The sequence below is a fragment of the Drosophila persimilis genome, unplaced genomic scaffold (assembly GCF_003286085.1).
Source record: "Drosophila persimilis strain 14011-0111.01,24,50 unplaced genomic scaffold, DperRS2 tig00000000-arrow-pilon, whole genome shotgun sequence".
In the NCBI taxonomy this organism is placed as follows: domain Eukaryota; kingdom Metazoa; phylum Arthropoda; class Insecta; order Diptera; family Drosophilidae; genus Drosophila; species Drosophila persimilis.
The window spans coordinates 20,672,411-20,960,768 of record NW_020825288.1 but is presented as its reverse complement, the minus strand read 5'-3'; the positions used below and the strand labels follow the sequence as shown (position 1 = coordinate 20,960,768).

At 41.8% G+C, this 288,358-nt stretch overlaps 6 protein-coding genes and 5 non-coding genes across 12 annotated transcripts; 1 reads left to right on the top strand and 10 right to left on the bottom strand.

Annotated features, from left to right (window-relative positions):
- Window positions 1–1,422: 1,422 nt before the first annotated feature.
- On the bottom strand, window positions 1,423–1,910 carry LOC6591439. The gene is made up of 2 exons (XM_002016926.2): window positions 1,772–1,910; window positions 1,423–1,711 (listed from the first exon to the last, which is right to left on the bottom strand). Exons 1-2 carry the CDS (start codon window positions 1,871–1,873, stop codon window positions 1,457–1,459), a joined length of 357 nt encoding a protein of 118 aa, XP_002016962.1. The 5' UTR covers window positions 1,874–1,910; the 3' UTR covers window positions 1,423–1,456.
- A 5,967-nt stretch (window positions 1,911–7,877) lies between these two features.
- Window positions 7,878–19,251, bottom strand: LOC6591438 (homeotic protein deformed). Its single transcript, XM_002016925.2, has 5 exons — window positions 18,089–19,251; window positions 17,567–17,667; window positions 17,324–17,501; window positions 8,876–9,279; window positions 7,878–8,610 (listed from the first exon to the last, which is right to left on the bottom strand). Exons 1-5 carry the CDS (start codon window positions 18,891–18,893, stop codon window positions 8,290–8,292), a joined length of 1,809 nt encoding a protein of 602 aa, XP_002016961.1. The 5' UTR covers window positions 18,894–19,251; the 3' UTR covers window positions 7,878–8,289.
- A 22,711-nt stretch (window positions 19,252–41,962) lies between these two features.
- Window positions 41,963–42,035, bottom strand: Trnak-uuu. The gene has a single exon. It is a non-coding gene; the product is annotated as a tRNA-Lys (tRNA).
- Window positions 42,036–42,957: 922 nt separating this feature from the next.
- Window positions 42,958–43,030, bottom strand: Trnak-uuu. Its single transcript has one exon. It is a non-coding gene; the product is annotated as a tRNA-Lys (tRNA).
- A 159-nt stretch (window positions 43,031–43,189) lies between these two features.
- On the bottom strand, window positions 43,190–43,262 carry Trnak-uuu. Its single transcript has one exon. It is a non-coding gene; the product is annotated as a tRNA-Lys (tRNA).
- Window positions 43,263–54,687: 11,425 nt separating this feature from the next.
- Trnak-uuu lies at window positions 54,688–54,760 on the bottom strand. Its single transcript has one exon. It is a non-coding gene; the product is annotated as a tRNA-Lys (tRNA).
- A 149-nt stretch (window positions 54,761–54,909) lies between these two features.
- Window positions 54,910–54,982, bottom strand: Trnak-uuu. The gene has a single exon. It is a non-coding gene; the product is annotated as a tRNA-Lys (tRNA).
- Window positions 54,983–57,250: 2,268 nt separating this feature from the next.
- LOC6591510 (homeotic protein Sex combs reduced) lies at window positions 57,251–82,292 on the bottom strand. 2 transcript variants are annotated; one of them, XM_026995397.1, is made up of 3 exons: window positions 82,248–82,292; window positions 73,125–74,152; window positions 57,251–57,739 (listed from the first exon to the last, which is right to left on the bottom strand). In XM_026995397.1, the coding sequence occupies exons 2-3, from the start codon at window positions 74,101–74,103 to the stop codon at window positions 57,432–57,434; spliced, it is 1,287 nt and encodes a 428-aa protein (XP_026851198.1). In that variant the 5' UTR covers window positions 74,104–74,152; window positions 82,248–82,292; the 3' UTR covers window positions 57,251–57,431. The 2 variants fall into 2 exon arrangements, with proteins under 2 accessions (XP_026851198.1, XP_026851197.1); XM_026995396.1 differs by lacking the exon at window positions 82,248–82,292 and adding an exon at window positions 80,243–80,925.
- Window positions 82,293–96,563: 14,271 nt separating this feature from the next.
- Window positions 96,564–98,081, top strand: LOC6591508 (segmentation protein fushi tarazu). The gene is made up of 2 exons (XM_002016922.1): window positions 96,564–97,419; window positions 97,522–98,081. The coding sequence occupies exons 1-2, from the start codon at window positions 96,564–96,566 to the stop codon at window positions 98,079–98,081; spliced, it is 1,416 nt and encodes a 471-aa protein (XP_002016958.1).
- Window positions 98,082–118,341: 20,260 nt separating this feature from the next.
- Window positions 118,342–118,885, bottom strand: LOC6591507. The gene is made up of 2 exons (XM_002016921.2): window positions 118,569–118,885; window positions 118,342–118,503 (listed from the first exon to the last, which is right to left on the bottom strand). Exons 1-2 carry the CDS (start codon window positions 118,868–118,870, stop codon window positions 118,455–118,457), a joined length of 351 nt encoding a protein of 116 aa, XP_002016957.1. The 5' UTR covers window positions 118,871–118,885; the 3' UTR covers window positions 118,342–118,454.
- A 10,338-nt stretch (window positions 118,886–129,223) lies between these two features.
- On the bottom strand, window positions 129,224–262,073 carry LOC6591505 (homeotic protein antennapedia). Its single transcript, XM_002016919.2, has 7 exons — window positions 261,978–262,073; window positions 223,504–223,638; window positions 143,097–143,370; window positions 142,092–143,035; window positions 141,925–141,963; window positions 141,586–141,805; window positions 129,224–129,934 (listed from the first exon to the last, which is right to left on the bottom strand). Exons 4-7 carry the CDS (start codon window positions 142,767–142,769, stop codon window positions 129,684–129,686), a joined length of 1,188 nt encoding a protein of 395 aa, XP_002016955.1. The 5' UTR covers window positions 142,770–143,035; window positions 143,097–143,370; window positions 223,504–223,638; window positions 261,978–262,073; the 3' UTR covers window positions 129,224–129,683.
- Window positions 262,074–288,358: the final 26,285 nt, after the last annotated feature.

Sequence of the window (288,358 nt, the reverse complement as noted above, 5' to 3'; positions counted from 1 at the left end):
ATCGGTGTGCTGCCAACGTGGCGAAAATGTTGAAAATATTGGTGGGGGGGCTGTGGCTGTGGCTGTGGAGTGAGGAACCATTGAGAGGCAGCTCGTAAAATGATTCGCACATATAATTGCTTTTGTTGTGTGGCACTCCTCTCACGTTGTTCCGCTGCGGATCTATTGCTATCCATCTATCCAAACACCCCCGTGGCAGCCCCCTAATAAACCATCCCTGCCTCTCCTCCCCTTTTGCCATTTGCCCTGGACCCGCTGAAATCATTCGTCAGGATTTATGCGAATGAGCGACAGTTTTTGCCATTCGTTTGCAATGCCATGAAAGGAACAACAATACGAGTGCCATCCTGCCACTAGGAGGAGGCACTGTATGGCAGGGGAAGGGCCCTGGCAGCATAAGCGATGAATGATGGTGTATCCGTATCTTGGCGCTAAAGTATCTTTGTATCCGCATGCAATGAGCAGAGTAGAGCGCGCGAGACCAAACCAAACAATTGCTGAATATATTTTACGCGTTTAGTTGCCTTCTCTTTCGAGGATAGTATGGCCCTCTCTATCCCTCTCTATCCCTCTCTCTCTCTCTCTTTTCTCTCTCTTTTTCTACTGGGGATTTCCCTACATCTCTGCTCTCTTTCTAGCGTTCTTTCTGTTGCTTTTTTCCTTCCTCTCTGTCTGTGAGTATATCCTTCATTGCTGTCTTCCTTTCCCATTCCTGTATTTTTTATTAATTCGTTTTATTTTCCTTCGCGTGACAAGTTGACATAAATGGACAAATTGAGCTTTTAAATTTGTGGAAGAGGATGGACCAGGATGGCAGGACATGGAACCAGACGACCAGAGGACCAGCGTATCAGGGGGAGCAACAGAGGACCAGGGGACTATGGGCAGGAGTCTGATCCGTGTAGGAGGACCAGCAGGAGCACTGGTATCTGAATCATAGCACAAGAGCCACCAAAGGACCAAAGGAGCACCATGAGCACCCATACACACAATATCCACCATCAAATAAATACAAATTGTTTTGCAAATAAAATTGATTACTCCGCAGCAAGAGGAGGGAGCAGGGAGGAGGGAACTGTGGAAGCTGTGCAGCAATATTTATTGGATTAACATAAACTGGAAATGCCAGAATTTATTGCCCTCCCAACTTTAGTTTGAGTTTCAGTTTCATTTTCATTTCCATCCAATTGCCATTTCCCATTTTCAGCTACCATTTTGGCCACACACAGTTATACCATGGCTTGCCCACAGCTGTGGCCGCCGCTGCTAATTATTTTTGGGGTCAGGTCCATTTTATGACCATTTAATCACGAACAAATCGAGGAATATTCGGAATGGCAGAATGGCAACTATTTCCATAAATCAGTGCACTTTATCTTTATCTGCACTGATCAATTTTAAAAATAAATAAACACTAAAAACTTGGCAGATAGGCGTTTATTTATGGCATCTGGCACTAGGAGATACGACACCAGTTCCCCAATTTGGACACACACTTGGTTACTGAGGAAACGCGACGTTTTTCTGTAGATGGTTGGGTCTCCATCGAGGGTCTAATAGGCGTCTGTACGGCCTGTTCCCTCTGGGCTGAAAACGCTGACTTCAGAAGACAGTAGGCACCATTCTCCATCCGGATAAAGCCGAAACGCACGGCCTCCTTAAGGGTCTGCTCTACTACCTCCGAAAGTCTATTTCGTTGCTCAGGATTGAACTGCAAAAGAAACCATAAAATTAACACATTTTCAAATACTGAGGATGGTATAGATCTCACATCATAGCGCTGCGTAAAGTGGTCCACTATCTCATCCAAGGTGGCAATTGTGTTCAGAGTCAGCAGAGCCCGAACCACCAGATGATCACTTTGATTGGACATGTTTAAATCAAAAATTATTGTGTTTCTTACAAGTATAATTTTCAAAAAAAAGTCTACAAATTTCGTTTACCAAAGAATATACTAGGATTTTTCCAATTGTGCGAAAAATCAGATAACAGCACAAACAGCTGAAAAACTAAACTAAAACAACTAACAAAGGGATTAGTGAAATACATATCATAGCCTTCTATGGGAGTTTTTCCAAATTGAGTAATTTGAACAACAAATCGAAAATGACAGATATCTGCATGGGAACGTGGGGATCAGCAGAACTCATAATTTTCTAGTATTATTTAAAAAATAAAAGAATAAAGCATATTTTTGTTTTTATTTCTATAAAATGCTTTTTGAATTGCATCGAATCGAAGAAAAACCATGAAATGTTATTCTACATAAGCTCTACATCTCAATGACATAACAGCTTACACCTGGTTCGTGTCACGACTAAGACATTCAGTAGAAAGTGTGTTTCCCCTTTCTTATATTCAGCATGTGTAGTATGGCTGTCTCTTTCTTTTAGCCAGTACTTGAACCGCGAAATATGTGGAGGGTGTGTGGAACTTGTGTGGCAGCTACTCCGCAACAGATGGCGGCAAAAGGCAAACATTTCTTAATAATTATTAATTAGTTATAATTAACTTAATGATTTGATAAGAGATTAATATCAACAAAAGGTCACATTAACACGATCAGTGAAGACAACGCATAGGACAATTTAAATTTTGTAAAACATTTTTAATGAAAGCTGTATTCAATAATATAGAGCTAATCATTAAGAAGAGATCAGACAAAAATATAAAATAGTTTTTCCTCTAAGTGCTTAAAAACTTAACTTTAATTTACAATATCTATCTATTGATTGGAAATTTAAATAAATTTAATTTTTAAAAATATCTTCAAATTCCACTGGAAAAAAACTTAGTTCAATTCAAGTAAAGTTTTTATGATGTTAAAAATTTTAAAAGCCATCAATATCTCGGAAAAACTTTTTTCATAGATTCATAGAATATTCAAGAATTTACTGTACTCATCGTAAACCCTCTGAATCTGTAGGCTTCTGTAGCTATTTTGTTTTTCTTCTTCGCTTAAGCAACTGAGACGGGGACTGCGGGCTAAGCGCCTGCACCCTAGTATTATTCTATTTTTTTTTAGTATGATCAACCCCCAATCCTCCAAATGATGCAACCCATCCAAAACAACCGAAGTTACATATATCCCTCTCGAGCAGAAACCTTCCCAGAAATCCTAGCAAAATGTTTCAAAATATCTTTGAAATGGCTAAAAACTTGGAACAAACCACAAAACACACACAAATCGAAAAAGCCTTCTTAGAACCAGAACCAGAACAAGAGCCACTCCCCCAAAAAAGAACCAACGCCAAAAGCGTAACATTTGTCAAAAAAATGTCACCAAAAAGTGTGTGGGGGGCGGGGGGAAGCGGAGGCATCTTCTTCCTTTATTTCTAATGCTACTTCAACTGCGAATAAGACGGAGAAGAGACAGGGAAGAGACAGGCGGCATGTCAACGAAATAATCAACAAAAGGACATAAAAAATCGTGGGGTCCAAGCGAGCGGCAGAAATTACATGGACGGCTATGTGAACGGAATAAAATTTCATCAGAAATGCTACTACTGTCAGAGAATTGCAAATGGTTGGAAATTGCTGGCTACTTTCATCTGTTCTGGGTTCTGTTTTTGGGGAGAGAACTTTCACTGGCACTCGAGGGTGGTGACGGCGTCGAGGGTTGGAGGGCTGGAGGGCTGTAGGGCTGGAGAGAGTGTGTGTGCAAAGAGGGATGAGGGTGCGAGCACACACTCTCACACATCATATATGATATGGGGGACTTACGGACCCTTCAGGCAAGGCCTGCCTGCCTGCCTGCCTGCTGTTGCTGCCACATCAAGGAGCTGTCAGTCGGAAGAACAAAGCACTCAGTAGCGCCACTAGGGCCAGGGCGGCCATGATGCTGATGCAAAGATGGGGGACGGGACTCTTGGACTCCTTGTCCCAAAAAGGAGACTGCCTTCCCCCAAAAGAGGACCCCAAAAAAAAAAGAAGAGAAGGTGTTGAAGGCCGTTCCACTTGCTTGAAATTGTAAAAAAAAGAAACTGTCTCTCTCTGTCTCTTTCTCGAAATCGAATAAAATTTCGTAGCGAAAAACCCAACGAAATGAAACGAACGAAAGGAAATGTCTGCAATGTGCAGCCTTGTGATTAATGATCGAATGTCAATTACCGCAGATACTTCGTACTCGCACTCGTAGTTTTGCTGCTGCTGCTGCCCCTGCCACGGCGTTGCAAAGAGCTCGACCAAAGAGCCAAATGGTAGGGGGAATATTAGGACACATTCTATATAGAGGTACAGAAATACCAAGAGAAGATCCCATTCCCCTTTTTGAGGGTCTGTAAATTTGTAACAATTTTAGTTGAATTATTCTGTGCCCAGATGCTTATATATAAAGGCAAACATTTTGGTTTAATATCACAGAAAAGAGTTCTTAAATTTCCTTATTAAAAACCTCTAAAGTTTGCTCATATTTCAGTGCCTAATCTTTGAGAATTTTTCGTCTAGTTCAAAGGTAGTTTTTAAGCATCTCATTTCCTCTAACTCTTTGACTCTTCGCAGCGGTAGTTCTGTAATCCAGTCTCATCCTCTTTCATCCCGGATTATCCCAACAGAAGTCAAGGGACACGGCTCAACCCTTTCTGGCTGTGCCAGCTCGTCCTTTGTGCCGCTGCCGCTCCTGGAAAGGACGAGACAAAACAAAACCATTAGCTGCGTCTACTGTTGCTAATTTCATTGGCTCGGATCGGCACATACATTTTTTTTGCATATCGGAATAGCGAAACGCCCACCAAAAACGCCCACGCGCAATGTCTGGCGGCGGCACAAGTGAAGGAAAGGGGATTATAAGGGGCCGAAAAAGGATTCTCTAGGAGGCAAAGGTTCTCCTGCTGCGAGGTTTGACTTCTTCTAATATACCATTTGATGAATGCCGAAGTGGGTTTTGCCAAGGTTCTGGCCAGAGGGCTACCGTTTTGTGATTCTGTGTCCTCTAGAATTCCACTGAAAACTGCCATCTAATTGTTTTTCACCTTGCCAATTAGTTGGCCATTTAATGGCGCTGTCAAAATAAACACTGAAATCAGAGTCAAACCGTTTTGAAGTGGCATCAATTCTCATCAAGTTTGTTGTTGAATTGGAAACAAATTTTCCGTGTGGCAGGAGCACACAAAAGAGATCCCGGGCATAAATCAATGTGGTAGTGCAGCCCAAGGCCAGAGTCACAATTATGTGCAACAATGCACCTCAAGTGTGGCCCTCGGCAGGAATCAATCAAGTCTCATCACTCAAGTCGTTCGTCCCCTTCCATTGTGTATATGCCCCTGCCCCTGCCCCTGCCCCGGCCCCTGCCGCTCGCTCTTCTTTCGATTTAATTAATGCCTGGCCATTTATTAAATTGGCAGCTTAGTCTCTCCTTCCATTTGCCACATCTTGTGGCAGGGAGCCTGCGGTTGGTCGTACTCCTCCGTCGTCCATCCTCCATTCTCCATCCTCCATTCTCCATCCTCCATTCTCCATCCTCCATTCTCCATCTACTGCCTGCCTCCCTGTGCGTGCAACCGATCCAGGCCTAATTTGTAACCATTAACCCATGTATTATGTTTGACCATGCGAGTGCCTCCTGCCTTCAGCCTGGTCCCGGCCTGGCCTGGCCTCCTTTTACCCCATACGATGGATGGATGGATGGTCGGTCGGTTGGAGGATGGAATATAAATGGTCAGAGGAATGGCTGCGCTGAGTTTTGTCTATTAAAAATCATTTAGAACAAATACCCTACAGATTTTGTGGCCTCTTGAAAGGTGTGAGAGTCGTTTTCGAGGGTTTAATGGATTGATGGGAAGGGGTTCTAGGAAGGGTTCTGGCTTTAAAATTGTAGATCCGATCGAATTCTATTGATTTCTGACGGCTTTGGTGTGATTTTGGTGGAGTTTTCGTTGGTTTATGGCTACAGATATTTAGGTTTTTGGAAATTTAATGGTTTAGAATTCTTTTGGAATTATGTTTATATTTTTCTTTAGTTAATTCATTTGTTTTAACACCTCTTTATGATATTTTCTGTATCTATATTCTTTAACCGAAAAACTTGTCACAAATCCTGTCTGCGGTGGGTCCTCTTCCGAGGGCAAGTGACAACTGAAGCTACCGTTGGTCATAATTACGAGTGATATTCCAGAACCCGCGTACCCCATGCGCCCCACTCCGATCGCGACCCCCTCTCTTCTGTACTGCTATCCCTGTCAAAGTGTTAAATTATTTCCATAACACGTGCTCATGCTCTCGTAATCACTTTGAGCTGCTAATTTCAACAGGGGAGAACGCAATGTCAACTTTTTGCTGGTACTCATCCGCGTCCTCCTTGTATGGTCCTCCGTCTGGGTTTCAGGTCTCCTCTCCTCGTCTTCAGGCTCTTGTTTCGTTCCGGTCTATAAGTAGGTCTTAATCCTTTTATCGCTTGAGGCTTGAGGCTTGAGGCGAGTGTGCGGCGCGCAATTTCCAGTTCCAGTTTGGACTGGACTCCGAAGGAGCAGGAGACAGTGCTGATCATTTCGCAATGATAAATTAAGCGCTAAGAGTGTTTCCATGTACCCAGGCACGACAATCCACTGTCCAAGTCAGGGGTAGATTGATTGTGTCCCAACCGAGAGGGCACTGCTACTCCCGATCCCCTGGAGGAGTCGTCTCTCTGGTCATTGTCAACGAGGAGGAGTGCACGCCTGAATAACCACTAACAATTCGCAATAGGACCTCGATATTCGAGTGAAATGTGTGTGCAAAGACCAGTTTATCACCCCTTCAGGATCCCCATTCGCTATGCAATTCCTTGGGAGAGATGATTTCTTGTTGAACATATTTCCAGAAGCCAACAGGTGCCAATGGGCTGTGATCAATCATTGGACGAATCGATTTTTAATTAAGAACTCTTGTTAGCATTTGGCGACCCCGCCTGCCTGCCTGCCCCGTGCCTCCTTGCCACACAGAGCCCCCCAAAATGTTGATTGGCAACAAAGGCCTGTTGAATTCTTTAGCGCGAAATCCCCCTCCGAAACACGAAACACAAAAGGAGTTTGGATCCCAGCAGCGTTTGGGTCATGATGTTTAAATTTGTCCTAATTAGTTGACAATGAGCGATGGATGAATCAGCGGATTATCATCGTGGATAAGTCCACTACTTGGGTTATGTGTGTGTAGGCGGGTTAAGAAAATTGTCTTTTTGAGGGGATGTTATCCATCAAAAGGAGTGTGTGCTTCAGTCATTCAGGAATAAAGTTTGGTTTGAAATTTTTGTTGGTTACTTTTGAAGGAGCTGTGAAAGGGGAATTAGCTTTAAATCTTTTTTGATTTACAGATCTATGGAATGACTGCAGCATTCAGTTGCAAAGCAACACCAGGCCAAGCGGATTCTGAGATGAAACGCATACCGACAGATGGGCGCTGCCGCATTACGCGTTCCTGCTGAAAATTATGGTCTCTATGGGTGCGATGGATACAGGATTCCCCTCTGGATGGACAACCATGGCTCGATCAAAGAACATGTCCGCCTAAGCTAAATATTCGCAGAATAAATTCTCCAAAAATATATTATATATTGTCCCATAAAATCCATCAAATCATCTCACTTTTCGTATACCAATATTCGCAAAAATCTTCTAAAAGTTTATCTTTTTCGTAGGGAACCAAATATACATATTTCTCCTTTAAATCATAAAGTGATTCATTGATTTCTTACCCAAAGTGCAGTACATTTCCTTAACTTTTTCGTTCACAATAAATTTCTCTAAACTTTTCATTAATTATCTTTCATTTTATATCATTTATTTGTATCCATAAAATATACGTACGAACTTACATACATCTAGACGACGCACAACAAATGCCACACTACATTTAATAATAATAATAATAATCATAATTATACATATATGCAATCCTATATACTAAGTACTATATATAGATCTCTATTATGTTGTACCACTTAATGACTATGACAAATCTTTCTAGGCTTTATACAAAAACTCTCTTATACCTGATTCTTAGGGGGGATGCTTAAGTACACATATATCTCATATACAACATTTTGTTTTGGGGTTAAAAGGATTTTGGGTTAAGTGAGAGTTCGATTACCTAATGGTCGATGCTTAACTTTAGTCTAACTAACTATTTTTGTTCACTGTATATTCCGATTTGTCCTTGGCCTTGTCCACAGAGTCGCAAGGTTTTCGTTTTTAGAAAAGAAAACAAACACAAAGATCTACAAAGGAAGTGGGGCTGGGGTTTGGGTTGGGAAATTTACATGTGCTTAAGGTTTTTTTCTACATTTTCTACGCATCTGTCAGATCGTAGTCCTGTTGCCTACAGTGCTGTAAGATCGTAGTCCTGTTTGATGTGCAACTGCAGATTGGTCATGAGATCGGATTGTTGCTGCTGCTGCTGTTGATGATGGTTCCCATGGAGACTCGTATGTCCCACCATTTGATTGTTATTCGTATTATTATTATTGAGGTTGTTATTGTTATTATTATTATTATTGCTGTTGGTATTATTATTATTGCTGTGATGCTGCTGAGATCCGACATAGGCATTGCCCGGTTCAGAGGCCGCTGGTATGTAGGGGGGATTCCCCAGAGAAGAGCTCACATCGCCAATGCTCTCCAAACTATCGGAACGAATGCACTGGAATAGAGAGAGAGAGAGAGATATTGTATAAGTATGGTTTTAGATACTTTTCTATAATATAATATCTATGAAAGATATGCAGAATATTCCTAGCTTTGGTTCCACATCTTTATCTTGGTTTTTGAGGCAGACGCTGATCTTGCCTCAGGATCCTCCCATCAATTAATGATATTCTGATTCAGGCCACGCATAAACCCCGAAGGAGCCGGAGGACCCGCACTTAAAGTGCCTTTTCTGTTGACTTTCAACACGATCCACTCACCTCATTCATCACTGGAGTCTGCTGCTGTGGGTTCTGCTGAGACTGTGGCAAGTTCTGGGACTGTGACTGTGTCTGCTGCTGCTGTTGCGCCTGCTTCTTGGCACTGGTCCTCTTGGAGGTCTTTTTGGCTACCGGTGTTGGATTGCCATTGGCGTCGACCGTCTTCTTGCGCACATTCTTGGTGTTTGGCAGCTTGTTGTCCTTCTTCCACTTCATGCGACGATTCTGGAACCAGATCTTGATCTGACGCTCCGACAGCACCAGCGTATGGGCGATCTCGATGCGTCGCCGTCGCGTCAGGTAGCGATTGTAGTGGAACTCCTTCTCCAGTTCCAGGATCTGGTGTCGTGTGTAGGCGGTGCGTTGGCGTTTCGGTTCCATTCCCGGTTGATACGAGCCATTCGCTAAAAACGAAGAATATTTTCCATAATTAATGGCTTTGAAAGGAGGAACATTATATGGAAAGGGGAGTGGCATCCACAATTAATACACTTCAAATTGCGTTTCTCAATAAATCTCTTAGATAACTTGACAACCCTTAAGAAAGCCTCCGACAAAGCCAAAAGTTTTCCTTTCACCTTGGAAGCGCGAGAACTGGAACTCCTTTTTGGAGGATGTGACGTTTGGGACGGGGTTTTAGTTGGGAGTAGGGGTGGGGGGTGGGGGGTGACTGTGTGCCAGCGGGGACATGAAAGACCTCCTTGTGGCAGGATAATTAATCAAAATCAAATAGCGCTTGGGCGCCTGGGCTGCGCTTGTCCTTGTCTGTCCATCGAAGGTTGCCGCATTTCGCGGCCGCAATTTAGTTTTTCCCTCCCTGGCCTGGGTCGCAGCCTTAGCCCTTCCGCTTTTCCTCTTTTCCTCTTTTCCGTTGTCTTATTATTTTTTAATTTTTATCGCCGCCAAATAAATGCCTCGCACCTGCCACCGAAAGACCCGAAAGATGCCCAGACAGACATTTGGTGTCCATTGGATCAGAATTGTTGCACGCTCCATCAATTTCAATTTGCTGCCACATCTCCGATTATGTTGATGTTTCCATCAGAGTTTTCTCTTCTGTTCTGTTCTGTTCTGTTCTGTTCGGTGCAACTGTTTCACATCCGCTGCTCCATTCGGGTTTTGTACATTTATAAAAATTTCATTGCGTCTGTGACAGACAGCTTTCGATTTGATAGAAATATTTCAATCCCAGGCGAGGCCCAAAACTTAGATTAATGATATATTCTGTCAGTGTGTGTCCAGCGCTCTTCGGTGTCCAGCCAGCCGGCCGTTGACAGCCCTACAGGGTGGGAGGTGGGCCTGTGGGTTGGGTTGGGCTTTTTGGGTGGTCCAATGAAGAGAATGCTTGAACATGGGTCACTCGATTGGACAAAGAAAAGCACCACAGATGCGCCTAAGATCTGCTGACAAGTTTTTTTTTATTCGCTTGTGGGTTTCAAAGTTGTCGAGGATTGGATTGAGAAAATGAAGATTATATTGTAAACTTCAAGGGTGGACAGCCAGCACTCTTAGTTGGTCATCTGTCAGTGGGTAGGAGTGGTTCTTTCTTGGGGTCGATTTAGGAGAGTTTGTGTTCAGGAGAGGTCTGTTCAAGGGAGAATTTCTCTATGACAGTGTCTGTTTTTCTATGGTTCTCTATATTTATTTTTGTTTCCATAGATAGAGGTATTTTCCCTTAGGACAAAAGGGTTCAGGGAGTCATATGTTCACCAATTTATGCTCAAAAGTTTATCTTGAAAAGGTTTTTATACCAGAATAAGCATAGAGTATTTCCATTAAAGAAGTGATAGTTTGGTATGCAATTTCCTTATCAAATAAACTCTTTTATAGACTCCTAAGATTCTGGCATGCTTTTTCTATAGAAATCCTAATAGAAGTCCTGCTTGAGCAGGATATAAGGAACGTAGAATCTTCGGAAATCCCCAGAATCTTTTAAATCCTCTGCAAACAAAGTAAAAATCATAGAAAATCGAAAAAACTTCCTTTGCCTTACCAATTTCCTTTTCGTAATTTCATGTAATACCAAAATTCTTGAAATTACAGATATCATGAAACCGAAAAAACACAACTCAACAAATTTCCGCGGCATGAAATGAAGAAAATGAAACCGAGAAACCAGTAGGAAACGAAGAAAAAGGAAGAAAAACTAAACCAAATCGAAGGGCAAAAACAACAGCAATATCAATTACAAAGGGGAACACCTTCAAAGAGAGAGAGGGAGAGACAGGACAGGGAAAGAAAAACACCTTTAGAGAGAGAGGTGCAGACATGTAAGATAGAAAGAGAGGGCGCGAGAAAACCCAATGTCAGCTGCTGCTGCGTCAGGGGCCTATGACGCTGTCTGTGGCGTTGGCGTTGGCGGCGGCAGCGGCGGCGGCGGCGGCATGCTGCGTTAATTCGTTTTTAATAAGTGCGTATCATTTCATTTCAACATTTCAACGAAACTGCCAGGGCAGACCAAGAAAAGAGAGGAAGAACTCAGCGAAGGCGGAGAGGAAAGAGCAAACAGCAACGTCATGGTCGTGGCCCAGAAGAGGAACCGAAAAAGAGTGCCAATTGCATTTAAAACTGCCATAAGAATGGCAGCCAATTTATGAAAATGCCAAATCATACAAGGCCATGGAAATCAAGATTGCACAAGTCCCCCCACCAGCGGTTGGGTTGCATGTGGCAAGAGGGAAAGAGAGAGGGCAGCGCTAAAGAGCTGCCAAATCGGGGAGAGAGGGAGAGCTGCAATATCTAGGATATTGGCGCTCTCTAGGGATTTCAGTGGGATTTTGTGTGTGCCCCCTCTCCGATACCTCTTCGCATGGATCCCTCCTGAGTATTCCTACAATATATTCCAAATTCGAAGCCCCTGACTCATTCTGAAAACTGTTGTTGGCTGTCGGCATGTTTGTCCCATCCTAAAAATTTCATATGATTTATCATGCATTTGTGACTCTACAAATTCATTCACAGAAAGAGAGGGAAAAGCCGGGCTGGGAGAGAGAAGAGAGCGGGTTCCCCCACATACCCAAAAACTATGTCAGACATTATTTCATAATCTCTTTTGTCTGGCGGCCTCATTTGGTGGGCCCTAATCCCCCAAATCCCAAAGCCCAATCCCAATTTTGAGGTGCGGTGGTGCCACCAGACAACTTCCGGGCTTCTCCTTTCGATTCGATTCGATTCTCCCCAGCACTTCATTCATTTTGCATTCGTTTGAGTGATTAATTATTCAGATAAACTTTAAGCCAGAGAGTGGGTAAATATTTTTGTGGTTTAAATAAGAAATTTGACTCGTGCCAGCGACAAAAAAAATTAAAGATGGAAAGAAATCAAGCAACAAAAATATTTAACATCTGTCATAATTCATTTAGATGAACATTCATCAGAAATCATTTATAGAAAAAACCTGTTCCCCCTAGGAAATCGTGGGGGGAGCAGGTCGCTTCACGTTGCAGTTTTAAACAAATTGCTAGAAATTTATAATTTTTGAGATCTGCACTAATGAATGCCGCATTGCGCATACGCCGTGCTATCCATTCCAGCTGGGGTTCCATTCCGAGTTTAAACTTTGGATGTTTCTTACCCCTTAAAGTATCTGTGTGTGAGCTCATGGCAAGGCAAAAAAAAGAGTAGAAAAAGGCAAGTCAACATTTCAACAACAGCGGGAGCTGCATCAGCAGCTTGTCAAGTGACTTGCAATTTGTGTGGCAGAGCCAGGCGAAATAATAAAAATAAACATGAGCTCATGCTACTTACACATGTATGTGCCCCCTTCCCAGAGCACACCCCCAAGCCCCCATACATCATATATGTATATCGTATATATATGTATTTTTGTGGCTCCACCGTAAAGTACCCGCAGCAGCACTTGAACTGGTTGCCGCCGCCACGCTGTGGGAGAATTGTTCTACGCCATGAATTTTTGTTCACTCAAACGCAAAAAATACTTTTGGGGCTTAGATTTTACCAAAATGGCTAAGAGCTTAGTGAGCATTTAAATTATAAAATATGTTAATTTATGCGGTTTCAAGGAGTTGGCAGAGATTTATGAGTCAATGGGGTACTAATTTGAGCTAAAACAATATGAAAAAACTATAAAAAAAGTAATATTCAAGTATTTTTCGCGTAAAATAAATATAAATGGTTTCAAATTTATTTGTATGAAAAATGGGTTAAAGATAAACAGAATTTTGTTATAGAAAATTCGTAAAAAATAAAAGAAATAGGGAAAATTCTGTTATCATATATTCCTGGTATAAAACCTTTATATTTTCCAAGAAAACCATCACGCAGTTCTTATATGAAGTTCAAACTCTCAAGATTTCTATATTAAGTTTGATTCCTGGTTATTTTTTCAGTGCTACTAAAATATTTATACATTTAAAGCCCAGAAAATAAAAATGGAAATAGAAAGTTGCCCACGTAACATTTTTAAAGAATTTTAGAGACTTTCCTTGTATTTAAATTCCCTTCCATACCTTGCATACCTTCAAAAATTCCCAAAAAAAAGAGCCCCACTAAAATCATGTTTCCCTTCTCCAAAAATAGTGTTTATTTCACTTTCCCCTTCTCATGGCATAGCCCAAGAGAACGCACAACAACAAATGACCATCGAAAATGTTATTCAACTAAAAGCCAAAAGTCTTAGGCACTTGTTCCAAGACTCGCAATCGTTTTGTGTGTGGAAAATAGAATGGAATGGAGCCGCAAAATACCAGAAGAAAGACAGTAAGAAGCTCACGACTTTTAAGTCTCCGGACAAACAATGGAGCCCAGGCAATGGAGCGACCTTGAAGATTCGTTTGCTTTCAACAAAAGAACACAAAGACACGCTGAAACCTCTCCAAAAATTGTCTCTAGTCTGTGCGAAAGATATAGAATTATGGAAGTAGAAGTACAATGGTCGAAGGCAGAGAGCAATAAATGTACGCTAATTAATGCCAATTTCAATAATTTGCAAACAGTTGGCAGCTTCAGAGAAGAGAACTTTTATTGGCGTAAATTGCCAAATCAAGATAGGGACGGGTATATGTTAAAAGAAAGAGAGAGAAGCTCCATTCACTTGCTAGAGGGGGATCTCGCTAATTATGCTTTGTGCGAAGAACTCAGCGGAGATTCGGTCTCTGAGGCCAGTCTCTGGGTCTGATTCGATGTCTGGGTCCAGTATTTGTGTCTGAGTCCCCAGTATCTGTGTCTGTGCCTCAGCTGTTCGTGCCTCATCTGTCATAAAAGGCGAACTTCTTAATTTTTACTGCGTCATTTTCATCATTGTCATGCCCTGGGCCTGGGCCTGGGCCTGGGCCGCCGCCGGTAAACATTTTGCAAAAGGCGCAATATTCCAGTCGAGTTTTTACAGCATCTGTGTGTGCTGTGTGCCTTCATGTATCTGTATCTTTAGCTTGCACTTTTTTTTTTTGCCGTTGAGGCGGCTTTTCCGCAAGTCATCGGGTAACTGTGACTCTCAGCCTCAGCCTCAGTCTCTGTCTCAGGTCTCCTCCTCCTGCCCCTCTCGTGGTGTGGAAACTTAATCGTGGACTTGCCATTGAAATTCAGTTACAAGGCTGTTCACGTTTCACTGTTTATTGAATGCCCCATAGCCGCCACAGCAGCAGCAGCAGCAGCAGAGTATCTCTCTTTTTGTGTGTATTGTATATCGTATAAAACATGAAACTTGTACAAGTTTTAGCCACCTCATCTCTTGGACCTCTCTGTCGTGCATGAAATCAATATTTTTCACCCAAGATTATGAGAGGTTTCCCTCTAACACATTAGCATGTGATACCTTCGGTTGAGAATGGTTTGATATATGGGAATCTCGTTGTATGTTAAAGCCATGTTTACCCTAAACAACAAGTTTGGGACTTTAGTTGGAAGATAGCTCCATTTTCCAACGAATTTTAAAGCAGTTCCTACTCACATTATAATCATACTTATAAGAATTCTTTATGTATTAAACAATTTTCTGAGACCCTTTTGGCCACATGAGACATTTCTAGGTGTACTTAATACAAGTTTTCTCCTTTTCAGCCCAAATATGAACCTTATATCCCTTTTCCACACTGTTTTTCTTAACTTTTAAAACTTTTTATATAGGATCCAATCTTTTTTCAGTCACCAATCATATTAGAAATTAAATGATAGCAAATTTCCATAAGATCGAAGTTTTTACTACTCCCAAATCAACTTTTCCCATATCAAAATGTCATTTCCAACACTATTTTTCGAGTGTTTTAGCAATTAGGAATCAAAGGAATCACACTCTATTAGGACTCTTTATGACTTTTACCAGTTCCACTGCCATCCCAAACGTTAATTTAAGAACCTTTCATTCTACTAAATCAACCTAATTTCCACAATCAAATCCCACTGTCCCCTTACCAACACTCAACACTTATTGATATCTTTTCAACACTTGCCCATTGAAACTATTAAATAATCAACAAAATTGCTCTCTAAATACCATTTCACACTTCTCTTTCAAACAAAACTTTGAACAAGTTTTGTGTTTTGTTGGGCCGTAGGGCAAAAAAACAAAAAGAAAGAAAAACTATCATAATAAATTGAGCAAAAGACCACACGCCACATCGCATAGTTTTTTTTTTTTTGGGCCTCTAGTCGGCAGAGGCAAGTGTTAAGCGAGTGTAAGTCATTTGTAAAGGGAACAACATGACACCGCTGGGGTACGGGGGGACACAGGTTTTGGGGCACATAACGAGACGAGAGACTCCGAGTCTCCGAGACGATACTCCGAGAGAGAGAGATGATGCACTGGCGATAATCAAGTTTCGTCTTGTTCTCGTAGTCGTGCGCTCATGATAAATGTCACAACATTAACATCAAATGACACGGACCATCCGTCACTCAGTCGGAGCCAAAGTCGAAGTCGGAGATGGAGATGGAGTCGGGTACGGTACGTACCTTGCGACTGTGTCAAACATGCCCCTGAGCGATCGTTTGTGCCTTCGTCTGTCCGTCCATCCATCCGTCTGTCTGTCTGATGGACTACTTTGATTTTTGATTTTTCTGATGCTTAGAGTCAGAGTCAATTCCCCAAGCGTCTCTCTGGAGTGGCCCGATGAGGCGCGTCGGAGTGGCGTAAAACGAAACATTATAATTACCCATTTGGGTCAAGGTTATACCCAAATTGGAGTACTCCATCAGGGCTCTGGGTCTCTCTCTGTGCTAATTAAAAAGCAATCTATCAGGGTCCGTGCGTGGAGACTCCTCGTGGGCCTCCGCGTAAATGCAGTCGACACCTACTTGATGCCCCTAAGGCATCCCACTCCCATTCCCAGCCATGCCCCATTCAGTAATATTAAAACAATAAGCGACGACAATCATCAGTTGGTAACCCACTCGACATTCGGACATATGGCTGAATGAATTCCTACGTTTTAGGCTGCGACAATTATGGGTAATTATCTGTGCCACATCGCAGTGGAATGGACTGTGGCTCATTCAGTGGTGCTGTTGCCTTCTGGTGAATGGTTTTGAACTCTGAAATGGAAACCTGTTCTCGGATCTGCATTCAGTTTTTGTATAGAGCATTAATGGGGCTGTATATTCATAAAAGTTGTAAAGGCAAGCTCAAAGATTGGGTGATGTGAGTGAATGAGTGTTCAATGAGAGGTTGGACATGGTAACAAGTATCTAGAACTGTTAGAGATATTTTACAGAATTTCGAGTCATTGAAACTGTTTAAAATCCGGTTAAATCACCTGAACTTGGTTTGAATTATAATAAAGGGAACAAGAATTACTAGAGCCTAACTACGATCAATAAATATACCTAAAATATTACTCCATTGCAGACATATTTCTTAGGAATCAATAAATATTTGTAGTCGAAAGGTTATAGTGTCGTCCTATGTTTATGTTAAAAAAAAACCTCAATTAGGATCCCACTTTCTAAAGGAAGAAATCATTGACATTTACCCTCAATCACTAGGTTTTTTTCCCATTAAGTACAATATAAATTCCTATATTCCCTTGATCATTCCAATGATATATCAATTGACTCTGTGACGTCAAGGCAACCGAAGCCTGCGAAGCAACTTCAAGTGTCGAAAGAACCACTGGAAGAGGCTCAGAAGGCCTACATTTTGCCGAGAAAACTCACACAAAAAACCTAAAGATATAGTATATATAGTAAAGGAGCAGTGTATACAGGAACATGTCACTTGGGTTGGTACACGGTCTTTAGCCTCTCCGACATGAGGCGTGGCATTCTTGATTTTGATTAATGAGCTTTGGGAGTCGCAGTCGCAGTCGCAGTTTTCTTTCTTTGGCCTCTGTGTTTTTCGCCAAAGAGCGAACATTACAGAGGGGCCTGTCAGTGGATCAAGTGGGTGTTGGCAGCTAAGTAATTTAATTAGCATACCCCGAAAAAAAAATGGGGGCACAATGTCTGGGACTCTTGTGGGAAAGGAGTGGGGAAGGGAGGAAACTTTCGACTTACCCACACCCGCCACATGGATCTTCTTCATCCAGGGATAGATGATCCGTTCGCCGTCGGTTGTTTCCGCCATCAGATCTTCGTCGCTGTCGGAGTCCCCCAGATCGTCGTCGTTGTCATTGGAGAGGAGTTCATCAGGTGATCGATCCAACATCAGACGATCCTCTTCCGACATATCATCCTGTATAAATCAATGGTTAATTTGCATTAGGGTTCTCTTCTAGGGTTTATTTTTTGGTTTATTACCACTTCGGATCCCATATCATCACAGCGCAATCTCATTCCCAGTTCTTGCAATTGTTGTCCGGCAGGTACAGCTTCTTCAATGCGTTTCTCTAGTTTTAAACCTGCATTGAGAGCAGATTATTATAAGGGGGTTACAAGGAGATGGCTTATAAAGTTTTAATTAAAATATTCGTACGGCTTAGTTGATATTTTCATGAATTTTATGATCTAGGATTATAGTAGAGTATATGGAGACCAATCGAGCAGACGACTCTCTTTTTAGAACAAAGATTAGAGCTTTTCAAGAGTGCTTTCACAATAATTGATTCTCACAAAGGCTGATTTAGCTAAAGATTATTCTCATAAAGAATCCCCCTTACACCTAATGTATTTCATGGGAGGAAGTATACCCTTTAAGTGCAGCTCATTACCACCTTAAAATACGTTAATTTCTCGTATAATACAACCACGATTCCAAATCTAACCCTGTTCAGACTTCCGTATTTTATAGAACTCTCATTCCTTCTCCGATTGAAAACTCACCTAATTCCTGGAGACCCAGTGCTGTATTCGTGGGTGGTTCTGTGGAGGAGCATTGCAGCGGCAGATCCATCATCTGGGAGTGCGGCGAGTGTCCCTGAGAGTGTGTGCTGCCCACACTGCCATTCGCAGTGCCATAGCCCCCGCCGTAACCCCCGTAGTATCCATTGGAGTTGGCGATGGCAGCTCCTCCAGAGCCGCTCCCACTGTTGGGGACATTCACCGACGGCCCGTAGCCGGCATTCGAAAGCGGCGCCGGATCGGAGTGCACGGCTCCGGCGGAGATGAACTCGGGGGCATGGTGGACGTAATATCCGAGACTCTGGTGGGGATGCGCGTGCGGATGCGTATGCGAGTGTGGATGGTGGCTAGAGGGCGGTGTGGCGGCGGCATAGTTAGTGGTGTACCCACCGGCGGATGGCTGATGGACGCCGGACAACGCACTATTGCTGTGGTGGTGCGAGTGCGGGTGGGTGTGCGAGTGCGTGTGGGGATTGTGGTGATGGGCCATATAGTCGCTGACCATATCCGCCGGATGCATCGCATGCGGGTGACCAGACATGGCCGCTGCACCACCTGTCACCCCGCCAACCGAGCCACCGACACCGAGTGTTCCACCGCCGCTGCTGACTCCGACTCCGACGGCACTGTTCATGTGCCCCGTGGAGGCGGTCATGGAATAATGACCATTATAGTGATGATAGTCATCGGCCACGGGCGGAAATTTCGGATCCAGGCCATTGCCCATGGACATGGGACTCTGGACGTGATGGGGGGCATGTGGATAACCCATGAGGAATGAGCTCATGCTGACGGATCAGCCTTGGAGCACCGCCTGATCTTCCTTTCGATTTCGGAGCACCACTTGGCCTTCTACCGGAGCACCAATGTATATTCTAGTATTTCCGATTTCTGTTAGACGTTTTCTGACTTTTCAGTTTCCAACACTTTCACTCGGTTCGCACATATTCTTTCTCTTTTTTTGAGTATTTCTCACACACTTTTCTTCAATGCTTTCTTTATGATATTTGCATTCATTGGGTTATTTTTTATAGGGGGGCTGTTTTGAACACAACGCGAAGCTTTTCGCGTAACCGGCGTTTGGAAAAACGGGAAAATAGAGAGATTTCAACGGAAAAACTGACTCTGACTCACGAGTGCTATGCGAACGTCGGAGAACCGTTCCATTCGAGCCGTGCTTTTGTTATGTTCGAGCAGGCGAGCTCTCGGCGCAAGCGAACCTGTTTTCCGTCTCCGTTTTTCAGTCTTCTCTCCCTCACTCACGCTCTCTCCCTCACTCGCGCGCTCTCTATCCCTCTCTGTTTACCGCCATTCCATCGCCAGACGAAACCCGATTTACTGGTTTAAGAGACAGACACCGAAGGCCGGCCCACATGGAGTGTTTCGGCACGGACACTGTGGGCATTTGTGGAAGCCATGGCTGTGGTTCCTCTTCGTTTCACGCCATTTTCCACCACCGACTCGGATATTCTCTCTCATTCTCTCTGGTGGTTAAGATAGAGAGAGGGATGTGTAAGTCCGAGCGAGATGGCATGACTGTTGGTCACACCCATTGAATGGGATTACAGTGGCGGAGAGGAATATTAAGACTGTTGACACAGTTCAAAGATTTAGATATATCAGATATATCAAAAAATATTTAAAAAATAATGCATATTCATTGATTATTGATCATTTTAATATTATTTAATATTTATTTATGAAATATTATCACTTGAATTTTGTATCATAATAATTTTAATTGACAATATAGCTTATAAGAAAACTGTGCTAATATTTTTCTAAAAGAAATAAATTTATATATAAAACTAGGTATGGACGAAACTTTCAGTAGAACTCCAGCTCTTACATAGAAAATATTTTTAATTGTATATCCAACATGGAATTTTGACAATTTTAAGGAACTAAATTCATTTAAAACTACGTGCTTGCTATTATTACAGTCATTTCCATCTCGCTTTACACTATTTACTTATCCATACTCACTTTCCTGTCCACCACTGTAACCCACCACTGTTCCTATTTATTCAGCATCGACTGTGCAGCCACACATGGACACATTTTTGGTTATTTTGCTGCGGGTGTGTGTGTGTGTGTGTGTGTGTGTGTGTTGGTGATTTGACAGTCATGGCGCATGCTCGAAAAGTGAATGCCAAGCACCGCCCATTTTCACTAGGCTTTCATCGATCCCGCACACTGTGTCTGTGTGTGGCTGCTCTGGACCAGAACCAGAACCAGACCATTTATTTTCCACTTTCAGAACGTACTCTTCTTATGTACAGATGCAGCAGCAGACTCTTGGCCGGCAAATATCGATCAGAGAAGAGAGAAAAAAAGAGGTACATTGAATGTTGATTTCTCTGACGGAATCGGCTACCGACTTGAGAGGAGGCCGAGAGGCTGTTGTGAGACCTGGGGCTCTGACTTGCAATAATTTCAATTGAACATCGAACGAATATCACTTTGGCATTATGTTCTCCTATGTGATTATTGTTGTGGTTTGTCTGGGTGCTTCAGGAAGCGTTGGGAAGGGGGGGCTTGGGTTTGTTATCATTACTACCGTGATTCCATTGTTGAGATGAGCATGACGGGCAGATATTCAAATGAAGCGAACAAAACATGGAAAATCGATAGAATGATTGTTGTATATGCCACAGAAGGTCGTACATTTAACGCTTTAATATGGTTTTTTGTAAATATTTAGACTTGCTCTCCGACTTTCCACCAAATCCATTAAATCATTGCCCCTTTAACTTTTAAAAGAAAACCACTTTGACTCACACTTTTGCCATGTGTGGCCGCGTCTGTCGCTGCCTAATTGCCGAATAATTGAACCACGATACGAAACAAACACCTCCATCCATCCCATCTACCTACTCTCTCCCAATTGGGTCCACGTGCTATATACATACCTATGTATATACCACCTCCTCCATCATTGTCCACGTCCCTGTGTGTGTACTGTGGAGTATGGCCACTAATTAATCGACTTCCAACTGATTCGATTTTGATGGTCACCATCAAAACGTCATTAGGTGCCGTTAAGTGAATAAAACTTAAATTTAGTTTGTGGTTCGTGCCATGTGGAATATATGAATGAATTTCTGTGGACTTAGGTCTTCATTTTGCAGTCAAAAGTGTTTAAATTAATTGACTAGTGAATGCATACATATACTAATAGGGGCAGACTTTTGTTAGCTAATAGTATTGTGTGTTTTTCATTATGATCTTTATTATTTATTGGCAAACATCAATTTCATCAAAGTATTGATATCTTTATTTACTCTTCTGTCGATTTGATTAAATAATGGTAATGGGACGCTTAAATTTAGATAATACTGAAGATTCAAAGCTAAGAAATACTGAAATTATTAGACATCCCTCTATCAGAGGCACTTCTTCATAGAAAAACAGATAATTGAGAATGTTTCTATATATAAAAACAAAAATACTTTAAAATTGCATCTAAAGCATCTTCAGCTTTTGTTTGTTCCCTATTTGACGTTCTTTAGACTCCTCCTGGAGGAACTTTTGAGCCCGAGCGCATTAGTGGCTGCTACATTGAATTTACTCAACTCTGACAGAACTGCTTAAGGTGAAAGGAAGACCATCCAATGTGGGAGCCAAAGGAACAAAACTCAGACACAGGCGAGGAGCAGAATTTCTCTGAGAGCTTTGCGTCAGTGGCAAAGGAGTGAAAAGGATGGTATACAAAGAAAGAGGATTGCATGGGATGGCCCAGGATGGTTGAAGGAGGGTTGTGTGTGTGTGTGTGTGTGTGTGCGCAGAGCATTTGAGTCCAAAATCCCAATTCAGATCCAGCAATCAGTTGCGACTGTCAGGCGGCGGCAAAAGGAAGTTCACTTGCTGCACGAGGCAACACAGAAAATGTGATTAATGATGCCACCACCATCGCAACATCCACATTCACATCCACATCCCAGCCATATTACGACCACCAATGCGAATATATATACACACAAATATATACGTATATATACCCCCCATATATGGTTTGTTTCTTTGTTTTCTGTTCTGTTTGGTTCTTTAAGCCAGCCATCAAAAGTTTTTGATATAAACTTAAGAAACCCAAATATGAGGTATTTTTTATGTAAAATGGGCGGCAACCAAGTCACTGATTAACCGACTAATATGTGTAATTAAGGTTAGGGGAAGGGATAGGGGAACACAACTTGTGTTTTATAAATATTTTAAGAGTTTTCTAAGACATTTCCCTAAACAAAAAGATTTCATCTCTCCTCTAAGAACAAATCTTTTCAATTTCTTTACTCTTTGAAGAGATTTCCTAAGCTATTGCCCAAAAATGCCATTAAAACTAATTTCCATAATAAATGTATACCCAATTCCTCCTGCCAGCCCACATTTAAAACACCCCCCTAGACAGCCTTCAGTTAGAGACTGGCATTCCAATCAATCTGGTATGGAAATTGTGTTAACGACATGTTGACAAGTCGATGGAGTCGAGGAGGCCTAAGCCAGAGATGAACCCTGGCGAGGGGGGAATGGGAATCGCATCACAGGATGTTGATTAGCTGGAGAGACCTCCAGGAGGAGCCTTCGCCTTCGCCTTCTGCTTCCAGCGAAAACAACAGGACAATGAAGGTTCTTCTCCAAGGAATCGCTTGCCAAATGATTGATTGAGTGATTAATGATTGACTGACTGACTGACTCGAGCGCCCATGTGTGTGTGTGTGTGTGTGTATCTCTGGGAGCTTATGAAATTAAAGCTTCTAACCGATTTGACTTTTATAGGTATTAAAGTCAAATTTACAAGACGAATCGAAAGTTTTGCATGGAGTCTAGACCCCCAGAGACGGCTCCTGCAAACAATTAAATCTGGTTCAAGCGTTTCTTTGGCCATTTATCAACTGTCTCAACTGTTTACCTGTCATATTATGACCAAAAACGGGGCCTAGATGGGGTCCCATCCACAGCGGAGATGAATGTTTAACGAAATTTACACTGCGGCTGTTTAAAATAATTACACGAATCACTTAAATGAGTCGAAGTCAAACGCTTTAGGGGCACAAATATTGAAGCTGAAACCGGAGACCGGAGACCGAGGACTGAAGACTGGGCATTCGACAGGCACCCATTATCCATGACAGATTATCTCTGATTGATTTTACGTTTACTGCACAAGACCATAATGGAGAGCCGGTGCATGTGGACCAGGCAAGGGCTCGAGGCCAAAAGATCGCCTTTTTGCCGCCAATTGGTTAAAAAAGATGAAACCGTAATTGCCACGCATTAGCTCCAAAAACTTAGGAAATCTCCAGCCAAATTATGCTTAATGATGGTGGCAGTTTAAAAGCCCCCCTATTTTTCAAAGTTCTTAGAGTTTTCTCAAGACCCAAGCGGAGTTTAGAAATTGAGAAGAAGATCTTGGGCTTCCAAGTAACTCTATAAGTTTTCGTTTGAGTCATTTAAAGTTCCATTAAAATCTTTTCATTTAACTGAAAAAATTGTCATTCCCGATTTCGTAATTAGTTAAGACATCAAATAAATAGTTATAGGCGAATAATTCACTAGAATTTCTCATTTTTCTTAAGATCATGATAATTATGGATCATTTAGCAAATGACAATAATAAATTCTGAAATGAAACTCATCTAATGATCAGGGAATTGTAGGGATGTTCTTGACGTTTCAAGAGGGAAATTTGACTCTTGAAATAATCGGAAATACATCAAAGAAACAATATATTTTATAGAATATTGGAGAGAAATTCTTCATTAATTTAACCGCCTTAATCCACCCTTGATTGACCCAAATTCTTGCCAAGAGGAAGTCTATTTCTCTTGGTGAAAATATTTACAAAACTTTCTTTAAATATTTTTCACACCAAGCCCAAGATATCGCCTCATTCCAAAAACCCAGCTTGAGTGTAAAATGGTACAAAAAGGCCCCCCGAAAATACAAAAGACTAGAGCGCTTATCCATCAAAGAAAGTTTTTCTTTTGGTTAGTCCGAGCCGAAAACCTTTAATTTAGTGAAACTTTTTGAAGACCGCCGATCGATGCCGCTGCCGAAGCCCCGATGGATGGGCCTTTACTCAAAGGTTTACTCAAATTTCCAATTACGTCTGTGTCAATCATAATTAGTAACAACGGCGATTTTTCATTAAAGGGCTACACAAAATATACTGAACAGCAGCCGTAGAAAACTGGAATCCCAGAGAACTGGAATTCTGTTTCTCACACATATATCGGGGCACGGATCGGGAGCAGCTACAACATATCCAGAGGAGATATAGAGAGGCGATCCAGAGGTGGCCCAGAAGGGAGGAGGAGCATAAACATGGCTAAAAGCGAGGCTCGGTTTTGTTGTAACATGTAATTTGGTAAGGCCTGGCGGTCTGTTATGAATGTGACTAATTAAATTTAAAGATATCCCAGAGATTATCAATCTTTGAAGCGCATCGAAGATGCGGAGATGGGGCCTAGGGATGCGGGGCAGGCACAAAAAAAAAAAAAAACGAAACAACAAAAAAAATTTCACAAGATACAACACAAGAAGAAACAACAACAACCATCAGCACCCAAAGAGCACATTTGTTTCATGATTGAAATAATGATTAATGAACGCACCGCCAAAATTCAATTCGAATTTACTATGTATAGCCCGGGAGGGACTCGAATGCGATTGGGAACCGAGGTACCAGCGACCAGCGACCAGACGGGACGCCGACTGTGTGTTCCATGCGTGAAATCCCAATCCAGCGAGTGGGACAGAGGCCATGCCAGAAACTGGAGGAAAGAGACGGTTAGATCCGCCGCCACTAAAAGTGCATGTGGGGCTCCCATGCTGGTCAACAACTGCAGCAAGCAGCAGTCACAGTCCTGGCCAAAACCATCAATTACAGCTCTGTTTTGTTTTTTTTCTCATTCTACAGAGAGACACACTCTCAGTCGTTGTTCCTTTTGGAGAGAGAGAACGTTTTCATTTTACTTGAAATCGGCCAAATGGCTTTGTTAACAGCTTTTGTGCAGTGGCTTGGTTAATAAATGTTTATTTAATTGACTGCATATGTTCACGACTTGCTAGCACTCCCTACAGCCTACACCCCACACCACACACCCTTCCATACTCCTCCTCAAGCGACTCCAATCAAGTTCAGGTTCAGTTCAAGACTCATAATTATCATTCGGCTTCTCATCTTGCTCAACATCCCCATCCCCGCAATTGAGCAATTCATTTGGCTTGTCATACCGATAAGTACTTTGGTGTAATGCTCAGATTAGAGACACAATCGCATTCGCGATTCGTATAGCAATTGCAGTTCTCCAGCGAACGAACGCTTTAATTAATGAACAATGCCTAATTGTCTGATGCCCAAGTTGCAGTTTTTCCAACTCACTTTTTTCCAAGTCACGAAACGAAGGCTTGAACAGTTTTCCATTGAAGTGGCTTACACTCTTGGCAAAGAGGCTGGGTCGTTCTAGGTTTGTTCAGTGGAAGGAAACGATTATTACATGACGTCTTTTGCTGGTTAGAAGTAACTTTTGCTAAGATTAAGAAACAAAAACTATGACATCATCAAAAGTTGCCCAAAATACAGACATTTTTGTGTACCTTGCAATTCTTTGCAAGACTTTTTCTGGAAAAAAGAACCCAAAACAAAGAGATTACCATGAATTTATAATAATTACTCTATTTAAATACAAATCCAAATACTTTGTATTATAACTTTAAAGGGTATTCAATTGTGTTTACATAGCCCAGTGAATTTTGCCTTTTGTTAGTTTTAAAGCGCCTTTGAATTTTTGTTTTTATTAGCTTTAAAAATATAATATTTGCTATTCCAAGGAAATATTCACAGCAAAAAATTAGACAAAGTAAAACTGTAATTATCTAAAAATTAAAAGTCATAGTTACTCCTAAATAATATTGAGGAACATTCACTGTTTTTTCGTACGCCCCCGGCTCACTCGCTTTGCTCGCGCCGATATGAGTAAAATATCGGTCGATATAGATATTCCTCTACACTATAAAGGTACTCTGTGAAGATTCTCTTACTTAATGAATAATGCTGTATCTGAAAAGTCCATCAATCCCACCGTCTCCATTGGGTAAGATCTAAGATCTACGATCATCTTTAGCGGATAAACTTTTGTAGAAATCTCATCAAAGAAGGGAACTTATAAATAGAGGAATAGAGTCCTCATAGTCTATTATATTTTAGGACATCTCAATTACCCCGAAGATCTCCGTAGATCTGCGCACTGAAACAACCCAAAATCCATCACCAAATCGAATTGATCTCCCTTTTGGCCAAAAATTGTTCATTCTTTAGGGATCGACGAGGGTGTAACTTTTATAAGTGCTTGTGAGAGAGAGGTTTCAGGGACCAGGGTCCAAGCATGTGTCGCCTGGAAAACAAATGATCGCAAGTCGAAAGGGAAACCCAAGCGAGAGAAATTCTTTGGGTCTTTCATTTTTTTTGTGAAGAAATCCACAGGAAGAGCAAAAAAGAAAGAAGAAGTAGAAACTTTTCAATACGAAAATGTCAGATAAATCGGCTCAGGATGCTCGGGCACAGTCCCAGTCCCCAGGGAATAATTAATGATGTGCTCCATATTCACGCATTGGTGTAGGTCCGACTGCTCTCCGGCGGTTCCTTTCTCCTCTCTCTCTCTCTTGCGACACGACAGACCGCCTGCATGTCCGTCGTCTGTTTGATTTTAGATTTCACCATCTTTCTTTTGCTGTCTCTCGTCTCGTTGTTTTTCCTGGCAAACTGTCACTTTTCCGTACCCAACAAACGTGACGTGCGTACGGCAGCGACACGTGAGAGAAAGACTTTTACCCGACACACGAGGAGATAGTAAAGATTACGATTTCGTTTTCCACAAAAGATGCATCTGCATTTGGGCATCTGCTTAGCATTGCATGCATACTCGTATCTTCTATCTGTCTGTCTGGATGGGTGTCTGGTAACATGGGAGACCATCTCTCTTTCTCTGACCATCACTCATGGCTCAATGGCAACCGGACGACCTCTACCCCATGACCTCCACTCCCCCAGCACCCAAAAATATATAAGCCACCAAGTTGACAGACAAGTGAAGCTCGGTCTTGGTGTGTGGAAGGTTCCTGTTTCGCTTTTGTTTACTCTTTTTTTTGGTTCGATAATGAAGTTTGTGATATATCAATGAATCTGGCGATCTAGGAGATCTTTAGAGACCTTGAATGATCAGAATAACTGGAAAATGAAGCTTTATTTGGATAAAGACTGGTGGGATACAAGGAGTCGACTTCTTCAGGGTACCCAACCATCATTATAATCATCGCAATATATTCCCACCTTTCCCTTTTACGATTTTAATTTCATTTCTTATCGCAGGCTCAGGGCTTGGGGGTTCGCTGGGGTTGGGCTCTCACTCAGGGCACTTATCAGAGTGGGGGGGCGTTCCATAGGGGGAAAGGGAAACCTTGTCACTCGCACTCACAGCTAATCAACGCGACCTCAAAATGTAAATGGGACCCAGTCCCGGGCCTTGGGCAAACATTGTCGCCATTTTTATTCCTTACTTTCTTTCCATTTCTTTTTCTCGCTGCCATCCCTGATCCTGTATATCCTGTTCATCCACTTGGACGTCTCGCGCTGCCTGCGTATCTGTCAGTCAAACTCGTGCAAAAAGATACTTTTCTTTTTGAGTCGTCTCTCCCTCTCCCTTTCCCGCTGCTCTCTTTTCGCTTTCTCCTGCCTGTTTTGGTTTTCTCCCACTTTATTTTTGTTGTTGTTTTGTTGGATTTTCTCTCTCTTTCGTTTTTTTTGACACATAAAAGGACACGCACCGCGTCACATCATGAAAGGATTGATTAATGATTCGTTGATTTTTCGCCCTTATTCTCTTTAGTTACACTTGGGCACATAATCCGCCTCGTCTTCATCGCTTCCATTCTATTTTTGCGGCAGGCGGCCTGGACAGCACGGCAGCAGGAGGGGGCAGTGGCCAAGGGGATATGGGAGAAGGACTAGCTAGTCCAATTTTAGCCTAAAGTGAGTTTTCAAGAGGAAACAATGCATTGCCAAGTTTTAAATGCTTCGATTTGGGTAGGGATGTGCCAGGGAATGGGTCGAAAACTTACCAAATTTAAGGAGATGGCAAGGCATGTTCCTAAGTTCAGCCTGAGAGAGGTTCCAGCTGATGAATTCTTTAACTTTAGAAACTTTAAGCTCCGAAAGACTTACAAAATAAACTTGACTTTAGAGAATTGAAAAATGATCAAAATGAAAGGGATCTTTCTTAGAATAATGATTGATTGACTGAAGAATTGAATTATGCTAATGAGACAATGAGATCTCTGAAAGATTAGTGTCTCTTTAAGACTGTATATATGTACCTCAGGGCATACAAATGTTCATGGTCCCACAGATCATATTCAACAACTATTTATCTGTAGATGTTTAGTAGTCCTACTCAATTTGAAGGAGCTGGGCTTTTTCTCATATAGAAATCTCTTCCCTAAACGTATGTTCCATGGAATATTTCCAATATCCTTTTCCCACATGCCTTGCTTCTTTCCCCCTCACATTAGCAAATCAAATGTGTGTCATTGAGGGCCACATCACACCGCACCACCTTAACTTAGAGACTTCTCAAATGGAATCCATTAAACGAAAACAAATGCTTATGGGCACGAGTGCAGCTCATGAATAAAACAACAGAAAGAAAGTAATTATCCCAGGAGAAAACACCCAGCCCAACCCATCAACCCAATCCCCAATACAGCCGCCCATAAGAACTGACAATTAAAAGGAGGGAAACCTTCCATACACACCTTAATGAATGAGAGACACTTTGACAAAGTGTTGATATTCCAAGTAATTAAAAGGGAAAACTGGGGGGAAGGACTCCCCACGTAGACTAATTTCTGCTACTCCTTGAGTTTTGACCAATGTCCATTCGTTATTAGCCGCTTAAGCAGCTGTTGAAGGGGGACTACTGATGGGGAGGGTGGAACGGTTGCCTTTTTGGGGTAGAAACTGATGGAGGACGTGACACATGTCCGCTCTGGACTCTGGACACACAAGTAAATCTGTTTGGCATTCCACACAACAGAAACAGAGACTGGCCCCGTGGCCATTGCTCTGAAAAGCGAGAGAAATTCCCAGCCCAAAATGGACCCTTGGCTCGCACCATTTCCTTTTACTTTTCAAGGGGGTGGACACTGCTGTTTAAAGTGTCGAGTTTAACGTCTTAAAACTAGAAAAATGATTCGATTCGATTCGGACACCAGCAGCAGCAGCAGCAGGAGCATTTCCTTCTCCATTCTACCTACAGATAATTTTAAAATTGGTCTTAAGTCCGTGAAGCGAAGGAGGATGGCCCAGAACAGCGGACAGCGGAGGAGGCATGGCCCAAAACAGCGGACAGAAAGAACAGAGCTCAAAAAGAATGGATGAGAGAGGGGAAAAAACATTTAAAAGGCAAAATGCGTGGAAACCTTCATCACGTTTGACTGACAGGTTTTCAAGATGTTCGCACTACCCAACCAAATGTTTCCCCTGCTTCCAAACTCCATTTCACCGACTTTTAGGATGGGATGGTGGGGAATCCTAAAAAATGGCCATCGTCAGGGGGAGAGATGGTAGATGTTTTGCATGGTTTAGGCAGTCCAAGGAAAATTATTTTCTTTATTTGAAATTGTACATTTATTTGAAAGAGTGTTGTTGTATATTAAACGATTTTTCTAATTTGTTGTTGTCTTTAGCACAAGGCCTCGATGCTAGCACTCCGCTTAATTTATTTTTAATAATTTCATAAACATTAATAATATAATATTAAGTAAATTTTCATAAAATTATTTTCTCTTTACCTAAATGGTACATTTTACAGTATATTTACATATACATTTACATAGAGCTCCGTCTTTCGGCGGGTAGGCATGCGTTCCACATGGCTTAGCATAGACGCAAACCACATGATAACATATAGCTGCTTCGCTCTAGTTCGTACAGTTGTCTCTTTCTTGCAGAGGGGAAATGTAAGCAACTGAAACGAAAGGAATGGAAAACCATTTGAAATATCAGGGAAAGAAGATACATATTTCATGAATATCTAGATATCGAAGGAAGAAATTTGTAATACAGTGGATCACCATACTATCTATAATTTCCTGTAGCGCTAGCTATTAACATTTTATACAGCTTTTTTTATCTTTAACGAATCTTCATTTCGAGAATTTCCGATACATCATAAACATTTGTTATTTTAAATTGCTTATATGTTTTCCAGCTTCTTTTTCCAGCCATCATCTAAGATAATTTTAATCAGACCCCCAATAAATTATACCACTAAAAACTCGACTAAGGAGCTCACACGATAAACCGAATTATCAGCAATGAAAAAGCAATATTTATTATATTAGTCATTAAATTTATTATCAGCTTATATTTGTTGTTATATCATTTAATTTATTAATCTCAATTGATTCCATTTCTCTATCTCCCTAATATCCATATAGAACAACATTCCTTTACCATATATTTATAGAAATTACAAATACATTGTCGTTCTTATCGTTTGGAGGCCTTATCACTTATTAGATATCTTCCGCCACAGAAGAACTACTTTTATTATATCGAACCTTATCAAATAGTTATAATCATGCACAGACATGAGTAATGATATTTTCCAATGTCTTAATTAGGTTAAGAAGACAGTACAGAAAATTCCCCAAGGACTAGCACGACAATATCAATTGGTTGGGGGTTTTTATTGGAGAATCTAGAGGGTGGGAAATCTCTTGGAGAACAAAAAAGGTATCCTGGCATAATGGGCGGCGACGGATGTGATTCAAGTGGCGTCGTAGCCATATGCAAATTGGGTAAAAGTGCATGGCCATTTGCACAAAACTGCAACTTTGCCGATTCTCAGCAACCAAACAGCACACCCTCTCCGCCTTCACGACTCCCCCCAGAAATCGACGCCCCACAAACCACTTGACCCAAATGTCTTGTTCAGGCGAAGCACACACCCCATATGGAGGGTGTCCCCCCTCCCACTACACTCCTTTTGGCCAAAATTGTAATAGCAATTTGTATGCAAAATTTGCAGAATGTAAATTTCATGCAACACATCGAATAAATTGAAGTCTGCAGGAATACAAATGAAGGCAAAAGAATCGAAAGGAAGTACAAACAACAACAGCAGCAAATGTCCCATGTCCGGTGGGTGAAGAAGTTTTGAAATGTGTGATACTTGATTCAATTGAAAGGCAAATACTTTTGTGGACAAGTGTGAGCCGAAGGCCAATTGATGGAATTGATTTCTGAACATACTTGTGATACCCTTATTCCAGTTTGAGTGCTGAAATATACAAAATATATTGATATATTGGAACTGCTAGTGACCTGAGTCCTTTATTGTGCCCATTAACATTATTTTTCTTAGAAATTAATGCTGTTTTATTGTGTGACAATCTTAATAATTCACTTCCAAGTATCTTTAGCGTATGTCATTTTATGGTCAGACTTTTTGAACTAATCTCTTGATCATTGCCTTGCCCTTATAAATGATAGTAAATACAATTTTTGCTTATCAATTAAAGTCAAACAAAATAATGTCAAAAGGGCGATTCATCACCAAGAACGTTTAATAAAGAATTTGGAAAGTATTTCAAGTGGATTCTCTTGGAGTGACTCATTTCTGCAGTTCTAAAGATTTGACAGGGGCAATCCTTAGAAAAGCCTTGTCAATTTCAATTACGACATTATCTTTAACAACAAATTATGTCATTTAGTTTATAATAATTATGTTTAACAAAAAATACATTAAACAAAAGAGTGAATATAATTGATGAAGTATATCCCTAAAATAAGCCAAAATGAGCTTATATCTAATATTACAATTTATATATCAGTAAATTCTTAATTATATTTAGGAAAAATAAACTTAATGTTACAAGACTTGCACTTTATCACTTTTCACTTTAATAACTATCTGTTTTCGTTGTACATTGAACCACACAAACCTCTCTAGAACCGAATTTGTCCTTAAAGCTAATGTAAAACAAATTCGGATCTACAGGGTAGACGTGGAGCAAACTTGAGAACCAAAAAAACTGCCTGCAGAGAACGGGGTGTGGAGCCCGGTGCCAAGCCCGAGGGCGCCGAGAGGTGAGCAATCGGACTGGAAAAAAAGTGAAAATATTAATAAATATTTTATATGCTAGGTTTTGTGAGGGGGTATAATTTCGTTGGGGTGCTCCGCCGTGAAGGAACAAATTACATGCGCCTAGACCAAATTATATTTATCGTGCCACACGTGATGCGACGGCAACCGCCGTTTCCTTTCATTGTTGCCAACGTCGCCATCGCCATCGCCATCGCCTTGCGAAATTATGAAATGACCCATAAAGGTGATTACAAAGCTCACTGTTGCCGGCCAATTAAAGCCGAGGCATGTTCGAGGTCCGTGTCGATGTCGATGTCCGTGTCCAGAGTCACGAAACGGCACCCGTGAGCCGGCAGCCGCCGTCTCTTCACTCTCGCTGCCAAACCCAAACTGAGACTAGGCCCCCAACGAATGGTGACCAGGTGGATGGCGTACAAGATTAGGCGACACAGACCCGAAAAGAATGAATACAGAAAGTAATTCCATTCCTTATCGGAAGACGCGGCGATAAGATAAGACCGCACTGATAGTTCGTTCAAGTAATAGTATCTCTGCCTGGGTTCCCGGTGTCTTCTGTCTTCTGTCTTCAGTCTTCTGTCTTTCGTGGTGTGCTTAGTGCTCCATGTATCTAATTGATTGCTCGCGGATTATGGCACTTTCTTGTGTGATAAAAATATACTGAAAATTGGATAGACAAGAAAACACATTTAATGAATGATAGATCTGGTGTACGGTAGCGGTCTTTTGTTTGCACTGAAATCAATCAGGTTGCTGATTCCTTGGCTCGTCAGTAGTGGCCTTCTCCTAAGCCCTTCGACCCCAGCCAGTCGCCAGTCGACAGTCGGCAGTCGGCAGTAATTTGTTTGTAAAGTCTTCCTTCTGCAGTTAGGCGCCAGTTCCGTAAGCCTTCTTCTGCTCCACTTTTCCGCGTGATGATGATGATGATTCAGCATAAGCCCCCTGGGTAAGGACTGCTGAGTAATGGTATGAGCGGGGGGTACTTCTGCCAGATGACTCTCTCTCTCTCTCTCTCTCTCTCCCTCTTCCTCTGCCAATGTGCGTCCTGTCCTGTAATGAAATTTCAATTAATTAATGACTTTTTAGCATTATTCATTAGCACTAAACGGAGCCTAAGCTGCCACAGAGTCAAAAACCTTTTCGTGCTCGGGTCCTGGGTATCCTAGATCCTGGGGTAGGCGGCTACCCTAGAAATCCCCCGGATTAAGCCCCGTAAATGGCAACAAATCTTGCGTAAACAAAGGAAAGAGGACCAAAGCATTTGACTTTGCACACCCTCTAGCCAGCCAGCCAGCTCTCTCTCTCTCTCTCTTTCTCTCTCTCAGTCACAGTCTGTCTCTTTTTGGTGCCTCTTTGTCTGCGGGCCGTCCGCCCGGTGGTTGTCCTTTTTGCAGCCTCAATATGGCTGCTCTGCTGGATAGCCATAGCCCCGGAGCAAGAGAGAGAGACAGAGAGAGAGAGCCAGGACCAGGACTCTCTCTCGAAATTTGTGTACACATACAATCCACAAAAGAGCAAAGAGGGATGGATGATAGAGAAGGGTAGCTATAGATGGAAAGAGAAAGAGAAGATGGCGAGCGAGCCGTTAGGGTGAAGGACCAGGCCGAAGGGCAGCTGGAAGTCTCTCTCAATTTGTGGTGGGTTTTCGGGTACGATCGCACGTCTGTTCTTAACAAAACTGCTGCTCTAAATAGCCCTAATTTCTTGGCCTTGACTAAATTAACGCCGTTTCGCCAAAAACCTGGAAATTTGCGAAAAACATGCCTTACATCACCACCTCGGACAGACACCCTCCCGCCTCGTACTCCAGCCTTAGATTGATTCCCTACTAATTGATTTCACGTGGCCCAAAGTTAACACATTATTCTCCCCTTCCCCGCATATTTTATTGACACAAACGCAAATTGTCAGGAAATAAACATGCTCAAAGGCTTTTTACCCACTCCGATCATGCGAACATAGCGTAAATATTGGGGTTTATTAAATATATTAACAAATAATAATTTGTATTATGGCAGTGTTGTACAGTCATGCTTGGACAGAGGCTAATGATGGTTGGGAGGGGTTTTATTTTTAGATAAAACGTAGGAGAGAAATATTTCCATAAAAAACAAACATTTCCAGAGGCTAAATGATGGACATACTGTGGAAAAAAAGCTTGCACGAGTGTTGTTTCATGATTAAGAGTGCCCGGTGTTGAGTAAGTACCTAAAAAGGGTTAAATTTCACACTGAAAGATCTTCAATTCTTTGTTTTGGATAGGAAATTGATAGGAAAAAATACTCATTTTAATCTTAGTCAATTCTAATACAATTCCTTAACATTTTTAACTTGTCATTATATCTATAAGAAGTTGACTACTCATTGAAGTATATTTTCGTTTTGCTTTGAAGTTTCCAAACCACTTTTAAAGCTCTTTTCTGTTGTATTTATAAGCCAAATTGATTAATTAATTTGCTCATTTCATTGATATAAATATCGGTAGTATTATCTGTAATTGATAAACATGATGTATGAGCTGGTAAACTATTTTTTCGGCAGCTCTTTGAAATTTTGTTCTACTATTCAGGTAGCAACAATCCACTTTCCTTGGACACAAAAATCACTCAATCAGTGTGTTATTTAATGATAAAATATTCCCGCTCCCTCCAGATGGACATGATATGAAATGCAGCGACATAAAAGAGAGGATGGAGAGAGACGAGAGACCCCAAAGAGTCGATCCCCGTCTGGCATGGAACGGAAGTTCCGCGAAAGTACACAAAAGGCGAGTCAAGAATGCGTATATCCCCCCGTGCAAGACCCCTGACCAGACCCAGACCCAGACCCCTCCTCTGCCCACTAGCATGTCCCCTGGACAACAGACCCATAAACCATTGAGCCGCGCCACCAGAGAGCACCAGAGAACACCACTACACAAAGGGGCAATGACTGTGTAAATTTTTCGCAATGTTGCTTTTAACACTCGAAGACAACTTCGCACATAAATCACAGAACCACTGGGTGACGGCTGATGGGTGGGGGGAGGAGATCATTTACCTGGCTGCCCTACCCTGCCCCGAGTGCAGCATGGTCAGGGTGCAATTTTCCATCGAGCATTGCCCCACTGTACCGGCGAGGGGCTCTACCATATTGTTGTTTGCAGCAACGCAACGGACACTGAGAGCTTGAGAGGCCAAGGTTGTTTCAGTTTGCTGAATAATATTATTATTCTCTGCTCTTCGCTGTTTCCATCTTTCGCGCTATTCGCGGCGAAAAATTGAGAGCTAGAGAGACAGGTAGAAACGGAGAGACGAGACAGAAATAAGAATGAAAATAAAGAGAAAAAGATATTTCGAAAACCCCGCGGTTGTATTTATATTTTTTTTGAACCTGCCCAAGTTTGCGGCATTTTGTATCTTTGTATCTGTAGCTTTATTTGTGTGTTCGCGTATGGGTATGGGTATGGGCATGGCTATCCCCCTGGATCCCTGGATCACATACCGGTCCCTGTCTGGGAGCTTCTCTGGAGGTTCGTTCTCTTGATGTTGTCGGTGCCTGTTTGTTGTTTACGAAAATACGCGCCTTCCTTTCTGGTTTCTTGTTTTTATTTTTATTTTTGTTACCTTTTTCCTCTCCTTTCCGCAGTTTTGTATTTTATTTCTTTTTAGTGTCTTAATTTATCTTTACGTCGGGGCTTAATGAAAATGCGCGGGTAATTCTTGTCTGTGTTCTCTGGGGGTTCTCCCTGTGGATATAGAGTGCACAAAACTCTGAGGGTTCCCTCTGTGGACAGACGAGTATAGATTGCAAGCTCCCTCTCTCTCTCTCTCTCTCTCTCTCTCTCTCTCTCTCTCTTTCTTTCAAGACAGCTGCATTTGCCCAGTTGATTGTTTGGAAAATTTGCATGAAATTCCAATAAATATGTCATATTGCAGTCACTCGAAAATGGGTGGAAGGAAGTTCCCACCTCAATTCGATTCCCCTCAGGGTTGTTGTTGATAATGTTGATTGGGGGTTGGGGTTGTGGGGTGTTTTTTCTGGCTATGCTAATTCGATAGGGAATTTGATAGCATTGGAAAAATTAACCATATGCAGCATGTGGCATGGCATGTTTGAATTCTTGGGGTAAATTCAATTCTTAGGGGGATTTTGTACGGTTATCAAGTCGTGTTCACAAATTTTGTGGGAATTTGCTTAGTCACTGTTTTTCAGCTTGTTCTTTCATTTAGTCATTCTTTGAAACTGCATTTAAATGCATATATTTTCACACAACTTATGCAACATAACCTCATTTGGTGACCCATTGACACAGAACTGGCGTCACCAAAGCCACCAAAGCTGTATTTTCGCTGACTTCTTGCAGATTTGAATTTTAAAATGCTCTGCCCTGCTAGCCGCTTATACATATTTATAAGAGGACACACAATTCCCAGTCCAATCTTTTAAGAATTCACATCTTATCAGTTTTTCCCACTCTATTGGTATAAGGTTTAATTGCTCCTTTTAAAGATTGAATAATTATCCGCGAAACAGCATCATCAAACAGATATCTACACCATAAAGATATTTCAAGCAAACAGGTCTCGTCATCATCCATACGAAATTAGTCATAAACTACAAAAAGATACTCGAACTGGCATGAAACTTGGGGGAGATTTCGATATAATATAATCATAATAATCAAGACAGCGCACAAATGCATAAAGTAGCAATAAAAGTTGGTTGTTTTTTTCAAGTGTGACCCAGCAAGTTTTTTTTTTTTAATTTCAATGATATTCTCATTTTGGCTATTAGTCAGTTGCCGTTTTGGTTTTGTTGGACAATTTGCATACAAGAACAAAAATTGGAAAATGGGTTTATTTTCCAAACATTAGGGGAACTGCTTGGACTGAACCGTTTTGACCTTAGCCAAATGTGAATGTGGAGAGCTTAAGAAGGGGTGCCATATCGCCATATTGCTGCCTGCGCATCGCCGAACCTCGAAGTATACGCACCTTACGCGCATCCACAGATGTACATCCCCCGGTATGTACGCATTAAGTGCAGCCGCTGCATCCACATCGTCCTCGGGTTGGGTCAACGTCATCATCATCATCTTCATCTTCATCAGCATCAGCATCGCCAACTCTATATCTACTGCAGATGCTGCCAATCCCAGCCCCAGTCCGCAGAGCCACTCTCAGCCTCCTTCCAGCTTAACACTTTGCCACTGCCGTATCTGTATCTTCATCATCATGATGATGGGGTCCCTCTTGCGCCTGTAGATGCGTTGCCTCTGAGTTGGATGGAAGCTCCTTTTGCTTCTAGGGTTGGGGTGTTCTTTTTTGGGGTTTATGGAGCAGCTGTCGCCGCCTCTTGTGCACCCCGCCCCTCTAATATTTCGGTATACTACTTAACCCATGCACTAAATGGCGGGACAAGTGTTTCCCGGCCCCCGCCGAAATGTGGCACGTGGGTACGAGTACTTCTAGGGTGGCTCTCCGGGGGTGGGCTTTGGTAGTTATTGTTGCTGCTGTTCATGCCACTGATAGCGCGACAACGAGGTTGAAATTCGGTTTTCTTATTCTTTTTTTTGTGTCGTTCTCCTGCTCCTGACTTTTCCTGTGTTGAAGAGGGGCGGGGGGTGTGGAGAGGGGTGGGAAGTTTGCGTTCGGTTTTCTGCGCAAATGAAAAGTGGATGAAAGGAGAGCTTCAACCGCTCCGGCTTCTGCCTCTGCCTTTGCACATTTCCGGGCGCGCGACACTCACACCAATACAGAAACGCGAACACACACACTCAGAGACAGGGGAGACACACAGATAGACACACATATACATGCAGAGGCGACGACGAGTCAAAACGAGGACAGGCGCAGAGGCTTTGGAAATGGCAATTGACTCTAGCACCCCCTTACGCTCCTGTGCCACTAAGTCTACCCCACTCCCGCCTCCACCATCCTTTCCACACCTCATACCCTGCCCCACTCACTCCCTCTCTCTCTCTCTCCCTCGCGCCTGTCTGTGGCACATGCGTACGAGTGTGTCCTTTGGCTCTGACTTTGGCGTTTAATCGTTTTTTCGGCGAATTTCCATTTAATAAAGTGTAATTTTCAAAACATACCTGATTGAAACCAATATTAAACATTATATCCTTGCCATTGTCCGGCTTTTAAAAGTTTAAACCTTTTTATCACTAGGATGTATTTTAAATGAGGTTTTTTGTAGCACTTTTTGCACCGTTTAGCGTTTTTTTCGCTTTATTTTTTGCTGGCATGTTAATGAATGGCCCTGAATGAGGGCCTGATCCCAGGGCCGTCGCAGAATCCTGCAGGATAATGGTTGCTGCTCTGCTGCTGCGACGACGTCAGCTGCGTAGCGACGGGCGGGTGGAAGATAGCAAAACCGGGCCGTCCCGTTGAATGTTCCGCTACGCTCGGCGTCAAATTTCAAAGTGAAGTCGACTCTGAGAGCAGCAGAGACGTCGACCCACCAGGCCGCACCGCAAGGCCGCCGCACCACAGCCAGAGCCAGAGCCACAGCCACAGCCACAGCCAGCTCTCGGGCCAAAGGCATGCTTTTGCTGCCAAAGTTGATAACAGCCATAATGCTCGCTCGCTCGCTCGCTCTCTCTCTCTCTCTCTCTCTACCGTTGCGTGTGTGTGCCCATTAGCAAGAGCGAGAGAGAGCAAGAATGAGCTGCAAAAGAGAGCAGCTCGCTCTCGGCTTCCACTCGAAGAAATACTCGTAGTACGTCAGCAACTGTTGATAAATGGTGGATTTTATGCGATCTTAGATTGGAAAAGAAGATAGAGAAAGATTACTCTACATTTGATATCAAGATAATTTTAAGTCTTATAGAAAAGAAACCTGAAGGATTTTTAAGTGAATACGTTTCAAAAAGTGGAGAACAGATCGGAAAAGAATTAAGATGTTTTTGAAGTTAAGATTAAATATTTAAAAATTAACTGAATCTTATTCTTGAAGAGTTGAAGAATCCTTTTTTCATCGTCCGCAATGATGTATTTTATTTATTCTATGATTGTTCTATTAGGAACTTAGCTTGAAAAGTATGTCGGCATGGAATATTTACAGAAATATGCAATTTTTCAGGATAAATGAAAAGTATATGAAAATAGCTGTGGAAAGTTGTTTTATCATCTAATTTCTCTAAAAACTTCAGAATATAGAAAATGATATTTCGAAATGTTCCTAAATTTTTCAGATATGTTTTAAAACATGTTTTTTTTTATATATATTATAAATTCAAAGTAAAGAGGTTGTCTAATATAGAATGTTCCCTGCATTTCTGATATTTCTTTGGGTTTAACATTCGCAAAGTAAACTCTTACCAGCAAAATAGATTCCTGAATGCCCTCAAAATTTTTACCAGTGCACCAACTTCTGTTCCTTCATTTTACAGGCCGTGACATCGCTTTACACACGCAATCCCAAATGTCTGACTTTTTGTGGGAGAGAGGACATAGAAACAGCTCATTTGTAGACATTTTGTGGATTCTATTTCCACTGTTTCTGAAATTGCCCAATACATTCTCGTCCTGACAGGATACCCTGACTGGGACCCTCAGCTCTCTTAGCAATTTACGAGGGCCAGCTCTCTCTCTCTCTCTCTGCGGACCTTCATCTTTTACCCTGTAGCCATGTCCATGTCCACTCTCCACGAGCTGAGAGTCAATGAAACTTCTTTGTTGTTCCTCTCCCGAAGCTACGGCAGAGTGCTCCGCGTGTTTTGAGAATGAAATCAAAGTGGGATATTTAAAGCCTCATTAATCAGGACCTCCGCTTCGCCCAAGGAAAGTTCTGGCTTTGTCCACGAGGGCGACTTCAAGAGGCGCTGAGTGCCCCTTTCATGGGGTGGAGATTGAAGTTGTTGGAGAGGGTGGAGTCGGACTCGGACTCGGAGACTGGGCGAAGATGCGCTCGTTAAATTCAAATTTGTTGCATTGATAATTACACAGATAATACCCAATGAAGGCGGGGGAGGACAACATTAAATATAGTAATTATGAAAGCCGATCAAAGCTAATATTTCAATTAGGGGTTTTGCCGGAAAGTATCAGAGGAAAATGTAGTTTCATATGGTTTTAAATATACAAGATTTATCTTTTGGATTGATAGATAAATTATGAATGCATTAAAGTTTGCTGTAAAATGAATATGTATGCACTCAATCCAACTAATTTCAGCTGAAAATCGATTCTGCATTGGTACTTATGACCACCTTTGACACGAGTATAAAATTGAGTATAATATACTCTCTTAATATGGTTCTAAAATATGTTTCTCGGTTATATTATTTTGTTTAATCTTGGATTTTTCTCTACTTAGGCCTACACGCCTTCAAAACTAAGCTTCTCTATCCATTTTAAAGCTATTTCGTTCTTCAGAAAAACTAATTCACATACTTTTCCGTACATTTTCCACACCACCAAACCGTCAAAAAGATGCAAAGATAACCGAAATATTTGTCATACGCCATTTCTTTATTTCCCGGAGCGCTGTCATAAAGAACCCAACCCAAAAAATATTGAGAAAATGAGCAACGCAAGCTGTTCTGTTCTTTAGTTCTAACGAGGAAAATCTATAGCTCGGGTTCCATTGTTTCTTTGGCATTTGCCATTTTTTTTAATTTATGACCCATATTTCCTACGTTTTTCGGTTTCCTTTTTTTATGCAACGCCTCTCTACCTGAGGCCGAGAGGCCAACAGGTAACCGGCCGGATTTAATGGTCGTAGCCTTGATATATTTGCCAAACAATACGAAAATTTCTCTGTAGCATATCAAGCTCCTATCATATCTCATCTAATTTCATCCGACGTCATGGAACAGTTTCGAAAGATCTCTTGACTTTGGTTTATCATCTAAATATTTGAGTTTATTTTGTAGATTAACACGGGACCGACCCACGGGCCGGACCGGACCCGGACCGGGCCTAATGTACACCCAACGTTTTCCTGCCTTTCCCCCGGAATGGGTCTCTGGTTTTATTGTTGCATCGTGAGTGGCCAAACTCTGCTGCCGTGGCAATTTGATGATTTGTCGTAATGAATGCTAATTAAACGCATTCGTTTCTAGTTCACTTGCCAGCATCCGAATACGCTACTAAATCGACCAGATATACGTTTGCTGTTTGGTATTGGTATGTACTCTCCTCTCCTCCTTTGTCTGGCTGGGCCTTCATCTGGTGCTTCGTTTTTAGCGGGGTAGGAAAGTGTGTCAAAAATTCTTAGGCGTATCCACACAGCCAGCAAGCAGCGCTCTTCTCTCCTACATATGTATATGCCGTCGGAGTTTAACAAACATCCGTACACTACACTCAGGCACAGTTGTCGACACAGAGAGACAGCGAGAATTCTAGATACAGATACAAATGCCGTCGGAACAGAGACCCGGCATAGATACAGATACAGATAGCTGTGTATGTACAGCACACAATTTGGGTATATCCACGATGTCGGCAGTGAAGTAAATGGAAACGCAAATAAAAGGTGCTAATTTCATGAGGGTTCAATTAGACGCTGGCGGCCCAACTGGCTGCTGCTGTACGATTTCTTTTCTTCGCGGTGGTTAGCGCAGTGCGACTAGTTGAAACTAAACCATACTAAATGTATCCAAAAACAAATATGATCCAGTTTCATTTTGCAATCCATTGTCAAGCGGAAATATGAACAAATTTGCTGCATGAAGCAAAAAAAAAAACAAAAAGTAGGTCGCCCGAGCAGGGACTTGAACCCTGGACCCTTGGATTAAAAGTCCAATGCTCTACCGACTGAGCTACCCGGGCATGTGACGGAGGGATGCCACAAAGCCAATATGGTGTTAGGCCGAAAGCTCACGCTCGAAAAATATTTGCACGTGAAAGCATTCTTGATTCTAATCTACCTGACTACATTTCCTTGAAAGTCGAATTTATTATAAAACAACCATAACACAAATTCAAATACAAAATTTGATAAGGAATTTCGTCATACCAAAAATTATTTGGACATTTCGTTTCTTACATCCTTTCGGTTCCTTAAGGACTTACAAAAAAGAAAATAAAAATGTGGAGTAGCAAAAAGATTGTGGTCCAACCATGTTGGTGGGCTGGAAACGGCAGTTCACTCCGGTACGCTATCCCACTACTGCCTACCACGGGAACTCTTGGCTGCTGGTTTTCACCCCTGGCCCGGTTCATCCCTCCTTAGCCAACCTGAATGCCGCGGACTCCTCCATGGCACCCATATTGATGGCAAGCTTAGTGCGGACGTTCCGTCAACATGAGCTGGTCCGTTACACAGTGATTCCCAGCCTCAGGCCATCCCACAATCTGACCTCACAGAAGCGTGATTACAGAAGATGCCAACCTTCCAGTCGGAGCTCTGATGTCTAACATTGCATTATGTGTCACTTTTATTGATTTGGCTTTTATTAAAACTGCCTTAGCGACTAATGAACTGCTCTATCGGCGGAAAGTCGTTGTAGATTGTCTGCTTTGTTTGCATATAAGCAGTTCAGTAGTGAACTGCTCTATCGATAATCGGGCTGCCAACCATATTTTCCAACCATAAATATTAGTGGTTCTTGACCATAATATGCAAGCCGTTCATTCTAGTTAAGTGTAAGACAAAAACTTTTTTACCAAATATATAATAGAAAATTATAAATTATAAAAAATAAACAAAGTAAAATGTCAAATAAATTGGAAAAAGAAAAAAAATTTAAGTCGCCCGAGCAGGGACTTGAACCCTGGACCCTTGGATTAAAAGTCCAATGCTCTACCGACTGAGCTACCCGGGCATTCAACCAACGCTTGCCAAAGTACTAACAAAACCAACGTTCTTATCTCATTCTGATGACGTGGAACAAGTATTTTTAGTTTGAAAAAGTATTTCTCTAAATCGAGAATAATAACTAAATATGAATACTGCAATAATTACGATGCAAGCAAAAAGAAATCGCCCGAGCAGGGACTTGAACCCTGGACCCTTGGATTAAAAGTCCAATGCTCTACCGACTGAGCTACCCGGGCATATAAATTTGCGGTGCAAAAGGCTCGTGAAAATCGTATCCTTTGATTTTGTAAAACCGTTCTTATTCCTTCGAAGATACCTTCCGGAACTAAGTTCCTTAAGTACCTTATAGCAGGACATATCGAATTTTCTGACAAATAAATGCATAGACGTGAATTCTCCTACCCTTCTATCTGCAATCTAACACCCAATCAAAAAACAAGTTAACTAGCATCAATGTTTGGTTAGCTTATCATTATAGTCAAGAAATACATTTTAAGACAGACAATTACTGTGGATCCTGCACGACATTGTATTTCAAAAGAGTTGTAAGAAAAAAGGTGCCATTCAATATCTTCAATATATATCATAGTGATCCTATAATATCAGTTTCTTATAGTGCAAAAATGTCCGTTAGTCCGTGTTATACATATGTACAATAGCATACAGTGAAATGTGGACAATCAAAAGAAGTAATTTTCTTTGTTTTATAAAGTATTGTACGGAATTGTACGGGAAAATTCATTGTAGGTTTTCAATCCGGAAATAAAATTGTGCTGTTATAACATTTAATTCTATGAATATTGCAGAGTATGTAATGAAATGTTCATGATGTGCTAAAGATTCTCGATCAGATTAAAACCAGGAACATTACACGGCCAGTCCAATGACCTAATTTCCACTATTGATAAATATTTAATTTAGAATATTATTAATAGAACCCATCGCTGGAAATCCAATAACAAAGTTTACAAAATATGCCTGACCAATCTTGCTCGGTCTTTCCGACGATCATTTGTCATACTTTCCCACCAAACTCCGACCAACCGACTGAATAATCTGCCTTCTAATATCTTTGAACCGATTTTGGATGCTGAAGTGTTTAAGAATACGATCCTACTTTCATAATCTCTTGAGATGGTTTTTTACCGAACAGCATGCAAAAACAAATTTTTTCTGACCCCAATGCCAATATACCTATCGGCTTTAGAAATTTTTGGCATTTTTATACCCGATACTCAAAAGGAGTATAGATTTGTGGCTAAACTGGATGTGTGGGTAGTCCAGAAGGAAGCGTTTCCGAGCCCATAAATTATTTTTATTCTTGATCATCATCAATAGCCGAGTCGATAGAGCCATGTTTGTTTGTCCGTCCCGATGAGCGCCTAAGGCTCAGAGACTATAAGAGCTAGAGCAACGATATTTTGTATCCAGACTGGATCAGACCGGATTATTGTTATAACCAAAAGGAACAAATAAACTTTCAGTGGCTAGTTCTGACTGATTTTCTGTCTCTCTCGCCCGCACTCTTTGTCGTTCAATGTATGCGGCGTCTGCCGGAGGAGAGCTATACGGACAAAGTATCGGGTATAAATGTAAGATATTATTTAGAGTATTGTTTATTCGTATTATTATCGCGGTGGCCTGGAATTTGTGATAACAAAAGTTCCTAAGGTTACGGCTTATTTCTGCTGATTTTCTGCTGCTGCTTGAGTCGCGTCCGTATGCTGCTGTTCTCTCTTTCGACTGACTTTCTCGGTTTCCCTTCTTCTCTGCTGTTGCTGCTTATCAGCTGTTCATCTTCTGCTGTTATTACTGCTGTTGATCTTCCGTTACTGCTGTTAACCACTGCTCCCTCAATGAGCCAGTTTTCCCTTTCATTCTTACATAAATGTAGAGTTGCACTCGCAGCAGCAACTCACAACGTTATCCCTCGTTATAATTTGTTTTAATACAAATGAGAAGTAATACTTGATATATGATTCAATACCTTTCATGGCCTTCAAGGTCAAATATTATAGATCCTATACCACTTGGTGTTGTAGGCCCTGTGCCGCTGCTCACAACGTTCCCTCTCATTTTTTTCTAAGAATCTCTTCAAAGCTATGGTTTTTCTTATCGTATTTGCTGTCTGGTAGACTGGCTGCCTGGCTGACACATAAAATGTTAATATTGTAAAATGGCACCTCAAGATAACAAATTCGTTGTCGAAATTATGCATTTTATTAATGATTTTCCCTTCCCTGTGTTTAATACATTGGATTGGTTACTATGGGAGATTTTCCCGGAACATTCAGATTTCTAAGCCCTAAGACTTAAAGATAGGACTGAAACATTTGCTGCGAAAACGAGGGGGAACGTTGTGAGTTGCTGCTGCGACCACAACTCTACATTTATACCCGATACTTAGACAGTATGGCTCTCCTCCCTCAGACGGCACTAACATTGAACGACAAAGATTGCGTGCGAGGGAGACAGCAAATAAGTCAGAACGTTTCGTCGGGCGCTGCGTAGTGATCTGATCCAGATTCGGCAATCTGGTAGATATGGATTGCGCGTTCTTAATATTCTCTTGTCTTACAAATTGTGGACGCCACAGATTTTCGTCTTTTGTGGGGGCGGAAGGGGGTGGGGGAAAACTATGAAATAAACTTGTAAGAGTAAGATCTAACAGGAGTGTTGATACCAAATTTGGTTGCTCTAGCTTTTATGGTCTCTGAGATCTAGGCGCTAATATATGTATATAATATATGCAAAGCCGACCATGAAAGAGGCAGAGCGAGTGGGAATGAAATTGTTTTCTTTATTCTGGCTATAATATTGATACGATGTGGTTCAGATCTAGTCAAGAAGATATAGCCAGAGTCTACGATTCTGAATTTTTGGTTTTCTCGTATCCTTAAAATTGTGGAAGCCACAGATTTTCGTCCATTGTGGGGGCAGAAGAGGGCGGGGCGAAGTCACAGAAGTCTAGACACAAAATGTCGTTGATCTACGTCAAGGAAAAAAGTCAACATACAGCATCAATTTTTCAATACTTCGGGTTTTCGCAATGAAAAGTAAGTGCCATTGTTTAGAACACATACAGTTATCATTACTTAAGTACAAAAATTATGTATACTAAAGTTACTAGGACAGAACATAAAATGTTAACGGAAAAAAGTCTACATACAGCGAGGGAATTCCCATTAATATTCCTAGAAATAGGTGGTAAAAAAGGGAAATCCCCGTGTTCGGGCGAAGCCCGAGTGTAAATTTTATACCATTGTTTTATTGCCTATCAATTCACTTTCTTTTCTATTTTGGTCATTATACTAAACTAACGTAACGTAAGCGTAGCTTTATCTATGCTCGCTCAGCAACATGCTCTCATTTAATCATCTATTCTTATCTATGCTCGCTCTTGTTATCTTTTCTTTCCTATGCCGTCGCTAAGCCGTCAGCAGCTGCGCCTGCTCTAGCAGTTACCGCTTGATATAGTTGGAGAACAGACCCTTTTTGTCCCCAATCTATTACTTTGGCTCGAGATCGGCTCGCTTGCCTCATCCAAGTGTATCACTCTAATACTATTGTAAAAGGCTCTGGCATCTTCGGCCACCCTCAACACACAAAATACCTATAATAAAATTTATAACGTTTTCGGAAATTAATAATTTGGGAAATTATTGAACAATCATAGTCAGCGAAAAAGCTCGTTGTCTCAACATTTGGTGACCCCGACGTGATCGTCAGTAACAATTTGGAAATAAACAATTATAAACAGTGAAAATTATCCGCTAAACATAACTGTTCGAACGCGAATCGGTTAGTTCCCATTTCGTCGCGCGCTTGCTTACAAGCACTAATACAGCTACGTGCATTAGCGGCTTCGGGTTCGCTGCACTTGCGCTTGCATACCAAAAAAAATCAAACGGTTGGTTCTTCGATTCTTCTTTGTGCTTTGCTCGCTGCTGCCTGTCGAAAATGGATGAGTCTAATGACGTGCCGGAAAACAGGGTGTCTTTTTACAAACTAAAGGCACTCTCAATATACAAAAAAGCCGTTTCACTTCGAGAGACGATATTGAATGATGAAAACAACCCAATCAGTGAAGATGCGCTAATTGTTCATTTAAAATTCTTGGAAAAAATGTCCGACTCATTTAATGTTACTCATTCTAATTTAGAAGAGCTTGATGTAAGCGAAATTGGCAGCGACTTAAGCAACAACTTTGACGATTTGGCGATGGAAATCGAAGTTCGTATTCGCTCAGCACTCCGCAGGACTACCCAGAACATGCCGCATCACTCAACGATACGACCCGAGCTCAACGTTACTGCCTCCGGAAATGTACGGTCACGATATCATATTCCTGACATTAAACTTCCCACTTTCCGTGGAGGTTATACTGAGTGGGCAGACTTTTACTCGATGTTTAGCACAGTAATAGATCAGGAGCCCTTTCTATCAAAGATTGAGAAGTTCCAGCACCTGCGCTCATGTTTGGATGGACCTGCCCTGGAGGCTGTTCGCTCTTTGGAAGTATCGGAGAGCAATTATGATATTGCATTGGACATTTTAAACAATCGTTTCAATAATAAACGTTTAATCTTTCAGGCACACGTCGCTGAGATTCTGAGGCATGAGAAGGTTGAAGATGGGTCAACTACAAAGCTACGTACTTTATCGGACAAGCTTCATTCTCACATGAGAGCGCTTAGATCGATGGGTACCATGGAGGAAATAGCTGGATGCATCATCGTTAACTCCACATACAAGTATCTCGACTCTGATACCAGGACCAAATGGGAGGAGCTGTCGCCCCCTAACGTCATACCAACATGGGACCATTTTTCGGCTTTTTTGGAGAGGAGATGTCAAGCCATGGAGACCATGGATCAAGCTATGTCGATTCAAATCCATAGCAGTCAGGTTGGAAAACATAAACGAATCACTCATTCAAAACACAGTCTTGTTGCTACAAATACAATCGTATTGGAATGCGTGTTCTGTGATAATAAAGGGCATAACATTTACAGCTGCACTCGCTTTGGAAACCTTTCGCCATCTTTGCGTCTTAGAGAGGCAAGGAAGCTTAGAGTTTGCTTCAACTGTTTGAAGAAGGGACATCGGAATACCTCCTGCAGTTCAGGCTCTTGTCGCACATGCGGTGAAAAGCATCATACCCTTTTACATATCAACAATCCGCTGCCTACGTCAGTTAACACGGAACCTGCAAACGCTACTACGTCTCCTATTCAGACAGACTTATGCCCAGGCCCCAATCTTTCAAGTTCTCTTGTTGCCGCTTCATCACCATGCTCGCCTCCTGCTCAGAATCTTAGCTCAGACGTAGTGCTTCTAGCCACGACAGTCATTATGATAAAGAGTCGAGTTGGTGATCTTCTTCCTTGCCGGGCTCTTCTGGATTCAGGCTCTCAGATTAATTTAATAACCTCTCGCTTTGCTCAGAGGCTTCAGCTGAAACGAGCCAAAGGGTCGGTATCAGTATCGGGTATCGGCGCTGATTCTGCATTTCACACGGAAGGTTCAGTTAATTTGGTCATTCAATCCAGGACTTCCGATTACTTCACGAGTCTCACAGCTCTCGTTGCTCCACGTATTACAGGAAACCAGCCTGCTTCTTCATTTGATGTATCCAAATGGGAAATGCCATCCAATATCAGCCTTGCTGACCCACACTTTAACAAATCTCAGCGCATCGATGTACTTATTGGAGCCAGCTTATTTTACGACATTTTATGCGTTGGACAGATCAAATTGGAGAGGGGACTTCCTATAATACAAAAAACCCGTCTCGGCTGGGTTGTCACAGGTGGAGGTCAGTACTCCCGCAGCTCAGTGCTCCTAGCTGCCTCTAGTTCGACGGAATTGAGTCAAACGCCTACCGTTGGTTTGGATGAGCTAGTGCGAAGGTTCTGGGAAGTGGAAAACTGCCACGGTCCCGCTACAGAAGCAACAAAGGAGGAAATTGCTTGCGAGGAACATTTCAAAAAACATTGCAGTCGGCTTCCAAGTGGCGAATATTGCGTTCAATTGCCTTTAAAGCTGAGTGACAGTCTTCTTGGAGATTCTTATCAACAAGCCTATCGCAGATTTCTCAATCTAGAGCGCAAGTTGGTTCGCAAACCGCTTCTCAAGGCCCAATACGCCGCATTTATAAAGGAATACGTCGATTTGAATCACATGTCCCCTGTCAAAAGTGACGCACTTAAACAATGCAAATTTTTTCTTCCTCATCACTGCGTCTTAAGAGAAGACAAAACCACCACAAAACTCCGAGTAGTTTTCGACGGATCCGCTTGTACATCTACAGGATATTCCCTCAACGATATATTGATGTCAGGCCCAACAATTCAGCCAAAGTTAGTTACGACTCTTCTTCGATTTCGTACCTTTCGTATAGCATTGACTGGTGACATTTGTAAAATGTATAGATGCGTCCGTGTCTCGCCCCAAGATAGTTTTCTGCAGTGCATACTGTGGCGTGACTCACCCCTCGAGGAGCTAAGGACATTCAAGCTGGATACCGTGACCTATGGAACGAAACCAGCAGCATTTCTGGCCGTCCGTTCTATGCACCAACTAGCGGCAGACGAGAGTTCGTCATATCCAATTGGCTCTGAAGTTGTGCTGCGGGACTTTTACGTGGATGATTTGCTAACGGGGGGAGATACTACAAATGAGGTGCTGGAAATAATTCGCCAGGTGTCAGGACTATTAGCCAAAGGAAATTTCAAGATCAGAAAATGGTGTTCCAACGATACATATGTACTCGATCAAACACCCCATGAAGATAGGGAAACATTTGTTAAATTTACTGATGGCAGCGATGTAACCAAGACGCTAGGTTTAGCATGGAATCCCACTTCGGATGAGCTATTATTTTCATTCTGTCCCAATCAAGTCCCTTCGAAACCAACTAAGCGAGTTGTATTGTCAACTATTGCACGATTTTATGATCCACTCGGACTTATAGGGCCAGTTATTACTAAAGCAAAAATATTTCTACAGCAGCTGTGGAAAGAAAAGCTTCATTGGGATGAAAGTCTGCCAGTCTCCTTACGCACAACTTGGATCAACTTTATTCAGCAGTTTGACTCTATGCAACAAATTTCTTTCCCGCGCCTATCTTTCCTTCGAAGCAGCAACCTTGAAATGCATGGATTTTGTGATGCCAGCATGAGTGCTTATGGAGCTTGCATCTACGCTGTTTCGCAAGGCGACAATGGAGTCAAGGCAAATCTTCTATCTTCCAGATCTCGTGTAGCGCCACTGAAGACTATCACAATACCCAAGTTGGAATTATGTGGTGCAGCGCTACTCGCTCAGCTTATGCATGAAGTGTCTTTGATGAACTTCAAGTGCTCTTATTATTGCTGGTGTGACTCCACAGTCGTTTTGGCTTGGATCAAGAATCAACCATCCAACTTCAATGTATTTGTCGCTAATAGACTTTCTGTTATTCAGGAACTCACATCTGGAATGTCTTGGCTGCACGTGCCAACTGATCTAAACCCTGCCGATATGCTTTCTCGAGGATCATTACCAGCTGAGCTCATCAATTCTCATCTTTGGAAGTATGGACCTACATACTTGACAGCCAGTAAGGATCAATGGCCAAGTACACCTGCTCTTCCAGAGCCGGTTTTGGAGGCACGAAAAACCATACTAATTACAAACTGCGCGTCAAGATATTTGGTGGAAGAATCAAAGTTTGTAAATTCCTTCCCCAAAATGCAACGAATTTTTGCGTATGTATGCAAATTCATTCATCGACGAAAGTCTGGAATAACTGTGGAGGACTTGCGTTTGGGAACCGAACTGCTTATTCGTCTTACTCAACAATCTCGTCTATCCACTGAAATAAGAGCCCTGGAAACGCGAAAGGACATCAAGGCTTCAAGCTCGATCGCCTCTCTTTCGCCATTTTTAGATGATTGCGGTTTGCTTCGAGTTGGAGGGCGTCTTAAAAACTCTACCTTGGACTTTGAAGCACGGCATCCCATAATATTGCCCAAGAATCATTCCATCACTTCTGCTCTGATACGGCACTTACACGAAAAGCACCTTCACGCTGGACCCCAGTCGCTATTAGCCATCATTCGTCAAACGTACTGGCCAATCGGTGGCCGAAAGACCGTAGCACACGTAATCCAAAAGTGTGTCAGATGCTTTAGAGTGAAGCCTCGAACTCTCGAGCAAATAATGGCAGATCTTCCGGTGGACAGAGTCAGCGAATCTCGTGCATTTTTAGTTACCGGCGTGGACTATTGCGGTCCGTTCCTGTATAAATCAGAAGTTCGAAACCGGCCCCCACTAAAGTGCTACATGAGCATTTTTATATGCTTCTCCACCAAGGCGGTTCACATCGAGCTTGTGAAGGATCTTACAACATCTGCGTTCCTCTCTGCTCTTCGCCGTTTCATTTGCACCCGTGGAAGACCGATTCGTATTTGGTCAGATAATGCCACAAATTTTGTTGGAGCGCGGAACGAACTGGCGGAACTTAAGTCGCTATTCCTAAGCGACAGTCATCAAGAAGCCGTGCATCAAGCTTGTCTCAACGATTGCATCGATTGGCGTTTCATTCCTCCTAGATCGCCACATTTTGGAGGATTGTGGGAGGCGTCAGTCAAGCTTGCTAAGCATCATCTTCGACGTGCCCTCGGATCCTCGCTTCTTGGATTTGATGAGCTGCGCACGCTCGCGTGCAATATCTGTGCAATCATTAATTCAAGGCCATTGTTTCCTCTTTCAGAGAACCCTGCAGATCTCGATGTACTCACGCCCAGCCATTTTCTAGTTGGCGCCCCTATCACAACCTTCTTGGAGCCTGACTTGGTTCATTTAAACGTCGATCGCTTGGACCGTTGGCAGAAGGTCACACAGCTTCAGCAAATCTTTTGGTCTCGCTGGCGCCAATCGTATTTAACCAGTCTTCAAGAAAGAACGAAGTGGCGCACCCGGAATCCTGAGCTTCACGTCAATGATGTCGTTCTTGTTAAGGACGAGAACTTCCCTCCTCTGAAGTGGCCTCTAGCGAGAATCCTCGAGCTCATCCCAGGAGCTGATGGCGTATCTCGAGTCGCCTTGATCAGGATGGCTACAGGTGTTAGCCGAAGAGCACTTGCAAAACTATGTCTATTGCCTCTACGAGATGAGGTGAAAGGCATGGATCCTTCCACGGGGGGAGTATGTTCGGGCGAAGCCCGAGTGTAAATTTTATACCATTGTTTTATTGCCTATCAATTCACTTTCTTTTCTATTTTGGTCATTATACTAAACTAACGTAACGTAAGCGTAGCTTTATCTATGCTCGCTCAGCAACATGCTCTCATTTAATCATCTATTCTTATCTATGCTCGCTCTTGTTATCTTTTCTTTCCTATGCCGTCGCTAAGCCGTCAGCAGCTGCGCCTGCTCTAGCAGTTACCGCTTGATATAGTTGGAGAACAGACCCTTTTTGTCCCCAATCTATTACTTTGGCTCGAGATCGGCTCGCTTGCCTCATCCAAGTGTATCACTCTAATACTATTGTAAAAGGCTCTGGCATCTTCGGCCACCCTCAACACACAAAATACCTATAATAAAATTTATAACGTTTTCGGAAATTAATAATTTGGGAAATTATTGAACAATCATAGTCAGCGAAAAAGCTCGTTGTCTCAACACCCCGACTATTTTGACGCCTTTCAAGTGTGTGTATTGGGTCTTATTATTACTCTTTAAAAAAAAAAAAAAATGGAAAAAAGGAAGGAAATACAGTCTTTTGTGCGAAATTTGATTATCAGCCTATGATATAGTCAAATTAAGTCGATCCACCGTCCAGACCATCATACGGAATAACAACAGCAACAATTCCACGGAAAATAAGAAGAGATCAGGAAGGCCAAAGAAGCTATCGAGTCGCGACGAGATAAGCAGCCTCAAGGAAGTCAATAAAAACCAGAAGATAAGTGCACCAAAATGGTCGGAACACATCGAAAAGAATTCAGGAGTCATTGTGCACCCAAAAGCAAGGATGGTTTCAAGAGCCGAGTTCCACGAAATATACCATTGATTTCCGTCGAGCATGGAGGCGGTAGTGTAATGGTTTGGGACGCTATGGCGTCGCAACTTGGTGTTTGTGGAATGGAATATGGATCGCTTCCAGTTTAAGAAGATATTGGACGATTTGAAACCATCGGTGGATACACTGAGCCTGGGACGCAGTTGGATCTTCCAGCACATGTTGTGCGGGATTGGTTGCTGTATTGTGCCCCAAGACAGCTTCGTTCACCACCCCAATCGAACATCTTTGGAACATTTTAGAAAGATTGGTACGGAAGTATGACATCAGCAGTCGGGAAAGTCTCAAAACCGCTTTTATTCGAGCTTGGGTCGAAGTTCCGCCCACAACAGGCTGTAATAGATGCCAATGGTGGACCAACCAAGTATTAAAAATACATATAATAAGTATTAATATTAAGATGAATTTGAAACCAAAATACAAAAGCATAGAGGTTGTATGTAGACTTTTTTCCCATGAATTTGTTATGTTTTTGTTCTTATTGTTGTAAAATGAATTATAAATTCAATTTTTTTTGTTTTGTAATAATCTTATCTATTAGAACCTCACATAATGGCGTACCAACTTTTTTGATTTTCATTGCGAAAACCCGAAATATCGTAAAATTGGGGCTATATGTTGAATTTTTTCCTTATGCACTAGGCGCTCATAGGGACAGACAGACAGACAGACATGGCTCAATCGATTCGGCTATAGATGCTGATCAGGAATGTATTTATGGGGTCTGAAACGCTTCCTTCTGGACGTTACGTTAAAAGTATTTGTTTATTAAATCCCTAAAATAATACATAAGCTATGGCCGCATGGGGAGATGAGAGAGTGTCATTGTTGTTACCATAATTATATTTGTTCGATTAGCTGCAGGAGTAGTAAGCGTTATAACCGTTTATTCTTGAAGTGACGGGGTGGGATAAAGATTTGACGAAACACTCGATTTCTTTCTTCGCTTTAATTTTTATGTGAAAATAATAAAAATAGACTTTGAAAAAAGAAAATAAAAATGTGGAGTAGCAAAAAGATTGTGGTCCAACCATGTTGGTGGGCTGGAAACGGCAGTTCACTCCGGTACGCTATCCCACTACTGCCTACCACGGGAACTCTTGGCTGCTGGTTTTCACCCCTGGCCCGGTTCATCCCTCCTTAGCCAACCTGAATGCCGCGGACTCCTCCATGGCACCCATATTGATGGCAAGCTTAGTGCGGACGTTCCGTCAACATGAGCTGGTCCGTTACACAGTGATTCCCAGCCTCAGGCCATCCCACAATCTGACCTCACAGAAGCGTGATTACAGAAGATGCCAACCTTCCAGTCGAAAGTCCGGGGTTTAATACTCAAAAACGAGTTACAAATTCGAAAGGTTTTCAAAACTGAACTGCTTTGCCGACATAATGAACTGCTCAACCGACAGAATTAAGTTCTAATTTAACTGCTTTAAACTGCTTTGAGATGTACAATGCATTCGAAAACAAAATAAACTTTTTAAACGTAAAAAAATTTTTCTATTGACAAAAATAAGATCGGTCAAAAGAAAAATTAAAATATTAAAAAATTCAACAAAAAAAGAGAAAATAAAAATATATCAAAAAGTTTTCGCCCGAGCAGGGACTTGAACCCTGGACCCTTGGATTAAAAGTCCAATGCTCTACCGACTGAGCTACCCGGGCATTCAATCAACGCTTGCCAAAGTACTAACAAAACCAACGTTCTTATCTCATTCTGATGAGTATTTTTAGTTTGAAAAAGTATTTCTCTAAATCGAGAATAATAACTAAATATGAAGGCTGCAATAATTACGATGCAAGCAAAAAGAAATCGCCCGAGCAGGGACTTGAACCCTGGACCCTTGGATTAAAAGTCCAATGCTCTACCGACTGAGCTACCCGGGCACTTGGGCCACTCCCGCCAACGCCTTCTTCTCAGAATAATGCCCACCCCAGCATCCCAAACAAAGCCTTGATCAGGAATAAGATGATATCTGGTGTTACATTTTAAAATAGTTTTTATTTTTTTATGCCATATTCATACATGTTTACATATTGGTTTTGTTTTGTTTTGTCATTATATTTGTATGGTTTTTGTGGTTTCATAGTTGAAATTTCCATTTGATTTTCGATTCCATTTTTTTTTAGAAACAATGCAATGCCTATGCAATTGAACCCAGATTAAGTTAATACATATACATACGAATTTCATTAAAAATTAGTTGCGTAATTTTATTTTTACATGGAATGCAGTTAAACTTTTTGCGCCCACTGTGCGTAAGCGCCCCCTTAACCCAAAAACTACAAACAGTGTTTTGTATATTGTATTGCATTTCGTTTCGGTTCAGACAAATTGCAATAAAAAACAATCAACCAATCGAAAGGGTGGGTGCATCAAATGAATGATTGAACAAATGTACAACGAAATGAAACAAAAAATAATAATAGTAATAATTAATTAATTTGTGCTAAGTATTTTTTGTTTGATTTTTATGCATTTTCCATCGCCATATTTTGTTCGATTTGTATCCCATTTTTGTTCTGTTTTCACTAAAAATTTGTCTTGCTAGTTCGATATACATATAATTTAGGCTTACGGGCTAGGGTTCACATAGACTACCGATAGTTCTAGAATGCACTAACCTTAGCTTAGCGAAAAGTACAGCATAAATAATTACATTACATTACGGTTATGGGGTTGGGTTTCCTTTAGCTTTTTCGAGTGTAACAATTCTCGTTCTTTTCAAGGTTTTCCTTTGCTTATTATTGATTACCTTTCGGTTTTGTTTTTGTTTTTTTTTTACAGACATGAAACATTGCTGAAAGAGGTCTCTAAATAAATAATATATTCTTTTAATGCGGCTCGAAAGAAAGTCCAGTTTCCATATCGAATTCTATGCTAAATGTGAAATATTTTTTAGTTCCTGTTTGACTTCCGAATTTGTTCTTCAGTGGCAAATTATAAAACGATTTGAATCTTTTTTGTTTTTTGTTTTTGTTTTTGGATAAAATTAGTAAAGCATTTTCGAAGCTGCTAGAGCACTTTCAACAACACACAAAATAAACTGAACAGTAGAGATACTTTCAAAGATACTTTCATTTCTAAACGAAACACAAACATAATAAAAAGAAAGCCGTCCCCCGAGTCCGAGGGCGCTCTCTGCTATTTACAAACTAAACAAAGCCTTATGTGGTTAACTAGATTTAGGTTATCTACTAGCTAGGTATTAAGTACACACTTTAGGACTCCCTGGAGGGCGGGGAATTGGGTTGGGTTGGGTTGGGTTGAGTTTGGGCATGGACTTGGATTGGGTATATCTTTAAACGAAGAACTAATGTTAGTTAGAAATCACTTTGAAATTATTGCAGATATTAGTTTTTGTTTAACTCGATCTTCATCTCTGTTCATCTCCTCATCTGTGCAGCTCTTAGGGACTAAAATTTATGCTAGACTTACAGACTAACAGCTTTTCGAATACTGCTTAGAGAAAGAGGTCCATCATACTGGGGGCGAACCACACGCATTCACATAAAGAAAGTCCAGAATTAGGGGAATAGAAAGGAAATCTCTCTGGGATCCCCAGGCAGTTGAGAGCTGTGCTCAATTCGGGGAAAGTTTTGAAGGGAAGGAAACGTATCGAATATCGAATAGAATTGTGTGATTGCTTGGGGTCCCACATCCAGTATCATAGACCCAAACGAGCTGCCGTGCGGGGGGCGGGGGAACAGCTCGTTTCTTAGCTTAACACGAATCAGTTGCAAACAAGAAACATCGTCTCTGATGTTGGTTGATCGACGGGAGAGCGGCGACTGGGACAGGCGGGTGGCGGTATGCGGTATGCGGTAGGCAAGATTTGGGGCAGGTGGTGGCTAGATCGCCTCAGCAGCAGAACATATTGCAGCCAACAATGTCCGTCTTGTAGTCCAGTTCCAGATCCAGGTCCAGCTCCGGATCGGGCTCACAGTCCGATTCCAGCAGCTGTTCCATCATCTGCGGATGACGATTGTGCTCCTCCTGCTCCGCCTGCTGCTGCCTGATGATAACCTGAGATCAGAACTCTTGCGGATACTTGAGGCAATCGGCATTGGAGTTGCTGGCAGCGGATGAGAAGAGCGAATTGGGACCGTTGCCGGTACTATTGCTGCCTCCACCGCCGCCTGTCACACCCGCACCACCACCACCAACGACACCACTACCTCCACCACCATTACCATTACCGCCAAGGGACACAGCATCCTGCGGCCCCTGCGACTGATAGCTACCGGCCACACTGGCCGCCGCCGCCGCCGTCTGATATGGTTCCTGATACAACTGATTGAGTCTCTAACCAGTACCCGAAAAGTGCCACGCGTCCTATGCGCTCAGATGCGCAAACTGTGACGGATGGATATCGAACTGATGGTAGGGATGGCCATAGGGACCCATATGGTAGGGCACGATGTTCATCGAGGCCATCTTGTGCTCCTTCTTCCACTTCATGCGCCGGTTCTGGAACCAGATCTTGATCTGGCGCTCGGTCAGGCAGAGGGCATGGGCGATCTCGATGCGTCGCCGGCGTGTCAGGTAGCGATTAAAATGGAATTCCTTCTCCAGTTCCAGTGTTTGATAGCGGGTGTATGAGGTCCGTTGTCGTTTCGTCTCGCCATTGGCATTCACAGTACCTACAGGAGAAGACAGAACAAAGAGAGATATTTTTGTTAGTTGGAGCAAGAAAATGTTTCTTAAATTAAGAGTTTTCTTATAGAATATACTTAAAATATCTATTTCATTGTCATTTCCCTTCTAAGACTTGTTTTGTTGCACTCCTACCAATATTTGTAGGCGTTTCTAGGCAATCCTCAAACGTTCAAGTGGACAAGACCCCATCCATACCCCCTTGAAGCTCCAGGCAGTTAATTTTCTCATTTATTTTGTGATTTTCTGCAACGTTGCGCATTTCATTTCATTTCATAAATATGACGTGTCAAACTGCAATTTGCTTGGCACCCGAAAAAACAGACCAAAACCAAACCAAAAGCCCAGAAACTTTTGTATTGCCAAGGCGAAGGAGGAGTTCGTTCTGGCCAAGGTAGGTATCACCCCCTAGACAGATGTTTGTCGCTTGCCCCCCACCCTCTTATTTTGTATCTTTTATATTCATGGCAAGATAATGACAATTTCCCGTTCATTGTGAGTCGCCCCCGAAAAAACTTTTCTGTCATCTGTATTGGGCCTCCGACTGGCGAGGCAGCGAGGGCGTTGGAAACGCGTCGTTCATAATGAGGGGGCGTGCTGTGGCAAAGTAGACTTTTAAAAGCCATTTACCGTGGCGTGTTATTATGGCCAAGTCCAAGTCAATTGGCCCGCCCGCCCGCCTCGTATTCGCTGCCAAAGAGCCAAAGCCAAAAGAGTTGCCAGAGACAATAGGCATGGGCATGGGCATGGGCACGAGCATGGGCCAATGCCTTCTGCAATAGATATTGTATCTCTAGTATTTATATCTGTGAAATGTGTGGCAGTCAGTCAATGTGATAGACGGCAACCGCTGGCTCTTCTATGTGTGGCTCTCTGTGTGTTCTCCAATCCCTATCTGTTGTACGGGGGGGGGGATTTAATTCTACGTTTCACTGATTTTATATGGGTCATGGCCCATTCGCTAAATGGGAATTAGTTATTGGATAAGATAAAGCAAAAGTTTTGCTGTTACAAGTTGTAACAGTATCTTTTTGTAAATATCGATGTAAAATTTAGTTTCCCTAAACTTTTTCCGACTTTTAAAAATGTTTAAAATGTGCCACACACAAGCTGTTGCTATCCCCCTCTTTCTGTCTTTTTTGGTGGCTGTCTGCTGTCTCATTTTCGTGGTCTTCGATGTGACGTTGGCGGAAGAGATGTCAGGGGCACATCAATCAGCGTGGAAAATCTAAATGGAATTTCCGATTAAAGTTGAAATTAATTACCGCTCATTTAATTAAAGTGAATTTGAGTGTGGCAAATGCTCCTCCAAGCACACAGATACACCAGCTTGAAGCATGTGTACACACAATATATGTATGTATGGGTGTGTGCTTGTGGAAGCGCTAACATCAAAAGCTCTTTTCACATCCCTGGCTCGCTCTCTGGCTCTCTGGCTGCCACATCCTGAATGGGTGCCAAACTAATGACCAAGTAAACAGCCGGCAGACAGTAACCAGACAACCGGCCATCGGCTTCATCAGTCATGCGGATCAGCAGAGCGAGAGAGGGACAGACAGAGACAGAGACAGAAACAGACAGATATGGGGAGTGAAAGGGATGGCCACAAATTGAATTGCAGTAATCCGAGACCCAACCAAACTCTTGACCCAGTGCAGCTCCTTTTTTGTCTGGGCAGAACTGTCAGTCAGGTTATCAAATTTGATTGTGCAACTAATATTTCTAGTTTGCCATTAGACCCAAACTTTGACCCCCACCCCTCTCCAAAAAAAACTTGGCAGACGGCTCTCGCTCAGAGGGTCAGACTGATGCATGATGTGCAGACATTTTTGAGTGTTTTCTTGTGACTATTTCATAAGCTCGGCTCTGACCTTGCCCAGGGACCCAGAACCAAATCAATAAACAGACAGCACTGCTCTTCCTGGTATTCTTATGTTCTCCATTTTTGCTGTTGGCAAATCATGTGAGTGCCTGCTGGCTGGCTGGCTGTGGCTATGGCTGTGGCAGAGACAACAAAGAGACATGCTGAACACTTGCACTGCCATCGACCATTTACAATTGTCAAATGTTGCTGTCATATGTTGCAATTTGTTTACAACACTACTATGCCCCCAAAAGTGGGAAGAAGGAGGGGGAGACACAGCAGCAACAGCATTGCCAAATGTATCTCAGAGATGCTGGGTTGGAGGGGAGTTTTGAGAATAAAGGTATCTCTACTATAAAAAAAGAGCCAGAAAGTCTTCTAGATAGATCTCCTTTTGAAGAGCTAAAGTTCCCTTGAATTCTTAGCTAATTCTGCAACATATCTGTGTTCTTCTCTCTTATTATGTCTTCATTGCCCATCATCTCCCTCTGGGGAAGATCTCAGCATCATTCAGCCTAATACCCACTCAAATTCAGTTTGATTTCCGACTAAAGATCAACACACATCCGCAACCCGTTGAGTGTCAGCACTGTGGTCGTAGTCTTCCCAATCTTCGGCGTCAGTCTCTTTTTCTTTTGGTTAACTACATCGCGAGTAAGTAGCGCATCGCTGTCGTCATGGCCAGGCGCAAAAGCCTCCCGAATGAGTTGACAGGGCAGCCACAGAAACGGCACCTGGCATGTCATATCACTCCACATGCTTATATCTTATATCAGAGGGGGGACTGGTCGAGAGCCGAGAGAGCGAGAGAGATCCCGGGAGGAAGGAAGGCCTCTTGACAGCGCCAATGAGCGAACATTCGAAGCGTTTTACAAGTTTGTTCCCATTTCCCTGCCACCTCTCAATGGGACGTGGATGTGGCTGCTACGTCTGGGCATTTGTGAAATACTATATAGACATATTGGATATATACATTCACATATTTCCGAGACAGAACGCCCCAAGAATGAAGAATTCGCTTGTGTGTGACTTTTTGTTTGTTTGGATGTGTCTTTTGCTTTGTCATGTACTCTTTCTGGTCGGGTTTTGGGATTGTTTGAATATGATGTTTGTTCAAAATATAATTTTATTTGAAAGCTTAAATACGAGGGCTGTTCAATAAGTCCGTGACAAAGGCATCTATTAGGTGATTCCTGTCAAACTTTGTTTTACAACCATTGATAAACAACTCTGGGAACTCTACTCCAACCAATTTGAATGGTAAAATAGTGATTTGCCGAAAGGCCTGGACGCCTACATGAGTTCTCGTCTGTATAAACCTTAAACAAGAGCTAAAAACTACATCTTTCATTCTCAAATTAAACCAGAACTAAAGAGTATTCAAACTTCTACTTTTCGGTATGATTTTCTCACTTGTTGGTCGCTTTTTCATTTGCATTTCATGTAAGATGACGTCAAGTGCTTGTGGCTCGACCAGCGGCTGACAGCCGCTTAACATATCAGTTGATATTTGAAATATTTTGGTGCATCCTCAGCCATCTCCCAGCCACGGGGATTGCATGCAAAAGATCTGTTTCAGAATTTATTAAGTGACGATCGACGGGTCGGTCCAGCTTCGACAGCATTCAGGGTTCTGCAATTCAAATTGCCATTGTCTTTGGGCCTGTGTTCCCCCAATGTTTTTGGTCTTTATCTCTTTGCATACTGGCTGGAAGATCGGGTCTGTGATTGACACGAGATTAGCATACGCAGAGACTCCTCTCAGCTCAGCTCAGAGGGCAGGTTCAAAGTTAAGCAGAAAACCTTTGGCGTAGGTCAGACACACAGTCGCTGGGCCCAGGCCGAGGCCTGAAGTTTAATTGTATTTTTTTGTTGTGGCGCAAATAGACGGCAACAAAAAAGATACTTGCGGCTTGTCACAAACACTTGTAGCAGTCATTTGTCAACGGACCGGCGTCTGGTCAGCGGAGGTAGGAATAAAAATAAAAAACATACATACAGCCCCAACAACAACTGAACATCGTCATCGTAATCAGCAACGTGTGCGGCACGGCACGGCACCAGAGACTCGAGCGACTCCCAGCACCTGGGATCTCATCTGGCGGCCTCAGTTTTGATCTTATCCCAGCAAAAAAACATCTCTGAACTTGTTGTATTTCTTACAGGGAATCGCGACAAACCAACTCCAAAGTGTCCAATGAGTCAGGGCAGGTTCGTGCTCCGAAGGAAAGTTCATAAATCAACGCACTTCCGATTGGACATCCAACGGAGATCCAGTGTGCAGTGGCTACTTAATGAGTCGTTTAACCAAAAACCATTATCAATGTCAAAATTCCACTCCAAGATCATTACTCATAAGATGAGGGTTGGTCTGTGGAGGGTTACAGATAGTTTTGGTAGAAATTTGTCACAAATTGAACTAATTAACTCGGCACATCTCTGGCTGTATCTGGGGTTTTATTCCCAAAACAGTTTGCACGACTTTTAGTATTAAGATTCCCTCAAAACAGTTCCATAAATAAATCAGACGGAGAGAGAATGGGAATGGGAATGGTATGGTATGGTATGGAGAGAGAGAGAGATGATGCCACGCTTGAGGTCGTTTGGAAGAAATAAATCTTGAACCATGAGAAGCGATCGGAATGGCATGGGCATGGGGATGAGTATAGGAATGGAGGATGGGCATGGGCATGGGCATGGGCATGGGCGAGGAGTCAAAAGGGCCGCCACACGGGTCGTCAGGGACATGTGCAGCCCGCGCGGGTTAATTTCTTTCGGAAAAAGAAAATTAATCAAATATGTGCCTCAGTCTCAGTGCTATCTTGAGCATGTATCGCTTCGCTCTTTCTCTTTCTCTCAGTTGCATTCCTTAGGTGATAAATGATGATGCCGTGGTGTTTCCAGACTCTTTGTGTGTTGTGTGTGTTTTATTTTTGGGGCCATGCGACAAATGATGTGACATTTGTGATAATGAAAGTGTTACCCCTCTCCCCCTCTGGCACGCGCTAATAATACTCTCGGACAACAGGTGTTTTTGGGGTTCTATCGATGTCCACACACCATTAAAGTGCTATTAAATCGTAGTTACAACTACTGTCTGCCCCCGCCACTGGCACTGTCACTGGCCGTTGTCTGGGCTACATTTGTCACAGGAGCAGCATGGGAAAGTGGGAATGGAAATGGTAGCGGAGCTGCTCGGATCATTAATCACAATTCAAATAAAGGAAACGATGCAGTCAGGAGGGGAAGATGTTGGTCAAGTTGGTGACGGGGTCTGGTGGGGGGGGCATCATCATAAAAAATGGCAAGAATATTAAAAACACTCCACGAAAATGGGATGCAGCCAATTTCTGGAGCATCCATGCCCCTCCCCAAACCACGATTTTGGGGTTCGTTCTTTTTGTTTTGGGTGCGAATTGTGCGTGGCCTTGTCCTCCCACTCCCCCCACTCTCCCCACTCTCTCTCTCTTTCTCTCTCAGGTTTTTTTCGGGGGCATTCGCGTGGCTGCCTTTTGGTTTTCGTGAAAAATGGAAATTATGTCAAGAAGTAAATTGATTATTTCGCTTTAAAGCATTTTTCAATTTATATTCCGTGTTTGTTGTCAACACGAAACACCATTCGGTGTTTCGTCAGTTCCCGACAATTCTTTTCCTTCGAGTGTTCTTTCGAATGGAGAGCCACTCAAGTGAAATGACATCATGTGGCACGAAGCTCGGCAACAGCTGATGCGGTCTGTTGGCAAATTAAACGATCTGAGCCCTGTAGTAGGTACAGGAATGAGTGGAGAGGGGACGGGGACGGGGGCTCTGAGGATGCCATCCATGGTCGAAGGCATATGGTAGAGCATATGGTTTCCGGTTTGGCAATGGAAAATGAGGATTGAGGCTTTAAGGAATGGAAAAATGTATATTAAATTGTGATAATTATTTGCTTTCTCTTTTACACCATCTCTCATTGAAATTCTCCTTGAATTACTCCGCTGAAACAACCAATCACCACAATTAAAAGTCCCATTTTGCCACCTTCAAAATCAACCTGTTGATTGGTTATACCACCGCTTAAGTGCTTTTTGGGGGATTAGGCGAAAGGCAAACGCCCTCAGGAGACACGTGACACCGCCCCCGACCTAACGCCAAAGCCAGGCAGTAGCAAATTCAACCCTTAGAGAGTCATTCCACCACTCGGAGGAGTTTCACAATAATTGTTTTCAATTCGAAACAGTTGCCAGAAGCACAACAACCCAACCCCACCCCACTCTCGCCCATCCTTCAATCCTCAATCCTCGCTCTCGGTGTTGCCTGAATAATGAGCTGAATAACAAATTATGCCGCTGTTTCTGTTTGTGTATTGTGTTGAAAATATAATAAATGAATTATCTGCATAATTAATGAGCTTTTAATTTTTAATGGCGCGTCGCAGGCTCCCAGGGTCCCCAGAAATGAAATGGGAATCCAAACAGAATGTTTGTTCTGAAGAACATCACCAGAGAGAGGGGTGAGGAGAGGAGTCGTGGTGAGGTGAGGAGACCGTGACCGCGACCGCGACCGAGACCGAGACATTGGTCAGCAGCGGCTGTGAGGTGGTTATCAGGGAACGCGTATCTTTTAGATACAATTTTAATGTGACTTCTTGCAAATTATTTATGCGCGCATTTTCGCTCAGATAATTATCGTTTATCTCTGATTTAAAGAGAGGAGAGGACTCTCCTCCACCCCTAAGATGATGATGATGCTGCTGTCTTTAGAGCTGTGTATGTATTGTATGTATGCTCTGTATTCATGCGTGTCTGTGTGTATGCCTGTTCATGTTCGAATCCAAAATGACTACCTCAGTTAATTATGGGGCTCCCGAGTAGGGAGCAAGCGAGCGTCGCGCATGCGCACATAAATTAGCAGAGCATCCAAGCAGTGGAAGGAAAACCTGTTTTTGAATCGCTCGCCCTTGGTCCCCCCCCCGTGTAAAGACCGCATAAACAGACACCCAGCCGCTGCCACTGCCACTACCACCTCGCTCTCGCTCTGGCTCTCTTTTGGTGTGGAGATACCCTGCACCGTTGCACCCATTTTTAATGAGTGTCCTGTCGTCTGCAGTTGAATGAACGCGCTACAAAATGCGGCGTTGTCGTTTGTCTGGCTTCTGGAGTTCGTTCTCTCTCTTCTTTTTCCTGCTACCATGATTAACTGCTCGAGGTCTTTGACTGGCGCTGATGATGACCACGACCACGACTGCGACTGCGACCAGGACCAAATCAGCCAGAACCCAGGCCCAGACCCGCGACCAGACTCTGTAATCAATCAAAGGCACGTTGAAGAATCTGGGCTCTTTTTTTTTTGCTCCTGCCTGGCTTTTGATTCACTCGCGTCGCACTCATTGACTTTCCATTAATAATTTCCTTTGTAAATTGCATCCTGTGGCAATTGTTGTAATTGTGATGAATTCTTTATTAATGCAAAAGTCGTGGAGCGCGGGGCAGATAATGCGAGTGGGGCACGGGCTACTGTCAATGGCGTTAGGTTCAATTATCTGCCATAATTCTTTGTGGAAGACATAGTGCCTGGTGCCTCAATTCATTTGCGATCCATCAGATTGCCTGAAAGCAATTTGCATTCGAATACTGTCAGTCCCCCTCCGCCTTCGATCAGAAGTCTTTAATTTGTTAGTGGATGCGATTTTGATGATGCATTTAAAGGCAATTATCTCGATTACATAAATCAGATGCAAGAGCATAGATCGTTTTATAATCAATAAAGTAAACACAGCACGAGTCGCGAACAAGTGCTCTACTTAAGCCATTAACCGCTCTATTTTAAGGGCAATTAATCATTCCGCTAACAGTATTCAAATCATAGCCTAATAGAGCTGTACGAATCCACTGAAATTACTCTTATAGGTAATACATTTTTCTTACTCTGAAATCATTTGCATTTCATTATATATTTTTAGCGATATGGATATTTATAAGCTGCCCAAAAAATAATCAAAAATTTGTCTACCTCGTGGATGGTGCCTCGTAAATGCTGTTTCAACCCACAGCCCCGAGTTGAACAACTATTTCTACACATTTAATTAAATGGAAATACAAAATACACAGCCAGCCGGGCACAGCAATCAAAATTAACTTGAAATTTAACTTAAAGAAAAAAACGCCACGAAAATAAGCTTCGTTTTTAGAAAACAAAAGTATTCAACATGGCTGCGCCCGCTCTCAGAGCCAACAACATGTCAGAGAAGATGTGAACACGTTGAAAAAAACGAGGAAAAAAATAAAAATAAAATTAAAAAAGCCCCAAACGACTCAGAGACTCGGAGGCTGAGGCTGAGGCTGGGGTCTCTCTGGAACTCTGAAGCTCTGAGGTGATGAAGATGAAGATGGTGAAGTGAAGTCAGGGCGCGGAACAAGTTTCTCAAAAACTTGCTACAAAGGTGTCTTTAAAAATCTTTTAATTTCGACTCTCGCGCGTATAGGAAATGTGCAAATTTGCTGTCGTCAGTGCTGGCTGGTGGGGAGAGACTCCATTCGAACTGGAGCTGCGACTGGGATTGGGACTGGAACTGGGACTGGGCAACAGGGAGACTGGGAGACTGGGAGACTGGGAGCTCGAGGTAACCGCCCGCCTTTTAATGAACCGCGAAGTGCAGCGAAATGTTGTGAAATGTATTGGTGTCTGGCGTATCTGTGTGAGTGGAAAGTAAAGCATGAGTCCACGAGGCAGAGTCGGACTAAAAGTTGAAGTCGCTCTGGGCCCAAGGGCAGAACGTTGCCAACAAATTGCAATTGTTGCCATTGCATTCGAGCTGTCACTGCAGAAGGCAGGACACAGAGAGGTACGACACGGAGGAGGAGTGGGATCTGACCCTTGAACCGCAGTGCTTTTAGCACGCCATAAACAGGAAGAGGGCACAGAGGGAACAGAGCAAAAAAGGTTACAAAATATGGCCAGGAAAAGCCAAGTGGAAGTGGCAGACATTTAAATCGAATTGGCTTGAGGTGGCGGGCCACTCGGTTTTAATCTGCGAAATGTAAGACGGTACTGCACGTAGCCAGCACCCAGCCAGCAGATACATATGTATCTGCCAGATAGACACACACACACACACACACGACAAGCCCTGGCCACGCGTGTAACTCAATTTTCAATGGAGGTGGCAGCCCCAGCCGAGCACACGTTCCACAATCCTCCTTCTGATTCCGGGACCAGGTCGCCCCGCCGTGGGTTTGTCTACTCAGCCAAATAGTTTTGCCGCCTGCATTAATAATTCACAATTTCATCTGGAATTGTATGCGATTTGTGATGGTTTTCGTTTAACTTGGTTTTCGTTTGTTTGCCCCAGCACACAGCTCCAAGGTCTATGGCTCTCTCTGGGTTCCATAGCCTGTTGCTGGTTTTGTCAGTGGATTCAGGCACAGTGGACAGTACCCCACTGTCCAAGAGAGACTTGAATTGGGGTAACAAAGTATTAAAGGTGAGATCCAGACTGTATTTAAGACAGAAATTCATTGGGAAAGTAAAGATATTGAAGCTCCAAAGCCAGTCTAAGAACATCGTGTCTTTGGTATAACATTCCAAGGGATTTTCAAAAGCCTAAGACATATTTTCGGTACGATCCCACGGATTCTTCTTGCATCCTTTCCTGCCCCAATTTATAGCCACTTTCGTACCACTGTGCGCACAGTGCGCTTATCGCCATTGCGTCACTTCATTTCATTTTGGTTAATGCGAAAAGAGATTAATATTCTATGCGTATCTCAGCGCAAAGGCGGCTAAAGAAAAAGGGGGAAAAACGGTAACAGGCTGGAATCCAAGAGTGGACTCCGAGTCGGACCTGCTTCAGGATCTGTGTGGCAGCCTGGCGGTGTGGCTGCCCCAACTCAAACAATCTGCAGATGTGCGCCAATTTGCGACTGAATTTGATAAATTCGCACTGCAGCGCTGCCGTGACACTCAGTTGGATTTATGGCTCGCACTTTTTCACCATTCAAATCGCAATTACTTTGCTTTATTCGCAATTTAATTTTCTCCCTCCCCCGCTCCCCCTCCGCGAGAGTATCTGAAAGATACGGCGCACTCAGCTTGATCTGTTTGCTCTCTAAACAATTGGAATGGAGAAAGAGTAAACAACATTTTGGATGCTTCCAAGTCCATTAGAATGTCGTTTCAGAGTGAAATGATTCTATTGCAGTCTGTATGTAGTCTTCCTCCTCCTACTTTGAATCGTATCGGAATAATGAATGTATCTGTAGCTGTATCGTATCGTATCTGTATCTGCATCTGTAGCTGTATCTGCGGGCGTTTCTGCAGCGGATGCCGCTGCGTTTGCATCTATCAGCGCTGGCACATCATCAGTCATTAGTGGCGCCATTGTTGGCTCTTTAAATATTGTTGTCTTTGTATCTTGTGAGTGGCCTCCATTGTTAGTGTCTCGTTCTACCATCCTCATCCTCATACTCTTCCTCCTGGCCTTTCTTTCTTGTTCAGCTTTTATGCGCTTTTATTAACTTTGGCCAAAATGTGGCCGACTGCCACTTGAAGGCAGCCATCAATGGGCCACAATGTGTTTTCTTTTTGGTTTTGGGGCATAAACAATCCTCTGGGCTCTTTGGAGCGGACCAGCTCTTCAATCATCTTTTTTTAAAAGCCTTTTTCTTCACTTCACTCTCTTGCCAAGTTGATTTGTGCTATACGATGAGTGATATTTTTAAATCAGACAATGCTTATCCCGCGGATAAAGGCTATATTTAGAACTGCACTATCGTTGACCTACAAACAAAAGGAAATTCTCTCTACGATTGTGTGTGGGGTGTGCTGTGTGTGTGGGGAATGTCTTTCCTTTCTAGCCTGCCTAATGAGCTCATGATTTCATAGGCAAATTTCCCTCTTTCACTCTTGAGTGCCCCTATCTTTCTTCAACGAACTGAAGAATGAATTTCAATTCAAGCAAAGTGACGATTCGTTTAGCAGCGACATCTCTGAATGAGAGAATTAGTTTCATTAAGAACAATCACTAGGCATTCGCCGACTCGCTGACTGATGGTTGCCAAAATTTACTGGTGGGATACCCTGAAAAATCGCTAATAATAGGGCTCCGACTCCTGCTCTGGGGCTTGAACCCATCATCGTCTTTGCGGTGGTGCAGTAAAATTAATTTATGTTCTACTGCACTTTCAGCACCTTGCGCTGCATCCCATACCCCATACCCATTTTGCATTCACCACTCGGTGGGCATTTTAAAAATGATTTTTGGGTTAGAAGCTCCCCTGGAAGGAGGCTGGGGGTACGACCAAATATAATAACAATCATTATGATTAAACGTAGCTATTTGAAAAGTCGTGTTCCAAGTTAATGAAAATGTAATTGAGCAACGAATGCCGCGCGCGTTTTTCCTGCACTGTGGCTGTGGCTCTGTCTCTCTGGCTGTGGCTCTGGGTCTGGGTCTGGGTCTTGGCCGCTGTCCTGGGGTCTCCATCTCCCTTTCTGGGTAGTGCCTGCCTGGTGTCTGGCGTTGCTGCAAAACAGCATGGCGGATCGAGGCAAGATCGAGAGCAGGAGCTGCTGCCAGCATAGACGAGTAGCGGGGACAGTGCAACAACAGCAGGTCCACCAAGCAGACACCAACACCCCAGACCCAGACCCAGACCCAGACCCAAGTCCCCGTCCAGGCTGAGGCAGAGGCTGAGGCTGAGGCTGGGGCTGAAACATTCTCTGTGGTTGGGTTGCCTTGCAGCAGCCGTCGCGTATCTTGTATCTGGCATTCAACTCGTTTGCAAACTATTAATTTTGTGTAACATCCTGGCATCTGCAGAGCCACAGCCACAGCCGCAGCCAGAGCCCAGAGAGCCTTCGGGTTGAACGGCACGACAGAGAGCAGCAGACCAAAAACCAAAGCCTGATCCGAAAGGTATTTGTAATTTAGATTTCGAAAATAGACTGGATTTTATAATGGTTTATGTATTAGATATTTGTTTTAGGGGGGGTTTCATTTAAGCACAACTTTCCTGAAGAGTTTTTCTCTACGTGCTGGAAGATAGATTGGCTTCTGTTTCATTAATCATTATATGTTCTGCATTTAGCCTAATTTCCCCTTGATCGAAGAGGCGTTTGAAGCCCATTCCAATGCCTTGCGAAATTGCCAAATAAATGCTGTATTAAAATTAAATAAATAAATAGCCCACTAATTGGGGTGCGGCCTGCATTCGCTGCAAAAATTCAACAAATTGTCAACAAATTTTGTGGTTTATGCGGGAATGCCACACAGAAGAGGATGGGTCTAATAAGCATTTGACATTTTCGTAAGTGATGTCTGCCAGTCATCAGGTTGTATCTACATATATATCTATCTATCTATCGTATATTTGTATCTGCTTTGGTGCATCTTTTGATGATCTGCTTGGAGCAGTGCCAGCTTTGGTCTTGTCAATTAGAGAATGCCTTTTCGAATGCCAAACAAACTTCACAAGACTGCATGCGATATTAACTAAACATGGATCTATATATACCATGTATGCTCGTACCCCCAGCACTATGTACAGTGTACACCCATAAGTATTGGCCGAGCATTTAGCCAGAAGCTGTGTTTTTTTTTTGTCTTGGGAGAAAAGTGTTTCGCAGAATTCTGGTTCTCGTTTTTTGTGTTCCTGTCGATATCTCTCTGAAAGATGGCGTTTTGGGGCATGGGGGTTTTTTCTTCTTACACATTTTAAAATGGTTGCCACAGTAACAACTTGACGTGATTATATGCAATCAGCGTCGTGCCCCCGTCCCATCGCTGGCCGCTTCTTCCCGCTTCCCTGAGCAACATGCACTTCAAATTTGCATAATTGTTAACATGATGTTGTAGCCTCTGCCTCTCTACTGTTGCTGTTATTTTTACTGGACTTTAATCAGCGAATGTTCGGGCCAGGCCCCACCCTTTGCCTTTTGCCGCTGCCATACCCCAGATTGCCCTTTATTATTGGTATTAGAGCTGCTTGGCACCTGCAACAACGTGTTTTTTTCTTCTTATTTTTAATAGCGATTCTTAGTTTGGCAGCAGCAATTATAACTCGAAATCCAACACATGCCACCACAGGCACTTCTAATAAAGACATTTGCTGACGAAACGAAAATTGAGTTGTGTGGCAGGTACGATAAAAAGTGGCAAAGCCTAATTGCCACAAACACACAAGGCTATTGACTCCTCCGGGTAGGAGGTGCGGCCACCATTAGGGGCAAAAGTCCACAAACAAGAACGAAGCCCAACCCCAAAGCCCAAGTATATCAATGTATCTCTAAGTAAGAGACTGTTGGCTGACACACACTCGCAACTAATTGGCAGTATCTCAGATGGGTTATAGTTATATGTATCTTAAAGATTCATGTACAAAATGTAGCTATAGATGGCTGCTTTTCATATTACCCTCAACAGAATATGATTAAGAAAGTAATTAAATCTCGTCGATGCATGAAAACTCAAGGGAAAACGGAACCAGAAAAAAGGCCAGCGCCAGACAGAGAGATGCAAAAAGAGCAGATGAAAAGATACATTTGAGAGAAGATCGCTGAGGAGATCTGCCTGCCTTCCTCATTTCATTCATTCATTCATTCGTTCCCTCCAGAAGTTCATGTTCTTCATTAGCCCTCCTTTTTGCTCAGCCATCAATTTGTACTGTGTGCCTCTCCACTTGCTGCAATTTGCATAACAGATACAGATACAGATACAGACACTCTGTGCTGTTGTTGCCTCTGCTGCCATGAGTTACAGATACATAAATAATAACAATGTGCCCCATTGATTGGAACCGCACATGAAACGAGTTTTCCACACACACAAATCGAAATGGAAAATCAGCCAAAGTTTACTTCAGTTGTTAATCAATATGTATCTGTATCTGTATCTGTGACTGGTTGTTGCTGACTGACTGACTGACTGACTGTCGATTTATAAGTGCAGTGCAGTTCATGTGGCATTTCAACGTCTCTTTAATTGGCTGACATGTTGTGATTTTGGCTTGTCAAGAGCTGGAGCCCGTCCCTGGGGCGCAATATGGCCAATGGAAAATTGCAATTTTCCAAAGCAGGCAATTATCGATGGTTTGAAGGAGGAAAAAGCCCACACATTTGGACGGATACTTGAGCAGGGAAATCACCTACTTTTATAAGAAATTGTTGAAGGAACTTTTCCTTTTTGCATGCTCATATTTTTGTGGCTTTTTGGGTTCTCCTTCGCCCGACGCAACATTTGATAGATGATAGGCTTGGGCCTTCCCAAAGAATAGTTCCCAGAAGCCAGAGTAAAATGATTAATATAAATAAATATGACTGCACAGAAAAATTTAATTATTTTTAGTTGTCGCTGAAATAATAAACGAGCTGCAAGCAAAATTCCACTCTGCTAGATCCAAGCAAATGTCAAACAATTTGCAATCCAATTAATCTCGTGGATACCCCTCCTGCAGTACCTGCCACAAAGATCGAGCCCCCTCCTGTAGCACCTGCCCCAAAACGATGAAGAATCTTCTGCTGCGGTCAATAATTTGATTATGCCTGGGACCCCAATTGCGGCTCCGTTCGTGTTGTGAGAGGCTCTCCATCAATGGGTCATGAGAGGTGGCCAAAAAGGGAATCAATTTGACGATGAGGAATAGCGCTAGGCGTCGGAGGTAACCGACAGGCAGCTGTGGCACATGGAGAAAAATCGGTATGGGCTCCATTGATACGATGAAAAATCGCTCAACAATTTTTCCGTTCACAAATTTTCCAGCCCAAAAAATTTCCAATGAACATTTTTTGTTCGTTAAATTTAAATATAAACCGAGTGGAGTGCTGAGATTTATATCAGGTCTACACTATCTGTCTCTGTATCTGTATCTGCAGATGTATCTGTATCTGTATCTGTATCTGGATCTGTGTGTGTCGGTTTTATGAGTTATTGTGGGAGTCAGTCCCAGTCTTAGCTGCGGGTAGCCCGGGCCTGTTCTACGATGGATCGCCTCCCCCATTTGTTTACAATTTTCACGCGCTACGATTTTCGCGGTCGAGTTTTTCACGCAGCGCTCCCACCACCTCCAGCTCTCCATCTGAAGAGGCGGATTGTGGGAGAGAGAGTGTAAGTGTGAGGGAATGCGTTGCTGCCGAGAGTATTGTTTATGTATTTTGACAAGATGCCCCGCGCGCACAGTTTGCCAGACAATTTGGTGGCAAGCAGCATGCCGGTAGCCACGATTGTTATGTTCCTCACTTGCAACATTTCGGCTGGCAAATGAGTGAGGCAGAGGCACATCGAAATCCGTAATGAATGGGTTTTGATGGGGCAGCGATTGAGCTCAAAATGAAATGGCATTCAATGGGTTGTCAGTGGGTGGGTAATAATCCTCAAGCGATGATTCAGCTTCAGATTCATACATTTTTCCAGAGAAATATACTCGTGTATAATTTAATGAATCCACTAATTAATAATCAATGATCTTGCTACCCTTCCTTTGCCCCGATTCCCTCTTTCAATACGTATGTAAATCCAATTCAATACTCACTCTGTCCGAGATGCACTCTCTTCATCCATGGATAGATCTGTGGCGGATTCTTCTTTCCATTGCCGCTGTTCTGGCTGCTGCCCGCCTCGTTGCCGCTGTCGCTCTCCGAATCGGAGTCGCCGCCGCCAGGACTGTGCATCGGGACATTGACCACGCCCGGGACACCACCCACGCCCACACCACTGCCACCGCCGCCCACTGGGCCGACCCCAGCACCGCTGTGGTTGTTGTTGAGACTGACGGCAGCGGCAGCGGCCGCTAGGCTGCCACCCAGCACCCCCTTGTTGAGGGATCGTGCCACACTCTCCACCACGGAGCTGGGCGAGAGCTTCGGGGAGATGTCGCGCGTGGAGAGGTCCTGCGGGCTGGCCAATGATTGGTTGTTGTTGTTGTTGCTGCTGTTATTGTTGTTGTTGCTGCCACCACCCCCTCCGCCGCCACCACTGCCGCCCGGTGTGGTTGGATCATTGGCGTACTTGCAGCTGATGTTCGTCTGCTGCTGCTGCTGTTGCTGCTGTTGCGGGAGTTGCTGCTGCGCGAGTTGTTGCTGCTGCTGTGCCGCCACTGCCGCCGCGGCATGGGCATGTTGCTGCTGCTGCTGTTGTTGTTGCTGCTGCTGCTGCTGTTGCAACAACAGACGCTGCGGCTGCAGCTGTGTGTAGTCCACCATATCCGGATTGCCCTGTCCGCCGTATGCCGCCGCCTGGTTGGCGTAGTGCGCCTGCGGCGTGTTCGGATACAGGTTGGGCGTGTACGCTGCCGCCGCTGGAAAATAGTCGTTGGCTCCGGGCGTGGCTGCCCCAGAATTCCCGGGCCCACCGTTGGTGCCCCCACCGCCTGGCACGGCGGCACCGTTGCTGCTGCCCGCACTGGCATTGGCGCCCGGATGACTCTGCTGGGGATTCATCTGCTGGGGATAGCAGGAGGCCAGCGAGTTGACAAACTGGTACGAGGACATGGCAAAGCAATCGGGATCCATTCTGTAGCCAGTCTTTGTGTCGCTCGGTCGTCTAGGAATCGATTAGTATCTGCAAGAGAGAGAGAGGGAGAGAAGAGTGGTAATCCCATTAGTTATGGATGCAGGAAGATGTGTGCGGTAGGTGTTGGATAAGAACCTCTGCCTTTTTTAAGTATAAGATCTCATTTGGTGATGGGTAATGCATAATATTTGCATAATCAAGAAGAAAGATTAGTGAAAGATCCTTCCCGAGAAGTTTGCCCATTCCAAAGATCATGTAGATCCTTCCTCTTCCGTTCCCTACAGGTATCCCAATCAAATGGCATTCAAACCACTGTGCCCTGGCCTCGTCCCTGGAGTCCGTTGATTGGTTCCTCCCCCAAAGTGTTGTGCGGCCGTTAATAATTTCACTGGCTTTCGTTTGGCTTCTACTTGGTTATTATTATTATTATTATAACTTTTAGAACGGTAAAGAATCGGGTTTCACGTCCCAGAGAGAGAGAGAGAGAGAGAGTTCACTGCCTAAGCATGCAATTTAACCAAGAACCAAGGCACAGGCACCGCACTGCATCGGAGTGGAGTGGAGTGGATATATATTTATATATATACAACAAGTATTGGGAGTTTGGGTTTTGTGGAATGCCTGGACCGCCCACTCCTCTGGACACACTTTGCGGCACAAAAAACTTTTGCTGGAGCTGCACTTGTCCGGGGCCCAGGCCAGGCATCGCCCCAACCATCGCACAGAACCAGTGCCAGTGCCAGTGCCAGTGTTTGTTCAATGGAGGAAAAACTTGTATTCCTTTTGGAGTCGAGTCGCTGGAGATAGCAAACAAAAGCAATGACCGAGGCACAACCTCTCTGCCTCTCTGCCACTTCTGCTGTTCCCTTCTACTTCTGCTGCAGGAGGAGGAAGCCATAGCCATCCAGGCTGAAAATCGCCTGAAAGCCGAAAAAGTGCAAAACGCAATGGCAAAAGAGGCCAAGCCAAGCGAGGCCGATGCACATGAACATGGCCAAAATAAGATAGAGAGAGAGCAGAACTTTGGCCAAAAACAATGCAACGAACTCTGCCACTTCCATGCCCCGCTGTATCCCTGTATCCCTTTTTTTGTGTGCCTTGAAACCAATAATTTTGATTCAGTGGGCAATTTAACCCTTTAGCATGTTGGCCAAATGAAAGGAGCCCAATGTTGGGCTTAAATTAAAACGCCGTACGAGAGGTCTCAGTCCCCCCCCTCCACTACCCCTCTCAAGATAAAAACTGAAATGGCCAAGAAGACACGAGCAGCACAGCACTGGGCAAATGCTCAGGCACTGGACAGAGATTTATTTGATGAGCAGCAGCGTTCTACAAAACAGAACAGAACGTGGCCAAGGAAATACTTGTACTTATTGTAAGCTGCTAGCCTTCAGCAGGGTATCTCCCTCCCACTTCCAGTCCCACTCCACTCCCCCCTCCCCCGCCCATACGATTACAGACTTTAACGGTGGTTACCCCTTAAAGAAAACCCTCGCCGATTCGATTTGGCAATATGAGAATTATAGTTGTAGGTACAAGCGCCAATGTTTAGGCCCGAACACAAGGCCGAAAATCAACGAAGAAAATTATAGGATCAACATTTGACTCCGACTTTGAACGTTGAACCTTTGACTGGCAGATATTTGTACAATCCGTACGGACGGGGTCGGATCGATTTGGTGGCAAATGGGAATGGAAGCGATGAAAATTGATTAAGTGGAGAGATCCCAAAAGATTCACAGTAATCAATCGATGAACGAATGATGGCAGATAGTTAACGTAGCTGAGAGATCTTTAAGTGGAGGTTAAATTGATATCTGAAGATTGTATAACTCTCTGCTCCGCTCTGCTCTGCTCTGCTCTGCCCATTCCTCAGCATTTTTCAGTCGGAAAACAAACGTAAGGCGGCTGCTTCCGTTGATTTTTCTGATCACTTAAGGGCAAATTAAAAATTCAGTAAAATTCGGAGACGGGGCTCATAAATTATACCACGAATTTTTCGAAAATTGTTTTCCAAATAGTTGAGGCGACAAGCGGTTCAATTGGTGTTAATTAAATCCATGAATAATAAAAACGCAAAGCGAATTTGCGGGCACCCGAAAAGAGCCAAAGATACACAGAGGGAGAGACACACAGATACAGATACATCTCTTGCAGTGAGAGACGGGGGGCAGAGGGACTGCCGCCAGACATTGTCTTAGATTGGCGATCGTCGGTCCATGTCATAAGAAAGCCATAAATTATGGCAATTCTTTCGGGGCCCCGGCGACATTTTGGTTTCGAGACGAGGGAGCGAACAAGCCCGGTTTTTCCTTTTGTCCCGAACCAGGGTTCCATCCATCCATCCATCCACTCCTCTATTGTATAAACAATTTTTAATATGCCTTCAAATGGGGAGTGAAATTTCTTTTTTTTTCTCGATACTTAAACCGCAGAACGAATTTCCTTTCCCCGGTCCGGTCCCCGGTGGCGGTCGCAGCATTTTCCGTTTCACATTGCTGCCGCAGGTAAGAGAGCGGACGGATCTCGAAAGGAAAGTGAGGCAAGGTAATACTCGTATAAAATAAACAGCAATTGAGTTGCACATGCGTCTGTTTGGTCCGCCGTGAGCGCAATAAATCAATTTGGGGGCAACTTCGAAGGCGACAGCTGAAAAGGGTTTTTCATGAAAAATACCGCAAGACATTGACAGGGTTCTCGTTTCAGAGAGAGAGGTCGAGGAGTGTTTGACTTTTGTACGTTTCAGGGGGGTTGAGGCTGAGGCTGGGCATATGCGTAATTAAGATGATTAACTTTTGCATAATCGATAATTAAAGCGGTTTTTTTTAAGGGGTTTGTTGGGATTTGTATATAGGATTGGTGGTACCCTGTCCATATGTATCTTTCTCCCTGCTGTAGATGGTTTTGCATATATATCTCCCTCTGTATTATTCTAGGTCTAGTTTGGGTATGTTATGGAAGGAAATGCATAGATTTGGGGTTACTAAAGAAGGCTATAATAAATGCAGCTTTGATATCTTCAATGTACTGTATAGGGTACTATTTCCTACAAAATACACATACACACAAATATACATTTATAAAAGTATATCTCTACCTGAAAATGGAATAGAGTTGACTATTAAAGGGAAAATACAATAAAGACACAGAAAATAAACCATTCATTAAAATTAATTGTCTAAATATACCTGTGGAACTCACTGCACCAAATCTAACCTGTTTTTTCGTTTATAAACAACTATTCTTCGTCAAAGACTAGTCAAAACTATCATAAGTTTTATATTCCAAACTAGCCCCCAGTCCAGGTCCAGTGCTGCTTAGGAACCCAACCACCTAATGACAAAACTGTCATCCATTTCTAACCACTCCATCATCATCACGTATGTCATCGGCTCAGGAGAGTCCGCCGCCACCATCTTAATTATGAAATGAAGTGAGGAAAACCACCCAAAGCAGTTATTTCTTTTACAAATGTCGCCTAGGCCGTCGCCGCCGCTGTCGTCACCATTACAGATATTTTTTGTATGTAAACAGGGAACCAGGGAACCAGGGAACCATGGACCAGGGAACCCTCCTGCACCCATCATAAATCATAATTTTTAATATTTTGTTGTCAACCGACATGGGCGTAGCTCGTGTACATGTAAACATGCGCCGCATCTAAAACTAGGGTCTTCTCAGTCACAGGCCAGCCCACGGTACGCACAGATCGTTGGAATAAAAAACACAGAAGAGAACTCTACACAAACGGAACAAAAAGATGAATAAAGGTATTTGCGCACGCGCAGTCACACTCATTGGGCTGGCTGCTGGCTGTCTCTTTTGCACTTCCCAAACTGAACCATAACTGAACCAGATGTTAGACAGAGACAGAGAGAGAGAGAGAGACTGTGTCTGTGGACCCATTAAAAACTCATAAAAATTTGTAAGCACCTCATAAAAATAGTCATAAATATTATTCCTCCTCATCTTTTTTGTCTTTTTTTTTGTTTTTGTTTTTGAAGTGGGCCTCTCATGCTGTCTCTTTCTGTTGTGGCAACCCTCGTCACAGTTTTCAGTTCTGCGGTTTGTTTGTTTGTCTGTCGCTCCTCATAATTTTTATGAGTGTTCTTTCAATTGTTTTCCAAACTCAAAGCCAATCATCCGACGATCCTCACACTGCAAGCGGCCATTTCTGCGATAATTTATGGTGTGTTATGTAATGGTTGTTGGTCAGAGATATATGTATTATCAGAGTGGTCGTTATCCTGGACCTGGTCAAGGACAACTCAATTGTGTAATATTTTATGGTTTTTGGCTACTGTTTTTAGGGGCAGATTATTGTCGTTTAAGTGTAGTTGGGTTCAGATTCTGACAGCGGGGAGTAATTAATGGAGTGTGGACAGCGAAGAGACCTCAAGGATAACTATTTCAGAAGTCTTGATCGATGTAGTAGATGTTTCAATTGATTGACTTAAAGATCCCGAAAAGGTATTCCTGAACCATGAAGTTCTTCAGGAATATTCTTTAATCAAAGCTTGCATGCAAGGACAACCCTCAAGGGTCTACTTCTTTCTTGACTTTTGCTCCTTTCAACAACCTTCAAAGTGTCCCAGCACTTATTGTACACATTCTGTTTCTGGCATCTCCCCTTCAAAATACTTAGATCAACGACTCTTTGCAGCTCTGAGAAGTTTGCGTGTTTGCGATTTTGATTTATAAATATGAATAAGTCACGATGAAATATCATCGGGACAGAGGCAGAGGGATACGATGGACTCGTATGATGAATGTCTCCTCCAGGCGCAGGCCAAACGCGGAACAGAATGATAATGGGCATAAATAACGAGTGCCACAATGCAGAAGACACTCGAACTTTGGACATACCAGTCGGCCTCCTCCTCATATGGCCAATTAGCCTGATGGAAAACTGGGAGTGGGACAGAGAGAATGGGTCCGGGTCTGGGTCTGGGTCTGGTTATGGGACTGCAAACTGTCTCTCTGTTGTGCCCACATTATGCAATCGTGGCAGCCACTCTTTGATCTTGGCCCACCCCTGGCGACGGGTGAGGGCGAGGGCTAGGCAAATGAAAGTGACCTACATCAAGTGGAATTTCTTCCATTCAGTCCACATATGTATCCCCGGCATACACTCTCTCGAGTGCCCATGCAGGGACTCCTCTGTCTAGGGAACAGGAGCAGTCGGTCGGTCATTGGTGCAGCTACTCGGTATCTGGTATCTCGGTTCCAGGCCAGTGCGTCGTCTGGACGTCTTTAATATAATTTCGGTTTCGCTGCTTCGCAGTCGGTCGCCCCATGGAGTCTTGGCCAGCATGACTCCGCTGTCCCGGGGACAGGGGCCCAGACCTATGTCTTGGTTGCTTCATCCCTACACACATACAATATACAATCTGTATGTATTACGAGGGGTACGTTTGTATATAGGGATGAGTACATAGGGTTATATGGTCAGATTAGCCTCTCTCTATATTCGCTGCTTGTTAGGCATTTTTCATTCGCTGTGACATTTCGCCTTTGTGCCTCTTAATTATTTCGAAAGCGGCTGCATTTCGTTTTAATGAAGTGAAAATTCTTGGCGCTGATACCGCACACGCAACCCAATGAAAAATTACTAAACACACAACGAAAGACCAGAAACCAAACCCGAAAATAAAAGGGAATAAGTAGCAGGAAAATGTAGGCGAGAGACCAAATGGAAATTTTGTGGGGCTTGGTTTTTGAGACAATGATATTTATTGATTTAGAAAAAAGAGGACAAAAATACAGAAAAAGCTACTGAAATTTGGATTTAAGAAAGAGGAAAATTGTCCATAAAGTGCGCAAGAAATATGTGGAAAAATAAATTACTTGTATCCGAATAAAATAAAAGAATACATACAAATCAAAAACAAATTCAAATGCGGAGTAAACGTAGCTTTAATTTGATCTCAGAGTTTCAAATGGTTTATGTATCTTCAAAAATAAATCGATGAAACGGTGCAACTGATTAACACAACAAAAAAATTGCACAAATAAAAAAAAACCTTAATTAAAACAAATGAAAAGATCCTTTTCTAAAGTAAACAAACGTTTAAAATGGGATGAAATGCCTCTAATGAATACATTCATTGTATCCCCCCTTTAACTCGCTCTACTCACAATTTCAGTTAGCCGTCGGCGTTCGGCATTCACCAGATAGCAAGTGAATTCTTCGAATATTCACTTCACTCGATCACTGAATCACTGAATACACTTTGTATTTGTATTGAGAGTTGTTTTCATTCGACTGCGGATCGTCTAATGACCTCAGAGCACTGGAGGATGGATTAAAGGAAGAGTTTTGGTCTGGGATTCGCAAGAGTTAATCCGTTTGCATCCTGCTGGCAAATGGGTTTACGAGTGTCCCTTAGCTTTACCTGCACTTGTCACAGGAATGTTTTGGATGGCTTTTAGCCGTAATTGGCCGCAGATTTGAACGGTTTTTATTGCACACACCACACACACAATACACGCGGAGACAATTTGTCACAGACGCCGGCCGGGGCAGATGAGGCCCATTAGAAGAGGCGAACGCGATAAGTATCTGCGAGATGGCTAAAGTATCTGCGAGAATTTCACGCCGAATTTATGATTATCCATCAGCGCGAATGCGAATGCCTCTCAGACGTCATCGATGAGCGCACTGACACTGAAAACACTCTGCTGCCCATCCATCATGTATCTAAGTGTATCTTTGTATCGTTGTATCTTTTGTGTGTGCAAGTACAAGTTTCTGTGCAGCTTTGTATCCAAGTGGACATCGGTGTGTCGGATTGTATTAAAGGTTGTTCCGTGTGTTCGATATTCCGGTGCTCGATGTATCCGCGGCTACGTGCTCGAAGCGTCTCACTTCGAATGCTCGGGCATCATTCAAATATCCGAGCATCAATAAAAAACACTCACACACTCATTCACTCGCTCGCTCACGCGCAGCCCCCCATCCCCTCCCCCCACCCAATGTCGACCCATCCAATTGTATCTGCGAGTACGAGCAAGTAGGGCTATAGCCACATCCAAGTGCATTCATCAAGCACTCACTCGCGTAAAAAAAGAAGAGCCAAACACACGAAATTCGAACACAAGTGAGTGCGAGCGAGCAGGCAACACTGTGTGTGTCACTTGCCATCTCCCTTGCACCTTCTGCGTGCATGCATGCCGCGCTCTACCTTTGCGGACGCGGAGAACATTTTCGTATCAACCGCCAAACCAGAAATTCGTAGCCGCAAAGGCTGTGTGCGTGCTTGTGTGTGTGCCTGTCTGTGAGTTCGAAAGAGCGGGAGTTCGAATAATGGATTCTCTCCGCATTTCGGTCAAAGTTCTTATTGCTCTCACGGACACTGTCCGTGTGCATTTCAGTCTCACGTACATGAGAGATCGTCAGGCGGGAGTTCGAAAAATTTCTTCACTCGGAATTCTTATTACGCTCTCACGTACACTGTCCGTGTGAGATCGATTCCTTAAAACCTTTAACAAAAACATTCGAAATTCGATGTTTGGGATATCTCTGAGCGCATTGCCGTAAGCTGAGTTTTGGCTAAGAATTTAGGGGGGCCGAAGAACGACGGGGTAAAAAACCAACTATTTGACGACGGTGTAAAAAACAAACTATTTGGATGTGCTCTAAGCTGAAAACAAGCGATTTTAATCTTTAAAAACACAGCGATTTAAAATATAAAATACTCCACATTAAAGTAAATTCTGAGCTTATTTTTCAATGACTTCAGATATCAACACCAAACTTATGTGTACAGAGAATGCTGCTACACACCTTACACCTCCTACACCTGCGGTTTCAACATTTTTTTCTGCCAAATGTAAGATTTCTAGAATATAAGAATGAAGGCAATAAATGCTGCGATTTTTTGACAGTTGAGCTTTTATGAAAAACTTCTAGTAGGTGGAAAATTATAACAAACTGTTGCAGATGTTCCTCGCAGTTTTGATAGGACTATTTGTTAATTTTGAGGAAGAATTTCCGATGATTTTGACTCTGAGATACTGATGATAGTATAAGGATTGTTACCACATTCCTGTCAGAGCTTACAGTTTGTTTAAACTGTCTTTGGCATTACTAAAAACGTTTGTACTTGTGGCATATCCCATATTCCAGTTTATATTTTCTTACCTATAAATGGACGAATTTGAAATCCAATCGCAGGTTACCTATCTGCTTTGAAGAATCCGTTTTATATCTGCCTTCACACTTCACTAGATATTTCTTAATATTTTCATATAAATTGTATTTGCTTTTAGCACCGCACCGCACTTTTAATCCAAATTATTTTGAGTTGCTTGGGGGATTGTTTTCACTTTAGAATTTTTGGTAGAACTGGGACATCTTTTAATGGGGAGAGCTGGCTCCCTTTTAGAGGAACTATCTTGTAGATTTATCCGCTATAAGCTTATCGAGGGGACCATGACCATTGCACCTTGGTTCCGATTTGCCGACGCCTAAAAGCCGTCCTTTCCATGGGATACAAGACTCCAAGTTTCGTGAGAGGGAGACTCGATTCGACTCGCGTTGGGGCAAAACTTTCGCGTGTTGCACGATTTTTGTGGCAAGTTGAGGACCGAGCGCGCGGCTTGGCGACTGGAGCGTTCTTGGCCACGTTCGATACACGTTTGAGTCGTCGGACCATTCATCGGTCCACCAGTCCACGTTCGAGTCGATTCCACAGTACGTACTCTGCGCGTGTGTGTGTGCGTGTATTTCGAACACTGTAAATCATCTGCTTGGCAGGCCATGAGTGCGAGCAGGAAGCCCTCTGTGTGCGCATGTTCGAAAAGCAGGGTGTCCCGCTCTGGCCCGAAACTGACTCCGCCCCGTGCCTTGATTTATGGACAGAGGGTGCCAAGGCAACCGGCCTATGGCGCTGCAGAGCTGGCTCTCCGTCTGTCTCCCCCGTGGAAATGGAAAAGCCAAAGAAAACAAAAGAAGAGGAAAAAACAGGTAGTTGGCTCCAGCGCTGGCCAGCTCTCTTTTGTTCTTTCTGCTCCAGATTAGGCCGAAATCATCCTAGATTAGGATGCGATGCGATGCGTCTACCCAGGCGGGTCTCTCCCCAACCCAGCCCCAACTCCCTGCCCCTGAAGCCCACTCCCCCCTCCCCACTTTCCGACTTTATTTGTATTCAATCGTGGCGCTGTTCCCCTAAATCACCGTCACATTATTATTTCGCATTATTATTTTATAAACGTTTCGCCGCCGTTCCACGTTCATTTCCATTTTTATTGGCTGCCTTCGAAACTTTACACAAAATCTGTTCGCTGCTCCTCCTCCTCCTCCTGCTCCCAACCCCCCCTCCTGCAGAATTGGGTATTTTGTGACTCCCTTTAAAACGAGCTCGTTTGCAGTTGTCTCTGGATTTAAATTTATTGGCTCCGGTTTCGGTTTCTGTTCGCTGTTCTCCACCGTCTTCTGTCTTCTGTCTTCTGTCTCTGGGTTCACTTTGGGGCTCACAAGTTCCAGAGCCCAAGTTCAAGTTCTGATGATTCATTCTGATTTTGGGTTAACGATTTTGATTTGTTTGGCTAAATGCCTTAATTAAAAATCAATTTCATATTTGCTACCAACATTTTTGTCACTGCTGAACAAATGTCTATTGATTTTCGTTGACATTTGAATTTGAATGAACTTGTTAAAGGCTTTGATTGGAAATGAATACCTCTAGATATTGAATACAAAGACACACCCCAAAATTTGGTTTAAATTTTCAATGGGGTTTCAATTAGGGGATTTTTGAGGTTGTTTAGACTTGATTTAGATATGGAAATAGCTTTAAAAATATCCCATCTTTCTAATAGGTAATCTTTCAAATAACCAGCATTTACATACTTATAAGAAAATTGTCATCAACCCGATATTTACTCTTCCGCTTTGCATCCCACTTTTCCAGATGTTTTTCCCCCTGCACATACACACACATGCATATGTAGAACAGCCTCTCCACTCTTATAAAAATATGTAAAAAAGATATGGTATATGGTATGGGTAAAAATGAGAAACTAAAAAAAGAAATCATAAGAGAGACGCCTGCGTGTACTTCTGTAATTGGAGTTGATGTTGGCGATGCCAGCGGGCAGTCAGAGTCAGACTTTGGGACGGACTCACTCCTATGCCATACCATTCCGGACCCATCGAGGGTCGGTCCCGGTCCCGGTCCCCTCTCTCCGTCTCTCTGTGCAGCAGCAGCATCCAACATGTTGCAGGCGATTTTTCATCATCGTTGCATGTTGTTCCTCCGCTGCTGTTGCGCCACACACTCGCCTCGCACAGTTTTTAATATGAAACAATCAGCAGCATTTGTAGTTTGTTTTTACTAAAAATTTTATAGGAATTTTCAAATTAAATGTGGGCATAGCATAGGAACTATCGTTGCAGCAACAGCAGGAGCAGCAACGGAACTGCCACTGCAACAGTTTCCAATTAAACGATCCAAGAAAAATGGCCCCCAACCCGAGTCCCACTCCTGGTCCCACTCCCGGTCCCGGTCTCGACTCACGACAATTCGTTAATACCTTGCCATTTGAGTTCTTCACGCATCCGTAATGGAAATGGGGGAATGCTATGGGATGGAGGATGAAATGAAAGATGGGAGACTCCAGTCTGGAGTTTCAGATGGGTATACCATGTCTACGAGTAGTTGATAAATACCCCCCATTTAGGGACAACACACACAAGTCGGAGTTAGTTGGGATAGTAAGCGATATTTGGAGCAGGAACAGCCAACAGAACCGAACTGCTGCTGCACTTGGCGATGCATTGAGAGATGCACTTCCATTAAAAGCCAATTTAAATTAATTTCCATTCCCTGCTTTTTGGCAGCTACCAGTTTTCCGTCTTTTCCTCAACCTTCTCTGCCCTGAAGGAGACTCTGGTCTCCCTCTCCTCTGTGTCTCCTTCTATGTCAGTGCCAGTGTCAGTGTCAGTCCATTCACATTTGATTATGACAAACGTGGCTCAGCTGTCAGGCAATGAGCTACTTAGTGCAAACAAGATGGCTGCCAGAGTGGCCAAGAGAGGGAGCGACAACAGCTCTAAGACCGGGTGAAGTGGTTCTCTCTGTGGCAGGAGGAGGAGCGGTAGCCCGGGGGCCGGAGGTCATTAGGAGGAAACAACAGCTGAGCGTAAGCGAGGAATAAAACCAGGAGATTGGTAAACACAATTTGAAAGAAGTTCCAACAAATTTGCATTTAAAAACGGATTTTAAAGCTTGAAATTCTATAAATATTTCTGAGGGAAATCAGTTGAAAATGTGTACAAATTTGTAAGCTACATTTTATTGGTATAAATCCACTAGAACGAGTCTCCTGAAATATTCAATCAATTTTGTATACCCATAACAAAACTTTTTTTGAAAATATCCTCTAAAATTCCACATTTAATGAACATTTAGGCTACAATTATCTTATAAAAAGGAACACTGAAGAGTTTGGGACCTTCCATCTTCCACCAAAACGTTATCGAATTGATGTTTGAATCATGAAAGCCACAAAATAGCAATCTAAAAACTGTGCAAATACTCGTAATGCCGCATCTAACGCAGGCCAAACGCCATTTTGATTGAATTTTTATACACATATACTCGATTCTCTCTATGTATACTACAAAGGACCATAAGGACACATTTGCCAGGCAGCCAGCCAGATAGCGAAGCTTTTTTTCGTCGTCCTGTGTGCGAAAAGCTTCAACTGTATATTGCTCTCGCTTTGGCCGCAGCTGCTGTGCGGAAAGGAGATGTGTATAAGGATGGGAGGAACAGGGAGTGGGAAGGGGACTGTTGCGCATGTCCTGTGCCACAAGCTGCGTACTTATGCGATGATTAATACGCCAGGACAGCGGCAGCGGCGAAAGTTGCTCCACCTACGAGGATGGGGTCGACCATCGAAAAAGCCTTTAAAGATACACTAAGAGGAGCATCCTTTAAGTATGAAAATTCCGAGGCTAGAAATTTAAAATGGCTGAAAACGAGAGACACAGCTGCTCCTGCTGCACACAGACAGGCAGCCCCTAGGACTCGTTCTCAGCAAATCCTGACAGCAATCAATCAGATTGCAACAAAAGATACGGAGTCGAAAAAAAGAATTTCTATAAATGCCTGAATGGCTGCCTGGACGGATGGCTGGATGGAACGGAATGGATGAAATGGAGTGCTAGGGCTGCCTGCCTCCTCCTGGCTGCTGCTCTTGAAATGCTGCGCCAAGGTCGAGCTTCGGCATTCGGGTGTCCTTCCAACAGGTCCTCGCTGCCAGCCAGCATTGTTCGACATGTTCCAGTTGTAGTTTTTGGCAAATGTTTGCCAATTTCTTACCCTCAACTCCTTTCGGTCGGGCTCATTTGTGTTCATTATCATCCTGCGGCGCGCCGCCAACAAAATCCTTCCATCCCATCCATCCCTTTGCCCACATTATGCGTGTGAACAATGCGGGGCATTCACTTGCCTCGCCGGACAACTCTACATGTGTCTTGCCTCCTACACTGATTCTTCCACTGACTTTGACTCCCTACCGCCGGTGCTAATCAGCGCCGCTTTAATTAGTTCACCTCATCAAGGCCACATTAAAGGCGCAGAAGGATGGCAGCGGCAATGGCCATGTGCAGGATTATTTGCAAAAGGAATGAGTTGGTCACGGTTTGCATGTGGATGGAATGGAAGTTAGTCCGGTAAAGATACCCCGCAATCTACAATTGATTCTGTGGCGAAAACAGGTTAAAACCTACTGGAGTGGATAATTTTTTATAATTTTAAACTTTTATGAGCTATTTCAATAGACTTATTTCTTGTAAAAACATTTTTTATCCACGTAAATCCTCTGATAAAAGATCTCACTAGTAATATATCATCATAGCAATATAGAATTTTCCTCCTCAGAAAATACTTATCTCACAAAATGTTGCCCCAAAACCAAAGCAGTCCTTTGCAACAAATTCACTGGCAACATTTACTGCATTTGTCTGCAACATGATGCATTGCCTGCATGTTTGTTGCTTAAGGACAGCAGCAAGCAGTGCACACTGCATTACCATCATATGTAAGGAAACTCAAGCAAATGGGTTTGTGTCCAGGCAAAACTAGGAAAGTGCATTTTCTTCTTGTCGCAAATGTAGAATTGCATTTTCCTGCAATGTAAAATATAATTGCATTTTCCGGAGGTCAAAAATATATTTTTTACCCAATGGGAATATGAGGAATCTCTTTAACTGTCAATCCAACCAAGAAAGGATGATTATCCTTGTTAGTCCCTTCCCATTCCTAAGCACAGAGGTCGCCCTTAATGAGTTTTCAAAACCAAACATTAAAGTGTCCAAAATCAAGGAAATTCCTACAGAAAACACGCTTTAAAGAGCTTCCCGTTCCCCCCTTCGGAAGCTGTCAAATCGAGCATCGACCTTGGCCATTAATCCTGGCATTCATGTCAAATTTGTACAATTCAAATGTCAATTGTGTGTCAGCAGTAGAAAGTTTTCCGCCAGCCTCCGTGAGAGTCAGGTTCAGAATCGGAGAGAAGCAAAAATCAATAATTCGAAACGCGTGAATTTCCATTAACAATTTGTTTTGGCGCCGCTCGCATTCGAACTTGAAACGTGAATCCCGAAACACGAAAAGAGCCTTGGAACAGTTTGATAAAAAATAAATTAGAAAATTCCTCCACACTCGTGGGGCACATGTGCAGAGGGGTCTGTGGCGAAAGGAAAACCAGTGAAACTTTTGGCCCTTCCATCCACACTGAGGCCATCGACTTTTCTGCTTAGAATTAGGGTTACACGGGGAGATGGAAAGGGATGGGATGGGATGGAATGGGTGGCTGGCGCCCTGCCTAATTTGAATACATGCTTAAGGAAAATGCGTGCCACTGTGTGCTGTGTGGAGTGTCTGTAAATGGAAATTCTGTGTGCGATTCGCTCACTGACTGACTGACACATATTTGGGCATGATCAAAATTAATGACCCGGCACTCATATAGACACAGGAACACACACACATACGGAGACACCTTTGGGTGCACTGGAAAATGGGTCAAATGGGTTTTTTCTTGAAGTTTACTTTGGAAGAACTTTGGTTACGGTTTGAATTTTTCGGATATTATCTACCAATGAATCTTTCTGTACGAGGGATGGCTTTCTTTTGGTATTTTAGATTTTGGTAGATACAAGATTGAATTGTCCAGAGATTATGTACCATTCCTCCTATTACCCTCCTATCCGAACCACAGTTAACACAACGTATATCTGCATTCACTGAATAATAATTCCTACAATCAAACAGCAGGATGACTCCCCGAACAAACCCATTTTGATGATCACATCTCCACCCTTGGGTAAATATTATTTCTGCGGATTCTTTTGTTTCCGCCTGTTGGCGTCACATGCAATTTGCTTTTATTTCGCGTTAAACATTTTCTTTTTGACCCGAGCTGTCGGTTATTAAAAGTCATAATTGAATTTCTTGTAAACAGTTGTTGGTTGGTGAAAGATGTGGCCCGAACATGCAAAAAGCCACTGAAATAAGCGGTGAGCGGTGGAGGACGGTGGATTGGTGGATCCAGCCTGGCGCTGAAAATTTCGAAAGTATGAAAAAAGCAATTAAAACTGAAATAATGAATTCTTTCTTTCGCTGCTGTTTGCTGCCACCGTCTCGGCGTGAGGTTCGAGGTTGGAGTTGAAGTTGGAGGCAAAGCCAAAACCCAAGCCCAAGCCCCGTGCTTGGTTGGTTGTTTCGGTTCCTCAGTTCTTCGGTGGTGAAGGGATTGGCCTCCAGACCCTGGCAGGGGCCCGGGCCGGGACCGGGCTGATTAGCATGAGGCGTAACAGTTTTTAATTGCAGCCACATTTGGCTGTGCCTCGCAATGTGCAACAACAGCAACACTTATCTTGCCATCAGAAAGTTGAAAAAGTTATTTTTTTGGTTATTTTTTTAATAACAATAATAAAAGTTTTGTGTTTTTCTTTCGGCGGCTCACAAATGTTTTCCCATTTCGGTTGTCGCCTGGTGATTAACATAAAAAATATCTATTTTGCATGTTGAATATAGGATGTGGAGATGGGAGAGGTTATATCACAATAGAAAATAGATATTAGCGGGGATCTTAGGTTAATAGAAAAACTTTAAAGGGAAAGCCAGGGATAAACTTCGCTAAATATAATATTGAAATATTTAAATTAGGGAATGAGCTGGTAAACGTTTCGTATCTCTACAAACCTTTCCCAGACGCATCTATTTAGAGCCAAAAACATAGTTTATAGCAAGTGAATACCATTTAATAGTTAACGTTCTCCCATCGTGCTCTGCTCTATATCTAATTTAAGGACACCCCATCGGGGGTGTTGACTGCTCGTTGCTGCAGATTGCCATTATGGCCCTCAGCGTTGTCAAGTTATCTACGCCGCTTGAGGCCTTTGTCGTCGCTGCCTTCGCAGGAACAGGGCTAAGGCTCTGCTGAAGAAATTGTGACAATTTCCACTGATTGCCTGGGACTAGACCTTGACTGCCATAAAGTCAGAGATCAGACCCAGTTCTGGTGAGCGTTTCCTATAAAAATCCTCATAAAAATGCTGATGCTGCTGGCGGAACAAAAAATAAAACATACAAAAAATGTGCCTCAGTTCTAGTTTAGTTTCGAGAAATTCTCTGTCTTCGCCAGGGGAAAAAATGGAAACTAGAATACGCGGGACAATAAAAAAAAACGAAAAACGAGGCGCTGTAAAAACGTTTTAGAGCGAATCCGCTTTTGTGTTTTGGCATATTTTTGTGGCCATTGTTAAAAAATTCGAGCATTTTTTTGGGCCGCGACGCGGCTGAGTTTTTATTCCAAATCTCTCTGCCACTTGGCTAGGACTTGTCCTGGTCGTAGTCTCGTTCTCTCGTCTCTGGTCTCATTTTCCATTTAAAATGCACGAAACGCACAAAAGTTTTTCACGAATTTATGATTTTATCGCTTTACGACACCGGTCTCGGTCTCAATAAAACTTTATTAAGGCTGCTTGCTGACGGTTGTCTCCTGTTCCTCAACTGAACTGTCTCCGTGCTCGAGTTTCACCTCCGTCGACCTTATTTGGTAGCCTCAAAACTGTAGCAGGGTCAGAACAGGGTCAGAACAGGGTCAGTTTTCCTCCGTTTCGGTTCGGCGCGGGTTTGGTTTGGTTCCGATCTGTCCTGGACTATGGCTCTGCGAATTAAGCCAGTCCCAAGGCCGCGCCCGGTTATGCAAGTCTATGCAACGGGATGGGCTTGCATAATAAAGGCAAATATTTGTTTAACTGGGAACTGCTCTAGTTAGCCCATTGTCCGCATTGTTGTCGCGCATCACCCAGGCACCGCCCACGAGCCCACGAGCCGACGAGGGCAGGGTTCCGTACAAGGAGAGTCAATAAAGCACACCTTCACCTCTTGCACAATATTTCACAACAAACTCTCAAATCCGGGGATTAGGCGCACCGTCCTCGCCGTCCACAATGGACGCAGGGCATCAGGCCCGACGCGGCCGTCGTCTTTTGCTCTAATTTAAATTACCAATTGCTTTGTTTTCGGGCCATAGTTCCTAAAAACTGACCTAATTTACACTTTTCTTTACACGTTTTCTCGTGTAAGTCTTTCGTTTTTATGATCATCCTCAAAACGGTGGGAAAGTTCTGCGAATTTTGGTACTGTTTTTGTCAGAGTTTTTGAAAAGGTTTTCGAGTTGCAGATTCTTCAATATGGAAATGAGAAATGGGTTTCGGGGAAAGAAGGGGAAATAGTGGAAGAGATTTGTTGTAATAACTAAAAGATAGTACTGAGCAGAAAATAATTTGAAATTATTTATACACCCAAAGAAAAATAGCATAAATTAAAATTAATATTCAATTATATATATATATTAATTATAGATGTATAAATATTTAATTTAAATATTAGTTTTATTTATCTATATATTATATATATTTAAATCACATATATTCATAATAACTTCCAAATAACGAAGCAAATCTATTGGTATTCAAGTGTTTTTCTCCATAAATTCCTTGCTCTACAATCTAGAAAATCTGTACATTTTCTAATAGAAAATTTCTATACATTTTAACTGTCTACTCAAATATTTTACAATTAGGATGGGAATATGGAGATTAAGGAAAACGAAACGTTTTAGATATTTGGACTGAAAAGTTTTCAATCTAAACTTTCCAAGCTTTAGTTAAAATGAAATGAAATTCTCATTAGTACTCCCATAACAAAATCAGAGCTGGATTTGGATCTTAGCTCGAACTCCCATTACAATTCAATTTCCTCCTCCATAGACGTGGGCGTTATCTAAAGTAAAGTATGTTTTGGGTAAATAGAGATGAAAATCCGTTGCCCCTTACTCTGTGATTCCCATTTCCACCTCTGATTTCCACGGACGAATCAAGGACTACCTGAGGGTGGCAGGACGCGTGTGTCTCGCATTAGAATGATGTCTTGTTGACGGACAGGACAGCCATGGAAAGGGACAAGGACGCAGCTCGCTCGCGCGACTCGACTTGAGACGACTGAGTCGACTGTTTATGGATAGTAAATGCACCGTGTCATGGGTCCTTAAACGTCTTAATTGCCCGCGTATCCTTCGCCAGAGCAGCGCAATTGGTTTCCAAGGCGGAAATATTATTGGCACATCATAAAACTATAAAACAGCCCGCAGGGGGCCACACACAAATATATCCTTCGCGCTGCCCCGTTCAGCCCCGTCTAGTCCTAGACGATCCATTGCCATCAGCGAATTCGACGAATTGCGATCGTCGCGCGCGCGCGACTCTGATTCCCCGGCGTACGACTCGTCAATATCCTACGCCGAACTCCACGGTGTCCTCTGTCCAGATCATTGTTAATGGACACTATCCTTATTAGCTGCTGATCCCTGATCCCATGAAGGAGAATAGCTATGGCTATGGACTTGCATAGAGGAAATATTTATTACTGAAAATAACTTTAACGTTAACATAAACTATGATCAGATATGCAAAATAATCATTGACTATATATGCCATTTCCACTAACCGAAATGTTTAAATGTGTTTAAATTCAGGGAAACTTCGGCACAAAAATAGTACCCCAGAGTTCCACTAAATCTGAAGCGATTTTATTAAGAAATATCTTTCTATGCCCTTCTATAGAAGTATATAAATTAATCTTTGAAAACTATATAAAAAGCTATATAAATCATTAAATGAAGACTTATTTTTCAATTACAAAATGGCATCCACCATCAGGAAACTCCTCCTACCATTAGGAATCCCTCCTGAAATCGAAATACTTGTACGTATCGACAGACACTTGTCTCTATTTCCCTCAACCGTAATTGCGATCTAAAAAACCATCAATCTGAACGAGCCCTGTTGGATCGGCTGACACGGAAGGTGTTAACAAGGCCCTCACAGAGTGTGGAAAGTCGGAGTCGGACAATTCCACAATTTATATCTCAGGGCCATAAACAGTCCGGACAAAGTCAATGCATAATTTCCCATTTCATTCAGCTTACGAGGTCATCATGGGCCCAACAATGCGAATAAGTGTGACAGGAGCAATTATTGCCTGATCCTGATGTGATGTCAACACAAATAGGAGAAGCAGCGGCAGAGGCAGAGTAGATGTTGCTGAGAGAACAGAACAGAAGCCAAGGACGAAGGCGACGCGTGACGCATTGGGAAAATATTTGTACAAAAACATTGAGGAAACACTGAAAAGGGGCACACAGCATCAGAGCAGCCTTGACTTCGATTGGTGCCGACTATCGACTGTCGACTGTCGTGACTGCCCAAGGCCGGAACGTTTGAGGTGACCTCGAGAGGAGTCTTGTCTGAGTCTGTGGGACCAGGCTCTTGAACCAAGGTCAGTGAAAATGTCCTGCACTGTCCTGTCCTACCATTAAGCATTCTCATTCGAATGAGCCATGGCAAATGATTGGCAGCCGCGCTGAGTGAGCAGTAGGAGTAGCCGAAAGCTGAAAATTACTTCATCGCTGCAGGTCTCCACCATCTGGCAGATTGATTCCTCAGCAGAGAGAGAGGGAGAGAGAGTTAACGACTTGGATCTGTGCACTTTAATGGCTAAATCAAACAAATCGCATAACGCACACGGAAAATTTTGAATAATTCCCGAACGTTTCTCACTAATTAGCCGCCGATTGAGGCAATCAAATTGATTGCACTCCACCGACCGATGCCCGATGCCCGATCCATCGATGATGCTCCAAAGAAAACCTCACGCTGTGCCCCCCCTCTCTGGGCGATACTCTCTCGCGTTAGACGGATTGACGCTGATACTATATATAGAGATATATCGGAATCGTAGGGGAATTTACTCGAACACCACTCGAAGTTGTTTGTTTTGTTTGTTGATAATTTTTCTCGGCCCTTTACCATTTTATACGCAGCGGGCAGTCGACTGTTTCACTCTGATAATGAGTGTCGATCTAGCCGATCACCCCACTCTCTGTTCTGCCTCTTGGCTGCCGCACAATTAGCATTTGGGATCGGCGTAATGAGCAATACTATCAGACGATTCCCACCAGGAGGAGGAGTGGGGTCAGCAGCGACTTCAAAGACAAACCCCCAGCGTGTGACCATCGGCAGATCCACACACAACCCAAGGAAAACAAACAATGCTTTGGAGTAGGAACTGAAACTGGAGTATCCCAGTGGAGTATATCTTATGTAATGCCTAAACTCTGGGGCATCCATTTCCATGGGGAAATCTTTTGAAGTCCCAAATATTGATGGGGTCTCAAGCAGCAGGTTCTGCAATTGATAATCCAATTCAACGAACTATAAACTGTTATTACAGTGGAAGCTGCACGATTGTAATTGGGACTTTGGTTTAGTTTTAGTCACTTAGGAATGGGTAAATATTTCCGAAGAGTTCCTGTTTCCTACAGCAATTTTTGTGGCAGAATCATTGTGGAAAATGTGTATTCCGCAACTGATTTCAATCTGCATTTTGGTTCAATTTATCTTCTATCCACTAATGATTCTGGCTTGACCAAAAGCAGCAGCTGATGAAGCTAAATGATGATGATGCCGGAGGAGAGATTGGGACTGTGAAAATGCTGGGATGTCGCTGGGAATTAACACACTCGCCTCCTCCAGGCGCGTGCCTGGTTCTACCTTCCCGTGCCGTCCCGTGCATTGATCAATAATATCTGACCGACCCACTGGCTGTGTGGCTGTCTGTCTGGGCGCGGGCTACCCTCATGGAAGTGCCAAAAATGTGCAACGCCGTCTGCGGAAGGAAGGAAGGAAGGAGGAACAGGGAACCAGGGGACCAGGGAGAGCGTGGTCCAGGCACAGGGACCGGGACATACTGCAGCCACTCCGACACAATGGGATGGTCCCGATTCACTGTCAAGGTAATTTATTAATTCGACAATAAAAACGCACGAATTCTTGGGTTGAGATACAAGTCCCCGCGCTGGGGTTCGGCTTCGGGCCTCGTGCTTCGGGCTTGGGGTGTGTTGTGGTCGGACACTCGCATGTGGGCCTTACAACTCAATTAAAGTTGCCTTGGTCCTGGTCCTGGTCCTGGTCCTGCTGTATTTCTTCTGGCGAGTATTTTATGGCCATGTGTGTTGGGTTAGGATTAGGGTAAGGGTTAATCTGTGCTGTTGAGCGAATGGCAGCCAATCAGCCGTAAGTGAGAAAGTTAAGTGGCCTCCGAGCAGTAAAATAAATGCTCAATTAAATTTAATAAAAGTTAGACACAGACTTGGGGGGGAATAGTATATGATTTATGGCTAATAGAAAGACTAGAAAACATATAAGATGAATGAAATAGTTGGAGTTGGAAATTCAGTGACTAGAATATTGATTCCTTGGAATATAGATTATTGTCATGTCGTTGCCTAGAGCTCTTCATTTTACAAAAATCTTGGCCCTCTTTGTCACAATTCCATTCAAGAATTACCCTCTCCCACTCTATATAGAGCATTGCAGTGTTAAATCTACTCTAAAACCAGAAACCAAGCTCATATCCGTTACCAATAGAGCAATCACAGAACAGTGCGAGGAGAGTGGGCTGCTCGGGGTCCGATTCCTCTACTGTCAAACTGAAAAACGCCATAAATTTTGTCCAACAATGGAAGCTGTCGCAATGCACATGGGGGATGGGATACAGAACAGAATACAGAGCGAATACGAGTGGTGGGGGTTCTATTCGCACATGCACCAAAACTGCACACATATGTCAGGACTACTACTATCGGCGATATATCCAGTCCCGTCCTAGGGGTTGGAGAACGGGGGTGGCTGCCTGCCACGTAAGCCGATCAGAAAGTCGTGTAAACACAAAAAGTAGGCGAGAATCGCTTGCTGTATCTATGGGTTATTGTTTTTTTTAGCAGTCAATTTAGTTGAGCGGCTTTTGGGTCGACTTGCGAGGGCTATGCAAATACAAGTGCTTCAAAATGGGAGGAGAGGAGTGCGATGCGGAGGGAGAGGCAGTTCCGGCACTTGCTTGGCCACGAGAACAAACAAAAAGCGCAAACACGCGACCCCTGGCCAAGGAGCACGCGCAATCCTCATCCGCAGTCCTGGCGTAAGGATAAACGTAATGTTATCCTTTTGGCAGCCCATTCCAGGACGAGGCCCGAGGAATCGATGCCGAATCGATGCGTGGATTCCGAGAACAACTGGCATCAGCTTCCCGGTTCAGAGCTCCGCGCTATGGAAAAAATCCAGAGAAATTTTTACGAAGGGCCAGAACGAACCATAAATCGGGTCTAAGGGAAAAAGCCCATTGTTCGGACAGAGTTTCAGCAACACGGTTTACAGTTCCTTTTTATGTCTTTATGATTATTGCAATTAGAGAGAGGAATGCGAAAGCAGCAGCAGCAGCATCAGCAGCAGCCGCCGTCCCGCTCGCCCACCCATCCATCCATCCTCATCTGCCTCATCTACCTATCGACGGCTGTAATTACGAGACAAGGTCCTGCGCACGACAAGCGTCTCAAGGCTCTCAAGGCTGGAACCGATCGGATCTCTGGAGGGGAAATGCTCTCTCGGCTGTCGGCTCTCGTCGCTCGGTCCGGATAAGTTTTTGAACGCTTCGCGATGATAATGGGCGCGATGGGTAGGTAATAAGCAGCACAGCAGGTAGGCTCCTCAGCGGATAACTTGCACTCCCGAACGGATAAACTCTGCTCTGTACTGCTACCCCTCTGTCGCAGCCATAAACGCCGGCAAGGACACGGCCCAGTGAGGCCGAGGCCGGGGAGGGGTAGTTCTCGGGCCCAGCATGTGTCAAAGTGTCATGCGCAGGGATATTTATGCGCTATGACGACGAGCGTGTGCCGGGCATCAGTGGAAGCTGAGTTCAGTTCAGTTTGCTATATTAGGCAGGATCTGTGGCAGGAGTAGCTCATTCGCAAACGCATCAGCGTCGCGCACACATCGCACTCTCTCAGAGCAGAAGAACCAGAACAGAGTCCACCAGCCATGGCCACCACCAACAGTCAGAGCCACTACTACGCCGATAACATGTACAACATGTATCACCATCACACCGCCCACAGCCTGCCGCCCACGTACTATGACAACAGCTACTACCAGAGTGCCACACAGAGTACTGCCAGCCAGTGGCAGCCATCGCCAGCCGGCTATCAGGGCAACTACGGAGCAGCCTATGGAGTCCAGGAGAGCTACTCGGACAGTTGCTACTACGCCCAGAGCAGCTACAGTCCCATAGATGCCACAGTTCCACAGATTCCAGCGGTGCCTGCGATGCCCGCATCCCAGCCTGAGCCCATCCTTGCCGCCTCTCCCGTGAAGACACTGAAGCGCAAGGCCGAAGATGCTGCCGCTGTCATCGCCGCCGTCGAGGAGCGACCCAGCACACTCCGTGCTCTGCTGACGAATCCCGTAAAGAAGCTAAAGTACACACCCGACTACTTCTACACCACCTTCGAGACGGTGAAGAAGAGCCCAGCCACAGTGCCAGCGCAGATTAAGGCCAGCTCCAGTCCCGCTCCCAGCTACGAGCAGGAGTACGTGGCTGCACCCACTCCCAGCGCCTCCGAGGATGTCGACTATCTCGATGTCTACTCGCCACAGTCCCAAAAGAATCACAAGAATGGCGAATATGTGGCGGGCACACCACCACCACTAGCCTCTACACCAGCCACGCCCACGTCCATAGTGGAGGGCATCAGCACGCCACCCCAATCGCCCGGAGTCAAGTCCGGCACGGCATCGAATGTCAGTCATGAGATCAATCATCGAATTGTGACAGCTGCCAATAGCGGAGTCGCCGCCGATTTCAATTGGTCGCACATCGAAGAGAGCCTCGCATCAGGTAGGCATCGTTCTGAGCCACATTTTAGCACAATCCATCCCCCATTGAATCGTCGAAGGAATCGTTGACTAACCAAATTTGCATCTTTTTTGTATCCTTCAGATTGCAAAGACTCGAAACGCACTCGCCAGACCTACACCCGCTACCAGACCTTGGAGCTGGAGAAGGAGTTCCACTTCAATCGGTACATCACGCGGCGGCGTCGCGTCGACATTGCCAATGCCTTGAGCCTGAGCGAGCGACAGATCAAGATCTGGTTCCAGAACCGACGCATGAAGTCCAAGAAGGATCGCACTCTGGAGGGCTCACCCGAGCACTGCAGCACGTCCTATGGTGCTCTGCTGGCACCTCTAGAAACCGCCACCTCCGCCGCCGTAGCCCAGCCGCAGTCGATGCCCTACCATGCCACCGCTCCGTATCCCGCTTATTTGTCCAGCAGCCAACAATTTGGTCACGGACACGGCCAGGGCTATGGCCTGTCCCTCAATGATTACCCGCAGCAGCAGCAGCAGTACGAGCAGCAGTACGTCACACCGCAATATCATCAACAGACCCAGCAGCAGTGCAGTGTCAGTGCCTACCAGCACCAGCACCACCAACAGCAGGAGCTGACCGCCTCCAACCGGGCCCAGGCCCAGGGCCTGTACCATCACCTGCCCTAGGCGACCCACAAGACGCACACACACACACATCTATCTATCTGCCACAGAGCGGAACCGAGACGCACACACAAGCACTTCTCTCGACCATTTGCCGGTGACACGCAAATGCCGAAGCCGAGACCGAAGCTGCAACCGCGCTGCAAGGCAGCGACACAGCGCGCACACAGAGGAGAGCGCACTCCCTACGGTGCCCATCATTCGGGCCCAGGACGAGTGCGCTGTGCGCCTGCGCGGGGCAGGGGCAGGGATACTGATGACTACAGAGGCTCCTTGCCGGGCTGCTGCGAGCCGAACCCAGTGGCTGGCCATGATGGGTTCTCAGCGATCGATTATCTGCGGCCAAACACACAACCAACCGATGATAATGATTCAAGAACTTGGAGACTGACACACACACCACACACATGTTTTCTGTTAAGCGAAAGTGCTTTTCTGTACAGTAGTATACTCCTAGTTGTAGTTTTAAGTCCCTTAGCAATATTAATATTTATTTAAATATATATTTTTCGGAAATAATCGAATTTACAAGAGAACAAAACAAACACTTTGAATTTTTATTACAATGAAAAGGTCGAGGGATTTTGGGGGGGCACAAGAAGGCTATCGCTTATGGGAAAAGAAAATCTAAAAGAAAATCTTCCCGAAACCAGAGATGATATATTACCAAAAATATTATAGTTAGAGATAGACGATTGAAAACCTATCGAATAGGTGTCTGTGGATTCTATTATCATTTCACCTCCAAAAGTAGGAAATATAACCAAAGATATATAGAAAGATAAACATCGGTACTGATACACAGATGAATTCATTTAGAGTTCTATGTCCTCTCTGACTTTGATCACATCCTCGTTTGATCCTTGCAACCCCCCAACAAATTCTATGCCCAATAAATACCAAAAACAAACGCTTCGATTTAAGCACGAATCGTGCAAATTCGAGCAGCTGCATTTTCTTGCTCGAGCATCGCCCCTTCCATGGTCTTTCAGATTTTCTATAAAATTCACTCTTTTTGGCTAGAGGAAAATGTCACATTTTGGTCGGGAAAACGGGGTCTATCTACCACCGCATCCCCCCCGGTACGACCGGCAGCCCTTCGCTGTTTGCCCATCTATTGAAGTGAGACATTGATTGGTCATTTTTCATTGCACACCCATGACAGTTATGGGTAACGCAACGGAGAGTCAGATACAGATACAAAGAAAGAGGCAGAGGCACAGTCAAAGGAGCCATGTGCACGCGCATTTTCCTGGGGCATCATTTATACGACTCATTAGATAAGAGTGGACAGTGTGGCACAGGATAGAGGCCAGAGCAGGGAAACACCATCTGTGGGTTCCAAAGGCAGAAACTAAAGTTAGGTGCGAAATGGATTTCGATTGAGGTTAAATAAATTTGTTGAGAGGGTTGTGAACTTTTAACTGAGGTGGAGGGGAATACAGCTATGAGTTAAGACTTTAAACTTCTATTTTACAAATATCATAATTCTCGATATTATAATAATATTTCTGACTGTTGAAGGCTGTCTTTTAATCGTCTTAGCCTTTTCCTACACAACTGTAGCCCCTCTTTTAAATATATGAAAATCCTAAATGAAATTCCACTGAATTTCTAAGTCAAAGGATTCTTCTTTCCTTCAAAAGCCTTTCCCACTAATCTCTGGTCATTGCTAACTCTATACCTACATCTCTAGCTAACATTAAGCAAGAATATTTCTCACAAAAGACTTTACGATATTTCTAAGAGTAAATTTTCCTTTCGTTAAGAGTCAAAAATGTTTCCTGTAAAGGAGTAGTAAAAGATTTACGTGTAAATTGCGAAAGAGTTACGTTAACTCTTCTAACGTCCTTCCGCGAATCGAAGCCTTTTTCGACCGTTTTTTATCCTTTTTATTCGCATTTCGCTTTATTGGAAAGTGGAAGGACGCTCTCAACCCGCAGGCGAGTCAGAGATTCGCGGAAAGTGTCTTTGTGGGCGGAATCGTCTGCAGACGGGGAATGAGTCAAGGCTGCAAAGTCAATCCTTTAGCGTAATCCTTTAAATAGCCAAAATATAGCCCGCCTTTGTCAACACAGTCCACACAGAGCCGAACTCTCTCCCTCTCGCAGAATTCGCATTCGCGAATAGGCGTTCTATTGTGTCCACTTAGCCGGACACGGTACCTGCCTCCTTAACCCGGCCCATACCCCTACCCTTGCCCTTTGGCCTCAACCATAACGATCGTAAACTTATCCTTTCCCAAACACGAGCAGAGCTACTCAGATACTTCTGGTATATGTACCTCCTTAAGCTGGCGAAGGAGTTACAAAGTCATAAAAACAAAACACCTTTGTCCGCGCTGCATTGTCGGTTGGCGAATTATCCTTTCTGTCGCCGCTGCCGTATCCTTAATCCGCACCATGTTTATAGCCATTCGAGAGAGAGACAGAAATATAGAGAGAGATTCGCAAATTACTCTTCGACCAAGGCCCTGGCCCAGACGAAAGGGGAAGGGAACGGCATAGAAGGGTATAGCAGGGCTGAAACAGGGCTTCGGCTTCGTAAGCCTTTAGCTGGAAGGGATTACATTACATTATCCTTATGTTAAAGATAAACACCGGAGAACTTAAGCCAAAACATTGGATCAAAGCGTGATATTCGAATTAACTCGAATTCGGAGGAGACCTGAAGGAAGTTTCCATTCTTTGACGCTGAATATGGAGGATCTGGAAGGACTAACTGCCACTTCTGGAAAATTTATTACAACATCGAATGGAGAACATTTAATAAAGTTTCCTGTGTGAAAATATCATTCCTGTCATAACATAACCACTGATGAAAATATAATCATAATGATACCCATCGGAAATCGGCAAGTCATCATAGAGGTCAGCACTTCTGTTGTCGCCGCGCCCTTTGTTGTGATGTAGCCACTTCTGGCTATATATTTATGGCGCTCAAAAAGCAATTAATTGTGACCCAAATCAACAGTTTCCGAATGGCTGGCAGCAGCACCACCACCACACGGGCCCTGATCTAATAGCCCGGCAAATGCCACCGATCTCCATCGACCAAGACGTGGCGCATCGAGCATTGGGCTATTGCTATGATACGCTATGATACGCCAAGATATGGTATGTGGCTCGGTATGCTGGATGAGTTATGGCGCCACAGCGGTCAGATGTCGCCTTTAAATGCCTTATTTCTATGCATAAACCTTGCTGTTGGTTGTACTTTCCATGAACCCCGATGAAATCAGCGCCAAAACATAACCTGATCATCTACTAGTGGCGGCTAGATCAGTGCTGGGCCGAACCGAACCCTGCCCCGACCAGAGGTTAACATCAATATGTTAATGTGCCTCCGACACCGCCACCGCCACCGCCACCGCCACCGCCGCCACTGAGAACCACCGAAAAGGCATCCCATACTATACCATCCTCATGTGAGGCTGTGGGGATTTATGAGTCCAGCGAATGCTTTATGGCGTGTCGCTTTGACTAATTTATCTGCAAAAGGCGACGGCGCTGGCCACGAATTTTATTGTTAATTTATGATTAAGCTGATTATGCCTGAATCGGGTTTGTTTTCTTTTTTTTTTTGGTATCTGGGTCTCTTGGCTTTCGTATACTCGTATCTTTTTTTCAGTAAGGTCTAACAAAGGGAACCGAATTATTGCCAATCCCAAAAAATATCATACTAAAAATAACCAAACCAATCGATTTCTTGTATGCAAATTATGTTATATTTTTATCTGAATTAAGGAGCTGCTAAATCTCGTCTTGGTTTTGGCTAATCAACTCTTAAATCTCTTCAGAGACTTGTTTTGATAATCAACTCACTTGAAAATCTCTTGAAATCTAGAAGGAAATATGTAAATTGTATCTTGAAGATACAATGTTTTGAATTATTGTTGTTGCGGGACAAGCAGCTAATGAAAAAATATATATTTCGTTATTCTGAAAATGAGAGCGAAATGCGAAAGAATCTGTGGTCGGTTTGGTTTAAATGGGCCGTAAATGATAATTTTAATTTTTAATCAAACATATGTACGGCCAGAACGGAACAGAGGAGACCCGACCACAGCGACAGAGCCAGAAGGAACGGCATCCACTGCGGAATTTTGTGTCAAAGAGACCGCCAAAAACCGCCATGTGAGGAGGAGGCATCCACGGACGACACACAAAACGTTGCACCGCTCGACGTAGCACATCTTGAGTGGCGTGGCTCTATGTGCTGCTGCTTCTGCCACCGCATCTGCCACTGCACTGTACTGCTGTGTTCACGGTCATGGGATAGCCATACTTGCTGCAAAGAGTATCTCATGATTCCATTATTGTATTTATGGATTAAGTTTAAAATTGGGAACACTCTGAACATTCAGTCAGACTCATGCATCTTTCTCCACTGATGATGCAGGAGGCTGCGTCCTTTTGGAAAATTTCTGCTTTGTTTATATGAAACGAGAAAAGTTCCTTAATGTCATTTTAAGCGAACTCTTCTGGAAACTCCTGAAAACTATTCAAATCTCATTGGAAAATGATCTTGAAAGGTCCAAATTCTCAAAATATTGAGATAGTCTTGAATGTAGATGTATCTACACGAGCCTGTAGCTGTGTTACATTCTTACTACATTCCTGTATAAAATTCTACACATATTTTACACTCAGTTTACATGGCAAAGAACACAACCAAAAGCAGTGCGTGGATGGCCACAAAGAAAGCAGTTCAGGAACTGCTTGACAGCCGTTGCGCTTAAGACTAAATGTTGCTGGCAGAGTCTTTGTTGCCCAACATTCATCCGTGCTCTGAGATATTTGCATAGATACATCAAAGGAAAACCGAAAATATAATCGAGAAAAATAATAAGAGAATAAAAACTGCGATTAATAGGCGAATAAAAATACCTCCAAACTTTGACACCTTAAATTTTTCCAATCGCAATGGTTACGTTACGAATAAAACAATTTATATTAATTAATTCAATTCGCAAGCCGTCGCTGATGATGATGATGGTGCATATTTGTATCCATTAGCTAGATCTAAGCTTTGATACAAACTTAGATATTTCACATATGTGTGTCTTCTTGGCTCTGTTATTCTTTTGTAATCTGATTTCATATCAGTTTCCCTACTTTGTTCTCCTAATTACAGACCATGAATGAGTCTTCACAGTCCCAGACAATGCAGGGCACACTTGGGAGAGTACCTATATACCCAAGAAGATACATACATATGTATATGTACATATGTGTGGTAAACTTCAAAGATATCCGACATTTTGTTGTCTGTTGCGTGAGTCGTGAGCGTGAACCGGCAAAAGTTTTGTACGGCGCCTATCTACAGTTGTTCCTCAATTAAAGTTTTGTATAGCGGACGAGAGCGGTCTTGTCGCCCTTTCCCGTTGGAGTTGGAGTTGAAGTTGGAGTTCCTTCTTTCCCTTTGAGTGCCGTACAAATATGGCGCAAGTAAACAAAAATATCTGGAAGATACAATTATACGCACGCAATTCGTCAATCAGAACGACATTTTTCTTTTATTTGCGCGCCGGTCATTAAGAGAACCCCAGCCCCCAGTGCCGTACCCCAACAACAGACTGAGAATGGGCAAACGAATGAACGAGTAATAAAAGTGCCGCAAGGCAGCGTTTTCTTGCAACCTTCCATGTTTTGTTTGTTTCTTTTTTTTGGGTCTCGGGCAATTATTGTTTGTGTTTGGGGCCCGTAGCTGCAGTTCTGGGGGTTTCCTTGAGCAATTATACGAGTAGTTCTGATAGATTAAGTTGCTCTCTCTTTCTCAGACTGCGTGTTCTCTCTCTCTCTCTGCATCGTTTCATTGTCAAGAGAGTCGTACAAAAGGTAAACTAATTAATTGATTAATGGCCGCGATCACACGCTTTATCACGCAAATTAATATTATTCAATTTAAAACTGACTTAAAGTCGTTTTCACCACAACTAAGAGTTGTCGCACTATAATGGCGCCCATTTGTTTCTGCCCCAGAGACAGAGGTGAAGAGAGAGAGAGAGCACGACAGAGAGAGAGAGAAACCAAAACAGTCAGCAAGATCCTTTTGAGATCTTTATCGTCTCCGGTCTCCGCCGACCATCGATAGTCAGTCGCTGTGCCATGGGCATGGGCAGGGCCTGGATCCAAGCCGATCCGATACGATCCGATCCCCCGAATGAATCAGTTGCCGCTTGTCACATGCGACCAGGCCGCCAGATAATGCCAATGGATCGCATAACTCAAATCTGCCTTTCGGGGCTCTCTGCCCGGAGTGGTCGCTGCTCTCGGGCGCACATGAGACCCACACAATTAATTGAGCTGTTAAATGTAAGTCTCGAAGAAATGAAAGGGAAAAATTAAAATTGACATCCCAATTAATATTTGGCTCGTTTGCATGTCGCTGCCGCGCAGGTCCACAGAATACTTGGAACACATATACAGGTTCTACAGGTTTCTCCTCCAAGAAATGGCCGAAGATATCGTATCGATTTCAATCAGTTAGGTGTGGATATTTCAATTTCTTTTTCAAATTACAGAATGTATCTTTTTGGGGTATTTAAAATGGTTTACGGGCAAGAAGCTTTGAAATGGAACTATTCTGATCTATCAACTGATATTAAAATGGTTCCCATTGAAATTACTCAACTTCCCTCAACTACAAAAAGAGAAATAAAACCAATTAGATGATGGTATTCCTTCATAGATTAATACATTTTAATTACACGCTTCGGTTGGTGGTTTCTCCTCGGGCCTGGCCTGTTCTGCGATATGGATTGGTTCCACGCAACGTAACGTTTCGGGAATCAAATATGTTGTATAATGAAAACTTCAACGCCGCTGAGGAGGGTACGGCTCTGACGGAATGCTGTCTAGGGCAGTCGTCATCGTAGTCATCCACCAAGATGGTAGGCATTTAAAAGGCATTGCATACACGCACAACACTCGCACACACACAACGACAGGCACACGCACACACACAGATACGGCGAGTGAGTCCAAGAGTATCCTTTTCGCTTCTTTCACTGGCTTTGGCCTCCCTTCAGGGGCGTAGTACATGATAAATGTCGACGAATTCGTCAATGTCAAAATCAGACTGTTACAAAGCAGCAACGGCGTCCCGTCCACAATGTTGCAAAGCAGGCAATGGCAGCAGCAGGGACGAGAGAACGGAGACCGGGACCGGGAGCGGGAGCGACAACGGGAGCGGAAAATGAGAATGCGTCCAGGATGCGAGCAGGAGCATCTCACATCACAAATAACAATAACCAGAGAGGGATAGAGATAGAGAGAGCCCTGCGCCTCACTGGACCGAATCCCATTTCAATACGACGAACCGTTCAATATTCACTTAATAATTTAGCAACACTTCCCTTTTTGGCCAAAAACCAATCCAGAGAGACAGTTTCCGTGTGCAGTCCATGCAAATGCCAAATGCAAAATCATCGAGCGGAAATTATGTTGACTAATTGTGGGACATTAATCCCGGCTCCTGGCCTCATTCCCTCCTCAAGGAATATGAGTCGTCGTGTGTGAGTGTGGAAGACAAGGGAACTGGCTAGAATTGAATTTGATATGCTCCATTGGCACCTTATCCCCTGACTCGGGATAAAGTAATTAAATGAGTCGCTGGGTGCTGCTGCAGCAGTAACAGTATTCTGTTAGTGGCAGGAATTCGATCTGCAAAAGGTGGCAGTGGGAGTGGCAATTGGGGTAGAAGATTCAGCGAAAGTTCGTATATAATTAATTTTATTTTAAGCTAAAAACGGTTCAAGTGTTGCACTTGTATTACAGCTACAGCCCTTGATAATACAAATAATATAATATAAGCTCTTTAAAAATCTCTACATAAGTATCGAAGTACATTTCGTTATTGAACAAACACCATTCGCAAATAAACACAAAAAAGTAAAACATTTTGCCGTAGACAGGGTCCTGTGTGTCCTGTCCTGTCCTGTCCTGTCCATTGGTGAGTATTTTGACAAATTGCCCGATTGGACATTGAAACATTTTATCTGCCATGTCGTCGATGGGGCCAATGGGCGTAGCACGAGGCTGGGATGAGGGTTCTGTGGGTGGTATGCGGCATGTGGCATGGGGGTGATGGGCTCTGGGCTATGCGTTGGGTCAGTGCGTGGCATTTTGGTCATTTATATGGACACTCGTCCTTTTTCATTGCCAGTTGGTGTCTCTCCTGTAGCTTTCTCTCTCTCTCCTTTTCGCTCCACCATCCCTGTCTCTGTCTGTACACATGTGTGTGACGGGGGCAGAAGCCCCAACCAGCTCCGAAGCGAACCAGAACCCAACCAGAAGGGCCGCCTTCGGGAGCACATCATGGCGAATGACAGATTAGCAAAGTCCCAATGGACATTTGTAACCGAACTGCAGAATGCCGGCCACTCGTGTGGGCGGCGGCGGCGGCGGTCGAAAGAGGAGCTCGAGGGTTGGATTGGAGTGTAATTTAAATGGCCTGTCCTGTCCGGCTACCAGAACGCAGCATTGTTGACCGCTTCCCACCTTCGGGGGGAAACTCCCTGAGTCCCTGGAGACGGGACGCCGCTCTCGGCTGGACGCTTCTTATCGGCCGTGATTACTTTCTAATCCGTGGCAGCATCAGGAGCGGTCCAAGCGTTGACACAAACAAATGACCAAAAGGCAGGAGTTGCCAGCCTGTAGCTGGAGTTGGACCAGGAACAGGAGCAGCAGACAGAGCAGGAGTCGGAGTCGGAATGACAGGGCACATCAAACGGGTCAGAGTGAAAGGTATTAATTGCTATCGCCATCGACCAGGTAGGCTGGACCATGACCAGGACTAGTCCATCCTGTATTTTGTGGTGGGTGAGAGTGTTTTTAATGTGAAAGCAATTTCAGCAAATCTCTCGTCAAACGAAACAGCCGCCTTTCTTCCTCTTGGCTGTCCAGGCAGGTCCTCCTGCGGCTGGCAGGTACTCCTCGTCCTCGTACATGTGGAAATTCTTTAGTTATTATGACCAAAGTGGCCATAATTATTTTGATGTTGCTTTGTAATTAGTGTTCGATCAGCCACCACCACCATGGGAGTCGGAATGGAGAGTGAATGAGGTCTGGAGAAATGGAGGGAGAAATGGGAAAATGGGAAAAAGGGAAAGTGAAAAATGGCATTTTATGCGTGGCTGCCTCAACAGGGAAATTACGCACTTACTCCGCATGCTCGTACTTTGGGCTGTTGTTAATCGAAAAGTGAAATTCGTTTGGAAAAAACTAATTGCAGCCCATTCGCTGCAATGCAACAAAATGGCTACCACAAATGGATTGGCCGAATGACGAGGAGGGAAGTGGCAACAAATTGTTACATGCTGGAGATGATCTATGTGGAAAATGGAGGGCGCCTTACAGAAGCTTTAGTTTCGAATTACAATCAGCTAGAGAAGGCATTTGGATTGGAGGAGGTGCTCCATTTACTAGCCAAAACCATCCTTAATGCTGTCCAGGCTCAAGGCTATAGGGTATCCAAAGCCACCGTGTTCCTTTGCCATTTGAATGCGTAACTCTGTCAGGCATTTGAATAATGGCCGCAACTCCCGTTGACGAGCACAACAAATTTCATTGCAACGTCTCATACTATCAATGTCGGCAATATGTCAAATATAACAGCAGCAGTGGCAGCAGGGGCAGCAGGGCATGGTTGCATGAGGCAGACAGCGGGAGTGGCAGCCACGTGATGCCAAAATAAAATGAGAGATGCAGAGGCTGCGCCAAAACGTTGCACAGGCACGGGCACAGGCACCGGGAGAGGCACCGGCAGAGGGGCATAAAAATTCATTTTGAAAACTTCTCCTCCCAATGCCCTGCCCCGATGGCGCTCCCGCATGTGAAGCAGAAATTAATAATGACGCCAACAGCGACGACGGCGCGACGAGGCTATGCGGCTATATATCTAGATGATGTCGACTGGGGGCAGAGAGGCTTCACACTAGAGATGGCAGCGTGATGGGATGATCCTCCGATTGGCACAGAGAATAACCCAGCAAAGATGTCTGTTAACAGTCTCTCGTGATAAGGCTCGTGTCACGCTGCCATCTTCTGGGCAGATCCCATTGCAATTGCAGACATCAAAGACCCCAGAGCCCAGACCCCAGAGCCCAGAGGCCCAACATCGTTTTTGCTGTGCCAGCCTCTTGCCATTGGCTTGTTTGAGTGACAGATCGTTCTGCTCGAAACTTTGAAGTGGCAGGAACCCCGTGAGATGTCTGATGTCTGAGGCAACCGTTTAAGATATAATTAACTCGGAATTTGTACACACACGAAAATTGGCAACGAATAAACTTGAATCAATATTCAGAACAAAACAAATGACAAACACAATTTCCCATTATGTGAGAATTGTGTTAACAGAGAAATAAGGAAATAAATAAATCGCCGAATCAAACAAGAACTTTGTCCACTGACAAGCCACTCAACTCATTGACATTGAATAGAAAGAGACCCGCAGCCCAGGGCAGGGGCCCCAGAACCACAAATTAGATTAATTTGGGCAATTTGAAGTTTCGTTGTAATGAGTTTTGGTCACTCATTTGGGCTCTTGGCTCTGACATTTTTCCCTCATTCTCGTTCGCTTTTGTTGTCTTCATTTCGAGGGTCGGCGATTTTCTTATCCAGTTTTTCGGCTTTCCTCCATCATTATTGACAATTGTGCGTGTGTGTGGGGCCCCAAAAGAAAAGACAACTCAAACACCAACTTTTATTCATCTTAGAATTATAATATTCTGTACCATTCCCCCCACCGAATGGGGTTTGTTGTTGCTTATTTATTTGACTGCCCGAAATGTTGAAGTTGCCCATTTTTTGAGTGTGCCGGGGCGACATCAGTTCCGCATTCACAGATTCCGACTCTGCGACTCCGTTGCAGTTGCATCTCCCCAGAGGACAGGGCGGTGAAGGAGGGGAGGGTGGCGTTGGGGGGGTGAACATGTTTCTTATTATTTTTCGCTGATTAATCGATTGTCGGCTGCGTGTCGCTGGCTCTCCCTGCCGCCATATGTCATCCCCAGTGGCTGCTGCAGCGTGATTCAGACACTTGTCACTGGAAAAATGTAAACACGAAATGCATTTATGTACAGAAATGTAAAAAACGTATCTGGGCAAAATGCAAATATCTCGCCTCTGTATCTGTGTGTATGTATCTTTGGCTGTGTTCGTGTGAGCCGGGAGGTGGGTGGCGGGTGGCTGCAAATAAAAAATCGTTTGACATGAAGCGTTTCAGTTGAGAGACCTGCTAGGATTTGGAGAGCCATTGCATAAGAGAATGTTGAATATTTTAATCTTATAGATGTGATGCAGAAACCAGATACAAATGTATCTCCAAGACAGAAAAGTGTTCTTCTGAGCTGGAAAATACTTTTTTAATTAATAATAGTAGTAATATCTGAGTAATACAAAAGTACCTAAAGGATACGAATGCTTCTAGGTCTGAAAGACTAGATCTAACTTACAAATATGTAATTGCATATCTTTGGGAATGTATCTCAAGCGTGAAACCCTTGAAATGTACATAAAAATTGCTCTATAAAAAACCCCTAATGAAATGTTAAATACTGTAGGTCTCATTTTGTTCCATTAGATACTATTTTCATTGCTTCTGTTTTGTGGTGGCTGTACGCAGCCCAGAGGCCAGAGGCCGAAGCTTGAAATTGGAAAATGAAAGCGAAATCTTGCGCAATTCCCAAATGCTACATTTTTACCAAAAGTCGAGGCCCAGCGCCATCATCCCAGCTCGGATTGGGTTGCCTCTGGGCTGCCTCTGCCCTGCGCATTGTTTTCCCAGTGCCCTGGCCGCTGTCCCCGTCCCAGTCCCTGTCTCCGGCTCAGGCTGTTTCCCTGCGGGCTCTGGGCTGCTCCGTTCTCCGTTCCCCCGCCTTGGTTTCAGATCCCGGCTGCTGCTGCTGCTGCTGGCTCGGTCTGGGCTGCTTTTGATGATGATGGCATTTCCTTTGGTAGTTGCGTACGTCATAGATTAATGACAGCAATTCATCAAAATCACTCGATGGACATGACGAACAGCCGAAAATTCAGGAGAAGAAACCGGGTCCAGCAGCCCTAAAGAGCAACAGAGAGGGAGATATACGGCCAGGGCAGCAATTTTTGTGTTTTTTCTTGTGGATTTTTTTGCGTTCCAGCTTCTGGAGTTTGCTGTGAATTTTTATCAGCAACCACCACCACAAAAAAGAAAGGAAAAGAAATGAAGAGTAAGCTAATATTGGGGATTACTTAAAGCCATCTGCTCTAAAGAGGCATATCGGAGAGGAAACACTCTCTGGAGATACTTTTCTTATCGATTCAGATTCGGAGGCGTCAAAGTGCATCCATCGTCCATCGTGCAGAGACTCAATGATTAATCAATTGCCGGAAGAGATGGCAAACTCACGGCAAGGTCCAATGACAACGTTTCTATGAATAGAAAGAACTCTTCACATAGAGGAACACACTTACATTTACCAACCAGAAGATCGTTCGCCGTACCACTTAGCATGAATCCGGCATTAGTGTGGATGCCACTTGAGCAGGGGGCAAGAGCAGGGGCATGGGGATGCATGCCACGTTCAATTAACAACAAAAGTGTGACTGTGACACATCCTCGGGGCACAGTGCACACACACACACACACACCGCTCCTCTTCGCCTGCCCCATCTGGGGTCTGTGAGTTTTTATTCAAGACTCTTGTCTGGCATTATCGGCAACTGATTAATAACCATTGTCTCAGGGCCCTCTCGCGGCCCATTCCCAAAGTATGTGTTCGTGTTCTCCCCTCTCTTCGGGGGAGCCCAGGGCGAAGATCTTGTTCCGAATTATGTATTTTGTCTTGTTCTGTGAGAGGTGTCTCGGCTTCGATTGTTTCCTGAGCATCATTCCTGAGAATAAATGTGAGAGATGTATGTGTAAGATTTCATATTTTTGGCTTGCTTATAAACAAGAGCATTTGTTCTGCTGAGATTTCTGGCTGTCTGCTTGTAATACAATCCTTTGAGTACAATATAATTGTTTTTTAAGTGCCGCACAAATTACTTAATCACGTTTCGTTGTAGCTCTTGGAAAAGCCCTGGGCCTAAGACTACTCAGACTCCGCCCTGCCTTGGGGACTGCTGGGGTCCTGGTCCTGGCGATTATTCGTCTTTTTTGTTTGATAAATGTTTTTATCACCGCATCGAGTTCATTCATTGCCGGCAGCGCTTAATCTGAATGCCATCGTCAACTGATGGCAGCGCATTAGTTTGCCACGGGCTGCCAAGGGGGCTGGGGGCTGGGGGCTGGGGGCTGGGGGCTGGGGGCTGTTGGGTTGGGGATCTTTGTGGGCTTTGCCAGGCGGAAGTTTCATTACAGTTCGCCCTGAAAGGAAATGAATGCCGGCCCGGAACAGCAACAGCAACAGCAGCCCTCTCCACCATGGACTGCCTCCCGTTGGAGGCGCTGAAATCGATGCGTATCTTGAAGGATGATTTGCGGCGAAAACTTTCAGTTGAAAACTTTTTGAAAACCATAAAATAATTAACACTTGATTATTATTCGGGGAGCTCTTTCAACATCGCTGTCGCTGCCGAAGTTTCGCCAAACTTTTTGCCTTAAGTGTCAACATGGGTGACATCGATTTAATTTCCTCCCTGCCCCCGCCCACCTCCCACCGCCCGAAACTATTTCGTTGCAATCTAAAAACCGATTTAGACTTTTGTCGCTGTCAGCAGCAGAAGCAGCGGCAGGAGAGGGGATTGCGTGGAAGATGCAAATTGTTGCAGTGGCATGCAGATGAATGCAAATGTTAATTTATCAAATTTCAACACTCTTAACGGCGTTGTCCCTGCTTTCCTTTGTTCTTTCTAATAAACTTAAGTGCAAGTTGCATGCCCCGCCACCAAAGGGAAGCCAAGACAAAAGGCAAAACAAAAGCAACAAGAATAAAAAATTAATGTCAAACAAAAGAAAATCCACCATTATTATGTGCCACGCACACACAAATGGAAATAAAGGAAAAGCCACGCAGTCCGTCGGTCGACTTTGTGTTTCCTCGAGGGGGGGTTTGAGAAGTTCCAGAATAGAGTGCAGTAACGGCTGTTAAAGATGGAGAAGAACAAGAGGAGAAGGTGTATAAAATCTCAATCAAATAGCTCTTAGGCGGCCTAGGAGAGGAGCATTTTACTTGAATTTAGTTCATACATATTCCAAGAGCTTAAATTCTTTCCCTATCCCTTTAGAATCGAATTCTCAACTTGAACTATTACACGTTCTCCCATTTATATCCCAACAGATGGACCTCACATCCAATAATGGTTTCTCTTCGAAAATATTTGTTCCTTTGTCTTCTGATGGCCACAATTTGCCTCATGGTTTCTCTTCTCATAACTCTTTAAACGCCCCAAAGAGCCAGGACAAAGCGTGAAAAATTCTGCTTTTCATCCCCGGCAGGGAAATTCTTTTTGGGAAACCATAGTTCTGTTCTGTACTGTTCTTCCTTTCTCTCTTTTTTGGCTGTGGAGAAACAAGGGTGACATGATGGACAGACGTCGACGTTTTTCATCAGCGCTCGTCATCTTGTGTCATCGTCAGACCGGGACTGGGACTTCGACTTCGACTCTGAGCCATGCCACGCCACGCACAATTGTGCGTATGGCTGCCACTGCCACTGCCACTTCCCTGGCCGCCATTCTGTCTTTGTGGCACTGTGGCAGTGGCAGGGGCACTGGTGGTGCGGTGCCTGAGTGGTTGTTGCTCCGAGGGCTGCGATGGTGGTGCGTATTTTTGTGTCACATTCCAATCTATATCAATCTTGTGTTCGCAATGACGGATGACATTTGTCAATGTCAGACATTTTCGTTTTCCATTTGAGCCTCTAATGGCAGACAGGCACAGGAGCACACACACACACACACACACAGACACAGGACAGGACAGGGCATGGCACACAGGAACAGGAGCAGAGAACTCGAGCAGGGTCCCTGGGTGCCAGCCTTAAAGTCACAGCCTTGCCACTTGCTAAAGCCAGGACCCACTCCCACTCCCACGCCCAACGCCCCCTTTCCACGAACGCATGAGTTTGACGAATCTGATGTCAAATATTTTCGTTGTTTCCCTCATTTTTTTATGAAAAGCATTTTCGGGGAATTAGAATTGGCTTCTGCTTCTCCCCTCAGCAAACAGCAAACTTTTTGGGGTGGAAGCTCCACCCACCCCTCGGCGGCATGTTAGTGTTTGCCCAGAATCTGGGTGGCAGGAATCAGTAAATGTGTTTGCACTAAGTGTTTTCGATTCACAAATATTTGCATTCTTGTCGGGCAATGATTTGGGGTAAGCCTGGAAGAGATTGAGGGGGTCTAGGGGAGATTTTATTGAAAGGGAGTGATACTAGAGAGTGTGGCAGAGTCGCTTACTATTGTAGAAGAAGGATTTAGTGTCTAAGAAAACCCCTAAGGCATCTTCCATAGGGATATCAAATACCTTGACCATACCCCCTCCCATTCCCCTGGATCATTCCCCAAGCGTTTATCCAATCCAAAATCTATATTACACATCACCTCTTGAAAGGGATTGACTAATCATTAATCACTTGGCTAAATGTTTAATTCCGCAGAGGACCACAGGACGGGGTCCATGTCAAAACAAACACTCGACATCATTCAACATTAAGTAATGATAAGACCAGAAACCTGCGTGTTTCCCTGACCTCTCTCGACCACCGGACTATAAAATATGATGAGGGAATGAAACAATGATCATCGGCTCTCGAGGAAGGAGGAGGACTCGAGAGTAAACAGGAACCACCCGCAAATCAACGGCACAGAGGCGACAAAACAGCAAACTGTCCAAAACCGAAAACAGAACCAAGAGACCAAGACCAAGACCAAGACCATAACCAAGACCATAACCAGAACCAGAACTGAAAAGGAACCGCCGTTTTGTTGAACATCATTAATAACAAAATACAACGAGAGAGAGAGAGAGAGAGACTGGGAATCGGTTTGGGATTAATGAATGCTCACGAGATGCCCAGAGATGCCCCTCCAGAGATGTGCTAAACGCACGTCCAGCCCCAGTCCAAGTCCAAGTCCAAGTCCCAAGGATCCTGCTGCTAGAGGCGGAAATTAATGAACTTTTGTTGAAACGCATGCCCCGAAATTCAAACCGAAACAAAAACAAAGAAGCCCAAAATGCATAAACAATTGAAAAAGTGTGATGATTGGATGGAATGGGAATGAAGTCGAGTGGAGGCATCGAAGCTGGTGGCCGTGCTGTCTGCCTTGTTAGAGACACTGTGTATCCTTTAACAGCACTTTAGTAGACTTTATGTCGACGTTGCGTTTTGTTAGATCGATTCGAGTGGGCAGGAGGAGACTTTGATGATTGATGAAGCCCCAATGTTAATTTCACACCCAGCAGATATCCCATACAAATCGAATTAAAGACCCCAAAGCCCACAAAGCCCACAAACGATTGTTAATTAATTTCCACCAAATATTGATAAATGACTCGTGGCAATGCAAATTTACACTCAAAGAAAATACAGAAGAGAAGGCACTGGCAGAAGAGTTTTCTCCGGGTGTAGTCTCGAGGTGGCTCTCGGCTCTCCAGATCCCAAAACGAACTATAAATAGATCCGTGGTCGGTGTGATAAATGATGTGCCGAAGAACGGCTTCAAGTGACGGTGGCAATTATGCGAGGAGCCAACTGAGGCCCAAATGACAGGTCGATTGAGTTAACGTTAACGCTAAACGCTAACGCCTGCTGCCCCCGTCCGAGGGCCCTCTGCTGAGGAGGAGGATGTGGATTGGTAGGAGTGGCTGCACTCTCTGGCTACCAGCTAATTTTAGTGGCTATTTCTGTATGGGAGCCTGCAGACCGACCGCCGATCGCCGCACGATCGATCGCCAATCATTAATAATCCATTGGAACAAGGTCTTCCTCCGCCAGCTGCTCAGCTCTTAGGTCTTTTGTGGAGCAGAGCAGAGCAGAGCACGAGTGTGCCACCAGGGCCAAACAGGTGTGCCTTGATGGGCCTCTCCTGTCTCTCCTGCTGCTTTGGCTGTCTCTCTGCTGGGGCTTTCAGAGAAAATCGATCATCGTCACGCCGCTGCCAGAGTCGATTAAAGTGAGCGAATTTTCATTACCAGAATTCATTTATTTTTTGTTGTGCAGAGAAAAATTATAATTAAATATCCCGTTGATTGGCTTTAAGGCTTTCAATTTTGTAAGAGCCACAGAAAGATATACAGACAGACCACACAGAAAATTGGTAGTAGAGATTGTTAATAGAGGAGGAAAAGTTAATACAAATTCAATCTATAACTTACAGGAGCCACAGAAGATGCCAGAACCAGAGGCAGAGCCAGAGCCGCCGCCGATTGTGTCAACAGTGAAATGGAAACTGATCTACGACTGTCCGCACATCCCATTCGCATCTGTCGCTGACGATGAGGTGGACTCTGCCTGAGACTCCGCAAAGTCAAACGCCATAAATCACTCACTCCACACAAAAGGATAAAGTCAAAACACAAAACAAACAGACACCCATCCATCCATCCATCCTTCCACCCACGCGGCGAAAGGATGTGTGCTGTGCGTATGCAAAGTGAAGTTTTATGACGGTCATTGCCTGGCGATTGACATTTTGAAGGACATCATCGACTACCTACGGCAAGGATTACAAAGGATTGCCGAACAATTGTATGGCCAATATTTGCATATCCATTCGATACGCCATTCCGACATGTCAAGGACACGCTCAATGGTTAAAGAAAAGAGTCCTGGGTGAAAAGTCAGCAGAGAAAGGGCCAGAAGGGTGTCTAAGGTTAAGGGTAGGGAAAAGAGAGCATTTCTCTGTGCATTGTTCTGCTGCAATTGAAGGACATGTGTTGAATACTTTTGAATAGGGGGAAATTTCAACTGAATTCTGTGCGTCCCCGAACCCCTCTTCAAAGATCCACTGCCATTCGCCGGCTGGGAGACTCTTGGCCTTCGTGCCGCCTGAAATTGTTGCACATTTGCATAATTATTGTAATTATCAATAAATATTCATTAACGTGAGGCAGATGCTTAAATTTAATTCGCTTTTAATTAGCCCCATAATAATTACACTCTCTGAGCCATCAGCCAGCAACAAGTTGGTTGCATTGCACGAGTACGGGGTCATAATGGATACTTTTTTTTGGCATATAATGGGGTATATTCCATGATACTTTGTACTTATTTAAGATACTCTGACTTTATTGAATAATTGATACTAAAAGAGGAGGCCATGAATCACTTGTTCAGATATATTTCTATTTACTGATTTCCAAACATAAAAAATCTGTTTTCAAATGCTCCAAATGTTCTGTCCGAATCAGTAGCCTTTGTTTTAGGCCACCAACTGCATATTGAATGATGTTCCCTTGGATCTCTGACCAAGACTTAACCTTTATTTAAATCATTTCTTACTCCAAAAATTCTGTAATTAAAATTTAAGCCGAGAGGGAGAACCAGAAGGAGCATCGCAGTCAGAATCAGCCATTGACCTCACGCAGCTGAGAAGGAAAACAGGTTTTTCCGAATCATTTGAGGGCCACGGAGCGAGGGAGAATGCAGGCGATAAATTTCCTACCTGTCAATGGATGAGTATGAGCGCTACCTTAATGGCATCCGAGAGATAAACCGACATTTGCTGCCCTTTGATTTTGTGCATTGGGTGCCGGTGAAAGACCTTTCCTTTCCAAAATGGCTGACCGACGAGAAAAGAAAGCAGAACTCGAACAAAGCCAAAATATTCAATGTTCAATTTCAATGTTTTTTCATACTCGTACACTTGCTGCAGCTCCACTTAAAAGGCAGTTTTCTATAATAACATGAATTATTTAACGAAAAAATAAAAATTACTCGATGAGCGGAGTATCAGAGCCCCCAAAACACGCACTAAATGGGGCACAGGAAGTGTTGTGTGAGTGAAGTAAAGTCTGGGGCACCAGTCTGGGGTCTGGGGTCTGGGGTCTGGGGTAATGGCTGTGTCAACAGGGCGGCCCCTGGCCAATGGAGCCACGGACCCGGACCTGGCAATGAAGTCATTAAAATTTCACCTTTATTATGGCTTTTAAAGTGATTGCAAAATGAGAAGCAGCGGCAGAAGCAGCGGCAGCAGTACAGGGTATGAAATGTCTTCATTAAGCATGCATCAAATTTACGATTAAGTAAAAAGTGCACGCACATTTTCCTTGTGAAATAATCAACTGGCCCAGGCCATGGCTCCTCTCTCTCTCTCTCTCTCGCTCTCTGTGTGGAAGGTGCAAGGAAGCAATTTCCTGTAATTGCCACCATTCTTGTTAATCACACTCCATACTGGTGGAGGCAGAAGGTACATCCAGTAGCCGCCACAGTGAGGCATCCAAGTGCAACAGGCACAATCGTTTTTCTGTTTTTGCGGCTGCCTTCTAAATACGCGATGAAATATTTATGAGATGCACACCATCGCCATACAGTCCGTACTCCACTGAGGTTGAGGTTATCTTCTCTACTCCTGGAGCCATCCATAATTGAGGTCCTGTCTGCTGTCTGGTGTCTGGGCTCCAGGGAAACTTCCGCTTTGCGCGCCACAAATCGATCACTTTAGCAGCTCTTAATAATATGCCATTAGGCTTCACTTCATCACAAAGGAAATTAATTTTTTTGCACAGAAATTATTCAAATTGTTTTTGGGATTTTTGCCAGCAAACTTAATGCCTCTACTTTTACCACAATTTAGCTAAAGCCAAAGCTGGCAAAGAGGATCATCTGGGCGCCATATTTGGCGCACAAAAGCGTCGCCATTAATTACTCCAATCAAATGAGGACTTTTTCTTTTTCTTCTCCATTGGGGTTTCAGCTGGATTTGGTCTCTGGCTAATCTCCGGCTCTCTCTCTGGTACTCTATCCCCGTAATTTGCCACAATTAACGACTGATCAGCAATTAAAGTTGCATTACCACTGAGACAGAGACACGACTCTTAATCGGCACCTGGCGGTTCAGCGGATGATGCCGCAAAAGTGCGTGGATAATAAATACCCCACTTCATGCGATCCATCAGTTTGTTGGCCATATATGTCTGTGCGGTGGGTCGTTGGATGGCCGCTGATTGCCGCTCGGACGGGACATTGCAGCGTGCCACATCAAAAACAAGTTAAGGCCACCACCGAGCGACGCACAGTGGGACATTAGCCGAAAAGCTGGGGCAAAAGTCATTTTCCAGAGCTCCACTTGTGGCGAAGATATCCCTCCGTCTAGACCCAAGAGAAAGACGATTGGTGTCCGAAACAATAACAAGAGTAAATGCATATTTTATTCTGCACAGAGAAAGACACAGGCTCCGCTCCAGAAAAACGCCGCTCCACAGAGCATCCGAGTGGCAGTTGGACTCCAGTTAGATGCGGTAGCGCCGGGTCAAGGTCTTCCCTGCGCTTAAGGCGCGACTGTACCAACAAGTGGCGTCATTATTTAATAGGAATCAGGGGGGGTGTCAATGAATGCCACTTACTGGTTATCCAGTTCAGTGATGGCCAGACGACCAGAGTCGGACGAGAAACCGTCGAGAAGAGTGGCTGTCGACGAATTGCCATTCTCCGAGTACTGGCTATCAGTGTCCCCCGACGTCTCCCCAGTTAGGTGTCTTGGGTTTGCGAACTCCAGTCCAATGGCATATCTGGCCAGATTCGGATTCTTGTACTGGTTGCGCCAGGCCCGAGTGTTGTTCCCGTACTCATTCACGGCGGCATCCTCCGCCTTGGACTCCAAGTCGGACAACACTTGCAGTGTTTTGCGTGATGAAAACGGCAGCATATTGCTTCAGCTATTGCAACTGATGATTTTTCGAGTAGAGCAGTTTTGATAATGTATAGTCACGTATATATGTATATGTAGAATGACACTTGACGCAGAGCCAGCCATTCAGAGAATTTTCTGACATTCTATCAAAGTCCAGGGACACTAGATGTCCAAAAATGTATGACAATTAAAGACAATTTTCCCCTGCATCAGGCATCGCCTATTTATTTTCTATATATTTGTATTTTTACAAGTTTAATTCGAATGCAACTTAATCAATTTTGTGGCAAATAAGCCCCTCGAATAAAGGACAAAATAGGGTTATCGCAGGCACAAAAAGCCTTGGGTAGAGCCACCGCACCGATCCGCAGAAGGAGCTTTCAACCTTGGGTAAAGGAATATTCAAAGAACATATAAGGTACATTTCATAAATATTCTGAAATATACATTTGTTATTCTTGTAAAGTCAAAGTTCTTTTGATGAATGATGCATTGATTTTTGGCTATATCGATAACTCACATATCGATTAGTATAGAATAGGCACTAAAACGGGAAGAAAAATACATAAAAAAAAGCGAAAAATTAATAAGAAAAAATCATGAATTTCGAGTTATTCCAATTTGACGTCAGTGGTTTTTGGTGGGAGACGCTAAGCTTCGAAGCTCATATCGATAGCTTCTAAGCCGACTATATTTACGACAGCGCGATAATAAGGAACCAAAGTTCAACTTGGACCATGTATTGTATCCTTGTATTCCTTCAATCATCCTTTCGTTCCGCAGTTTGTGATTTAACCAAGTGTTATGGCCCACTGTGCGGCGTATTTGGTGGATATTTCGCAGTTTCTAATGATGATGAGATGGCGCAGAGTAGAGGTAGCGGTGGAGTGCCTCTGGCGTCCAGCTTACAGGCCTCGTCGCATGTCGCATCCACTGATGCCCTGATGGAGTTGAGGGCAAATGCGGCTCCGAGCGAAGCTTTAAAATGTCTATCCTTAAACCACATGTTGCTCCACTTAGGATATTAAAAAATGTACACATCCTTCTAGCTGATTTTGCTTCCTTTGTAACTAGTCAAGATTTATGGAATTTAATTTCCTGATGTTGCTTTTTCTGCAACGCTGCCAGCCATGGCCCAGCCGTGTGGCACAGGATGTAAACCAGGATGCAACGGATGCGTGGCCATGTGGAGAGTGACATGTAATATTCGCAGTGCCACAGAGAGCGAGAGAGTGGGAGAGCGGAGGCAGCCACAGGCTGCTGTCAGCACATGTGCAGTACGGGGGAAAATGGAAAATGGAAAACTGTAGAAATGAGGAATGGCTTTGCTGTGGCAGAAGAGGACCTAATAACATTAGAGGCCAACAGCAGCAACTGTTACCTAAGGCAGGAGCAGCAGTAGCAGGGTGTGGGTTTCTGTTTCTGTTTCTGTGTTGGGAGGAGAAAGTGAAAGTGCGCCTAGGACGCGACGGCAGGCAAATTTCATGCACCATTGCGTGACAGGAGGAGGCAAAAGTGTGCCGTCTAGCGGCAGGACACCAATGCTTGCCGCTGTCGCTGTCGTTGTCCTTGCTGTTTGTTGTCCTCCCAGCGAATGCCACACGCAGGCGGAACAGAGACAGGGCAGGCCAAGGCAGGAACCCGAAAAGCAAACGAATAATATATGAGTGCACTCACTCAAACTGACTAAATTCCCTCCTTCTGGAGCCACTGCCCCACAACCAAGCCGAACCGAACTGAACCGAAAAATGTTTGGCTCTTGATCGATTGCCGTTGAACCGTAGCGGAGGCAACGCACGCGTAACAAATGCAATCCTCCTTAAAAGCAGAAATGTGTCACACGGCGGCAATACACTCCCACTCCCGCTCCCGCTCCCTACCCCCCATAGCCCCCCAACCTTCTCTAATGGCGGAATCCTTTCAGTGCAGCTCCTTGGGGCTCCACCGTACACCCTTTTTTCTTAGTTTTTATTTCGGTTTGCTTTTGTCGTCGTCATTGTCGCCATTGTTGATGTATCCTTGCAGATCCTTTTGTTGTTGGTATTTTTTTTTTTTTTGTAAACTTTTTCCTGTTTTTATTTTCCATCTTCGCCTTCAGCTTTTCTTCTTGTTGTGCAGCAAACAAAGATAAATTGGTTAATTTCCCCGCACCCTCCCCGCACCATCTAACAGTCAGGCATCAATCGATGTTGCTGTCTCTTTCCTTGACTCTGCTTGCCATCTCTTTTGCTCTGGTAATGGACTTGAGTGAGCTTACGCATTATTCTATTTCCTTGTCTTGCAGTTTTTTCTTTAGTTTTTGTGATTTTTCGCCATTTTGTTGCGTTTGGATGCCATTAAAATGGAACAGGACATGGAATTAGTTAGGCAATAAAGATATAGATGAAGGAATATAGGTGGATATCGGAGGGGAATGATCAGGTAACCGTCTAGGAAACTACTTACAAGTAAATGCCTCAAAGTCCTTATCTCCTTGTACATATTCGATCCATCATCTATCTATTCCACAAGCAAAGTTTTCCTCCCTCCAAAAAGTCCGCCCTTTTTGATGTATTGACTGGCAAATGGGCAAAGTCGCGTCTGTGATAATTAAAAGTCAATCTAGGGCCACACTCTTCCGGCTTCCCCGGCTGATAAGTATCAATGAGGTGCAACCTGCTAGATGTATTACAATCCATAATCGTTGCCAGCTTCGTTGGCAATTCGTCACTCAGAAGCCCCAGAAGGAGCAGGAAGCAGAGAGGCAACCGGAGAGGAGCAGCAATGGGAAGAACAACAAGAGGCTGACAGACAGAAAGAGAGACAGACAGCCACTTCATCAGAGTCGAAGGCCACAAGTGGAATATATCCATATAACTTTCGGAATAGAAATTCCGGGCTGACAACTGGCGGCGGGAGCCTCATCACATCACATCACATCACATCCAGAAGAGTACTTCAATTTCTACATCTCCCAATCCCTAAATGAAGATTTCCTGAAATCAGCTACCGGCTCCTGGTCCTTCCTTCCCGGATCCTTTGCCACGTTGTTCCTAGAACAAAAACTGTGCAGAAGAAAAACACGGAAAGCGAAACGAAAACTGAAATACGGCTGCATCATTAAATTTAATATGATACTCATTTAATGAAATTGTTGCCGATTTGTTTTGAAAATACACGCGCTGGCTCCACCCCAACCCCAACCCCATCCCGGAACCACTCTCCCGCACTCGTACTCCTCCTCCGCTCCCCTCCCCTCTCCTCACCCTGCATCTGCTGCTGCTCCTTCGAGTCTGACGCCTTCGCCAATGCGAAACAGTGAGAGAGGTAAGTCCCTGGCCCCGACTCAAGCCCCCGACCTCGGCTTCAGCTTCAGCTCCAGACCTCGTGCCAAATGCGGGCGGACGGACTGTGGTAGGGTTGGGGGCGGGGCTGGGCTGGGGAGAGTGCAATATTGCGAACATGGCCGGATAATGACGACAACGCCATCGACGTGGCTGGCCTCCGCCGCTGACGACTCGGAAGGAAATATGCACTGGCCGCAGGCTGTGAGGGACACCCAAAGAAAGAAAAGGACAGGTGCACTGCAACAAATTTGTGGACTAAAAATGTCTTGTAATTTTGAAAAGAATTATAGAACTTGCTTTTACTTTGGTGAGGAATCAAAATCAAATATTCTGTAATAAATGATTCATAAGAAAACTATCTAGATTTGGGTTTATTGGTTTTGGAATCACTTCAGTTCATTTTAAGAACATTTTATGATACTTTCCGAATTATAATTAGAAGATTCTTTGTGATAGATTCGAAACTATGGTTTTAGGTATGAAATCTGATCTTCAAAGCATACTTTCCGCTTCATTTCCACAACCAAAATCCCCATCCTTTGTCCATTTCTCCTCCACAATTTCTCTCAGTGCAATTCCTGGCATCGTAGTTAGTGGCAAAAATCATTCTAATGACAGCAAAACGTAAAAAGCTCTGAAAGTGTTAAGTGGTTCCTCATTAAACTTTATGTACTGCTTGGTTCCGTCTGTTCTGTGCCTGGACCCCGTAGCCGTACCCGTGCCCCTCCCCCCGGCTGTCCTGTAGTTTGTTTTTGTGTGTGGGCGGAGGCGGAGGCGGAGGATGAGGGCATGGATGAGGCTTAAACGATTGCCCGACCAGCGTCATTAGCACTTTTAACCGCATATTAAATTTAGTAAAGCTCTGATTAATGGCCACGCACTTCATTTTTGTGCATTTGAGCGGTCTTTTGAGGTCTTTCAGGAGCTGCCGCTCCTAACCCACGGTATCCCTGAACATTTAGTGCCCGCTGCTTGCTGCTACCGAAAATCTTATCTTTCAATGAGTCGCCGAGACAAATGACACGTGATTTTATTTGATTTACTTACATCTGCAGCTCGATTTTCAGTTGACTTTCGGTGTCTTCTGTGCTCTTCTCTCTCTGGCTTTTTGTTGTTGTTGTCATTGGCCTTTCTTATGGCCAACAGTTACAGATACAGTTTCAGATACAGTTCTCAGCTCTCTGCTTCGGTTTGGGCCATTATCCGAAATGATTCGATCATTAGCGACATCGTCGTCGTCGTGGCAGTCGTGGCAGTCGTCGGGATTGTTGTGTTCTTTGGGCATTACGGGTAATTACTGGAATGTTGTGACAACATTTCCCTCTGCCTTCTGTCTTCAAATTACTTAATTTTAATGGCCAGCAATATCGCACAAAAAGATTGAGATGTACGGGGTAGAATCGTAAGGAAATTTATATATGATGTTCCCACTCTTTACGGATTATTGTATCCCCTCAACAGAAATCAACAGTTGGTGGTGATAATTGAAATCGAATGCACAATCAGGTAGTCTTTTATCGAAGATGGGGAGTGCTTTCTTTGATTTACATTGGGTGAAATGTGATCAAGATGGATTCATGAAGTTATTTGTAGGAGTTCTAGAGGGAAAGCGCCCCAAACCCCGGGTCAGTCGCTTACCGTGCTCGCGAGAACGACGACGACCCAAAACTTTCTTATAGAATAGACAGATTTTCGGCTCCTATTGCCTATGGGTAATATTTGTAATATTTTAGATAGATATTTAGATATTTTAGTATAGACGTTCGTGTTCTATAATGCGTTTTCAAACCGATCCACATTGAAATTAATTAGGAAATACTGCAAACTGTACAAAATCATTGAATGATTAACACATATAGGAACTGAATGCCTCCTATATATTATTGGATCTCATTGATGAACGTGAACCACGAAACAATATTAATTTATATCAAAAATCATCAAAGATCACCAAATATAAAATTTGTATTTGGCTCTCGGAGTAAAATATATATCGACACAGTAATATCCCCTAAGAACGTAAGGATTCCTCCAGAAAATAATCATATATTATATCATTTAATTCCCTTTGCTGCTTTTGCTAAAGTTTATAACTATTTTGCTCAGTAATTGTGATTTTAAATCTTTAGATCTGACTTTAGAATTTCTAAATATTCGCATAAACCACTTCGAATGATAAAAAACCAAGAAAATTTATCAATTTCATAAACAATTTTATTATTCATTAAATATGAAATCAAATCACAGAGAGCTTTCCATAAAATTAAGCATTTAATGAAGTTGTTCATTTAAATTCGCATTTCGATCTCAATTTATTTTCGTTTCGTTGCACGGAACCACCGGCGGCAAGTGGTCTCCGCCGCCGCTTCGAATCATCCAAAATCGTCGGCAAATGTCTGCCACAGCGCGCGGCATGGCGCATCTGGCAACAACAACAACAATTGGAGCTGTCAAAACGGCGGCCATATTGAAAATCATTCAAGTATTTTGAAACTCGAGGGCGGGGCCACACGACGCGCATGCGGGTGCGAGCAGGCCGACAAGTGTATGCCACGCAAGTGAGTGCGTAGAGTGCACCTCTATAGAGCGCGGCCATGCGGCCTGGCCTGGCCTGGCCTGGCCTGCCTGCCACATTCAGAGGCAACATTATGTTGCCTGTCTGTTCCGTTTGCTGCGCGATGCGCATGCGGTGTGCGTGGAAGAAGAACTGCCGGGTCGGACCGGGCCGGCGACCAGGTCCGGGTCCAGGTCCAGGGCCGACTCTTCGAAAACCATCCAAAAACTTCGATGTCGAAACCGAAACCCTTGGCGGCGGCGGCCGCAGCAGCGAGAGAGCGAACCCTAGAGATGGTTCTGTCATGGTATGGGTGTGCTCTCAGGTGGATTGCGAGTGTATTGGTGCCCGGCGGTGCACTAGTGTGGGTGCGATCTTCGAATGTTCGAACATCGAATTCAATTTCGACTCAAAACCGGACTTCGATTCGGGGTTCTCAGAGCTGCCTGCTGCCTGCTGCTCCGCTGCTCCGCTGCTGGTTTTCCAGAACTGGTTTGGTTTTGGGCCAGGTTTACCTGCTGCTGCCTCGAGAGCTGGGCTCTCCATCTCCAGTTCTCCCTTCTTCGCCCAGCCATAATCATTCCTGGAGCCAGCGACAGGGACAGCGACAGGGACAGCGACAGCCATAACCACTGCATTTGGTTAGGCGGTTGCCCGAATCGCTTTTTGGGAGTTAATATTCTATTAGAGGCTCATTTGTGTGATTGCCAGCCAGCGCAGGATATGTGTAATGCTTCTGCTCCTGCTGCAGCTCCATCCTTGTAATTGCCCGACGATTGTCGGGTTTCAACTTGTTTTTGTTTTTTTTGAACTGGCAATTGGCAATTGGCCATCGGGCAAATATTTGCTTTTGGCCCGGCCCTTCTCTTTTAGCGTTGAACAACTCAATTGAAGTTTTGTTCTTCATTTCTAATTATCATCGTTTCTCTCTCTCTCTCACACATGATTTATGTGCCTCTGGCAGCCGCCTTGGACGCTCAATATCGCCTTGATGGATCGTCGATCGATTGATGGATTGTGTGAACCCGGGTCCCAGACGCAGACACAGACACACACCCAGTCATAGTCACAGTCACAGACACGCACTTGTCCGTCCGCTCTCGCAGATACATATGTATCTCGTAGTCTTCATTATTGGCTCGAGTGGATTTCTGACATCTTTTTCAGCCAGTTTCCAGCTTGCTTTTCGAGTAATTAATGATTTATTTCAGTTTTTTTGAAGTGTTGTCTTAATTCCAGCGAAGTGATTATTGATAGTTTTGCTCTCACTCTATCTACGAGTATCTATCGCTTTCGAGCAAAGTGTGAGATGTTTCAAGTGGTAGATACGACTGCTATTGGCCCAAGAGTCAGATGGTTTGAGGCCCAAATGTTGCAGTTTTCCTAAATGCAGATGGCGGGGTGCTACTGGAAGATTATTTATCAGAATTTCATATAGTTTTTTGATGAAATTTGATGCTGAAAGGTAGAAATAGGTGTCAATCTAGGTATCTAGGTCTATGCAGAAATTATGTGTTTTAATTTCAGGCTTAATTTAGTCCTCAAATTGAAATGAAAATTCGTTTTTCATCAGCATCTCTCATACTACACGAATAAAATAAAAATTCATAAGAAATTTTGCGTTTAAGGCCCTCAAAAAGGTACCTATTTATATATAGAATCTCAAACAATATGTATGACTAATACAAGGTTATTTTAACAACTAATAATATGCATAAATACATTTCTCTCTAGATTGTCTATCATAATAATACAATATTTAACGCTTGATACAAAAAATGATGGATAATTTACATGAAATTACAGAAATATGTATCTTGGCAATAATCCATACAACTCATTATCACACCCCAACGAATATACAAATTTGAATAGATATAGTACATATAGATTAGCATATATTCCACCTCTAGATGAGTGAGTGGGGAGGATTCTATTTGAGGGCAAACAAGGAACCATTTTTAATTAACTTCAGCAGACCGAAAACCAAATAGGAAACTCGCCAGAAACTTGGCAGAAAATCTTGTGGGAATACTAGCCATGGAATTGCCATATTTACATTCGCCTTCGCATCCGTGAGTACAAATTGGCAGCTGCTCAAGATCCACAAATACTATTTATGACAACTAGCGATGGTGATGGGGACGGGAATGGGGATGGGGATGGGGCTTGTGGTGTAGTGTAAGATCTCCATTTGAAAACACCTCAAAAATGGCTTGCTGCCCTGGGAATTCTGCACGAAATTATTCATTTCGATTCTGTGACATAAACGTGAGCACATTCACTCGAATACGCCTTTACAAATGGCCAGCGATTATGCAAACAATGCGAATTCAATTTGTTTGAGCTCCTGACTCGCTCACTCGCTCGCTCCCTCGAGAGATGTGTGTCGTACAGTATCCGATGCGGGTGGATGTGGAGCTGTAGCAGCTGCCGATCGTGCTGGTTGCCACTGCCTCAGCCTCAGCCTCAGGTGTCTGGCCATTGGTCAGGGGCTTTGTTAATGCCACTTGATTAATCGCTTATTATGATGTCAGATTAATAAGATCGTTTCATAAATGGAGCTGCAAGAGAAGCAAAGACTTTAGTTTGTTTTTTTGTTCCACAGAAATTGTCGTATTGTGGCTTACCCTCTGACATAATCATTGGCCTACAGACGGGCAGAAGTTTAGAGATCATTCATAAGACTGGAAATACAAGAAACATATTATTTAAAAACAATTTTTGTTTGGAATAATAATACGTACCTCTCACCTCTTACGAAAATCCCCCCAAAAAACCCGCTTTTTTATAATTAATACAATATTCGCTTTAAATTTTTAAATACTATATTTTTATTATAAATATTACAAATAAAAACAAAATCTCATTTGTAATTTAATTATAGTTTTTCTTTATGCTTTTTTCCGCTTTGCCGCTTTCGCAGCACTTCATCATCATCATCCTTCACCTCCTCCTTTATCGTTCTCTTTGTTTACACTAAAATTTAATTTTTATTTACAACAAATTATTTAGCTTCCACATTTCATTTCATTTCCCTCTCAATTTCGCATAAATGTTTGAGTATATATTTAGTTTTAAATCAACGCATTCGAATTTTGTTTCTTGTGAATTTCTACATTCTATTTGTCCAATTTTCCAATTTTTTTTTTTATTCTTTTCCTTTTTTTGATTTGAAACTTAGTTTAGTTTCTTACAGAATGAGGCCGAAAGTTACGTATCTGGATTGAGTGGAATATTCCGTCTCTCATGGTTCCCGAATGATTCCTCCACTTTTTGACTGGGGTCTGGGGGGGTTTTTTGTTGGTTTTTTTTTTGGGGATTTACAAAACGAAACTCTTTCTCTACAAAGTTACATGCTTTATGCTTAGGTGTTTTGTGTTTAATTATATATATATCTACATATAAACATACGATGCTTTATAGTTTTAGTTCCCTTGCTATCCATTCATTTTCCTTTTTTCTTTGCTTTGGTATATGGATTTCCACAGCTGTGGAAATTGAGTTTGAGTTACGTACATACATTCATATAGTGGTTTTTGTTAGGCGATAAACTATATAGATAGAAATCGTTCTGCATTCAAATTGGGACTCTCCTCCGATCTCTCTTTATCATCCTCTAATATTGATCTACTTTACATGGGTTTTTGTTTTGTTTTCTTCATTTATTTATACATATTCTTTGTGTTCTTTTCGTTTCTGTTAACAATATAAATTTCATTTTCATTTTTGCCAATATTCTTCTTTGTTTTGTTTTTTGTTTTGTTGCATTTCGGTATACTTTATATCCTTTACGACCTAATTCGAGTTTTATTTTTTGCAAGAACTAAAAAATTGCACAAGAAATTAAAAAGAAAACATACGCAAAAACGAAATTAAAAGGTCTCTAAAATTTCCATGGGTAGAAAGAGACTTTCAAAAGTTCAAAAGTGGCCGAAAATATTTTATACAAATTTTGTTTTAAATGTTTTTTGTTTTTTTTTTTTTTTTTGTTTTTATTATAGTTTTTTTTTTATTGTATATGTAAAACGCTTTTGTTTACTTTAAGCAACGTCTTTCCATTGGTTTTGGTATTTCTTTGTCTAAATTTGCAGACACAAAAGATCTCTATTATAGTTTTTCTGTCAATCTATTTTATGGGGGATTCTCAATGCAAATGGATTTTAACGCCATTTTCGGGTGTTGTTTTTATTCGTTTTTGTTTTTATTTATTTTGCGCTAAGATTGCTACAAACATTGATTTAGTTTTAGGGGTTTTTAGAGGGCGAGGGGGGGAGGGGGGGTGTTTTTATATATAAGTTAATCGTACAGTTACTTATGACGCATAGAACTAGTGTTATCGTGTATATAGTAGTAGTACGTACGTATATATGCTTCATATATAGATTTATTTCTCATATAACTCCTTGCCTTGCCTTGCCTAGCCAGTAGCTTTAGCTTTAGCTGTAGCTTTAGTTGGTATCATGTATAGTTATCCATAGGTATATATGTATATGCATTATATTTAAATATAGCTTATTTAGATCTGAGGTCACATGAGTTGGTTTTGTTTGAGTTTTACGCTTTACTTGTATCTTTTATCTTTTATCGTTTATCTTTACGCCTATCCTTTCTCCATTTGCAATTCGTGTAAAATTAAATAATAAGTAGAAAATAATAACAATTAACTAAGTTGTAGGTATAGTTTTCTCTTCTCTTCTTTTCTTTTCTATTCTTCTTTCTTTCTTTAGGTTTAGTTTCAACGGATTGGATTCGATTGGATTGGATTGGTTTGGATAGATACATAGATACATGGGGTAGTACATAGATACATAGATAGTCCTCTGGGATCGAAGTAAATTCTGTTGTTGCGCTCTCCGAAATAAACATAAATTGTATTTAGGATAGAAATTCATTTAATAGTGTGTGTGTCCAATGCGTCTCTCCTCCGATCTCTCTCTCTCTCTCTCTACTGCGGACTATTGGGTGGCGTGATCTCATCGCCCTCGCCGCCCGAACCCGGTTCGCCCTTCGTCTTGTTCTCCTTCTTCCACTTCATGCGACGATTCTGGAACCAGATCTTGATCTGGCGCTCCGTCAGGCAGAGGGCGTGCGCGATCTCGATCCGTCGCCGACGCGTCAAGTACCGATTGAAATGGAACTCCTTCTCCAGCTCCAGTGTCTGGTAGCGTGTGTACGTCTGCCTTCCACGTTTGCGTTCTGTTGGTCCCAAAGAACAAAAAAAAGAGAGCGAAAATATTCACAATTAAAATCAATGCAATGTGCTTCACTGGCCACCAAATGTACAACATCTACTACTACAGATTTTCTACAGATCCAAGATCCAACTACAATGCATACGTGAGTACGGGTACAACAACAACAACAACAAGAGCAGGGGGTAGGGGAAGAACATACACATAATATACACATTTTTGTGTATCTTTTTGTTTCTTTTCTCTCTCCCCCAGAACGAAAAGGGGAACCCAAAACCACATGAAGCAAAGGCGCTCAGGAGGCTGATTAAAAGACAACCTTACCGAATTCGGATATTTGTACTTGTCAAAAAAAGAACCGAACCAAAGAGAGGCCCGAGAGAGCGGCGGCCAACCCGATAGGAACTCTGGATTTAATTCTTAAGGTTTTACACTTCCTCGGGGGGTAATTCGTTTATAAGAAAGATCTTGGCAAGATAGTTATTTCTTCAAGGAAATTATAAGACTGGAGAATCGGAAAAGATTAGAGTGAACTTTGAAGGGAATAATTTTGGTTTTACGAGTTAAACTTTTGGAAAATCCCATACTTTTATTGTTATTTCTGTATTTCACTACAAAGGTATCCAAATAAACAAATTTTTGGTATCCTCTGGGGGTACAACGATAGCCCTTGATTCATATCATAGAAAAACATGCCTTACAGCCCCCGAATTCCCTTAAAAATCTCCCTTACAAGGTTCTCCCCACAAAGGTACTCCCATTTCTGCTTTCATTCTTCGATAGAGCATCCATTTGTCGTTCTTTCTCGATTCCTGTTTCACTGTTGGATTAAACCCGGGTGGAGATTTCATGGACATCAAGCGGCGAACGGACAAGGTAACTAATTATGGCTCCGATGCGGTCTCCCCTGTCTCCGCCTGTGTGCCCCTCCGTCTGAGGGGTATCTCTGTCCGCAAACCGGAGGGGGCGAAGATATCATGGCAGTGATTCAGTCAAGTGCAGTTTCACCTTCGAACTTCCCTTCAGCCCTCAATCCACCTCTCTCTCTCTCTCTCTCTCTTTCACCGCACGGTAGCCGGGGCACAACTGTAAAATAATTCGGCATAATTATGGGAGTTGCCCCCCGTACCCCTGGTACTCCACTTGGAAAGCAACCAACCAAATGAGTTCGGCGCCTAATGACACTTACTATAATTATAATTTTGGTAATGACAAAAAAGAGCTGCTGCTGCTGCTGCTGCTGCTGGGGGCAGGGAAAAATCATGAAAATGTCGAGGGAGGTACGGGAAAAATATGTCAAATATAATACGCAGCAAATATTATAATTGTCAATGGCCATTGCCATAGTCTGGACATTGGTCACCCCCCCTACCCCTCTAATTGAAATGGTTTGGTAGCGTGTGAAGCCATTTTTTTTGTTTTTCCTGAAAATATTCGACCGGAAATTGAAAGGCGGCCACAGCAGCATTGGCATTGCGGTCGAAGCCAAAAGACGGCGGTGCCACGCCAAGCGGCAATCAGTGGAGAGACTTTTTCGAGTGCCCGCCATGCCCCCTAGATACCGCCTGAGAGGGGTGCAGCGGGGGTGGGCGGGGCGGTGCGGTGCGGCCACAACTGCCTTAACTATTTTTTAATAACATCTTCAGCATTTGTCTTGCTCAACTCGCTCGACCAATGTGTTTTTTTTTTTTTTTACATTTTTATGTCCATCTCTGGCTCGAGGTCATTACATCATAAGCTCTTTTATATATAAGTTTTTTTCCCGTCCCACCGTCCCCTCCCCTCTCTCTGTTTTTTGTGCGGCATCCATTAAGGCGCGCGAATCCGAATCGCATAGAACCCGAGGGGGGTGGTGGCTGTGTGGAAGGGGGGTGGGGAGGGGCGACACAGCGGTGGTCAGAGCAGAGCGCTGCTACCTTCTTTTAAATGACACGACTGATGCCATGTCTATAACCCGAGGCGTTCGCATTTAATCATCATCAGTTAGACGAGAGTCGCGGCATAAAAAAAAAAACTCTTGAAAGATTTGTGGCAAAAAGCGTGCGTGGTCATCCCCCACGCCCCACACCACACCCCTTTGTCCCAGCAACCACTGCACCAGTGGAGCGTAGAATCCGGCAAGTCCGAAAGAGTATTAGGAGCGGATTAAGAGCGGAATAAATGAGGCTGGACGTTCACACAGATGATGTCTAAACAGGGGGGGGGAGAGAAAGGAACCTACATATATGGAATATATGGTTTTTTAGGGGTACTACGGATTGGAAAACTCTTCCCTTCGCTTTCCCCTCGACAATTTCCTTTGAAACAAAGATGTTTTTCCCTATCTATGCGGCACTCCCAGACAAAGCCCATTTCCATTTACATTTCCACACCCATTTCCATGCCCTTCCCCTTTCACGTAACCAGAAGCAGCTTTCGCAGATAATTAGCAGTAAACCCCCCCCCCCCCCTCCGCGCCCACTGGAGCTGCATGGAGGGCATGGTCATGGGCATGCATTGCAAATAAATGATTATTTTAATTGATGAAAAACACCTACAAACATGCCTCAAAGGTCTGTCTGGGGATCTATCCGAAGCGTGGGGCCACAAGGGGCGGGGAGGGAGGTGGCGAGTGTTCTTTGGCGCTCTCTGAAATTTGTTTTTAATGATGCCTTTGCACATTTCATGCAGCCATCACTCAGAAAACCAAGATAAAGAGCAGCAGAAGGAGAACAGATGGAGAAGGGGAAGGGGAAGAAGAGAAGAGAACAAAAAGAACAAATTATTGTTTTCCTTAGATCGCGTTGATCGCCAGGCAACGACGGCACAGGAGCTTCGGATTGAGCGCTGAGAAATTATTATAAACGCATTAATGGCGCCTTTCAAGAACGGAGGGGGGGTGGGGAGGGGAGGGGCTTGGGGGGTATCAGCAACAGAAATATAATAAAGGTGAAACAATTAATATGAAAAAAGAGTAGCGATACATGTGGAGTACCGAGCCTACCCCGTGCCACGCCCCCCGACTCCTACTCCTATGGTGCCGTCGGTAGGTAGGGAGGGGAGGGGAGGGGCATTAATGCTTTTTGATATGAAAGCCGTATTGTAATTAAATTGCGATTAGGCCACCATTTTAACCATTTTACTCGTTTATTACACTCTGCTCTTGGGGCTGGCTCCATAATGGATTTTATTCCATTTCTGCTTCCCTCTCACTCTATATACTAGGTGCGCTCTCACTCTCTCTCTCGCATTAGAGTGTACGAGTGTGTGTGTGTGTGTTTGCGTCGGTTAACGTTTAAAGGAAATCATTAAAATAATTGCCAACAACATTTTATGAAATTCGTTGAAGCAGGGAGAAAAAAATTACAAAAACATTATTATTATTTAATAGCAGAGAAAAAATTCTATTTTATAATGCTTGCCATAAATTATTATATTGGCTGTGGCCGCATCCAAGCGGAACTAAAACAATGGACGGGAACGTGTGCGCGCAATAAAAGGGTTTTAATTCCAAAACAAAAACGCAGCCTCTTGAGGAAGTGAGCATGTACAATCGTGTCTTATTTTGCTCGGCACAACAGCAAACTTCGTTCATCTCTCGCTCTCATCAACCACAGCGTTAAAGCGCTCTCAGTAGTGCGTGGCAGAAGGCGTGTGGGTGAGAGAGCGCCTAGAATCTATCAATAGAATAGAGAGCAAGCAGGAGAGTAAGCTGCGACACTCTCCGAGTGTGATATTTTATGCATTGCTCTTCTTAAGTACTGGCTAAACGAGGCTACAGGCATCTCAATGCACGCTGGGCGCATATGAAACATATAAGAGTACGCGTAAGGGGGAAAGAAGTAATGCTTAAGATTATATTAGACCTATTCAATCAGAGCTTTGGTTTATCTCAATGCCGACAGGCAGCCGCTGACTCGTTTAGCCACTGCTTAATTCAGCCGCAAGCATCACTCCCTCTCTCCCTCTCTTCCATCAAACCGTTTGATGACACTTGCCTGCCCGCTGACGCTCTCTCTCTGCGAGCTTTGCCCTCGCTGTCGCTCTGCCTCTCTCTTCTTGCATTTGTGACACATGCTCTCCCCTCTCTCGCACAATTCCTTGTCATGCAAGTGCTTAATACAATGAGGTACTATTCTTGAAGTTATTTCTAGGTAACTTTTAATTGCACATTTATCAGCGAGGTTAAGGCTTCCCCCCCCCAGCCACACCCCAAACGACTGCTACTGCAGCTGGGTGGTCTCCTCCGCCCCTCTCTCTCTCTCTCTCCTTCGTTTTCCTCTTTGCCAAAAAGCTGCATGTCATGGATGCAAAAATGCATTTAGCTGTAAACAAAACGAAAAGCCAACGAGCAAGCGAGTGGCACAACAACATCAAATGCGAGTAAATGTTTTTTTAATTGCGGAAATTACAGACAAACGCGAGCCGCCGCTGCTGGAAAATGAATATTATTTATGATCGTAAGTTGATAAATTTTTCAACCGACTGAAGAGTGTTCGTGTGTGGCATGACACACAGAGAGGGAGTGGGAGAGGGAGAGGGAGAGGGAGAGGGAGAGGGAGGGAGGGGGGGTTGATGTCACTCTCCGGTTCTAAAGCTTTGCCTGGTGTTAAAATGCAAAGTCATTCGATGACTGGTAGGAGATCCAAAAGGGCTGTGGAGAGGGGCAGTGGGCCAACAGAAAAGTTCTTTCCCCTTTATTTTTTTTGTTGTTGTTGATTGTTTTGCATATTTGACGTATTTTTCCCGTCGCAAAACTTTTCTGTGGTCCCCTTTGACCGACCTTTGGGGAAATAACGGAACGAAGCAGAAAAAAAAACAACCGGAATAAATATCCCAAAAAATCCTTCCGAGGTTTAATGTCTTTTGACTGGTGGTCCTCCCCCCGAAACAATTTCTACCCCCCGCCCCCTTTTTGGGGGGTATATTTTTTTTTTTAATTAAGTCCAAGGTAAGAGTTAGAGCCACAATTAAATATTGCCATTGACCAGTGGATCATTTGTTACCAGTTATTGTTTTTTTTTTCGTTCGCTCTTTCTTTTTCATAATCTCCTGAGACTCTGGGGGCATTTTTAATTTGGGACTTGTTAAGCACTTAAGAGGGTTAAAAATCGACAAAAGTTGACACCAAAAAAAAAAAAAAGGAAAAGAAAAAGGATCGCAGAGGAGCTGGTTTTTGTGGGGCTTATGAATGCATTCATTACGCAGGAAAGAGAAGACCCAATGGACAAGTGGATGGCAGAGCGGGACTTAAAACTTTATTTAGTTATCGCTTAAACAAAAGCAAAAACCCCAGGAAGAGAGAGACAGGCAAGAGAGAACTATGCGAGGAGTCATTGGAGTGGATTGTTCTCCCGCATATTCTCTATGCGCCGTTCCGTTCCCCCATTTTGGATGCTGCCATGGCTGCTACCCATGTCAAAATATTTGACAGCTGACTAAAACATGCTATGGCCCGAGACTGGAGGCAGCAGACGGGCAGAGGGTAGCAGCAGGCCTTCACTCAAGCGGCTCCTATCATATCCCTAAGCGAAAACCCGAAATTTCTCTCCCTCGCGGCCACTACTCTCTCTCCCTCTCACTCTCTCCCTCTCTCTCTCTCGCAGCAGTCTGTCGCCTACGCTCTTGAGTGTGGTGCCATCATGGTAGTGGTGGTGGCAGTGGCAGCCATTGAAACATGTGGCCTGACATTGATGACGAAGACGGGGGATGGGGGATGGGGGTTGGGAGAAGGAGAGGTTTGGGGCAAGCTTTCTTCTGGTGGCAAGGGTAATGACAACTATAATGAAAGGATATTACGGAAAACACTTAAGGGTCTATCAGAATATTGAATTTTAATATTTATTAAATATTTTCGGAAGAGGTTCCGAGTTCTTAGGACTCTCCTATATTTCCTATATGAATTTCAATATTTATTAAATATTTTCGGAGGAGGTTCAGAGTTCTTAGGACTCTCCTATATTTTCTATATGAATTTTAATATTTATTAAATATTTTCGGAAGAGGTTTCCAAGTTCTTAGGACTCTCCTATATTTCCTATATGAATTTCAATATTTATTAAATATTTTCGGAAAAGGTTTCAGAGTTCTTAGGACTCTCCTATATTTCCTATATGAATTTTAATATTTTTTCAATATTTTCGGAAGAGGTTCAAAGGTTTCAGAGTTCTTAGGACTCTCCTATATTTTCTATATGAATTTTAATATTTATTAAATATTTTCGGAGGAGGTTCAGAGTTCTTAGGACTCTCCTATATTTCCTATATGAATTTTAATATTTTTTAAATATTTTCGGAAGAGGTTTCCAAGTTCTTAGGACTCTCCTATATTTTCTATATGAATTTCAATATTTATTAAATATTTTCGGAAGAGGTTCAGAGTTCTTAGGACTCTCCTATATTTCCTATATGAATTGTAATATTTATTAAATATTTTCGGAAAAGGTTTCAGAGGTTTCCAAGTTCTTAGGACTCTCCTATATTTCCTATATGAATTGTAATATTTATTAAATATTTTCGGAAGAGGTTCAGAGTTCTTAGGACTCTCCTATATTTCCTATATGAATTGTAATATTTATTAAATATTTTCGGAAGAGGTTTCCAAGTTGTCCTATATTTCAGATAGATATATATATTAAAAAAAACTTCTTAAATCCTTGTGGCAAGCAGAGGCTCAAGATGATGCTTCGACCACAAGAGACCACAGCGTGAAAAAACCCAAAGGAGGGGTGAGAAAAAGAGCGTGGGGGGGGAGGCAGCGCTGCCTCACTTCATTGCTGCATGAATAATATTCGTAATTTGTCAAAAAGGTTGGCCAAATCCCAAAATACAAAAACGGAAAGAGAAAACCAGAAACAGAAACAGAAAAAATACAGCGCGAGGAGAGCAGCGGCGATTGAGCCACAGCAGAGCATCCCCCGGAAAAACTGACCCGGCCCCCAAGGAGGGCCTCCCCCCCCCTGCCCCCCCACCCCACCTCAAAGGACCTTTGGCGAGCTGTTGCCATTATTTCACGCTTCTCAGCTGCTGGCCACAAAAGCAGCGTGGGTTGGGGGTGGGGGAGGGGGGATGCCAGAGGAAAAGCGAAATAAAACCGAAATTTCCTCTTCGCATTTGCAGCGCTTTATTAAACTTTTTCCCTCTTTTTGGGTTGCGGGGGGGCTGTGGAGGGGGGGAGGGGAAATCCCCAAAGTTCCTGTGTCATTTTTTTCGGTCTTCACGTTGCTCAAATTTTTTGACAGAAACTGTCAGACGGGGGGAGGGGAGGGTACTGAGGGATGAGGATTTTATGCTACAAGTTTTTTTTCCTCACTTATTTTTAGAGAAAACAACAAAAAAATCTTCACGCATTTGGCAAATTATCTTTTGATCCGACTGCTTAAATTGCGCACCGCCCACCCCCCCGGCCCCCACGCCCCAAGCAAAATACCGAGGAAAATGCGTTAACACAATTTCACTTTTGGCAAAGCTGAAAAGGAAGGCTTCTTCGTGCTCCTGGCCCCCGAGCGTGGACACATCTAAGCCATGGCAATCGTCTGCCCTAAGTAGTGGGCCAACTCTCTCAACCCTCAAGGGCTCTCCCTCTCTCTCTTTCCCTCCTTCTAAGGCCGTCCCTTTTCTCCACTCTCTCTCTGTCTTTCTAGCTGTCTTTCGCCCCTCTTTTAGAGCTGTCTTTCTCCCCTCTTCTAGAGCTGTCCTTCTCCCCTCTCTGCAGCTGTCCTTCTCCCCTCTCTGCAGCTGTCCCCCTCTAAGAGCTGTCTCTCCTCCTGTCTTCTGTCTCTGTCTTTTGCTGCCCATCGAAAAGTAGTTTGCGCGCAAATCCTCAAGTTAAGCAAAACTCTTCAGGACATTAAGTGCAGCGCCAACAGACAACAAAGTCCAGAAGTTTTCTCCCCCCACACACTCTCTCTCTCTCTCTCTCTCTCTCTCTCTCTTTGGCCCCTCTTTGTTCCTCCTGCCGGCAACTGCCAAACGGATGATGGGCCGGGATCAACGTTTTACCCAAAAGCCAGGGCGAGAAAAACTTTTTCCACAGCCATCCAGAACGTGCAACTTTTTGGCTACGAAGGAAGTTCTTTTCATTGTCTTACCCCCACTGACAGGTTGAAGGTCCTGCCCCCCCCTCCCCGGCCCGGCCCCTCCCGACTGTCGCTTATAATGCCCACAATGAAGTGCACTTTTCATACTCGAAAGGAATTGAAAAGTTCTTGGAGGGAAAGCAGCAGCTCCGGGCTCTGCCCTCGGAAAGTGGCATTTTCTATGTTGTGTATTTTCTATTTTGTGAACGGCTAGAGATTTACCCGTGAATAGCTGTGAATAGCAATGAATAAATGTGAATCCTAGACAATCATTTACCCAATCATAAATTCATTTATGCCTGGACCCTGCCCCCTACCCTGCCCCCCCTCCTGGTGTCAGCAACAAGCACTCGAATAAAACTCTTTCCCTCGGAAATGGCGAGAAACACTTGTTGCAAATATTTGTTGGCTGTCGCTTAAATTTATGACCCCAAAAACAACAAACAAAAAAAGGAGTCGACTCGAGGCAGAAGCACAGGATTTGGTGGCAGACTGCAGCAAGTTTTCCTTCAGCAAAGAGGGACACAAAAAAGGAGCCGGGAATCGTTTTCGAAACTTGGTAAATATCAAAACAACATTAACGCAACATCCCAGGGAGGGGGCGGGGGAGGAGTGCCACTCGGGGCACTCGGGGCACTCGGGACCCTGGCCCTGAGTAACAACTTAATTGAAACCGAGTTTCGTTTCGTTTTTCCCCCTCTTTTCCCTCCTTTTGGCTTCCATTGTGGAGACATTGTCTGTGGGCTTCGGTTCTCCTCTTTTTTTTTTCTTCTTTGGGGTCGCGTCTCTTCTGCGCCTTGCCCCGTCACGATCGGAACCTTTATGCCACTTTTTGTTGCTGTTGTTGCAACCTAATGCAACGCTTGAAATATGTCCAGGCGTTAAGTGGTTGCAATCGCTGTGTGGGTACAGTGGGCCCTCAGAGAGCCACAAGATTTGAGCGGCAAATAAAAGATTTTAGGGATCCCCCAATTGTGGCACAGAAAAATATGTTGTCAGAAGTAATGAAGGATAAATGGCATTTGAATATATATAATTATAGGTTGAATGTATGCGAATTTAGGAGAACCACAAAAATATGCACCTAAAGCAAACCAAAAACTGACTTCAACTTGGGGCAGATTCTAGAGAAGATACTGGAAAAGATCTTGGAGAAGATCCTGAAAAAAATGCTAGAAAAAAGTCCTAAGAAATCCTATGGAAGATCTTCAAAAACATCGCAAAGAAGATGATTAAGGATCATGGATCATGGCCAAGAACGAATTATTGAAGCCTGAAGAAGGTCCTTCTCCTAGCAATGCTTTGAAAATAAGCTGCCTATAGGATCTTCAACTATATCCTTCATTATTATAAGCTATTTCTAGAGGTTTTAATCTTCGAAAAATCTATAACGTCCCTCTGCACAAAAATTCTCAAAAAAATCCCAAAAATTCGCTGCAAAATCCCTGCCATACCGATCCTCAATTTCCCCAAATTCAGGGCAGCTTCCAGCCTTGCTATTTCCAGAAATTTTTGTCCCACTGTCTCCTCTATTTATGGGCTATGCAAAATGCAGGGAAACCGGGGGACAGGGGGCAGGGGGCAGGGGGCAGGGGACTGTGGCACTGTCGAGGAGAAAAAAAAACCCCTCTAAGCAGAAATAAACTCGTATGCATTTAATCATCGTAACTTAAGCTTCGAGGATCATGTTGTGGCACAGTGAGAATGCCCCAGCCGCTGCTGCCGCCGCGGGAGACGCCGCCATGGCCAGGGCCCAAAAAAAAAGCGACTCCAAGCTGCAGCTCCAGGCTTTAATTCTCCCCCCCTCCCTGCCTCCTCTGGCGGCTGCTTCATTTTTAATAAAGAAAAGAAGCAAAAAGGCACAAAAAGGAAAAGGAAAAACTTCATGTCACCGTGGAGATTTTTGTTGTTGTTGCTTTTTAGGCGCGTTCTTTTTATTTATTCTCTTGCTGCCGCCACAAAGGAGTGGGGCAAGGAGTGTTGCAAGGAGCAGGGAGAGGGGGGGGGATTAAGAAGAGGCCAGGCTGGGGACTGCGATTGCGATTGCGTCTGCGACCACTGCGATGGCGGTGTGCTATGAATGGAGGAGCCCAGAGATGGAGCTCTCTGGGGCTCTCTGGAGTCTCGACTCGGCGTGTTCTGGAGATTAATAAATTGATGGCATCCATTGCACATAACGTGTAACTAATGGCGCTCATCAATTCTGCTTTACATCTCAATCTGGCTTTGGTGCAAAAAAAAAAAACAGGAAAAAACCACAACAACAGCAGCGAAAAATACACCAAGGAGCGGCAGCAGCAGGCCGTAAAGGCTCCACCGGATTCCAGTAATGACGCGGCCAGGGTCCGGTCCAAAGAAAGGACCAAAACACTTGAGAGAGAGAGAGAGAGAGAGAGAGAGAGGACTGCTCTGATGTTCACTTTCACTCGGGGAAAAAGTGAAAATGGTAATCTATATTTAGAAAAAAGGACTCGCATCCTCCCTGGAAACCTCTCCCCCACTTATGCAACGCGTATCCTTTGAAACTGAAACTAAAACTGAAAACCGAACCACATGGTTTCCTCCTCCCTTCCTCCCTCCCTGTGCTCTATTTTCGGGGATTAGCTACGGATCTTTGGCATCTCTTTTGGCACAAACCTTTCTCGGTCTTTCGCTTTCTATTGTCAATTTGCATTAGGCGACAGGACCGCCTTCTGTGCTCGGATCGAACGAAACCCAACCCTGTCCTGTGTGTGTGCACCTCTTTTCGCATTCATCGATTTTTGGGTATTTGGGAAATTTGCAAAAATTGAGGCGAATGTCAGGTATCGTCGGAGTGCCAGAAGGCAACGCGAAACGTCTCCTCGTTGCAGATGGATTACGCCTAATGTCGAGCAATTGGCCAAGGCAATAAAGTGAAATCACCCGGACGTGTCAAGGTCGTTGAAACGTGCATACACAAGCAGACAGAAACAGGGGAAGGGGGTGAAAGAAGGTAGAGATTTGGTTTCACATACAAGTACAGTGAAACTTGCACTGCAAATCGCTTTCTATGAGTTTTAGCAGCTTATGTTAATTTTGAAAGTATTTAGAATATAAATTTGAGTTGAAAATAATTTTAAAGATTTTTGTCAGATTTTTTAAAGTCAGTTTTGTTTAGTTTTCCATTTGCGGCAATTCAAATTTTTCGCGCTTACTGCTTGAGCCTTGATCGGCACACAAGCAGGGGAAGCAGTTCACTCTTTAAACTGCTTTACAAGTAGAACTGCTTAGCTCAAGCAGTTTACTGTACTCCATTTGCAGAATTTCAAATTTCCCGCGTGTTCTGCTTAGAGACTTGGATCAACAGACAAGCAGTTGAAGCAGTGTTATCTCCATGAAGAACTGCTTTGGAAACGAGGTTCGCTTTAAAGCTTTTGGCTTGGCTGAAAAAATATATAAAATGGCATGGATTTCCTTTGCTCTTGTTGTTGTACGCACGTCTACTATACTAATTGGAGCTACTAAAATCGAATACAACGGGGGGGAACTAAACTACATTCAACCCACTACTATAAGAAGAAGAAAAATTCCACTTAATACGTTTCGTGGAATTATCGATCACTTTCCTTGACACTTACCAAACTGACTTCGCATCCAGGGATACAGTGGTGACGGCATCCCCGAGGATTGCGAATTCGGGTTTTGGGATGGCGGTGTATGTTGGCCCGATAAATGGCCCTGATGCATCTGCGGCGGCCCCTGGCCCTGGTGCATCATCGCCTGTGGCGGTGCCCCAACAGGTGGCACGCCCGTCTGCTGTTGTCCGTACATGCCCATATTGTGATGGTTTTGATGGACCTAAATGGATTAAAGATTAAACAATGTTGGTATTTTATTGGCTTAAAGTGAGAGAACCAGCCACCATTTTGAGGAGCGTTTAATGAATGATGGCGGGGGTGGGGGTGGGGGCGTCTTACCTCTGTAACATCGGGAACTCCAACGTCCGTGTAACCCAACTGTTTGTGGCAGCATGAGAGAGTGAAAAATGGGGAAAAAGCATTGAGTTATAAGCGGGGGATCAAAGCATTTCGAAACCCATCGACCCTTAAGCGATATCTACCCTTTAAGGAAGTTTCATTCTCACCTGCGCCTGCGGATGCCCCATGTGATGGGGCAGCGACATTTGTGCATTCATATGGTGGCCCGTCATCTGATCCACCAGTGGCGGAGAGCCACCCTCTGGGACCAGGCCCAGACCCACGCCCACGGCTGCCTGCAGCTTGCAACTGGCGTAGACGACAGGCTGCTGTTGCTGTTGCTGCTGCTGCTGCTGCTGCGGATGTGTCACCTGTTGCGTCACTTGCGGCAGTTGCTGGAGCTGCTGCTGCTGCTGCGGTTGTTGTTGCGCCTGCTGCTGCTGCTGCTGCTGTGGGTTCTGTGACTGCTGTTGGGGCTGCTGCTGCTGCTGCTGTTGGGCCACCAGCTGTCCACCGCTGGGCAGGCCGTTGGTCTGTGACTGCGGCATCACGCCACCCACCTGACTGGAGGGACTGTCCGGGCGGGAGTAGCCCTGGTGCTGCTGCTGCTGCTGCTGCTGATCCATGCCCTGGCCGTTGTAGTAGGGCATGCGGTCGTAGGGCGGGAAGCGCGGGTAGGGCATGTTGCCCTGGTGATTTGGATTCTGGCTGTAGTGATGCATCTGCTGGGCATCGAGATCGGTGACGCCGTTGCCCGGATAGTGGCCGTGGTGCATGTCGGCCCCCATGTACGAGTTGGTGAAGTACGACGTCATGCTTTCACAGTTATTTGTACTCATCGTCATTGTGGCGGCGTTGGCGTTGGCGGCGGCAACTGCGGCAACTGCTTCTGCGGCTGCTGCTGCTTCTGCTGCTGCTAATTCCGTGATGAAACGTGACTGCGAACGTGCAAACGTTCGGATGATCGGTTATCGGTTATCTGTTATCGGTTATCGGTTATCGGTTAGCGGTGACTCCTTCCTGCTGCTCCTGCTGCTTAGTGGCTAGTGACTAATCCTTCTTCCTGTTCTTCCTTGTGCTTTTAGCTACTTTTCCTTATATACAAAGTAAACTGTGAAAAGGAATCAATCATTAAGCATTTATCGATAGTTATCGCTCGCTCGATTACTCACCTAATTAACCCTTCCTTTTTGAACACTTAAGTACAATGTACAGTTACGTTGCGTTACGTTACGTGACGTTACGTTACGTGTGTAGTGGTGTGAGGTATAAAATGATTTCCCGCGTTTTGTTTTTCCGCTCTCTGTTCCTCTGTTCCTCTGTTTGTTGCTGTTTCTTGGCCAAAATAACCGTCTATTGATTTGGTGTTTTTTTTTTTTGTTTTTTTGTTGATCCTTAAATATCCTTATCCTCTAATTGGTATTCCTCAATTTTGATTTTGAAACTCTGCAAAAAGGGAAAGAGTAGGAAAAGAGTTGCGTTGTAGTTGTCGGCTCAAAGTTTTGTTTCCAACTGAAGATCGAAGAGGCTTCGTTTCGGGGGTCGCTCTTCTCATATGTTCTTCAAACATGTGCGCTCCTCTTTCGCCTGACAAATTGCTTATGGCATGCTTCGACAAGTTCTTAAAAATATGTCACCGAATCAACCATTCCCCAGCTCCAGTTCAGATCGAAAAGGGGGAGGGGGTCTTGTTGTGGCTTTAAAGTTTCCGACTAGTTGGTATTTTATGCTCATTATACCATAAATATCTAAAGGAACAGGGCATTCCTGTTGCTAGAGTTGCCACACCAGCAATTACAATTCATAGGGTTGTCATTCTTCTTAAAAACATTTATAGAAGATGCAAACTGTCTTCAGAAGCTACTATTTCGAATAGTATCACATAAATTCAAGTTTCAATTACATATCCAGAGTTGCCACACTCCATAAACTGCTCTGGCAACTCTGGCCACCCCTCAAATCACCGTTATTCCCCTCAAATCACACAAAACTTGAGCTGACATTTCTGCATTTCCTCTTCCCAAATCAGAACTTTGGTAATCCTCACCCGCCCCCTCCTGCCTGCTTTGCAAGTCCCTTCCTTTGGCCTGACAAGCTGACAACATTCATTGAATTTATGAATATGAAATCAATTGTGTTATCCCCTTTTGACCTGACATCCTTCCGGTCAAAGTGATTTAATTTCCGGGCTCATTATCACGAGTCTCTGACCTCATAAATCACACAGAAAAACCCCCTGCCCCCCACCACACACACACACACACAAACAGTGCAGAGACAGAGACAGAGAGAGACAGATAGAGAGAGAGAGAGAGGGGGACACACGTTACATGCCAAGTCATGCATATGCAATGCATGTCTCTGTCTTCTGTCTCTGTCTCTGGCCTTTTGGGGGCTCTGTGACAACCCTGCCGAAAAACCCCAAAACTAACTAACGGTAACTTGTTGTCGGAAATGAAACTTTCCCCCCCGCCCCCCACAACTTTCTCCACAACAATGGAGGACAAATAAAAAGAGCGGGCAAGAAAACTTTAAAATATTTTCAGGGCTTTGCATTATTCCACATCCCATTTTACATTCTCCTCTTTGACTGCTCCTTCCCTCCTTTATCCTTTATCCTTTCGCCATTTGCATTGTGTGCGTTTCCCCTGCCTTTGGCATTTTCCCTTTTGTTAACGAAATAATTTTCTTTTGCCTGCCTCCGAGGCAGCGCTGCCAAAGCCAAAGCCAAAAGCTTCCCTTTCAATTACACATTTCCCAATGATGGCGATTGAAGTTGCCAGGGGGGGGGGGGGGGGGAGGAGGACCAAAAGGAGCGGGGGCTGGGGCAGGCCATGGCGCGAAAGGACAATGGCAGCTTGGAAGCGGAAGGAAGCGTGTGTCTGTCTGTCTGTCTGTCTGTGTGGGCGGCGAGGGCCAAAACGGATGCCGGCAAATCGCTGGACTGTGCCCCCGATCTCCACTGCCTACGCGGAATCATGCCAAGGGGGTGGGGACCTTTGGGGCGGAGGCCGAGGGGTAGGCAAAGAAACTCACTCAAGCACAAGCGAGATGATAATAATGTCTGATGTGTGTTTTGTCTGTTCTTCCTGTCGCTGTTGCTGTTCCTGCTTTTGGTTTTGTTGTTTTGTGGCATGCAGCGGGGGTCTGGTGGTGTGGTATTTTAGTATATATGATTTATGTTTGTCTGATGTGATTTATTCAAGCGAAGAAAGTGCTCAAATTTGATTTGCAATAAAAGATTTCACACCATCCGCTTTAATTGCCAAAGGCTGAGTGTATGCAAGCTAGACAGAGTATTGATTTTTGGTTACAGGCAAAGATTATTCTATTCTTTAGGTTTCCAGCAAGTTTCATCAATACGTTCCCCATTCTGTGACCCCCAATCGCCCCTTCTAGCGCATCAACCCCATTGCCAGAGTCCTTCTATGCACTTCCCCTCAGTGGCGCCCTTTGTGTCTCTTTTGGGAACTACACCTTTTGACGAATGTCAAATACATGTCAATCACATGTCAAAACTACACACACATTCTACATGTGAAGCTCAGCCTGAAAGTATGCAGCGTATATTCGATGGAAGCAATGCGCCATCTGGATGATAATCAGTAAACTAACGCATCGCCGAAGTGGAACGGGCAGGGCGCAGTGGGCAAAATCTGCTAAGAGTATTAGAAAAAACATATTGGAATGGAAATTCATGATTTTCACACTAGGAAAAGGATTACCAAGAGAATCGCTGTAATTTTTTATTCACTCTATTTTCTGTTCCTTTGGATGCACTACATATAGAACTAAACCGATCTTGTGGGGATAACTATTCTATATATCAGCGTATTCCTCAATGAAACCAATATCTGCTACTTATAAGATATTATTCAATATTTTAAATTATTTCAAATTTCAACTTCATTCCTTAGTTTTTTTAAATTTCCTTCGACTTTCCTTCGTTGATCATTTGAAAGATCTTTTCATTCCTTAATTTCTTTAAATTTCCTTCTCCTTTTCCCACCATCTTCATTCCACTGTGCGCGGAAACTGCTCGTGCATTTAGCGGAGACAACAACCTTAGGTTTAAGCCCAACCCACTTACGCACACACACACACACACACGCCCATACCGTTACCAGTTTTAGCCACACACAGCGACAGACAGCTGATTGCAAAAAAGAAAGAAAAAAAACCCAGTAAACCGGACTACAAGTAGGAAAAGACCAATCCATCACACGGTTAACGCTCGCTCCCTCGCACACACACTCCAGCTCCAGCACCAGCTCCAGTGTCTCCCTCTCACACTCTGAAATTAGAGTTAATGAGAACATCAACATCCCATTCCGCTGTTCTACTCCCACGCATGCGCTGCTGTCCCTGTCTCGCCAACAGAGCGTGGTGTGTGAAGTGAAATGAAATGAAATGAATGACTTCTTTCTTCAGCCATCAACTGCAGCCATTTTGATTTACGACTGCGACTGCGTTGCGCTGTCATTGTCGACGCCGACGCCGACGCCGACGACGCCACTGCAGCTACCTCAGTTTCCGCTAGCTCTATCTCTGTTGCGCTCGCTTCTAGCTGCGCTGCTGTTAGACGAAGGCGTCGCTTGTCAACTGTCTTCTTGTTCTGCTTCTCGTCTGATGCCCTCTAATGAAAGTATGATGATTCTGACTCTGATTTGGAGCATTCACGATCGCGTCTCATATCATTTCAATAGAAAATATAGCTTAAATATCAAGTATTTTGTACCGAACTCTGGAAACTACAGTTTGGCTCTTCAAGGGTATCAAACATATCAAACCATTAAAGCCTAGACTTCCATTTCTTATACCCATTGTTGTCGGCATCATCAGAAGAAGGGCCGCCCCTTCACCGCAAAGAAGATGAGAGGCTTTGGCTTTGGCTTCGGCTTCGGCTTCAACGGTAAACCAAAGCCAGTTAGTGCGTCTTATCGCCAGGTGGGGAACGGGAGTAGGGGGATGCCTGGGGGCTGGGTTTCCTCTCCCTCTGTGTGTGTGTGTGTGTGTGTGTGTGTGTGTGTCTCTCAATTAAACCCCAAGTTGAAGAAAAACGTTCTGCTCGGCTGCCCGTCGCGACTGCCGCTGGCAGCTTAAATTGCTGTTTTGCATTTTATTTAAATAATAATTGGCTTGACTAACTTTTCCAAAGGGGCGCAGGGGCAGGCAGTGATGGGGCGGGGGCGGTGGTCGGCTTCCGAGAGGAGGAAGAAGGCGTACCTTAAACAAGGTGGAAGGTGTTCCAGAATACCAAATCAGGGAAAATCACACACACACACATCGGACTTTGTAATGGAAATGAGGAAATTTAATTAGAGGAACGGCTTGAAAGTACATAGACTAAGAAGAAATTACCCAAGATATAATTAGAAAGAATTCACGGAAAATAAAAGATACAAGAAAATTACTATAATTTATTGCGCAACAGAAAGGCGTAAAACAATCCATCCCTAGAGGCTAAGCTTCAGTGGGAGAGAGACGGAGTGGCACGAAACGACCCATCACTGAAGGTGACTTCACTGAGAGTGACGAATCCCATTCCTAACTGCTAAGCTTCACTGGAAGAGAGACAGAGTGGCACATAATCCATCCCTGAATGTTGAAGATTCACTGAGATTGAAGGGAAACCCATTCCCAAATGCTAAGCTTCACTGGGAGAGAGAAAGACAGCAATTCTTCTTTCAATAATGGTTTTCATCTCCATATATTCCCATAATCCCATTTCTAATCGTTTCCATCTTCAATTACATCTGTGATCGCCAAGAATCACCGTGGCTTTCCACCTCAAATCATTCCTCTACCATCATCCCAATCCTTCTTCTTATTCCCATCTCCAATCGGTCCCTATCTTCAATACCCCGCTTAGCCTCTAACCAAATGACCTTGTACTCAATCCTGTCTCTCTCTCTCTCAGAATATATTTCAATAATCACAAAACCAAACTGAAGAACTCAAGTAAAAGCCGAAGCAGAGACTTAAGCACGTGCTCAAGGGGGTCGGGATCGGGTACCGAAAAAATGCCAGAAGAGTTTATTGTGCCATCAACTAAAAGAGCAAATAAAATTTTATTACCACTATAAATTTCCAGGGCACTTGAAGAGAAGCGCACCAAAAACAGAGGCCAAAAATGTAAAAAAAAACAAAACGAACTCACGAAAACCCTACAAAAATGAAGCCAGAGTCGTGGGCAGGACTTTTTGAGAGAGGGTAGAATTTCAAGCAAAGATTTCTGCTTCAATTTGTTGTGCAGGTCCCCTCCTTGGCTACGCCTCTGTTCGGCAGGTTCTCTCTTTGCAGCTTTGCAGGGCAGAGGATAAGCCCACGCAAGACAGAGACGCCACCACTGCGACGACGGCGACGCAGACGACGACGACGACGACGGCGACGAAGTAGTGGAAGAGGACGAAATGATGAAGAGCGGCAAACGGTGAGGGCCAGGCCATGCATTTTTCTCACATTTATCTTGCGTTCGAGTGCTGCGTTTTATTGCGATTGGAAATTGAGCTTGTCAACGCGCGGGGCAGCAACGCTTGGCTAGTCACTTGCCTCAAGAGCGTGCGGGGAGTAGACAGCTGCTGCGCGTTGGTTTTTGGGCGCGGACTTGGACTCTGTTTCACTGCAGATAATAAAAACGTCAGGCGCAGGCAGGGCCTTCCCTTCGCTCGTTTTTGCATTTGAATTTTCGGGCATATGATCCTTGAAAATGGTATTTTTCCTCAAGCATTTAATTGGCGCATATTTAGCATTTACTAATGGACATGGGGCACCTGCCCCCCCGCCCCCCACCGAACCAGGCACTCTCACAATCCAATGGGAATACAAAAGGGAGGGAGGGGGATGGTGGGTCCACAGAAATGGACAATGACAAGAGCCTGATAATAAATCTAATTGACACATTTGCAATGGTTGACTCCCCGTCTCGGCCAATCCCCCAATGGGGCAAGACTCAGGGAACTCAGCCTCCGATGGAGTGTAGTGCTCCTTGCAATTAAAAACTAAAATGAGCAAACAGACAGAGATACTCACTTATTATGCCACAACAACAACAACAACAACAACAGCAAAAAAAACATTGACAATCTACACGCACACACAATACATAAATTGTTTTGTCGATCATATCGAATCATCGATCAATCCGTATGTAACTCCCCAACCCAGCGATCGATCGATCGATGGATGGATGGTTGGTTGAGCGGCCAACCTGTTGTGATAACACCACAGGACCTCGAACCACTGCTGTCTGCTGCTGTCCACACTACCGACTCGGAGACTCTCCAGACTGTGAGATGCTGCTGCCACATCCATCCATGTTGGACTTCATCTGTTGCCGTTGATTGGCAGGCAGGGGGCAGGGGGCAGTGCGCAGGGGGGAGCACACACACACTTTGGCTTTGGCTAGTGGAAATTGATTGGCAAAATGAAACATGGCCAACACATTGGGGTTCATGTTTGTAATGGGCAAAAATGCCTTCATTACAAGGCGAAATGCGTAAAACGCAAGCCACGCATGCGCATTGAAACCCAGAAACCAGATGCAGAGCCACATCTTCTCTCACGCAGCAGCAGCAGTGGCAGTGGCAGTGGCAGTGGCACGCAATCCTCCTGTTGCACGACCAGAAGAAAGAACATCCACAACATTATCTACGTTTGTCACTTGGTTTCTTGTTAAGTGCAAATGCAGCTCTGGCTCTCTGTCTCTGCCTCGTACGATATATATTGTGGCACAATTGAATTGTTAAGTGGCCTGCCTGCCCCGTTGACTTTGTCGTTGCCTTTTGCCTTCGTTGGGTTGCGTGTGAAAATTATAATTTCCTGACCAGGTTCCACGGCGACCCCAAACAGCAGCAGCACCCCCCAACCCCCGCCCAACCCCCACCGAAACGTGGCCACAGAAATGTTGTCAACAATTTGCAAAGGTTTTTATGTCTGGCAATCAACGACGCGTAGAAACATTCAGACTGGAAGGTAATTAAATTTCATTTAATGGCCCAAACAGCATTGCAAAGGGAAATTTGTTGCGCTTAGAGAGCCATAAATAATGTTTTTTGGTCGTTACAAACCACGAAAAAAACATGGCTAAAAGTGAAATTAGTTAGTTTTTTTGGCTTGGAGCCAAGTGGAGTTCAAAAGGTTAATTGTTGTCACTAAAAATTCAGTTTCTCTTGGGCTCAAATTTCAAGGGAAATCCTGTCGAGAACCTGTCTCAAGACAGCCCTCCTCTGGGTTCAGCCGAAAGTCACCCGCTGACTTTCCGGCCAGTGGTGAAAGTTGCCAAAGAAGGCAATTGTTGCATAAGAGTCCTGCAACGCATCCTGGCTGATGCAACGCAGGTACTAGCCATAAAACGTTCGACAATCGCCGGTACGGTACCCCTGCCTGGGAAATAGAGCAATTAACCTTGCCTACGTGCCCGGGTCCTGGCAAACGCGTTTGTCATTTGCTTAATTGCCTGTTAGTGTCCGCGATTATCAGGGCTAGATTCTGAGGGAACGGCGAGTGGGAGACACAATATAGGGGCTTCCCTTTCGTCGATTTCCCGCCCCAACACGTAATTGTTGGCTCGACTTTAATTGGGGGTCACAAAAGATCGTTAATTAATTTATTATCCAGCCATCGAAGGCAGGTTTTATCGATTTAGGGCAGGGACGTGCTTGAAAAGCTATCGTTGATCTATTAAAAGGGGGGGATGTTTATGTAAAGGGAGTTTACATTTCGAAATGGAAAGATTTCGGGGCTTTAAATAATGGAAATAAAAACGTTCAAAGGAATTATCGATATAACACGATATATCAATTAAGAAAACGATTTTTTTAAAGTAAATAATTGATTTATGTTAAAATTATCGATAAGTCTCAGTTTAAGGTCGATAAAATCCTTGAAATCAATAAATGTCCTGACTTAAAAGAGAAATGGACAAGATTTCAAAAAAATATATCGATAAATGTTATAATAATCGATAAATCTTAGTTTAAGGTCGATAATTTCCTTAAAAGGGGAAAATATAATAAAGCATTATAGCGATAAGAAATCGAAATCGAAGCTTAGTTTGAGGTCGTTAGCCTCCTTGTAAATAGATAAAGCGATACAACATCGATAAATATTAGTTTGAGGTCGATAAAATTCATGGAAATCAATAAATTTCCTGCTTTAAAAAGAAGAACAAAAATATTGTAAAGAATAAAGCATTATAGCGATAAGAAATCGATATCGAATCGAAAATTATCTTCGAAAATCGATAAAGCGATACAAAATCGATAAATCTCAGTTTAAGGTCGATAAACCCCTTGTAAATCGATAAACTGTTAACCTCAAAACATAGATGAAAAGTTTTGCTTTCATCTTTGTATCTTTTTATCCCCCGCTTGAACCTCCTTTCGATTATCTTCTGTCGCATTAGCAATGTCATCTTCATCTGCCGCCGTCGCCGTTGCCGCCGTCGCCGCCATCGCCATGTGCTCCCCCATTTTCCTGGCTTTATTTACTTATTCAAATCGTTGGGACTACGACTACCCTCTACCCTCCACCCTCGACACACTCCCCCTGCCCGGACTACGTTTCCTTGGGACAGCATTCAACTTTGCCGCCTGACACTTTTCTGACAGCGACAAAAACTTTTGTTCTATTTTCCGCAACAGAAACAGAAGCCAGCGGCGAGAAAAACCCTCCGGAATGGAGAGCCGCCCGAAAGGCAACATTGCAAAAATTGCTAAAACAAAAGGCTGGAAAAAAATATCTATATATACATATTCGTACAATATATGTATCAGAGATCTCTCTCCCTCTCCCTCTACTTTCGTGGCGAATGTCATGACAGGCTCAGTGACTTCGGGAGACCCGGGGACTGAAACTGAATTGCTGACTAACAGCCTGTCGCGAAATATGAGTCCATTTCACCAAAAGAGATACCCAGAAGCTACAGCGACTGGAAGCCACAGTGGGGATTCGATAGAGGGAAACGAAGATTATCCAGGGAGAGGGTTGGTCCATCAAGGGAGATACCATTCCGATCATTCCTTTGGGTTCTCCTCGAATTCCCACTCAAGCTACCCCTTTATTGAGTCCCCACTGTACCTGCTGAAAGGGCTATGGGGCTATGGGGCTCTCTCTTTGCACCGACAATGATGATGTTGGCCCCAGGGCCCGGCCCGGCCCGGCCTGGCCTGGTAATCCCCGTCTTACTGCCTGCTCCACTGTGCCGCGCACGTGCTTAAATACTTTTGGCATTACCATCCAATCCCAGCAACGCCCACTCCCCACTCCCCGCAGTCTCCTCCCCCTCTTGTCTCTTTTCGCGCTCCGGAAAAGTCTTCAGGATGTGACACAAAATGCCGCCGCGCCATCGTCCGTGGGGCTGCTGTCATCATTGTCTGCTTTAAAGATTACACAAAATATTTGTAAAAATACAAAACAGAACAAGCCACCGACGAACGGACGGCCGGGGAGGTGGGTGCGGCGTAAAAATGTGGGTGGGTGGGGATATGTGGGTTGTGGAAAAGAAATAAACTCTTAGCTTTACAAAAATAACAACAGACCCAGAGACGCAGGGGAAAAATCAAAGAAAAAAGCAAAAGGAAACAACAACAACAACAAAAAAACGAACGAGAAGTAGAAATACACAAAAATATTTACAAAATATTTTCCACTTCAACGAAATGGAAAACGCGACCGCCCGAGCGCTGCTAGCTGCCCCCTCCCCAGGGGCAGTGGCACCTTCCGAGGCGCCCACTGTGGAACCCCCTGCCCCCCATCCCCTCCCTCATTTACGGTGCGCCACTGCATTCCCCTGTCGATCTGACTCTTACGGTGCATTCCCTTGTAGATTCTCTGCTCCCCTGCCATCACACCATCTGCTGTCTCTATGTGTCCCTCTCCCTCGTTCGCTGCTGCATAGCGGCTGTCTTTCTACCTTCCTCTCCCTCCCTCGCGAGGCTTCAGTTGCCTTGGCTTTTGTCTGCTCCTCCTACTCCTCCTCCTATTCCTCTTCCGCTCCCCCCTCCCCAACACTCTTTGAATAGCGCTGCGTCTGGCAATGGCTCGTTGGCGCTGCCATCACTCCCTCTACCTCGCCTGCTCTGCTTCCCTCTCTCACAAAGTTTCGGTTTCTGTCTTTAGCGCGTCGACGTTGACTTCGGCGCCGGCTGCCAACAAGCGTAAAATGCCTTTGGGAGCAACAACAACAACAGCAGCAAATGCAACGGGAGAACTGCACATGGCAACAACAAAAGCCAAGCAGAGAGGGAGAGCCGAACAGAGCAACAACAACAAAAGCTAACTGAACTTGACTGAGAAATCAACGGCAGAGGCAGCGGGCAGAAGCAGCAGCAGATGCCGAAGCAAGCCGAAGCTTTTGATACACTTCGATAGCATTCGTTGCACTCTCCTCCCACCCTGACGAGCATCTCCACGAAATCATGCAATTCTCTTGGAAGAAAAAGCGTATAAAAAAGAAGGAAGCAAGCGGCAAAATGCGACAAAATGCTTCGTCAAACCAACGAAAGTTGAGCAAATTATAGAAGATGGATCGCACTCTTACATATATGTATTCGTATGCGTGTGTGTGTGTGTTTTTTTCGCTCTTTTTCTAAATTGGCGAAACGAGTTTTTAATTGATTTTCTTTTTTACGTAGAGACGAGCGGATTGCAATGCGCTGTGACCCACAAAAGTGAAAACAAAAATTGCTTAAACTTGAGAGAGTGTGGAGTAGAAAAATCAAGAGAAAATCTACAAAAATTGCTAAGAAATCAAAAAGAAAAAAAATAATTTTAGTTGTATGCCGAAAACCCAAAAAAGGCCTATAAAACCCCGCATTAGATCATCCAGAAAACGCAACTAAATTAAAAGCCAACTATCCTTAACCTTTTGAACTTTTCCTCAGTGGGGGCGGGGGGGGGGAGAAACTTCCACAAACAACAGTTAAAAAAGTAATTTTTCCCCTTAACCAAAACTTGATGCTCATCCAACGTTAATCCCTCCACTCATTGGACCCCTGGGAGGTGACTCCATGATATGATAATTATATGGCGCCACACACAAAATGGAGAAAAACGAGTGCGGGAGGGGGAGGGGGAGGGGGAGGAGGAGGGAAATGGAAAATGTGAAATTCATTTTCATTTGCGGTGGCGAAACTTCAACGCGACGGCAGCGGCAGCGGCGGCGACCACTCAAAATATGAAATGGAAAATGTGTGAATATTTCAGTGCCTTCCCACCTCCTGATGGCGGCACATGTGGCAGGCAGCAGAGGCAACAACAACAACGGGGCATGTCAATGTTAATTTAGTCACCGCGCCACACAAAAACAAAAAAAGTAGAGGGAGAATGAAACAATTCCATTGGGTATTGTTAGGGCCAAAAAGCAACCACCTCCCACACTTCCTGCAAGCCCCTGGCAACCCCCCCCCCCCCCCCCCCCCCCCCCCCTGTTAGCCTGATTTCCACATGTGGCTCTGTGTCAACTTTTCATGAAATTAGTTGGCAACATGACGAGCTGCCAGGGAAATGTCGCCAAAGCCAAAGCCGCTGCCGCTGCCGCTGCCAACCAGAGCACACACACGCCCATTAGAGTGGGGTGGGGGTTTGGGTGGGGCCGCCTCTCTGGTGCAGCTGACACCTTGGTCCCAAAGTAGTTTTCGCTGTTTGTTCGGGAGCCCGAAAAACGCGAGGTCCATTGGGGATTACGGCTACGAATGTACACGTGTTGCAACACCACCGCAAACGCGCAACGCACCACAGCAGCAGCAGCAAAGCAGCGTTGGCGGCGGCTAATTAAAAAATTTCCCTCATTTCATCAAGCGAGGCGGCGGCAGCAGCGGCAGCACTCCACTCCTGGGGTCCAACCCATTTAGTCGTCTAATTATTACAAATGGCCGAAAGGCGCAGGCAGCAGCAAAAAAAAAACAGCCAAAAAGACTGCGCAGAGGGAATGCACTCACAAATTCATTTAAGTAATTAAATGGTCATTCCAAAAGTGTGGAAAAACAACTCCAGGCCAATGCAAATTTGGCCAAGAAAACAGTGGGGGAGCTAGGGGGTTTTTGCACCTCTTAGAAAGGTTAAAAGTTTAGCTTGAAAAGAGTTAAAAGTGTGCAAAAGTGGCAAAAGTAAACTAGAAATATTATTCTATTATGTAAAATATATTATACCTTTAGATAATAAAAAATAAATTAAAGAAAAAGAATTTCAAGGGAAAACTCTCAAAAAAAATATATACTGAAATTCTATTCAAAATTCATCAATAATTTCTATAATTTTGGGGCTCTAAAGATCTCTAATTCTGTTCAAAAATCAACTAAAACTTTAACCAATTTTCAAGGCTCTTAAATCTTTTTTTTTTAATTATTTAAATTCTTTAAAACATTTTTTAAACTATTCTAAAAACTGTTAAAAATCCACCATAAATGTGCGAAACTCCTGCGAAAATTCCTCCTTTAAATCCTTCCAAATATTTGTGTACTTCCTCCAAAATCAATCCCATAGTTCACTCAAAGGCTACCCCCTGAAAATTACCTCATTTTCCTGCACCCACTGTGCCACGCCGCCAATCACTTTATTTCCATTCAAGAACTTTTCCCGTGCTGTTGTTGTCTCGAGAAAATCTGTTTTTCCTGCCGTGACAAACACTAAATACTTTGGCTGCCCCCCCCACCACCACCCCCTCGGTGGCTCAATTTCCTGGCAATCCAAAAACACTACCAAAGTATTCTGTTTAATCGATAAAAACATTTCAACTGCAATTTGGCTATCGCTTAGTGCGAACATTTAGCCAGGAAGTGGAAGTGGAGGCAAAAACTACTTTTAGATACAATATCCAGCCCCCGCCCCCACGCACAGGGCCATACAGATATACAGTTACAATCCAATGGCGTGGAAAGAGATGCAGATACATCTAAGAGCGGAGGCGAAAGAGCAGCAGAGATTCTATCCTACGTTTTCCTCTAGGGAAAAGTCGAAGGGAAAATCGAATATTAGATGGATTTAAACACGTGTGTGTGTGTGTGCGTGTGTGTGTGTGTGTGCAACAAGCTAAGATTTGAGGCAGAAACAGCAGCCACCAGAAGCCATATTTGAGCTACAAAAACAGAACCTGAAAGACCCGGCTCTCCAACGATAAGGCTAGTCCAGTTTCAGTTTCAGTTTCAGGTCCTGCGTCCTGTTTCATCTCCTGTCCAGCTGTCCAAAAAAAATAGTGGCAGGAGTAGGGGCATTAGAACATCGTAATCGCTGGAGGCACAACAGCCGACGGAAAACCGGGTGGATTTTTCCTCAATTTTTCGTTACACGGCCATGGCCATGGCGGCAAGGAAAAACAACCCCCCCGACCAGAATATACCCCATTTCAATACTCATATGTGTCTGTGTGTGTGTGCGTGTGCTGTCTATGGGGTTGGTTTTTCATTTATTCCACATCTCAAGCGTAGAGCACAGCCCAGTTATTGAAGTTTTTCCCTCCGAAAAAAGGCCAAAATTGTGCACTCATTTAATTAGATTGTAGCCGGAAAAAGTTACTCAATGTATTACCAAGAAAAGCGTCGTTTGGAAAATCCTTACCTGAAATGAAAGAAAGCGAAATTTTCCGATTAGTTGGGGGTAAACATATTAGAGAACAAATTAAGTTAATGAAATGTCGTTTTCCTACCCCCCCCACACAAGCCCCACTCCTCAACGATTTCCCGCATGGCAATTAAATCTTTCCTTTGAGGGCCAAAACTAATTAAGAGAAAAGTCAATTGCAGACACTGCAGGGCAAGAGAAATCTCAATACCAAATTCTCAAACGTGTTGATTAAAAGACCATAAAAATAATAAGCAGGCGATGAAGAAATAAAAACACATCAAGAACAGTCGTGGAAACAGAGGAAAAAATTACTTAATTAGTTGGCTAAAAGAGCAGGACAGGAGCGGGCCCTAAAGAGCAGGCCAGGGCGACAGGAGTGGGCCCTAAAGAGCAGGCCAAGGGGACAGGAGCGGGCCCTAAAGAGCAGGCCAGGGCGACAGGAGAGGGCCCAAAAGAGCAGGCGGTAGGAGCGGGCCAGGCGGCAGTGAAAAAAAGCAGTTCAGGCCTCGCCAAAGTGTAAATTGAATGAAATATTCATGCAGAGATTTCTACAGACCGCAAGGTCCGGAGTCCCGTCCCGGCTCCGCCGTTGCATCCACATCCTCCCGTCCAAAAATTGGCAACATTCAACGCGTCTCCTTCTGGAGGCAAGTGCGAATGCCAGAGAGCCTGCCTGATGTTTTATTGAATTGAAAATCTCATTATCACCTTCAAGCATTCTTTGAATGCATTTCGCAAGGGTGGCATGGGGGGGGGGGGGGGGGACCGTGTGTGGACCTGCTTTTTGGGCAGCAGCAGTCATGGCCAACGCATTTGGCAGATACTCGCAGCTAATTATCGTAATTATTGCAAATTTACAAATTGATATGAAATTGATTAGTGCCCCGGTCCGACATTGGACGATGTGGATGCTGGGGATACAGGTTGTTCCCCTGCCCCTTTCTTGATGGCAAGGGAAAACCCGTTTTCGTTTGGCTCTGACTCGGAATGGGGCATGGGAATACATTATGGCCAAAGTGTTGCTTGCCACTTAATGAAGATGCCAAAATGGAGAGCGAGGGGCAAGAACTGTACTGCCAAAGGAGGGGCAAAGGAAAGACAGTTGGTTTTTTGAGAGGAATCCACAAAGTAATTCTGGCAGCTCTTAGTCTTTTAATCCTCTCGGAAAGGCAAAGGAACTTCTTTTGAGATTTATTTTATTTTAATTTAATTTTTTTGCTTAATTTATTTTGTTAAAAAACTTTAGTACTAGATTTAATCAGCCACGACTGTAAAAACAAATCAAAAATCTTTAAAATTCAAACAAAAGCCACTCGCTTAAGCTCTCCCTTTTTACCGCTTAAGCTCTCTCTACCGCTTAGCCAAGGCAAAGCGCCCCCTCTCTCTCTCTGTTCTCGTTTTTGCATTCACAAAAGCAAAAGCAAAACAAGAACAATGGACACAGAGACAGACAGACGACAGTCAAGGAGACAGAGAGTATCAGTGTCGGAAAGAGAGTTTCAGCATCGCTCCAGAGAGGGACAGACAAAGGGCAAACATGAATAAAATTTGCGTAAAAACTGGACAACAACTAAAATGTGCAGCAGCAGCAAGAGCAGGAGGAGGCGAGAGGTACGACACGAAGACGCTGGAGTACGAAGAAGAGCAGGTCGGTCGGTCGGTCGGTTGGTCGGTTGGTCGGCATTTCAATTGGAAGCGAGATAAATAGAAAGAGATGGAGCGACAGGCAGACTGCAGGCAGCGTCGGCAGGCAGCGCGTTGCTTAATAAAATAATGCGACAGAAGGAACGCAAACGATCCGGAATGATGCTTCTGCTGATGATGATGATGATCAAAGCTGTTGATAATGATGATGATGATGATGCTCGTTGATTGCCGACTGCTGTGTGAATGATTTGCTGTGGTGTGTGTTTGCTTTTGTGTTTGTGTGTGTGTGGCGCGAAGTGAATTAATGGCTTAATTGAAAAATTTGTTCTCACCATGAGAATTTTTACACTCTCACTTGCTCTCTCTCTCTCTTTCTCTGTCTCTGTTTCCGCATGAAAGCAAACAACATGACAGTCGAAATACGCGACAAATTGTGTCGTTGTAGGCACCGCTATAGTTCCCTACAGTGAACACTCTATGGGAGTGAAGGCTTTGAGGAGTGAACTTCGAAGTAGAGGCAGAAAGAACCTTCCTCTTGGTGGGAAATTATTCAAAATCGATGGGTTTTCTGCCTGGAAGACCTCTTTCTGCCATGTATCACTGTACTGGTGTTCAAAACTTAGTTCACTGAATATTTAGGTGGCATTTCCTCTAATTATCATCCATACAGATTCTATAATGCACTGGGATTCCGTAATAATGCCACAATTCATTGGGAGCTCTTTTTACACCCAGAGAAAAAAGACAGAAACATACCGGTTTTTAAAATACATTTCTAAAACACTTAAAAATATACTGCACATATATTTAATCTAATAGTAGTTTTAACTATGAAATATGTATATATTTATTTTTTTCTCTGGCTGTGGGGGAACATCATCCACCATCCATTGTGTGGAGAGTATTATATCAATTTTTAGGTAACAGTTTTTTTTTTTGTTCCCATAATTTACCTTCCACACAGCCGCCGACGGCCGACGACCGACGACCGCCGACAGTTACTAATTTTCAACACCCTCTGCCGCCCATGCCTCTCTTTCGCTCTCTCTCTGTCTACCTCTCTCTGCGGGTTGCCTTCATCGTCATCGTCCGCGACGTCAGCGTCATACGCCCCGTGGGTGTTCATGCAAATGGTATACTTTTCACCTGCTTCCTTTCGCGGGGGCCCCCTCCCCCTCCACCATGGCCCACCCCTGGGGGGGCGACCGGCATTGGCCCAGGGAAAAACTATATGGATATGGATATATGGCCATGGCATGCGTGCCGCTTGCCGCTTGCCGCTCGCTGTTGCGGCTGCCGCTGCCGCTGCCACTGCGGCCCGTACGATGGAGTACCGGTGGAAATTGCATGTTATTAGCCGCATACACGATCCCTTCCACTGATAACAAAACCATATTTTATTTATACGAGTACTCTTTGTTTTTGGTTTTTTCCAACACAAAATTTGCGCGCTTAGACATTTTATTTACCAATAACCAAACGACCGACGGCAGTCAGAGCCATGGCCAAAACCAGAGACCCGAGGGGGAGAGACGGAGGCGAAGGCGAAGGCGGGCACCAGTTGTTGCAACAGTGTCGCAGCATAATAAGAAGAAATTACACCAACAACAGTGGCAACAGCAGAACAGGAGCAGCAGGCAGGAAGGGGGAGAGAGGGGGTGGAGTGGGGAGTCGGGGGTAGCCTTGCGTGCTAACATGCAATTTCAATGTAACCAACCAGAAAGCGGACACAGGAAGGGGCCAGGGAGGGGGACACAGAGAGAGAGAGGTGGTTACAGTGTACAGGGGTCACATAGAGGGGGACAGGGAGGGAGAGAGGTGGGAGCTAACACGTCTATAAAGAATTGTGAATAAATTTCCAAATAGCAAACGGCAAATGATTGGAGGCAGCGACAGTGGACACACGAACTAAGAGCCAAGAAATTCGAATAAAAAAATAATGGGAAAAAAGCTCAATGGAAAACTATTAGTTAATTTTCCAGACAAAATTTTATTTATTTGTTAATTTTTATTATCAGAATTTGAAATTTGAAATTTTTTAATTTTTTTAATATATAAGAAAATAATTTTAATTTTAAATTCAAATATCTATTTCTCAGAACATTATTTATCTTTGAATGATTTATTTAATATTAAATTATTACAAAATGAAAGAAAATCTAAAGAAATAAAAAAATTCCTTAGTTTTAAGACCCTTTTTCTGCATTGAATCGTTGAATTTTCAAATGTACAGCCAAGAAAAAAATATGTTCAAGGAGTATAAAGATTTATGAGGATTCTAAATCCTAGAAAATAAAATTTAAAATTTAATTTTTAATTTTATTTAATTTAATTTTAATTTCCATAAAAATAACAATAAAAATTAGGTTTCGCTAAAAAAACACCACATATTGTGGCTAGGAAAATGTATTACAAATCATACGGAATACATTTTTTTAAGCAAAAAAACTAAAACATAATTCAGAAAAGAAAAAATCACAAAATAAAAAAGAATTGCGTTGTAAATCTCAAAAAAAATGCCGCAAATAAATAAAAAACTCCGAGAGAAATCATTATTCATGACTTTTTAATTAATCAATATTCATAAATATCAATAAAATAGCCATAAAAAACTATATTTTATCCGCCATCTATACAATTTCGTTCCACTGTTTTCCATATAAAAACATAAACAAAAATATAAAGTATACGCCACGTGTACGCCACAAAACGCATGAGACGGCAGGCACCCCTTCCCCGCCCATCAATACTCATTCGTGTGTGTGTGGGTGGGTGTGTGTGTGGGGGGATAAATATCCTCTCTAACAGTAAAATCCTAAAACCCAAACGAACAGGGTAAAAACTTTTCTGTTTGTTTATCATTAAGACATTTTACACTTTTACACGGGATGGTTGTTGCCCCTTCGTATAATCTCCACCCCCCCTCCCGCTGCTGCTGCGGCTCCTGTCATATGTGGATGCCACATATACATATATCCTGTTGTATATTTGTGTGTGTGTGTGTGGCAGGATATTGGCGTCGCCTGTCGCCATGGGCTTGTTTGTGGAAAGGATTACAACGTAGCCACAAACAACTGCGACGGCGACTGCCACTGCCACAGGCTACAGGCCACAGCCAGTGCTAACCAAACTCCCAGAGCCACTTCCTTCCTCGTATTTCCATATTTTGCCTCTCTTTCTCATGTAACCTGGTCCTCTCTCTCTCTCTCTCTCTCTCTCTCTCTCTCTCTGGCGCTCTCTGCTAATTACAATAATTTTTCTAATGTTGCGGCATAAATTTGTAACGTGACATGCCCGATAAGCGATCTATCGCTGGAGTCAACATGACAATTTGCAGAGCCAGAAACCCAGAAGCCAGAAGGCCTTGGCACACGAACGAACATGGAAGAGCCCAAACAATCAACATGAAGTCGAAGCACACACTGGACAAGGTAAGAGAGAAACGATAGAGCCATAAGAGTCAGCCGTAGAGCCACAGAGCCACAGAGCCACAGAGCCAGAAACGTGTGCAGCGATAGACATCAGAGCGGATCGTACGGATTCACTTGGATCATTGTCAATCAGTAGGGGCCTCGAATGGCACTCAAATACACTCAAAGAAAAAGGTAGTGGGGAACGAATGAAGTGCCTAGGCCTGAGATATGGATAAATCTATGATTGTGATCTAGGAAAATTTTCTTTTACATACAAAATTCCAAGGGCCTCGAATGGCACTGGCATACACTCGAAGAAAAAGGTAGTAGAAAAGGAATGAAGTGCCAAAGCCGGAGATATGGATAGCTCTCAGATAAAACTGACTCCGATCTACGTAAATTCCGTTTTTGCACCGAAAATTCTTAAATATAGGAAACCCTTAAGGAGTGGCTCTTATTTTATTCGTTTTTTTACTCAAATAATGATCCGATTGTAATGATTTTCGTCAATCTAGTAGATATTATTATTATAAATCATTCCGTATTAACAGTTTTGTCGTATCTCCAAAATTAAAGATCCTACAAGTTTTCCTTCCTTAAAAAATTCGAAAAAATATGATCCGATCGTAATGATTTTCGGCAATCTAGTGGACAATAGTATTATATATGTTTCCACTTTAACAGTTTTGTCGTATCTCCAAAATTAAAGATCCTACAAGTTTTCCTTCCTTAAAAAATTCGAAAAAATATGATCCGATCGTAATGATTTTCGGCAATCTAGTGGACAATAGTATTATATATGATTCTACATAAAAACTGTTGTCCCCAACCTCCAAGTGATGGCTGCCACAGGATTCGGCACTGTATATTCTCAGAGATTTCTTCAAGATTTCCCCCAGTGCATGGACGTGCTTCTGCTTCATTGAAAATGCGCAATTAGACGCCGCCAATGGAACGCCATTTGCCCCCCAAAGACGGCCCGACACGGACCGCCCGAAAGAGTGTTCGGGGGGGAGGGGTGGGGGGAGCCATGTGCGGCAGCAGGTTGGGGCTTGGTTGGGGTATGGTTTCGGTGCCGCCGCCGGTGGCATTTAACCGCTGTAAATGAGTTTATCTGGCGCAATCGGGCGATCGGTTAATCGACAATCAGCAATCGGCAGCAATTTTCGGCATCCGCTTTTGTGATGTCGCATCGCGTAGCGTCCGCGCGCATGTGCAGTGCCTCCGGTGCCCCCGGTGCCTCCGGTGCCCCCGGTGCCCCCCGTGCCTCATTGGCTGCCTCTGGTTGAATGGCTGAATGTTAATTAATTGAAATGTACAAAGACGACAGCGCCACGGCAGCAACAACAATGCCTGTCTCTCTGTACCCCCCCCCCGTTTTTGGAGGGGGGGCGATCGCTGGGCGATAAGCAAATTGCAGGCGCTGCAGTTCAAAGGAAAACGACAATTATGCGCCAGGCACTCAGGTCTCTCTCTCCCTCTCCCTCTCCCTCTCCCTCTCCCTCTCGTTTTTTCTTTGTACTTCTTGGGGTTTAATGTCGCTGGGGTAGGGGGATATTTGACTCCAAGGATATGCAAAATGGGGTCACGGAAAAGCCATGTATCCTTCCCTTGGGTGATCTCTATTTTCCTCTCCTACTATCCCTCGATTTATCATCGCATCAACGCCCACCATTTACAGGCTCTTAGGAGACCGAGGAGACCCTTTCTAACAACCATTTCGAGGCGCCTCCAGGGCCTCTCTCCCCAGCAACTCCCTATTTTTTGGGTCAAGTAGCAACTGTCGTTACTTCTCCCAGTTTTCCTTCGCTCCACCTTCGTTTCTTGTGTGTGTTTTTTTTTCTCTGTTTTCCTTATCCTTTATCTTGTGGCATTTGTTGTTGCCGCGGGTGTTAGCCTTTCCATTGTTGCAAGATGCACATGCGGCAGGAACAATGTGAAAGGGCAGCAAGGGAGACCCCAACAATAGGCAACATGGTCAACAGAGCGAGAGAGAGAGTGGGAGAGGGAGGGAGAGAGGGAGAAAGAGTGGATGTTAGCCACGTTAATGATGACACGCGCCCAACTAGACGCTGCCCGCTGGCCGCTTGCCGCTTGCCGCATGGCGCAGTGGATCCCGCAACAAATTAACATACAAGGCAGGAGACAGGCAACGTGGCCGAGGATGGGGCATGGGGCATGCTGCAAGCTGCAAACTGGCGTCAACCGCCAACGCAGTCGTCGGCAGTCGGGCAAGTGGATGCCTGGATCCGCTTGTGGTTCCATGTTGCTGCCTGCCTGCCTGCCTGCCCCTGGATGTTGCTGTTGTCGGTACAAATAAGGCGAGTGCACAATAGTGCACCTTTGGGGCAGCCGCAACACAACAGCAGTGTTGCAGCTGCAGCACAGAGTCCACTGTTGTCCGGACAACAGCTTACTGGGGATTAAGTCAATTGCACTCGAATGTCAACCCAAATGCCGCAACAAGTTGCAACGTTGCAGGCAGCAACGGCCGCAGCAGCCAATAACTTAATTAGCCATGGACGTAGGCTCCATGTGGCAGTGTGGCAGCGTGGCACGTTGTGTGTGTGTGTGTGTGGGTGTAGGACACGGATTAAGGGGCCTTATGTTGCTGAATATTTTAATATTTGTAGAGTTTTGCCAGGCACTGGATTGCAGGCAATCGATAAAAATCGATCATTTATTGGTGCTTCGATAGCCCCAAGAATTGTTTAAAGTCTAAAGACATTGATTAATGTATTTTGATAGAGGAATATGTTCGTTTTTATCCCCCAATCTTTGTATATCATATATTCAAAAGAGTCTACCAAAAAGTATCTTTATTTCGTACTCGTTTATCAAAAAACCCCCAACAATCAATCTTCCATTCAACTGCATTTCTCTGGTGATCTCTGCTTGAATATATTCTAAATAATTGAAACACTTTTGCCCAAAATTTATGTTAAACAATTCGCGGGCACCTCCTCTTCTGCCTTGAAAAAAAACCTCTCCCACATTTGACAGCAGCTTTAAATTCAAGCAAATTAATGAGCACCCAAAAATCAATGGGAACTAGATTTTGGCTCAAAGCAAACACACACCGAAAAACTGGGCCAAAAGAGCCACACACGAAAATCAGTGCAAATCGAAGCAAAAATCTTCCCAAGCTGCCGCCGGCTTGGGGCTTTTGGGGACTTTGATTAAGCGCCTGGTGACATTTCTATTGCAAAAAAAACATAGAAATTGAAATTGAAATTAATGCCAGATTGATGGCAATCTTTGGCGGACTGGACTGGACGATGTCGTCTGGCATTAATGGAGGAGAGACAGACCAGAGCAGAGCACAGCGATTGTATCTTGGGGCCTTCAAGCAAATGAAGCGCATAAAATGCTGAAAAACTAATTGCAGCGACTGGAAGATACTTTTCCTGGAGAGCCACAGAGATTATCGGGCTGGACAGGTGACAATGACAGCTTCATTATAAAGTAATTTACATAAATCAAGGCATCAGCTAAGCCCCCGCTCCCCTCCCCTGCTAACTGCTAAGCCACACTGGGAGAGAGAGAGAGAGAAATTAGTATGAGCGGCTGTTGCTGTGGAAAATTAATTTTTAATACACCCAAAGAGAGAGGGAGAGCGAGGGAGAGAGAGGGAGTGGAAAACTGCAACTGACAGGAGTCACATGAGAGAGAGAGATAGAGGATAAAGGACACCCACATGGCTCCTGCTGCTGCTGCCAGACTCAACTTTGGCTGACAGGTTGCAGCACTTGCACCCAGACTCCTGCCACAGCTAGAGCACTCTCTCTGTCTCTGTCTCTGTCTCTGTCTCCGTCTCTGTCCCTCTCTGACTTATAGTTTGAAGTGGAGGCTAAAGCTCTGGTAGTCTGTAGTGCGTGTGTTATTCAATATAACAGCATGTTGAACAGCACAGTAAACAACAACAACAAGCAGCAAGCAGCAGCAAGAAGTGCAACGTCGGTTTGGAAAATCTAACGAATATGTAAACGATATGCTAGAAAAATGTCAGTCAAACTGTCGCTTCCAACACACGCTCGGCAGCAGCAACATTTAGTCACTTGATGCTTATATTGAAAATTGTTTCTTGCTGTAGGACTGAGAGAGAGAGAGAGAGAGAGAGATAGAGAGAGAGGGGGGGCATTCTGCAGCCAATAGTTGCATCCGAGAAATGCAGTGAAAGAAAATACAAGAGAAAATACGGAAATACTTTAGAAAAGTGGATTTTGATTGGGGAATATTTAGACAGATTATTCTTGGTGTTTTTCAAGAGCAAAGACAGGCATAAAACACAGATTTTCAAATGCTAAGTCGCACTGGAAGAGGGAAAGTGTGCGCTAAGACAGACTAGAAAGAGAGAGAAGACGATGAAGTGGGCTAAAACACTAGGAGAGAGAGCGAGAAGGAAAGAAAGCGCTAAGCCACACTAGGAGAGAGAGCGAGAAGGAAAGAAAGCGCTAAGCCACACTAGGAGAGAGAGCGAGAAGGAAAGAAAGCGCTAAGCCACACTAGGAGAGAGAGCGAGAAGGAAAGAAAGCGCTAAGCCACACTAGGAGAGACAGCGAGAAGGAAAGAAAGCGCTAAGCCACACTAGGAGAGAGAGAACAAGAAGAAAGAGTGCGCTAAGCCACATTGGGAGAGAGATGATGAAGAAAAGAGTGCGCTAAGCCACACTGGGAGAGAGAGCGAGAAGGAAAGAAAGCGCTAAGCCACACTAGGAGAGTAAGCGAGAAGGAAAGAAAGCGCTAGGCCACACTAGGAGAGAGAGAACAAGAAGAAAGAGTGCGCTAAGCCACATTGGGAGAGAGATGATGAAGAAAAGAGTGCGCTAAGCCACACTGGGAGAGAGAGAAGCAGAAAAACAGCGGAAGATTTTTTCTTTTTAGCTAAAAAAAATCAAATAAAATCCTTATAATTCTTAAATGGTTAATTTTGGTGGATAAAACTAGTCTTTAGGAAGTTTAATTCCGAATTTTATTAAAAAAAATATAATTTAAGAAAAGATAGTGCTAAAAAGATACATAAAGATGAAAAGATACATCTCTGCTATAAGTTTAGGCCAAAACAAAATTAGTCCCCCAATTTATGCCTCAAACATGGCATTCCTTCTTTAAAAGCATTCAGAATAAGTCCCCTTACCTTTTTCCAGCCTAAAAAACCCTCAAATCCCTCGAAATATCTCTGCCAAAACTTCTACCTATTTCCCGATTGAAAAACCTCTCAGTGTAACCCATAGTTTCACCTCAGAATACTGTTTTATTCACAGTACAAGCCAGAACCAGCTGTAGAACACAGTGACTGCCACTGCCACAGCCACTGCCGCCGCTGTGGGGCAGACGTAGCGTAGAAAAAAAAAAACAAAAAAAAATCAACACATTTATGGAAATTTATTCATAGAACTTATGAAACCGATAGACAACGGACAGCAGCAGCAGTACAGAAAAAAAAAGCTGCCTGTCTGACGGCAGTCCCCCACAAGTCTACGGGGGTTTGGTACCCCCCCTCCCTCCCTGCCTACCCAGCACCGTTGGTGGCTGACTTTCAAGCCTGGTTTAGTTTTTCGCCAAACAGTTGGCAGTTTTTGTACCTATTTTTTGTTGTTTTTTGTGTGTGCCCCACAGAACACAGCCTTGGGGGAAAGAGAGAGCCGGCGAGCGATTTGTGCAACGGGGAGGCGTTGAAATGATTGCCACAGCCACTATATAAATATGCGAGAGATCTCTCCGTGTGCAACAAAGAGATTCACACAATTTGCTGATGGTTTCCCCATGGAGCTTCGAGGGGGAAAATATGTATGAAAAATATGCCACAAAAAATGATTGTAAATAAGTGCAAATTGTTCGGGTGGGCGACTGGACTGTCAAAAGGGTTTTGGATCACTTTATTGGAGGGGAAAAACATTCAATTTGTATGGGAAAATGCCACCCCGGAAGTACTAGCTCTCTTCCAGTGAAGCTTGGCTGCTTATCGTGGGTTTCTTTCTCTTCCACTGAAGATTAGCAGGAGACAATGGCCTTCGATCTCCCTTCACCGAGGCCTTACTGTTAAGAATGGGCTTCTATCTCTCTCCCAGTGAAGCTTAGCAGTAAAGAATGGGTTTATTTCTCTCCCAGTGAAGCTTAGCCTATAATAATAAGCTTCTATCTCTCTTCCAGTGTAGCTTAGCAGCTAAAAATGAGCTCCTATCTATTCCAGTGAAGCTTAGCAGCTAAGAATGGTCTTCTATCTCTCTCCCAGTGAAGCTTAGCTGTTAGGAATGGTCCTCGATCTCTCTTCCACTAAAGCTTAGCAGTATAGAATGGGTTTATCTCTATCTCAGTGAAGCTTAGCAGCAGAGAATGGGTTTTTTTCTCTCCCAGTGAAGCTTAGCCTATAATAATAAGCTTCTATCTCTCTTCCAGTGTAGCTTAGCAGCTAAAAATGGTCTCTTATCTCTCCCCGTGAAGCATAAAAGCTAAAAATGATCTTCTTCTTCTCTCCCAGTGTAGCTTAGCAGCTAAGAATAATTCATATGCCTTGATTAATGTGCTCATCAACGACTTACAACATTTACCCCCACAAAAATCATGTAAGAAACCAGCGATAAAGATCACAAAAATTAATAGATTCCATTTGAAGAATTTCCCGTTTGTAATTACACAAGAAAATTCTTGTAATATTTCATGTTTTGTTGTGCAGTTTTTTGTTCTCTTCACGTAGAACGGATCGTATCGTATTTGCAAATAGCAATTAAATTAATTGTTGACTTGAATACTTTTGACGCCATTCAGCGTGGAGCAGCATGGAGAGTGGCACATCATTATTACGAATATAAACAGATAAACGACTGAGTGAATGTGTGAGTGTGAGTAAACATATTCAGGCACTCAATCTGCAGAGGAAAGCCACCGCCACACACGCGACAGAGAGAGAGTGGGAGCGAGAGAGAGAGAAAACTAAAAAATATGCGCGAAAATATGATTTATGGCCATTTTGCAAGAGACAGAAAGAGAGAGAGGTCTGGCTCTCTCTCGTTCTCGTACTCTTATCTGCCATCGTTCTCCGTATGCAACCATCGCTAATTATTTCATATGTTTTTGCGCTCTCTCTCTCTCTCGCTCTTGCAGAGGGATGCCCCAGCATCGATTCAGTTGCATTTTCCATTTCGAGGAAAACAACTTGTTTGATTATTGAACCGCGCAAATGTTTAACCCGCGATTTGCCGCCGCGATTTGCCGACTAATTTGTTTCTGTAGAACGTGCTGTCTCCCTCCCTCTCTCCCTGCCGCTCTCCTCTAGAGAAGATTTATGAACTGCTTTAATGATCTAATTAAATTGCAACTATAGCCATGAATACACTCGCTATCATTCGATTTCACAGACGATTCACTCAGTCGCTGTTGCTCCTCTCCTCTCCCTCTCCCTTTCGCTCTTCACGTTTTTATTTGCATTTTTTTTTCTTAGTCATAAATCATTCGCGGCACTCGCGCGCGCTTCCCTGGGAAGTACTGCCCGTACTCGTAGATGATTCTCAATCTGAATATATCTATTGATTGCATGTATCGATTGACATGCGTTTATTCAAATCAATTTGATTACAGTGTATTATCTATGGAGCACTTTGCCATATCATTGTTTTAGCCGCCTCAAAATGGTCAATAATTGCGGCTTTAAACTGGATTTTTAATTGAATTCCTTTCAGAGAATTCACGGAATGATAACAACAGACTTGGGATACTGGAAAGTGACGACAGCAGAAGGTATTTGATTCGTTTTTTTTTGTTTTTGGCAGGAATGAACACTTTTTAAAGGTTTTTTTACGGGGGAAAAGAATTATGGCATTGGGATGGAAATAATTTTGAGGGATTTTTGGTGGAAATAAATAAACAAATTAAATTCTCTAAAAGTAACACGATTTAAGCTATGTTTTAGCTACCGAAAATATTTAAAAAATATATTTAAATAATAATTACATTTTTTAAGGGTTTCGAAGATTTTTCATACATAAAAAACCAATCAAATTCTTATATTTCCTACAGAATCTTTAAAAATCTTAATTTTCCAGCTAAAAAAAATACCCAAGCAAATTTTCAAGACAATTATTACGATCCTAAACCATTGATTTCTATAATTTGGCCAATTTCTCTCTTCCAGTGTGGCTTATCATCGCCTAGGTTTCAGTTTTTATGCCTTTATCCCTTCTTTCTTTATCCTTCAAATTTCACCAAAAGAAAAAAAATTCCTCATATATATTTGTATTTATTTACCTTAGTTTTTCATGTGATTGTTTTCGTGTCTTTTCTATATCGCGATATATATCTATATAATTGTTGTTCTTGTTGTTGTTGTTGTGTAAAAATCGGTGCCCAAAATATATATATATTGATGTATATTTTTAGATATTTATTTGGTGTGTAAATATTTATTGGATTGATACACACAAATATTAGTTGTTTTTATTATTTTTTTTTTTTATATATATATTTAATATCACAATTTTCTTTTTTTAAAAACGTTGACGTTTTGTAGAAATTTACACTTAAGATTTTTTTATGATTATTATTCCTTTATTATTATTTTTTATTTGAGGGGGGCGTGGCGGGGCTGGGTTTTCTCTATTTTTATGTGTATTTTATGTTATATTTACAATCACAATATCGCGCGCGATTTAATCATAGATTAATCTTTACAATCGTACTCATATTTTTGTTGAATATTGTATATGGAAATGCGTATGTTTTAAGGTTTATTTTGTTGTTGTTGTTGATATTTTTGAAATGTTGTTGCAAACGATAGAGAAGCAAAATCAATAGAAAGCGCGCCACAACGATGGCAATCAGAAGCAGGACAGCTACGACGACGACAATAAACGAAAGGACGACAAGATGCAAACGCAAATAATTTCGATGTTGGCGCGACGATTTGCGTTTTCTACCCATAAAAACACACGACGATTTTCGGTTTCCTTTTTTCACCCGGTGATTGATGATCGATGATTGAGAGAGAGTGAGCGAGAGAGTGTCTCCTTATCAGCAGACGTTGGTTGGGTCTTATCGGTGGAGCCCAAAAAAGAATCGCAATCGCAAGGCCCGCTCCTCCTTCAATCCAGTGGCACAGTCGCCGCCGAAAAAGTTCAATGTTTCGGCGATAAGAATATTGTTGAAATCAAAATTGAATAATTTCTTCAACGATTTAATGATGCTCTTGTTGCCATCCGTACGATGAGATTTTCTGCGTATTTTCCATGTCATTTTCGCATTGAAATTTTCATTTCCATTTCATTTCATGGTTAACCATGCCACAAACGGCGGCTCTTTCATTTTTGCGCCAAAAAATTGTATATATATACGAACAAAAAACGTTTTGCTTATGTCACGGAATCACAAAGTTCTGGGAGTCTGGAGTCTGGAGATCTGGGGTCTTGTTTTTGTTTTGGAGGACCACAAGAAATTCCCTTGAAAACTTTGAGAGACGCGCCGAAGGGAAGCGAAAACCAAAGTATTTTTATTTTTATATATTTATTTCGATTTCCTTTATTTTTTTTTTCTGGTTCTCTGGAGTATTTTTGGGGAATGAACCGAAACGACGACGACGGCGAACGAACAATACGTATACGATATACGGTTGATGGTAAACGAACGGGAAACCGAACGGCAGCACGTCTATTTGGCACGTTCATTCATTCACAACTGAGAAACTGAAAACACCGCCAGTCTGGGTCTCGGCCAGTGAATCACAATGAGCCCGGCTCGTAACTCGTAAATACTTCGAATAAACCGAACCGACACCACGCAACAATGTTGCCGAGGCGTTCGCCTGCTGCCCCGCAGCATGTTGCCAGCCACACATGTTCCTTGATGGTTTTTGGTGATTTATGTATGGGAGAATTTTTATGTTTTGTTGTGGGGAAGACCTTTGAAATTTATGATCTGCACTGCACTGATTTTTTGAAGGCTTCGATTTCAAAACTTGGGGTTTGGGTGTTTATTTTCGGGATTTTATCCTTTTTTTTTAGGGAGATTTGAATTAATCTTTGAGGTCTACTTGATTTGGAGCTCATATTATAGACTTCCTTTATGAATATCTCCTCTTCTAGAGCTTCTTTTTTGCTTGTTATAGTGTGGACGCTGAGGTTTTGGAGTTCAACATTGGGAGATGCTGTTTTAAATCTCATTTTAGACACCTCATTTGATAGATGATGATGATGGATGGATGTAAAGACGGTTCCCCACTTTAATTTTTGATTTAAATATTTGGCAAGACTGCAACCTTTTCAAAAACAAACAATTGGCATCCATAAATTTACAAAAATTGGAGCTATTCCATAACAAACTAGCACTACACCGATGTACTTATTCCTATGGCCAGTAGTGTATGTATTTATTTTATTCTAGAAAATGAGTCTATTTTAGGGGCTCCAATTTTTGACTCTTATATATTTATATTTTTTATATATATATTTTTTTATATTTTCTTTTCATTCGATTTATGATCTCATACTTTTGAAGCTCGTCTGGAAGCCCTTCTTCATTGGCCACACACATGTTGATGGCTGCCAAATGTTGCGCGCGCTTTTGCCGCCGACTTGTTGCCAGACACATGCTGTTCGTATGTTGCCAATGGAAATAAATTCAAAATAAAAACAATAACAGCCCATAAAACTATTAAAAACGCATAAATTAAACAAAAATTCAAGTAAATCAAATATAAAAATTAATAATAAATTATAAAATTATACAAAAAAAATGTATACAAATAATAAATCAATTATTGGAGAGCTTTTTGTTCACTAGGGAAAATCGTAGACAAAATTTTGGTTTTTGCTTTTGATTTTCAACCGATAATTGTCCGTCATGAATATATAATAAAAAGGGGGGGCTATGATGTGGGGGGGTGGGTGGATATTTGTTCAGGAAACCCCTTTTTTTTCGTGAGAGAGAAACAGGCTTTGAACTTGAATTTCGGCAAACGAATGAACGAACAACATAATCACAAAAATTACCGCCATGCATATGAAATACAAATATATCCCCCCGTTCCCCCTTCTGTCCAGCCCTTACCACCCTTCTTTATTCCCCTCCTTCTGCACGCAACAAAAAAACTTGAAAATAAAACAAGAAAAAAAGATTTATGACTTTTTTGGCGGCGCAATTGTTGTTGCCGCTCAAAGAAAGAGTGGGCCAGAAAGAGAGGTCTAGACCAGACAAAGAGGGAGATACTAGACCAGACAGAGAGGGGGATACTAGACCAGACAGAGAGGGAGATACTAGACCAGAAAGAGAGACCAGATACCAGTAAAAAGTTGAGCCAAAATTGAAAGTGAAAAGCGTGGAAACGTGGAAGTCATCGAGAGTGTCGTCCGTTCGGTCAGCAAACGCCGGCGGCAGCGGCGGCTACGACTCCTCCTTCTGCTTCCCCTTCCTTCTCCTGCTTCGCCTCTTCCTCCTCTGGACTACAGCTTCATTATGCCCCCGAGGTCCTGGTCCTGGTCCTGTTCTGCTTCTTTCGTATTCAAATTCTATATCAGATTTTTTTTTTCAATATCCCTTTGCATATATTTTTCCAACGCTAATTGCGTGAAGCCATAAATTTTAAATTCTGTTTTTTTTAGAGAGAGAGAAAAACGTGGAGCGATAGAGATAGAGGTAGAGAGGAGAGCGGCAGAGGGAGGAGGCCGCACATTGACATTGATAACTTCATTTAAATGCATTTGCAACGCTCGACGGTGGAAACTACTTTTCGTAGCAACAGTTTGTGGCAGGAATAGAAAAGAGCATGGGCTCTGGAATTCTTCGATTTTTGCCTTCGGGCAGAGGGAGAGAGGTTTTCTTGAGGGAATACAACAAATAGTTGTTGGTTTACAGTGGAACCGATTTGAGGTGAAAGATTGCACTTAAAGACAGAAATACATTTTTCTAGAGATTATAATGGAAATGTTGGGCGCAGGTTTTGATGCAGATAGATCCAGCAATATGTACGTATGTTCGGGATTTCCTTTAAGTGATTGTTTTTCAGAATTTTCTAGATATTTCCTGTATTTTAGCTGGTATTTTTTTGGTACTTGTTAGTATTTTTCTGTTAACTTTGTGTAAATTTACTATATTTCTTATAGTTGGAGATTTTTTGGAGGCCTTTTCTGGTGGGTTTTGGTATTTGTTAGTATTTTTCTGGTATTTTTGTGTGTATTTATGTTATTTTTTATTATTGGAGATGTTTTGGATATGTTGGTCATTTTCTGGTAGGTTTTGGTATTTGTTAGTATTTCCTAGTATTTTTGTGTGTATTTATGTTATTTTTTATTATTTGGATGTTTTTGGATTTATAGAGCTTTTTCTGATATTTTTTAATATATTTTTTCTGGTATTTTTCTGTATATTTATGGTAATTTTTGTTTTTAATAATGTTCTATGTATATATTAAAGATATATATTGTTTGTATGGTATTTTTCGGTATTTTTTCTAGAGAGGTTGTTGAAAAGTTATGGTATTTCTTGTTTCTTAGAATGTTAGCACATTTTTTCTGAAATATTTCTGATATTTTTACATATATTCGCGGTATTTTTTTTATATTTTTCTGGTGTTTTGAAGTATTTTTTATAGAATTTCTTGTTTTTTCCGCATTTTAATGGCATTTCCAATAAAAAAAAACGCAATTTTCATCACTGGATGCTTCTAACAGAATTTACAAAGCTAAAAATTTCCTAAATTGTCCTACAAAAACCTTTCCCCTCTGAAAAATCACAAATATTTTCCAAAAATCTCAATCACTTTGCACCAAAGAAATCTCTCGTTGCAGCCATTTCTATTGCTAATTTAATTTATGTCGGCATCTGCTTCGAGCACATTTAACATCCATTAAGCGCGGCAATTCTCTTGATTGCACTCACATCCCTTCGCTAATGCACATGGGCCCCGCCCCCTGCCCCCTGGCCCACGAACACCCTCCTACTCCGCCGCCGGGCAGCAGTCCGTGATTCGGCAATCAAGAGCGACATTGAAGCGTTGGTGGTGCATCATTAGAAGGAAACGGGCGGCAGAACGGGAGCAGGACAATGACCAACATATCAAAAACAATTCCCGGACCGACAAAAATCCATGAAATTGAAATTTCAACTTACACGCAACCCCTCTCTGTCCCCCTTCCCCAGCCCCTCCCGTTGTTGGTGGCAAAAGCTGACAAAGACGAAAATCAAAAACGTTACGTGGCAGGCAGCATTCAGGACTCTTGAAATTAGAGCCTCCCCACTGCTAATGGGCATGCCATGCCATGCCACAGACACAGACACGCACAGATACTGCTGCTAAAACGTGTACTAGGACTGAGACTAGGCACAGGACACACACATCCTTCCATATCCAGTGGCTGTGAAACAGAAACAGAGCCAGAACCAGAGCCCACGAGAGTTGACTGGCAAAAGATATTCCAAAACTTCCATATCCGATCCGCAAACACACACAGATACACAGATACACAGATACATTCCTCGGTTCGCATATGAGTATTGAACGACGAAATGAAACGCACATAAATCAAAATGGCCGGACAGCGGACCCAGCGAAGGACGACGCCCGTCGTTGCCGCTCACTCGCTCTCGCTCTCAGAGTTTTAGAATGACAGGCGGACCTCTGCGGGGACTAACGGGAAACCGGAGAGGGGTTGGGGGGCAGGAGGCTGAGGCCGAGGCTGAGGCATCAACTGAAGGGCTTTTTCGGGCACACGGGAAATGAGGAAACGAGGAAAAAGGGAAAGGAAACGGCGTTTTGCTGCCGCTGCCGCTGCCACTGCCACTGCCACTGCCGCTAACGGGTGCGCCGCTTCATAGATGAACAGAGGGGGTTGGGGTGTGAGGGTGACTGCTCTCTCTCTCTCTCTAACGTTCTCTCGGGGGTGGGGGGGTGCTGGCGGTGGTTCAGGCCTGAGTGCGCGCTGCTGAACAAATGAAATGACGACGGGTTGACTGCCTGTCAAAAGAACAAACATGGGCGCACAGAGAGGCAGCGGCAGAGGCAGAGGCAGAGGCAGTCCGTCGCCCGTCGCCCGTCCATCCGTTGCTGTTGCTGTTGCTGCCACACAGTCACTGCTGCCGACGCCATAGGAAATCAAATGAAATGAAATGCACACATGACGAAACAAAAGCCAAAGCCAAAGCCAGAAAAAAAAGAAACGAAGGCCTCTTTCTCTCTCTGGCTTTTGCTACCAAAAATACGAAACGAAAACCAAAACCAAAAGCAAAACAAAAGCTTGAAAATAAGCAAAAAGGAAGCGGAGAAACCATCATTGTAATCATCACCAGCAAAAGGGCCAGGCCAGGCCAGGCCAGGCCAGAGGCAGGCAGGCAGGCGCAGAAGGATGAGGCAGTCAGCGGGTGCAAAACCAGCAGGAGCACCAGGGGGGTTACGGTGGAGCTGGCAGCAACAGGAACCAGCGGGCAGCAGCAGCAGCCCCAACAATCCCTGACAGCAGCCTCCGCAGGCAGCCACTGAAGCAAGCCTCTCGCTCTCTCCCTCTCTCTCTCGCACTCCCTTCGTTCGTGCCACACAGAAGGGCGTCCTGGCAGATAGGGAAATGGTGGCAGAGGCCTAGTGGCTGGTCACATTTGTGGCTTGTCCTCTTAACCGCTGGAATATTAATTAACGCTAATAGAAGTGCTCACATGTTCGATGGCTGGGAATTTATTGATATATTAGTAGAAAGACTAACTAGAAAATACCGAAAAATTCAAGAAAATTAACCAAAAAACCGAATAAGTATGAGTTATATATACGAAATTATCATTAAACTACCATAAGATCGGAAAAAACCTAGAGGCACTACAAAAACTCTGAAAAAGAGCATAAAATACCGTTAAAAATACCATAGAATATCAAAATATTCACAAAAATCAATAAATACAATAAAAATACCAACAGATTCTAAAAAAAATACGAGCAAATGAACAAAATATCAAACATATATCTGAAGGTTCTACAAAAACTCTGAAAAAGAGCACAAAATACCAATAAAAAATACCTGAAAATACCATAGAACTTCAAAGTATTCACATAAATACCAACAGATTCAAAAAAATGAACAAAATAAACAGAAAATAACATAAAATCCGCAGAAATTCCCAGACAAATTAAACAAATACTAGAAAAAAGCACAAAGATACCAAAGAATACTTTTTTCTTGAAATTCAATAAAAACTCATTCAAAAATATCTCGCTTAATTCCAGGTATAGCGGAAAATGCTGTAAAATCCAAAGAAATTCCAGAAAAATACCAAAAGAGTACTAAAAAAATACTGGGAAAATACTTTCTTCTTGAAATTCAATGAATATTTATTCAAATATAGCCCGCTTAATTCCAACTTTAATTTCTTAATAGTCCAGCGGAGGTTCTATGGAGGAAAAAAGGTCTCTAAAACATTAATCGCACGATAATTTCTTTGATCTTGTCCCCCTCCGAACCACCAAAGGCGGAAGAACAGAAAGCAATCATCCAAGCGATGATTACAACGTATTACAGGCCGCACCTGTCATCACCGGCAAATGATATATGCCCCCTGCCCCCTGCCCCGCCGCTCCACAACTAATTTCAGCTGAAAAATGAAGCAACAAAAGACAGAGAGGGAGAGAGAGGAGAGAGGGAAAAACACGCCCCCAGACAACGTCAAGTGGAAATTGAAATGTTTTCCATTGTAACGAATATCAATTTCGACATATTCCGAACCCAAGGCCTAAGGACGCGGACAGGACACAACCAAAAAAAAAGAAGAAAAAAAAAATAGTAAAAGTCGAAGCAAAGGAAGAGGAAGGGAGGGTAGGCCAGTACATGGACACGGCGTTGCTGCAACATTGTGTCCTGTGTGTCCTGTGTCCTGTGTGCTGTGTCCTGTGTGTCCGCTGTGTTCGGGTTCTTGTTCCTCCAGTGTCCTGTTCCGACGCACATGTTCCAATCGAAGCGGCACAAAAACTGTACATGAAATGATTACAGAAAACCCCGAAGCGCAAAACCCGACGAAAAAATAGCATAGAATTTCAATTTTAGAAACGTGTTTCGGCCATCGCCTCCCAAAAAAAAAAAAGGAGGACAGGGCTACTGACTTTCGACTTGTCTTTTGGGTGCATTTTTGGACACTTTCCTATATCCGATGTGTGTGTGTGTGTGTGTGTGTGCAACCCCCGAAAAAAGGCTGCAGCAACTCTTGTGTGGCACGGACAATGACGGATGAGTGCTGTCATTATGGCGGCAATGACGAGTCCGAGGGCTGAAGTGTGTCTAAAATCGAGCTGACGAACTGTCACTCACTCCCTCACTCGCACTCGCACACGCACTCTCTCTCTCACTCTGTGGCATGGTGAGATTTTCTGGTGGCATGTGGCATGGCGTTTGTCCATCTAGAAGGGAGGATTCCTTTGCCCTAGATTGATTGCTCTCAAAAATCAGCAGAAAAAAAAAACATGGCTGCAAAAAGGAAACTCCTTCAGCATCCCCTTGCCACGCTTTTCTTGCCACATTAATATTCATAAATATCCTGAGGTGCAAACGAAAAACCTGCCAAGGCGGAAAATGGAAAGCAGCCAGCAATGGAAATGGAAATGGAAAATCTCTGATGAGGAAATGGAAATGCGTTTTGTCTAAAATTTATTCATGGCGTATTTCTTTTTTGTGGTTTTTGTATTTTTGGGGGTCTCTAGAAAAATATAACAACAGAAAACCTAATTGGTTGCGCTTGAGAGACGAGAGGCATTTCGGTTGGGGTTTCGGCTTAATGGGTTCGTCTCATGGGAATGAGAATTGGGCAATGCCCGGGTCTTGGGCAGGCTTATCTGATAGAGTTCCACTCAACAAGAAGATCAAGATCATACAAATCTTACCAGCGGAGCCACAAAATTAAGCAAGGCAAAGCCAGAATAAAGTTGGAATTCGTACCTGTAAAGAAATAAAATAGAGAGATCTTTGTTTAGTTTAGATTATATGTGAGGTTTTTGGCAGAAATGGGTATATAAAAAGGTGTATAAAGTAAGGATTAAAGCTTTATAGATTTTAGAATTAGGTTTTCTGGAATCTTTCAAATATTTCTGGTATTTTGTTGGTTTTGTAATATTTAATTTAATTTCTTTTTGTTTATTGTTTTTTGTATTTATTTTGTATGTTTCTTGGAAAATTTTGGTATTTTTCTGGCATTATATGGTACATTTCAGAATTTATCTGGTATTATATGGTATATTTCAGTATTTTTATGGTATATATCAGTATTTATCTGGTATTATATGGTATATTTTAAAATGTTGCTAGTATTATATGGTATATTTCATTATTTTTATGGTATTATATGGTATATTTCAGTATTTATCTGATATTTTATGGTATATTTCAGTATTTTTCTAGTATTATATGGTATATTTCAGTATTTTTCTGGTACTATATGGTATATTTCAGTATTTATCTGGTATATTTGAGTATTTTTCTGGTTTTATATGGTTTTTTTTTGCTGTTTTACGGATAAAGTTCTGCAATATTTCTAGTATTTTCGTGGTATTTCTTTGTATTTATATTATTGAGTGGTAAATTGTGGTAGTTTTATGGTTTACTCTAGTATTTGTCAAGTCATTTTCTGGTATATTATGTAATGCTACTATCTATGATGATATTTCCCGTTGTAATAGCCCATTTTTAGTATAAATTGCCATTAACTCGAACTTCTCTATAAGTATATATCCCCTGGCACGCAAACTTTAAGTGTGGGAAAACACATTTACTTTTCATTTGAACAAGTAGTAAAATGCACTTAAAAATTCGTCACACGGCCTACACGTGACCCACGAAAATTGAACAGGAAAATGTGTAACCCCCATCGCAAAAACAAGCCAAGGCAACCCTCTCTGTCTCTCCTCTCAATGAATCATTGAGTGGTGATACGCGCGGCGGCCCGCCCAAAAATCAGTTCAAGAAAATTTAATAGAAAATGGTCAAAGTTTCAGAGAGGGGCGGGGGAGAAGTACGTCTGCGAGTACGAGTACGAGTCCTGTGGGCGTCGTCCTTTGTCTAGGATGAGGGCGAACCCCCAGCCGAATCCCACACCCCGCTCAGCCCTTGGCCATACATGAGTTACAATATTTTTCAATTAGAAATTATTCTGTTGAAAGTAATTCGATTATTTTCACTCCGAAGGCGACACGACTGCCAACGACTCTGCAGCTTTTGGACTCTGGTTTCCGCTCTTTCTGGGGGACACACAGGACGAGGGACATGGCCGGGCAAGGACCTGCCAAACTCCCCACAGAAATGGGCGAAAAATACGAGAAAAAATGCAGTCAAAAATGTTTGCAAACAATTTTCGATTGGCGTCGCCAGCCGAAAAGGTAAGGGATATCTATACGTATTTTTTCGCCGCTGAGTTTTCATTTTCTTTTCGCGCTTTTCCGCCTCTCTGTACCTCTCTCTCGCTCTCAAATGAATTATATCGCTGAAAATGGGAAAATCTGTTGCTGACAAAGTCAACATTTTGCTGCTTGGATGATGACGATGGTGTTCCCTTCGATGGCAAAGGAAAAGGGGTGTTTAAGGGTTGAGTGGAATGGTCTTCTATGGGAGGTCTATGGGAAGTTGAAGATCATTTTTATGGCATACAATGATATTCGTATATTGGTGGGATCATTCCAACCACATTTCATGAGCGATGGAGAGCTTTGGGAGACAAAGAACAGAAAATACAAGAAAAATACCAAACAAATACTAAAAAAATACCAAAAAATACTAGAAAATGGGAAAGTCAGAAAAGAAAATATATGAAAATTTCTACAACATACTAGAAAAATACCAGAATATATCAGATAAATACTAAAATAAACAAGAAAAATACGTAGGCATCATTAGAAAATGACCAGCAAAATAAAATACCAAAAACAAACCATTAAAATACCAGATTATACCTACAAGTAACACAAATTTCTAGAAATATACCACAAAATACCAGAAAGGTTGATAAACATACCAGAAAATACTAGAAAAATACCATAAATGGGAGAAAATGACCAGTGCAGTACTAGAACATGTCCATAAAGTACCCGAAGAGTACCAGATAAATACTATAACAGCACCACTCGATGTTCTATAATGAAACTCCTCTCCTCCTTAACCTCCCGAACCCTAAAAAGTCAATATCATTTGAGAAAAAGAACCCTTCTCTGCTTTAAACTTCATTCAACCCCTCGTTCGAGGCCGCAAACCACACAAAAGATTCCCCCACCTTTTGGGCCAGACGACATTCAATCCCACAGTTAACAACAATCGTAATCGTAATCGTAATCTTTCATCGTTCATTCGTTCATCGTTACAAATGTCGTCTGGCACTTCATAAAACAAATTTATGAACTCTCCGCGCGGCACACTCGACCGCCGCCGATCATTGATCTCGACATCTTCATCAGGTGGCTTCAAGCTGAAATCGAATCGAATGCTGAATGCTGGATGCTGGGATGGTGTCCCCGAAGCGTAGGCCTCGTTATAACTCAATCGTTTGATCCAAATTCCATGCAATTGCTCCCCTGGTTACCCCCATTGTTGCTGGGCTGGGGATCTCCGCTCGGATCTCCTTCTGGCTTCGAATCGTGTGCCTCACATCATTGTCGTTGGAACGTGTGTCGCTCATTCGTTATTGCAACTACCAGCCAGCCAGCCAGCCAGCCAGCAGACCGACTCACTCTTGACTCCTTCAACGACTTGCCTCCTTCTTTCTTGGGCTAATGAATTTAATGCAACTTTTGGCTGCCTCTGGCCTCTGTGCGCATTGTTGCATGGCATTGCAGGCCGCTCTGTGTCTCTGTGGCTCTTTTTGTTTACTTTACCTTTAACCATTTCTGTCTTGACGTTTTTGCGCACGAGTTATGCGTATTTATGATATACGTACACATTGTAGGAACGTTTTTCTTCCCAGAGACCAGAGCCAGAGCCAGGTCTGGTCTGGGGTCTGCTGGTGCGCATGCCACAGGATGCCAAAGCCAAAGCCAAAGCCAAAGCCAATGGCTCTGTGGACTCTGTGGACTCTGTGGGCTCTTTGGCTCTGTTTGGTTAACCTGTTGCGTTATGTTGTCGGTCTTTTTTGCGCCTCTCTGATTGTCTGGCAGGAGGCTCTCCGTCCCCATCTCCGGCCTCATTGTTAGCCCCGTTTTCTGGCTGTCTTGAGGACCGGTTCTTTCTGGCTCTGGACTCGCGGCTCTGGGTGCTGCTCCGTTTATGACATTTTCTTGTAAGCCACGCACCTACAAGAGTCAAATTTATCTCTTGCTTATTGCGGAATGAAGTCGTTACAGTTTTTCCATCGCGGGGGGGAGCGGCCATAAAGGGGGGGCTTCATTCCGATTCGATTTCTGTTGATTTCTACTCCGCGAAGTTGAGTTGAGCTTTTGATTGTCACACAATTGTGACATGAAATGACGCAATGCACCGCGATAGTCCCCCCTTCGATAGCCATCGATTGAGATACACGATATCCAAGGTTTTGCCTGGTTTCCTTTCAGATTTTCGGAGAGGGAGAGAGATCTGGGCAATGGATGGTGGGAATATTGGTGGATGGGAATGGGGGAAGTGGAAGGGATTGCGTGTCAGCTATAGATTCTCACGCCTAATTATCGATTCATATTTGTAATTATCGATTACAGAAATTTATTTTTGGTATATGGATAGTTGGTAATGATATTTAAACGGTTTTTGGAGGTATATGGCATATAAGATATTGTTGAAAATATTTTATAATCGATTTACAGACTTAAATATCCATACATGTGCGCGATTATCGATAAGGGGAAATATTTGTATATTGAAATAAAAATAGAAATAATTTTTCGATTAATTATCGATCAATTTTCGATTAATTATTGATAAATTTCGATGAAATGTTTTCGAAGACTCTATTATTCGATTCCCACACTTAATTATCGATACATATGCATAGTATATCGATTAGGGCAATATTTATATATTAAATTTCGATTCATCATCGATAAATTTCTATAAATTGTATTTTTAAACTCTATTTTTCGTTTCCCACACATAATTATCGATTAGCAAACTCAATTATCGATTCCCACGCCCAATAATCGATAGCATACCGTTTCCTTTAACCTTCAACAGGCACATAAATCGGCGACCAATCAAACAATTTCCCTTCTAAAACCCATAATTCCCGCCCGCACAGACTCCCCCTCAAGGGCTGTCAATGGCGGGGACTTTATGAATTGTCTGCCCTGGGACTCTGAGCCGTGGGGACCCAACATGGTAATCCAATTTGGCAGGCAATCGCAGGCTTCCCGGAAATACCAAAAGTTCCCCCCAAATCGATTCATTAAAAGGGATCGATTTTTTGGGTCCAAAAGAATAGAAATAAACGCAAGACACAGACGTAGACCCATAATCAAATCTCATACAGACACAAAACCGACCCGTACAGTGAGTCAGAAAAAGTTTCGCAGCTTGTGGTACGGAAAGTAATTTTGTGGGCGTTTTTCTTGAGGGGCGAAGGAGCAGCGACGTGCTTTGAATAGATCTAGAGCTCTCGGCTGCTCTCAACTCTTCTTCTAAGACGAAGAGCAACATCTAAGCCAAATCAGAATCGATGTAGCTGTCCTTCTTCCTGTGTGCGTGCCAAAGGAGATTTCAAACGGAACGGAACGAAACGGAGAGAGAGAGAGTGGGACAGCCGACTGCCTGCCACTTGGGGGCACCTTTCACATCGCCTGCTGGTCGCAAAACACCACAGCAATACACGGGACACTGGACACGGGACATGGACACATGGCTCCACATCACATCTCTCTCTCCCTCTCTCCCTGTCTCCCTCTCACTCCCCCTCCCATCTTGTGTCTTGTGTTGTGCCCCAATATATGCATGAGGCGCACATAAATCAATGTCAACCATAATCATTTAAAATCAATCAAAATGCGAACGCTTTGACTGCAGAATTGCCTGGAATTGGTCGAACGTGGCTCCGGTGCCTCGCGAGGATGGAGTCTCGGACTCCGGAGTACTCCTAAAAACAAGCTCCTCCTCCACCTCCTCCTCCTCCACCTCCTCATACGATGTACATTAGCACGGGATGGCCAGGGCCCCCTCTCCGGCCCATCCTGCCATATCAAACGTCTATGATCTCTTCGTGCAGTTGGTCAGAGGTTCTCTGGCTGCCTGCCTGTCCGCCTGTCCGCCTGTCTCCGTGTCCTGCCTGAAGTTTGAAGCGATTAGTGGCCTACAGCAATCTCTGTCTCTCCCCCGCCTAAGCCTTCTCTCTCTCTCCCTGTGGCTATTTTTTGCTGTCAATTTTGTGCAGTTTTTACGCGTGTGTCTCAACCTGTCCGAAACGGCCTCAGTCAGGCGGCGGCGACTGTTAGAAAATCGCACACACGCGCATTACCATATCGACAAACCCCCCCCCCCCCACCCCCCCCCCACCCCCTTTTACCAATGGAGTGGCTCTGTGTCTGGCTCTGACTTTGGTTCAGGCTTTGGTCTCTGTGCGTCATGCAGCCATCTAATGGTTGAGCGGTAGGCAGGCACAGTGGGCGGAAGGTGCTTCCATGATGGGAAATATTGAGGGAAAAGATACGAAATTGGGTTATCGATGGGGCTGTCATCTCCAATTTCTGTAAAATACTACAAGGATATAACTTTTGTTACCTTTTCTATTCATTTATTGACATTCCATAGTCAAATATCAAGTTTCTTCCAATCTTTTGCTTCTCGAATCTCTTTAAGAGTGATTTTTATATAATATATCGTTTTGTTACCATCTCTAAAAAAGTTATCGTTGGGGTTTTAAGCTCCTTTAAGCAAGAAAGTGAATTTTAAACCATTTCAAACCATTTAAAACAGTTTGAAGCGAAATACTCAGGGAAAAGAATGGAAATTGAGCTATCGATAGTGTTGTCATCTCCAATTTCTGTAAAATACTACAAGGATATAACTTTTGTTGCCTTTTCTATTCATTTATTGACATTCCATAGTAAAATATTAAGTTTTTTCCAATCTTTTGCTTCTCGAATCTCCTTAAGAGTGATTTTAATATGATATATCATTTTTTTACCATCTTTAACAAAGTTATCGTTGGGTTTTTGAGCAAGAAAGTGATTATTAAACCATTTTAAACCCTTTTTAACAATAGAAGAGACATTTTTTTGCACTAATGAATCAATCTTTATCATTTCTTGTCCCTAAAAAGCACTCTATTTATTGAATTACTCCCAAAATCTATCGTTTTTGCTACCATCTGTGCCAACAATCAATCATTTCCATCTCATTTAGCCTAGAACACACTTTTTACACCCCAAAAAAGATAGTTCCTTGAGATTTGAATCCGCAAAAACTTCATCCAGTTTAATCTACTGATTATTCACATCTTATAACCACTATTTTTCCTCTATTACACCACTGTAAATCATTGCTAGAGTTGTTGTTTTTCTCCAGCGGGCATTTGCAAATTTTTGTGAAGTCTGTGGCGTTTTTCAGAGATGGATGGAGTGCCTGCCTGCCACAAGCGAGTGGTGGCTGCCACATGGCTTGAAGCGGTTTCGAGTGGTGTTTTTTTTTGGGTGGGCTTCAAAACTATCAGTAAATTGGCTTATCGACCCGATGACGCCATTCGTAAACGAATTCAGTGCAAGCCAATGGCATTACTCACACAACGAGGCGTAAATTGTTACTAAATTATCGATAGATCTGCCGATAACGATAGCCCCGCAAGCAAATTAGAACTGAATAAGTTGCTTATCCATATTCCCCATCTGCAGAGGTGGTTTTCTGGTTCTGGTTTCCCTTCCCCCCCAAGCATCTGCCAGTCAATGTTCAATGCCGTGGCACCTGTCGACCTGTAAGTGTTTCGAGTGTGTGTGAATGTTCGAATGAGTGTTTCAGTGCTTCGGTGTTTCAGTGCTTCGGTGTGTGGGTGAGACAATATATATCGTGTGAACTGCTGCATATGTTAATGTTCCCTTCTCTGGCTCGACGCCATCTTCCACTATTTTCCCCTTCTCTTTCGCCCTTCCTGGCCTTCCTTTAATTTGCTTTTTGGTGGTTTTTTCGAGGCTTCCTCCACCAACAAGTTCCGATTTTGTTCTCTTGATTCTCCACCAAACGATTCCATATTTCTTTCACCACCACAAAGGTTTTTTTTCCTCTTCAATTTGCTTTTGGTTTGGCATTTTTTTTTTTTGCTTCACTATTTTTATTTTAGATTTTTTGTATTTGTTTTTAGGGCAGCTCCACCCTCTTTTATTTTATTTTTATTTTGTTTCTTCTTTTTATTTTCTTTATTTATACTTTTTTCTTAATTTTTTTATTTCCTCCTTTTTTCATTTTTCTATGTTCTCCCTTTTTCTTTATTTTTTTATTTTTTGTCCGGTTTTCTTTATTTTTTATTTTCTCCTTTTTTCTTTATTTATCCCTTTTTCTTTATTTTTTCCTTTTTTCTTTATTTTTTCCTTTTTTCTTAATTTTTGTATTTTCTCCTTTTTTCTTAATTTTTGTATTTTCTCCTTTTTTCTTTATTTTTGTATTTTCTCCTTTTTTCTTTGTTTTTATATTTTCTCCTTTTTTCATTATTTTTTCACCTTTTTAATTTTTTTTCTATTTATTCTTTTTTTTCCTTTTTGCCTTTTTTTGCCTTAGAAAATTACAGTGCAGACGGTACGATATCCGCACCATAAGTTATCACTATTTTTCTCTCACTTTTCTTCTTCATTTTTTTGGAATAATTTAACTCTAAGAAATTCTTGGATTTTACCTTTTATTTTCTCCCCCGACAGCCACCTTTGTGGCTGGTTTTGCCTTTGCTTTGCTTTGCTTTCCTGGCGGGGCGGCCTTTCATAATAATAATGGCCATAAATCATAAGAAATTGCACCTTTCATTCAAGCGGTTTGGAGGTGGAGTTTGCAGACCCCTCTTCCTGTTTTTGGGCTGCAATTTTTGGCAATCCAAAAAAATATTGGAAATATCTCTCGTGGCGCTTAAAGCGTATCGCCTCGCCTTCCCAAAATTCTATTTTAGTAAAACTTTTGTTCCCTACAAAACAAAAAAAAAAACTTTTTGGTTTTTGGTTAACGCGTGTTTTGAGTGGGGTGGTGGTTGGGAGGGAGGGAGGGGCGCCCTGTGTGCTGTTTTTGCGTGTTTTGAATAAAATTTTATGCGTTGTGCAGTTGACATGACATGTGCGTGCAAACATTTTTCATTCCTATATATTCGTATTCGTATGCCATGTTTGTATTTCAAAATAAATTCGTAATTAAAATACACAAACAAACAAACGGAACAGCGAAACGAGCGACAAAAATTCTGGCAGCAGGCGGCAGGCGGCAGGCGGCAGCATTATTATGCCCCAAATTGAGTGTTTTTTTTTTTTTGTGGTGTCCCATATGTTTGCCCAACCAACAAAAGGATAAGGATCTTGCAGCACTAATTACAGGACTCTCTACTAAAGTCATTCATAATCAGGCTACAGGATACGGCGCACATTCCTAGGGCCATAATTTCATTGCGTGAGGGAATGCCTTAATTGTGGTAGAATTTGAATATTTGGAGGCACTTTTTGAGCTGATTTTTGATTGGGTTTTATTCTAAAAATATTCCAGCAGTTATTTTCTCATTTATTTGATTTTTTATGTAGCATTTTTCTGCCTCAAACAAACCTCAACAAATACGCAAAAAATAATTACCCCCAAAATATTGGCATTTAAATTATTTGACAAATAATATCCAAGTCTCACATCAAAAATTGGCCAAAATATATGACAAACATATAGAATATTGTCAGGTTTATTAGCCTCGAAAGAAATCTGGCCCAAACTGCTGCCAAATCAGCCTTCAACGCATTTAAAAAGAAAATACTCTGCCACTTTTAATTATGACAAGAGCCAGCATTCGGCTTAAAAAATGTCACTTCAACTGATGTTTATTTGAAAGAAAAATATATATGGAAAATCTACTCAAATATTTTAAGTGTTTTGCAACATGTTTACGAGACAGCAGACAGCCGACAGCCGCGGCACAGGGGCCCAGCATATTTATAAAGATTTTGGTTGAAAAGCTCCCTCTAAGAAAAAAAAAATAAAAAAAAGGGACTGTTCGGGGGATTGATTTATGGCCACAAATTGAGGAGCTACCCCCAAGGAACCCAAGACACCGAAAGAAAAAAAAAATAATAATGATTGGAAAGGTGCCCCCCGCCGAAGCTTGGTTTCCATTCCGTGCAACATCATTCGTGGCAGCTGCAGGAAGCGGCAACACATGGAACTAATTTTTAATAATTATTTCATTTCAAAATTGTTTTCAAATGCCCAAAGGCTTAACCCCAGAGAGCCCCTGAACCTGGAAATATTTCTTTGTATTTTTTTTTCTCTATTTTTTTATGAATTTATTAAAAAATATTCATTAAAAATTTAAGGTGTTTGAATAATTATTTCATTTCAAAATTGTTTTCAAATGCCCAAAGGCTTAACCCCAGAGAACCCCTGAACCTGGAAATATTTCTTTGTATTTTTTTTTCTCTATTTTTTTATGAATTTATTAAAAAATATTCATTAAAAATTTAAGGTGTTTGAATAATTATTTCATTTCAAAATTGTTTTCAAATGCCCAAAGGCTTAACCCCAGAGAGCCCCTGAACCTGGAAATATTTCTATGTATTTTTTTCTCTCTTTTTTATGCATTAATTAAAAAATATTCATTAAAAATTTCGGGTATTATCTACACGTTGTTTCAATGACCTTCTTTCCCCTCTTTTCGCTTCTTTTTCCCTCTTTTCGCTTCTTTTCCCCCTCTTCCGCTTCTCTCTTCCCCCCTTTTTGTATGCTCTTTTTTCTATGGTCCAAAGTTTTTCTTTTGTTTTATTTTTTGTGCTAATTAGTTAAAAATTTCTATTGTTTTTTTAAATTAATTATGTGACACGGTTATCTGGAGACCAAAATGTGTAGAGAGGGCAACCTTTCAACTTGCGATCTTTCGAGCTGGAGAGGCCACGCCTTCTGCAATTAAAATCGAATAAGCAGCCAATTTTCATGTAATTCACTTAGCCAAAAAAAAAGAAGGAAAGGCAGCAACAGAGAGAGTCAGAGGTTTGGGCCATAAAATTCATTTAAGTGCCGCTTAAAGAACGACCCACGGCGGCATGTGGCATGGTTCTTGTGGGCCGTGCCTCCAAAAGCCATCTGTGGTGCGGCAGTGCGGCAGTGCGGCAGTGCGGTGGCGGCATTATGGCAAAATGATTGCCTTTTTATGACCTCATAAAATTAGATACAAATCGCTTTGTCGACGTTTATCTTTTTGGTCGTCTGCCATTGCTCCATCTCCCATTCGCTCCCTTTTTCTTCCGCCATTTCTCAGGGCGGGGAAGGCCCTGCCAACTCTGCTTTTATTCGGTCCCTGGCCCTGGCCCTGGCCCTGGACCTGCCAACTGGTTAAGTAAATAATTTAACGCCTTTTCATGTTTTACGAGTGAATGGCTGGGCCCCTCTGTGGTCTGGTCTGGTGTGGAGTGCTTCTCTCTGTGTGTGGCAATTATCAAGTGCTCACTGTGGTTAGTTTTATGACCTTGACGGAGTGTGGAGTGGTTCTCTCCTCTCTTATCCGTTTAGACAGGGATTTAAGGCTTGGATTTGGTTCTGGTTTCTGGGGTTTTATAGGATTTTTATTGTGCTATGATAATGGCATCCCTTTTGGGGGGAGGAGTCCTGTGGATGGGAGGAGCTCTGTCCAAGGGAGATGTTCCATCGTTTAATGTTTGAATCTGATGGTAGATAATGGCTATTGTGATTGTTTTCACGGCTTGTTATTGACTCATAAAATATGCTGCCCGTTGATTGATAAAAGGGGAAATGGTGAAGAAAAATGGGACTGAGTTCTCAGGGAAATTATTATTTTTCAATTAATTAATTTTATTTTCACATCAATCTTATTTTATTAAACATTTTTATTTAATTTTTTTGTATTATTAACTTTTAATTTTTTATATTGTGTATTCCAATAATTTTTTATTTATGTATACTTTATTATTTCACTTAATTTATTTTTACTTATTTTTATTTTTTTATTTTTTTATTAGATTTCATTTTGTTTTGATTAATTTTTTGTGTTATTTATTTTATTACTCATTTTTAATTTTGTTTGTTTTTATTATCTGTTTTTAATTTATTTATATTTTATTATTTTACTTAATTAATTTTTACTTATTTTTATTTCACTTTTTTTTTATTAGATTTCATTTTTGATTATTCTTTTTATTTAAACATTTTTATATATTTTTTTTTTTTATTATACATTTTTAATTTGTTTTCTTATTTATTTTTTAGTTTTTTATGTATTTATATTTTATTTTTTGAATGTCATTTTTTAAAATTTATTTTATTAGGATTTTTGATGATAAAAAAATTATTATATTAATTATTATTATTGCCAGAGACACGGATCGGAACGGATCTTCCCCACGAAAGAACATTCCCCCCCCCCCCCCCCTCTTCCCCTGGCGCTTCTTTCCCTCCGCCGCAGCTGAAACCCCCTCCTCGTACCCCTCTTGGTCCCATCTCCTTAGCGTAAGTGGTGGAAGCCGCAAAAAATACACGAAAAAACTCTCAGCCGCAGGAACAGTACGATGCCCACGGTCACAGGTCACAGGTCCCAGGGAAAAATCCTTTGTGCCACAAAGGTGTAGCCACATCGGTGGTTGCAATTTCCAAATGAAAACTTCTTCCTTTTGTCCCTTCCATTTCCATGGCATACAAGAAGGAAAACGAGAGAGAAAATGAGAGAAAATGATTACCAAAAATCCCCCCGAAAATATATGCAAAATCCGCGAAAAATAGCAGCATTTCCTGGTGGATTCTTGAGCGAATCCTGTGAGAAGGATAACCAGGCTTGTGTCGGTTAAAGGTGTCAGGACTTTAATTTCCGCCACGAACGAAGGAGAAAACGGCAGGAGGCGGCCAACGAAAAGCAGGATTTTACAGCAGGAGACACGAGGAGGGGGGGAGGAGGAAGGAGGACTACCTCCCCCAATCAAAAACAGGACGTAAAAAAAACCCCCTTACATGTTCACTTTGTATGTAAATCATCGCAGAGAAGGAGAGCAACAAGAACAGGATGCGCGGCTGCAGGATGGCCGCAGGACCATTCGCTGTCCACGGAAGCGCCACGCCATAGGTGGCCGCCGTGGAACGACCGCAGAGGGCGCCCGCCCCCCGCCCGGCACCCCCCCTCGTAAAAAGCTTTTTGTGTCAACGCCATCAACACGCTGAAATCAATTCAAATGCCAGGAGGACGAAGGACCTCCAGCCAACAGCCAACAGCCACCAGCCACCAGCGAACGTACGTCTGCTGCTGGCATTGTTGTTGATGTCCTCTCGATGGTGTCTCTGGTGTCCCTGGTGCTTCAAGAGGTCCTGTGGACAACGTGTCTCCGTGGCAGGGGGGGGGGAAAGGACACTGCAGCTCTGCAAGAGCAAACTTTCACCTACGCGTTTGACTGCACAGCAGGCGGGCCAGCCACAGTGCCACAACAAGGGGCACAGACACACAGACAGAGGGGGGGAGGCGGAGGGGGAGCATCGAGCAAGTGTCAATAGCAAAAGCATCGCTGGGGAATTATGAAATATTTTATTAAAACCGAAAGGCAAATGAAGCAAAAGGAGGACCCAGCCACATGCCACAAAAGGCAGGGGCCCGCAAAGGATGTGGCAAGAACGGAGGTGGAGAGTTGTGGAGAAATGGCAGAGGAAGTTGGAGAAAGGGTCCTTGGCTTTGAAGGCAGAGAGAGTTCTCTGCTTTTGGCGGGGGGGGGGGGGGGCGGTGCCTCCTTTGAGAGGGTTTCCTGAATTTCTCTCGTAATTGTTTCATAAATGCCAGCCATACAGGCAAGTGGGAGATTTTAGAGGCTTTAACAGATAGAGATACATTTTTGTAGACATGCTTTTGAGGTCTATTCCTTACCTCTTTCTGGAGTATCTTTTAGCGCATATATTTCTCGATTGGAGGGTCTAAAAACACCCAAAATATCTAGGATATTTCGAAGGGGGAGAATATTTTTATTGGCCTTCTTTCCATCAAAATATCTCAAATTTATGCATCTCTCTTGCCCCATCTCTGTATCCCATATTTGTGGCTCCTAAAATGTCACAATAAATCCCTAAAATATTCACAAATTAATGCCCATTGATGGACAATCATTCATTCATTCAAAACGCAAACAAAAATCCCTCGAATGTCAGCGCCAATTTACACAAAATGCAAAACCAAAATGTTGGATAGAATTAGTGGGCGGAGGGGGGCACTCTGGTTTGCCTGGGGCCAGGGGGGGACAGCGCCTGTGGCAGTAATAATTCATTTTGGCCAAATGCCAAATTCAATTATTTAATCAATAATATTAATTTCTCGTTCTACGAATCGCACGGACATTTGGGATTCGTATCATATTTTGTCAGTGGCAATAAATGCGGAAATTTGTAAAACACAAAACGACACGACAGACATTTCACTCATGCAACACACGCACACAGCCACACACAAACAGACGGTTGCATTTTGTGTTCACACATTGTCCTTGCAACGTGGTGGCATGGCATCCGACTCTCTGCCACTGCGTGTGGGGCATGGCATTTCACATTTCATTTGCATTTTGTGCAGCGGCTGCAATTTCATTTGTCATTTGGACGTTGCCCCCCCCCACCCTTCGGGTTTCAGGCAGGACAACATTCCAGCAGGACATTTCCAGCCATTGAAATTAGCCACTTAAATAAGCTGCCCCCCCCCAAGCCCCCCTCTCGCTCCCCATCCGCCTTCATTCATTAGCAACAATTACTCCAAACGGATGAATGCCTTTTCGAATGCTTTTTCGAATGCCTTTTGAATGCTTTTCTGCCATTAAATTCCCGATGAAAACTTTCACTTTAATGAGGGGGAAAATGGGCAACAATTCACTGGGAAAATAGGTGCAAAAAAGGGTGCAAAAGTGGGTGCAAAAGTGGGTGCAAAAGTGGGTGCAAAAGTGGGTGCAAAAGTGGGTGCAAAAGTGGGCGGAAAAGCTCTAAAGGTGTGGATCTGCATGGGCAGATCCCTGTAAAGTGCATCCTTCTCTCTCTCTCTCTCTCTCTCTCTCTGTCTCTGCACTGCTCTCCCTCTACCTCCCCCTCTCTCTGTTTTTTAATCAAATTGTCAATCGCTGTCGCCTCTGGCTAGTCCTTGTAGTCCTTGTAGTCCGAGTGTCCTTTGGGGGCGCCCCTTATTTATGGCCAATAAACTTCAAACGTTGCATTGGAATTTTTTCATTTATTGCCTCCTCCTCCCCCCCCTCCCTCCTCACTCCCTGCCCTCCCCTCCTTCGATGCGCAAAGACAACAGAGGACATTTTTCGAATTTAATTTTGTGTAAATTGCAGAAGCAGGAAAATGAAAATGACATGGAAATGCGCTGAGTGCAGGGGGGGGGAGGGGGTAGATCCTTGTCCAAAGGAATTTAATCAAATTTTTGGTAAAAGGGAAAATTACTTGAAATTTCCATACAGATTACAGTTTCAGAGTCAAAGAGAGACGGAGAGAGAGAGAGGGGGAAAGAGGAACACGCTGAGAATTTGGCTAAATGAAAATGAAAATTGAAAGCACAAATGGAAACGAAAAGGAAAAGGAAAACTTTAGAGAAGTATTAGAAGTGGTAGAAATTGTGAGGCAAAATTGCAGGCAATAATGGGAGCTAAAGGAATAGACGACAAAATTGGGAACAAGGGGAACAAACAGCACGATCCAAGATTCAAAATTCAAGTATAATTTTATCTAGAAAATGCCAAGAAATGGTTTTCTATTTAAACCTTAAGATATTCCCCATATGATTCTGGTATTATTTAAATATAAAATACAAGCCATTTCCAAGCCGAAAAAACATATTTTCTTCTTCAAAAAAGGTCACATTTTCTTCCTCAAAGAAGTCGCTTTTTTCTCTAAAGAAACCCCTTTTTCTATCCCAAAGAAACCACAAAAATTCAAGCATTTTCTTCTTCAGAGGAGTCACATTTTTTATCCTCAAAGAAGTCACATTTTCTTCCTCAAAAAGTCACCGTTTTATCCTAAAAAAAACCCACATTATTTTCCCCAATAAAGTCTGACTTTTTTCCTTAAAAAATGCGCATTTTCTTCCTTAAAAAAGTCATCATTTTCTTCCCTAAAGAGACACCATTTTCCATCCCAAAGAAACCACAAAAATACATGAATATTCTGACCCAAAGAAGTCACATTTTCTCCCTCAAAGTAGACACATTTTGTATCCTCAAAGAAGTCACCTTTTCTTCCTTAAAAGAAGTCACATTTTCCTCCCGAAGAAACATTATTTTCCCTCCCAAAGAAACCGCAAAAATGCATGCATTTTCTCCCTCAAAGTAGTCTTGTTTTCTACCTCAAAGAAGTCACATTTTCTTCCCTTAAAAAGTCACAGTTTCTACCTCAAAGAAGTCACATTTTCTTCCCTTAAAAAGTCACAGTTTCTACCTCAAAGAAGTCACATTTTCTTCCTTAAAAGAAGTCATATTTACTTCCTTTAAAAAGTCACATTTTCTTCTTCAAAGAAGTCCCATTTTCAACTTCTAAAAACTCACAATTTCTCCGGCAAAAAAATCTCATGTTCTTCCTCAAAAAACTCAAATTTTCTTCCCCAAAGAAAACCACATTTTCCCTCCCAAAGAAACCGCAAAAATGCCTGTAAATTCCCGCCATATTTCCCAATAAAGAAAACCCAAAAACGAACAGCCATATGCACAGCAAATGATCGAAAAGCGGGCCCAAAAAAAATATTAATTTGCATAACAAATTGCAGCGGACACTTTAAGAAGTCATAAAGATGATCATTAACCTAATTACCATAAGTATAAGGCGCATAAGGATAATGAGGCGCATGAAGCATTGACCTTGCAACAGTTTAGCGACCGCACACACGCCCACGTCCTACGCCCCTTTCTGTGAGGAGAGGCTGTGCCCGAGGCCTGTCTTTGAGGCTTAAGGCCCATAAATCTAGGGTATGGAAATCGCTTGCACTTTCCTTGGTTGACCTTCGACCTTTGGCATTGGGCATTGCATAAGATTACGGAGTGCTAAACCCACGAATGTCCTTCAGGCACTCCTCGAAAGTGGAACTAAAGCCAAAGGATCTGCTACGGATTCATGTCCTTTCTGCATTGTTCTTGCACTGTTAGGATCCGAATGTTTTGGCTATTCAAAATTTTTGCCTCAAATTTTCTGAAATTTCGTGCAGAAAAACAAAACGAAAAACTTTCTCTTTTTTTTTTTTGGCCTGCAGCAGGACTCCTTTTGTTGATCCTTTCGGGTAGAAACAGGTTGCTGCTGTCCTGCGGCGAGAGGCAGAGAGAGAGAGAGAGAGAGATCTCTCAGTGAGAGTCCTGCGAAGATGGATTGTGTGTGAAAATCCTTTCAAATGATTTGTTTACCAACACACACACACACACAGGAGACACTGCCACGGCACTGCTCTACCGTTGGATTTTCCCTCTTTTCTTCTTGCTGCCTGCCTCATGGTGTGGTGCCTCGCCTGCCGCCTGCCGCCTGCTTCTTATCCACTTCTGGCAGCTGTTGCATTTTCCACGCATTTATCAGTCGAATGTCCATGTCCTCCAGCATCCACATCCTCATCAGCACGGATGGCTCTCCCTCTCTCTCTCTCCCTCTCTCTCTTTCTCTGTTTTTCTGTGGCACCCATATTTCAATGTTCGTGACTCCGATATTTTTCCTCGTTTTCGTCTTCATTTTCGCACGCTTTTATTTGTTATTTTTGCTTGCGATTTAATTTTTATTACACTATGCGGTCTTTGGTCAATCGTTTGCCCCCCTTCGCCCCTCGCCCCACCACATGCTGCTTCCTTGAACATCACCTTCGCTCTTTTCGGTTTATCGACAAACACTTTGGCCACGAAGAAAACGGAAAAAAGCATCGAGAAACACCACCAGACACCCAGCCATGGCCAGGCTCTTAGACGATGCTCACGAAAACAGGGGCGGAGTGCGGCACAGGGGTAGCCGTATCCAAAAGGGGGTTGGTTACAGAGAAAATACAGGAAAATGTAGCTAAATAAAAGATATGTATATAGTGAAAAAAAATGTTTACATTAATTGTAAAATAAAATCCCAATTATAATAAAATTAAAAGACAAAAAAAAAATTAAGAAAAAAAATTAAAATAAAATACATAGAATGAAAACATATAAATATATAAAATAATAAATTAAATTTAGATTAAATAGATATCTAAAAATACAAAGAAATACATAGAATATAAAAATAGAAAATATAACATATTTTGTAAAAAAAAAAAAAAAAAAAAATTGTCTAAATAGATATCTAATACGTCAGTTTTTTTAAAGTGAATTCTCGGATTCTTGATGTAAAAAAAGAAAAAACTAAATTCGATTTGAAGACAAATTTTTTGGAATTAAAAAAATTGTTGAGAAAACTATAGAAAAAATTCTGTATATCTAAAAAAAAGGTAATGAAGAAAAATAAAAAATAAAATTTAAAATTAAATTCAATTAATTCAAAATATAAAGAAAAATCCAAACAGAAATTAAATATATAATATATAAAAAACTACTTAGGAAATAATGAAAATAAAATTTAAAAAAAATCCTTAATATTGTTTACGTTTTTTATTATTTATTTTTTCATTCGAAAAAGAGCAAGAATTAAATATATAATTTTCCACCAAAAATTTGTAGTATATCCTTCCCCCCTTTCCATCCACACCCCTGTTCACCGTCTGCTGTCTGCCGTTGCTGCCCCGCATATGGTGTTTCCTTCTTTTGCTCTGCTGTTATTATTTTTTTCTTTTTTTGTTTGGGGTCTGGTCTGCAAAGTGAAAACATGTTTGTGCCACCAACCACTCGACTGGATGGATCCACCATCCACCATCCACCGTGAAACCATCGCGCGCGCTGGACTATGCAACGTACCCGTTAGTTCTTCCGTGGATGGATATTGTCGCTACGTGTGGACTGGTTTGCCTCTGGGATGGGGGATCGGGGAGGGGGGAGGGGGAGCGGGCCAAAAGGTTCAATCAACATTTGTGTTAAGAGGAGGCTCTGCTCGCCTTGTGCACTTGTGGCACCTGCCTGTCGCGGCTTATTAAAACCCGAAGGAGAGCGATAGAGATGGCGATGCAGATGCCCCATGATCCGCGCCTAATCGCTCCACTTGTCACTCGTGTCTACGTTTTGTACAGCTCCTTCCTCCACCGCCGCCACCTGTGTCCTGTCCAGGGCCTACTGCTCCGCCCTGCCTCCGATCTATGGCCTCCTCCTCCTCGTCCTCCATAGCTCATAATGCTGCTGCCGAGGCGGCACAATCTTCAATTCATTTACATTTTTATTCACGCAGATTAGGCGGCCAGGTATCGTTGCAATGTCATCGGCTTTGTGTGCCCCAACTTATGCCAAGAGCTGGCTCTGGCACTGGCTCTGGCATCCTCCCAGCCCCAAGGATGCCACCTTCGTAACGCAACAAAAACAACAACAACAACGGCAAAACTGTTTGCAATGTCGCAAATTTTTATCGCACGTCTACAAGAAATTCAACGCGTGCAACATTCCGACGGGGCATGCATCCAAGATGTGCAGGCATCAACAGTTCAGAGCAGCCCAAAAAAGGCAAAAGAACAGTGGGTGAAAAACACTACAGCAACCGATGGGAGATGCTGCACGAAGCGGGACTATAATAAATTGTGAATTATTAAGATAAGTGGCTATAAAAAGGGGAAATTCGGTCAGAAAAATTAATTCTTTAACCAAAAACTCCCATAATTCCGATTTTTCAAGTTTTATATGATAAAAAAAAAAACTTTAAAAATACAAGAAAATAAAATAAATTAAAAATTAACAAATTAAGTTATTTTCTATGAATAAAAATGCTATATCTCTGGAAAACCTCAAAGAAAATCTGTAGAAAACTTGGAAAACTCATCAAAATTATATAAGATAGAAAAACTAAATAAAAAAAATATAGAAAAAATAGAACAAATCGGAAAATCAGCTAAAATATATATAGAAATATGTATTCCGATTTTAGGAGCTTTATATGCTACAAAAATCTAAAGAAATTAAATTAAATCAAATCAAATAAATAATCAGTTTGAAATTTATACTTTTTATATAAAAATAAAATATTGGACAAGGTTTTTGGCTCTAAAAATCTTTAGAGAAGGTCAAGAAAAAGTATATCTCTAGGAAAACTCCAAGTAAAGCTTTAGAAATCTTTTAAAAGTCGAAAACTCTACAAAAATATATAGAAAACCCTTGGAAAAGCCCTACAAAACTGTATTCCAATCAAAAAACACATAAATTATCCCGAATTTATATATATATTCCTCTCCAGAGGTATTTTCTCCTACATTTGCTTTATTTCAGCCCACGGTAAAGGCACTCCCCTGGCACACCGTACATCTGTCTGTCTATTTGTTGATTCCCCCCTGGGCCCCGTGTGCCGCAGTGCCAGAGACCGAGGCAATGCCAATGCCAGACGGAGATGGAGATGGAGACGGAGTTCCTCCTTTTGGCAGCATGCCCTGGAAGAAGATGCTTTGGAGGCTGCCTGCCTGCCTGCCTGCCTGCCTGCCTTCGAAGCATCGACATTTCTTGCTGTTTGATTGCATTCGAAGTAGAGAAGAGAAGAAGCAAAGTTGCACCTTCGACTGGGTCTCCATCTGTGGCTGTGGCTGTGGCAGCCACATTGCCAATGCCGGGAGATTGCAACGTTTCGATTCGTTTTGTGGCAGAGCAGCAGAGGGAAAAATAAAGATGTTAAACGTTTTGCTGATTCGTGTTTTATGAACTCAATTTCAATTTATAATCTGTGTTGCCACTCAATGGACGATGTGGCCGGGCCTGTGGCAGGAGCCTTCCTCCCTTCCTCCCTTCCCCCCTTCTGGGGAGAGTTTTGCTGCGTTTTATCGCCTAGAAATACACGTGCAATTGGCGGCCACAACCTTATCCCTCGCTGCCCCCCTCTCACGTGTCTGTGCTGTCACTCTCTCTCTCTCTATCTTTTGGGGGTTACTTAAGTTAGCTCTCAGCAACGAGCTACGAGCTACGATTCTGCTGCAATTTTAATGTTGACAGAAATCAGATATAGCCACAGCTTCATGTGGAATGCCTGCCTGCCTTCCAGCCTTCCAGCCTGCCTGCCTGCCTGCCTGCCTGCTGGCTGCCTGCTGGCTGCCTGCATTTAAGGTATTTGAAATGTATCCCCACCACATGAATACCTCTTCTTGTGGCACAGAGGAGATGCCATCACACAGGTGTCTCCTCCTCACCGTCTCCTCCTCCGCCTCTGCGGCTCTGTCTGTTTGCGTGTTTACCTGCAATGACACAAGAGGCGAGCATAGAGAGGAAATTAGTTCAATTTGTTAGATGCATAACTAAGAGATCTCTCTCTCATATTTGAAATGCTAAACAGGGGGAAAATCAAGCTAGAAAAGTGGGTTAATCATGGCTTAAAAGGGGTCTTAAGCAGAGATTTGCGTGGAGAAATATCTAGAGTTAATTTGGGAGTAAATTTCCCTTAAAGAAAGACATGTATAAAGGCTATAAGTAACCAAGAAAACCCTTGGAAAGCCATGGAAAATATCATTATATGATTTTAAAGCTAATTATTTATTTAGATTTTTTTTTTTTATTTAATTTATTTTTGAATATAATTTTATAGCATATACAACTTTAATAATACGAATTATAGGAATTTCAGTTAAAAGGAATTACTTTTTTTGGCCGATTTTATCTTTTTAAATCATTATATTTTCTATTAAATTTTTATTATTTTTTTGTATAATATTTTAAAGAATTTAAAAATATATTAAAACCAATCAACGCCAAAGCCAAGCATTTTTAGGGCATATTCTTGTCAAAAATGCATCAAATTAACCGATGGGCACTGCTGCAAGTTGCGTGACACGTTTTATATATTTATAGGTTTTATATATTTGAAGCCATAATCCCTCTAAATATTGTATTTATATTATATTTACTCCCTTTTCCATATATTTTCCCCTCAAAATATCCCACACTTTCCCTCCAAATATTTCCCCCTCTTCATTCCATAATTTCTCCATAATTCTTCCAATTAAAATTCGAATATTTCAAACCCCGAAAATATGTACAAAATATTCCCCCAACGGAAAGAAAACAAGACTTTGCGCCTCTTGGAAATCATATTTCACAGACGATAGAAATCATTCCAATTAAGTGCAACATGTATTTTAGTGGCGCCACCAGTGGATGCCCTCTCAGGGGACGACCTTTGACATCGCATTCCCCCCCCTCGCCCTTGTTCGCTCTCAAGGAAAAGTGTCTCGGCCTCGAAAAGGAAGACTCGTTTGGTGGATCTTATTTCCCCCCACAAGCAGCCATCCAATATCCTGCTAAAGGATACACGCACACACATGTAAATAGGGATATGTTTTAGTATCTGTATCTTTATTCCTTGGACACTGCAGACATTTATGATTAAATTTCCCTTAAAATGGAATCATCTTTCAAGGAAATCGGGAAAACGGAAGTCGAAAGGAATCTTTAGGGTTGCGGGGGAGGCGTGGCTCTGGGATTAAAATGATTACGGCCGCTGTTTGATATTTGGGGGTGGTTTTCTATCGGCATCTCGCTCTTACGCTCTTAAGGCTGCCACTGTCGTCTCACTCGCACTTCTGTGTCTTCCCCATTGAGGTCTCTGTCTTCCCCATTGAGGCCTCTGTCTCTTCCCCATTTACGTCTCCGTCTCTTCTCAATCTTCCCCATTGACGCCTCCACTTGATGCCTGACATTTCGTTTGATTTATGCCACCCTTTTGCCAAAAGGGGTTTCTTTTTTTCTGCATCGGAAATCTTATCCATCAAATGGTTTCGACCTTTTTCCTCTTGATGGGCGGTGGGTTGGGGGGGTGGCATATATTATTTTTTTAAGGACAATTAGTTAATTGAGTGGCTTATCCCTGGGACATGTCCTGTTTTTCCCCGTTTTTTTTCTAATTACTTGAATATATTTTCCATTTCCTTTGGGGGGTGCCTTCTGCTGGGGGTGTGAAAATCCTTGTCTTATCAAAAGAGACATTTTCATTGTCTTTCTGGGGACGGGGGGAACACCCCTGCTGCCCTGTTTCCGAGTGGGAAAACACCTCCTACCACCTTCTCTGTCTCCTTTCCCCTGTCTCCCTTCTTGCCTATTTTGACCACTGGCCGATCCCGTTTTTATCGCCTACCCACCTCCCCCCTACATGCACTCCCCTTTCCGCCCCAATTCCATTCCCGTTTTGGCTCCTGCGAGGGAGAGGGGAAGAGCGAAAAGAGGTACATCGATTGCGGTAAATGCAGCACATCCGATGCCTGCCCGCTGACGCTTCAAGAACAGGAAGGAGGAGGGGAAGGAGGAGGGGGAAGGAGGAGGGGGGCTACGTTTCAAGGGGGAGGTAGGGTGTGTATACTACGGGCAGAGGGAGGGAGGCCGATGAGGAAAAGTGTGTAATGAATTATTACCCTCTGATAAAAGTGCATGTCGTGTTTTTCTCTCTCTCTCACTCACTCTCTTTTTTGTTTTTTTTCTCCTCTCTCTCGCTCTTTCACTCTCTGTTTTTTGTTGTTTTTTCCTTCTCTCTGTCTCACTCTGCCGTTTCATTGAATCGAATGTTGGAAATGGGCTTTAAAAAATGCTTATTTTTTATGTAAGTGTTTTCTAAATGAAATATAGTATAAATAGAGGGTTATACGTATATAAATAATGCAAAGGAATAGCGGATTAGCTTCTTAAAAACCACGGTTAGAATTAAGAGGAAATTAAAGGAATAAAAAAAACTTGGAATCATTTTTTTTTTTTTAATTAAACTTTAAGAAAGTCAAATGAAAAATATATATTTCTATTTATATAATATATGTATATAATATATATATTATATGATTGAAAGGTGAATTTATCGACGGCTCTTCTCATATTACTCCAATATATTCATATTTCTTAATATTTTTAATAATTTCTTACTCTTTTAAATCATATTCTTTCAGTAGTCAATTAACGATAACCAATAAATACTTAATTAAACTTAAAAATACTGGAAAATACCACAAATAGAAAGGAACTTCTTTCACGGAAGCCTCTTCAACCTCTCTCTCTCTCTCTCTCTCCTGCAGAGATCCATGCACATTGCCCAAAGATCTTTGCATTTTCCCATCGGTGGTACCCCCTTCTCCCGTCTCCCGTCTCCCTCCTCACAGGATGCACTCCCCTTCCTTTTGTCTCCTTCATTTGCTAATCACTTGCAACATTCACCGCTTCAGGGTCTAGACAAACACTTCAATTAGAATCGAAACCGCATAAACCCCCCCGCCACTCCCCCCTCTCCGCCACCGCCTGCCCACCGATGGCTAGCCTTTGGCTCTTTTTTGTGGCACACAAATGAATTCATTTTGTTGCTGCTGCGGCGGCGGAATCATCATCGATGAATCAGACAAAATACAAAATACAGAAAAAAAGCCAGCAAATGGGAGGCGTGGCTGGGCTGCAACAACGGCGGCCAGACGGTGGGGAGGGGGGGGGGGGGAACGCATCGAAGCAAATGGACAAACGATGGCTGCACCTACAGACAGAACCCATCTGTGCGGATGATGTTGCATGCAGCTGAGAACCGGCCGCAAGTTTTTTGGGATTAAGTTGTGAATCGTGATCTTGGGATGTGGCAAGGTGGCAAAGACCGAGCTGCGAGCTGCGAGTCGCATCTTTTGGGGCCTGCGGTGATTAATCCAATGGAAGGTGCAACTCCTACAATGAAAGGAAACCCCTCCCTGCTCCCCGAAGCTCCCCCTGAAGATTCTGTGGATGGATCTCTGGCGGAGCAGCTGGTCGTTCGCTGGCTGTGGCTGTGGCTTTGCCGATATTTAACCCATGATTACAATGTTTGTACATATTTTAGCCTTCGTTTTAGCCTTCGTTTTGGCCTTGCGGGCCAATTTGTACGCCAGAGACGGGACCTGCGTCTGTCTGGTTGCTGTGCCCCCAAAAAATGAAGCTAAATTGGTGGAGCACCAGCCATGGGGGAACGAGGATCCTCCTGGTAGTTGAGCAATTTATTATTGGCCGCAAATTGATTTTTATCTAGGCTTAATCGATTGTAGCTCTAGGAAAACGCTGCAGAAACGAGGGAAAAACTTCACTGGACAGAGGGGGGGCCGGACAGGGGGGGTTGGGAGGTGCTTTGTGTGGCAGATGAGCCTGCAAAATTATTTATGTTATTTCACACATTGTTTTACACGTAATTTATTAACTCCCGAGCCCCAAGTGCACTCGTTTACCCCCCCGCAGTCCCCGCCACCCCCCTTCCTCATGTCTCTCTGGGTTTTAGGAAAATCCCGCGCTCTCTCTCTCTGACATTTTCCAGTGTGAAGGTGATTTATTCCACCCACTCTTTCCCCCTCTCTCTCTCTTGAAGAGTCGATAATTTGCTGGCAACAAAAAAAATCTAGCAAGATATTTATGACAGAGAAATGAGCGCCAATTGGCCGCAATTACCAGCGCGTGTTTGGCCGTCGGCAAAAACGAGTTTTAGTTTTTAGATTTTTTGGAGAAAGGGAGGGGAATAGAGGAAGAAATGGAGGTGGTTAGAGGTGGGAATATGGCATGATAATTTGCTAGGAATTTTGGTGCAAATTTGTCTAGAAATTTCTATGCTAGTGCTTTTGTCTTTCAGGAAAGGAATTATAGAAGAGAAGGCAAATAATCTGTGAGTTTAAAACTGGATTTTAACTTAATTTTAACCATTTTCCAGCTATTTATATTTTACTTTTATAAGTTTAAATATTTATTTTAATAATTATGGGAATTATGGGAAGGTAATTATAGGATGGTAGTTTGATTTCCTTTAATTTAAAGCTTGATTTTCCCTAAAATTTCCGGCATTTTCTAGTCAGATTTATTATGTATTTGTATTATTTTTTCCTTTTATAAATTTATAATTTAATATATTTATATAGAAAATAATTATGGAAAAGCAGTCTGAATTTCTTGAACTCAAAGATTGATTATCTTTTTATTTTTTTAGGCATATTTTTTATTTTTATAAATTCATATATTTCATTTAAGATATTTATTTCTTGAATTAAATATTTTTAAATATTCAATTTTATAAATTTTTATATATTTATTTTAATATTTTTATATATTCATTTTAATATAATTATTACTTTATTTTAATAATTTGTATATGATATATTTTTTATATATTTATATTTTATATATTTATTTTATTATATTTCTTTTTTTTAATATATTTTTTTCATTAAATTCAAATATTTTTTTAAATATATTTATTACTTTATTTTGATATTTTATTCTTTTGTTTTCATAAACTAATATATTTTTTTTATATATATTACTTTCTTTTTTTAATAAATTTATATATTTATTTTCACATATATTTATTTTCCCCTATTTCCTTCTTAAATTTGATGAAAAATATCATATTTTTCTCTTTACTTCATTTACTTTTCCATTTCCTTTTAAATTTCATGAATTGCCACCTATTTTTGTTGCATTTTCGCCTTCATTGCATATCAATTTTAGTTATATTTTCCACACATTTTCTTCTGTCACTAAATTTTCCAATTGATCTGCGCTATTTTTGTGGCTATTCCTAAAATCTGTTCAATTTACCACAAAAATGTTTCTGTGGCCCTGTACCTGGGTGTGCGTGCCCCTTACCCCTGCCTCGTGGCGGTGGTGCTGGCGGCGCCCCGCATTTCCAGCATTTCATTGTAAAATGTAATGCATTTCCACCGCCACAGCCGCAGAGGGAAAAACTGCATGGAATTTGCAACAACAAAAACCAAAAAAAATAAAAGTGTGTAACGCATGAGAGGAAATGCAACACGCGCGTGCAACAACAACAACTCCAAAAAAAGGAAGGAAGGAAGGAAGGGGGAAAAAAATGAAAAACGAAAAACGAAGAATAAAGAATTTTTTTAAAAACATGGCGCGAACATAATGTCCTGTGTCCTTGCCTGCCTGCCTCTCACCCTCCCTCTCCCTCACTCTCTCTCTACCGCTTTTCCTGTGTCTCTCTCTCTCTTTTTTTTTGCGAATGCGAATTTCCCTTTTGGAAAATCGAACATTGATTTATGGCCGTGTGCGAAAAAATGGGGGGGTTGCAGGGCCATGAGACAACGATGATGCTGATGAGCGGGAATTGTTTTTGATATGTTACCAAAAAGACCAGAAAGAGATGGCGAGAGGGCAGAGAGGGCAGAGAAAGAGAGAGGCAGCGACAGACAGATGCAGGTCTCGGTTTTACATTGATATATCCGTATTCCGCCGAATGAGGATTCTACGGGTTCGTTCCCTTTGATTATTACACAGCATCCTCCCCGTCCCCCTGCCCCCTTCCCCCCACTCTTTCGACCCTCATTTTGCATTCATCGATGTGGCAGCCACACAGCCGCAGAAACAGCAACAGAAATGCAATTCGTAATGCATAAATTTATATGGCAAAAACCAAAAAAAAGGGAAGAAAGGAAGAAAAGGGAATCGAACGCGTGTCACATGTCGATTTTTCGATTGTTTCGCAAATTAATATATAAAACACAGCGACGCTGCGATGCGTTGCGGTCTCCTCTTGCGGTTGCTTCTCTTTTACATTTTACATGTTGCAATGTTGCAACATCATCGGCGGATATTGAAAATGTATCGATTTGTTGGAGACCCACAATCGAGGCGGAAAGGGCATGCCCAGGGGGTTTACTGCACACAAAAGGTACTTTGAAATTTCTAAGATGAACAAAATAAAGAAATATATTCCAAAGAAATCATCAAAATGTATCGGAAAACTATACATTATAGTGTTATCGAAATTTGGATACCAATATTAGCGAAAGGAATATATTTTTGAGGGCTTGGAATCGTTTTTAAATAGTTATCGAAGTATTTTCGATTTTTCGTAGTGTTATCGAATATTATCGATCATGCATTTTTTATAGAAATTCGGTTTAAAACGTTATAGATAATATTTCATGGCAAAAGAATACAATATTGCAGGAATATAAACCATTAATGGTTCTTGAAATTCTCTGAATATTAGATCTTTCCATATTTTCCAATAATCCAATATCCAATAATTAATTTAATTAATAAATAATATTTCAAAAAATTCTTGAAATTCACTACATTTTAAATCTTTTGATATATTGCAATAATCTGAAATTTACAGAACTTAAATAATTAATTTAATTAATAAATAATATTAAAAAAAATCCTTAAATTCCCTAAATTATAGATCTTTCCACATATTCCGTAGCCTACAATTTACAAGAATATATCGTGTTATAGAGCAAGAAATATCTCAAATCAGTCCTCAAACCCCTCACCAAACAATCATCATTCAATAGAAACTCTACCCCAAAAACAATCTCAAAAAAACAACCACAAAAAAATGAAAACTTTTCCCTCCAGCAAACATCATCAAAATAAATGCACTTTGAACCCGAAATAAACAAGAAAATCCACAAGAAAATCCACTAAGGAAAGCCCAGAGAAATTATTTATACAAAACATTTATCGACACTTTTCGATTGAGTGAGAAAAACTTATGCCCTTGGAAGTGAAGGACCAACAGCTGGCCCCCAAAAAAGTTTTAATAAACTAAAGAAAATAAACAATAAACAGAAGCGCAACAAAATATTACCTTTGCAGTTGAGAACCGAAACCGTCACAAAATATAGAAATTCTTGGGTTTTTCTTGGGTTTTTTTTTGGGTTTTTTTGGGTTTGTTTTTATTTGCGATACTTTTTCCGTTTTGTTGGCGGGGCCTGGGCTATGCGGAGTTTCCTTTTCTCAAGGATAATGGTGCAGAGCAATTCGATTTGCGTTACGGGGCACATGGTGGGGTCCGAGGGGCAAGAAACGGACGCCGCCTCACATCCATTAGCCGGACATTAGGCCCCGAGAATTTTCATTTAAATCACACACAAAACAGCACAATTTTCCAGAGGAAAATCCACGCAATTTTCTACTGATTTGCCGACGGCAATTGGTTTTTGCAGATTTTTCTCGTGTTTTTTTTTTTTGTTTGCACGCCCGGAAAATTTGTTGGTTGCCGCTTAAATCTCTCCACGACGCTGCGGAATTGCCAACTAGAGGCGCCTCTCCTCCAGTCGGCACGGGGCACTCTGCTAAACAAAATATCTGTGTATATATATCATTGCTGCCTCTTCTTCGTGCCCCATCTTCAGCTTCAGCTGCTGGCCCCAAAAATGATAACAAAAACCAAACGAAAAGGAAAAGTAAAAGGAAAATGAAAAGAGCGCAAAACCAAAGGCCAAGGAATTCTATAAATTATGGCGCCTTCAGCGAAGGCATGCCGCTCTCTTAAGTGGCGCCCCCGAGGGTCAAAAGAGAGAGAGCGAGAGAGAGACATAATAATAACGCAATTTTCAAGTTGCAACAAAAACTTTTGTGCCACACGCAAATGACTTCATTGCCACCCAGTGACGGGGCAAGTTTATGGCTCTTTGTGGAAGGGAGAGGGGACGGAGGAGGGGTGGGGGAATCCTACTCCAATCGCAGAATTCTCTTAGAAATTCCCAGCATGCGCAGTGCACTGCTCTCTCTCTCTCTCTCTCTCTCGCTCTCTCTGCCACTCCATAAGAGGCTGCTGTCGAAAAGTGGAGGCCGTCGCACTGTGGGAGCCAATGGCATTGTTTACAAGGAAATTAATCACAAGAAAGGGCTAAAGCCAGCGGGAAAATAAAGATATTGGTTTTACGGTGGCAAGAAATAATCGAAAAACCATCTATTAGGCATTTATCGATATGAAAAACGATTTTTACAAAATATTTATGCATAGATTTTGTGAGAGATCTCAATTTTCTATACCATATGTACCAAAAATCGTAAGAAATATCGTATATGTGCATATACCGACAAGAAAAGATCAACGAAGTTTTTTTAACTATTTAGATAATTATCGGATAAGTTATTGAAATTAATCGATTGATCGATAGTCGAATGTAGCCTCAAACTCGCCTTAAAAGAAGTTCTAGACTAATTTTTCCATATTTCCATAATAAAAGTTAAAGTTATCGACAGTTATCGATGGATCGATCATCGAATTTAGCCTCAAATTCGAATTAAAATAGACTGATTTTGAAGTACTTCGATAAATTTCGACAGGGCTATCGAAAATTATCGATAGATAGATAGTCGAATTTTGTCTCCCACTCAAATAAAAAAGTTATGGAGTATGTTATAATTACTTCGATAATTATTTTTAAAGCTATCGAAAGTAATCGATGGATCAATAGTTGAATTAAGCCTTAAATTCAGTAAAAAATCTCTTATTTTATATTTTTGTAAATTTTCAGAGAGTTATCGAATAATTATCGACTGCTCGATAATCGACTTTAGTTTCAAATGTGGCTCAAAACATTATACCGTATATTTTGATACATTTTTAGATAGTTATCGGAACAATTATCGATTTTGGCCTCAAATTCAGTTAAAAGGGTTCCAAACTAAATTTAAAGGCAGAAAAATCGAGTAATGAGGGATTATAAAATGTATTTCCGAGTCTCTAAATTCCCTAAACCCCATTCTCCACATCCCATGCGCATAACCATAGTTCTCTCCCCATAAACAATCCCCTATCTTTCCATCTTGAAGTGCATTTTAAAAACAGATTTAAGCCCATTGTCGCATGGGGTATTGTCATCGTCATCGTCATCGCCAGCGCCAGCGCCATCATCATCATCGTCTGCACATTTCCGAGTACTCGTACTCAGACTCGAGTGTGGCTGCATGTAAAGGCAGCTAATAAAATTAAAATGCCATATTTCAGCCGTTGATAACAATAAGTGCGCTCAAGTTGCCCCATCGGATGGTGATGGTGCCACAGATGCCCCCCATGCCTCCCCTCGCTCCCTTTTTGTGGACTGCTTTTGCTGGTGCCCCTCCACTTGGGCTGGCTTTTCGCTGCTGCGTCTGGTTCAAAGTAGGAAATTATTTTTTGGCACGAACGCACGAACGTGCGGCCTTGCCACACACCACGAGGCAAGGGGCACGGGGCGCGCGATGCGGGGGCAACAAGGAGTCTGCTGCTTCGGCTGGGAGTCGTCTGTTGATATGACAAAAGCTTCAGAGCTCCACCAACAACAAAAACCAACAAAAAATACCTGTGGAAAAAAGTTTTTTTGAAAGGTATTTTTTTTTTTTTTTTTTGTTGGGGCGGCAAAGATATTGATTTTGGTGTCAACGCTGCCGTGGGCGTCGAAAATTATGAAAATTGAAAATGAATTTGAATTTTTCAAAAGACTGCGATGGCGGGAGGGGATGTGGGAGGGGTAAGGGGGGCCATCGCGAGTTTTTCTAATTTTCCACGTCAAAAAAGATAAAAATCTTTTGGGGGAGAATGATTTATGTGGAGTTGATTTTTATTATTGATTATCAATTGCGGAGCGCGTTGGAGGACTGGAAAAGCTGTGCGGAAAAGCTAATCTATTAATATGCAAAATATTTATTTTTGGCCTCTGTCCCTCGCTCTCTCTCCCTCTCTCTCTCTCTGTAGATTTTCCTCAAGGATTGTAATTAAATTAAAATTCCTGTTACATGACAGGCCCCACAAAACACACACACACACACACACACAGACACACAGAGAAGGCCATGTCCTGGCAATTTAATATCTGTGTGGGGCTTCTCCCTGTCTCTGTGCCTCTGTGTGTGTGTGTGTGTTGACTGCATCTCTTGAGCTCGTTTTGTGCAAGCTAAGACACGTTGTCAGCATTCATGTCACCTACACACAACGGGGGAGCAGCAGGCAGCAGGCTCTTGGCCAAAAGAGGCAAGAGAAAGGCACCTAAAAGGGGGGGCTGGAGAGCATAGAGGAATGCCCAGAAAATGAGTGGAAGAACAGACAGAATTGGCCATGGTAGAGACGGGCAGGGCAGGGGATCTACCCCTTTCAAGTGGCCAAAAACAACGATTTTTCATTAAAATTTCTACACCCCCTCCAGCGTTTAATAGTTTTTTCGCCAGAGGAACATTTTCCAGAACTTTGGAGAAGGTTTTTCATTGGGGGCACACAAGTTTAAATTCACATTTCTATTAATTAAATTATATTCCCTTGTGGGAAAGACTTTAAAATTAAAATTAAATTCCAGTAAATAATTTTACCCAAAAATCTATAAAATTTTGTCTTATATTTCTTCCTTTTTTAAAATTTAATTAAATTAAATGAATCTAAAATTTAAATAAATTCCAGTAAATAATTTTACCCAAAAATCTATAACATTTTGTCTTAAATTTCTTCTCTTTTTCCCATCAAAAAATACAAAAAAAAAACCTATATAAAATTTAATTAAATTCCCCCCGCGTGCATTTCATTTTGAGGAGGAGAGGCGCCCCCCCCAATCAGCATTCAAACACGTAAAACTGTTTTTCGTATTTCCACACGCTTTTCCCGTAATGGACTTCTGAGTCGCGGACAACATTTAAAGATTGGGGCAGCATCAGCGAGCACTTCATGATGGGGGCCTTCAATCCGGAACCGAATCCGTTGCCCAGACGCCACCCCCCAAGGAGTCCCAGATGGAGAGGGGAAGGGGCCGGTGGGGACCTTTTTTTTGGGGGAAAACACAAAAATCTTTTTACGTCAGTTCTGCTTGTCTTGTTGCCTGGCATTTTCTTGCGTTGTTACCTTCGGAGAACACTACGAAATGCTTCGTTGCGTTGCCCTCTCTGGTCTCACCCCCCCCCCCCCCCCCCCCCCCCCCTACACTTTTGCGTATCCCCCCTTACGACATTCGACTTCCCTTAGAGGAAACAAAGAGAGTGTGCACTATAGAGAGTTTCGACAGGCGAATACCTTGACTAGAGGCTCTGGAAGATCTTCATAGCCGATCACAATGATTTTTGGTATTTAAGTGGAACATATCACTATTTATAAGCCCACCAATTTGGAGACCCATATCTTTAAAAGTGTAGATAACACAAGGATTTTTCTAAAAAATACCGAAAAAATACCGCACAAAAAATACTAAAAAGTATTTTTACCAAGAAAACTGAAACAAAATTGCAACATAAATATATACCAAATTAAAATACTAAACCAAGACAAAATACAACAAAAACCTATTCAATAAGCATACAAAACTACTGCAGCACAAAAATACTAAATACGACAAAATACTAAGCAAGTATACAAAAACAATCAAAATATTGAAGATGAAAATTCAAAAACCTACTGCAAAAAACAAATTCCGAACCAAAAAACATTTAAAAAAAATACTAAATAAAATACCGTACTCTCAAGAGTACGCCTACTACCCACAATATCCAGGGTATTAACAAAATACACGAAAAACGAAGCGAAAACTTTTTGCGAAAAACGTTAAACGCAACTGTCCGTCCGCCCCCTTTGTGTCTGTCTGTCCCGCTGTCGCTGCCTCACTCTCATGGTGCCCCCCTCTCCCCCTCTCTGTCTCTCTCCGTGTGTCTGTCTGTCTGTCTGGGTCTGGTTCATCCTTCCGTTTGCCTGTTCTCTCTGCCATTCCGCCCCTCAGGCAGTTTAGTATATAACAAGTCAGCGTCAGCTGCTCCTGCCGCTCCCGCTCTCCCCCTCCACCTCTCCCTCTGCCACTGCTGCTCCCCCGCTTCGGTGGTGGTGCTGCTGCCACTTTGTCGGCTGCCTCGGAATACTTCCATGTTCATTTTACAAGTAAAACGGAAATGACAGTTCCGCAGCGAACATCTTTTGCTCCTCTGCCACTCGCTGGCTGTCTCTGTCTCGCTCTCTCTGTGGCAGACGCCCCATGAAAAGTGAAAGAAACCTTTCTTGCATAATAGTCTGTCAAAGTGCTCAAGTTGCCCCCTCCTCCCCTCTCCCCGCCTGCTCCTGCCTCAAGGAATATGGCTGCTGAAGAGCTAGAGAGCACTTAGCACTTGACAATGAAGATGGAGACACCGCGTGTGGATCGTCGAGAGGAAATGAATAGTGTATGAGAGAAGGAAAGGGAAGGAAGGTATTTCTAAAAATACAAAATACTACTATTTAAATTCCCTTTAATCTCCGCTGTAGCCCCCTCCTCTAATTTGTTTCGTCAAAGTTTTTAGAATAATAATGGCCAAAAAAAAAAAAAAAAAACTTGATATCGTGGCCAAGAAACGGAAAATTACGCTAATCAGTCGCTCCACTGGCGATTAGTGGAAAAGAAAGAGAGCCAACAATAAATAAATAAATCAAATTCAATTCAAACAACAACAACAATAAGAAGAAGAAGAAGAAGAGGGAGAAAGAATGAGAACAATGAAAGAAGGGCAAAAAGTTTTTGGCCAAATGATTTTGGATAAGTTCGATATTGCGTAGGCAAGTCTATGGCCAAAGCCTCTGGAGGGGAAAAACGCTCTAGAAAAGGGCAGGAGGGGGTAAGGGGGGACGGGTAGCCCTGCCATGGGAGACTGGCCAACAAATATTTTGACATTTTTCCCCAGCCAAGCAGCCAGCAGCCAGCAGCCCCATAAATCACTCAGCAAGCGAACGAGAGAGTAAGGCACTCCGACCGACGACGCTTGACATGATTTCTCTCTGTGCTCCAGCTCTCGTCGTCGGACTCATAATTAGAAAATTAGTTTCGAGTAGCTTTTCCACGGGTTGGGGGCAGGGAGGATGCCTGAAAAGTCTTGGGCTTAGGTTAAAGTTAAGCCAAAGAGAGGAGGAGGCAGAGAGACAGAGAGAGCTAAAGTAATAGTAGAAAATCGAAGCAAAAGTAAAGACTAGAACCACAAACAGTGATGATATTTTTTAAGTATTACATAATAGTATTTTTTTAGTATTAAATGTGTATTTTAGATTTTTATTTAGTTTTTATTTAGATTTTTTTAGTTTAGTTTTTAGTTTTTTTTCCCATAAATTTAAGTATTTTAAAAATATGTTGCTTAGGATTTTTGTTTGGTATTTCCCATTATTTTTAGTATTTTTAAAAAATATTTTTCTTTAATTGCTGGTATATTTGTTGGGTATTTTTTCTACGTTTTGTGTTATTTGTTCTTGCATTAATATAGTATTTTGTTTTGGTAATTTTTTAGAATTTGTAGCATTTTTGTTTGTGAATTTTCTAGAAATTTAAGTAATTTTAAAGTTTTTTTTTTGGAATTGGATTTTTTTTGCTTAATATTTTTGATTGGTATTTTCCATAACTTCTAGTATTTTTATTTAGTATTTTTCATGAATTGTTAGTATATTTGTTTGGTTTTTTCCAAAGATCTTATTATTTTTTGTAGTATTTTTTCTAGAATTTATGGTATTTTTTTGTTGTTTATTTTCTAGAATTGTATATTTTTAATGTATTTTCTGATAGAAATTGTATTATTTTTTGTTTTGTATTTTCCATAACTTTTAGTATTTTTGTTTAATATTTTTCTTGAATTGTTGGTATATTTTTTATTTTTTGCTTCTTCATTTACTTTTTTGGGTATTTTTGTTTCCTTTTCTTATTCAGTATTTCTTACACAATTTATAGTAATATTGTTCTGCATCTTTTCTAGTATTTTGAGTATTTTATTGGTATTAGACAGCGACATTGGTGCTTAAAAACAGGATCTATTTATTTGGTTTCTTCTGAAATCTGAAGCACACTTTTTCCTAGGCATTCCATCAGGGTCCACTGTACTTGTCCTCGACTCAAGAACACACACACACACACATACTCGTACTACTCTTGAGATTTCTGCCTCTGTGTTGCCTCTGAATGTTTGTTCAATTGTTCCATGAGGCGGCGTGGCGCTGGTGGCGTCACTGAGAGACACCCACACATGTTGCTCCACTTTTGCTCTAAGCGACACCACAACACAGCCCCACCCCCCTCCCCGCCAGCCTCTAGTGCAAGTGGAAGAGGGACAGCAATGCTAAGCAATTCCCAGAGGCTGTGGCTGTCGCGTCTTCTTTTGGGGGCAATGGCGCGATGTCAACGTCGGAGTCAGAGTCGGAGTCGGAGTCGGACGTTTGCTCTTGTGCTTCCAAGTAATTTGCAAAACTCTGACACTTTTCTCTCTCTCTCTCTCTCTCTATCTCCCATTCTCTCTGTAGTTTGGCGACTTTGATTTATGGGTGTGTGTGGCATGAGAGGGGTGGCTGGGGAGGGGTGGAGGGGGGGATACAACTCAATAGTAGGCGTGGCATAGTAGTGTGAAGGTCAAACTAGTTCCCGTTTCGTGGAGGTACCGCAAAAACTATGAATAAAATGTCATCTCGGCCTCCCTGTCCCCCTCCTTTCCTCCCTCTCTCTCTCTCTATCTTCTTTCTCGTAGCTCCCCACCACCACCATCATGTTATTCCACAGAAAAAAAAGTCACAAAAGTCAACTTCACATGCCCCAAAAAGAGTCTCGCACCAAAAAATAATCCCAAAAAACTTTTGCGCTCAAAAACATGAAAACGTTCAACACAATGACAGCAGGCAGAGGGGGGGCAGGGGCAGGGGGCAGGGGGCAGGCTTACTAGGAAGGGATGTGTGATGAAGGACAGGCAGGGGGGGCACGAGGGAGGGGCAGAGAAAATGTCAAAGTTCTTCTCTTCTTGCGGTCTCCTCGGGAGGTTCTTTAAATGTTCTTTCGACGTAACAATATATATATTTGTTTTTGTATGCTGTTTCGGTTTCGGTTCTTCTGTTTTTGTTTTGTGTTTTTGTTTCTTGGAATAACCGTCAAGGGAATTTTTTTGGCACGAAATTGGTGATGGAAACCGCATTCGCCTCACGAAAGGCACGAAAAATGGTTTAAGGGGCAGAAAAACTATAAGAAAATAATGAAAATTCGAGTTCCTTTAATAAAGAACACTTTTATCTGTTCACCTATAACAAATATAAGGAACAAACTCCTTGGGTAGGCGGTCCATCTCTAGCCCAAAACCAGATTTTAGCGATTCTGATGTTATTCTTTTCCTGTTGGTAGTTTTTTTTGTTCCCAAATTTCTTGTTTTTTTCTGCTACACAATTTCATGTTTTGATGGTTTATATTACAGGAAGAAAACAAGAGGGGAAGCAGACAAGAAAGGTCATCATTTTGGTAGGGAAACGGAAGGTAGGCCCTCCCCCCCACACATACAGGAAATGTCAATGAAAGTTTCACATGTTTCTGTCTGCGGAAGAACTCATGGAGAACTTTTTGACAGTTTTCGCAGAGGGAAACTTAAAGCCACAGGAAATGGTATTAAATTTAGGGATTAGATGGGCAAAATTCTACTCAAAATTAGGAGTAGAAAACTTCAGGGCATTGATTTTGTACAGCACTAGGTTTAAGGGTAATGAAGGAAGGTTCTAGAGGACTATATTTGGGGGAAATGAAGGAAGGTTTTAGAGGACTACTTTTGGGGGTAATAATGGAAGGTTCTACAGGACTACATTTAAGGGTAATGAAGGAAGGTTCTAGAGGACTACATTTTGGGGAAATGAAGGAAAGTTCTAGAGGACTACTTTTGGGGGTAATGATGGAAGGTTCTTCCTGTCTTCCCCTAGTATCTTTCTGCTTTATTATTGCCAAGATTTCCAAGATTGATAGATGGTTTTCTTTATGTATATTATTGACACATTAAAAGCTCCATTGTGCCTCAAAGAAAACGTTTTTATAGAGCTTTTATCCCGTCTCCAGGCGGCTGTTCCTTTAATCTTTCATCATTCCATTTCAAGCTTTAAATATTTGCCTTAAATCTTTAATTATTCTACCATTTTGTTTATGTTTCATTCAGCTTCTGTTTCTGCTGTTATTTCTCACTCTCTCTCTGTCTCTCTGTCTCTCCTTCTCTCTTGTTTTCGGTTATTTTTATGGTCGTCACGGTTCCGTTAACATGAAAAGGAAGTGCACGTCAAAGCTTAGACACAAACCACGAAGCGTAAAGGTGCAAGTGAAGCCAAAAGTAACAACATTCATTGCAATTGCCACAAAAATCCACAAAAAAGAGTCTGAGGGAGGGATCGGTGGGGGGCGGGGGAGGTAACAATGGATTAAAGGGCATCCGTAGCCAGCAATGCGTGCGAGCGAGAATTTGTTGAGCAATTTTGTTCAATTTCCAAGGAGAAGGAGGTGCAGAGAGTGCCAGAGAGCAAGAGAGAGAGAGAGAGAGAGGCAGTGAAGCAATAAAAAAAAAAAAACCTCAAGCTTGCATAAATGAATAAAAAGGGAAAACTAAGCAACAATCAGAGAAAAAGAGCCAGCGAAGGGTCAGGGAAGGCCTAAGGGGGGAGGAGGGGGGATTATCACAAATTACTAACAATTAAATGGCGAACAAAGTAAGCCAAAAGCCAAAGCCAAAGCCGCAATTATCACATCACTGGCTAACACAGCCGCCCCCCCACAACACACCACCTCACCCTCCCATGCACCATGGATGGCTCCACCAGCAGCAGCACCAGTGGAAGAGGGAGAGGCAGAGGTAGAGGGGCGAGGCGGGGTAGGCAGAAGACAACTCTAATTTATGAACTGCTCCTCTGCGCTCTGCCGCAGAAGGAGGGCCAGCGTACAGTGGGACCAACAGATTCAAAGTGGAAAGATATTCAAAGTGGTATTCAAAGCAAAGTGAAAGTTGATAGACTTTTTAATCATCAAAACAAACCATCTAGAGGATTACTGCATCCTCAAATCCCAAGTAAATTCAAGCGTCTTCACCCATAGAACAACAAAAATAGAAATAATATTCGAAATATCATTAAACTGCACATCTAAACTTCACTATTAAACTCTTAAAATATGTAGTAAACCACTGTAAATATTATATCATAGTTTAAGTGAAAGGGATTTTAGAAAAATATGAATAAATAAACAAAAATACTCTTAAAAATCTGCAGTAATTCAAATCGAGACAAACTTACGAATACATTCATTAAGAGCCTTCATCGTTGGCTTCATCTCACCAAAGAAAATTAATTGGTAAACTAATTAAACCCCTAGATTTCAATGGTACACGATTTGTTGAATATTTTATTGGATTTTCATACTCCAAAGTCTTCAAAATCAAACGGGAAATATGAATGCACTACCAAAAGAACCTTCTTCGACAATAATCTAACATTATCCTTGTATTCTATTCATTAATTTCACATATTGTTCCTTATAAAAACAATTTAAAAAAAAAACCATTAGGTCTATTCAAATTTATATATAAATTTAAATTTCTAAATATTATTACAACAAAAAATACCAGTGGATGGTAGGAATTATTATTTGTAAAAAAAAAACCAAAAAATTACAATTAATTTCCGATTTGTATTATTAAAATTAGAATTAACTCTAATCTTCATTTATTTATTGAAGCATTATTTATTAATGTATTATATTAATTATTTATGTGTTATAAATATTATATTATATTTTATTTGTATTTGTATTATATATTTATTATGTAATATTATATTCATTATGTTTTATTATTCATTTTAATTTTCTAAGCCCATAGATCTCCGTAAAATACTCTCATTCTATTATATTTTCTACGCTCTGACTCCACTGTGCATTTGTGGAAGGCAGGAGCGGAACGGAACGGAACGAAACGGAACGGTTCCTCCTGGTATGTGTGCGTGCATTTTTTCCCTAGCATTTTCACTGCGTCTCCGTGAGGCAGCGTCTTCAAGGTGAACAGCGATTTGTAAAGATGCAGGCGATAAGCAGGTAAAAAACAGGGAAGCCAGAGAGAGAGGCAGTGGAAAACAGCAACAACAACAACAACAACAACAACAACAGAAAAAGCAGAGCGTCATGCCTAACAGGTGCTAACAATCAACGGAGCAATTTGCAGGCTAGTCCAAGTAATAACCGTAATAACCACGCTCTCCCTGCCTGCTCTCTCGCACTCCACAGCGCTCTCTGTTCCCCTCTCTCGCACTCCACAGCGCTCTCTGGCACGCTCCTTCCACTAACTCTCCTCCTCTCCTGCGTGTTTCATCTTTGTCCCCCTCCTCCTCCTCCACCACCCCTTCTCCCTCTTTCTATCAACTAAATTGACAACGATCCAATTTCATAATGAAAATTTTTGCTGCTGTCAGGCCTTCAATTGAATTGGCAAAAAAAAAATACAAAAAATAAAACGCAGAAACAAAAGCGATACAGCAGCAGCAACAACAACAAAATGGGAGAATATTCCAACAACAACAACAACAAAAAAAGGGGATACCCTTGAAAGTCCAAAGGGGCTTTTGGGCCATTAAAAATATAGAGTCATTCCATAGAGTTTTTCAATAATTTTGGTTCCCATTTCTATACTTTTGAGCATCAATCGGGATGCCTTTAAATTTAATATTTAAATATTTAATTTCCTTTAATGTTTAATACCAATATTTCTTTCTTAGCTTCTTTCAAAATGAATATTCCCTCTTTTTACAGGGTATCCAACGCCTGAACAGCAGGCAAAACTTTGCCAAAAGCAACAAAAATCATCTCAGGGCAGGCGAAGAGACGAGAAGCGCAGTAGAAGAGCTTCAGGCAGAGCGTAGCACCCCCATGAAGAAATCCAGCTGACAGGCCCAAAGAGTGACACACACACAGACAAGAGGGGTGGGGGGGAGTGGGAGTGGGAGAGCATGTGTGTGGTGCGTGTTTTGTTTTTGTCTAAAACTTTTTTCCACTTGACTAACTTAAGTGCCAATTCGTCCCCAAAAAAAAAAACACAAGAAATTGGGAACATTTAACTATGTAAAATAATGGAAGGAATAGGATATCGAATAAAAGGTTTAAAAAAGGGTCCCCTACCCAAGCGAATAACACAAAACCCTTCCAAAATCATTATCCTTAAACAAAAATATCCTTTTTTAAGCATGGGCTTGGCTAAAAGGCCTCTGTCGCAGGCCTAAATTTGCCGTCGGCAAATCGTCTCGCAAAAATGACTTTCAAAATATATTTAAAAACCCATTAAAAACAATTTCCACAAAAATTCTAAATCAAAAGACTTTGTTACAAAAAAAAATTCAAATGGCAAGGTGATGACGTCTCCCTCTCTCTCTCTTGCGCCCTGAACTTGAAAAACTTTTGCAGGGGGTCGGGGGCGGGCTCTCTTTGTGGCGTTGATTGTTTCAAAGGAAAAATGAATAATGGCCGCGCCAAGCACCTCAATTCCCATTGATCACACACGCACACACACACACACACACACGCAGGCAGGCAGGGAACAATAGAGGGAAGGAAGGCGGCCATGATTTGCCGACGGCAAATGGCAATCCCAAAAAAGCAGCAGCAGCAGAGCAAAGAGAGCAGAGAGAGAGGCCCCTTAAGAGAGCGCTGGTAACCACCCTCGTGCGAGGAAACAGCTGCTGCCTTAAGAGAGTTCTCTCTTATCCTGGTGGGCTCTTAAAACGCTTGCCGTCTCTGTTGCGCACAGCTGTTGCTGCTGCTGTTTTGGCGCCAAAACCAGGAAGGAAGAGAGAGAGAGAGAGAGAGAGAGAGAGAGAGCGAAATGTGTTTTCGTTTCGTGTTTAGGTCAGGGCGCAAAAAAGGTATTTGTGTTTGCTTTTGCTTTTGCGTTTGCCTTTGCCTTTTCTACTTTTCTCTGCTTTTAGTCCCTCAAGTTTTTATTTTATTTCCTATATTTGTGTCTCCTTTGTTTTTCTTTGTTTTATTTTCAATCGATATTTAATTCCATTGCCAATTTTGTTGCACTAACGATAACTGCTGGCGGATAGACCTGCATATTGATTTATTTTAAACGTTCGATTAACATAAATTCTTCTCCTTCTCCTTCTTCTGTGTGGCACGCACAACTTTCGATCTTTTAAGGCATTCGCATACAAGCATCAACATGTTGCCGCTGTCGTCCATCGTGTGGCACATTAGCACGTCTGACCCCCATTCAATGGCAATTGGTTTTTTGGCCCCAACACCCATCCAAGGGGCGTCTTCTCTTTTGTATCAAAAATTTGCACACAAATTATGTTATTTGCTTTTGTTTCGCAAACACTGAAAGAAATCTTCAAGCAAGAACCGAAAAAAAGGACAACAAAAAATTTAGCAAAATATATATCATTTCTGCTATGGTTTTTCCTTTTGATTTGCTAAGATTTCCTTTAATATCTCTAATATTTCTGCAAAGATTTCTTAAATCTTTAAGTAAGAACCGAAAAAAAGGGCTACAAATAATTTAGAAAAATAATTATAATTTTTTATAGGGTTTTTCCTTTTGATTCACTTAATTCTTCGGCTTCTTCGACCTCCTTTAATCCCTCTAATATTTCTGCAAATACTTCTACAATCTTCAAGCAAGACCCGAAAAAAAGGCTACTAAAAAGTTACAAAAATTTATATAATTTTTTATAGAGTTTTCCTTTAAAAAAAAAAACCAGAAAAAAGCTTTAAAAAATTTTTTATAGGTTTTATCCTTTTGGTTCACTTAATTTTTTGGTGGTCTAAGACCTCCTTAAATTCCTCTAATATTTCTGCAAAGATTTCTTGAATCTTTATAATTTTTTATAGTTTTCATCCTTTCGATTTCCATCACTTTTCGGCTTCCTAGGACCACCTTAAGTCCCTCTAATATTTCTGCAAACATTTCCAATGGCAATTCCCAATCAAAAACCACTCCGAACCGATCCAATCCGCGACAGACCTTCGCATTCCAACGCATCCGCTGTGGTATCTGTATCTGTGTATCTGTTTGCCTGTCAAGTTGCTCAAGATATCCGATATGTATCCGTATCTGTATCGATTTCAATTGGGAGCCAAGAGCCCAGCCCAACAGAAAATAATTAAGTTCTCAAAAAGAGAGATAAAAATCATGTTAGCCGCTGGATCAATTAGTTGATTTTTTAACCATAAAACCAGGCATATGTATATCAATTTTTACTCTCCTTTGGCTTCGTTTATTCTCCCCCCACCCCCCTTTGGGCTTTTTTTACGCCCCCAACAATCCGCTTGAGCTTGAGAGCATAAATTTACATATGAGAATGTCTTGAGAATGTCTTGAGAATGCCTTTTGAAGGCTGTTGAAATGTGGCTGCTGTGGTGCCACCTGCCACCTGCCGCCTGCTTGCCTTGCCCTGAAGCCCCAAAAGGAGGCACCGGTGGAGTCCCACCATCCCAAACGTGAAGTCTGGGGATACTGGACATGCACATGCTCGAATGTCAGTAACTCATTTATCGCTTAACTAAAAGACGGGTAGACCGTGCCCCTGCCTCTCTGCAGGCACTCCCCAAAGGCCTCTTTTACCCCACCCCAAAGGCCTCTTTTACCCCACCCCAAACCCCCCTCCTGCCCCTCCACAAACCCCTCTCCTGCCCCTCCACAAAAGCCTCTCCTGCCCCTCCACAAACCCCTCTTTTACCCCAACCCAAAAATCCTCCTTTTGGTTTCGGTTTCTGTTTCGATTTCTTGGCTTTTGACAACGAATTTGCATGCACTGGAAACTGTGTTTTGAGGCTTGTTAATTTTGACTAAAGTTTGCGCTGCAGTTACGTGCCACAAGAGTCCGGCTCCGCCAAGCCACAGGCCATTCCATTGCGTGACTGAACCCAAAAAAAAAAACAAAAATCCCTCGAGAGACTTACGCATGCGCGCGCTTACAAACGCCAAAAACAAAGCAAAAGAATTGGTAAGAAACAAATAAAAATAAGTAAAAAAAAAAAGGCAAGAAAGAAAAAAACCGGAGTAAAATGTGAAACAAGAACCAAAACAAAGTGTTCGAATGTTTCCGTTTCAAATTCTATGGAACAAGACATTCGCCAAGAGGCAGGGGCAGGGGCAGGAGCCAGGGGCAGGAGCCAGGGGCAGGAGCCAGAGAGGCAAAGAGGCAAAGAGGTCTCGTTTCCCAGTCCCATTGTGCCCGGACAGTGGGACCATCTCTGGGGCAGAAAGAGAGAGACAAACAATTGTTTCGGCTTTAAGCCAAAAGAAGAGGAGTTTCCCTCTAAGAGCAGACAGTGGGCCAGAACGGAGGTTAACCCATTTTTCTCATCTTTTTCCTTCATTCAAAGAAATTCTTAAATTTTTGCCACCACACCCACTGTAAAACCCCACCTCTAGCTCCACTGCTGCTGCCTGTTGCTCTGGCGATTGTGCCGCAGATAAAAGAAAGGCACTTGAGCATTACAACAAGGGGGCAGAGGGGCAGGGAGGCAGGGGGCAGGGAGGCACAGCCTGGCCAAGATTTCATTTTGGTTTTGTGTCTGCGGCGCACAAAAAAGTGCAAGAGAATTAACAATTCATTTTATTGTTAAGTATCCACAGTGCGGGGCCTCTTACGATGCGGCTTAGACCACATCTTGTTAGGGCCTGCCCCGGCCTGGCCTGGCCTGGCCTGGCCTGGCCTGGCCTGTGTTGTCTAGACCCTGCCACAGAGACCCTGCTGCCTGGCCCCCTCTTTGCAGCAGCATCCTCTTCCTCCTACCTTCAGCAGAAGCTTCCTTCCTTTGGTTTCCTCTTCTTTCTTTGGTAGACTCCTTTTTACTCATTTTTTCCTAGTTAATAATGCGATAATTTCATTTTCATTCAAAGCAAATCGAAGGCCAGAAAAGGCAACATCAAAAGCAGGAAAGTCGCAGGCTTAGATGCCCTTAAAAAAGATAGTTTCTAGGGTAGAAAAATAGCAATATTTTGGTATAGGAATCTATAAAATATATTACTCAAACTCGGAAAGCATTAAGCTATCAATTCTAAAGGTTTTTTTACACCTCACTGGTCATACAGCAGCGCCCCACGGCTGTTTTTGCAATTTCTGCTTGAAAATCCGTGGAATTTCCTTTCAAAAAAGACAATTTTCCTTGGACCCTTCGTAGGGTAGAAAAATATGAATATTTTGATATAGGGATCTGAAGAATATATTTCTTAAACTCTGAAGACATTAAACCTTCAATTCTAAGGTTTCTGCATCACTAGTCATGCAACAGCGCCCCTCGGCTGTTTTTGCAATTTCTGCTTGAAAATCCGTGGAATTTCCTTTCAAAAAAGACAATTTTGGTAGAATTTTTCCTATTTGAAAGCTCAGATACGATTCGGAGTACGTTTTGTGAAATTTTTGAAACATTTTCCAACACTTAGACTCTTGATTTTTATTGGCACTATATTTTTCTGCATTTTTTCATTAAAAAATCGTAATAGATAATTTTTACAAATTTTTTTTAAGCATAAAATCTAATCTTATATTGCCTTGAAATATATTTCTATATTTATTAAAATCATTCAAGCTGTCTTTTCTTTAGTAGAAATATCATAATACCCCTCTTGGGGTAGGGTATAAAAATAGCCACAACAAGAGGCCTGGCCTGCTACCGTATTACGATCAGAAAGAGGCCGAGCACCCAAACCAAAAGCCTAGAAAGAGTCAGAGATATGCAAAAAAAAAAAAAGACAGAGAGACACAAGAAAGAGAGAGAGGGGCAGAGGGGGGGTGAGCAGGAGAAGACACTGTTTTCTGTTGCTTTTGCGAATTTCATGGCGTGTTGCGGCAACATGTTGCCCAAAAGACATGGTACAAAACGGACCCAGAGATCGGCCTTTCATTCGTTTCGGACTTCGATCGAGAGGGAGGGGGGGCTAAGGGGGGGGCTAAGAGGGGGGTAACCCTGATGCATGCACAAAATTTAAATTATGTTGTTTTGTCGCATGTTTTTCCTGCTTTTTGTTGTATCCTTTTGCTGGCTGTGCCTTAAAGCGTATTATCAATGAATAAATGAAAATGTCTTTTGTCCCAATGCAGGGGGGGTTAAGGAGAGTGGGGGGGGGGGGGGGGGGGGGACATTTTTGCTTGGCTTTACATCTTCCTTAAGCTGCTGTTTTGTGTCACAGCCAACCTGTCATTTGTACATTGAATTGCTGCTCGAGAGGAGCTCTTTGGAGTCCTCTGTTCCCCTTGTAAAAATTTACATAAAATCACAGGAAGCACTTAGGATTAATAGGGGGCACTCCTCCCCCTCTAGTCCCTCTCCCCTTTTGGTGGTGTCATGGGTTAAGCATTTGCCGTGTTCGGCATTCAATTTGTGGCTTGATTTCTTACCTTTTATGATGCGCTATACGGCTGTAATCCATGTAGGACATGCACTTTGTTTATCCATTCAAAGGCGCTAAAGAGGGTAGTCCTGTAATCCAAAATGGTAATCCAAATCCAAAGCGAAGGGTAATCCAAATTGCACTGAAATTAAACGAAAGACCCATCAAAATTAGTTTTAAATCAAGAATTTTTGTTTGGGGGCAAAATTAACACCACATTCTTAGGCTGGCGCCATCTGTCTGCGGGTAGTGGAAGCGCGCAGATGGCAGGGGGAATTTCAATGGGAATTTACCCGTTGTTGTGGGGGATTTTAATGCATTTTTTAATAGAATTATTTAAACAATTTTCTGTATTATTTATTAATAACTAAATAAATCTGTTTCTAAGGATTTTTCTGGACTATTTCTTAGGTTTTAATTGAGGGATATTTCTAGGGTAAAAATAGGGGAAATTAAGGTATTTTCAGACAATTAAATTGGGAAATTTATTTTTTGGTTATAAATTTCCTTACAATAATAAAATGTTTAATACAAAATCAGAAAAAATATAATTTTTCTGAATAAAAAAAAAAGAAATAAAAATTATTAATATCTCGGCAACAAAATTCAACAATTATTTTGGTTTAAAGGTTTCCCCGAGCCGGAGCAATTTTTTTTTTTATATCATTTAAAGAATTTAGGCATTTTCTAGGTTTTAAATAAGTTAAATTGAGGGATTTCGTAGCAACTATTTTGGGAAATTAATTCTTGGGTTATACATTTCCATAGAAAAAAATGTGTTAAATAAAATATCAGCATTTTCCTGAATTGCCAATCAAATTTAACAACTTTTGAGGTTGAAAGGTCTCCCAGAGCGGTAGCAATTATTTCTGTAACCAAAAGAAGTTCCGTTCCGGGCTGCTCCTTTGACATTTTCCCACCTTTTAATGTCAGCGAAGCGAGCGACCAACGGATATGGGGAGAGCCCCAAAAGATCGACAAAAAAAAGAGGCCCCAAAGAGCAGGAGAAAAAACAATAAGAACGAAAGAACTGCGGCGGCAACGAGGAAGCTGCAACCAGAAGTGGCAGAAACTGTCAGAGAATTTCAGTTGCCATTCGGTGATCATTTCGGGGGTTTTTTTAGGGGGGGTGGGGCAGGCTCCTCCGCTGTGGAGGGGCTGTCATATCCTTTTGCGGTAAACGACATTGCCGCCTTTTTGGAGGGGGGTACCGGGCAGGGGGAGCAGGGGCGAGCGCGCTTCTTCTCATTCATTTGCGCCAAATGTCATTATTGTTGCTCGTTTGTTGCGCGCTTGCACCATTCTGTGGCAGTGGCAGCATCTTCTCTGTTGCTTGGGTCTTTTGTAAAACTCCCTCGTTAAACAGATTATTTTCACACCGACTGCCTGCTGCAGGGAGTCGATTGCAGTCCAGTGGAGGCAAGTCTTTGGCTGCTGCCAATTTGGTAAGAGAATTGAATGGGGAGGCCCACAAATGGTGGCACGAATGGAGCGGCAGGCGGCAGGCGGCAGGCGGCTGAGAGTCAGGCGTTAATAATGCGATTTCAATGCAATTGCTGGCTGGCCGGTTTCCCGCTCTCAAAGTGCGAAATGTTTTTTGTCGGGGGGACAGAAGGAGTGACACATGTATGCACTTGGTTTAGAAGGTTGCCCCAACAATGGTGCCCCGTTCGAGGGACTCCTTCTTCCTCTCCGACTGTTAATTGCCCAAAAGGAGAGGAGTATTGTTGGTGCAAAAACAGTTTTGATGGTGCCGGCCGATGGCTGAAGATTAGATTAGATTTTGGTATCAAAAGAAGTTCAGATAGTGCCAGGAATATCAGGGAAATATGAATACATTCTGGAACTTCAGCGACAGATCATCGAAGGGGATGTTTTGTAGGTTTGAAATTGATGAAATAATTGATTTTCGAATGCAAAAATAAATAAATAAAATGGTAAGTAATTATATTTAAATATAAATGCAATAAAAAGTCATTTTAAAAGGGCCTAGACTTACACAAAAAATAGAAAACCTACAAAAACAAAATATATTCAATTTGTAGGGAATACGAATATAAAAAAATATATAATTTACTAAATTTGTAGCGAACATTTTTATATTAAATAGGAAAATATTTAATTTTAATATGATATACTTTTATTTTTAAAATGGAAATTTTTTTTTAGTTTTCTAAAATTTGTACTTCCTCAAAAACACAAAATATGTATAAAAACAAAAGTATTTTGCCTAATTTTCTGCATTTCTAGTATTTGAAGTAGTGCCAGAATCCAATATTTATGATATTAATATAATATATATAGAATATATTTAATATATTAATCCAATATGATAACCATCATAGGCTAAGGCTTTCAAACACCTAATTCTATTACAAGTTATTTTCTCGTCTTTCTTGTTTTTTTGGGAATTTTTATTAATTTTTTTGTAGTAATTTCCGTAATTTATTATTAAGGCGCTAAGGCTGAATATTTTTTTAACATTTTCTGCCTTTTCAAACACTTAATTCTATTAAAATGTTCCTTAATAATTTATCTGGATTATTTTAGATTTTTATTAATTTTTTTTTGTATTTATTTTGTATTACTTTTCATAAATTTATTGCCAGAAATCCACATAAAACCCGTACAAAATCCCTGTAAAGTCCCTGTAAAATCGCTGTAAACTACATGTAAAATGCAAGGTAAACTAACTACATTCTACATTGACATTCCCATTCCAGAGGCGGACACGCTCTAACGCACGTAGCCACCGACTCATTGGAATAAAGGAGAAAGAGGTGGAGGAGAGAAGAAGTAGGAAGAGGGGGGAAATTAGCGAAAGAAACCCTTGGAATGCGCAAACGGTTTTATGGCAAGACACACTCGAGGCTTCAAGGGGGCGGATCGAAAGAGGAAGAGGGGCGGGGCGGGGCCGCAATAAAACGTAGCAAAGCCGAGTGGGGGAGAGACGGGGGAGACGGAGACCACCTACGCGTAACTGTTAACCAAATTTGCGGCGAGTATGCATAATTTTTGCAACTATTTATTTGCGTTGTTTGTTTTGATCGCAAAAATATATATTTTGCGCGCCACTGCGGCTGCGTAATTTGTTCGAAAGTCGCCATCGGCCTCCTCCCCCCTCCCCCCCACCGCCCGTGACACGTGAATGACAGATCATAGAACCACATCACGGCCAAAAACATCCATAAATATTTTTGTCATTTACGCTCTGGCTCTCCGGATTGAATTTATGGTCGAGAGTCGTAAAAAAAAACCGTAAAAAGCGAGCATCATTAAATTAGAAATAGTCGCAAAATAGTCGTCCGTCCGTCCATCGATTGTGCACAAAATATTTAATTAAACGATTCAATCGATGGATCGATCGATGTGTGGGTGGGTGGGTGGCCCACCCACAGTTTGTCTGATTTATTCAACGCGGACTTCAATTTTAATGAGCGGCATTTGAATGCGCAGCCGTCGTTGGCCGAAAGTGTACGGACGAGCACATATTCGTGGACTCTAAAAATAAACGAGGGAGAAATTGTGGGTGGAGAGGGTGGAGAGAGGTGGAGCCAATGGCACGGAAATTCCTCGACGTTTTGAACGCATGCCAAAATGTGCTGGCGCCATCTGATGGCTGGTAGAGGAACCAGCAGTGCAAGAAAAAAAGGGAAAGTTCCGCCCTTTCGGGAAATTTCCTCTATGGATGAACGGGGATGAGCAAAAGGACATTCTCTGGGGGTTGCAGTCTCTACTAAAGGATGCTGGAAAGCTCTTTCTTTGAAGGATATTTTGCAGACGGGTTTCTGTCGTAGCTACAGGACTTTTTGGAGAGAGCTTTGATTGCTCTTTTCCCCCAAGGATATGTGGAGTGGGTTGCTGTCTGGGCTAAAGGAAAACTGGTGCGTGGGGGGGGATGAAGGAAATATGAAGGATATTTCCATTGGTTGTTTTTCGAGGTGCATTTCTTTACCTTCGCTTGGTAATTTCTTTAGAGGAAATTTATTGTTACATGAGGGAAGTTTTTGTTAAAGCTTTCTTTGAAAGGACATTTTGTAATGCAAGGATGTAAATAAAAGGACGAATGTCATGTAGAGTATGTAAAATACATGTCGAATAGACATTTGGAGTTTTAATCGGGAATTATTTCCAACAAATCCCCTGAAAAAAAGAGATGGGACCTAAAAACCTTTTTCTAGAGGGATCTACAGAAGAAATATAGCCCCCCTTATGGCAAGAAACCCCCCTTAAGCTTCTTTTCCATTCAATCCGAACAAATCCAAGCCTCTCTCTCCAGCAATTATTTCTCATTCAATTGTCCGCTCTGGGGACACTTTCCAAAATAAATTTATAGCCTTCCCTTCTATCTCCATCGCCGCAAGCAATTAAATAATAATAAATAAAAAAACAATGCCAAGTAGCTCCATAAAAATTCAAATCAAATATGAAACCATTCATACGTCTTGGGCATATCATCGTACATCATCGTCAGGCAACATTCAACAGATTTATGATTAAAACAACACCAACAAAACAGCAAAAATGTACGAAAAGGCGTGTAAATTAATTGTAGACAAAAGACAGAAACAGCAACAGCAATGGAGAGAAGAAGACCTGAAGACCACACGCAGGCATCAAAGATGGCATCAAAAAAAATATACAAAAAAAATGGAGTGCTTGAAAAATATAAAATAAAAAAGCTTGAAAATGTAAGGCCATAAAAATGTGAAGCTCCTTTTAATTTGTATGACAGTGCCGACACTTAATAAACAATAATCATTGTGCTATGATCTGGGAAGCACTCACACTCCCTGGGACCCTCCGCTCTCCCTACCCCACCTCCCTCTATACAGCCAAGCAAACCCTTTAGCTCTCAATCTTCAAGAGGAACCAAGTTCTCCGCCACGATTATAATACGCTTCACGAATCGTATGGTACCCTTTATTGAAGGGGTTATATTCGAAATGGGCAGAGATTTGTAATGCATAAAAGGCATCATCATCTCCGATACTCTATAATATATAAATAAAATAAATAAGTTAAATAAAAAAAATTCAAATAAATAAAATACAAATAAATTTAAAAAGAAAAATACAGATAAACAACAAAAATACAAATACAAAATAGAATAAAAATATAAAGAAATAAAATAAAAATACTAGTAAATAAAATAAAAATACAAATAAATAAAATAATATAAATAATATGTAGCTTTTTCGAACAAATTATAGGAGATATTTCCATGTGTATAACTCGGTTGTTAAGGAAGATATTTTTTAATTTTTCTGCATTTTCTGTATAATCTTAATCCAATATATTCCTATCTATTGTATTTCTATTAAAAGTGAAGCTACTATTTCCATAATTTTATTTCTAAATATATATTTTTAGTCGTTTTAGACCATTTTTGGTTTAAAAAATTGTACAAAATAATGCAATAAAGTCATGCCTATAAAAATTAGCCAATCTCATAGAATATTGATTAATTTATCGCATAAAATTAGGTTTCTTTCAAAAACGTCAATGGAAAAGCTCTTAAGGCAGCAATAAACTGAAAAGATCATCATTGCTTCGGCAACACTTAAGGCCGGCAGTGTAAATATGTATATATACATATGTGTATGCATGTAAACATGTTGCTTCCATATTAAGGAAACATATTTGAAGATCGCAGCCTAAAGGAAGCCTATTTTTTGCTGCTCTACCTTCAAGGGTATCTAAAATTCCATGCCCTCTAAATTTGTTTCCTTTATTTCTACCCTTTATTTTGCCTTTTTTTCTTATCTTTTTGTTTTTTGTAAGATTTCTGGTTGTTTTTTGTTTACGAGATTTGCATTTTGATGAATTGCAGGTGAGAAAAAGCAAGCGAAATACACACGTTTTTTGGTCAGTGTCCATTGAGGGAGAGAGGGAGAGATCTGCAAGTCATTTTTCGTGACATTATTTCATAGAGAGAGGGGCAAGGGGGAGAGAGAGAGAGAGAAGGATTAGTGCTTCTATTGTGTGCAAAGGCGGAGGATTGAAGAGCTTGAGCGCTTGAGTGTTGGAGGAGTGCAGCATTGGAGAGGTGGCGCGATTGAGAGATGGACAACTGTTTGAGTGCCAGGCAGAGCGGGCAGAGGGCGGGCAGAGAGCGGGCAGAGCGGCGTAGAGCGGCGTAGAGCGTAGAGCGGGCAGAAGTCGTAACTCGTGTAATCTTTTTTTCCTCTTCTCTTTTCTGCTTTTGCTGCTGTTGTTGTTGTTGCTGCTGGTCTCTGGTGTGACTTGAAATTTAAATTAACCTTCGGCTCTTCTTTTTTTTCGGTCTCTGTTTCTTTCTTTCTTTTTTTTTTCTTGCTGTTGCGGTAATTATTTTTTGTTCATTTTGCAAAAGAGACTTGAGCTTTGCTTTGGTTCGGGCTGCGTTGAGTTATTGTGCAAATTAAAATGAACGATGTGTCGGAGAAGGGGAGGGGGGAGGTCGCCTTTGAGCTTCGTATAGCGCCGCCCAATGACAGTCGTCGGACCCTGAACCTGAACCCCAACTACCGATCCGTACACGGGGGGTTTTTTTTATCTCCGCACATGATGTGACTCTATGACTATGATTCGTGTTGCCCGCCGATAGGCATCTCCCTCTTCGGCGGCGGCGGCGGCGGCCTTTTGGCCGGCAAATATTGACCAAGTGTCGGTCTGGACACGGTCTAAACGGGGCAAAGGGAGCACAGGGGGCACAGGGGGGGGCACACGGACATCGCTTAAGTGATTAACTTTTTTACATGGCTCTTCGCGGTCGCCTCTGGTCTCTGATTCAATCTACATTTTTCGTAAGACAAAAGGCGGCTGCTTTTTCGCTGGGTTTTTTTTTGCCGTTATGCTTGTTTCGCTCTAAAACTAGTTGCCGTTTAATCGGTGCTTGAGATCGTGATTTATTAATTTTTTTGAGACTGAAAAAACGTTGGTCATGAATGAAAGGATAGTGATTGACAGGCATCAGGAGTTTCCCCTCAGAGGTGGGATTTCTTTTGGTAGGAATTTTTTGGGGTTTTATTTGTTTGAGAAGAAATTTAAAAGATTTTAAAACATTTTTAAAATATAAAATGTACCATTTTAATCTATTTTTTTGTATTTATATAATTTGAATTTTTTATTTCATATTTTTGATGATCTAAAGTATGGCCTTTAATCCGTATAGAAACTAACTGGTTTTTTAAAATTCGTATTTATTTTTTAAATTATTTGAATTAGTTTTTATACAATTTTTTACGTTAGTTTATTATTTTTTTATTTTATTGTTTTTAAATAATTTTTTTATTTGTTTGTATCATTTTTATAGTTTTTTATATCATTTGTTTATTTTTTTTAACTTTTTATATCATTTTTTTATTTTTATTTTTTGTTAAAATTTATTTTGTAATTCGTCATTATTACATTTTTATTTATTTAACAAATTTGTATCTCTTTATTGTACAATAAAGTTTTGGATTGTCGTCCGACATTGCCCGAAATTGTAATTTTACAGATGCAACTGTATCTCACAGATACAAATGACCGACACGTTTATTCTGGATAAATCACATTCCATCAAGGGTATTATTTTTTTTTGTTGCTTAGCAATTGTTTACTTTATTTTATATTATTTTATGTACAGAAATTTGTATTTATTTTGTTTCATTTTTTATTTTTATTTATTATTTAATACCTCTTTTTATATTTCTTATATTATATTATATTATATATAATTATTATATTTCTTGATCAAAATTCCCATCATTTTTTGCACTTATTTCTGTCGAAATTCAAGTTTAATTCGAAATAAAGTTTCCTGGTACTCCCACAGTCCCTCCCACACACACACTCCACTCTCCCAATTTCCTCTCAATTTCTCTCTCTCTCTCTCTATCTCCCCATCTCTTTCTCTCTTCAATTTCCATTTTGTGGAACCAATTGAGACTTGGAATTTGCCATAAATTGCATGTGCGACAACTGCTCCACTGTCTCTGTCTCTGCCTCTGCCTCTGCCTCTGTCTGTGTCTGCATTTCTGTATCTGTGTATCCGTGTATCTGTGTATCTGTAGCTGTGTTTCCATTTGCATTTGCCTCTGTGTGTGGGTGGTAGCACCTCCCTCCTCCTCCTCCTCCCCCTCTCCGCTCTCTCAATGAAGTCCCTCATAGTTTTGCAGTTCATTTAAGGTTCAAAATCTTATGAATGCCACAGAAATATTTCCACAAAAAGGACACGACCCCAAAAATATACCGAAGGAGTATCTGTATGTGTATGTGTATGTGTGTGTGTGAGTGTATCTGTGGGATATGCAAAAACTTGCTGCTGAATTTTGAATGACCTTGGCATAGAGGAAATGCTCTCTCTCTCTCTCGCTCTCTCTCTAAGGGCATTATTTTGAACTTAAACAAGCCGCCAGACAATTGGGGGATACACACCCATAGATACACCCATAGATATGTGCCCGTGTGTGTGTGTGTGCTGCCTTCCAAAAACTCAATCAGTGCCGCAGCGGCACAAAACCCATTAGAAACGAGACCTCCTTTCCTCCTTTGGGACGACAACGCCCAATAAGTGGGTGTGGCATGCAGCAGCGGCAGCAGCATGTGTTCGTGTGTGTGTGTGTGTCTTCTGCGTGTATTTTGCTAATTTACTAGACAGAAATACGCCTTTAACCCTCGAAGCTCATTTATTATATAAAACACAGCGGCGTCTACCCAAAAACGGGTGTCAAAGGGTAGCAGAGCCACAGAGGGGGTAGGGGGGGGGGGCTTTGACAGAGAGACAGGTTAACTCTGGCCGTGCAGCAGCTGCCGCTGTGCCTTCCTTCCCCTTCCTTTCCCTTCTTCTGCTGGCAGGAAACAGCAATAGCCGCAGGACATCCCCGCCAAAAAGCCCTTTTCCTTTTGGCTTTTTCGAGGGTAGCAATAAGTGTGTGTGTGTGTGTGTATGTGTGTGAAAGGGCAGGACCAGGGATTTTTTTGTTCGGTTTGTAACCATTTTATATGAGTTTTTAATTACAGAAATTAGTTGGGCCTTCCTGCGGCTCAGCCCCCTCCCCTTCAGCCCTCTACCCGCTCTTACCTTTTGCTGTCTCTTCTTTCCTTCTTTGATTCCTCTTTCCTTTAGGTTTCTTTAGACAAGAAAACGTCTGATAAATGTTCTTGAAATGCATAGTTTTTGGGTCTTAAATTCTGCTTAAATTTCACCCCAAACATGGCCCAGAAATTCCCTCGAAATGTCACCTGTAATCCCCTTTTTTCTTACCCCCAAATAAAGCCTTTTTCTGCTCCCCACAGAAGCTTCAAACGCATCCAAAAATCTGTATAAAATATTTAAAATGCAATTAACATTCAGAGCGGCACAAAGGGAGGCAGACTCGCACAGAGAGAGAGAGAGAGAGAGAGGGGGAGAGAGGGGGGGAGAGAGAGACACAGAGAGCTGAAAAAAAAACTTTTGTCAAATCAACTTCCTTCCTGGCTTTCGCTTTGCTCAGCACAAAATGAAAAATATCATATGAAAATTAACCCTGTGCAACCCCCCCAACCCCCAACCCCTGGCTGGACAACGAACTACCCCTGGCATAAAAAACAGAGAAAGGGAGGGGGTTCAGGGGTTGGGGGGTTGGCCTGGCCCTGGCCCTGGCAGACAATGTGGCAACAAATTTGTATGTAAATGTATGCAAAAGCAATTAATCATAGTCGCACATGCACACACACACACACACACACACACACACACAAAGGACATGCAGTGGAAATCCTGAGGTGCAACTTGTTTCAAAGGTTAACTTCATTTCTTTCTGTTTCTTTTTTTTTTATACGAATATTATGACAGAAGGGGCGGGATTTTATTTAAAAAATAAAAATAAACCCAAGGGTGGCACTACACAGAAAAAAGGGATGGACCCTAGAAGGAATAAAGGATTAAGAATCAGAGGAGAAAAATCAAAGAAAATCAAAGAAAATCCAGAACTTGAAAAAGGTCTCTAAAAAAAATTATAAAAAATTCCCCTACAAATATAAGTAAATTTCAATAATATTTTCGTATACATTTTCCAACCAATTTCCCCGCCACAAGCCTGGGGGCATGGGGGGGGGGGGGGGGGGTTGCTTGGGGCATATATGGGAAAAGTTCCAATTTAACACGTGGTGTCGTCTCCCAGCAGATGATTTATGGGGCAGGAAAAACGAAAGAAAAGCTAAAACACAGCCGAAAGCCTCGTCGTCGTCCCCCCTCCCTCCTCCCCCTTCCCAGCCCATCTTTTCGGTGGCACATGTGTCGTGTTGCTTGCCACCACCGCCATTGTCTAGTGTGCGGGGCCGCTATCGCCGGGTTGCACTAAGCGGCAGTGCCCCTGCCTCAGTGGCATGGCCGCCGGCAACCACCGACCAACCCCCCCCGGGCTGGCAGGACAAAGGGATGCTGGGGAATGGCTGCCACATGTTGTACTGCCCAAAAGGATTTGTCCTCAGAAAAAGAGATTTCTCTGTGGTTTCAGATTTCCAAATCGCTGGGGCAGGGGGGCAGGGGGCAGGGGGGCACCACACTTGAGAGGCAGCCACTGCTTGCCTGATTCTTCATTGGGTTTTGGGGAATTTTTCCGAAGGCTTTAAAGAACCTCCAAAAACTACTCTAAAAATTATCATAAATATTTCCTCTGCCACATTTGCCACCAACTTTCATGCCACAATATTTGCATGCAATGCAACGTTGTCCGCTCTGCCCCTCCCCTACCCTCCTCTCCCTCCTCCCTTCCCGAAAAAAGCCATAATTTTCCAATTAAGCGAAAATGAGCGATTTATTTGCCATGAAATCAGTGAGAATCGCCGATAAAAATCTCTTCATTCTGTTGCACACAGCTCTGGCGCGAATGTCGGTGCCGCACAGCGCATGGTGTCTGTGTGGCAGTGGCAGTGTGGCAGTGGCAGTGTCTGTGGCTGTGGCTGGCCAGGGGCCATCAGAGACAGCGGTCGCGCAGCGCTTCGAAAAGTGCAATGCGAAATGTTTGCCGCCGTTGCAATTATTTATTGTGCCACACAGCAGCCCCCCAAAGAGGAAGAGGGGGGCACACAGGGGGCGGGGAGTGGTGACAGTGCAACAGCCAGCTGCTGCTGTGGGTGGAGGACTGCCGTTGTGCCTGCGAATGATGCGATGTCTGAGCCACTTAACCCCCCCGAAAAGGGGGACCCAGGCAGGGGGAAAGGGGTGCGGAACACCCCCCGTTTGGCCACTGGGAATTCGCAAATTCCATGACTGCAATGTCGCATTGTTTTCCATTTTTTTCCCCCCTTTTTCTCATTTTTTTCGACTTTTTTCTTTTGGTTGAAAATTGCATTTATTTCAAGTGGAAAATTGCTGGAAAATCCTACAGGGTAACAAAAACCAAAAAATTATGTGGCCTGCTTTTAGGGGGCTTCCAAAAATCCCGCCAAGGGATTTTGCATTTCTCCCTTAAGCGAGTGCCTTTACAGGGTATCAAATGGTCGCATCTACCAGTACATACCCCGCCTTTTGAGGTGACAACATGAATTGCTTAATTTTCAACCAGATGAACCCCAAGATACGGCCCGCCACCGACAGAGGGGTGCCACTTGAAATGTTGCATGTGGCAGGACCTCCTCGCTGGCTATTTAGCACCTGTAATCCAACACTTAATTAAAAATGCAATTTTGTTTCTCTCGTTTTTTTCGGCTGCCTCACACGCCAACACCTGGAAAGGAAGGACTCGGTCTTGAGCGACTCCTTGTGTAGGTGGTGGCATGCCACACGTTCGTTTTGTTGCATTAATTCAATGCCCAATGCCCAATGCCCTTCTGTCTTCTGTGCGCTTCATGCCGCTCTGCCACTCTGCCACTCGCTCACTCGTCTGCCACTTCCTGCTGCAAGAGCAGCCACGGCCTGAAGGAGGCATGATGGTGCCAGGTGCCAAATGCAATTTGTGTTGCATTTTTAATTCTTCTCAAATTCGAATGTCCTGACCCTGTGTCTCCTTGGAAGAATCTTTCTTTTTGCTTGAAATTTTCTCTCTTTTCTCCCTGAAAAAATTTACTTTTTCCTCTTTTTTTCTCTTTTTAAAGTTCAAGTTGATTATTGGGGCACAGACAGTGTTGAAAGGTTCTTTATTTAGGCCTCTTAAGGTGTGAGCATACATATTTATGGATTGGATAGGGGTGTGCGTTGATAGATCCATCAGAGATCTCTTTGGATTCACACGAAAATGTCTTCATTTTGGGCGGAAATCTCTTTTATTTGTGGCAAAACTTCCACATTTATGAGATTTTTACAAGGATTTACCAATGAATTTTTAAATAAAAAACATTGAATAATTTCAAAGCTAATTTCGCAAAGCTAGACCTATATTTTTTTCTATTTTTTAAACCTTTCCCTTATAAATATTTCCCTTAAATTTTCGTATACGTATATATGAATATTTCGTAACGTAAATTTAAAAATATTCTACAAAAATATGTGATTTCTAAAGACCTTTCTTTAGGCCTTCAACAATTTCTATATGCAAAGAAGAAATCATAGAAATTTCTACGAATATTTCTTTATATTTAAAAAGATAATTTGTTTATTTTTAAACGAAGATCTATATTTTGTTCTTTTTTTTAAACCTTTTTGAAACCGCTTTTCACCTTATTTCCCTTATATATAATTCCCTTAAAGTTTCGTATACATATTTTGTTATCCGGTTTCTAAAAACCTTCTTAAAAGGGTTAAAAGATTAAAAAAAATCATCGAAATTTCCACGAGTATTTCTTTATATTTCAAAAATTATTTATAATTATTTCAAAGCTAATTCCTCTATTTTTAAAGCTATAACTATATTTTCTCCTATATATTAAACCTTTTTAATGCCTTTTTTCAGCTTAAATTTTCGTATACATATTCTGTTATATATATATATGAATATTGTGTCCCGAAAGATCTTTCAAAATATTCTAGAATAATAATAAATGTCTTCCAAAAACCCTTCTTAAGGTTTTCAAGGACTTCTATACTCCAAAAATATCACCGAAATTTCTGCGAATAATTCTTAATATTTCAAAAATGATGCCTAATTATTTCAAAGATAATTCCTCTATTTTCAAAGTAGACCCATATATTCTCCTATATTTTACACCTTTTTTAGCCCCCTTTTCACCTTAAATTTTCGTATATATTTTCTGTTAATATTCCCCCACTACAAAACCGAATTTTATCTACAGAATTCACTCGCAGACAGACACTCACTCGCCCGTCAGAAGAGAGGTCGCTGCCCTCTCCACTGCCCTGCCCTGCCCGGCCCTGCCCTGCCCTGCCGCTTCATTGCATTTGCATTGGCGCCAGAAAAAAGACCAAAACCAGCCACTGGGGGGATTGTGGCACGCATTTCGCAGAGGAATCTCCAGGTTTCAGGTCCATGAAACGAGAAACGAGAAACAGAAGCAGAACCATGACCAGACCAAGGACCCAGCGGCAGCAGGCGGAATGGCCATAAATTTCATGCATTTTCCACACAAAAACACAGAAGGAAAGAGAGAGGACCAGGGGGAGAGCGAGAGGGAAATGTAGAGTGAATTTCCATTTTCATTTTTATTTTCTCTGTTAATTTGCAATGGCAAAAGTTTTCTCTCTTTTTTTTTTTTTGTTTTTTGGAGGAAATGGCACGCCGAATGCCGTTTGCAAAATGCATTGAAAATTATGAAAAATTAATTTCAAAAATCGTTAATTGAGTGTTTATGGCGCACACACACACGCACACACGCACACACACACACACATACGGAATGGTGAAAATTCACAGAATTATATTTGTAAATTATTTTCTATGAAAATAAATAAACTGAAATGTTGAGAGATTTATGGGTGTCGCATTAAAAATCCCAATTATAATTATTATTTAAGAACGTAACCAGCGAAAAATACGTACTACGAAATGGTAAGGAAGTACTTGATACCCTTGATACGCTGGTAAAGTAAAATTTCTAAGGAAACTATGATTAAAAAAATAAATTTAATATTTCATGGACCTTTCTTTGAAAATAAAATCGAATTTCGCATAAATATTTCTTGGTTTTAAAGTATCAAAACGAGTTGAAACCATAACTGATTCAATGCCGATTCACACCCGATTTATAACCAATTTATACCCGGCTCATACCCAATTTATAACCGCTTCAAAATATATATATTTAGAAAAATATATCTCAAAAATATGTGTGTCATTTATGAACAATTAAACCACTTTTCAGATCCGATTCATATCTATAGCCGGTTCATAGCCGATTTATAGCCGCTTAATAACCGATTTATTATCCTTTGACAACCGATTTAAAACCGGTTCAAACCGGTACATATTTAGAAATATATTTCCGAAAAATATTTATGTGATTTTTGAACGATTTATACCCGTTTCAAACCCGATTAATATCTGTTTCACAACCGTTCACAATAGTTTCAAAGGAATTATAAAAAGAAAAAAAAAATACAAACAAAAAAATACAAAAAAAAAATATTTAAAAATATATACAACAAAAAATTGACAATAAAACCTATTTTAAAATATATAAAAAAATATATACAAATAAAAATATTTAAAAATATATAAAAAAAATATACAACAAAAAATATTTAAAAAATATATATATACAAAAAAAATATATACAAGAAAATGAATACAAAGAAAAGTATTTACAAAAATTATTTTCTTAATTTTTTGTTTCGAACGATTCTTTCTTCCAATCTTGAAAAATACCGCTTTCTATATGCATCTACAGGCAAAAACTGAGGAAAAGGCAGTACAAGCTACCTCTGTGCACTTTTCTCTGGATTCTTCACAGAAAATACACTTCTATAATTTGTCCCTTTCCAATCATCATACCCTCTGCTACCCTGCTACCCTGCTTACCGGCCAAAACAGCAGAGAGGGTATAATAAACTGCTTAAATCAAATGTCAGTCAGTCATTCATTCACTTATTCATTCATTCAGAGGTTGACTTCAATTTGCATTTGCAGCTAAATCATTTGAAAGCGAGTGCCCCCTCCCCCCCTCCCCCTGCGCCACCGTACCCCCTCCTCCCTTCACCCCTGAGTACTCGTATGCGCATAACAAGAACAAACAATATTTCTCACATAAATTCACACTTTAACCAATTTGCATGCAATCTGCGGGGGTGAAACGGCCATGCCCCCCACACACCCCTCTGCCTGTCTGGGGCAGTGCACCCTTACGGCGACCCTGCGTCCACAGTGGGGTAGAAACAGTGTCTGCATTTTGCGCATGATTCGAGATGGGGAAGCGGCAGGAAGCGGCAGGAAGGGCTGCAGGGACGGTGGATTTCTGCTGCATTCGGTGTAAACTTTTTGCACATTTAAATGGATTTCTCTCGCTCTCTATCGCTATCTCCCTCTCTCTTTGTGTGTGGCAAGTGACTGAATGAGTTTGAATGAACTCCAAACGAAACAACACACCGACACAAAAAAAAAAGTCTGCGGCCCACGGATTGCATTGCAGTGAACGGAGTGGAAAAAAAAAGAAAAACATTTGCCTGCTTCTCATGGACATCGTCACAACAGCAACAAAATGCAAGAATATTTCAACAAAACAGAAGAGAAGAGAGAGAGAGAGGAGCGGGGCAAGGGAGGCAGGAGAAATGTGGGGGGGAAAATGGTGTGTACATACACGAAAGATATGGAAACTAAGGCCTAAATATGTGCCTCTGTATGTTTCAGGCAAGAAACAGTAGAAGAAAATTATATTTTTTTGTAGGAAATTTTTTTTTGATTTTTTTTAAAGTTTTCAAAAGAATTTAGAGCCATTGTAGACTTCGAAATTAATTTTCTATGATTTTTAAATAGGGATTTTCTTAATTGATTCATAACCGTTTCAGGGCTGATTCGAGACTGTTTGTTGTTGTTTTTTTTCACATTTAATAACCCATTTGCGTCCCTTTTTTTACGAGAATATTTTTTGGAATTTTTTTGAAAACTTTCAGAAGAATTTAGAGCCACTGGAGAGCTTTGAAATTAATTTTCTATGACTTTAAAATGGGGCTATTTTAAATCGATTCATACCCTTTTCATGGCTGATTTGAGACCCTTCGAAAATTATCCTTTTTCTCTTATAAATATTTTTTTTCCCCACATTTAATAATCGGTTTCTATCCATTTTATATTTTTATAAATTTTTAGAAGAATTGAGAGCCATTGGAGAGCTTTTTTATAGTCTCGAAACTAAATTTCTTTGACTTTTAATTGGTATTTTTCTTAGTTTCATAGTTCCATTTTTTTCTTAAAAATATTAATTTTTTTCAACATTTATTAACCTGTTTCATGGCCATTTTATAATCCATTTAAAGTGTTTAATTTTTTAATAATTGACTTTTTTTGTTTTTTGTGCGCAAATAATTGTATGAAAAAATTCATATATAAAATTCTACATTAAAGATTTAAAATTATTATTTATTTATTATTCTTATTATTTTTATATTATTATTATTTTTATTTATTTTTATTATTTATTATTCTTATTAGTTATTATTCTTATTATTTATGCATTATTATTATTATTGTTTTTATTATTATTATTATTTATTCATTATTATTATTATTTATTTATTTAAAATTATTATTCTTTGAAATTTTTTCCATTGATATTTTTATAGATTTTTCAAAAAGGCGGTTTGTAATTCTCCTCTAAATTCTATAAATTATTATAAATTATATTTTTGTTATTATTCTATTGTTCCAAATTCAATGGAATAAAATCAGGAATCTACTCTAAAATCTACTCCGAAATCCTGTATCTACTACCACTGTGCATGCCTGCGGGCATTGGTAGTGTGTGTTCCTTGAGCTCTACGCTTGGACTTCCTGAATGCCCCTCGCAGGGGAGGCCCTACTCCCTCGTTAGGCGAAACGCTACCCCTCCCTAGACGCCCCCCTTTTGCTGCACTTTGTGGCATTGTGGAGCGAAAACTTAAATCAAAAGGTGACTAAACGAGAATTTCCTTTTTAAATTAATAAACTCTCGAGCCGCCAGCCGTCAGGCTTGTTCGTTTTTGGCTTCGGTCATGGAACTTCCTTCAGTTCTTGCCTCAAAAAACTTATCCGCTAACTGCTGCCACTGCCACTGCCACTGGCAGTTGCCCCACTGGCCGCTGCACTCATAAATTCTGTGGACTTTTTGGTGGCAAAGTTTTTCCACGGCAAAAGTTTCACACTTTTTGGCGAAAAAAAAAAATGCAGTAAAAATCCATAAAACTTTAAATTTAAATATAAAAAAAAAACATACAAATTATATACACACATTTTTTGTTTGAGAAATCATTAAATGCAGATCTGCAGATAGTTTTTTTCTGGGCCAAAAACAGAAATCTCACCTGCAACGAGAGGGAAAGAGAGAGAGAGATAGGGGAATGATTATTTCATTATTTTTTAATTGTTTAATAAACTATTGATTTATAGGTAAATAATTAAGAACAAAACAATTTATGGCTCATAAAAATAAGGCAGAAATAAAAGTGATAAAAATAGGGCGGAAAAACGGGGAAAAATTGAAAGAAAATGAAGCAAAATTGGTGGGAAAAAAGAAGAAAATATTGAGAAAAAGTGAAGAAGAAATATATTAGGAAAATGGCTTCAAAATTAATTGGAACAGTGATTAAAAAAATATGGAAAATACCAGAAATAAAAGTGTAATAAAAGGCCGAAAAACTGGGGAAAAATAGTGCGAAAATAGAAGAAGAAAATGGAGAAAAAAATTAAAAAGAAATATATGAGGAAAATGGCTTAAAATTTAATTAGAAAAATACATCCCAAAAAGTGCCCAAAAAATCGACTCTATTCCGATAAAGGGAAGTCCTCTGAGTCCTCTGAGTCCTCTGAGTCCTCTGAGTCCTGCCTTATCTCAGACTCGTTATCACAGAAACCGAATGAGAAAACTGAATGTGAATGTTGTGAATGCCATGCATGAATGAATCCGAATCGACCGCCTAACTTCCTTGAAGAGAAGGAGGCCCTGCCACTGCCACTGGCCCTGCCACTGCCCTCTCGCGGGTAAATTGTCTGCCTCCGCTTTGGTGGCCGCCTTCGTTGATAAGGATATGCGGCGCTGCTGCGATAACAACCCAAGGGGTGAGGCACAAGCCAGAACGACAGAGAGCACTGAGCTTCCTTCCTGCCACCAACAGTGGCAGTGGCTTGCCAGCAGGCTTGTCTGCGTGCAACTGTGCAACTGCCACGCGCGCGTTTCGCATAGTTTCTAGTCGTAGTATGCCATTCGGCGCGAGGGGTGATGCGATGTCTGCTCGATATCTCATTTTTATAATTAAAACACTTGGTGGCACAGGACATGTGTGTGCCACTGCCTCTGTGTGGCATGTGCCTTTGGGGTTCTGTTCCGGGGGCAAAAGCATTCCATCCATCCGTCTGTGGCACATTCCATCGAAGCAAAAGGAAGCCTCCCGCTTGCCCTCGCCCTTAGCTCCTCCCTTGGCTCTTCCATCCCCTGCCACAGGGTGATATTTATCAGCTGCTTGGCAGCAGCAGCAGCAGCAGCAGCAGGAGGCGAGTGTGTGGTCTCTGTCCTGCTAACCCGTATCCTGGCCAACAATCTACTGCCAAGGGGATGCGCAGTAGGGGTTGCGAATGCTCTAGCGATTGTTTTGCCGATTGGGAAGTCGGAATTGAAAGCGATATCTTAGGCAATGGTCTAGAGCGGTGCTGCAGTAGGAAATGAAGGTTTCTTTGGGTTCCAAATGCATCTACAACCAAGAATTATGGCCTGGCAAAGCCAATCGAAGGCTATAACCATTGATATCTGATGGATTGATGGGGAAAATGAGGCTACAGAGGGTTCTAGGTCTTTTATGGGAGGTTTTAAAAGATATTTCCAGGAATATCTTATGGATTTTCGGGGACAATTAAAGAAATGGGGATCCTAAATAAATTCGAATAAATTTTTTGGTTTAGAAATTCCTAAAAAATGTACTTTAACCCCAAAAAAAAGATATTCATCATTTTCAACTGTTGAAAATAAATAAATTCAAAAGCAAATTTTTTGAATAATTTCCCAAAAAATCAACACAAAAGTTGCCTAGAAAATAGCCTGCCGGAAAGGACTCCCCCTCGGCCGCCTGACTGTTGGAAAAGTCACCGAAAAACTAGGCAAAGCGGAAGCCATAAATGAAATTAAAACAGAGGGAGAGAGAGAAAGAGAGAGAGAGAGAGAGGGTTCCTGGTTTTGGCCCTGGCCCTGGCAGTAGAAAGGACTCTCTGTCTGTCTCTAAGGACTTGAAAATTAGGGTCACTGGGTGTGTGTCACATTATCCGGGCGGCCCAAAAGCATTGCGTAACTCAAACAGGGAAAGAGATGGACAGAGGCAGATACAAAAAAAGAGAACCCAAAAAAATTAATTTTTGTTGCTGTTTTTTTTTTTCTTCATATTTCTTTCCACCATTTTTCAATGCGGCGCCCATTTTTTCGGGGTTTTTTCTTTTGGTGAAAAGTTTTTCCTGTTTTTTTTGTAGTATATATTTCTCTATATATATCGTGTATATATATTCCTATTCTTTGTTCCGACTTTTGTTGGTTTTTTATGTATATATTTTTGGTCGACTTTCCCGCTGTTTTTGGTCATTTTTTTTTTTTTGTACATATTACCACGCCATTTATCATTCTCCGCGGCCTTTTTTTTGGGGCAGTCATCTCTTTCTCTTTCCCACAGTTATTCTTCTATTTCACACACTTCCTCCTCTCCTTCCCCCTCTTTGCCACTCTTTCCCTCCTTTTATCTACAAATTTCCATATTTCTAACATTTTTTCGGCATTATTTTGGCTGGAATTTCGCAGGTAAATAAAAGAGACGACGACGACGACGACGCTGACGATTCTCATGCGGCTTTAATTTAATTTATTAAAAGAAACAATTCCTGGGCTTTTCCCTGATTTTCCTCCGCCCACCCCTCCCCCCCGCTGTGCGTGAGAGGCGTCACTTAGAGGAGGCCACTCCCCCCTGGAAAAAAAAAGGAAAACTAATGGAAAACTCTGCCAGTGAAAATGAAACCAAGGGGAAAATGCCTCGAGACTGCGTTTTGTTTTCGTGTTTCGGTTCTTGACATTTCCTGGTGCCCCACAGGCCCCCTCCTCGCCCCCCGCCCCCGCCCCGACCGCGACGGCTCCTTGATTCTGGCGCTGACTTTGAGTTCTGGTTGGGGGGGCTTCGGAGGGGTTCCTCTGCGTGTTTGCATTTGACACATTTAATTCCAATACTCCGCCTCCCCTCCTCCTTCTTTATTCCCTTTTCCCTCTTCCTTCTCCTTCCTTTTGCTTTATTTTTGCGCCTGACGCTGACATGATTTATGAATTATGCGACGAAACATGAAACGAACTTGAGTTCTTAATTTGGTAGAGACCTTTAAGCGCGACACTAAAGGGGTTTCTTGCGTCTTTGAAAGGCAAAAACCCCAAAAGAAAAATGAAGTTAGGATTTGAGATATGGTAAGATATGGTAAATCGCTTGATTACAAGAAAACTACGAGTGGAGGAAGGGGCAAGAGCGAAGGGAAACATTGAGCAACGAGAGTGCGAGATAGAATGGTATTTCATAGATATTTTATTGGTATTTATTTGGCATTTCTCAGACTTTTTATGCCTGGTTTTTGTCATTACTTTGTTGTTGTTTTTCTTTCAGCATTTTCTGGTTTTTTTAGTCAGTTTTATTGGTATTTTCTAGTACTTTTTGGTATATACAAGTATGTTCTAGTATTTGATAGGTATTTACCTAGAATTTGTTAGTATTTTCTAGTTTCTATTGGTATTTTATTTTATTTTTTTTGTGTTCTACTATATTATTGATATTTTTTATAATTATTGGCGTTCTAGTATTTTATAGATATTTTCTAGTATTTAATGTTTCCTATAATTTGTTGATATTTCTATTATTTTATTGATATTTTCAGTATTTCTTTGTATTTTCTAGTTTTTATTGGTGTTTCTTGTATTTAATTGATATTTTCTAGTATATTTTGTTATTCTAGTATTTTATTGTGTTGGTATTCTACTATTTTGTTGGTATTTTCTAGTAAATTTTGCTGTTCAAGTATTCCATTTATATTTTCTAGTATTTAATTCCAATTTTCCAGTATTTTTTAGTTATTTGTCTAGACTTTTTGTAGTTATTTTCGAGTATATTGTTGATATTTCAGTATTTCTTCGCATTTTCTAGTATTTACTGGTATTTTCTACTATTTTGTTGGTATTTACTAGTATCTATTTGAGTTCTAGTAGTTTTTTAATATTTTCTAGTATTTCGCTGTTATTTTCTAGTACTTTATTGGTATTTTTTCAGAATTTTATGGTTGTATCATAAAATACATCAAAATCTTCGTCATTCATAACAGATTCAATTGAGGTTCACTTGAACTAAGATTCTTAATGCTTTCTCGAGTATTATCTATATATATTCCACTATCTACAGAACAGGTAAACCCCACAGATTTCCCAATCAATCAAAGAGCATTTCCCCCTACATAAAATCTTCAAAATGTGCAACAAAAAGCGGTAAGAAATTCCTGCTTTCTGTCGCTTGAAATTTGCATTCAAATGAGTTATCTCTCATTCGCCTTCCCCAAAAGAATCTTCTTCCTTTATTGTGTCTCTCCCTCTCTCTATCTTCCATTCCTTTCTCCCAAAGTATCTGTATCTGTGGTTGATTATTCGCTGTGTTCTTTTCTGTCGCTGGACTGTCTGTCGTTCTGTCGCTGGAGCCATAAATCTTGTAATCATAATAATTTGTTTCAATGTTAATGCCTTCAAAATATCTGAAAACTCAATAAATAACAAAACTACATGTTCGTGTGTGCTGTTAATGTCATACCATGAGATACTTCATATATCATTCCGCCAAAAAAAAAAAACGAAAAAAAAAACGAGGCAAAAAACCTGCCATGCCACAGGTAAAGGTGACTCGTGTGCCTCCTTTTTGTACTTCATTCTGTTGATTTTTGTTGCATTTATTTTTTTTTTTTTCGGGGATTTACTTTAGTTGCAGCCAAAAGCAGAAAACCAGAAAGCCGAACAAATTAATCCAAAAATCAGCCAAAGAATCGAAGAATCGAAGAAAAAAAAAACTAAAGCAAATCTCTGTCTGTGGCTCCTCCTTTCTGCCTTGGAGCCCAATAACAACATCGACGACAAGTATCTACACGGTGAGGAGGGGAGGGGGGGGGGGGGGGGAGGGGTTACCGATGCCTCTCGAATGTTGAATAACTCAATTAATTTTGTGTCACCTGATTTATCACCTTCCCTGGCTCTCCCTCTGTCCCCCTCTCTGGCTTTTAATTTCAATTTTGCATTTAATTTTGTCTTTTTTTGCGCATTTTTTTATGGTAGGAAATACTGTAGGTGGTGCAGAGACGATCCCCACCCAAAGAGCCTTTCAAAATTGAGACATTTCGCATCGAGGGATCCCCTCCTCGCCGGCCTGAAACATGTTATTAACTTTAGTTCTTGTAATTTGCATATAGAAAAGGAAGGAGCCGAAGGAGCTGTTGCCTGCTTAACACTTCCTGCGACACAATGCCACAGAGAGCAGCCTCCGCCCAGGCCCAAATGGGGGGACACCAACAAGTTTTGCGATTACTTCTTTATAGAGATCGTTTCTCTTGGCTGGAAACTAGTTTCTCAATTAACGCAGGCGCACACTCCACTTGCAACTTGATTACAGATCGAACGATCCGAGGGGAGAGGGGAGAGGGGTTGGGGGCATCTGCATCTGCTGCAACATCCGTCCAATCCGTCAAGGCGTCGACTGGCGTACGCCCAGCGTTTCTTGTTTTTGCTTTTTTCTTTCTCCTGTGGCACGTCCATTGGCTCGACAGACACATCGGATGTGTGCGTCTTGTAGCGGGCAAAAGCGGCATATTTATGGCTCGGCCATGTTATGAATACACCCAAGAGACATTTCTCTTCTTCTCGCGCCACGCGAGAGACACACAGAGAAAAAGAGAAGCGAGTTGGGGCAAGCGATGGAGATGCTGCAACATGGAGACATTTTGGGAGCATTGCACTGAGAAAACCCAAAACGAAACGAAAAGGAAATATCTAAAAATAATCGAAGCAAAAAAAGGAGCAGCAGCCACAGGAGCGGGGGGTGGGGGTGGGGGGTGGTAGAGCCACAAGGTGTAGCCGCAGAGGGGGTGGAGTTTTTTCTCTCTCTCGATCAACCATAAATCTTGGCACCCAAAGCCATCCATCTATCTCGCTTCGTTCAGCGCCAACAAAATTTTTGTGTTGTTTTCTAAGGCAACATTTCAGAGATGTATCCCACAGATACAATATGTATCTATCTATCCATATACATATATATATATATATATATATATATCTGTCCCCCTGCTTTGACTCTTCTTTGCTTTTGTTTTTGCTACAATATTTCGAAAATAAAAACATTTTCTTTGCCTTCATTTTCTTCTTGATTTCTTGAATGTTTTCCTCTCTGGCTTTTGTTGTTTCTTTTTTGTGTGTGGAAAAGCAAAACACACGTGTTTTTAGTAGCATTTCCCACTAGATTTTCATTGAAAATTGTCGTTTTACTTGGGATTTTCTATACGATTTTGTTAACAAAATGATTTGGATTGTGTTTGAAGCTCTTTGTTTTTTTCAGTAAAATATCAGAAAATACTTAAGAAATACAAAGAAAACATTAATTAGATGTTAGTAAATCCCAATCAAATACCTAAAATAACAATAAAGTACTGACAAATACCAAGAAAGTACTGAAATAAGAAAAAACTAGAAATAACAATAAATAAATATACTACAAATACCAATAAAATAATAAAAACAGCAATAATATACTAAAAATACTAATACAATAATAAAAAATACGAATAAAATACTAAAGATGACTATAAAATACTAAAAAAATACCAATAAAATGTTAGAAGCATATCAATAAAATAGAGAATTGTAAACACAAATAATACTGTACGAATACCAATACCAATACCGGTACGAAATACCAATAAAATACTACAAATACCAATAAAATATGACAAATTCCAATAAAATACTAAAAATATACCGATAAACTGCTAAAAATACCAATAAAATACTAAAAGATAAAAAATTAAAAATTTAACTAAAAAATACGAATCAAATACTAACAAGGACGTAAAATGACATATAAAAACTAAAAATAATACTCAATAAATATTAAAAACACCAGTAATATACCAATAAATTACTAAAAAAAAAAAAAAACAATAAAATACTAAAAAAAACCAATAAGTACTACAAATTTACAAACTATGCTAAAAATATACTGAAATACTGAAAAATATACTAAAATACTGGGATATTGAATATTAAAAAACCACTCCCCAAAGAGTTTCTAGGAATAGAATAAAAACCAACCGATAATTGTTCCAATTTACTCGAAATAAACCCTCAAGTAATGCTTCAAATTATAGTTGCTCCAATCATATATCGAATATAGGTACATATGTATATCCGTACAACCAACGACTCAATTAACTCTTTCCTATATTGCCTCAGAGTCCCCTTAAGGGCGGACCCGCACACAGAAGTCAAGGCAGTCGTGGCCGCGGTCGTGCCACCGATTGATTTGCATGTAAATTGTCAAAGGAAGTGATAAACGATGGTCCCACAGACCACTGCCTGGCTGTCCCTTGACTGTCTGTCTGCTGGAGTCCATCAAGTATGGGGAGTTTTCCCTGGAAAATCTAATAAAAATATTGTTGTATCGCAACACTCGCGGGCACACACATAGAACCAGCAGCAGGCAGCAGGCAACAGCCAACAGCCACCGCATGACAGGCGACAGAGAAGATGACAAATTGTTGGGACAGGCAGAGAGTGACAGCAGAAGGCAGCAACAGCAACAAAAGTGGCAACAACTCTATGTGGCAAGTGCACTGCAATTAGTCAAAGTGCCACCAGCAACAACAACAACAACAATAGCTGTGTGGCAGTGGCAACAACAGTCAAGACATTTTGGCGTTAAAAAGTCATAAAAAAATTGCTATAAAAATTATGGAAAAAAGCAATAAAAAAAAACTGTGATAAAAAACCAAAGGGGGAGGCAGGGAGGCGGAAAGAGGTGTGGCGGGGTGGTGCGGGTTAATGCCAACACGTAGTGGCTACACGTGCAACCGTGCAACGTGCGACGTGCGTCAACCGGTGGCAATTATGAAGTCCAGCGCCGCCGACGGCAATTGGCAGCCAAAAAGAAAAACTCCAGACGAGAGACGAGAGACCAAGGAGCACTCGCAGCTCATTTTGCGGTCAGGTGTTTTGGGTCCGCCTTTTGGGCCGTCTTTGAATCAATAAACGCGATTAGAAAGCCGCCTGGAAAGCAGGCCTAGAACCGAGGGCGCTACGCCTTATCGTTGGCTGTGCATCGTCTGCATTCGCATTCGCATCCGCAATAAAAATCAAAAACCAAACACCGTTTTGCACCTCTGCGCATTTCAATTGGCAGGCAATTATGCAATTGGCCAAGAAACGACAGACTGCCGGCCAAAAGTGTCGCGTCGTCGTCGTCGTCTACGCTTCGATGGCAAAATGCTGATTGTATGCCACATCGTATGGGGCATGCGTGGGCCCCTCTGTCTGCCCGATGGCTGGCTGGATGGTCTGCTGCCTGCCTGCCTGCCTGCCTCCCTGCTGGCCAATGTCCAGAGATTATCAATGTTAATAAGGCAATAACAAATGGGTTTTCTTTTTGGTCCTCGCGCCTCGTCTGCTGGGCAGCCCAACTCTTTGCCTCCTATCGACCATCATCTAAATCATCTTTCTGTAAATGCAAAAGATTTGCTGAATGGCTGCCAAGAGATGGACATTTTTTTACAAGAGATTGCGGTTTTGTGGGGGATCCTCTTTGGGGAGGGGTCAAAAGAGATTCTTGAGAGATTTTCTGGTGATTCTATGAATATTCCAGGAAAATCCGTTTGAGTTTTAAAGAAGATTCGTAGGAGATTCAAAATCGATTTAATGGAGAATAAAACTGAGGAAGATCTTCGTTTTTTTTTTGCTATTTATTGGTATTTTGAGATATATTTTAAACTTTATTTGTATTCTCTGGTTTCTGGGGTTTCTGGTATTTTTTAGTATTTTCAGTATTTTACAGAGTATTTTATTGATATTTTATAGTATTTTATTAAGATTTTTTATGATCTTAAATGTATTTTACTCTTTTTAAGTATTTTAAAGGTATTTTTAGTATTTAACTAGTATTTTCTTAGTATTTTTTGGTTTTCTCTTGATCGTTTTATGTGTTTTATTGTTTGCAGGTATTTTCATGGTATTTTGTAGTATTTAAATGGTGTTTTTGTAGTATGTTTTGTTATTATATAGGTATTTCTGTGTTTTCTAATATATTATTGGTACTTTCTGGTATTTTATTGGTACTTTCTGGTATTTTGTTGATTTTCAATACAGTTTTATCCGCGAATCACCTCCCAATCCACACGCAACCCATAAAAATCAGACCATCTTCCAAATCCTTGGCTTCAATTTGCCTCAACATTCATTTTTCTTTCTGCCACTTTTAAAGCTCGTTTTGGAATCGCACTATCCACCCTTAGACGAAGGACGAAGGACCTCATAAAGCTTTCGACTCCGAAGGAAACCAATTTGTTCTGCCGTTTGATTTAAACGGTTTTATGGGCCGCCGTCCTGTTGTTTTCACTCCGATGTGTCTTTCGGGGTCTGTCTGTCGCTGCCACTGAGTCCTGCCTCTTGCCGACCACGACGCGCCCTTAAGTATGCCACTCACACAGGGGGCAAGCACCCCACCACTCACCACCCACCCCTGCCACAGCCACTGCCACTGCCACGGCCACAGACTGCCTTGCCACTTGGGAGTTTGGCAAATTTGCAGCATATGCAATAGATGATAAGGACAAGGCACAAAGGACAAAGGACACAATTCGGTTTTCGCAAGACATTTGGTCAGAATTCAAATTCGGTTTCGGTTTCGGGCTCTGGGCTTCGGTCGCTAATCCCCCGCTACTCACCCCGGGCCAGCACCCCCGGTAGACACTCCAACCCCAACCCCAACCCTCAACCCACTTCAATCACTATCCTCAGACCGCTCTCCATCCACTCCTTCAGCCACCAATTTTAAGGGGTGCAAATGGCAGCCGTAACGCTTTAATCTGTTTTAAATTATTTTCCGTTTTTCAGAAATTCTGACCTTTAGGCATAGGGGATTATATGGAGGGGGGAGGATAGCAAAAGGAGGAATATATACGACAAATTATACCATAGAAAAGTATGATATAGAAAGGGGTAGACGTTAAGCTATGGATCTTTCGTTTCTTATGTGTTTTGGGAGCTGAAAACCAATGCTGAAGTGGGAAAACAAGGGTATACGATGTTAAAGGCTATAAAATCCTATAAAATGGTTAAAGATTGCCAAAAAAAGAAAGGATATACCTATAGGTAGGTTACGACTACAGGTTTTTAGTAAATTTTGTAGAATTATGGTATTTTTTCGGTTTAGGAAGAAGTTTTTAAGAGACAAAATCTCTTTCCTTAGGATAAAGCGTAGATGCCTTTATTTGTAGTATTTTTTTTTTTTAACGAATCAGGATATTCCCTATATAGAAGATGAAATCGATTGATTTCCCATTTAAAAGTAAATCACATTATTTTCAGTATTTTTTGGAATAGTTCTGATATTCTCTATATAGTATGTTATGGTATTATTCATTAAAAATAATACGTTTAGTATTTTTTGGTATTTTATTGGAATAGTTCTAGTATTCCCTATAGGGTATGTGGTGGTATTTCCATTGGTTTTTGGCTACCTGCATGCATAATTATGGCATCGGGAGCATCTGTTTCCTACGGACACATTTCATAATCCCCAAACGACACTCCATCTCCCTCTCTCAAACCCTAACTACTGCCATCTCCCTCACACTCACCCTAAGCAAGATCCCAGATCCCAAATTTTTTTTGGTTGCGTTGCCAGGGCAACGCTTGCTTTTGGGCATCAAGATTAATTTTAGACGAGAGAAAGAGAGAGAGAGAGAGAAAAAAGGGAAGAAGAGTGGGGGGCCAGGGGGAGCCAGGGGTAGGGCAAAAAAGAAGGAAAGAAATAAGTCAAAATGATTAATGGTCTTTAATTTTGTTGTTGTTCCTCAGTGCCGCTCCTCTGGCACTCCTCTGCCCCTCCCCCGCTCTCCGCTCACCGCTCACCGCTCTCTCTCCTTCTCCATTCCCTTTTGCACATTGCCTTTGTATTGGTGTTCTTTTTTTTCGGCAATCTCTTGCACCCCCGCCTTTTCTTTTGGGATCTGGGTTTCTGGGATCTTTCGTTTTTTTTTTTCGTATATTTTTCGGGTCTATCCGAAAGAAATAGTTTCCGAAAAGGTTAATGCATCATTTTTTCGTTCGTTTGTTGTTGTTTTCTTTTTTTTCTTTCAACCATCTTTGATGGCCCCGTATCGCTGTCCCTTTCTAGCCAGCTGTAGGGCATCCTCCCTCTCTCTCGCTCTCGCTCGCTCTCTCTCTTGATCCCATCCCTTTTTCTTGCATCCCTCTCTGCCTTGAGCCACGGCCATGCTGGTTTTTTGTTTTTTTTTGTTTGGAAATGGGATTATGGCTGCCACACTCTGCCTGCCACTGCGATTACGATTGCCGTTGCCGCCACCTTTTGATGCTGATTGCCGCCTGGTGGCAGGGGATGGAATGTGGTGCACGGTGCATGGCGTCTGTCTCTGCTCGCCTTTTGGGGGAAGATAGATCATGGAATGCAGCTTGAGATAGGGATAGGATGTGCTGTAAGGAATAGATATGGGATAGGGAATAGGGATCGGAATAGGAATAGGACCTGTAATCTGTGGCATTGAAAGTCCTTAATTTAATAGTTTTTTATGTTGGTTTGACCCGAGTTTGCTTTGATACGTTTATGGTAGCTATTGGTAGCTTTAGAATTATTATTTTGTTTTGTTTTTTTGTTGTAAGGATAATTTCCGTTATTTTAATGGCTTTTTAATGGACCTCTTTTAAGTACTTATTTTGTATTTATTTTAATTTATTTTAAATAATATTTTCTGGTATTTAAATCGTATTTTCCGTTATTTGTATGGACCATAACATATAATTTAAAATAAAATAAAATAAACACAGAATTAATACGAGTCATTAATTCTGTGTTTATTTTATTTTATTTTAAATTATATTTTCTGGTATCTTAATCGTATTTTCTGGGATTTTGGTGGACTTTTTATTAGTAATTGTTTATATATTTTATTATTCTTAGTATTATTACTTATTATTAGTAGTTTTATATATTTTAATGGATGTTTTCAAGTGTTTTAATGGCATTTTCTTGTATATTAATAGAGTTTTTGAATATTAATTTAGTATTTATATTATTTTATCATTTATTCATTTTTTTTTTATTTTTCTTTATTATATTGGTATTTTTATATATTTTATTAGTATTTTTTTTGAAAATTTTGTTAATACTTTTGCATAATTCTAGTCAATTTGTGTTTGGTAATTTATTAGTATTTTTATTGTATTTTATAAGACTATTTCTGGTGTTTTTAAATATTACTAAAGATAAAGATTAATATTTCTCTGGTCCTTTATTAGTATTTTATTATTTTTTGGTTGTATATATGGGGAAATATTTTTATAATTATTTTCCAAATATTTATTAATAATTTACAATTATTTTTGGTTTTTTTCATTGAAAGAATCTTCTTCCTGTGTCTGTCTCTCATTTCATTGCCATTTCTGCAAATATCTCTACCCCACATCTCTCTTTTATTGGGCCAAAAACGAGAGCAGGTCAAAAGTGTCCGCAAAAAAACAGATTTTGATGGCAAACACACGATTTTCATATGCACACACTCCGTAATCGTACTCGTACTCGGATGTACTCGTACTCCTCTTTCCATCCAACCATCCGTCCATTCAGTATATTTCATTCCAGTTAACTCTTTCCTAAGGTCTGTATTTCTTTTTGTTGTTGTTGGGTTTTTTGCTTCTTTTGCCTTTTTAATTGTGAAATTTCCACGAAATTTTTGCGACGATGCGACTTTCGAGTGAGTTGATTCGTGTTTTTTGAGGCTGACACGATTCCTCCGCCGCAAAGCCCAAAGAAAGAAACCAACGTGGAGCTATATCTGTATCTGTATCTGTATCTGTATCAGTGTGTATCTGGGTATCTGTGTGGGTCCAAGACCACGCGGTGGGGGTTGGGGTTGCGGGTTGCGGGGTTAGGGGGTTTGTTGGGTCAGTGAGCAATCCGTAGCCGCAGCCCAGCCGCAGCCGCATTTGTGTCATTTTGCGACAACTTTGACATGTGTGACATTGTTTTTTTTTCTCCTTCGTTTCGTTTCGTCTCAAACTCTTTTTCGCTTCTACTTTTTTTTTCGTATCTTTTGGTTTTTGCAACATTTTCGTGTAGTTTTTTCGTCGAGTTTTTATTTCATGTAGGTTTTTGTGGTTTTTGTTGTTTGTCTGCGACTTGCCCCACGGCTAACTTAGTTTAGATACATAGATATGGATTACATTTGTATGGGTAGATGTGTACTATATATGTATCTGTATCTACAGATGTGTGTTGTATTTGCGGCTGGACTTTGCTTGCTTTGTTTGCTTGAAATTTGCCGCCTCAGGTTTTTTTTTGGAAGAACATTTGTTCGCCGTTCTGTTTCTTGCGTTTCAAGCCCCTTTGAAAAAGGGTAATACGATTTTGATTAGAACTTTATAGAGCACAAAATAAAGTAGCTTTTATTCCCTTAAAAAAATATATTAATATGCTTGATCGGACAGAACATTAGATACTATATGGTTTTTATTTAGCTGTTTGAAATCGTAATTTTATTTTGTTAATATTTTCATAAAACTTTCTACAAAAAGGACTATTAATATTTATTTATAACGGCATTTTGTATATATTACTATCAGTATTTCTTTTGGTATTTTCAGGTTAACTTTTTTTATATTCATACTCAAATTTTCTGGGTATTATTTTTTGTATTTTATGGGTATTCTTTTTGCTATTTCTTTTGGTATTTTCTAGTTATCCTTTTTTATATTTATATTCGAATTTTCTGGGAATTTTCTTTTCTATTTACAGTGGTATTTTAAGACTATTCTTTTTGGTATTTAAATGGTATAGTCTTGTTATTTTTTTTTCAAATTTATATGGGTATTTTCTTGATATTCTTTTTGGTGTTTATATTGGTATTTTCTGGTGTTTATATTTATTATTTATATAGGTATTTAATGGGTATTATTTTTAGTATTTTCTACGTGTTCTTTTGTATATTCTGGGTATTATTTTGTTTGTATTTATATTGGTATTTTATGGGCTTTCTTTTTGGTATTCTATGGGTACTAATTTCGTGTATTCATATTAGTATTTAATTGGTATTCTTTTGTTATTTTTATTGGTATTTTCTGGGTATTATATTAGGTATTTCTTAATTTTGGTATTTTAAAAGCAGTATTTTTGTGGTATTTTATTCTTATTCAAATGCCGGCCAAAAAAAGTCCCTCAAATTGGTAATCTCCTCCTTCCTCCATCCATCCACAGCTCCTCGATCATGAGGAGCTCACCCACTGGATTCCCTTTTTCTTAACCGATTTTCCTGCATGGCCCTTCCTGCATGCTTCTCCTGCCTTTCCTCTCTCTCTCTCTGCCGCTGCCGCTGCTGCAACCGTGAGAATTGTTCCAATGCCGCATGTGTGTCGTCGTTTGTCGTCCTGTCGCCTCCATAAATCACATTCACTTCCAATATTTTCACAAACACATCACAATGGGGAGAAAATTTCATGATTTATTTGTGCGAAGAAGTCAATAAGTCATAAAAAAATCCAAATAAATCTTGATTTTGTTCGCCTCGACTCGACTGCTGCTCTGCGAGTGGTAGATGCAATTGGTACATTAGAAATGGCCCGAAATATTCTCTATAAAGAAGTCCACGCGTGTCTCAAACATATGTGGCGGCATTTGCATATTGCAACGGCAGCAGCGGGTGGCAGCGGCAGGGCGGCGGCGGGACGGCGGGACGGCGCCGTGTTGTCCAAACAAAAATATGACAAAAATATGGAATATGGATTTCCATTGCTCTCTTTTTTAAGTACGCAAAACAATTAGACATGCTCTGGATTTGAGTCCCGCTATTTGTATCTTTTGGGAACCGGATCTGTGGATCTGCATCTGCTGGCTGTGTGTTCTTTCGGCGGTCCCGAGGCTGGAATTTCAAACGTTTAAGGCCGCGTTTCACAGACGATGCACGATCGGGCTTCGAAGTGGAACAAAATCCCACAAGAAATGCCCCAAAAAAACCAAGAAAAACCCCCCAAAGATGGATCTTTCTTATAAAAGCTTTGGTTCGGAAGTATTTGTGGCTACTAGCCATCTCCAGAGCTCTTATTCTCCCCGTTTAGAACGTTAATCCCTGAAAATCTTGCCAGGAAAAATAACCTGCTTCCCATGCGATGTATCTGCATCTGTGGCATCTCTGGCCTTCCTTTAATCCTTAAACCCTGCCCCAAACAATGCACCAAGAAAATCTAAACATTGCAATCCCAAAGATTTTGATTTATACGAATATCCAAAGCACAAGACAAACCCCACACAAAAATGGAATTTGATTTATTACGAAATTTCGATTTTCAATGAAAGTAAAAGATCGAAAGGAAAGACGAAAGAGAGACAGAGAGGAAGAGAGAGAGGGAGAGAGAAGTAGCCCAAAGGATGCATAGAATTGCAGTCGTTCTTTTCCAGATCATCGACGGCGCGACAACAATGCCAGATCATAAATAATAATTTAAGAGAAGAAGAAAAAAAAGTCGAAGGAGGGGCAGCCGGCAGCAGGCAGGGGCATGCCTCTAAACTGTAAAAACAGGTAACCTTCAGAGAGATTCGGGTCTCTTAGCCTCGAAAGAAGCCAAAAGTCATGTAGATGCAGCCAGAGAGGCGAGCGAAGAGCGCAGCAAATTGCCACAAAAACCGAAGGACGCATATTAATTTTTATGACCATTGCATAATCAAAAAAAAAAAGGAGGCAGAGAAGAGGCAGGAGGCCAGGACCTTCCGCCTTGCAGGTGACTTCCTAATGGCCCTTTAATCCCAATTTTTGGTTGGGAAATTCTCCCTCATTTATGACTCGCAAGTGACAAAAAGGCAAAGAAATCATAAAAATCAGCAGCAGGTCAACAGGTCAGATTTTTGCCTTGCACTTTCATTTACCCAAGAATTTTCCTTTTGTTGTTGCATTTTCAAGGACATTTTGGGCATTAAAAAATTGACTTTTCCTTGAGCAAAATTCGGTGTCTTTAAGGTAGATTTTTGGCAAATGGTTTTCAGATATTTTTGGGCATAAATATGACAGGATTTTTAGGTAAAATTTTACAGAGTTTAAGGTAAATTTTTACAACGATTTTTAGGCATAGTTTAAGGTAAATTTTCTGCCATTTTTTCTGTAGCTTAAGGCAGATTTTTGGCTTTGATTTTGGGTAGTTTTGAGTCGATTTTTTGGCGTAGTTTCGCAGTTTTTTTTTGCCTTAATTTTAGGTAGTTTTTCGTTAGTTTTTCTCTGCCTTTCAATTTGTTTTCATTCGCGTTTTTGTGTGTGTTGCTTTCTCTTTCTGCTGCTGCTGGATTTTTCTGTTTTTGTTTTTTGTTGGGCTGAAAATGTTCTGTAAATATTTTTGGGTTGTGTTTCGAGGAGTTCTCTCTCGTTTTTTTTTTTTTTTTTGGTGAGTTTTTTGCGTTTCGTTGTCGCTTGGGTATCTCTTTGCCATAAATCATTGTCACCCGCTTCGCCTCGGTTCGTTTCGGGGCGCAATGTCACTGCGAGGCGCTGCGGCAGGAGCTTCCCCGCTGGGCGACTGGGGGCCTCTCGTAGCGGTGCCTCGTAGCTCCCTCTAGAGCTGTGCGCCCTGCATAGGCCCTGCCTCTCAATCCTTGGCCCCGGGATACACCCATTTCAACTTCATTTTCGACTGGAAAGCCCCCCCTCTGCACAGCCCTGCACAGCCCCGCACAGTGCCTGCAAATAGTACGAGTGCTGAAAGCCAGAATTGCATTTTGCTGCAGTAACAACAAACCCTTTTTGGGGTCTAGTATTTTTCTCGGAATATAGAAGGTCCTTTTTTATTGCTGCAGAAACCACAATAACAAAAACAAAAACAACTACAACAAGTGGGAGAGCCCTACAAATATTGGTGATTTTTTATGCAACAAAATGGATAAAATGTTGGCAGTTTTATGTCTTTTTTATTTTAGTAAAAATATTTTCCTAATTTTTTAATTATTATTTTTAACATTTCAAGTACCAAACGAAGTAATAAAATAAAATAAAATAAATTTCTAATTTTTTAAAATCATTTCCTTGAGTTTTACTAAATATTTGAATCATTTTTAAAACCTATAAATTTATTTTGAATTTTTTTTATATTTGAAAAATGTTGTGTACTGTTTTTAGTACTTTTATAAATTGTTTGTAGTTTATTATATTTTAACCATTTGTTTTTAATATCAAAACATTTTATTACTCAATTTTTTAATCATTTTAAAAATGTATTCATTTATTTTTTTATATTTTGAAATTTGTTTTTATGTTTTTAATCTTATTTGTCATTTTACTCAATATTTTAATCATTTTAAAAACCCTATCAATTAATTTTGAAAATTGTTTTTTGTTATTTTATTTATTTATTGATGCATTTTAAAAATTGTTTGTATTTTATTATATTCTTTACCATTTGTTTTTAATATCAAAACATTTTTTACTCAATATTTAAATCATTTTAAATACCTATCAATTTAATTTCTAATTTATCTATATTTTTTAAAAATGTTGTTTATGTTTTAGATCCTATTTCTTGCTTTATTTGCATTCCACATTTTTTTTTAAATAGTTTTTATTTTACTATATTTTTATCATTACTTTTCTATTGAAATTGAATTCCCAACATTTTTGTGCTCAATATTTTAATCATTTAAAAAATATAAGCAAAAAATGTAAGATAAATACAATTCGAAGCTAATTTTAGCACAAAAGAAGTACATAGGTCCCAGTGGTCCCTCCAATGAAACGATAAAGAAAACTCCATTCGGCCATTTCCGTCGGGGCTTATCAAAGTCCACTCCCCCAATCCCCAGGGGCAGAGGGAGACAGAGAGAGAGAGCGAGAGAGACCCTGCAACGCCCTCAAACCGCAAGCAAATCCCGAGATGAAGCCATTTTTTACCAACAAATAAAACACAAAAACTAAACTGATTTCATTTAAAAATAATACCGTTTCTGTGCCGCCTTTTGTTTCGTTTGTGTGAAGTTTTTGGAGATTTTGTTGGATTTCTGTTTGGGTTTTGTTGTTGTTGTTTTTCTGTGCATATGATTAATTAGCCATCGTTTTGGTCGTTTCGTTTGTGTCGCCATCCATCAATAGAGGGATTTTATAATATTTTAATTTCAAATCCCCGAAACCCCAAACAAAACAAGTTTTCTTTCATTGTCTCCAAAGGTTGTTTTTTTTTTTTTTTTATTAACAACAATTTCGTTTATTTTGTTGCTGAGTTTTTGGTTTTGTTTTTTCGAATGAGGAGGCTCTGGCTTTGGCTCTGACTCTGATTAATGTTTTTACAAAAGACTTGTCGCCGCAATATAAATCTTTTTTTAAGGTGTGTGTTAGCCCTGAAGTGCGAAGTTGATTAAAAGTTGAATTGAGATGAAAAATGGTGGAGAGAAAATTCAACAAAAATGTGGAAAAATGTTAGGAAATAAATTGTGCATTATTTTGGGGCCATTTCTCTGGTGTTTCGTAAATGTTTAGGGGTTTTGAAAGCAATGAAACATATATGATAAATCATATTTCTATTATTAATATTAGGTTGAATTTTCCACTATTAAAATTAAAGAAAATATAAGGGTAAATAGTGAAATATTATATTAAAAATTGGGTTTAAAAAAATTGAGATACTAGTAGATGATTTTTCCAAGTATTATTCAAAATATTTGCAATTTAAATTAAAAGAAAATAATATGGAAATAAATAGAAAAAAAATATAAAAATATATGCGGAAAAATATACAAATTGCAGAAAAAATATGCTTTAGCGCTTTTATAAAATATTTTTCTATAGATAAATACTGAAAAATGGGTTCAAAAAATGGAGATAAAAGTATATGAATTTTTAAAGGAATATTCAAAACATTTGCAATTTAAATTGAAAAAAAATATATAGAAATAAATAGACAGAAATATAGAACAATTTTTAGAAAAATATACAAATTGCAGAAAAAATATGCTACAGCGCTTTTATAGAATATTTTTCTATATTTTATATATTTCTCTAAATATTTATATATTTTTTAGAGAGGAAAATACCTTAAAAACCATCTAAAATAGACTTTAAACCCTATTTGAAGCTAAAAAAAACTTTGATAAATGTAAAGAAACTCGTATTAAAAACTTTGGAGCATCCATGATGGGATTATACATAGATCTCTAGACCCCTAGATACATACATATTTCCCATAATAATATAAAATGTAACCCACTGTATGCATCGAATGTCTGCCCTTTTTTTGGGCCCATAAATCACGGCAAAAAGTTTTCTGCATTGCAAAACAAAAACAAAAACAGACACAAAAACAAAAACACAGAGAAAACGTAGAGTGGAGAGGAGTTTATGATTTTGTCAGCTGTGTAACATTTCCAGCTGATTAAATCGATTGAATTATGAGTAAATAATACCGACAATCGATGGGATTTGATAAGAGATGGGGAAATGAAATGGGGAAAATATACAGAGGGAAAAATGGGGGGAAAATGAAGAGAAAATGTCTACAAATATGGGGTAAATGCAAAGGGAAAATGTGGAAATGTGTCAACAAATAAAATTGCACAAAAAATTGCATTAAAAAATGGAAAAATATTTAAATTTACGCGCAAGTGCAATGAGAGAAAGGGGAAAATATAGAGAAAATGAGAAGCAGAGAGAGAGATATAGCGAGGGGTTAAGTGGCAGACGCCACACGAGGAGGAGAGTGCGACAAATATGCAAAAGGCCACCAGACAGACGACCGTCCGACCCGAACCGACAACTGGGACAACACCAACAACAAGGACGGAGGACGCAGGACGAAGGACATAGGACAACTGCAACGCAATGGCCGCATAAATTTTCTATGCGAACCCAAAATCCTAGCAAAGGACTGGGCTGTATCTATGTGTGTGTGTGTGTGTGTGTGTTCCATTCGGTGGGAAGTGAAAACTATGTTGCCCAGGATATGTGCAATAATTCACAAAAGCAGGAGAGAAATTCCAAGTTCAAAGCGGCCATTACTCGTGCGGTCGGTCGGTCGGTCGTAGGGGCCGCCGCCCTGCAACTCCGCCGTTGCTCCTTCTGCAGCTTCAAACTTCTCTAAAAATGTGTTGGAGGGTGGAGGGGGGTGGGGGGCCTTCTAGGCCCTCCAAATGGGCGTTAAAATTTATGCAAATGGCTAATAAGCCTGTCAACAGTTGCTGCAGCAATTTTGTTGCACAGCAAATGAGTGATGGACCTGGACCCTGGACCCTGGACCCTGGACCCTGTATCCCCAAAATGAAAAACAACTTTTTGAATTATGAAGTGTTGAATCTCTCTCTCTCGCTCTCGCCCGAGTTCTGGCAAAAGTTATAGCTTCCATTTTACACTTAGAAAAAACTTTTGGGTTGAAGAAAGTTCGAAAATATTTGATGGAAATTCAAATATATTTTAGAGAGCAAACAACAAAATCTATATATTTTATTCCAAGTTTCTTTGTATTATAATATTTATATGAAATATTAAAAAGGAACTCTGCCTTGAAGAACCTTCTTAAGGAGATAGAAAAAACATAAAAAACTATTTCTGAAGAGAGATTTCTTTTTTAAGTTCTTTTTGGAACCATTTCTTGATAGATTTATAGTATCTTTCTAGAACAACTTTCAAACGGGCTCTCTAAACCTATATTTCTCCTATAAACTCTAGAGATTTTCTTTAATTTTCGGTTTATATGAAATACTTAGAAGAACTATGTTTTTCTTTGAAAGAAATCCCATAAGAAACTTGTATAGAAGAAGAAAACTTTGTTTTTTATGGATTTGTTTATATAAGATTACAATTTCTTGACAAACTAGGGATATTATTAGGCAATTTCTTATATGATCGGTGACTTTTATGTTCCAAATCATAGCTTAGATATTTCATGGCAATTTCTCATAGAAAAGACCTTTGCTTTATATCAAAATTATATATTAAAATTTGTATATAATTTATAACATATTTAAGGAATTATTCAAGAACCTTTTCCTATAGGCAACATAGAAAAAGATACTTAGATACAACAGAATATACCCCAAATCCCTTTAGACAGCTCTTTCTCAAACCCCATTTCTTTCAGTGAACCTTTAACCCACATCTAGACCATAAATTAACCCAAGTGTTGCTCCGTTTCCCCCCCTTAGGAAAATTGAATGCCTAAGACCCAGTCGCTTACCTTTTAAATCCAATAATGTGTGTGACTGACTCTTATCCTTGGAATCCTGGGGTCTCAATGTTTTAGCCCCCCAACTTTTTTGCACGTGCCAGAAAAACACTTTTTGTTGCGGCAGAAAACTTTTGCTCTTCTTTTGTATTTGACTTTTTTTTTGGTTGTCTTTTTTATTATTATTTTTGTAAGTGTGTAAATATTGCTCGTGGACTAGAAAATGTTGAAAGTTTTTCAAGTTTTCAGGCTGGAGGATTATACGATATAATATATATATATATATTTTATATGGTAAAAACACTTAGATTTTAGGGATTTTTAGGGATTTCTTTTTCTTTTTGGCTTTGGATTTTGCACAACAAATCGGTAATCCCTATATGGATATATCTTCTATGTTTTCTGGGTTTTGGGATATTGCACAAATCGAGGATTGAGGCAGCACCGGAGACACCGGCTCGACACGACCTTTTCGAAAAAATTGCGCGCGCGAAATTTTTCTTATGGGAATTTTGTCCTCTTCCTCTCTGTTTTTGTAGTATCTTTGCCGGACAAGGTCCTCGGAGCGACTGACGACAGGAGGCGGGCAATAATGGCTTTTTTTGTCTGGCTTTTATGATAATTTTCGATAGGTTTTATATCGGTTTTATGATCTGTCAATTGGAGAACCGTTGGACGTTGGACGTTGCACGTTGCACGGTGGAGTGGACGGTGGAGGCGTGGCGTGTGGTGTAACAACCGCGACGACCGTAGGCGACCGAATAGTCGCTAGTTCTTCTGTTGAGAGACCCCAAAAAGTGTTTGATGCGTAGTTTTTTGTGGGATACTGTGCAAGTAGAGGGCGGCGGTAGGTCCCGATCCCGGTGTCCCTCCCCTCTCTTTCTCACGCACGCACGCACGCACCGACGGACACACACACACACACGCACACACGCACGAGAGCAAACACGAGGCGGGCAGCTAAAAGACGTAACGTAACGGGGTAAGAAACGGTAACGGGTAACACGTCGTGTGGATACCACCGTCGAGTGCTTTTTTGATGTTGATTTCTTTACGAGTTTGATAGAACTAAACCCATAAAGCATTCAATTCGTAGCATATAGCTCTCCTCTGCCATTCGGCATGTGAAAATCCTTATTAATCCAGAACGTGTGCGCCAGCGTCAGCGCCAGCGCCGGCCGCAGCCGCAGCAGCAGCAGCAAACGGCACGCTGGCAGCGGAGTATATAAATAATCTTATAAGAAACTCGTGTGAGCGCACCCGGGCAGCGGCCAAAGAGAGCGATTTTATTTATGTGACTGCGCTGCCTCGTCCTCGGCCACAGTCAACGTCGCCGTCGCCGTTGCCGTCGCACCATAAAGCATTTGGAAGAGCAGCACAAGAAAAAAAAAAGCTGCACTCTCTCTGCCTCTCAGAGAGCAGCAGAGTGAGTTATGCTGCCGAGCGCTCTCTGCGTAATTCAGAGAGTCGTTGGTCGATTTTCGCATTCGACAGCTTTTGCGGTACTTTCGTGAGGAGAGTGGACTCGCAAGTGCAGGGTGCGCACTGGTACACAGTAAATAGTGGACCAGGGGAAATAATACGATCAGAAATGCATCGGCCACTACGCAGAAATCTTGAGCAAACACTAAACAAGCGTCCAAGGCGCTCTCAAGAAGTGGCAAAATTCCGCTATTAATGCATTAATAGCATCAATGATGTTTTCTGTCTGATGTCTCTTGTCTTTTTACGTTTGACAAGTTAATTATGCTCTAACGGGATTTATTGGTGAATTCTGATATGTTTTTTATTTAGTTTTTATTTCTAAAGTAGATTTTGGGTAATATAACGTTTAAATAATCGAAAGAGTGTTTTATTGAAAGAAAAAGTGCGTGCCATAATTTCTTCCACTTTGCCGCCGGCAGAAACAATCATGGCCGTGCATTTACCGTACAGATAGATCTCTGGGAAACAGAAAGCAGAACAACAAATCACACGCACGCATAAACCACCCCAACAGCAAAGCAAAAAAAAACAAAAACGAACCAACAGCTCGCTCTCTCTCTCTCTCTCTCTCTTTTTCTGATTGCTCTCACAGCTGTTGTTGCTCTTCCCCCGCCACTGCGGCCACCCGCTGAGATCCAATAACCAAACTTGGCCGACTTTATGCTTCTGTCCTCTGCTGCTGCTTACTCTCTGCCGCTATTCTCTGCTCTGCCTCTGCCTGCGTCGGCAAATGTGCGCTGCGCTCGTCGTAAACAGGGAGGAGTCATAAAGCATTCTCAGCTGTCGCCTGCACACACACACACACACACACAAGCACTCGCTCTCCCTCTGCAAGATGGATGGTCTGGTGTGCGTGTGAGAGCGAGCCAGCGCTAGAGCGCGTGCGAGCGAGATGGCCAGATGCCGGCCGCGTTAAGTGTGACGAATGTGCCATTATTTTGCTTTATGTGTGTCGTGAGCGAGCCGCCGCCGCCGCCACTGCCACTGCCGCGTGCTGCTCTTTTTTCAATTGGGATTTCTCACATAAATTTACGCAGTCGACGTCGACGTTGACTTCGACGCCCGCATTGACGTCCACGTCTGGCCTCTGCTGGCGTTGACAGCGTCTGAGCGGTGCTTGGAGTTGTTGGAGCTTCTTGCTTTTCGCTCTTTTGCCGGCTCCTCTGTTGGGGCTTTCGCGAGAGAAACATTTTGTTTGTCGCTGGCGCACGAGGTCCCAGCAACGGAACTTTTCTGTGGGGGACTTTGAAATGCCAGCGGCAAAATGGTGCTCCTTGGATTGTTTTTGGTCAGTGTTTTTTTTTTTTTTTAGGGTTTTAGTGTATCTTTGGAGATCTATAGATTCGATTTTAGATGTAATGCTGGCAGAAAATAGGAGATTCTTCGAAATTTACTTTAGAAATTTAGGAGGAGTTTTCGAAAGTGTTTTCTTAGGGATGGACTATATCTAATGAATGGTATGACCCCTTTTTGAGGATTTTGGTTTAAAAAAGAACCGAATTTGGGATATTTTATGGCTCTATTTAATTTTGGGTCGAGAAATTTTAAGAATTCCATATAAAGAACTGTTTCTGAATGATGTTCTATCAAGATTTGGAGTTCCTGAGGCAGTTTTTAGAATATATTTAGGTTTTGGATATTTATAATAGATTTTTGAGAGGGTTTTTGGTATTTGTGGTAAACCCATGAATGAATCCTTTTGTTTTTAGACATTTTAAGGGAGTAATATAGGCGAAAGTTTTTATATTGTTCAGAGTTTTATTTTGGAACAGGATTTCTAGGTTCATTTCATGATTTCAAATCTCTAAAGAGGTCTAAGGATGTGTATTTTTCAAATTTAAAGATCCATAATAGATTTTAAGCACTCAAACGATTAGTTCTCAAAATATATAATGGACATAAAATTACAAATAATATAATTTTAAATCCAACTCCAAAAATGTTCAAAAAATATTTTGAATTTCTTTGAAAATGTTCAACTTTTTAGCCCCAATTTTCCACTCAATTATGTTGCAATGCAAGGGGAAATAAATACCAAGAGAGAGGGGAGGATATAGAGCGGATGAATTGGTTTTAAAAGGACACTTGGCGCCTACCTCCGGCCCCCTGTCCCACCAATCCTTTTTATAGCCCGGAAGGTCTTGGGGGCCATACGCATCGCTGCTCTTTGTCAACTGTTTCGGCTCTAAATCATTCATTCATTCGGTATTCGGCGGAGGGGGCGGGGGGGACTCCAGGATCACAGTGGCTCAGCTGCGGGTCCTTTTTTCATTCCAATTCCAAGGTGAATGCCACAGACAACAACAGCAACAACAAGCGGAGCTCTCTGGTCCCCCCAAAAAGCAGCGCCGCTCCGTTTCCGCTCCAACAACTAAAATAACAAGAGAAATCGAACGGCGCGCGTGCCGTTCTGCCTTTGGAGATTGGAGACACAGGGACTTTAAAAACCTGGTTACCTCTGCCTCTGCCTCTGCCCCACCCCCGAGGGCTGTGTGCCACAAGGAAGAGTCGTCGTCCAAAAACAAGTGATCGATGAAGTTGCCCGCCAAATTTACGACGTGAAACTTTGAATTGTTTCTCGCATGTCGCTTCGATTTTGCCATCTGCCTGCAAAGACTCCATGCCCCATGCCACATGCCCCATGGCCCCCACACCACAAACAAAACTCGTCTCGAACGAACCTTCACCTTGCGTTTCCTTTGCTTTTGCTTTTGGTCTTCTCTTCGTTTCAGGGGGGGTGGAGTGCAGCGGGCGGACTTTCAAGTGCAAAAGTTGTCACGGAATTGCCTTCAAAATGTTAATTTATTTAAATTATTTTTGCTTTCTTATTTAAATATTTATTTTTTTTAATCTAAATTAATTTAAATTTTTGAATATATTTTTTTACAATTATTATTTGGGTTTTTAATTATTGATTTAAATGAATTGAACTTTTTATTTAAATGTATTTAATTACTTATTAAAAACGATTTAAATATTCAATATTTATATGTTCAATAATTTATTGACTTTATTTAGTTATTTACTGAATTAATGTATGTTTTTATTTAAATTTATTTCATTTATTTTCGAAATTGTTTTTGTTTTTTATTGAAATGTATTGAATTATTTATTGAAATTTATTTACTTTTTGATCTAATTTATTTCATTAATTATGGATTTTTTTAAAATTGAAATTAATTTAATTTATCAATGAAATTTTGTTTATTGTTTTTCGAGATTTATTTTATTATTGATTAAAAATTTGTTTATATATTTTTATAAATTTATACATTTTTTACTGCAATTTTTTTAATTATTCATTTAAATATTTCGCTTAATTGTTGTATAACTTTAACCGAATAGCCTATTTCATTTCTTTTTAAATTAAGTTAATATTATTTTAGTTAAATTTACATAATTTATATTTATTGTTTTACTATTTTAATTTAATTTCCCTTTTAATTGGTATGCAATTTTTACGTGCATATTTTTCAACAATAATCATTGAAATCGCTTTATTTTGATAGATTTGTCTGCTAAATCATTCCTAGCCGTGATTTATTGTTGGAACTTCATGTAAGAGTCATGTTTTATCTATGCAAATGATACGTTGACATATATCTAGAAAGATTTGCCAAGATTGATGTGTTCAACGATAGTTAAAACTTGTTTAATGATCAATCTTTACTAGGCCACGGTATGTCGATACAAATTATGTCTGAATAACTATTAAAATTCATATGGAATAAAATTAATTTGTCATTTAAATTCAAACATTTTTAAATGTCTTGGAAATTGTTGATAAAACGATGTCCAAAGTTGGATTTTATTTATTTATTAATAATTAAATGTTTAGAAATTTTAGAAGCAAGGGAATGAATTAATTTAAAATTATTTTAATTTATTTTATTTATATATTTAAATTTATATTATTTAAATATTATTTAGAACCAAAGACCACCTTTCGGGACTTAAAAAAAAACACTTGACGCAGCAAAAAAAAATAAAATTCGAAAAGATTTTCAAATATTCCCTTAAGATATTCGTCTAATCGTGGATACAAACTTGTTTTTCTTAGTTATGTTTGTAGTTTTTCTGCTGCAATTTTCTTTCATTGAATAGTAAAATCATTTGAGAGGTGCGACTCCACTTTGACTGTTAGATTCCGCTGCAGTGGCAGTGGCTGTGGCAGTGGCAGCGGCAGTGTGTGGCATGCAAGCGAATAATCAGTCAAGTCGTTGAAGTGAGTCAATAAATAAGGCCTTAAGGCCCCGCTCCCTGTCTCCATAGATCGCTGCACCGAAGACAGAAACACAGGAGGAAAGTGTGACAGGAAACGGGGAGCTCTGTTGACATGTGTGGGGGGTGTGGGGGGTGTGGGGGGTGTGGAGGGGGTGTGTGGGGCTTGGGGAGTGCGAGTACATATGACAACATTTTAATGCTCATTTATCATAATTTTGTGCCCTCTGCTGTGGCTCCAATTGCATGCCCAACCCCGAGAGCGGGGGGGAGGCACCTTTTGGGGGGGGGGGAATCCTTGATGAAATTATGTCCAAGGTTTCCCGGTTGATTCGAGGGGGGGTTTCGGTGGGGTTCCCGAAAGGTTCTCGCCATTTAATATTATTTATTTATCAGTAAATAAATCCACAAAAACTATAACCATTTCGGGGGTTCATCTTCATCTGAATAATGATATGATTATGGAAGACCTTCAGCGTGGCGGGAGGGGGGGCGGGGAGGGCCAGGGCCTTGGGGGCAGGCAGTCATCTATTAGATAGATATATTTATGTGTATCTCTCGAATCGAATGAGCAGCAAAATGCGTGTGCGGCCATTAAAATGAAAGAAGGGCGGAACCCGAAAGTGGGCGGTACCCCTCCTGGGTGGGGCCTCTACTGTTGTTGTTTCCCTTGTAGTTGGGGCCTTCTGAAATACGATGTGGCAACACCCCGAGGCGCCACACACACACACACACACACACCCCACACTCCCACCCTCCCTTGTTTTCTTCTGTTCTTTTTTTTTTTGCTCTCCTTTCTCGCACGCACACGCACGCACGCACTCGACACATGGCGCTATCGGCGCTTCCGGTGCGTGCGTCTCCACATCTGCCACGCCACGCCACGCCACGGCACTCCCACTCCCCCCTCCCCACCCCTTGGCTGCCATGACCGCCGCCCCTCCCCCCTCTGAGGAGGTTTTCTCGTGTGGCAGAAGGAGGCGCCCAGGCGTGGCCCAAGGCGATTCCAAAGAAAACCAAAAAAAAAAGAAAAGAAAAACCAAAGAATCCAAAACGCAATAACTTTGGGGTGAAAATAGCCGAAAATATCGAATGGAGGAGGCGACACGAGACACCACAGAGTCGCAACAACAACAAGAAAGGCGCAGAAAAATTAGAAAACAACGTTAAGGGAATGACAGAATGCCCTTTAAAGAAAAAACTAAAAAAAAAATAAAAATAAATTATGAAAAAAAAATATAACATAAATATATATATAATAAAATAAAATATAATACAAAAAAAAGTATATATAAAAGTAGTTAATATTAAATAATCAAAAATATTTGAAATATAAACAAAAATAAATATATAAAAAATAGAATAATTTAAATAGAAAACTACTAAAAACATACAAAAAATTATAAACAATAAAGTTTAAAAAATTTAGTGCAAATCTTTCGAAAAACCTTTGAAAAATAAACAAAGCAATCTATCTAAAAGAAAGGTATAATATAGCATACAACAATTATATAACATAGCACAATTTGAGTAGAAAAGAGTGTTTTTTTAAGAGCTGAATTTGTAACCAAATGGCTTAAAAAATTAAAAATAATTTTTAAAAATGTATTTAAATTTGTATTTAATCTTTATTTAAATAGTAGTTTAATTAATTACTCAATTAATTGCTTACGTTTATTTAGTTGATATTTTAAGTAAAATAATTCTCAAAATATAAAAAAAATTGGTACACATTCCTAAAAAAAAAATTTCCCTTCTTAGGAGCTGAAAAGAGTAGTCTTTGATTTTTACTAAAAATTTGATCATTAAATGGAGGTTACAAAAGAGGTTAGGACTTTCCTCTCAAGAATTCAGATTCCATTAAATTCCTAAACATTTTTTTTGATTTTTAGGGAATATAATTTTGTTTTCTAAATTTGTTGTTTCCTTAATAGAATATTATAATATTACAAAATATTTGTTGAATTTTTAAAGGTACATTTTTTTGTAAATGATTTTTTATATTTATTTTCAATTTCCTCCCCCAAAGAAATTCTTCTTATTTTTCTCTTATTTTCTTATATGCCCCCCCTTTCCGGTAAGGGTATTCCCAAAAAGGAAAAAAGAAAAAAATCCTCCCGAAAAAAATAGAAATAAATTCCATTGTGCGGTGGCTCTGAGGCTCTTATCTATATGATTTGTGATTCCTGGGGTGTTGTCGTCGATGGTTGTTGTTGTTGTTGTTGGTCCATCCTGCCCGCCTCCCCGCCCTCCGAAAAACAACAGCCTAATGGAATTCGTCCTGCAACAAGAATCTAAATACAAGCAAAAAGGACTTCCCCCTTCCCTTTTGAAGCTCTGGAGTATTCTTGTATCTCAAAGATACAATATTTCGCACATAAATTGTGCAAAGCAAGACAATCTATCTTTCATTTCACCCGCACCGTGGAAAATCTTTTGTCAAATGACAAAAAAAAAATGCCGAAAAATTTCCCTGCCAAAGGAAAAAGGAGAAGAAAACGAAACGAAACGATGAAAATGCCACAAAATACGGAATATAAATAATAACCTCATAATGTCGTGAAGTATCTGCCAAAAAGAAATAAGGAATAGAAACCATCTGCAGGGGGGAGGAGAGCGAGAGGAGAGAGAGGAGACTTCACGGCTCCAGGGAACAGAGAAAGAGAGGAAGGAGGCAGGAGAAAAGAGCAAAGAGAGTCTCCAAGGCGCTGGAGGAGCCCGAGATGAACGTTCATTCCTTGTATCTTTTCATATATTATTATAATGCGGATAAAGAGATACAATTTCATTGATATCTCTCTCGCCTAAAAAACAACAACAACAACAACAAAAAGTCGCAATATACGCCAGAGATTTATTACCCACGTGAAGATGGATACTCCCCCCCCCCCCCCCCCCCCCCTTGCCCCATTCAAAACTTGACTTTGGCTTATTCTTTTTTTTTGTGGCTAAAGATTCATGTTCATGGGCAAAAGATACAGATACAGGACAGCAACAAAAATTATCAAAAATACAAAAAAAAAAAAATACATACACACAAGATACACTTTTATTGTGCCGCTAAAAGAGATACAAAAGATATTGCTGCAGGAAGATGCTTCCCATACTAAGATACAAAGATACATTTTGGCGAGAGAACAAACGATTTTTGATAAATGAACATCATTAGAGTTTTCATTAGGTGGAAAACATTCATCTTCCAGGGGCAAGGGCGCGGGGCATGGAGCATGGGGCAGGGAGGGGCTTGGGGCATTCCTCAGAGATGAACGTTCTTTTTTTGCCAGTTTTTAGGTGTATCTTTTGTTATTATTTTGGGGAAATTAACGCACTTTGAAATGCCTTCAAATTAATATAGCTATTTTTCAAATTTGTTTGTGGAAATTAAAAAAGAAAAAGGAAATTCCGAAGTGACAAGAAAAAGATAAATATCTATGGAAATTACATAGCAAAAGAAATATTATATAGATTACGGTATATCAAAAAGATTAGATACATTAGATAGTATAAGATACATAAAATAGTTAAAGATACATTAAATAGTTAACGATACATTAAATAGTTAACGATACATCTAAAAGATTAAGATGTTCTAGATATATTAAAATACTATTAAACATTAAAAAAAATTAAGATACATTCAAAAAAAATTAAGATACATTAAATAGATTTAAATGCATTAAATAATTAAAGATACATTAAACAGATTACGAAACATTAAAAAGATTAAGATACATTATATAGATTAAGATACATAAATTTGTACATTTATCTTGAATTTGTATCTATAGGTTATCATTTCAGAAAAATGATTTCCCATAAAACTTTCTACTAGAGATTTCTTTTTATATTTTATACTTAGTTTTATTTAATCTTAACTCAGATTCAAACGCACATTTTAGATACTTTTGTACCCTCAAAAGGTGCAACATCTAAAGGAATATTTTGAGCACTAGAATTTGGAGAATATTTCCATTGAAAATTCGCCAAAACTCTTGATTTTTTTGGTGCATTAAATCTTCATTAATACATTAAATTACTAATTAATTAATAATTAAAATTATATTAAAATTTCCAGCACATTAAAATTCATATTTTTCTTCAATTAATGTGCTCTACATTTGTTGTATCTATGGTGTGCATAGATTCAACAAAAAAAGATTGTTTGAATAGATCTTTCCACTCGAGATATTTGAGATCGATTTCAGGGCACATACAGATAATATTTAGGACATATTTTAGATACCTAAAAAGGGAATTTGGGGCTAAAAATTGGTATATTTATCTATCTTCCTGTCTATCTAGCTATCTATTTATTTTCCAAAGTCTCTCTAAGTCTCCAAGTCTTTAAAAAATGTCCCGAAATTCTACAGTTTTAAGTGCATAAATTTCTGTTCAAAATTCCTACAAATTTTTAATTAATTCGCTCCTAAAATAAATCTATCTATGCACCAAAAAAACCATCTTTTGCTAGCTTCTCTTTGGTTATATTTTCCCTTTCAAAAACCATTGTTTATTTGAATTCATCTTCGTGTTTTTCGAGTGCGGAAAAACCTTGAAAAACCCAACCGAGCCAAAAACCATTCCGTATTGACCATGAAAAGCGAAAGCGAAAGACCTGAAACACACCTGAAACAATGAAAAGTCAGAGGGCGATACGAGGGCGAAGGTCGCAGCCAGAGACTGGAGAGCACTGACCCTCGGAAAAACACATTTGAAGAGCGGAAAAGCGGAAAAAGGGAGTGCAAAAATCATCAGGTGGTAATTAAACTCTCCGCTGCGTCTGGTTGCACCGACATGTGCCCCTGCCACACGTAATAATGCATAAGGCGGCGGCGGCCAGGAATGCGGCACCAATAAAATGCAATAATTGTTGCAAGTGCGGCAGGGAGGCATTGCGGCGTGTCCTTGCCTAGAATTTTAGTGTTTTGCCACAAGGTCATGGCCTCAGCGGTACTCCCAGGATTCAGGATTCAGGATTCAGGACTCGGAACCCAAGAACCAGAACCAGAGAACCCCCCGAAAACGTAACGGAACGGTATCCGCCGCCCGTTGCAAGGAATCAAGGTTAATTGTCCATTAAGGAAGGGCAGGGAGGGGGAGGGGGAGGGTCTTCCGCTTTGTGGGTAGAAAGCGCAAGTGTCCTGCGGAAATCCAAAATGGCACATGAATCCATGGCTTTGGGTGTTTTTGAGTGTTTGAATGTCTGAGTGTTTGAGTGTTTGAGTGCATGAATATATGAGTGCCTGAGTGGCTTGCTATGCCCTCTGCCCTTCGCTGTATTTTGGTTTATCTATGAGGTCAATGCGCCTCATTCTTTGGCTTTGGAGTCGCCTCTCTCCAGCCCCCTCCCCCCTTCCTTGGGCCGTCTGCAATTGACAATATCCTTCAGGCTTGGACTCGCATAGGAGGTCCTTTGCTTAGGCAACTAAAAATCGGCTAATAGAAAGGCGAAAACTCCATTAAAATCAGAAAATTTCCAAGCTAAATTTCCACAGCAAATTTTTGGATGCCGCAGAGTGGGAAAAATAGCCGGAAAAATAAGAAAAACTAACTACAGAAAAACGGGGGAAAAACCTACAGAAAAAATAAGGGGAAAAAAGGAAAAAATATGTAGAGAAAATGGGGAAAAAATAGAAAATTAAATTTAAAAAAATTGGTGAAAATTTATTCAAATTTAAATAAAATCGAAAATGCAAAAAAAATATTTTTAAAATCTACAGAAAAACAGGCATAAAATATATAACAAATCTAAAGAAAATATATGCGAAAAAAAGAAAAAAACTACAGAAAAACAGCGGAAAATGATAAAAAATATCTACGGAAAAAATTCGGGGAAAAGAGGAAAAAAATATGTGGACAATATGAAAAAAATTAGATAGAAAAATTGGTGAAAAATGTTGAATAAAACGGGATAAAATATATATTAAATCTATAGAATAAATAGGCGGAAAAGGAGAGCATGTAGATTTTACATAAAAACGGGGGGAATAGGAAAAAAAAGTACAGAAAAAAATTAATAATAATAACCAAAAATGGAAAAATTAAATAGTAAAATTCGTGAAAAATATGGAATATTAAATACAACAAAAATAATGTTAGAAACAGATAAAAATATCTACAGAAAAACTAGATAAAATATATACAAAATCTACAGAAAAACAACAAAAAAATAAACAGAAAAAAATAGAGGTAAAATTAATAAAATATAGAAAAAGATATAGAAATTGAATAAATTAAATTAAATTAAATTCTAAGAGTCTTTTTTCTTCTTTCTTTTATTTCTTAGATTCTTTTTTCTTATAGACTCTGTCTGTGCCTTCACTCAATAATCCACTTTTTCCTTCGTCCAGTGTCCTTCGAATAGAAAGGAAATCGTTTCCACTTGAAGAGCAGCCAAAGGCCTAGAAAAGCCCCCAAGTAAAACCCCAACCCTACAGAGCCCCAAGCAAATGAATGTCCATTTTTATGCCCTCTCCAGCCCCTCCTGCGCCCCACACATCCGCCGCCCCGCCCGCCTACGTATAATGAATTCAAAATCACTTCCGATTTGTCGATTGAATAAAATTACTATAATAAATTGGCACGCACTTACGGAAACGAAGAAACGGACAGAGGGAGAGACGGAGGGAGACGGAGAGAAAAGGCGAGACTGGGAGAAGATGAAGCCACAAGAAGGAGGAGGGTCAACGTCTCTGGGAACGTAATCCCCTCCTCGCACGAGGCGGCCAGCCCCCAGAATTCCCAGGATTGTCTGTGGCACCACTTAAAAGAAATTGCCAAATGATAATGATAAAATAAATAAACAAAAACAGCAAAAAAAAACAAGAACAGAAAAGAAGGAAAAAGAAGTACTAGAAAACGGAGAAAAAAGAGGGAAAAATAAAGGAAAAATCATAGAAAAAAAAAACAAGAAAATAATCCAAGAAAAAAAAGAAAAAGAAGAGAAAGAAAAAAGAAAAAAAGACAAAAAATAAGAAAAAATCCAAGAAAAAATCTGGAAGCAAAGAAAACCCTTAGAGGAGGGAAAACGGAGGCCTTAGCTGAAGGAAAACCCAAATAGAAACTTGTATCCTTGTATCCTAGTTGTATCCTTCATTCATGCCCCCACCACCCCCTCCTCGCCGCCAAAAACTTCTTCACTTCAAATCAAACGAGAAAATGCCTACCAGGGAAAAGTTTTCCTCCGAAAACAAGTTTTCTGGGGAGTAGAGAAACAGAGAAAAACCGTAACCAAAAACCGCATTTTCACCGAATTTTCATTTGGGTTTGTGGCTGCCTCCAGCTTTGGTTTTTGGATTCGTCGATGAGTGGCAGGCGACGGGCGACGGGCGACGGGCGGGTAAATCCTGTGGGGAAATCCGAAATCGTCGCACGAACAAGTGTCTCTCCTCTCAGCTACGGAGGGGGGGGGGGGCGAAAAACTTTCTGCCATTTTCCCTGGGGATCAACAAAACCTAATCGCTTATGGGGCAGGCCTGTGGCTCTGAAGAGTCAACTGGGAATCGGTTTCGACGTATCTTTTCGGTTTTCGGGATGCAAATTCAGATACAGATTCGAGACAGATGTCAATCCACGCAGTTGTTTGTGTCTTTGATTGCTCCTCCTCTGCTTCATTGCCCTTTCTCCATGGAAAATGGCAGACTTTTCCGGCAAATGGTTGCATCAATTAGCAGGGAGAAACATTTGTGCATTCGATTCTTGAGCTCTTTTGGCAATTGAAATGCATTTTGGGGTCTGTCCAATCGAAGGCCATTAGAATGCTGAACAGATACAGATACAACAGAGACTTTTGTCCAGGAAAAGTCCACAGGAAAACGGAATGGAAGCAGCAGTCAAGTGGAAATTGTAGAGGAAATCTTGGACATTTTTTATGCAAAATTTCTGTTGAATTTTAGATATTTCTTCTACATATTCCATCCACAAGAAGCACCCCATAAAGGGACTTCTTTTAATACTGATTCCATTACAATTTCGATTCCTAATTCCTGTTTTTGTCTAAAAAGTATATCCCATCCTCCTCCAAGCATCTCCTACTTACTGAAGCCGTTACTCGTATTCTTTCTGTCTGTATTACGTTTCTCAAACCCTTTTTCGCACCATCAAGAACAATGAAAATGCTGCCCACTCCGCCCCATAAGGAATCGAATACTTGATGGAGCGGCTACTCTTTCCCGCCGCCCCATAAAGAATGTAGTTCTTCCTCTACCTGAGGCTTGAGGTCTCTCCATCCCTTTTTCGCGCCAACAAGTTCCTCCCCAACGCCGTCCGTCCCATAAAGAATGCAATACTTGATGGAGCGCCTGCTTACAGAATTATTGCAATGCTGCCATCCGTCCGCCGCACCATCAAGAATCAACCATAAATAAATGTGATACTTGATGGCGCGGCTGCTCATTTCGGTCGCCCCGAAAGAATTGAATACTTGCTGGCGCGATTGCACTTTTCTGCCGCCCCATAAGGAATCATTTCAATGTGATACTTGATGGCGCGCCTCCCTGCGAAATTAATGCGATACTTGCTGGGGCGGCAAATCTTCAACGCTTCTTTGTCCCTCAATTCCTTTTTGCCGCGCCATCAAGTATTTCTTTATTAGCTGTGAGGAGGGGAAGGAGGATGGGTTATGGAAATTTTCTACAAATAAAATAAATTCTATACTTAATGGTTAGATTTATACAAGATGAAGATTTATAAAGGATTTTTTTTTGCTTTGAAAAACAGAAAAATAATATAAAATGCATCCTGGAGTAAAACTCTAAGAAATGCCTCAAAAAATAGCTTAAAAATTACCAAAAATTATTTATCTATATATTATTATTATTTAAAATCACTGATTGCCTGTCATGGGGTGAGCGGGGGTCTTCAAGGGCACAACATTTGCGTGACCCCCCCGGCATCAAAAATACGCGCACGAATATTTTATTTTATTTTTTTTTATAAAATTCAAATTAAAAATTGCCACAAAATGAACATTTTTGAAGTAATTGGCAGTGGAACGCGGAACCAACGCCGAGTAGATGATGAGATCTTTATTTTTAAAAATAAAAACAAAAAAAGATCAAAGCTCAGCGGAAGATGATGTGTGTGTGTGTGTGTGTGTGTGCGGTAGGTCTAGACCCGAACAAAAACAAAAAAAACAAAAAAACAAACAATAAAAATTCCAAGGCATTTGTGCAATTTTTCTAAACCAAATGCGAAAACGTGTTAACACTCGACAAAACCGAATGAAAATCCATAAAAATGCGAAACAAAAGATGTCTCCCGACTGTAAATTGCATTCATTTTCGTTGTCCGATGTTGCAAGGTGCCAGGGAGGAGCCACCAGGCAACAGCCACGAGGCAACAGCCCCAGCAATATCCCATCAACAATGATGAGCAGATTTACATGCAAGTGCCGCTGCAATGACTTTGGGGCTGCCTTTCTGCCTCTTCTCTGGGTCTCCGTGTTGCACAGTGGCTGTTGCAGTTCCTACGACGACGTTCGCAACGACTTAATTAAAACGTGAGCTAAATGCAGCATGAAATGCAATGAAAAACCTCACCGAATGGCCAGGTGGAAGTGTGGCAATCCGCTCTCTCCCTGTCCCTGTCCCTCCCCCTCCCCCTCTCTCCCTCTGCCTTTTGCATTTCCAGTTATAATTAGTGTCAACAACCACATTACAATGCGCCTGCCAAGGGCCGCCTGCCTGCCTGCCTGCCTGCCTGCCTGCCAGCCAGCCAGCCCCCTGGCTATCCATCCATCGTTTCATTTCGTTGGCTGACAATCAAAATCCGTATCTGTCGAAAACTGTCATTAAACTGGAGGAGGAGGAGGAGGGGACCCCCAAATGGGGAGCAACGAGCAGGCCAAATCGAGGTTTGGTCTTAGCCAAGAACTGCAACGGATTGTGTGCTTGTGTTTTGGGGCACAAATGCAAATGCAACAATTTGCACACTAGTCGGCTGTCGGCTGTCGGATCCCTTCCAGTCCGTCATTCATTTGCGATTCCCATCACGATCTATAGCCAAAGAGCAGGCCTACACAGATACAGATACGAATATGTGCAGATACAGATACACCTTTGCTGCTGCTCTGAGTGGAAACACGAATTTTGATTCTTTTTTGTGCCAGGGCCCAGGGTTTTTCATACAAATTTTGGGCAGGGGGAAGGGAGGATAAATAGGGGGTGAGGGCATCGGTATTTCTACGGAATCATTGGGTGAATGAAATCACTAAAAATTAATTTTTCTAAACCACAAAATCTATATAAAAAGAACTCTTCTACTGCCATAAATCCAACCATCAATTAAATATATAATTGTATGTCGCCATAATGAACTGCCAGGCCGCATCCTCCTACGGCCACGCCCACGCCCAAGCCCTTCCTCCCACTCCTCACAGCTAATAAAGAAATACTTGCTGGCGCGGCAAAAAGGAATTGAGGGGCAAAGAAGCGTTGAAGATTTGCCGCCCCAGCAAGTATCGCATTAATTTCGCAGGGAGGCGCGCCATCAAGTATCACATTGAAATGATTCCTTATGGGGCGGCAGAAAAGTGCAATCGCGCCAGCAAGTATTCAATTCTTTCGGGGCGACCGAAATGAGCAGCCGCGCCATCAAGTATCACATTTATTTATGGTTGATTCTTGATGGTGCGGCGGACGGATGGCAGCATTGCAATAATTCTGTAAGCAGGCGCTCCATCAAGTATTGCATTCTTTATGGGACGGACGGCGTTGGGGAGGAACTTGTTGGCGCGAAAAAGGGATGGAGAGACCTCAAGCCTCAGGTAGAGGAAGAACTACATTCTTTATGGGGCGGCGGGAAAGAGTAGCCGCTCCATCAAGTATTCGATTCCTTTTGGGGCGGGGCGGGCAGCGTTTCCATGGTTATTGATGGTGCGAAAAAGGGCTTGAAAAGGAAACGTAATAGAGAAGAGTAGCGGCAGATCTAGGAGTACATTCATTATGGGGCGGTTGGGCATCACCCAATTACTTCCCATTCCCCTCCCCCGTGCCCCTGGCAGTGGCATTACTTTATCTGCTTTCGTATTCAAGTGTGAAGTGTTCCCCGCCCCGCCCCTCGCCCCTCTCGACAAACAACGAAACAAATGCAGCACGCAATTTAAATGAGCAAAAACACCAACCGAACCCTGCCTTCCTTCCCCTCTCCTGCTGCTGCCATCACTCACCGACTTCTACGCTGCCATTTCTACTCCCATTTCTACTCCCCTTTCTATGGTTCCCCCCTCCCTGCCTGCTCTGCCACCTCTTGGGAGCATCTTTCTCTACTACTATTCTCGCCATCTCCCTCTCTCTCTCTCTGTCTATCTTTCTCTTTTCCTCCTTGCTCCTTGCCACAACTCAAGTTGAAGCAGCGGCAAATGAGTTTTCTCTTCTTCTGTCTGTCTCTCATCCTTGTCCTCCCCCCCTCCCTGGCATCCACCCCCCCTGCAGAACCGCACACCTTTAATCAGCATCTGCTGCCTCTGTACCCTGCCCCCGCCCCTGCCCCTGCCCCTGTTCGCATCTTCAAGTTGCCACAAAATGCTTTATTGCATTTTGTTGTGTTATATTACCCTCGTGTACCCACAAGCCCACACCCCAAAGAGCGAGAGAGCGAGAGAGAGAGAGAGAGACGGAGGCAGCAGCTTGCGACCCGGACACGGGACGACGGACGACGGACGACGGACACGAAGCCAGTCCGGGGCCGTGCGGGCTGTCAGTCTGCCGGGTCCTGGGGCCCTCCAAACACCACATTCCTTCCACTTCTTTGGGGCACGAATGTCCTTTTCTTGTTTTTCCCCAACACCCCATTTTGTGCTCCTCCTTCCCTGCTCTCCCTCTCTGCTCCCCCTTCCTGCTCTCCCTCTCTGCTCCTCTCTTTCCCCTTCCTCCTCCTCTTTTTTGCTCTTCTTGTTTTTCTTTTATTTTCCCTTTTGCTGCGTTTTCTTTTGGCATTTTTCGAAATTAGTTTTCTGCGAGAGATCCAGAGAGGAGTCGTCGTTGGAGTCGGTTTTAATATATAGCATCCCATACATATTTATAGAGCTGCGGCACATTCATCTTCAGGATGTCTCTACGCCCCCCTCAACCCCACTCCCCACTCCCCAGTCCCCCCTCCCTCCTGTCACCCACTTATTGTGGCATAAAGTAGGAAAAATGGTTCTTGTTGTTTTTTTTCGTGTGTTGTGGGGCAACATCATCATCATCAGCAGCCATTGAGAGGCGTTCAAAAAATCCAACATTAAAAATACTTCCTTTTTTTTGCTAATTTTCTCAGGGGGGGGAGTGGAGAGACTTTTACTTGGAGACAGCTGATGCCCTCGAAAAAGTTGGTTTTTATTCGTCCCATCAAAAAGTCCAAGGAAAATATACAGAAAATGGGCCCAAAGGCCTTCAGAGTGGACATCCCCACGACAGATGGGACATTCCTTTCTTCCCTTCGTCTAATTTTGTGCCCATAAACACCCTTTGGGCGGCCACTTTCTTTGCCACTTTCTACTTTGCCAACAAGCGCCAAAAGATGCCCCAAAAGGAGACACAAAAATAGTAGAAATCCTGTAGTAAAGCAGAGGGAAATAGTAGTGGAAATACTGCCAAAAAGTAGTGAGAAACAATGGTGAAAAAGTAGCTGGAAAAACAATCGAAGTTCTGCCGAAAAAAAGCTAAAATCCTGTAGAAAAGCAGTTAGAAAATCCGTCGAAATCCTGTCGAAAAATTAATGGAAAAACTGTCCAAATTCTGTAAAAGAGGAGCACATAAAACAGTCGAAATCGTGCCCAAAAAGGAGAGGAATAAAACAGACGAAATCCGGTCGAAAACTGGAAGGAAACAACAGTCGAAATTCTGTTGAAAAGTAGATGGAAAAAGAGAAGAAATCATGTCGAAATCTAGATGGAAAACTAGTGGAATCCTGCCTAAAAGTAGAGGAAAAAAACACTCGAAATCCTGTCGAAAAATAGTGTAAAAAACCAGCAGAAATCTGGCCCAAAAGTAGATGGAATAGACTGTCAAAATCCTGTCGAAAAGTAGCTGCAAAAACCGCCGAAATTCTCTAGAAATACTGTAGAGAAGTCGATGGAAAAACAGTCAAAATTCTTTCGTAAAATAAATCGAAAAACAGGCAAAATCCTGGAAAGAAGGAGTCGAAATAAACAGTTGAAATCTTGTCGAAAAGTAGATGGAAAAGCAGGCAAAAACCTGTCGAAAAGTAGAGGGTAGCAACAGTCGAAATCCTGTAAAAAAGAAGTGGAAAAAAACTTAAGAAACTCTAGTCAAAATCTTGTCGAAAAGTAGATGGAAAAACTGTCCGAATCCTGTCGAAAAATAGAGTGAAAAAAGTACGAATCCTGCCGAAAACTAGAGGGGAAAAATCCTAATCCTAATCCTGTCAAAAATTAGCTAGAAAAACATCAAAAATGTTATAAAAAAAAGAGTACATAAAAAACAATCGAAATCCTGTCGAAAAAAAACTCGAGGAATAGGAAAACAGGATCACGTGGTATCCATTGGCGGAATTTAGATGAGAGGCCGAGCAAATAATTCATTCGCTCGTTGCGGCACCAGCAAAAGGGGATTGGCGGTGGCAGGTGGCAGGTGGCCGGTGGCAGGAGGAAGGAAGAAGGATGGCAGGGTGTGCCACCTAATATCCTTCTGTTTCTTCGTTTTTTTTCGCACTTTTCAGAGCTCACGCAATTTGCTTGCCAAAAGCCAAGAGAAACGAAGGAAAAACGAGAAAACGAAAAGTAGGGAAAAGCCAAGAACAAATAAAACATTTTATATAATCTTGGGAAATATATCACACTTAGAGCTACAGCCCATCCCCCCTCCACCTCCCCCCCCCCCTCCACCCCGGGAAAAAAAGTATTTCCTTTTCTTTTTCTTGGGTTCGTTCTGCATGTCCTTCCTGGTGTCCGATTGTCCTTCTGTCTGTCTCTGGCTCTGTCTCTGGCTCTGTCTCTGTTGCTCAAAGTTCCATTTTCCTTCAGACGAAAGGAGGGAGGGGGGCGGGGGGCCCGGCCAGGCACCATCTTGCAGATGCTTCTCCCACCCCCCAGGACAGGGGGTGGGTCCTTGGCTGCTACGTGCAAAAGGAAAAGCAGGGAAAAAGGAAAATCCTCCCCCTCGAAACACGAACATATTAAATTGCGAAATGCTGCTGCGAAATGCTTTATGGCTTTTCAGTTAGATTTATTTCCATTTTGTATGTTTTATTTATTTATTTATATGCGGGAGAGGGGGGGGGGGCCTGCTCGATGGTGGCACTTGAGGGGTGAGTTTTTCCCCATCTGTGTATCTGTATCTGTGTATCTGTGTATCTGTGGGTGTGTGCGTATCTGTATCTGTTCTTTTGGGTTCCGTATTTCAAATATATCTTCATGTTGTTGTTGTTGTTGTTGTTGTTGTTGCTGTTTGAAGAATGATAGCGAAACTAATCGAAAAATAATTGGATGTTTTTCGACGCCGCCCCCAATCCCCGTCCTTCTTTCTCCTCTATCACCATCTCTTTCTTCTCCTCTTTCGCTTTCTCTTTTCTATTGGTCTTTCCAAATGGAAAAGTTATTCCCAAATGCATCGTAATGTTTAAACAATTTTAGAAATGAAGAAAAAACGACGCCAAAAACAGCTGCCAAAAGCCCAAACAAGTCTCGACTTTCTTTCTGTTTTCAAAGGGATTCCTTATTTATGGTTCTGACCTCTGACCCTCTGACATCAGTCATAGGATCCAGGAATAGCTTCAAAAAGTGCGATAAAGCCACAAACTGCAGTGAAATATGCAGCCAAAATACACCAGAAAAAATATATTAAAAAACCATAAAGAACAAAATATATATTAAAAAAAATATTTAAAAAAATATATTAAAAAAATATATTAAAAAAATATATATTAAAAAAAAATATTAAAAAGATATATTTAAAAAATATATTAAAAAATATATTTAAAAATATATATTAAAAAATATATTTAAAAAATATATTTAAAAAATATATATATATTTAATTTATTTCAGTATTACTCACAGATATTTCGGTTATTCAAATTATTATTACTTTAAATTTATTATTAAAATTTAAATATTTATATTTTAAATTAAATTAAAATTAAATCGATTTAATTTCATTTAGTTTGTATTTAAAAAAGCGAATTCAATAGCATTTAAATACAGATGTGTTTCTCTAAGTGTACCCCTAAATATCATAGAAAATATGAGAAACCCTAGAAATCTCATCAAAAACAGATCTGTAAACACAATTAAGGACTCCAAACATCGATTAACACCAATAAAAACACCAAACAAAATGCGGAATATCCTTGCAATCAATGGCATCAAAATCTGCGGCCATCATTGGCCAAGGAAAATCTGCAGGACCCCCGGGGGAATCTCCCACGGGGCGAAGGAGGGGAAATTTATGCATTAAGTGCAGAGGGCCCCCCCCCTCCCCCTGGAACCGCAGTGGCAGTGGCAGCACCGCGAATGTCCTCCACTGGCTGGACATTCATTCGCCGATTTCCATTCTGCATTCTGGAATTTTCCGCCCACCCTCCACTTTTAATTGAAAACGGCAACGGCAGTGCTTTGAAATGTTCAACATAATCATGTCCTGCGGCCCCACATATCCTGCCAGGCTGAAACAAAAGGACTACTGCACTGAACTGCTGCCTGGCTGCCGGCTGCCAGTCCGCCGCCTGACTGCCTGCTGGACACCAAATTAATTTCGAAAGACAAAATGCCGCTGCCCCTTGCTTCAACGCTTGAATGCAATGCCCGCGAATGCCCCGAAGGGGGGGGAGGGGACAGGCGGGGGGCCTTAGGATACGCTCGAACACGCGCCAAAGCCAAACCGCAAGCTGTGCCACTGCCACCGCCAGTGGCATGTGGATGTGTGCCCCTGTGGAACGTGACACGAAAACGGGGCACCATTGCATTGGCCACCGAATGCGTGCGCCAGCAATTTGATTTTGGCTTTTACGAGTAGGGGATACGCTTTTTGATTTCAAGGACTTTAATAGGGCCAAAATTCAGGCAAAAAGTTCCAGGAAAATATCTCCAAAATGAGACTCCAGAAGGGCAGAAAATTGAGGCCAAAAGAGCTGGAAAATCTCCTTAAAATATTACTCAAGTGAACCAAAAAAAGCACCGAAAATTCAGGAACGAAAACGCTCGAAAATCTGTTCAAAAAAACACTAAAAAGTAACCAAAAACAAGGCAACAAATTCTACACAAAGGTGCTTAAAAAAATCCTTAAAATATCACTTAAATGCATCTTAAAAAAGGTCAGAAAAGTTAACCCAAAAGTGCTGGAAAATCTCTCTAAAAAAATCACCCAATTGCACCCAAAAGAACCGCCGACAATGCAGGTCAAAAGAGCTGGAAAACCTGTCCAAAAAAACACTCAAATATAGCCAAAGAAAGCCTGAAAATTCAGGCTAAAAGTGCCAGAAAATCTTCTAAATATATTACTTAAGTCCACCCAAAAAAAAGCACCGAAAATTCAGGAGCAAAAATGCTCGAAAATCTGTTCAAAAAAACTCTAAAATGTAACCAAAAAAAGGCAACAAATTCTAGACAAAGGTGCTAAAAAATCCTTAAAATATCACTTAAATGCATTAAAAAAGGTCAGAAAAGTTAACCCAAAAGAGGTAGAAAATCTCTCTAAAAAATCACAAAATTTCACCCAAAAGAAACCCCGAAAATGCAGTTCAAAAGAGCTTTGAAATCGGTCTAAAATAACACTCAAATATAGCCAAAGAAAGCCTGAAAATATAAAGCCTGAAAAGCCTAAATATGCTGCCTAAAAATGCTGAAAAATCTGTCTAGAGTAGCACTCAAATGTAGCCAAAGAAAACTCGAATAACAATAATAATCTAACTACAAATTTTAGAAAATATCTCTCCTAAAGTCCCTCAAATATTGTACCAAAATCAAACCCAAATTAGAGCCATAACTACAGCCTCAAAAATGTGATACAAAATATGAAAATATCCCTTAAAATCGAATCAAATTTCTATAACTATCCACCAAAAAAAATAGTAGCATACTGTCCCTTCGAAAGCTAAACCTTCTCCCAATAAAATAAATAAAATTCCAGCCCCCCTTACATCCCAACTAAAAATAAACTAAATAAAGCCGGGGATCTCTCCATCCGTCTCTATTTTAAGGACTAGAAACACATTCCAATGGCCGCCCAAAGATAATGTCGCACATCGACTGTGAAAACCACCAAAAACGCAGAGATTTATGATGAACAGAAATCGGTAGAGGGTAGGGCAGGGCGTGTGGCATGCCACTTACAAGCGCCCATAATCATTTCAACAAGAATAATTTTAATAATTATTAAAAGCAATTCAGGCAGCGCAGGGGCAGGGGGCAGGGGCAGGGACAGGCGTCGACAATTACAAACGACTCGGCGATGGGCTGTCGCTGTCTCTCTTTCTCTTTCTCTTTTTCTGGTTGCGAGGGAATCTCATCTGGCAACAGGCCGCCAATTGCTTGTTTGTGCCCCCCCTTTCCCCACCCCCTTCCCCCCCTGCAGCCTATGACTTTTATGATTGCCTCAGATTTTCAGGCGGCTTGTTCTGCTCTTTTTTTTTTGTATTTTTTGATGCGGTTAAAAATTAATACGCGGAAGGATATGGCAGGCAATTCGTTTTGCCTCTCCGACAGACAAAAAAAAACAAAAGCCAACTGAAATTTGAACGCATTTCATTGCTCATGAAAAATTTACATTTGAATAGATCCCAGGGAGAGGGAGGGAGAGATCTCTGGAGGGGAGACTGTGGTTCAACCGCAGGACAATGGCTGCTCGGCTCCGCTCCGCTCCGCGAAGGGAAGTCCGCCTCTGTGAGCATTTATGTGGCGTATTGTTTTAATTTTAACTTTTTTGAATCATAATATAAATCGTATTCTGCAATGGAGACGTGCAACGAAATGGTGAGCGAATGCAAAGGCAATTTAAATAAATTGATTAAAGGCAAGTTTTCACAGAAATTAATTAAGGAAGAATAGTCCTAGGTAAAAGTAATCCTTCCTTGTAATTTCTTTGGCGGATTTTAATAAAAAACAGGGCGACAATCCTTAAAATGTGTTGCAATAAAAAATCCAGATATCTCAATATTTTTTAGTATATTTCAGACTTTTATCTAACACTGTACAGGTTTTTTGCATGTCCTTCTGTAGGTAAAAAAAGAAACAATATTTCCCTTTTTCGGGTATTATTTCCAGAAATGTTTTTTTTTTTAGATTTATTTTTTTTATTTATTTAATTTATTTTTTATTTATATTTATTTATTTCCTTTAATTTGTTTTCAATTTATTTATTTCATTTATTTTCATTTATTTATTATTTATTATTATTTTATTTATTTACTTTTAATTTATTTGTATTTTATTTATGTTTGATTTGATTTGATTTATTATTTATTGTTTTATTTATTTCCTTTATTTGTATTTTATTTATTTCTGAAATCTAAAAGGAGATCCCGAGAATTAATCAACCCAAATTTCAGGACACAAAAAATAGCCATAGATTCTCCAAAGATACTTTTTTTAAATGAATTTCCCTTCGTTTCCTCGTTTCCAAAAATTCCCCAAAATGCACTGCAGGAATCACCAGTTTTTCCTGCAACCAAAAAAATTCACTCTCCCCGCCCACTCTTCCCTCCCATGTGTGTATTTTTTTGGGTGGGGCGGGGACTCCTCATAAGTCGAGTCGTAATGAAATCCTTCGCTTTATTACCATGCAATATTCATAAATTTCATTTCTACACACAACAACCGACCCAAGCATTCCGAGGAGTGCACCAACAGCTACTCTCCGTGCAACGGCAGCAGTGCAGCACAGCAATGTGCAACAATGGCAGGCAGGCAGTGTGGCAGTGAGGCAGCATCCGCTGCTGCAGGGCTAAAGCCGAAAACACCCAAAACTAAGAGAGTGCCGACTCTCCTCTCCGCCTCGTTTACTTGTTGAGAGGTGTTGAAAGTGTTGGAATATATATGTAATAAATAATAGCGCTAAGTACTACTTTAAGAATTTACATGCGGCAATTGCTGAGAGCATTGCAGGCAGGCAGGCAGCGGCGGTGGCAGCAGCAGAGAGCGGAGCCACCAAAAGCTAAAGCCAAAGGCAGTGGCAACCAAAAGCTATGGGCTGCACTGAGAGAAATTGGGGAAAGGTGGATCATGAGAATAAATACTGCCAAGCAGAAGTCTACTTTCATTTCTTAATTGTAGAAAAATTATTAAAAAAACATTTAGTACTTGAAAATCTTGAGATTTCTCAAAATATAACAACTTTTCAGATATGCTGATTCGAATTATTCAAAATCATTCATTCAATCGTTCATCCTTACTATTTATTCAGTTTCCAATTCAATCGGCAGCCTTTTTATTCTCATAAATTATTTGAAGTACATTTTATATAGAAAATTCTCCAATTAATTCGGTATTCTGTATTTTTCCGATTGTGATATCATTAATTTATTTAATTGAAATATTTAATCTTTTGATTAGAAATCATTCATGATTTTATTAGAAATAATTAATTTATTTATTAGAAATATTTATTATTTTATTAGAAATTAATAGAAATTATATTAGAAATAATTTATTCCATTATTCATTATTATTTATTTATTATTATTCATTACTTTATTGGAAATATTTATCATTTTATTAGAAATTATAACTAATTTATTACAAATAATTAATGATTTTATTCGTAATAATATGATTTATTTATTTATAAATAATCACTCTTTATTTCATTAGAAATTATTCAAATTTGTATTAGAAATCATTCATTTATTATTCCTTATTATTTATTTAATATTCATAATTATTATTAATCATTATTATTATTATTCATTATTATTATTATTCATTATTATTATTATTCATTATTATTATTATTCATTATTTTAATCGAAATGATTAAATGTTTTATTAGAAATCATTAACTAATTTGTTTCGAAATAATAAGAAATTATATTAGAAATCATTCATTTATTTACTACAAATAATTAATTATATTTTTAGAAATCATTAATTAAATCAGATTTTAAACAAAGAAATATTAAAAATAAACAAATTATTTTTCTATAAAATTTCAATTCAATTTTAAACTTCAACTTTTAGCTTATACTTTTTAACTCCCCCACAATTTCTTTCAGTGTACACAAATTTTGACGCCAACATGGCTGCTGGGATTTTCGTACAAACACACACACACACACACACACGCACGCACACTAGTATGACTCTGTGTGACGTGCATTTTGAATAATCGTTGGACAATGCCACAGGAGGAGCGGGGGGATGCTACAAGGGATGCAAGGAGAATAGAAGTAGGCGGGGTTAGGGAGCTGGGGGCGTAAGGGGGGGAGAGGAGCAGATCGGGGCAACAGCAGCTTTTGGGTGCTTTTGTGCAACGGCTGTGGCATCTCTTTTTCGGGGGACTGTGTCCCTTTTGTTCCTCTGCCTCTTCTAGCACCCCTTTCCCCCTCCCCCCATCTATAAAACTCTCCCACTACTCCCCTCTCTCACGCTCTTTTATCATCCAGCCTTCTCCTGGCCGTGTGTTGACTTAATCCTTTTGAGATTCTGCCGCATAAGGAGGCAGACAGTGCGGCTTGCAGTCCGCAGCATTAATAGAGCCACTAACCAAGCCAGGATTTAGGGGCAATCCCCTACTGTACCCCCTCCCCTGGGA

Excerpts from the sequence above, each read along its gene's own strand:
- LOC6591439 (XM_002016926.2), bottom strand. The coding sequence starts at position 1,873 with ATGTCCAATCAAAGTGATCATCTGGTGGTTCGGGCTCTGCTGACTCTG. Across the intron at positions 1,712-1,771 it reads ACTTTACGCAGCGCTATGAT|TTCAATCCTGAGCAACGAAA; the intron begins GTGAGATCTATA and ends TTTCTTTTGCAG.
- LOC6591438 (XM_002016925.2), bottom strand. The coding sequence starts at position 18,893 with ATGAGCTCATTCCTCATGGGTTATCCACATGCCCCCCATCACGTCCAG. Across the intron at positions 17,668-18,088 it reads ACTGGGTCTCCAGGAATTAG|GTTTAAAACTAGAGAAACGC; the intron begins GTGAGTTTTCAA and ends CTCTCAATGCAG. Across the intron at positions 17,502-17,566 it reads ATGATATGGGATCCGAAGTG|GATGATATGTCGGAAGAGGA; the intron begins GTAATAAACCAA and ends TGATTTATACAG.
- LOC6591510 (XM_026995397.1), bottom strand. The coding sequence starts at position 74,103 with ATGGATCCCGATTGCTTTGCCATGTCCTCGTACCAGTTTGTCAACTCG. Across the intron at positions 57,740-73,124 it reads GAGAGTGCATCTCGGACAGA|GTACTGTGAATGCCAATGGC; the intron begins GTGAGTATTGAA and ends CTTCTCCTGTAG.
- LOC6591508 (XM_002016922.1), top strand. The coding sequence starts at position 96,564 with ATGGCCACCACCAACAGTCAGAGCCACTACTACGCCGATAACATGTAC. Across the intron at positions 97,420-97,521 it reads CGAAGAGAGCCTCGCATCAG|ATTGCAAAGACTCGAAACGC; the intron begins GTAGGCATCGTT and ends TGTATCCTTCAG.
- LOC6591507 (XM_002016921.2), bottom strand. The coding sequence starts at position 118,870 with ATGCTGCCGTTTTCATCACGCAAAACACTGCAAGTGTTGTCCGACTTG. Across the intron at positions 118,504-118,568 it reads ATCACTGAACTGGATAACCA|TCGCGCCTTAAGCGCAGGGA; the intron begins GTAAGTGGCATT and ends TTGTTGGTACAG.
- LOC6591505 (XM_002016919.2), bottom strand. The coding sequence starts at position 142,769 with ATGACGATGAGTACAAATAACTGTGAAAGCATGACGTCGTACTTCACC. Across the intron at positions 141,964-142,091 it reads TGGGGCATCCGCAGGCGCAG|TTGGGTTACACGGACGTTGG; the intron begins GTGAGAATGAAA and ends TGCCACAAACAG. Across the intron at positions 141,806-141,924 it reads GAGTTCCCGATGTTACAGAG|GTCCATCAAAACCATCACAA; the intron begins GTAAGACGCCCC and ends TAATCCATTTAG.